Consider the following 288358-nt stretch of genomic DNA (forward strand, 5'->3'; position numbering starts at 1 on the left):
CTACAGTTAAGAATTGTCCTGGCCACGTCCTTGCAACTGCTAAGGAAAGGGTAGGAATGTTAGTTCAACACTTACTTAAAAGAGATGCAGAGAACTCTACGACCTCTCATAAATGTCTCTGAAATTTAGGAGTGTGTTAGTAGGGAAAGTAAGCCATAGGATACACTCAGCCGGTGTTATTTTGCAGGGCTTGTTATCACTAATAATTACTTATTATTACTATTACTATTACTATTACTATTACTATTACTATTACTATTACTATTACTATTACTATTACTATTACTATTACTATTACTATTACTATTACTATTACTATTACTATTACTATTACTATTACTATTACTATTACTATTACTATTACTATTACTATTACTATTACTATTACTATTACTATTACTATTACTATTACTATTACTATTACTATTACTATTACTATTACTATTACTATTACTATTACTATTACTATTACTATTACTATTACTATTACTATTACTATTACTATTACTATTACTATTACTATTACTATTACTATTACTATTACTATTACTATTACTATTACTATTACTATTACTATTACTATTACTATTACTATTACTATTACTATTACTATTACTATTACTATTACTATTACTATTACTATTACTATTACTATTACTATTACTATTACTATTACTATTACTATTACTATTACTATTACTATTACTATTACTATTACTATTACTATTACTATTACTATTACTATTACTATTACTATTACTATTACTATTACTATTACTATTACTATTACTATTACTATTACTATTACTATTACTATTACTATTACTATTACTATTACTATTACTATTACTATTACTATTACTATTACTATTACTATTACTATTACTATTACTATTACTATTACTATTACTATTACTATTACTATTACTATTACTATTACTATTACTATTACTATTACTATTACTATTACTATTACTATTACTATTACTATTACTATTAATATTACTATTACTATTACTATTACCATTACTATTACTATTACTATTACTATTACTATTACTATTACTATTACTATTACTATTACTATTACTATTACCTAGTGCAAATGGTATCTGAGGAGGAAGAAGATTGATTAGTGAAATTATATGATACCAAATAAAATGGTGTAAATGCACTCCGGCCTCCGTATGTGACAAATAGCGCTGCAGTGAATAAAAATAAGCGACCAAACTCTAACTGAAACACACTTTAGTTGCTCGTCAAATTATGTGACCGTCTATATTAATAGCTTCACTGGAGACTAATTTCTCATCATAAATTTAAATATCATTTTGTTCTATGGTGTCCATTTTTACACAATCAAACGAAACTAAGTCAATGAAACTATCTACATCATTAAAGTGTCCTACAAGGCACTTTAATGATGTAGATAGTAGCGCTCAACAAATAAGTAATAATAGTAGATGAAGAAACATTTGACATCCCCTCGTGAATGAGTATACCCCACAAAACCAGAATCGATCGATTCAGTGTTGAACACGCAAAAGGGTCGCTCGCGTAACACTCGACCGTAAGTCGTAAGAGAATGCATAAAATGTGATACGTAAAGAAGAAAATAATCATATAATCATAATAGCATATATTCCACGCGAAAAACCAGACTGCGCCCGCTGGAGCCTCGCTCCGATCCGCCTGGTGGTGAAAGAGTCAACGAATGTCGCGACTACCAGCCAGCGGTATGACCACTGGCAAAGGCACGTCCAACTCCAACCCAGACTCACTCCGGCACGGATCAATCCAAACGGCTTTTGATAGCGCAGAAGCAGAACATTGATCATTTTTATGATCTGCGCACAACTGTTGCCGACCATGTTTGCACCCGGTCCGCCCAGTTGGTCCTGCTTCTTGTGCCCCGGAGACTCAGTACTAAACCAATTGCGTTGTATGTGCCCGCGTGTGTGTGTATCTGGCTAGTTGGTGATCGTTGAGGAACACAGTAGCTATCGTTTTAAAAGTACTTACCCCCACGGCTTTCACCCAAAGCCAGCTGTTCCCCGTCGTGGCCACGGTAAGACCGATTCATTCAACATCTGGTCGGCGGACCATTTGCCGGCTCGAGTATACATAGAAACCAAATCCAACGAGCTGCCACTATCTGCAGACGGGTTGTGTTGACGGTCGGCTAAGAGAACAGTACAAAAATTTGTTTTATGTTGGGAAATAAATAAACTGTTCCTTTTTCTTCGTCTTTTTTGCGAAACACTGTAGCTGGTCATGCGGAGACCTTTACGGTGAAATATGAGGTGGAAAGTGGAAACAGCTAGGCAAATTCTGACTAAGTGAGTTATAAAAAACCTGATCAGCGCTTCCGTAATTCATAGAGTGTCAGGTTTTTTAGGGATACGTTCGCCTCGGCAAGCAAGGGGTATGGCAGATTAAATAAAAATCCAAATAAATTAAGTTATTAGCAATTGATTGCATCGTATTCAAACTATCATGGCTTGAGTACAAGTAAATTTGAACCCATGCATATTCGATTTATCGCTAATGGCCAATAATTGGATAAATAATTTATTGTTGATGGTCGCTAACATACAAAAAAAAAACACATATAAATGAAGCTTTTTCATCAAACAGACACAGATTATCGAATAAGCAGCAATATCATCCTGTGATAGCGTCTTCGTCAAGCCGTCTGTCATGACACGGAATGAAAATGGCGAAGCGCCAAATTCTTCCATTCGGCTGTGAATAGACATGGTCGTATGAAAAATGATTCCGATTATCAAAGCCACATCGAGGCATTAATATTCAATTATGGGCGTCATCACGATCACAGCTTGTTGGTGAAAAAATATTTATAAAAAGGTTGCTGCGACAATAAGACGCGTGCGTAGAAATTCTCCTGAGGCTCTCACGCGACCCGAAACGAACAGCATCCAACTCCGGGTCCAACAATGAAAGGTCTCTGAGCTCTTAATCAACGCTTCCACCTCGCGCGATGCTTCGCCAAGGTAATCGCCTCTTGTTTCGTGGTCACTGTGTTTTTTTTTCTGCTGCCAAAACATTTCGTGTAGCCTGTCGAAGATTGCTGAAAGTGAGAAGAAAAATCAATAATCAAAATTAATAGAAATTAATAGAGTGATGAGCGGAACACGAAGTCAGCACGCAATGAGTCGCGTTGTTTCACATGCTATTGGGGGCATTACTTTCCGGTTACGCAGTAACCAGTATTGGAATCATTGGGTGGATTTTAAATTTAAAACGAATCCCTCTTTTCTATTTTGATGTTGGATCCCAGTTCCTAAAAGCGCAATGTCTAGGTAGTCACATCGTGGGGAACACCTGTGAGGCGCAAACGAAAACCACTATCTCTCCCTATCACAACACTTGGCTTAAGTCAGCCGGGTCAGACAAGGTAAGCAACCCTTCGAAGCATCGTCCGACACACGCAATGGACAACAAAAACGAGTGCCTAACTAAGATTAATGTTGTGCCGAAAGTTGATGATTGGCCGCGGTAAATTGGAGGACATTGTGCTTACTTTTACCCTGGCAGGTGTTAAATAGATGATTGCGCTAATGGAAGATCTGCTAAATGGGGGGAGCGCTTGGCTTTTATACGAGGAGGGGGAAATGAAGACAAGCTGATGTTATATTTTCGATGAGATATACCAGGAGGATATACAGAAAGTGTTATATCTGAAGATACATAAGACACAGAAGTTTGATTTTGTGAAATTATAATTATATATTATGCATATCTTTGTTCAATTAGGAAGTTTGTAGATAACGAAATTCAAATTCCGGCCATAATCGACCTTTTATAAAAAAGATGCCTATTGAAAAAATAATGTACGGCAAAGTTGTTGAAATATCAATTAATTATTAAGTAAAGTACACCGTTAAAGACTCACTGAAAATGAATTTAATATTTAAAAATATAACTTTAAATATGTCCCTTTCATTATTTTTTAATGTATTTTTGTTAAAAACCTTTTCGATTTGTTTCATATATAGTGGTGTCGTGTTAGATTCTTCAAAATGAAGATATGTTTTTTTTTTAATTTATGATATTTCAATACTCTTCAAATGTAAACATTCAAGAAATGTAACAAACCGTTCTCGAGATCTAGAGGTTCTCCTGAGTGGTTAGCGTCACACATTATCATGCCGGGGGTTCGGGTTCGATTACCGTTCTGGTGGGGGGAATTTTTCATCAAAGAAATTTTCTCCGACCTGCACTGTGATCACGCGTACTCAAGAGCTTGCCACTCAGAATGTATTCAAGGCGTGTTATTTGGCATAGAAATCTCAACTAAGTACTAATAAAAATGACGCTAGTTAAACTACGTTGAGACGGCGAAGTTCCTCTAGGAACCTTAGAGCCGTTTAACCCATTAACGACCAAGCTGTAAAAATTATTTTTTTGACGAAAGCCATTGGTGTAATTTGGATTTTTGATGGCAAAGAAACCCCAATGTTCAAGAATTATTTTTTTCCCACTTTCCATTTTCTGGGAAATGACTGTTCGAAAAATCGAACATTGGCCGAAACCCGCACTTTTTTTTGCAAGCACAAACAAAGCGCTAACTGAAAATCAGTTCAATTAGCAAATATAAGGTAATCACAAATGCATCAATTTTATATTTACGAATGAACAAGCACAGGAGGATAGAGGTCTCTTAAGCGGCACTTACACGATCATCCGTACTGACATTACCAGTATTCATTCGAGATTCACTTCAATCCACATTATCATTATTCCTCAACCCTACACAATCATTTCCTTTGTCATTACTTTCCTACAGTATTGTTATGGTATTTAGTTTAACAGGTACTTATGCTTGAATTTTTATATCTCACAACAAAATTACATCGTCGTTACTTTCCTAAAGTATTATTATGATCTCCAATTTAATAGGTATGATTCAATTTTTATATATTACACCAAAATTACGCACACAAATGAAAAGAGTTCGCAGAATTACGATGTTACAGCACAAAATATGTTGCTGCTCATTCACTTATACTAATGCGTGAACCTTCAGAGCATACCAGGGTAACTGGATATGTACATTGATTCACAACAAGGAAGCCGTTTCAGACAATTTGTAGGAGTGCAGCAAATCTTGCACTCACATCCGTGGAAGAAATGAACACGTTTTCGAAATGAAAATTATCAATGAAAATTTTCTTTTCTGTTTCAAATAAATATTCTGTTTTATGGTCTGAAAAGTTTTCTTCAAACAGTGGAAGAGTCTTGAACGAAAATTAATGCTGTCGGTTTTTAATTATAATCTCAACAATTTGATTCACCCTTATAATTAAATTCTACGGGCCACCATTACCTAAGGTTGTTACGGACAAAAAATCTTACAGATTTTCAATAATATTTACTGAATTAATGGATATTTGCAAACATTCACAAATGAGAATGCAAAAACAAATGAAAAAACTTCCGTCTTCCAAAGTAAATGAACCAAAACGCGCTGCAGAGGTTAGATGTGTTGGTATTAATTCATCAGAAAAAAATGTTCGTTATGGCCAACGTCCGAACACTCAATTTTCCCGGTTGTTATTTTCCTGTATGAGGCTCAATCGAACGATTTTTCTCCCATATTGCAATGTATGTTCTTTTATAAAAGTAATACATTAGAAAAGTTCACATAATTTTGTATTTTATTGAATTTTTTCGTAGTTAAAACACGTTCCAAACATACTTGCTTTAAATCGAATTTATTGCCCAATAAAGTTATACAAAACTGAGTGAACCTGATAGTAAGTGGTAGCTAATACAGGGTGGGCCATTTAAAGTGGAAGGATTTGTTTTTGCAATAGCAAAGTAAAGAAGTGGAATTTTAAATATTTTTTTTTTTGAAATTCATTTATTTTGGTCCAAGGAGATTTGTTCTAACTACTTTTTGATTATGATATCTCGTGAATGACCGCCTCTGGCCTTGACCGCAAAATGTGCCCTTTTTTCGGCATTTTCCATCACTTTGCCCAATGTTTCGGCCGATATGGCAGCAATTTCTTGTCGGATATTGTCTTTCAGCGCAGCCAGGGTCCTTGGTTTACCAGTGTATACCTTGGATTTTAAATATCCCCATAAAAAAAGTCAGGAGGCGTCAAATCAGGTGATCTCGGTGGCCAGTCATAATCGCCGTTTTTCGATATTAATCTTCCGGGGAACATTTCGCGCAATAATTTGGTCGTGGCAGCCGCTGTATGGCATGTAGCGCCGTCCTGTTGGAACCTGTAATTGTCCAATTCATTTTCACGAACAAATGGCGATGCCTAACTCTTGCGAACGATGGCGACCTGATGTCGATGGAGTCTCTGCAACACTGGCTCGAACGGCATCAATATTCTCGTCGAAACGTCCTGGTCGGTGTCTGGACAGATGAATGGCATTACCAACACTACCAGACGATATAAATTTGGCATATAATCGACGTATAGTGTTGTCTCCAGACGATGTTTTAATTTTTATTTTTATTTTTCTACGCACGTTTAGTTAACACAATTGAGAAGTTATTTTGAATGTACAGCTGAACAATTTCAGCGCGTTGTTTAGGTGTGTATTGTTCCATGGTTAAAATTGTACTGAAATGACGCTTCCAACGCGGTATGACATTTGTTAATCTGACATCTCTGTCAAAAGTTATGGGGTTGCCAGATGCTTCCACTTTAAATGGCCCACCCTGTATATTAAGCTATCTTTTGATGCAAAAACATTACCATATGGTAGCTTTGCAAAGACATGAAAAATTATCAAAGATGCTGTTCGATTTTTCGAACGCTTGGCCTAAAATGGTTTAAAAAAGTTCTCGAGATATAACAATTTTAATAACATGAAATTAATATTCGTAAAATAGAAAATGTATACTGCTGCTGGACATGTCACGACTAAGATTCCTACAGAGTATAAAAATCTAAAAAAAATATAACGAATACTATGCCAACTCGTCTTAGGAGTTGGCAACACCATCTCACATAGCAGTGAAACATTGTGGGTGTACAGACATTGATCATTTATGCAACTTTACATACTCGAATCTTCAAAACAGAATTGGACAACTTTTTGAAAAGAATCAAATTTTTTTCTTGATTTTTTCCAAAAAATTCAGGTCACAGAATGAAATGCAGGAACAAATTACACTGAAAAAAATATTTTTAACATTGCAATTGATTTTTCTCGTATCTTTTTAAAATTCTCAAAAAAAATAAATTATGAATAGCCCGTAGAATTTAGAACCATTCACTCATCCATCGGCAGATGGGTACTTTTACGCGGAAAAAGTTCTTCTTACAACAACTTTTTCATGTTTCCTTTGAAAAAAAAAACTTATCATACTTTTAATTAAACTCAAGATAGCGATGTAGTGTATTGCACAAAGTTTTAGATTTCATTAAAACTTTCAATATTTTATAATAGGAGTACCGTTAAGTTTCTTCGTTTTTTTTAATTAATGCTATATTCTGCAAAAAAAAAATGGTAACAAATTAAAAATATACAAAGTATTGCCCATCGCTAGACACAACTTTTTCCCATCTTTCTGGCAATTCACGGATCCCTTTGCGGAAATAATCGGTTGGTTTGTCGGCAAACCACGAATCGAACCAATTTTTGACTTCATCAATATTGGTGAAGTCAACCAGGCCCTGTTTCATCGATCGAAAAAGGTAGTAATCGTACGGAGCAATGTCTGGGGAATACGGCGGATGGGATAGGATCTCCCATTTCAGCCTTTTCAAGTATGCTTTGACCGGTTTCGCGACATGCAGCCGAGCATTTTAGTAAAAAAAATTCAGTAAAAAAATATATATGATACTTCATATCGCAAAACTATGAGTCGAACCGAAATCTTGGGAAGAGTTATAGGGTATTGATGTTTAAGCGTGAAAAAATATATGCTGGGAAAAAATAGTACTCTTTTATTATTTACAAAAAATAATTTTAAATTGCAATATCTAAAATATGTATTTTTGAATTGCTTTTTATATTTTTCTATACAAAATAGAGGTCATGTAGAAAATTTAAAAAAATAAGTCCAAGATGGTAAAACTATTTCTGACGAACTTTGTGAAACCTCGGATTTTATGAATTTTCGAAACATTGAATTTTTTGTATCTCAACAATCATCCTGATGTGATTCATAAACAATAATGTTTATCATCAATCTCCTTCTAAATGCAGCCATTATCGAGATAATTGAAAAAAATATTGCTAATTGATTGTCTTTTTTATAGTAATTAGCCCCTTTTAATATATTTGTCGTGTTATACCGGCATGTTCATGAAATTTTATGAATTTGCTTATAATTTCCAATAACTTTTCCAAATACATCATAATGGTAAAATATATATGTTTAGGAATTTCTTAACCGTGTCAGTGATTGAGAAACTTAAGTTCATGTGAAGGAAAAAATCACCCCCTTGGGTGATTTTTCGAATTTCGAAAAACTCAAACTTTGACCGTTTCGCGCCACTCTCCCTTAAGTCCGATTGAGCTGATATTTTGCATAGGTTTTTTCGAGGTGGAGAACATTTTTTATGGGGTAACTTTTTGAAATTCGAGATGACTATTTGCATTACCCTAATGTATATGTTTGTGATGTGTATTTTTTTTTACATTTCGACATTAGGAATTTCGTTAATTATTTTTTTCAGAATGTTTCAATAATGGTATGGTCTTTTTCGTTTATTTTTCGGTTTGAAATTTCCTTCTTTAAATTGCGATGCAATCCGTTCATTTTGACACTTTCCTTCTGTGTAAGGAAAACAACGGAGTTTTAATTTTTTTAGAAGTATATGTATTTATTTTCCAGTTAGACAATTCCTCGTCTCAGTAAACAGTAATTTTCCATAGGCAAGACGATTTTAGTTGTATTTTTGCTGATAGTATTTATAGAACTGCATTTGGCATTTTACATAAGTATCCATTGCCATGAGTACAAGTGAATGAGTACGAGTTTTACTACTGCCCACTACCGATGTGCATGCAGCTATCAAATATATACCGATAATTTGCGTTTTTAAATAAAATCCCTCATTTATCATCTAAATTTAAATTATCGTCTTCAAAATAGGCCTTTTCTGAAGCACTACACTTTTGCCAACGAACAATCCACTTATCATAACACTTTTTATAACTGTATTCAGGAGTTATCATTAGTTCATGCAGCGAATTTGTTTTTATATCTCCAATGCTGTCAAAACGTGGGACCGATGCGGTAATTTGAGTTTCGGAAATAGGAAAAAGTAACACGGGAAAATATCTGAAAAGTACGGTGCTTGTTCAACCACATTCGTGCCATTTTTGGTCAAAAATTCGTTCACAATGATCGATTGATGAGCTGGTGCATTAACGTGGTGCAAAATCCAATTTTTATCCTTCCACAAATCTGGCTGTTTGAGGCGGTGAATTTTCTCTCTCAGCGCTTCATTTTCAACGTTTTGGCACACGAAAGTTTGTTTAGAACACAAAATATCACACAATATTATGGACCGATAGAATTATCCATAACTAAAATCGCAGAGCAAAAAAGGGATAGCTTGTTCATAATGACAGATCGCGCTTGAAATTGAGACCACTGACAGTAGTACCAACTTAAGAAAAAATTGAAAAATGTTCATCGGGAAGATTGAAATTTACAAATTCCCAGTATATATTTGACAGAATGTATTGACGTAGAACTACGTCTTTCAGGAAAGGTGCCAAATCAGAAAACAGGTCACGTTTTTGTGAAATAAAGTTAACGTTGATAACTATTTTCACAACGAACAAATTCTGATACTTTGCACACCAATGGAATCAGAAATTCTTCAAGATTCGTTTGATATACTATACAGTACAATCCACTAATGCCTACACAGTTTAATTTAATGAAAACAGGAAGCATTTTCATTTTCCCATACCTTTGTTCTGCCAATTTGTGTGCATTCCCGAACAGAGATGTCAATAACGAGCAACCGATACATTCGTTTCTGCTCGTTTTCAACCTATTTGGTATAAATCAGTCATCCGCGATTTGAAGCCACACCACTTCTCGTTTGGCGGTCATCGAAGCAACATGGTTGCCACAGAGCGTCGAGCGGTAGAGGATTGTTTTATTGTCGGGTGAAGGAGGAATATGAAATAGAGTTTCTTTCCATAAGGGCCATACTCAGGGCCAGAGGCGGAAACCAAAAATAGAATATAATGAAAACACAGATGCGAGTGAGCTAGCATAACATAACGAGAATTTTGGAATATAGGTATACACTACATTTATATATATAAATGTATATTTCATGAAAGTATGCTTTCAAATTCCAACAGGGTAACCTTGTTGTTGCATGTTGTGGGATTCGATAACATCACAAGCGGAATATGTGAGCAAAAGGGTTCATAGTATGTTATCGATATCTGAGTAGGAAGGAGATAGTCTGATGCGAGTTGAACCAAATAAACAAGAAGTGCTGATACCTTTCGACTCTACTCGACTCTTTCGAATATCCGAAGTAATAAACAAGTGGATTGAATAATTTGATTCCGTAGTTCTACTGCGGTACTGCGGTCGTGTCCTAGATACAACCCATTACATTTTTTTCATTTCCAAACTAATGAGAATGGCGTAACGTTTTACACCATAGCTCTTATAGTGAACCACATACGGGTTCAAAAAACTATCTAAATTTCATTTTTGGTATTCTATATAATATTTTCATAATGCTGGTCAGTCTTCCAGGTTTCACAAAAAACACTGCGTTCGGGATGAACATGTCCACGCTGCTGTTCGCAGTTTTGTGTTTGAATAAAGGGTGTGTCACATCAAATTGCATCACGGAAAAAACGCTGTAGAAATTTAATTTTTAGGAATTATATCTTCAGCTTTCGCTTATAATCAGATAAGAGTGTATAGATCACGTTGGCCATGCTTCACTGTCAATTTTTCGTAAATTTGGAAAAATGTCGTCGAACGAAAAAGAGCGTCGTGAATTAATCCTGTACACTCATTTCGAGAATCCGGAGTTGTCACATCGGGACATCGGTAAGATGCTGGGAATCGTCCAATCCACGGTCAGCAGAGTACTAAAACGACACTTCGAGAACCTAACCATCGACCGGAAGGTGAAGAACGGCAAAAATGGATGCTCCGTCAGTGAAAAAGATCACAAGCGCGTAGTTAAACAGTTTAGACGTGATCCGAGAAGTTCAGTTCGGGATGTCGCCAATAAACTGAATTTGTCAAGTTCATTCGTCCAGCGGACCAAGCAGCGGGAGGGCCTGCGTACATACAAGGTTCAGAAGGCTCCTAACCGCGACGAAAGGTAAAACATGGTGGGGAAGACGCGAGCCCGGAAGCTGTACACCGAAATGCTGACGAAGTCGCATTGCCTGGTAATGGACGACGAAACCTACGTCAAAGCGGACTTTCGTCAGCTGCCGGGCCTGTTGTTCTTCTCCGCAGAGGACAAATTCAGCGTTCCGGAGGAGATTCGCAAGCAGAAACTATCCAAGTTTGCCAAAGAGTACATGGTGTGGTAAGCGATCTGCTCTTGCGGAAAGCGGAGCGCCCCCTTCGTGATGACCGGCACGGTAAACGGCCAGGTTTATCTTAAGGAGTGCCTACAGAAGCGCTTACTACCACTATTGAAGCAGCACGAGGGCCCGACCATCTTCTGGCCGGATCTCGCTTCGTGCCACTATTCAAAGGATGTGTTGGAGTGGTACGAACCCAACGGGGTCACCTTCGTGCCAAAGGAAATGAACCCGCCCAACACGCCGGAGCTTCGCCTAATAGAGAAATATTGGGCGATTATGCAGCAGGCCCTCCGGAAGAACCCAAAAGTTGTCAAATCGGAGGCGGACTTCAAGAGAAAATGGATTTCTGTTCAAGAAAAACTACAACCTGACATTGTACAGAACCTTATGGACGGGGTAAAGAGGAAGGTGCGAGCATACGGGCTTGGGCTCGAAGTATGAATAAAAAGAAAATGCCAAAAGTTGTTTAATAGTTTTTATTTTACTGTCTAAAATTTTCAAAAGGATCGGTCTACTGGGCGAATTTCTACAGCGTTTTTTCCGTGATGCAATTTGATGTGACACACCCTTTACAAACAGGATTTTTTCGTACCTATGTTTGAAAATGTGACATGTTTGTATTCGTAGTATGTTTGGACATACGATGTTTAATCTAATGTTTCACATGATGTTCGAACATAGTGTGCAGTTTCTCTTGTATTTTTACCCCAAGCACCGGCAGTGCGTAGAGTAGAAGAGCGAATCGGACAACACACCACCACCACCCAACACATGGTGTGTTGGTTTGTTGACATCGAATAAATGCTTTCATATCATGACAATGGGTGCTTCGTCTAAAATATTGGGCAAATAAAATAAACCTCTATCTGTTCTGAACAAAATGAACGTCGATTGATTTCAGATGTTCTTTACAATTGAGATTATTATTCAGTGCACGCATCAATTTATATATTGAATTCATGTAACATTCGCTATTATTAGCTATTTGAACAAGTACTAAAATTGAATAGAGCGTGGCGAAAATGTTTAGTTACCCACAACAACTTTTGATTACAACATTTCGAATATAAAGTACCAGAATTATTCAGCAGTGACATTTTAGGTGTGACGCTAACCACTCGAACCCAGGAGCAACAATTACAAATGGTTAATACTGCTTGTTCGCGACGAACGCGACCCGAGCTATAAAACGAGCGAAGAAGAGGAGAAGAAAAGATGATGCAATCGCATACACACATAGCATATGTAGTGTAGTTTAAGTGTAGCTTTTAGTCATTTCCTTCATTCAGTTTGTGATAACATCGAGAAATTAATGGTGTGTTTTAGTCGCTGAAATTTCTCTGCTGGTTCTGCTGTGTGCCGTTGAAGGCTGCATCTAAAACAAAATTTTGGGTATTTATTTATTTATTTGGCCAGCATTTGTACGATGTCGCCCGCTGTGCAGTCGGTTCCCCAGACTTCAATTGCCAACATGCACGCAAAAAAAAACTCTCAGAAAAAGCTTCTTTCTATTCAGAGAATGTCTTCTTTGCACGAAACCAAGGATTATTTAATAAGACTTGCAAAATGTGCATGAACTCATAGCCTCTTAGTTCATGCAATTATTGTAATGCGAACTGAATTCCAAGTTCGTTTCTGTGAAAAAGTATTCTACGAAGAAATGTTTTGGGGTGAATAATTTCTTTCCGTGCATGAAAAGAAACTAAACGAAAACAATGAATACCGCGACATCGGGTGATATGTTTGTACATGATGTTCTTGAATTATATAGGGGAGAGGGAGGCAAGTTGGCGACGTTAAGCTTTGGCAAGCCCTGGATCTTGAAATTATTTTTTTGACGTAAAACTACGTCTTTCAGGAAGGGTGCCGAAGCAGAAAACAGGTCACGTTTTTTATGAAATAAAGTTAACGTTAATAACTATTTCCACTATGAACGAATTCTCATGATTTGCATACCAATCGAATCAGAAATTCTCTAAGATTTGTTTGATATGCTATACATTACAATTCGCCAATCTCGGTTTAAATTCATGAAATCTGGAAGAACTTTCTTTTTTCCCATACATTTGTTCTGCCGATTTGTGTGCTAACCCTACCCGTGTTTCGAATGTTTATAATTCGAACATTTCTTAACAGATCGGAATGATGTTTGCATCAATTGATAGGAAATATTTCTACGCGTCTATCACAGTTAATAGAATGTTATTTTTCATGAGATGAACAATTGAATAACTGTGAAATGTCAAGCGTTATCTAAACGCCCTAACTGCCAAGTTTTGATTGGCCCGATTTACGGTTTCCCCAACATAGACTTCAAAATCGATGTACCTGTGGATAGTGATGTCTAAATTTTTCATTTATTCGATTATCGATTAATCGTTGGGGCATTTTCCAATATTCGATTCATTCGAATAATTGTCTTTCAATATTCGATTAATCGAGCGAATATTTTTTTCTTGTAATAATCACGTATCATGTTGCCATTCTGGTCGCGTGGTCAATCAGGTTGTCGATGTTCAATTATTGGATACAAAAATTTTTGGATAAAAAATTATATAGCCTAATTCTAAACCTAAAAATGCATTAACCATGAGAAAAATGCCTTAATCGCGATTACAGTGACAATTATTCGATGTATTCATATTTTGATTTTGAATTATTCTATACAAAATTACTCGAGTATAATTTCAGATATTCGATTATTTGAATTAATCGAACGATTAACCGACGTCTCTACCTGTGGAAATCCGCTTTGCAAATATACATGCAAGTCGGGGGTATGTTTGTTCCCATCGAGCTGTTTTTCCGTAACACGGGCTTCAGAATTAATGTGCCTGGGGGAACCCGCTTTGCAAATATATGCAAGTAGGGGGTCATTTTTGGTGTTGAGTAATTTTGTACTAGCTTGTCGTTGTGCAGATCGGAATATGTTTCCCTGAAACGTACTTTTAAACTGAGAAGCCTGGGAAAACCGTCATTTCAGATAATAGAGGTGAATGAACTTTCGCGGTTTGAGAACTACGTAAACATGGATGTGCAATAATTTTAGAGAGGAATGTAATATACAATGATCGTTTGACGATTTTTCCGTTCAAATATGTTGGTAGTCCTAGGCATCATATCAAACGTAAAAGGACGTCAAATTTATTTGTAACGAAGAAATAATCTATTTCAAAAATTTCGATGCATTCTAAAATAATATTCGAAGTGATAAACAAGTGGATTGCATTATATAATTGCGTAGTTCTACGTCGAAAATATGCGGTCGTGTCCTGGATACAACCCCTTACTAGTTTTTAATGTTGATGCTGATTCATATAGCCTGAAATGTTTTCTATCATATTATCTATTGGATGGACAAAACAACTAAAAAACTTGTCCACCCAAAAGCTTAGAGGCAAGCTGGCGGATATGGTTTGCTCCCCTAAAAATCAACAAAATGTAATAACAATTATTTATTTATCCTTGGTTGGAACAGTGGAAATGCCATTTTCATCAACACTGTAAATGTCACACGCAGGAAAACGATACTGAGCTCGTATATCTCCCAAATTTCGAAAAAATAAGTCATCATTTTCTTTAATGAACGCCATTAATCGAGCCGCTGAGGTATTTTCTGGCTTTCTCAAAGATAGCTTATGAGCCTTCATAAACATTTCAACCCATGTCCGTCCAGCGCATGTTCCTTTGAAAGGGTGTCCTATGCCATTGTTAGCCGCAAACGAATAGGCAATTCTTCGAAGCTGGACCTGAATGTGGCTTTGAAGCGACCTTTATTGGACGACGTATCCTGAAATTGATACAGATTTAATATTTCTTGCATAAAGAACATGGAAACGCAAATGCTGAATTGAAAATCTAACCTCCATGTCTGGATATTTTCGTCGATAGCGTCTCAAAGTTGGTTCTGGCACACCGAACTGTTTTGAAGCACCCCGAACAGACAAACCTTCTTCTATAGCTTTCATAACATTCTCCAAACTGGTGTCCGACCAATATTGGTCTCTTTTTCGCTTATAAGTTCTAACCATCTGCAATAAAAAACCAAAAATTAACATAATGTTGCAGTTCGCCAACTTGCCCCCATGCGACTTATTCAATAAAAAAATGTAGCTGGAAAAAAATCATGATTGAAACTCGCCGGAAACGAACAGTTTATGTACAATAGAGTATCTTTATTATGTATAAAATTATTTTGAAATTTTAACTTTTCTCATAAAGTGTATAATGAAATTTGAAAAAAGGGGAAAAAAATAGCAAAATCACGATTTTTCTCATTTTTATTTTCACTTTTTTTGTGATGACGTTTTCGGCAGAGTTACCGAGTACAAAGTTTGGCCTTGTTATGATGCATCTTCAGTAAAAAGTAGGTGGCGCTACCTTCATTACAACGGGTCAAATTACCGATTCGTCATCTTGCCTCCCTCGCCAACTTGCCTCCCTCTCCCCTACATCATGTTTGTTTTCACATGTTTATGTTTGTGCATCATTGTTCGTGTTTGGGATAGACATACAACACTAGCGAAAATCATGTAAGAGTTCAAACAAACACATGGAATTTTCACATCGCGTGGACATGTGTAAGTGTGTTTCGGAAGACTGATACTGGTAATAGGGTTTGGGGCACTTTGAAAATTCTCAACTAGTCAGAACCTTTGAAATGACTTCATATTTGTTAAGTCTTTATACATCTTTCTATTGCATTAACTTTTTTTTTTAAATTGAACAATTTTAAAAAGATTTGTGCTAAACAACAAGGTATTTTTCTAAACGGTCGCCATTTTGTCTGAAACATTTGTTGGCTTGTCCGAGGTTCACACCGTAGCAGCATCTTTTCTTATTAAGAACCTGATGGTTTTTTTTTTGTTTCGAATGAAATCGTGTACGCCAGGGCGCTCTTCTGATCTAACCCACTTTACCAGTTTTTCAAATTTTCAATAATTTCGTAATTTCAAATTCATGTTCTATACACGAATATCGCCTTAATACAATATTCGGAACACAAGTTTTTGTTGACGGATTACGTATTATGCACTTGCTTCGCTTGCCGAGACATTGTCTTCTAAAAATAAAAGTTCCTTCGTACTCCAACTCTAGCAACAGTGTTTTGCTTTGCACCCCACCGTGCGGACGAGGCACGGGAAACACATTTCGCACCCTGATCCCGGCGATAACAACAATACCAACCAAATAAATACCTGCGTCGATCCAACAAAGAACAAAAAAAAGACAACGAATCCTACCAGACCGATCTCATTGCAGCGTTACCACAGTTTCTCTCGAGTACGAAGCAATTAATCATAATTTGAAGTTTATAAATTCGTACGTCCGATTGTTGCATTTATCACATTTGAAAGAGCGGGAGACGGTTTGAGCGCGAAAAGAGCAAAATTTGCAAATTTGCAAATTTGGAGGGGTTGAGGCAATCATCAACGGGACGGCCATTGCTTGACAGTAAAACCGACGGCAATGGATGGGAAGTCAATTTTGAGCGTTTGGTGGTCGGTTGTTTGATTCCGAAGCACGCTGTGAGGCTCCGCATTTGAGGGCAAGTAAAAGAAGGCAATGCTTTTGGGTTTGTTCTTGGTCAAAACCGGGCAAATAATATATGCACGCAACTTTGTTAGACGCCTGAAGGTTGTTCAATTACTCCGTGTGTTGTAATTGTTTGAGACGCAAAAACAATCTTGCAAGCACACGTTTTGCAAAACATTCCGACTGCACACAATTGAATAGGCCAGCCCAAGATATGGTTGGAAAAGTTTCGCGAATCATCTCAGCGTTATTTCCGCGGCAACAATCTGTAATGGAAACGCTTTACATAGTTCAGAATGATATACAGCATAAATATCGATAATTGTTGTTTACTTTAATCGGTTGATCGTACATTTATTACTGTACACCCGACCGACACAGTGTTGATACTGCGGATGCCCCGCCTCGGTTAACCACCTGTCACGGTTCGAGTCCAACAGTCCAGCGTGAAATCCAACGGCTGTCTGTGCGCCTATATGGATCTGCCTGATTGCACTGTAAGCACTACTTGGCCTGGTACCGATTACAAAGGACACCGGTACGTGCTGTAGGGATTAAAGTTCATTTCATCGGTTGATAGTTTCCACTACTCGCCTCCGTCGGTCGGTTCAATTAATTCGTATAGGTGCATAAATGAATGTTCCATCAATCGGATTGCAATACAACAAAAAAAACGGTAACGACTTAAAAAACCAACCCCGATGGTGGTGATGAGGTGTACCTCAAGGTAAACGGTAGTAAACCTCTTTTGAGTCGAGCCGACCAGGGATGTCCCTAGGAGAATAGTGTATGGACTCTCAACATGAACTTCTCTTAAATTTCCAGTGCGGGGTTTGCAATCTTACTTGTTTGTCATTGAAATTTCGATTTATTAACCTAATGATTCATATTATCCGCCTCGCTTTATCTCCGTAATTAACAGTTTTATCGATCCTCAAATACAAGACAATTCCGAGTGCAATCTACTAATGAAGTAAATTGAGTAAGATAATTTAAATGGCCAAACCATAGTATAAAACTCATTTATGAAGTAGCAAAACTACTGATAAACAAAAATTTACCACAGATCAACACACAAATCAACACACAAATACTAAGATTTTAACCGACAGTTACATCTCAATCAGCCTCTTTAGAAGGTATCAAAAAGACGATTCTTCTTGAGTATTTTCGGTTGAAAAACATTTAATGTGCTCTGCAATGTCAATAAAGTAAAGATTCCTATATAGTATGACAATTAGGTTTCGGGTATCGAACTATACTCGTATATTAGTAACTAGAAGTACCAACTAAAGGTGGGACCACAATGCCGCGCTATGCGTCGCGGCATTCTGTTTCCACCTTAAGTTTTACCCAGCGTCAATAATATCATCTAAGAGTTTGGAGTTTGGATTTTTTTTACGAAAAACTGTCAGTTTTACGTAAAAAAAAATGAAAACAATGGCTTCACCCGAAAACCAACGTCGCGAATTGATTTTGCGCAAGCACCTGGAAAGTCCTCAACTCTCTCATCGGGACGTCGGGAAACAACTCGGAATCGTGCTCTCAACGTTGATTCCTGTGACGTTACTTCGAAACTCTGAGCATCGAACGGAAGGAGAAATGCGGTCAGAAGGGATGTTCTGTTAGTGATCAGGATCACAAGCGTGATCCTGATAATCGCTTTCACGATTAAGTGAAACCCTAGTGCTTCGGTCAGGGATGTGGCCAAAAAGTTGAATCTGTCCAAGTCTTGATCAGAGAGCTAAGAACCGGAAGGATTGCATACGTACAAAGTGCAGAAGTCTCCAAATCGCGATGAACGGCAAAATATGGTGGGAAAGTCACGGGCCCGGAAACTGTACACCCAGATGCTGACGAAGCCTCATTGTCTCATCATGAATGATGAGCAAGTATGGAAAAGTTCATTCGCTCATTTCTCCACACCTAATTATAAATCACTCTTGTACCTGCTTGGAATAATCATGACGAAAAGAATGCAGCAAGCAATCGTGAGATTGCACGATGAATCATTTTAAACTCCCCGACCATTTTCATTCGGGACTGATAGTGAACATAATAAAACAAAGATTAGAAAACAACATTCAATGAATGAATACTATTTTGGAAGGATCGCACGAAACAAAATAACGAGTGAGTCAAAATAGATTGAATCTGCGTATAAAGTCTGCTTCATTTAATATTGGAACAAATTCTTTTGCTCATTGTGGCGCTCCTAGTGGACGGATTTGGAAACTTTTTTCACCCACGTGTCGGGAAATTCATTACCTTTCACCATGTATTTATGTCATAACACCAAACGATAGCATTTTGTAAACAACCGCCATGGAAGCCGAACGGAGAGATAAAATTGTGCACAGTTTTCTTGAAAATCCATTGTTATCGGCATCTAAGCTAGCTAAACAGCTTAAAATGCCCAGAAATACCGTATGGTGTGTTATCAAGCAGTACAAGGAAACATTGACGACGGCTCGGAAGCCGCATTCGAAGCGTCGGAGTGGAACTGTCGACCGGAAACTGCGTGGGAAAGTCATCAAGGCCGTCAAGAGGAATCTAAATCTTTCAGACCGCGATTTGGCCAATAAGTACGGTGCGACGAATTCGTCTCCGGGAAGGAATAAGGTCATTCCGAGCCAGCAAACAGCCAAATCGGACGCTGAAGCAGAACAATGTGGCCAGAATCCGTGCTCGAAAGCTGTACGACCAAGTGCTGACCAAGTTCGACGGATGTATTCTGATGGACGATGAGACCTACGTGAAGGCGGACTTTGGGCAAATCCCAGGTCAAAAATTTTATTTGGCGACGGCTCGGGGGGATGTACCTGCAAAATTTAAGTTCGTGTTTGCGGATAAATTCGCCCCCAAGTACATGATTTGGCAGGGGATATGCAGTTGTGGACAGAAAACCAAAGTCTTTCTCACTGACAAGACAATGACATCAGAAGTCTACAAAAAAGAGTACCTACAGAAACGGATTCTGCCGTTTATTCGTGCCCACGACCGTCCAGTAATGTTTTGGCCGGACCTCGCAAGCTGCCATTACAGCAAAACGGTTATGGAATGGTACGCAACGAACGGGGTCAGCGTAATACCGAAGGACCTCAACCCCCCAAACTGCCCCCAGTTCCGGCCTATAGAGAAATACTGGGCAATCACGAAGCGGAGGCTTAAGGCAAAGGGAAAACTTGTTAGGAACATGACTCAAATGAAGAACTGGTGGAATCAAATCGCCAAAACGGTGGACGAAAAGGGTGTGCGCCGCCTAATGTGCCGTATTACGGGAAAAGTACGAGAATTTCTTCGAAACAACAATGAATAATTTTTTAAATTTCTTTTTTATGAAAGAGTAAAGAAAATGCTACATTTGTATGAAAAACAAATTATGAATTCGTTAATAAATGACTGAACTACACGCAATTGTTTGTGTTCCAATATTGAATGAAGCAGACTTTATGTATGATTTTATTTTCCCTTGTACTCTTTTCCTTGTCAGCATTCAAATGCACATGAATCAACCTACCCACTCACCAATAACTTGCTCTAATATGATCTTTTGCGTTGGCTTAGATCGTTTCATACTAGAAACACAGGGAACAACTCGATTTAAACTAACTACCTATATTTTACTGCCGCGATCGAGGCTCAATGATTGCTATTGGAGTGAAAAAGTCACAGGAGGGTTGTGTCCGAGACACGACCGCATAATTGACGTAGGGTTCCGTTAGGTTATCGGTTGATTTTAGATAATTACATCGTTAAACTCTTTGATAATGATTAGGTGGACCTGAAAAGGGCCGTTTTGTTTGGTTGTTGGGTATTTGTTCATTCCACCAGTGTTTAACGGGTGATGATGACAGAAGGATGATAAACAGTCGTTGGATGGTGCGTATCAGATAAAGGATACCGAAGTGGAACGAGATATGATGAGAACCGCCCTCTATAATCCTAGACGAGATGCCTCTTGTGATATGTATTGATGAAATAAAGAAAAAAAATTCACCAATGTAATATAAGATAATTATTAATACCGAACACATTTTTTCTTATCAGTAAAAACATGTTACTTTAATATAGCGAAAATATATTTGAAATGGGAAAAATAATTTTCTTTTATAATTTTTACTTTCTGATTGTTTATTCAACCCAACGCGAATTTTAATTGGACTAACAATACCTTATACTATATGTACACCTAATACTATATGTACTATTTGTAGTGAGACTCTATGTTGTACGGGAAAGGGTTAACACAACGGCTATCGTATACAATTTTACACCTACCCTTGTGCTAATTTTTTCACAATACACGATCGGACATTGATATGGAGTTTCACGAAGCAACCAACATGAAAGTTCCAAATTTAAATTTTATTTGCTAGAATTATTCGTATCACTCTTCTTACTTGCAATATAAAAATGCCCCCGACTTCCATGTATTTGCAATGCCGATTTCCATCAGGCAGCTTGGTTTTGATGTCTCTGTTTGGGAACACATCTCGGCGGGAGCAATAGCTCCCCCTACTTTCATGTATTTTCAATGCCGATTTCCCCTAGGCAGCTTGGTTTTGATGTCTCTGTTAGGGAACCGCCGCATGTGTCGTCAATTTCGACCAATCAGAAGTGGGTATTTCCGTTAGGATAGGTTGAGATTTTTGAATTGTTTGATAGTTAGTTTAATGATATATATTATTTTATTCAATATGAAAAATTGTTATGGAGTGCCGAAATCGATTGACGCAAAAATTTCATCAATCCATCATGAAATGACTGAGCAATAAGCGTTTGAAATTGGACAGTTTTCGCGATGTGTTCGATTCTCGATTTTCAATTTGTACCCCAATATGTTCCCGAAAGACGTAATCCTACGTCAAAACGAACGATTTTACAGAGACACTCGCTGGCTCAAGCAAAAGTTTCCAATTTGATTCTATCACCATCTAACGCCATTCCGAGAGGCAAATGAGAGAATGCAAAATTCTCTGAGAATAGAATGAGCGTAATCGAGACAGTATTTTCTCGCTCAAATCGAGAATGAAGATGGTAGGTGAATGTCACGGCTTACAGAGACAAGGCTAGTTCTTTAGCGAGTAAACATTTTTTTTTGATGACGTCATCCGAGTCGTCAGTGTAAACAGTCGCCAGTTGTATTTTGTTTTCCGACTTACGCGTAAATGTTCCTGAAATGAAAAATCGAAAATGGTTCAATGCGCTGTGAGCGGGTGTATAAATTATGAAAATGACATTATCGGGCCAAAAAAGAGATTCTTTTGCTTTCCGAAAAACCGAGAATTATGTTCTTTGTGGATAAATGTTTTATCAAATTATTCATGGTGTAAAATATAATCAACTATATTATCAACGCACAAACTTACAAAGCACGAAAAATAAAAAATAAGAACACATTGTTTACTTCAACGACTCAGATGACGTCACTAAAAAATGACTGATCCGGAGTAGCTAGCCTTGTCTCTGTAAGCCGTGGGTGAATGTTTTCTATCTCAAATAAAGTGAGGCATAAACGGATAATAGAAGGGTGAGTTTTATCTGTGGATGAGTGTTTTTGAACGAATTTCGATGCGATTTTGCCCATACCTGATGATGAGACTTACGTCAAGGCGGACTTTCGGAACTACTGTTCTTCACCGTCCAGCACAAGTTTGACGTTCCGGAGGAAGTAAGGAAGCAAAAACTTTCACAGTTTGCCAAGAAATACATGATTTGGCAAGCGATCTGAGAACGATTGTTGGAATAAAAAAATGTAGGAGGTTGTACCCAAGACAGGACCGCTTAGGACGTTTGCCAACGCATTCGTTTCATTTATTGTGCGTGTTTATCATTTCGAATATTATCCATAAATGCAAACAAATCTTAAGTCACTCATTATTAGATTAGTTCCGGGGAGGCTGAAAAGGGTAAATCATTAACCTTTTTTTCTTTCTTTATTAAAGAGAGCCAAAGGCTGGTTCATCTACGCTCTATAGTATGAAAAAAATTGTATGTAACTGAGAAACACAGTCTCTGCAAGTGGAGAAAAATCTTAGAGAAAATTGTGTCTGATGATGACTTTATATTATGGATAATGTTTTGGAGGAAGTGCAAGAAATTTGCAGAAAAAAGTTATATTAGGGTCAGGATTATGTATTCTATGTTTTCAAACGATATCGAGTAACAACTTTCAATCAAATATTAACAATCTAAAATTGCTTTCGAGTCTGGATGCCTTATTTTGACGTATGTTCTACGACAATACAAGGTTGCCACGTTGGCATAGAACGATTGAATTTGAGTCGAACGGATTTCGGAATACAAAAGTCGATTTCGATCGAATCGTGGAATTCGTGAACCAATCGGATTCTGGAATATGAGTGACTGTTCGATACTGTTACCACAAGAATGATTGACAGCCCATGCGGCGATGTGAAACTTTTATCGACAGTCATCGAGGTTCGTGTTCCATTTCTGTGAAGCGAAAATGGCAATAGATTTTCGTGTGAAATCATTAGTTTTACCATATCAAATATGTGTTCGATGTAACAGAGTAATACGTTCTCTGGGGAAAAATTTTGAACGGAAATTGTGTGGCTGAAAACATGCTTGATTTTTTATTGCTTTGGCGGGAATGCAAGAAACTTTATAGAGCGGGACTCAGCAGTCATAAATTTAGCCGTCCATCTTGAATACGACAAGCGCGTATTTTTCACCAACGAAGCAGTAACTGAACGACATTAATATTGATTCTATCTTACTCTTGTTTCTATTTTTTCTAGGACAATTCCAGCAGCCTAAACATGGCACGCTTGCATTGAAACCTTTTTTTTCGTTTTCGTTTTCATCAATTTATTCGATTAATGTTACAGATCGTTGAAACATTCAAACACACTTACAATCTTTTTATCGTTTATTTTTTATTTAACAACCAAAATATTTACTAAAGCAGAACAGCGTTTGCTGGGTCAACTAGTATTTTCCTGAAAATACAAAGTCTTCCCACTTTTTGGACATAAATTGTTTCTGTCAAGTTTCACTTCTATTCTGTGAAAACCATGTAAGCAATAAAATGAAAGCAAAATTGTCAAATTCTGAAATCTAAGTCATCACTTTTCAATCTACGAAATGAATCTGCCGTCGATATACATTCTGTAGAATATGTATCGGAAATTTGTAATTTCAAATCTACCAGCTGAACATTTTCTTTGTTCTAGTTAGTACTACTGTCAGTGTTCTTCATTTCAATTTTGAGCGCAATCTGTCATTTAGTTTGTTTTCAGTGTGGTTAAGAACACATTGGGCCTGATCACGAACGTCACTTCACGGTGAAAACGATATGATTTGTATGCAAGGTTATATGAACTTCATATCGTTTTCTTCGTGAAGTGACGTTCGTGATCAGGGCCATTATCTTTTTATCTGCTCTGTGATTTTTGTGTTGTGTTGCAAACAAAATTTCTTGTACCCAAACGTTATAATCGTCGTTTGAGTTTGAGAGAGTTAGCCAGTGAATTTAGTATCTCTCACTAGAACGTTCGTATATATATTGGCTGATGTTTCGGGCATGAGAAATGTCGCAGCACGGCTAATGCCAAAAGAGTTTATTTTTTTCAAAAAGGGCCCGGCCAGGTTAGGGATTAGAAAGTGCCCTCAAACCAAATCACCAGCTGTATGGCAAATATTGTACAGGATATCAAATAATAAATTTTGGCGTTTTTTGACGTAGAACTACGTCTTTCAGGAAGGGTGCCAAATCAGAAAACAGGTCACGGTTTTATGAAATAAAGTTAACGTTAATAACTATTTTCACTGTGAACGAATTCTCATAATTTGCATACCAATCGAATCGGAAGTTCTCTAATATTTGTTTGATAAGCTATACATTACAATTCGATAATCTCTAAACGGTTTAAATTCATAAAAACTGGAAGAACTCCCTTTTTTCCCATACATTTGTTCTGCCGACTTGTGTGCTAACCCTACCCGTGTTTCGAATGTTTATAACTCGAACATTTCTTAACAGATTGGAAGCATGTTTGCATCAATTGATAGGAAATATTTCTACGCGTCTATCATAATTAATAAAATGTTATTTTTCATGAGATGAACAATTGACTAACTGTAAAATGTCAAGCGTTATTTAAACGCCCTAACTGCTAAGTTTTGATTGGCCTGATTTACGGTTTCCCCAACACAGACTTCAAAATCTATGTACCTGTGGAAATCCACTCTGCAAATATACATGCAAGTCGGGGGTATTTTTGTTCCCACCGAGCTGTGTTTCCCTAACACGGACTTCTAAATCAATGTGCCTGGGAGAATCCACCTTGTCAAAACATTGGTGTTGAGTATTTTTGTACTCGCTTGTCGTTGTGCAGACCAGAATATGTTTCTCTAAAAAGTACTTTTAAACTTAGAAGCCTGGGAAATCGTTATTTCAGATACTAGAGGTGAATAAACTTTCGCAGTTCGAGAACTACGTAAACATGAGATGTGCAATAATTTCAGAGAAAAATGTAAAATACAATGATCGTTTGACAATTCTTCCGTTCACAAATTTTGGTAGTCCTAGGCATCATATCCAACGTAAAAGGACGTTCATCAAATTTATTAGTAACGAAGAACATAGTGTAACATAGTGTCACTTAAAAATGACAAACGAGTCCTCAATCGGACAAACTCTTTTCGTGTGACATTTGAGGGTTCCGCCCTTCCAAACTACGTTGCAATAGGTGCACTTCGTTTACCTGTTCGGTTGTTTGTACCTCGGGTAATGAAATGCAACAAATGTATGCAACTCGGTCACACGGCCGCCTATTGTTGCAACAAAAAACGTTGCGCAGATTGTGGAGAGAGCCATGATGAGAATCCTTGCCCGAAAGAGCGCAAGTGTCTTCATTGCGGCGGGACTCCTCATGATCTTACTCAATGCCCGGTGTACATACAACGAGGGGAAAAAATCAAGCGTTTCTTAAAAGAACGTTCCAAGCGGACTTATGCAGAAATGCTTAAGAGTTCCAACGTTCCAACGACTCAGGACAATCCCTACTCCATTCTGCAGAACGACGAGCCTGTTGCTGACGCTCCCAATGCAGGAAGTTCCGGTACATCGCAGGGTGCCATCAGGAAAAGAAAAATTACTTCTTTTCCATCACTCCCCAGAAAGAAAACCTAAACTTCCCAAGTTGGAATGAAAACTCGAATCGAACGTGCTGAGAATAGACCGAAGCAAGTACCTCCAGGTTTAAGCGGTTCTTCTACGCACCAGGGGTCCTCAGCACTTCCCGGAGCAGCACCCAACACGTCTGCTCCTTTTTCGCGGTCGAGGCAACAGCCACAATCTGGCTTGCTTGCGCTTTCTGACCTGGTGGACAACATTTTAAATGCTTTAAATATAAACGACCCTCTTAAAAGCATAGTATTATGTTTGCTTCCGATTGTGAGAACATTTTTGAAAGAAAAATGTGGTTTTTTGTCAGCGTTCATTTCCCTCTATGCCTGATTCAGTGCAAGAGGTCAAGGATTTGACCACTGTAATACAGTGGAATTGCAGAAGCATTATTCCTAAACTAGATCAGTTTAAATTTTTAGTTCACAGCTCTAACTGTGATGTATTTTCTCTCTGTGAAACATGGCTTTCTTCAGCCGATGAGCGGAATTTCCACGATTTCAACATTATTCGCCTCGATCGAAATGACTCGTTTGGTGGCGTACTATTGGGGATTAAAAAATGTCACTCCTTCTATAGAGTCACTCTCCCATCGATGACAGGCATTGAAGTTGTTGCTTGCCAGACACAAATCAATGGCAAAGACCTCTGCATTGCTTCGATATATATCCCTCCCAGAACTACGGTAGGCCGCCATCAGTTCTTTGATACTATCGAGGCAATGCCGGAGCCGCGGGTAATCTTAGGTGATTTTAACTCCCATGGAACAGCATGGGGATCATTCTACGATGACAACCGTGCCACTTTGATTTATGATCTGTGCGACAACTTCAAATTGACAGTTTTGAATACTGGGGAAGCAACCAGAATAGCCAACCCTCCTGCACGGGCAAGCATGCTAGACATATATCTATGCTCTTCTTCGTTATCCCTGGATTGCATGTGGAAGGTAATCCAAGATCCCCACGGTAGTGATCACCTACCAATAATTTTATCGATCGCTAATGAATCAAGCTCTCGTGAGTCAGTCAATATTTCGTATGACCTCACGAAGAATATTGACTGGAGAACATTTGCGGAAATAATATCTGAAGCAATTGTTTCAATGCATGAACTTCCTCCACTCGAAGAGTATAACTTTATATCGAGTTTGATTTACGAAAGCGCACTTCAAGCTCAAAAGAAACGTGTACCGGCTACCACTTTCCGACGTCGTCCTCCATCACTTTGGTGGGACAAGGAGTGTTCAAAAGTCTACCTTGAAAAATCATCCGCTTTCAAAAAATTCAGGAAAACTGGATTAGTGGAATGGTTTCTAAAGTACCAAGCTCTAGAAGCCAAACTAAAAGGTTTGATTAAAGCAAAAAAGCGTGGATATTGGCGGAAGTTCGTCAATGGTTTGTCAAGGGAGACCGCTATGAGCACTCTTTGGAATACGGCTAGGAAAATGCGTGGCTGGAACTATACAAACGAAAGTGAGGAATACTCTGACCGTTGGATTTTTAACTTTGCAAGGAAGGTTTGCCCCGACACCGTTCCTGCACAAAACGTCGTACGCGACATTCCACTTCAAAGCGATTATGAGAGTTTTTCGATGGTGGAATTCTCAATTGCCCTTCTCTCATGTAACAATTCAGCTCCGGGGTCGGACAAGATTAAATTCAACTTGTTGAAGAATCTTCCCGACTTGGCAAAACAGCGTTTGCTGAACTTGTTCAACAAGTTTCTGGAGCTGAATATTGTCCCGCATGACTGGAGACAAGTGAGAGTGATAGCCATACGGAAACCCAACAAGCCGGCTTGCGATCACAACTCGTATAGGCCGATTGCAATGTTATCCTGTATTCGTAAATTGTTAGAGAAAATGATTCTACTTCGTTTGGACAAGTGGGTCGAAACAAACAATTTGCTGTCAAATTCGCAGTTTGGCTTCCGCCGAGGTAAAGGGACAAATGATTGTCTCGCGCTGCTATCTTCTGAAATCCAAATCGCATTTGCTCGCAAAGAACAAATGGCTTCCGTTTTTCTCGATATCAAAGGGGCACTTGATTCAGTTTCCATGGAAATTCTCTCAGAGAAGCTTCATAATCGTGGACTTTCACCAATTCTTAACAACTTCCTGTACAATTTACTGTCAGAAAAGCACATGATTTTCTCTCATGGCAGCTCGAAATCTTCTCGTTACAGTTTTATGGGCCTACCACAAGGCTCCTGCCTAAGCCACCTCTTGTACAGTTTTTACGTCAATGATATGGATGATTGTCTAACTAGAGACTGCACGTTGAGACAACTTGCAGACGATGGAGTTATTTCCATCACGGGTACTAATCCCGTCGTTCTGCAAAAGTCGTTGCAAGATACCCTGAACAATCTGTTCACGTGGTTCCCTCAAGCTGGGTATCGAATTCTCTACGGAGAAAACTGAAATGGTCGTTTTTTCTAGGAAGCACGAACCCGCCCAATTCCAGCTTCACCTATCCGGCAAAACGATCCAACACTCTATGTTTTTCAAATACCTGGGTGTATATTCTGATTCTAAGTGTACCTGGGGGAGACACATTGCGAATTTGAAACAGAAATGCCAGCAAAGAATCAATTTTCTCCTAACAATTACCGGAACATGGTGGGGTGCCCATCCAGGAGACCTCATTCAGTTATACAAAACAACGATATTATCAGTGTTAGAATATGGCAGTTTTTGCTTCCGATCAGCTGCCAGGATTCATATTCTCAAGCTGGAGAGAATACAATATCGTTGCCTGCGTATAGCCATGGGGTGTTTGCATTCGACACATACGATGAGTCTCGAAGTTTTGGCAGGAGTACCCCCGCTTACTCTTCGGTTCACAGAATTATCCTACAGATTTCTCATCCGTTGCAATCATGAATCCATTGGTAATTGATAACTTCGAAAATCTACTCCAACTGACTCCTCAGTCAAGTTTTATGTCTTTATACCATGAGTACCTTACACACGACGTGCACCCTGCACCAGGCATCTCCAACCAAGTTTGCTTCCCTTACTTCTGCAATTCCTCTGTCATTTTTGATCTGTCCATGCGACAAAAAATCCATGGAATCCCAGATCACCTACGCTCCGATTCTATTCCGCCGATATTTTCGGCAGAATATGGGAAAGTTGGATCTGATAAAATGTTCTTTACTGACGGTTCATTCATAAACGGGTCCACTGGCTTCGGCATCTTCAATGAAAATTCCAGTGCCTCTTTCAAACTCAAAGATCCTTGTTCCGTGTATGTCGCTGAACTGGGTGCGATATATTACGCATTAGGGATCATTGAAACATTGCCCATCGACCACTATTTTATTTTTTTCAGACAGTCTCAGCTCAATAGAGGCAATCCGCTCAATGAAGGTTGATAAACGCTCATCTTATTTCCTAACTAGAATAAGACAACTATTGAGTGTTTTGGTCGAAAAATTATTCAAGATTACCTTAGCATGGGTTCCCTCTCATTGCTCGATTCCGGGGAATGAGAAAGCGGACTCGCTAGCTAAGGTGGGCGCTTTAGAAGGCACACTTTTTGAAAGGCAAATTGCTTATAATGAATTTTTCCACATTCCTCGTCAGTATACGCTTGTAAGTTGGCAGCGCATGTGGAGTGGTGATGAGTTCACGCACGATTATCCCTAAGGTCTCGACGAGGGCATGGTTCAAGGGATTGAATGTAGGTCGTGATTTCATTCGCGTGATATCTCGGCTTATGTCCAATCACTACAACCTAAACGCGCATCTCTATCGCATTGGGCTCGCAGCAAACAATCTTTGTGATTGTGGCGATGGCTACCACGACATCGAGCATGTTGTCTGGTCGTGTATCCGGTTCCATGCTGCTCGCTCTCAGCTCTCTAGAGCACTGAGAGCACAAGGCAGACAATCGGATATCCCCGTCCGGGATATCTTAGGTAGCCGGGATCCTGATCTTCTGCTTCCTGTTTCCTTCGTTGTGTCCCCGTTTCATATCCCTCCTATCTGATCGATAAACTTTTACTTAGTCGCGGTAATACATACACACACTCTTTACAGATGCACGGGCCGAAGGTTGTGCAGTCCACTGACTGATTCAACAAGAGCCAAAGGTTGTACCGCTCATGACAACTCTACACGAGCTGATGATTGCGCCGGCTAGTGACCATTCTATCCTGGATTCCTCGAGTCGAGAAAGACGCACCACGCTAGATATGGGGTACAGACTAGGGGGGCGTTGCTGATTAATGGTCAGCTGCATCCCAATAGGAAACATGCGGTAGTGTCCTAGATACAACCTCTTACAATTTTTTTGAACTACTATGTGGTTCAACATAGGATCTATAGTGAAAAACGTACTTTTTCGTTTATTTCACGCCATCCTCAAAAGCTGTGAGATAAAAATTTGAAAAAAATTTTTTCTATAAGGGGGGCTGCCATACAAAAGAAACACTAATTTCTGTATTACTCGAGAATTAATCATCAAATGCAACCAAATTTGGCATCTAGAGGTATTAGGGTGCAATAAATGTTTCTATGGTGGTTAGATACTCCTCCCCCCGTCTCTTGGGGGGGGGGTCTGCCATACAAATGAAACACAAATTTCTGCATTACTCGAGAATTAATTAAGCAAATGGAACCAAATTAGGCATATGGAGGTTTTAGGGTGCAATAAATGTTTTTACGGTGGTAAGATATTCCTTCCCTCTCTATTAATGGGGGCTGCCATGCAAATGGAACCCCAATTTTTGTATTACTCGAGAATTAATTAAGCAAATGGAACCAAATTAGGCATATGGAGGATTTAGGGTGCAATAAATGTTTCTATGGTGGTTAGACACTCCACCCTCCTCTCTAAGGGGAGGCTGCCATACAAATGAAACACAAATTTCTGTATTACTCGAGAATTAATCAAGAAAATGCAACCAAATTAGGCATAGGTTGCCATGCAAATGGAACACCAATTTTTGTATTACTCGAGAATTAATCAAGCAAATGCAACCAAATTAGGTGTATTGATTATTCCATGTAACGGAGAAATATGATATTTGCAAGTGGTTGAAAAATCTTGAACGAGAATTGTGTCTGAAAATAATCTGATATTATAATGAAGAGTTTCGGTAGAAGTACTAGCAATTTTTTAGTAAAAGTTAAATTCAACGGGGTCGATTAGAAGTTCAATCAATGAACAGTTCTGCGATTTGACTCATGAACGTGGGCTTAGTAAGAAAATGTGACTGTTTGAAGGTATTGATAACAAAAACAAATTTTGGGCGGGACAAAGTTGAACAAATCAGCTAGTTATATATATTTTCAGGCATTTCGAAATTTTGAAAAAAAAAAAATTACTGGGTCTCAAACGTTTGCTCTAATTTTTATTTAAATGTCTTCGTATGTAATGTTTTTTTTCACATGTAGCGTAAATTTTTCTTGAATTTTTAAGAGGATTGCGCGAAAAAAAAAATTTTTTTTGGCCTTTGGGCATTTTTAATTTATTTGGAATTTAGAGACTCAGTACTGCTCTAACATTAATTTAAATTTTGTTTTTTATATGCCCAAATTTTGTCGGTATATTTAAAGCATTGTGCTGTACAAAGATTTTTTTTTCTCGTATCTTAAAATATATGAGATTATCTTTACATTGGATTTATATGTTTTACCAAATTCTTAGGAGTCAACAGTACGATAGAACTCTGTGAGAAAAGTTCTTCTCGGATTAATGAGAAGAAATCTTTAAAAAATCCAAATTATTGTTATTTTTTTATTTTATTTATATTATAGACGATGACGAGAATTTTTGTGTCTCGCAATGCTCTTAAAAATTCAGGAAAAAATTAGGCCACATGTAGAAAAAAAGACACACACGGACGCATTTAAATAAAAATTAGAGCAGAAACGGGTCTCAAAGTTATATTTATTTTTTTTCGAAATTTCGAAAGAAATATATTTAAATTATTTAAATAAATTGAAACAATTTTTTTTAATATATTTAATATTAAAAAAATTGTTTAAATTTATTTAAATAATTTAAATTTTTTTTATTATTTTTTGTGATTTTTTGATGAAAAAATTATTTGAAGATATTTATCGATACACCTTAGTAAGATGTACTTACAGTTTTTTTTCTTATTTTTGTCTCAAAGCTATTGAGAATGGCGTGAAAAAGAACGAAAAGGTGCATTTTCACCATTGATCCTATTTTTATCTTGAATCTTGTGAGGATGGCGTGAAATAAACGAAAAAGTACTTTTTCACCATAGACCCTATGTTAAACCACATAGGTGTTCGAAAAAACCGCCAAAATTTCTTATTTGATATCCTATATAATATTTGCCATACATCTAATGAATTGGTTTGGGGGCACTTTTTGCTCCCTTACCCGGTCAGGCCCTTTCATCGCAATCAAGTGGCTGAAGATATGCTTGAGCGACCAAATTCAGATCCTACGTCCATCCAACGCATAATTACTGGTGAGGAGACATAGGTGTGACTTTATCGTATTTCCGAAACTCAAATTACCGCTTCGTGGGATCTGTATTGACAGCATTGAAGACATAAAATCGAATTCGCTGCGTTAACTGAAGTCAATTACTGAATACAGCTGTAAAAAGTGATCCGATGACTAGATTGTTCGTTGGAAAAGGTGTGTTGATTCAGAAGGTGCCTATTTTGAAGGCGACAATATAGGGTAGATAGGGGCAATATGACCAGGCGGGGCGAAATGGGCCACCGCCCGTTTGGGCTTGTTATTGAACCAATAACACTTATTTGCTAACAATTGTGTTAGAAATACTCTTATTAAGTATCTCCGTGAAAACCTTATTCAAATTTAATTGTTGTATAAAGATATTGAGAGAAATATCACACTGACTGATTATTACGAAAAACATATAAAAGACAGTCAACAAAATAAGCTCTGTACGCTACATGCTGGAATTTATGACTCTGCTCTTTATATCCATACGTACTGGTATTATTTATGAACATTTTCACTGATTTATTGCGCTGCTTTGCCGTTTCATGTAAAAGAACAATTCATTTTTATTGTGCGTGATTGTACGGGGCGGGATGGGCATACCTGCTTGGGGCATTATGACCAGGTACTTTTCAACATGACCTGTAAAAACAGCTGTCAAAATCGTTATCTTCGTTGTGCAGACCCTTTGCTGCTCCATATTTCTCACTCTTTCAATAGTCAAAAGCAATTAGCCGGAATAGATTGGCTGGCTGGTTTTCGAAAGTGTCACCCACAAATCTCACTTCGGGCACCAGAAGCAACATCCGGCGCTAGGACTAAATGATTCAATCGCGTTGCAGTCAGGAAATTTTTGATTTACTGGAGGACGTACAGCAGAAATACAACACTCCACCAGAAAGGCAATTCAAAATATCAGTGATTCCAGTAAATATCTTTGGTTCCATAGGAGCAGCAAGTAAACTAAAAATTAATATCTTTATTCAACAGGTGCAGACCAAAAATTCCAAAATTCTAGCAATGCAGAGAAAAAGGCAGATGAGCGCAGGATGCTAATCAAGGAATAACCATTATAGAATATTCCACAGGACATCTTATGTTGCTACTGTGAGACACAATTCAGTTCCTCTACTGGTGGCGATAAACGGTACGTAAAATTGTACTCCAATCACTTTGATCACATTGTTATTTTTTGTAATTGCAAACTGAATGAAATCCAATGAAATACACGTAAAAGTTGCAAAATAGAATAAGCTTTCGTTTTATGAATTTGTTACGTTATTCCCCTACGAAAACATGCTTAAATTATTGAATCAATAAACATGGTCATATTGCCCCGCATGGTGACCCATTTTGCCCCGTAGTGTTTTCGATCGATGGAAATGGAACACATTTTCAAAAGTGTAATTTTTCCACATAAATCTTTTTCAAAACGTATTCATACAATCTACATCGATCAATAAGGTTTCAAATCGTGAGGTTTTAATATGTAGCATAATTTATAGATGTTCCTACATGATTTAGGACGTTTCGTTCTTAGGGGGACCGTATTGCCCCTATCTACCCTACATTTGAATGATAAACAAAGCCTTTTCTTTAAAAAACACAAATTCCCGGTATATATTACGTTGGGGAAAAAGTTATCCATTATTTTTTGGTTGGCTGGCTTTGGTGATCAATATCTCGCGTAGCATTGATCATACAATTTCAAGTTTAGGCTCGTTGTAAAGGTGACACTTTCACACTCACAAAAATTCTTTTGTTGTTTTTTGTTTGCTTCATTCAGTTGTGAGTTACAGGGTGTTAACGAATGAGATCAACAAAGAGAAAATTCGGTACATTTTACACTTTTTATTTTATAAATGCGAATATGCAAGCCAGGCCACTAAAATTGTGATCGATGTTTATGGTGTCAAAACTTCAACAGTAAAATACGTGCAATTTAATTTACAGGCAAACCTTTTTTTGTGCGAGGGATAGGGACCGCACAAAAAAGTCGCATAAAAAATCGTGCAAAACTTCACCAGCAGCTTCAAAAAATCGTGTTCGGTACACATTTTGAATTTTTTTTTGTGCGGTAGATAGGGACCGCATAAAAAAAAGTTTCCCCCAAGAAAATAACTCAAATCCACGCCATTCACCGTTCAATTTCCTTTTGTTTCCCTGCTTTGCGATGGGACACTTTGCCTTTTCGGTTGCGCGTGGCTGTTTTGTGCTTTTAGTTGCATGTCGAAACGTGTTGCTGTTAGAAATCATGTCATGCAAAAACTTAGAAAAACTTAGAGCATTTGATGAGGGGAGGGGAATGATTTCAGAAGTGGATAATTGAGACGCAAATATACTTTTTTCGCACTGAAATGCATATAAACCATCGAAAAAACTAAATGGACGATAACATCGTCAAATATGCTTCTTTTCATATACCGCACAAAAAAAAATCGCACAAAAAATCGCACAAGAACAGAAAACCGCACAAAAAAAATTGCACAAAAAAAAACGCACAAAAACAGGTTTTACTGTAAAAAAATTGTCAAAATTGTTTAATTATTTTTTATTTTTTTAAATTTTTTTTTTCTTAAACTTTTGTCTAGTGCAATACACTAAATTATGATCTCTACTGTCAACAAATTGACCGTTTGAAGCTGGCGATTGATCAGAAACGTTCAGAATTGGCCAACAGAAGAGGAGTTGTATTCTATCAGGATAACGCAAGACCACCCTTTTCCGAGAGCTTCTTTGGGGTGTTTTAATGCATCCACCATATAGTTCGAACCATTGGAAAATTTACAGAGTGATAATAAACTGGGATCAAGAGAAGATAGAAAAAATCTATTGCTATGGTTTTTAGCCAATAAGAACCAAGGCCTCTATGATGGAGACATTATGAAGCTGCTTTTCCAATAAAACGGTGCATATTTGACCCAAATCGGACAATAAACTAAAGAGGAATCTATGAAGGAAGGAATCTAATAGTTGAAGTTGAAACTGATTCTCTCCTTAATCAATAATTCACAATAATCGCAATCTCTCAAAACAATTCTTACAGCTACTAATGTAATGACGATTGAAAGGCCGGAATCCATTTATATCATTCTACAATTTAGTTCTATATAATTTCATCAAGTAATAGTAATAGTAATAGTAATAGCAATAGTAATAGTAATAGTAATAGTAATAGTAATAGTAATAGTAATAGTAATAGTAATAGTAATAGTAATAGTAATAGTAATAGTAATAGTAATAGTAATAGTAATAGTAATAGTAATAGTAATAGTAATAGTAATAGTAATAGTAATAGTAATAGTAATAGTAATAGTAATAGTAATAGTAATAGTAATAGTAATAGTAATAGTAATAGTAATAGTAATAGTAATAGTAATAGTAATAGTAATAGTAATAGTAATAGTAATAGTAATAGTAATAGTAATAGTAATAGTAATAGTAATAGTAATAGTAATAGTAATAGTAATAGTAATAGTAATAGTAATAGTAATAGTAATAGTAATAGTAATAGTAATAGTAATAGTAATAGTAATAGTAATAGTAATAGTAATAGTAATAGTAATAGTAATAGTAATAGTAATAGTAATAGTAATAGTAATAGTAATAGTAATAGTAATAGTAATAGTAATAGTAATAGTAATAGTAATAGTAATATTGAAATACAATAATTATTAAATACCGCTAAATTATTAGTAATAACAAGCTTTGCCAGTTGTTTTGAATTTCACCCAAAAATAATGGATAACTTTATCCCCAACCTAATATTTGACAGAATGTATGCACTAGAAGTATCATTTCATGAGCTGGATTAATTAATGTACCTAATTACAATTTTGAATACAGATTATAATAAATAAAAAGTGTAGACCTGAAAAAAATCCTCTCATGTCAGAGTCAAACACTTAAACACTATGGCTCCCCTCGCCTTGCATCCCTGCTAGATCCGAACGGCGATAGTCGGTTACAAATAGCAACACAAAAACTATTTAGTCAACAGTCAACAACCAACAACGGCGTTGACGAAAGGCCGCCCTGATATTGATACTAGTTGCGAAAATGCTTGTACTTTTAATCTTGCGAAAGGGACTAGCCGACGCGCGATACGCTATTTCAACTTTCACCGGGCCTCCGTGGAACCCAACCAGCCGTGCGGGTATGTGTCACTGCGAAATGGAACCATGGCTCATTAGCGGTTCGCCACCATGGAACCACGCGAGAAGTCCTACGGGTAGACGACGTAGACAAATAATAAGCGTGCGTGAGAAATGGCAGACTGGCAGACTGACTGACTGAATGGCTGCTGCTACCATAGGGATGAAAAAAAGAGCCTAGTGCGGGAGCACCAGACGGTGGCAGACCTAGCTGTCAAACTCGACTAATTGCACGCTTATTATCACTGGTGAAGAGCTGGATACGCAAAACACACCCCACTCGTAGACGCTTTGAGACCCCGGAAAAATGTCACCAAGAGCCTGCGCAAGCGGTTTCGCCGTTTGACTGAAAAGAAACTTGACAAATGGTGATAGGTATAAATGTTTATTGCGCTCGATTTATTTCAATTAATTGGCGGCTTTCTGCAACAGTTGGACAGACCGATCGTTGCGGAGGGAGTACTGTTCTGCTTTCGATAATCGGAGAAAGGAATGCCCGAGGCTTTCCATTTGAGCAAGAGGTTAATTAGTTAGATGTGACATGTGTTACCACGGGTGGTTTCTAATAGAAAACAAACAAGTATCGATTCAGTCCAAGTTGTTACGCTGGAAAAACACAAGCGCATCCTGTTTCGCGGGAAGAAGAAACAGCGAACACAGTTCAAACTTCCACCCGAATTCATCATCCATAAAGCCTTCCATCGCAAGGTATCCCAAAAAATCGAACTCATCCATGGGCACTGGGTGTTCGAGTGGTTCTCGAGTGCATTTCACCCTCGGGGCAGAGCAGAAAATTCGATACCCATATGCAGGGATCGGCGAGCAAGTGCATATGTTTAAGCTGCACTTTGTTCGATATGGTCCCGAACCGAAAGGAGCACACGAAGCAAAAATGAAAGACAGGTTGACTGAATGACTGACCGGTTGGGTCTACAAAGCGTTCGAATACCGAGGAAAAAAAACTCGTATGCTCGGAATGATTTGGTGAAAAAATGATGTTTTTATGAAAAATCGCTCGAAAAATCTGTGATGCAACGGTGAAAACACATTCGATCGCCGATGGGGAGTGAGTGGATCATTTTGGCAGCATGGCAGAGTCAAAAAGCTTGGTGGCAGCAAGGTGGCAGGGTGTAAAATATGCAAATATGTTCTAAAATATTGAAAGACGGATGGATCGATGGATTGATGATCGGTTCATTTTTTAGCCAAACTTTGAAGGCTTTCAGGTTGTAAATGCACTTTTGTTCTCCGGTGGTGAATTATTTGATCTTTATCAGAAATGTGGCAGCTGAGAGCTGAGAGGAGGAAGAGAAATCGACTCCAGTGCTCTGATTTGCATATTCACGTTCATCCCCATTTGATATCAACGTTATTTTTTCTTTTTTTCTTGGCAGTGAAGTTTGAAAGTTGCATGAGCTTAATGCATCAGTTGCAACGGAACGAAATGTGCGCGGGAAACGGAACGGAAAGCGATTTGCACGTAAACTCGGACCTGTATTGATGACCCAAGGCGATTTTCGTTCTCCTTCGCCAATGCTGAACTATGTGTTTAATTTTTTTTCTCATTTTTGTAACTGCTGATCGCATCTTCGGATCAATATGTATCGCCCTGTGCATTCTTTTGCGTGTGAGGATCTTCTAGTAGTGTACGCGTATATAGTAATCAATTATGTAAATTACCGGTTTCGTCTAATGTCTGAGAGTAAGCCACCGCCCGGCATGAAGGATTTGAATATTGGGATCTGTGTCGAGAAGAGCATGATGTTGATGATTGAAAAATTAATGGTTTTAATCCGGCGGTCCGTTATGCGTCAGGCGGTGCTCTCAATTATCTCAAATACCGCATGCAGGAGGAAATTAGGTTGGTTCGATTTCACGATTCCTCCCCGAGGAGATGAAAAGTTATATCAACCTCAATGAACTTCAGTGCATCTTGAACGAGGTTATTCCTTGAGAGATGATCTGAAAATATACGAAGTTCATTCAAACATTAAAGTTAGATTTGCGATGGAAGTTATGAAAGCTGAGTTATGATAACTTATTTACTGCTTTCATCAGTTTCCTTAAATATCGGGCCTGGTCACGAACGTCACTTCACGGTGAAAACGAAGTGAATTGTATACAACGTTATTACGGCTGCCACCGTGTGTGTAGAATCCGAAAGAGTTCATCCGTCGTGACAACTTTGATGAACTCGGTGTTATTATGAATACCACGATACTGTCTCGTCACGGCCAAAGACAAGTATATTTGTCACTTGTGTTTTAGATGGTGAAAGCAGTCACGCGAGATGGAGTAAGTTTAATTTCGGATTTATTTAGCTTTTTTGCTAACATTTTGAATCGCGTCTTGCTTTTTAAGAAAGAAAAGATAAACAAACAGCAGTTTACCCGCTTGGTGGCATTTTTAGAACGAAATCCTGACGTATCCAGAGGACGTAAATTTGTTTATTTGGATTCGATGAATGCACTATGGGATGTAATTGAGGACTAAAAATGTAGCTCCCGTAGACCGATTGAAACATGGCGAAAGGTCTTATTTCGATTGTCCTAATTGAATCGATTTCTTTTTGTTTCTATTTTAAGGATTACACTAACAGAGAGTTGCAACCCCATAAAATGGCGATGGAGGCCACTGGTCCAAAACGATCATTATGATTGATTATGTATGATCAATATTTGTTGATATTTTGAATATAAAATAATAACTGTGATGTTTTTCCAACATCGCAGAGCTGGTTTTTGTAATACAAACATTCGCTATTGGTGGACAAGACCTGAATCAGGACGATAGTTACATCGAATATTTGATCTTTTGTTTTACGTAATAGATATTTTCAACGATATTGTTTTGAAGACATACTTTGAATGAAAGATTATTTAAGTTTCAAATAAGGAAAAAAATGAATCTATCATTGCACAGTTTTTAAATTAATAATTTTCAAACTATTCTCTAGTTCTTTTTCCGTAATTTTGATATCCATCTAAAAAATCTGAATCATTTTCTGCTTTTGGCAAATTCCTTGAAACTCATTAGGTGGTTCATATGAAAGTTATGCTTCTGAACAACGCTACTGACCAGTTTCTGTTTAAATAATTATATCAAACCTCATGCCGCGTATATCAAATCACAGGAGAAAGGGAAGGATAAGATAAACTTCAGAATCCTATATGGGAGTAATTCGGATTATACTGATCATGAGATGGATAAATTCGGGTTTATTCTGAGATATAGAAAATATTATTATTCATCAAAATTGTAGAAACGGTTCTTAAAAAAATGATTTTAACGTTGACCTGTATTAAATACTTCTCACTATTCAAACGAGTAAGACAGAGCTGAGTACATGAGTAATTTATAGAAAGAGGAAACAAAATTACATTCCCATATGTTCAACAACTACCTCTTTCAAGAGCAACCAAGTATTCCTCCTCATCTTTGAACCAGCGTTTGAATCAGTAAACTAACGCACCAGGCAAATGATTCATGGAATGAGTCCGAATAGTTGGTATTGAAATACCGAATCAACGAGGTATAATCGCAAACTTGTCATTCTAAAACATACGTTCAATAAAATGGAATATTACCTCATACACTTATTAATTTGACCTACACAACGTTCAAACGTCCCAAATTATGCAACCGTCATACAGTGAGGGGCAAAATAAAGTGTCCAAATCATTTTTTATCCATTTCTTTCATTTTTCTGGTTAAAATTCAACGAAAACACATCGTAATTATTTTTAAAATATTGTTTATTATGTTCTTTTCAAGTTTTGTTAATGTTGCGCTGGTAAAAAAGAAAGTTTTTCTGATAGAAAAAAAACAGTTAATATTCCAAATAAAGAGGCAAAATAAAGTGTCCAGATCAGTACAGCTTCAAATAAATCAAACTGAAGGCAAACAAGAACGATTTAATAATTGGTATGGCCTCCTTTAGCCTTCAACGCCTCCTGCAAGCGCTTCGGCATACTTTCAACAAGGTTGTGCAAGTGTTGTGGGTCGAGTTCTTCCCACGCGCGCTCCAGGGCATCAACATAAGTATTTTTATTTGTCACACCAGTCTTATAAATCCGAGCATCAAGGATGGCCTACAGATTTTCGATAGGGTTCATATTTGTGGGACTTTGTGGAGGCCATTCAAGGGGTTTGATGCGGCAGGAACGGAAAAATGACTTCGTCAGCTTGGCCGTATGCTTCGGATCGTTATCCTGCTGGAAAACAAAGCGCTCTTCGAGGCCCGTCTTGATGAGGGATACCTCGAGGTTTTCCCGCAGGATATTGCAATATGACTCAGCTGTCATGATTCTGTCAATTTTTACCAAACTGCCCACCCCACCCCAAAACAAGCACCCCCACACCATCACGTTACCTCCTCCGTGCTTGACTGTTCCTTGGATATGGCGGTCTTGGAGCTCCTCACCCGACTTGCACCACACACGATCCCGCTTCTTCCAGTTGAACAGTCCGAATTTGGATTCGTCGGTCCACAACACTGTTTTCCAGTATTCGAGCGGTTTATCGGCGTGTTCCTTGGCGAATTTGAGCCGCACAGCCTTATTCACCTGGCTGATGAAAAGCCTTCTCACTGCGATCTTGCTATGGTACTCCTTCGCTTGGATGCGGCGACGGACAGTACGACGCGATACCGAAAGTTGGAGCTATTCCTGTATCTGCCGGATCGTAATTTTTGGGTTTTTCTTCACCTCACAAATGGTTTTCTTGTCCGTTCTGGCATCTGTCTTGGGCTTCCGTCCTCTTCCCGGGCGATCCACCACCGATCCGAACGTTTTCATCTTCTTCATGATTTTTGATACCGCTGTCTTGCTGATTTCGTAGTGCTTGGCCACTTACCGGTGCGTTTGGCCGTTATTGACATCAAGAACAACCAGTTTGAATGTTCCATAGCCAAGCCTGTTGTTTATAAAACGTCAAAATACACAAAACAAACAAATTCGAGGGGCCTCACGATGAAAACTTATATCGATTTTCGAGTTGGACACTTAATTTTGATCCTGTTTTTTTTGGAATAGTAACTGTTTTTTTCTATCAGAAAAACTTTCTTTTTTAACAAAACTTGAAAAGAACAAAATATATTAAAAAAAATAATTTGGACACTTTATTTTGCCCCTCACTGTAACGTTCAATCGCCCGAAATTATGCAACTGACATGTCTCTTATAAACGGGAATGAACTCTTTCACTTCATGGAGTTTATTTCTACACGCAACTGTCCGTAACAATGACGATAGACCCAAAAAGATTAATTGAAGTGTAAGTGACGTGAAAGCGTTTGTGACAATGATGTTCATGATCAGGCCCATCATATGCTTTTTTTTTCTTCCGCCTCAGTTATCCAAATCCTCAGAGAAACAAATCTAAGTGTCATACTCTGGAGGATTTTATAGCACAAATTCCAGTTTCTTAAATTTTTGCCGCAGTCGGTCTCTCGGTCATGTCACTCATGACCTTCCATGTTGGAAAATAAGAGCTCAAGAAATTTTTCCTCCAATGAAGTACAAGAATTATTCATTCCGATGAATTGGGGTGAATCACTTCCAAGAAACGCATTCGTCATCACCAATTGATTTGGATACTCGTTTTATTATTATTCAAAAGTGCTGTTCCGAGGGAAAATCCTGTAGAATTGCAATATATAAATATATAAACTTTCTAAAAAAAGTCTAACTGCTACCACCATCCAACAGCTGAAGAAATATACAAGATAAAATTCTTCATAAAAGATAATAATCCATCAAATTTTCAAGAACTACGTCCGGTTGATCGTTATCAAGTGGTACACTCAAAATTATTTTTAGCACATGTTTTGTCATCCCGATTCATTTCATTAAATGAGCCTAAAAATAACAGAAAAAACGCTTCTCCCCGATACGTGTATATCATTTGTATAATATATATGCTAGAGCCGATATGAACCAATATGAACGAGCGAAACAGGAGACACATTGAAATATTTTTTTTTTACTTTTTTACTCCTTTTTACTCTTAGAAAACACCTCCCAACTTCATTTCATGATGAAGTGTAATATTAATACGCAATTACGCAACAGCGCCAGTAGCTATGTGGATAGCGTGGTCGTGTAGAACAGCCTTACGTTCTAGCCGATTCCCGTTGACATCGTTCGTACTTTTTTTTGGTGCAATCCCAAAAAAAGATGAAAAAAGAAAAAAAAAAGAAAGAGATGTCCGCTCTCATACATACAAACATTTCAAAGCATTCCTGACAGATGATATTGTTTGCTCATTTGACGTTTCAGGACACGAAAAGGCAGCTTTTCTGCCGGAAATGAAATGCTTTCCGACAATACTAGTTTAGGTGCACCTTCGGAAGGATGGTAGTGAAGCAAGTAACCTGGAAATTGTGAAGAGGCTTTCGCCAGTTCTCCAGTTTTATCATTAAACGAACTTGGTCAGGTTTTTCATGTTGTTCTTTTTGCACGGTAATAAACCTTTTTTTTTGTTAAAACAAAATTTATTCAAAATTGACTACCGAAAGCTACCTTTCCTACAGAAAGGGCATATTTTGAAAGGGATAATATAAATTTGGATGATAAATAAAGCAATTTCTTTAAAAACACAAATTCACGATGTATATTCGACAGAATGTAGTAAAAACAAGTTCATAATTTTTTTTTCTAATCAGATGCTATGATGTAACAAATAGACGAGGTAGTTTGAGAAAGAGAGGAATTAAATATTTGAGGAGGGTATATGATGAAACAACTGACTGCGGATAATGGAAATCCAACGTTTATTTCTTACCTAATTTTCTTCGGAATATTTTCATGATGTACTTCATTCTATTAGTCAAATAATTTAATTTGATACCGATATTGAGGGGATTGCAAAAAATACATAGTTGACCAATTAGGGCGGCGACCTTTTTGAATTTATGTTGTTTATTATGTTTCGTGTTCTCCAAGTCAAACCATTCGGCCATTTTTTAACGACGGTCAAATTGAATTTTTCAAGATGTGACAAGATAATGATAGTAGAATTAAATGTATGTTCCAAATTCCAGATCAATCAGTCAAAAGGAACGGGGTCAATTTTCTATTAATGTGGGACAACCCTACAAACATTCAAACATACATAGAAACAGGTCAAGCTGAATGAAACCACTTGAAAAGTTGTTTGGAGACTGCGGCCATCTTGGAAATGGATTTTTCATTATCTGCTATGTTCTACTATTCGAGAACTTTCTTTTGATACCCATATTGATGAGGTTTTTAAAAAAAATATATATGGCGCCATTTTGTGGTGGCGGTCATTTTGGATTTGCATTTTTCATAAATAACTGTGTTCTACTAGTCAATCCCTTTAATTTGATATACATATTGATGGGGTTCTGAGAAAATGTGTAATTCGCATTCGCATTCGCATTCATTTGATATACATATTGGGGTTCTGAGAAAATTTGTAATCCGCCATTTTGTAGCGGTCGTCATCTTTGATTTACATGTCCCATAAATAATTGTGTTCTACTGGTCAAGCCCTACCATTCGATACCCATATTGATGGGGTTTTGGGAAAACCCATATTGATGTACGAGAAAATATGTACATAATCCGCCATTCTGTAGCGGCCGCCATCTTGGATTTTCAAGATCATGGAATACGCAATTTTATAATGACACCAGAGATAAAGATGTGTTCCAAATTTCAGATCAAACAGTCAACAGGAAGGGGGTTAAATTTATATTAATGCGGTACAGCACTACAGACAAAGTTTCAAAGTTACAAAGCTACAAAGTCACAAACATATAAACGGGTCAACCTAGATAAAACCGTTTAATAATTAAATGCAAATCATAATTATATTATGTATACCGAGAGAAAATTGTTTTTTTTTGACTCGATTATCCGGAGTGAAAAAAAATCAATACTCCGGATAATCGAGTCTGACCTGTAATTAAAAATTTACTTTTGACGAATAATGGCATTTTGATTGCCATAACTATATAGGGTTGGGGAAAAAGAAATGTCGTATTTCTGATCGAAATTTGACGCTTTATTCAACATACTCAAAATTATCCAATTTAAGTCAAATATGCGCCGTTTTGTTCGCAAACTTGTTGCCATTTAGAAGGCCCCCTTATAAAACCCTACTTATTTGCAAAAAACTCAGACATCCAGTTTTCGCAAGCCTCTTTTGAGGCCAACTTAGTATCACCAAGAGCGTTTTGCATGGACCGGAAGAGATGATAATAACTTGGAGCCAGGTCCAGACTATACGGTGGGCGCAATAGGACATCCCATCCGAGCTCCCGTAGCTTCTGGCGGGTCATCAAAGATGTGTGAGGCCGAGCGTTGTCCTGGTGGAAACCAACACCATTCCTCTTGATCATTTCTGGCCGCTTCTGGTCAATCGCCTGCTTCAAACGGTCAAGCTGCTCACAGTAGAGAACCGAGTTGAGGGTCTGACCATAGTTGAGCAGCTCATGGTGGATGATTCCCTTCCAATCCCACCAAACACACAGCAAAACCTTCCTGGCCGTCAATCCGGGCTTGACGATGGTTTGGGCCGGCTCACCGCGCTTCGACCACGACTTTTTTCGCTTTAGGTTGTCGTACGTGATCCACTTTTCATCACCAGTCACCATCTTCTTTAAAAATGGGTCGAGTTGGTTCCGTTTCAGCAGTGCATCGCAGGCGTTGATTCGGTCTAAAAGATTTTTTTTGCGTCAACTCGTGTGGCATCCATATATCCAGCTTTTTTTGGAACCAATCTTCTGCAAATGGTTCCAAACGGTTTTATGGTCTATACCCAGTTCCTGGCCAATTGAGCGAGTGCTCACATGCCGGTCTACTTGGATGATTTCAACGATTTTATTGGTTTGCACGACGATTGGCCTGATTGGTGTGTATCTTCGACAACCACTACACCATATGGAAATCGATCAAACCAACGCTGTGCTGTGCGAATCGTTACAGTATCGGGTCCATAAACTACACGAATTTTTTCGGCCGCCTTCGTTGCAGTTTTACCTCGCAAGTAGTAAAAACGTAAAATATGGCGAATTTCTTGCTTGGTGGACTCCATCTTTGACGCGCTATAACTTGAGACTGAAAAGGACAATCACAACACTGTCAAAACGACACTTGTAACACAGATTGTCGTATAGTATGACCCGATGCGATAAGTACAACACAAGATATGTTCAATTGTTGCCATATATTGACAATATACGACATTTCTTTTTCCCCAAGTCAATATATTAGATGTTAAAAAAGGTAGGAATAGAATCGATAATTTTATCCAATATTGCATCCGCCTCTAATGAATAGAAAATGTCTTACTCAAAAAAAAAAACAACATAATATCACTCCATATCAGTGTTGCCACATTTTATTTTATTACGAATTTATTTTTCCGTAATAAAATTTATTCTCAGGTGGATGTAATGAGTGATTTCAAGTCATAATACTGACCAAAAAAAGAGATGAATTTCACACGCGGAAAAATCTGTACCAATCTGTCTTTTTGACGAAAATCTATAATCTGTACAAAAAATAACAAAAAATTCTTTACCTTTCCAGAAAAATCTGTACGTTTGGCAACACTGCTTCATACATTTTATCTCTACCGACTGTCGAAAATCACTTCAGGGGTTTTCAAATAGTGCTCCACAAAGCTTCGCAAGTAGTGATGTCTAAATTTTTCATTTATTCGATTATCGATTAATCGTTGGGGCATTTTTCAATATTCGATTCATTCGAACAGTTGATTTCCAATATTCGATTAATCGAGCGAAATTTTTTTTTCTTGTAATAATCACGTATCACGTTGTCATTCTGGTCGCATGGTCTATCGGGTTGTCGCTGTTAGATGGCTGGATGAAAAAATGTCGGATAAAAAAATTATATAGCCTAATTCTTAACATAAAAATGCATTAACCTTCAGAAAAATTTCTTCTTTCATTAATCGCGATTACAGTGGCAATTATTCGATGTATTCATATTTCGATTTCAAATTATTCGATTATACTCGATTATAATTTCAGATATTCGATTATTCGAATTAATCGAGCGATTAACCGACGTCTCTATTCGCAAGTGCTTGACGTCATTGTAGACTTTTAAAAATAAAACTGACTTTTTTCTTCAACTGATCGTGACAATTTGATAAAAAACACAGTGCATCAATTTTGTTTGTATTCATTTTGAAAAGTGTCCTGTCGAGAAAAAGCTCTGAAACCGCCTGCACTAGTTCTCCCTATGCCAGTCAGTAGTCACTGGAGAACATTTGATCGATGGAAATATCCCGCCGTATACAATCGTTCACCATTTAATCCTCACATTCCTAAGCAAATTTCTTCTAACGATTAGTAATAACCCCGACGATTAACTACTTCATCGCTGAGTTTGAATATCCCAATCAGAGAATCAGCTTCGTTAGACCGTTTTTTGATAGCTCCGAGGAAACAAAGGTGGCTTCTCGCGCACAATCTCCAAAGTCACACTTCGAATGGATTGAGAACTATCTTAAATGAACAGTTATGTTTGTTTCCTAATCACCTGCTGTGTCGTTTATGGTGACAAAGTTTTAAGGGGCACTATAAAATTAAACGAAATTTTCGACACTGTGACACACGGGATTGCTATTTGGGGGCAATCAGCAGCAGCAACAGCAGCAGCAGTCCATCCATCCCACCACCATCCATCCATCCTGCAAACGAAACCGGAAAGCGTCGAATCCATACGCGCGCCAAGCCGTAACAAATAGTGATATCCCTACAGGTCCGTAACCACTATCGGGCGGTTCGAGAAATCGAATGGGATCTAGATTAAATTCATCACCGTGCTCGAGATTTTATGGAGGTTTTTTATTGGCGCTCGTGGTTACGGTGTGCACCGATAAAGTGGGATGGTCGAAAAATGCGTTGGATGACGATATTCTGGAAGATGTATGGGAAAATAATATGCTTCGGTAAGATGGTGGTGTCAAATTGCACCTTTTTAAGTGGGATTTATTTTACGATGAGAAATCAATAACAACAATTATGCTATACTAAAGATGCTTCGAAAGCGCCTCTGGCGATTTTGGCTTGGATGAAGATAAACCTGCAAGTGATAAAAGCTTCGACCAAACAAATTGAAATAGAGATCTATTGCAAATGAGAGCTAAGTAATGTCTTCAGATTTCGATGACCACTACATCATCTTTCGATTCACTCGTATTTTGGTTCCAAATTATGTCAAGTAGAACAGTCTCAGACGATGGAGCGCTATCCAACTTGTTCGTATGATCTGACTGTGATTTCTGCCTCAGCCTTCAAGTGACTCTTGGACCGACCATTTATTCGTGTACAATCCTCACATAGTTTTCTAATAATAACTGTTACGAGTTGTTTTTCTCTTTCTTCTGAATAGGTTCCCAATCATCGAGCATTAGCTTATTTTGTTGAATTATTTATTCTATGATTTCATTACAATGACGCAAATTCGTATCGTGATAAGTAAATAAGTAACTAAACCTGGTGATCTTTATTCATCAAATTCTGAAACAAGTGATAATTTTTACCACTTAATTCCAGTGGCTGGGATTTTTTATTTTGCTGCAGCATGGAATTATCACATGAACCTTTCAATATCCCAAAAATAACTCATTTGTCTACCAATACTGAGGTTAGCCCGTTGAAGTGCAGTATCAAGTGATAGATCACTGAAGGGTAATGAGAAATCCAGCGGAAAAAATCTCAGCATTTTTGGTGGCCAAAGTGCTCCTTCAACGGAACGGTCGAAGAAGACAGATGGCTCTTTTTGTTTCGTTTTCTTATATCATACACTTTCTGCTGTTCTCGTCTCCCTTTGCACCTCACGCTCGACCCTCAAAATATGCTGCTGAAGAATTTCCGAAGATAGCTCCCCAAAGCATATCGCTGCGAGAGAAAGAATGTGTGGCTTCGGATATTATTGGAATTCAAATATTATGTAAATTAAGTCTGCTGACTTGCTACTTAGAGCCCCACCAGGCTGGAGTCAAGTGAGAGTGCTAAAGAGTAACGAGATGTGTGTACCAGCAAAAAGCCCATCCATCCGAAGACACCGCTGAAGCATCTGCCTTTTTATTCACTGTTTGGATGGTTTCATGCTACCATTCATTGTGCGTCGCTCAATGATTTCAAAAATGGTAATTGCTCGCCCCGGCAGCGTAGGTGAGTCAGGTGTGCCGTAGACAGTTCGAATGTTTCCGGAATCTTTATCAGGACAACAATTAGCTGGACAATTAGATATGATTGAGTGATTGATTGCGTGGGTTTTTTTTTGAGCTGCTGCTTTCCCACTTATTTGATTTGGGGTATTTGAGAAGAAGCTCAGTTCATTGCATGGTATTGTGTACCATAATAACGCGGTTGCATTGTGTTTGCCATATACGTGATTGTTCATGACAGATAGATCAATGAACGGCTAGCTGATTCAAGGGATTTGATATTTTAATTTACAACTACGTTATTCATAATGGAATGTATGTTTCATAATTATTCGATTCTTCGATTATTTGATGCTGTGCTCCCTTGGCCGAGTAGTTAGCGTCATAACTAACATGCCGGGTGTTCGGGTTCGATTCCCGTACTGGTCGGGGGATTTTTTTCGTCAAAGAAATTTCCCCCGACTTGCACTGTGATCACGCGTATTCTAGAGCTTGCCACTCAGAATGCATTCAAGGCGTGTTATTTGGCATAGAAATCTCATCTAAGTACTAATAAAAATGACGCAAGTAATACTACGTTGAGACGACGAAGTTCCTCTAGGAACGTTAGTGCCATTGAAGAAGAAGAAGAAGATTATTTGATGCTTCGATTCTTCGATTCTTCGATTCTTCGATTCTTCGATTCTTCGATTCTTCGATTCTTCGATTCTTCGATTCTTCGATTCTTCGATTCTTCGATTCTTCGATTCTTCGATTCTTCGATTCTTCGATTCTTCGATTCTTCGATTCTTCGATTCTTCGATTCTTCGATTCTTCGATTCTTCGATTCTTCGATTCTTCGATTCTTCGATTCTTCGATTCTTCGATTCTTCGATTCTTCGATTCTTCGATTCTTCGATTCTTCGATTCTTCGATTCTTCGATTCTTCGATTCTTCGATTCTTCGATTCTTAGATTCTTCGATTCTTTGTTTCTTAGATTCTTCGATTATTCGATTCTTCGATTTTTCGATTCTTCGATTCTTCGATTCTTCGATTCTTCGATTCTTCGATTCTTCGATTCTTCGATTCTTCGATTCTTCGATTCTTCGATTCTTCGATTTTTCGATTCTTCGATTCTTCGATTCTTCGATTTTTCGATTCTTCGATTCTTCGATTCTTCGATTCTTTGATCCTTCGATTCATCGATTCTTCGACTTTTTTTATCCCTCTATTCTTCGATTCTTTCATTCTTCGATTTTCTGATTCTTCGATTCTTCGAATCTTCGATTTGTCGTAGGACTACGTCTTCCATTTCTGTACTGGGGTATAAGTCTAAAGTTTGGAGAACGAGAACGCTGGGATGGAGAACTGGTATGACAATCACTGCACAGTAATGTTGACAAATTAGCCAGAATCGAGGAGGTAGACATGCTGTCTAAACAATGCAAGCAATCCCTTCTTCAAGCATTCGTCCAAATGGATTTGAAAATTCATGTTCCTTTTGTGAGAAAAGTAGAAGATCACAAACCACATGTGCAAATGGCATGCCAGACCAGAACATTTTGGCCGAATGTTTCCACCGAAACATTCATATCCGTAGTCGGTACACTCTCCTCAACTAATTTAGTGTAAAACTGAGGCTCCGGAAGCGTTCTGGAGTCATCTTTGACATATGTTTCGTCGCCCATCAAAATGCAGTGGTTGTGATTATCCACAAGAAGCTCATCTACCTTTCGAGCCCTCTCTAGCACGATGTTTCTTTTCCGACGTGTAATTGGGGTACTTTCCGCTTCTCGTAGGTTTTCAAAGCATGTATCTTCTCAAATCGCTGGATCAGTCCGATTCTGGTACCAAATTTCTTGGCCAAGTCACGAATAGAGGCAGATCGATACCTACGAATAAAATTGACGAATTCCTGGTCAAATTTGGGGTGCCTAGAATCGGGTTTACGTTAACTTCTGGGCAGATCCTCCAGCGAACATCCATTGCCAAACTTGTAAATCATTCGTTTCACACTCTCCGGGTAATTTTTTTTCGCGATTTGATTGTATGTTACACCGTTCTTGGCGCAAAACTTTTTCTTAGTTTATTTAATTATATCACTGGGCGTTTTAATCACGTCACGTTTATATCACTCTTGATTTTATTACTGAAAATGTTTCGTTTATATCACGTTCTTAAAAACAAAAGAAATAACATGCAAATTTTAATTCGTCGTTGGTTTATTGAACAAAAAATGATGATTGAGCAGAAAAAATGATTTTTAGGTATTCATACCGCCTCCAGTAATCAGCCCTATTGACGTAGTTTACGAAAAGTTTTATTAATTTGGGATTTATATCGAATATTGCGCATTTCGTTTGAAAGCCTCTCGTACTATTTTCATTAGCTCAGAATTAACAACTATGGATGATTCTAAGCAACTTTCTCTTTGATTGTTTGGATTGAGATGTACGGCCTGTGCCGTTTCTCAAGTTTGATTCGTGTACGAATCAGTAGTACAGTATTTTATTCCGTCAATTGTTGAACTTCCATTGGAAGGTGATACATTTTTGTGACAGCTTTTGCGAATTGAATTTTGTATTTATTTCTTTGGAACGACAAATAGGCGAGATAAAAAATCCTTTGGGACGTGAATCCAATCAGTGGTATCTTGAAAAAAATGTGAGCTTTGACTAGTTTTTTTTAACAATATTCAACTTGAATGTTATATGAAGTGACCATCTCCTTGTCAAGACCCTTCGTGAACAAAGCACCAGAAAAATGAATATCAAAGATAACATTTTGAATAAACTAAAAATGATTCACTTGCAAACTAAGTAATTCTCGTACGTAATCTTGGAGCACTTGCGTTGTTCTAGTATAGTAGTGCCTTAATTTGAAAAAGATTTTCGGTATTCGTAAGCTGCAAATATTGTTTGTAGCGGACAGTTTTCATCCGATTATCGGGTAATGGATAGTTTCAACCAGGAATATAATCTTGATAATCGCAACGAATCTAGTTTACGTTTCAAAATATCAAAATAATACATTAACTCATTCGGAGAAATTTTTTTTTTTTGCAGAAATCATTACTGACAAAACCGAATAACTTTCATATCGTGTTCTCATTTTACTGATATTCTTAAACTGCCATTGATAGAGGAACTGGTACAAATTCGATACCCCATTTTGTTTTTTTTTAACTTAGCTCTTGCCCAATGCTCTGAATTTCTTCATATTACGTCAACTAATGAAGGGATCTATTGCGGACATTTCCCCGCGAACCGATTTCAAAAATCTTGATTTGGCTCGGAGCTTTGAGCATAGAAGTGAAACAACTCAAATTCGAATACCCGAGATGCCTGGGTATAAATTTGGCACCCCATTTTTTATTTTTTCAAATTAAAAGAATCGTCCTGAAATCACTGAAAAATGTATTTTTTGACATTTTCATACAAAATAGAAGTGAAGTACACTATCTTACGTAAATTAACTCAACTTTGACGAAAAAGCATTCGTTACGCACTCCATACGTTTTGGTAGCTTTTTTCAACCCCATTTTTTCTCGAACATCATTAATGGCTTTAACCATCGATTCTTGATTCCATGACTTTCGTTTAGTCGCTTTTATCTTTAGATTCGCTCGTGGCATGATCTAAAATTCAAAATAAACTATGTGATGAATCCTTGCCTTTTGTTTCCTACGTTGTGTTCTTCTTGTTTCGCTTTCTTTCCAACTCACTATCCTTTCACTTTTTACCTTTTCTGCTCTTTTAAATTTCTTTCCCTTTTATTTCACTTTCCAGAAACACTCCTATCTTTCTGAATTAATCTGTCAACGCAATCGATAATCATTATCAATGTAAATCTGCGGCGAAAAAAACAATGTTGCCAGACCGGGTGGGTTTTTATCCCCAAATCGGGCGAAATTTAATTTTGCTGCATGGGCATGCAATACTTAGCATAGTGTATCATCAACACTATGTTTACATTGGGGTGCCAAATTACCCGCATACCGAATTTTCACTTTGGAATAAAATCTATGAAATTTGTGATTAAAATCTCGATACACTTACTCGAATTCGTTGAAGAATATCACTTTCTTGATCCAAATCAGCTTTAATATTTAAAATCGGCTCACTATTCGATTTTTAATGATTTTTCAAAAGACGCACATGAAAAATTTTCGAGATCTCAAAAACAACAAAACTTGATTTTTTTTAAAACACAGTTATTTTGGGTTTTTGGCATCTGACGTTTGTTGCTACATTACTAGAACACTTTTTTTTATTCACTACCAGAGTGCACTCATTACCGCCGGAGATCCGGGTGGGTACCAAATTACCCACGGGGTACCTAATTTGTACCAGTTCCTCTGATAATTGGAAGATCGAATAATCTTAGATGTTTCAAAGATTTATTACTTTCAGTGTACTATCGAAATTCTGCTGTTGCTGGGTGAACCGGCAACTATTCTGTGAATAGTTCCAAAATCAGTTTCTTTCGGAAGCTTGTCAGTTTTTAACAAAAAAAAAACTCCAACCTAAAACCGTTTTATTATTATGATGGATAACACTCGGTGCACACGTGAGGCAATTAAAATTTCGCTCATAATACATTAATATGAGCTTTTTCCACAAATGCCGAATGCAGTATCTATTGTTCAACCAATGGACCAGGGAATAATAAGCAATATAAAACTAATCTACCTTGAAAAATTTGAATCGTCAATCATATTAAATTCAGAATCAATGAACCAGACACGAAAAAAACGTCGAAAGATGTATTATTTTGGATTTTTTTTTTCAACTGAAGATATTGATTTTGAGGAAGATGAGCAAGTAAGTGAATGTATACAGATACCAATTGGAAATAACTTTGAAATATGTAATAAATAGCACGAGCAGAATAAGATTGAACGCTTTCTCCTAGAATACACCCAGGTTTTTTTTAACGCGGGGGATACGTACCTCGTAAAAAAAACCGCGTTAATTGGAAAATCCGCGTAAAAAAACGCGTTAACTGGAAAATCCGCGTAAAAAAACCGCGTTAATTCGAAAATCCGCGTAAAAAAACCGTGTTAATTGGAAAATCCGCGTTATTTGGAAACTCCCCGTAAAGAAAAAAAGGTCACATAAAAATCCTCTTGAGAATCGTGATGGGGTGCGGCATACGCTCTGAGGGAGCTTGAAAGGGAGAGATATGAACTGAGAGAGAGAAGTGATGTTGCTCAGGTTTACGCGCAAAAATCGCGCTTATTTCATTCCTAAATGGGATTGATGCTATGCATGAATTTCATTGTGTGTGGCTCTCGACGAGCGGACTTAAATACATGTACATGAATCTTTCTTCCCCCAGCCGTTATGTGGGGTTGGATGAAACTTCGTTGCACACGAAGGTCGTACGGAGGATTTCTGCTTCGCAGTGGTGTGCTCATCAACCCATTCTTGCACAAGCTTTATGCTATCTCGAGATACTTCTTCTTGCACTTGCAGATTCATCAGCTAGCGACCCAGCTTGTATTTCTCCTGGAAATGCTTTCTCTGCAGCGCTAATTGCCTCTGTTCCAACTCTAACTGCTTCTGGTCTAATTATTTCTGTTCTGTCAGGCATTTGCGTTGCAAAATCTGTCCTCCGACTTGACGTGGTCGTTCCCATCGAAACTGGCATAGGCGGTGGTGAACAACGCGGGCAAATTGAATCTGTGTTCGCTACAGATGCATCGAACCTGGCACATAGGAGCGGCACTAATATCCGTCAATAGCACTAAGTTCCGTCATATGGTCTCAGGAAGCATGAGGGACAGATTTGATATTGCTCAGTTTTTTTACGCGGTGACCGCGTTAAAAAAACCGCGTTGATTGGAAAATCCGCGTTAATCCGAAAATCCGCGTAAAAAAAACCTCGTAAAAAAACCGCGTAAAAAAAACCGCGTAAAAAAACCTGGGTGTATATGAACAGTCATTCAAACGGGTGATTTGTCGAAAATATCAGTTCAAAAAAACTAAATTTCACGAGAAATTACTTAAATTCGAATCGCACAAATCTACGGCCGAATGGCTACCGAGAGAGAGCGATTTTTGTTTTTATTTTCATTTTGACATACGACAGCTCCACCGAAGTACAATGTGACTCAAAAGTCATGGAATTCTTCAAACATATCAATACGGTGTCAATAGACAATAGTTATACTACCAAACAACCAGATGACCACTTTACCTCCACTACTCCTACCATTAGACAGGAAATTATCCAGCTTTTTTTTGCTCCAAACATGAACAATGAATATAGTAAAACAAATTCAACAATTTGGCGATTATAATAAGTATGTTATATCGATCTTACTAGCCACTCGTATTCTCTTACAACGCAACGAGCCATCTTTTTTCCTACAATTCGGGCGTACATGACAATGTGAGTCAATGCGTATCATGAATTATTATTATATATTTTTATTTTTCATATACCAGACATTAATCAGTTGACGGAATAAATGTAGGGAGGATCTTCGAATGTTCTTAGAGATAATCTTGGATGGTTTTACTCTATTCTCCCCAAAGATTTTGCGAGAGCCTGGTTCAAAAAGTTATACGTTGATAGAGATTTAATATGATTGATGTTCAGGAATTGTTGTCCAGTCAAGTCGTGCTCAATTTACGTTTTTATCGTATAGGTCTAGCTACTAACAATTTCCGTAATTTCGCTGCAGGGTATCATGACATCGAGCTTGTTGTTTGGTAATGTAAAACAGGTAATATTAAAGATGTTGCTGATCTAGAGGTTCGAAAGGGTATACTCACATACCTGACTATAAAGTTATTAAAACCCTCAATCATCATGACAACGTGGCAACGTAGAAGAAATACTATTTTTATCCATCCATCTGTAGTTGTAGATTTAAACCCCGGTCTGTAAAGTCGAAAAAATTAAATTTTGTATTTTTGCATATTTGGGAAGTTTATGTTCTCAGAAACGTTGTCCTAAAAGGATTTTTCGATATTTGATTTCGTTGGAAAGCTACAGCCAAAAGTATGAGGTTATTGATGTACGAATCTTTAAACACATTTTTCTCAAAACCATATTTTTTCAGCAAGTGTTATCGATATCTCAGGATCTACTCGACCGATTTGGAAGAGATTTATCTGAAGCGTTATTTAGTCGTTTTTTAATATCTAATTTTTGTTAAATTTTATGAGCTTCTAAACAGCGATTTTTCATGAAAAATAACTCATTTTTAACAAAAAAAAAGCCGCCACTTTGACAATCATTCGAATTTTCAGAAACCCATTATGTAACGATCTAAGTATTGCCCTAAAGTTTCAAAATATTCATTGGAATTCGTTCTGCGACACCACGTTGCTTCAGAACCGATACCACCAACAAGGTACCGATTTTCAGACAGCATCTACACATCCAGCTATCAACAGCGTAATATTCATTATTCGTGCACTCATAAAATGGAAAATACATCTCCAAATATACCTTAAACAATAACCAAAATGCCCGAAAACTCCACTTTATTCCTGACATCTGAAACAAATCACGAACATTCATTATTCTTCCACCTTATTTGTTAACATTAAAACATTAACATTGAAAGTAGTTTCATTATGCCTTTCTCATAGAAGTCTTGGTTTGAATTTAGTGTTTGTTTCATGGTCGACCTATAGCTTCTGGACGATGATATGACTACCTTCTAATATGCTAGTCAACTTCGATTATTTCTGTGTTTTTATCGACATTCAAAATAATGGATTTCTTTTCCCCCAATCTTATATACGCCGGGAATTTTTAATTTCAACATTTTTAAATATTTTTTTAAGTCACATGTCACAACAGTAGTACCGTCAATTTTAAGTGCGATCTGTCATTGAGATTATTTACAGCGTCATTATGAACAAATCAACCTTTTTATTCACCAATTGTCACACCTCTGGACAACGAGAACCTGGCAGTTAAACCATCTCACCAATCTCGACATAGTTACCGGATTGTTAACCGGTTTTACCGGTAATACCGGGTCATTTGCCATTACCGAATTACCGATAATACCGGGTTATTTGCCATTACCGAATCACCGGTAATTTTATAATCAATAATCGGTGATTTCGGTAATTTTTTTTTTTTTTTTTTTATCTGTATTATAGTGACTTTCAACTCATTTGGCTGGTTCGTCACTTTTACTTCCATTTTTGGAAGAATGTCGGGAGTGAGAATTGAACTCGTGACCTTTAGCGTGAGAGGCATGGATGTTACCACTACGCCAGATCGCCTCCATTCGGTAATTTATATTTTTACACCATAAATAATATTTGCCTTAACGCTGCTTTCTAATATTACTCGAGGATCAAATAAGATAAAAAAAACACAACTGGCAGTGTTGCGCCAATTCTATGACCTCCGAGCTTCAGTTCAGTTCTGACAGCGATAAAGGAATTGGTTGATGCCCTCGAATCAGTTCTGGTCACTGCTATTGCGGAAGAAATGCACCCTTTATGAAGTTGACGTAATATTGCAATTTTTGCTAGAACAGCTATCGGAGCAACCATCAGAAATTTCGAAGCGGCTACTTGAAGCCCTGATTGAAGGATTTGCAGAAAGACGTTTCGTATACGCAGATTTGTTCCCGTAGAGTAGTGCGGGCAAAGGTGCGCATTGGTCTTTTTGTAACAAACGAGCATGAAAATTCGGCAATAGTGTATTCGTTTGACACATTATAACACCAGCAGCTCAAACATATAAATAAGATACGTTTCATGCAAGTGGCAAAATGTTATGAGGTAAGAAGAGTTTTGCGTTATTTTGATATATTTTTTTCAATTTTGGGGATGGCGATTTAGTTGTTACCTAAAATAATTGGGAAGTTCGAAACTACATTATCAAGGACACCTTGATTCTATAGTAGATAAAATTACGTATTCGTTTTTGTGAAAAAGTTTTTAAAGCATTTTTAAAAATTCGATTAGTTGAAAAATTGCTTGCCGGGAAAAAAGGGGGCAGCGGCTGTGGGGCAAAAGTGCGCAGTGACCATGCCAACCTTCCTGATTTTTCAGGATTTCCTAGAATTTTTAGCACGCTCCCTGATATCGCACTTGTATGTATCTACATTAAGTATACATTAAGTTAAACTTTGTACTTAACTTTTTTTATCTCTACCCTCAATTGTTTCGTGGCTTCCCAAAACAGTGCTAGGAAATTTCATGAAACCAGATTGTCTGACGAATTTATGAAATTACAACGAGATTAAGTTTGAGGAACAACATTGATTTATTGAGGATAATGTGTATGTAGATGTATTCCAAGAGTTGTGATTGTAAGAATACGTTTCATAGTGTAAAATTACTCAAGAGAAAATTTTTGAATCCATAGTCAAAATAAAAAATTAATTTGTAATTTGTTCGTATGATTCAAAGTAGAATAAACTTTAATTATGGGACTATGGAAAATATATCTATAACCGTACTAAATATCATAAAAATACGGAAAAATTCAACAAGTCTTTCACTGCTGATATGCTTTCCTCATTTGGTCGGTGTTAAGTCAGAGGGGACCTAGTCGCAAAAGTGAAAATTTCGAGTTATTGATTACATCAGGTTAATCATCGCGTTAGTTACATACCACATTAATCAGATTTGGAAAATCACGCGTACAGAACGAATAACGTATCGAAATTGTTTCGAATGCTCAATGAAAACCCCTTATAGCACCAAACTTCAAGCGCGTTTTTCTCGAAATCATAAAAATGTCACATGATCCGGTCTGACTTAACACCGACCATTTGTTGAGTAAAGATTTATTCCAAAGCATGGATGATGAATTCAGTGAAAATTTGAATATTGATTTCTCTGCAATGGACTGTACACCCATACTTCGTTATAAGGCCGCTCTTTATACAACATTTCGCTATTCCGGCCCTCTGCAATTAAGGCCTACAATGATTCACTATAACGGCAAAAAAAAACATTTTTTCGATGTCGATATATAGTCACGCCAAATCGATGTAGTTTTCGTGAAAAGTGATAGTTTTGTTTCTTGTCGCAGAATATTACATTCGTATTTTTTTTTTTTTTTTTCATTAGGATGACCATTTCCATTTAAGATGGTACATAAACCAACGTTTTCCTCTTTTTTCAAAAATGACTTTTTCCAAAAATTCATAACTTTTGAATTCATGGAATGATTGAGATGATCGATATATCACATTAAAGCCTATGAGTTATACGAAAAAATCACACTTGCGAAAAAATGGATTCCTAGTCGTGTAGATCTAGTCTAGTCTCATAGGAATATTGAACGAAGATTAAAAACATGTTAACTTTGAAAAATCATAACACAAAAATTAAAAACAGCATCATTCTGAATTTATGATATGTATGTAAAACCTCAGCTCTCAAGAAAAAATATTTTAATAAATAGGAGCGTTGTTTCCGACGTAAAAACAATAAAAAAAAATATCAATAACAATTAAGAATTACGAAAACAAAATCCATTGTTTTGCTAGTATAATATTTTTTTTCAAAAAAGACTAGCTCATTGGCTTCAGTTCGACATGTCGATCATTTGAATCGGTTCAGTAGTTCAGAAGTTATGAAGTTTTGAAAAAAGTCATTTTTGAGAAAAAAGGGAAAAATGATTTCGGACCACCCTAATGAAAACAATGAAAAATTCAAGTATAACATTTTACGATAGGGAACAAAACTGCCAATTTTATTTTAGGTACAAATGTATGTACTTGTTATTCATGAGTTTTGATTTAATTGAAATAAAAAGATAAAGTGCATTTTGAATTTAATAAATTTGGAACCGATCCGATTGAATTTGTATTGGAGTAAATAATTGATTCCTTATACGGCGTTTCGCTTTGCGGCCAAGTTTTGTGGAACGGATCTAGGCCGTAAAGTGAGGTATGGGTATAGTGATGCTGTAGGTTTTTCGGAAAAAGTATAAACGATCAAAAAGTCAGGCAAAACACTAGTATTTCCGCTTATGCGAGGATTTATACCAAAGGAAGATATACTCTGTTTTTGGTGGAATTTGGAATGGATTCTGTATTATGAGCTACTACCAAGCAACATGTATGGCTCGCAGCAGTTTTCGAAGGGGAAGCAAACATGTTCTGGGAGGATAGAATATTTAAGCTGATTGTGAAACAGAACTATGGATATAAAATTAAATTATAATGCTTTGATTGAAAATGATGTTTTCGTTTTCCCAAAAATCGACATTAATTTCGTTTATGTTTATGTTTTCACAATGAACTTCAAATAAATATTGTTTTTTTCAACTTGATTTGTTAAGAAAAAAAAAACTGTTTCAAATGTTGGACATTTTCAAATATCTTAGATTGTGAGTCTCCTCCTTCCCGAAAATTTCCACGTGACTCGTTGGATGGCTCGTTTTCATATTTCTAGGTGCCAACAACACCCTTTCTTCCCCATTGGATGGTGCCTCTAGTAATAATGCTTCTTTCGTTGGTAATGATAAAGCATTTATTTTTGTTACAAGTTATCTCGGAAGTTTAATTAAATAAGTGTCATTTTGTATTCAAATAGGTGTCCAACTACAAACACAACTCGAGAAATGCTTGTACTACGTTTCGAAAATAATATATTACAATTTGGTAAGCAAACTGGATTTAATTTCATTTTATTTCAAGTTATTGGACGAGTTAGGTGCGCACCTTTGCCCCGCACTACTCTACATGAATAATGATTCTACTCGTGGTTGAGACACAATTAATGATGACTTTGGCGTCTTCTATCAAACGTCATGGATTGCATTGGTCAAGCATACATTTGAAATTTTTCCTGACTTGATCAAATTTGACGATGATGATTCAGTAGCTGAACAACATAAGGAAAAAAATCCACTGGACGATGCGAAACTTGCAGAACAGTTGAGCAGCAAGGAAAAACTTGAACAACGATTGCAACAATCGAAGGTATTAACGTCCAGACCATGCTCAGAGTCTATAAATTGACTCTGTACGGGCGTCTTCTGGAAACTTTGTTAATGAGATCCGATCAAAATTAGAAGACGACAAAATTAACATTCTTTGTGTCCTTAAGTATTACATTAATCAGCAGAAACCTGCAAAATGTTTTTTTTTTGTAAACTAATCATTATAAATAAAGGCCGTTTCTTCAGGAAAATAGTTCATTTTAAAGTATATTTTTTACCGGTTTTACCGGTGATGAACTTTTCATTATCGAATAACCGGTTATTGGAATTTTGGCACGGTAATGCAATCCCTACTATATAGGAAATATAATATAGGAAATCCCGACGATGATGAGCTCCATCCATAAAAAGGCTTTCAGAATTGAAAAACGGTAGACTAAGTACGTGGATGTACGAGGGACATTCGTCCGAGGGGATGAAAGATGGAACGCATCAATTGAGAAAGGCATGTTTCCCAATGAAATGTCGGGAGCTTTTTGCACAGCTCACGAATGAAATTTAGAGTTCATAGAGATGACCAGATCTATTTTACTTATTTTTCAAAGCATATTAAAATTTGCTTCATTTTTTTCTGTTAAATATAATGAAGTTGAATTTTTAATTTTTTAAATTAAAAATTTGTTAACTTAAGTATGAAACACAAGTATTATGCTTTGGAATGTTTCAATGTCGTCATGATTCCCAATTTCCGAAAAGAGCTCCATGTCGTCCGCATTTAATATGATAACCTTCGACTCTGTTTTGAAAATTGGCTTCAAGGAGTTTCTAGTATTGTTTATGAAGACATGTTGAAGATGCAATGTGAGGGAGGGGTGAATAATTCAGCCAGGTTCTTCAACTTACATAGCCAAAATTTCACACTGTACAAATGTACACAATGTACGGGTATGGATCGACATGCTACAAGCTCACAAAACCATTGTTGCATCAACCCACATTGTGGAAATCATAACGTCAGACCGCAGCCATTATCTCTGAATCACTTCCCAGAAACTTCAAGCAGCGAACGCTTCAATACTTCTCCTCGGTTGGTTCCCAAAATAACAACAAAAAACCAGAACCGACTTTCATAGAGCAACACCCCAAACAAAGCTCCGCACTGGAGGAAGTTTATGCAAATACATTTTTATTTGCCCCGAACGAGTGTATCCGAGACCTACCCTCCTTTCCGCCGCTGCGCATCACCTCTCTCCCGCCACACACACGCTAAGCACACGTAGACATCAAACAGCTCTCCTCCCAAGCAGTAGAAATCCAGCCCCACTCGAAGGCGTGCGCGCGTAGGGAGATTGACCATAAAATAGATGATTTAATTGACCATTTTATGTCCATCAGCGATACTTTCCTGTCACACCTTTTGGTGCTGGTGATTTGCATATTTGTTTATTTTTCCTTCTCAACTTATCTTCCACCTTCTTTCGGACGTTTTGTAATAGCGTCTCAGCTGGAAGTAACAAGTTTTTGAGACGCCACAAGAAGGCATGATATTCGCTACGCTAGTTGTGTGAGGGTGAAACGCAAAAAAAAGCACACACAAAATACACGCAACAAGCTGTGTTCAATATTGCCACTTCTGCCTGTGAAGAGCAAGACTTGTTAAGAGATCCTCGAAACTGAAATTCCGAAGCTGTTCAAAGTGTACACTGGGTAAAAATATTAATTCTGTTCGAGTTGCAATTCATGGAACAATTCATGAAACTAAACAGCACGAAAGTATTGTGAGAATTCCGGTATCTATTTTAGTACACCTAGTAAATTTAAATACTGTAGATGTGTTGAGTGCGCGAAGGCGCTATTTTTGACTTCCACATGAAGACAAACGAGCCATGAGCTGTTGAAAATGGTGACTATTTCCGAGACATCGTTACCATCGCTGGTATGCGAGATTCGTGTTGAAACACGCCCATCTGCTGACCTGTGAAGCTATGTCCGGGATTCATACATAGCTGTCAAACTGTGTCGCTCGGACATCAAAGCGTTTATCCTCATAATCCACCGACAGATTTGAAGCTCCCAGGAATCCGAGATCTTCGCACTTCCAAAATGTGGCAATCGCAGTCATATTGGGAGTTTCATTGGTCGAAAAGCCAAACTATACCACCGATCACAAAGGCGTTTGTTTTCTCTCCTTCCATGTTTGATCTGTGGGGAGAGAGTCATAAAATCATAATACTGTTATGACGGAAAGAGCTTCACGGATTTCGAGGCGGCGTTTTGCGATGATTTTGAAGTGCTTTGCCGTTACAGAGCACTGCCATGGCACGGAACTGTCTCGGCTTCTGAAGATGTTGACGACTCGGTTGAGAAAAACAACTTAATCTGCTTAGAAAAGGACATAAAATATACTAATTTATACCATATCTACGGATAGATTTGCAACTACTTAGAAAGAGTTCTGTTGATAATGGGGTCGCTCGTAAACATATTATGGGAATTATGGTCTTCTGCGTATTATTACTTATTAGCACTCCATCAGGTCCGGAAGTTCGATTTAATGACAGTATTGTGTTTTTAGAGTTTCCCAAAACATACTATTGATTGTATAGAAACAACGACGAACGGACAATTCCAGTATACCCGGATTTAATCGGATCCGCAGGATCATAATATTTATTTCATCTCCCTTCGGACCCTAGGAAGACAGCCCAATGTGCCAGTGAGAGATGCGACGGTTAGACTTTGATTACATGTCCCAAATATATGTCCTTATATCATTATACTCTCCTTTTCTTCCTTTGTGAGTTATACTTAGGTGCCATTCCTATAAATAGAATAAATTGAAATGTGAATCTATATATATAAAAATGAATTTCTGTCTGTCTGTCTGTCTGTGTGTCTGATTCTTATGCACTCGGAAACTACTGAACCGATCAACACGAAAATTGGTATGTAGGGGTTTTTGGGCCGGGGAAGGTTTTCGTGATAGATTGAGACCCCTCCCCCCTTCTTTATGGGGGGGCTGCCATACAAATTAAACACAAATTTCTACATTACTCGAGAATTAATCAAGCAATTAAAACCAGATTTAGGGTTTTAGGTATTAGGGTGCAAAAAATGTTTCTATGGTGGTTAGACTATCCACCCCCCCTCTCTAAGGGGGGCTGCCATAGAAATGACTAATTATACATTTCTGCATAATTGAAGAACTAATCAGGCAAACTGAACCAAATTTGACATGTGGAGGTTTAAGGGGGCAAGAAACATTTCTGAAGCGGTTCAACACTCCTCCCACCTTTCTGTGGGAAGGAGGGGGGGGGTGTCATAGAAATGAAACACAAATTTCTGCATAACTCGAGAACTAATCCAGCACAATTTGGGATGTGAGGGTTTTTGGGTATGAGAAATTTTTCTATGATGGTATGACACCCCTCCCTCCTCTGGAATGAAGAAGGGGTCCCATAAAAATATTACACAATTGAAAACTGTCGGAAAACTTTGAACGGAAAAGGGGAAATTCGGAAAATTGAATTCCCATATGTTCTACGCACGATGAAACGCACTCCTATATCTTCTTCTATCTATACCAATAAAATAGTATCGCCGAATGAGTTGATAAGAGTAGAAGTCGAGGAAGGAATTGTCCGATTTAGGGCTGTCTTTATTCTATCATATTTTCTGTATAAACCATTTTTTCCATGTAACGGAGAAACATGTCATTTGCAAGTAGTTGAAAAATCTTGAACGAGAATTGTGTCTGAGAATAATCTGATATTATAATGATGAGTTTTGTTAGAAATACTATGAATTTTATAGTAAAGGGTAAATTCGATGGGGTCGATTAGAAGATCAATCAATGAACAGTTCTGCGATTAGACCCATGAACTTGCTCATAGTAAGAAAACGTGAATGTTTGAAGGTATTGATAACAAAAAACAAATTTTGGGCGGAACGAAGTTTGCTTGGTCAGCTAGTACACTATAGATATACGAATTTATATTTAAGTATTCAGTGTTATTATCAACATTATTACAATATCCTCATATATCATCCTGATAAAAACAACATCTAAACTCGAGGTTTTGGAAATTTTCTTTCAACGACTTTTTCGTAAACAATTTTTCGTAAATAGATTTTTTCTTCCAAATTCGTTTACTTCCTTTCCTCCGGAAAAAAAACTTAGTTTCAATCTTTATTAGGAGAGTGAGGTAAGAACAGCAACATACTAGTTTACGTCAAGATTACGAATAAACGTTCAACCAACACATTGTTCGCATAAACTGACGTAAAGGGTGTGTCACATCAAATTGCATCACGGAAAAAACACTGTAGAAATATAATTTTTAGGAATTATATCTTCAGCTTATAATCAGATAATCAGATAAGAGTGTATAGATCACGTTGGCCATGCTTCACTGTCAATTTTTCGTAAATTTGGAAAAATGTCGTCGAACGAAAAAGAGCGTCGTGAATTAATCCTGTGCACTCATTTCGAGAATTCGGAGTTGTCACATCGGGACATCGGTAAGATGCTGGGAATCGTCCAATCCACGGTCAGCAGAGTACTAAAACGATACTTCGAGAACCTAACCATCGACCGGAAGGTGAAGAACGGCAAAAATGGATGCTCCGTCAGTGAAAAAGATCACAAGCGCGTACTTAAGCAGTTTAGACGTGATCCGAGAAGTTCGGTCCGGGATGTCGCCAATAAGCTGAATTTGTCAAGTTCATTCGTCCAGCGGGAGGGCCTGCGTACATACAAGGTTCAGAAGGCTCCTAACCGCGACGAAAGGCAAAACATGGTGGGGAAGACGCGAGCCCGGAAGCTGTACACCGAAATGCTGACGAAGCCGCATTGCCTGGTAATGGACGACGAAACCTGCGTCAAAACGGACTTTCGTCAGCTGCCGGGCCTGTTGTTCTTCTCCGCAGAGGACAAATTCAGCGTTCCGGAGGAGATTCGCAAGCAGAAACTATCTAAGTTTGCCAAAAAGTACATGGTGTGGCAAGCGATCTGCTCTTGCGGAAAGCGGAGCGCCCCCTTCGTATGACCGGCACGGTAAACGGGCAGGTTTACCTTAAGGAGTGCCTACAGAAGCGCTTACTACCACTATTGAAGCAGCACGAGGGCCCGACCATCTTCTGGCCGGATCTCGCTTCGTGCCACTATTCAAAGGACGTGTTGGAGTGGTATGAAGCCAACGGGGTCACCTTCGTGCCAAAGGAAATGAACCCGCCCAACGCGCCGGAGCTTCGCCCAATAGAGAAATATTGGGCGATTATGAAGCAGGCCCTCCGGAAGAACCCAAAAGTTGTCAAATCGGAGGCGGACTTCAAGAGAAAATTGATTTCTGTTCAATAAAAACTACAACCTGACGTTGTACAGAACCTTATGGACGGGGTAAAGAGGAAGGTGCGAGCATACGGGCTTGGGTTCGAAGTATGAATAAAAAGAAAATGCCAAAAGTTGTTTAATAGTTTTTATTTTACTGTCTAAAATTTTCAAAAGGATCGGTCTACTGGGCGAATTTCTACAGCGTTTTTTCCGTGATGCAATTTGATGTGACACACCCTTTAATGTGTTTTTTATTTGAATTGAAATAACAAAAGCTCATAAAACCCATCCGGCCCACTTTTAACAGTTAATATTCATTGAATGGAAATATGATTTTTTTTATCAATTATTATTGATTATTAAGCTATAAACCTCCAAGCTACCTCCAATGTCTTAGCCATGAAGAACCGCCCAATAAAACGAAACTGTACTGTGAAATATGTACTTTTTGTATCTGTATTGATGTAGAACCCATGAAGAAATGTGTTATGTGTTTTTTATGTCCCCAATTTGATTTTTTGCAATTTTGGGAACTTTATGCCTTCAAAAATGTTGTCCCAAAACAAGTTTTTGATATTTGATTTCGTTGGAAAGTTACGGCCAAAAGTATGTGGTCACCTCAAGGTATATAGCATTGCTATATGAACGCGTTTTTCTCGAAAGCATTTTTTTTTACGTAGGACTACGTCTTTAATTTCTGTACCGGGTGTAAGTTCAAAGTTTCAAAAGTGAGAGAGTGACGCTGGACTGCAAGGTTTTGAACGTTACTACTTCTTTACCGGCTGAATGGAGTGGTATAATAATCACTTCATCCGAAAGATAAAATGCCAACGAGTTATATGAATGTCACTTATTGGTGAAAAAATCGTTTCAATAGCTTAAAAATTGCTTTGAAAGCAAGCTATTGGAGTCATAACTAGATTGTTTATGATTGGTGATCGCAATGTGTTCCCGAACACGGATGCAAAATCTAGGCACTTGGAGGAACCGTCATAGCGAATACATGAAAGCTGTGATTTCTTTTGCTCACTTGCATTAGTGTTTGGGAAACAATAGCGGACACATGCAAGGCGTGAGTACTTTTACTCGCATCAGTTTCTGTTCTGCTTTCGCATGGAACAGTCTTGAAAAATTGTTTGCGTGTGAATGCGTACGAGGGAAGGAATATTCGCACTCATGACTTGGTGTCAATGTTGCCACATTGAAATCTGTTTTTCCGAGCTATAAAATCTTTTTTATCTGTAGAGAACATAGAAAATCTGTATTGGAATCTGTATTCCGGATTTTGCACCTGATAAGACTTTTTCGTTAGATTTAGGTACATACTGTTGCATACTTGTTGCATACTTGTAGTAAAGTGTATATATTCTGCTTAGCCATATTTTGAAGCACGTGATCACTGGTATAGCTTGCCAGTAGTTTTCTGAATAAGACTATTTTTTTTCAAGCATATGCAAAAATATTTTAGATTGAGAGTTTTAGATACATAAAGAATTAGGCCAAATAAAAAAAAATAAAATGTATTTTTAGGGAAAACCGACGGAGAGCTTTTTTAATTTAGTTTCGCGTTATAAACATTCATTCAATACTCACTTTCCTCGTGGTGTTTATACATGGTTTTGCAGAATTTAGCGTTGATGTCATTTGACAACTGTACTGAGGCGCTTCCTCTCGGATTTTAACAAATAATTTCGATTTGATAATTGCGTTCACAGTTTTTGTAGCGAGACGGTTTCAAACTTTTGTTTTGTTCGCATTAAATTGCGAAAAATACGATTTCTATCACTACTATATATAACACATTTGACAGTATCAAAAATAGTTCTGTTTAGTACAGTTCCAATCGTCTGATTGAGTTTTTTAATTGTTGCGAAAAATGATTAATTTTTTAAAAATAAGTTTATCTCGTTACAAAATCTGTATAAAATCTGCATGGATATTTAATAATCTGTAATCTGTGTAGATTCTTGGTCAAAAAACATGATGAAAACCTGTATCATTACAGAAAAATCTGTATATGTGGCAATACTGCTTGGTGTTCACGTGATGCAATCCAATAGCATCAGTTTGTGTTCTGCTTTCGCATGGAACAGTCATGAAAAATTGCTACATCATGATAAAAACGAAATGAATTTTATGCAAGGTTATATATACTTTATTTCGTTTTCACCGTGAAATGACGTCCTCAGTTTCTATTCTGCGCATGGAGTGATCATGAAAAATCTCGTGTTATTCTCACGAAAACAAAAATGAATCACGTATCAAACATCTTCAGCTTTTACAAGGCCACTCAAATTCCATCGGTTCGTTTTCGGACCACCAACAAGTTCGAAAGAGTTGAATTTTATGTTAATAATAATTCCTTATACTCATCCACCCACACACTAAAACGAAAAACTTTCAGCAATCTTTCAAAATATGCATTCATTCATTAATTAAGAATCGATTCAGATGCAATTTCAAATAAATGATTACCGAGCCAACGGTAGTCCTACGTAAACCTTGCGGTTATATCGCAGATATAACCCACTTCTTGTTTTTTCTCAGCTGGTGGTATCGATATCTCTGGATCTACTCGACCAATTCGGCAGAAATTTTTTTTCAGAATTTAAAAATGCATTATCCAAAGCGTTACATAGCTGTTTTTTTTAATATATAATTTTTTCGATTTTTTTATGAGCTTTTAAACAGCGTCTTTTTCATAAAAAAACTATTTTTTAACAAAAACGCCACTTTGACAATTTTCAAAAACCGTATGTAACGCTTTAGGTATTGTCTCAAAGTTTCAAAGTATTCATTGGAAATAGTTCTGCGACACCCCGTTGCTTCAAAACCGATACCACCAGTAAGGTATCGAATTTCAGACAGCATCTACGCATCCAGCTGTCAACAGCGTAATAAACATTAACCGTGCACTCAAAGAAAAAAAAGAAACACACATCTTCGACTATAGCTTAAACAATAACCAAAATACCTAAACACTTCACTTTATTCCTAACATCCGAAAAAATCCCGAAAATTCATTATTTTTCAATCTTCCAGACAGGGCTCCTCCCTTAAGGTTGAGGTAAATTTGCTGTTAGAATGCGAAAACACTACAAATACAAAATTCGCACAAAAACAGGTTTGACTTTATGTAGGGAAAAAGTGGGGAATTTGGACCACCTAAGCAAATCTCCTAATATTTCCAAATCAATACGGTCTAAATAAAAAATGTCACATTGTATACTGAGCTACACTTGTTTTCTTTCAATCAATAATGTTTAATTATTATATCAAGCTTCAAATTACCAAATATACCATAAAATAATAGAGATGATTTTTGGTCATTTAAATTTGATGCGGGGTGAGTTGGTCCAGTGTGTGTTTCATCGAAAAAAAAAACATACTTATGTTTATGTAAAGTATTTTGGGATAATGTTACAATCAGAAACAGTGTTCTGGGTTCGATACCAGGTGTCTTGACCCGATTCCAGACCAGAAGAATTGGATTGAGACCAGCTCGAATTCTGCATGAGTCTTTTCACTGTTTTTCGAGCATTTTCAAACACTTTCGATGCTTGGTCAAACAAAATCCGTTCTTGATGGCCTGCGTTGCTCTTTCAAGCTCTCTCTTTTTCCAACGTTGTCTGCCCATTCTTTTTTTTGTAATTTAGCGGCATCTGGAATTAATTAGACCAAAGAAAAACCTCAAACATGTAGGACCAATTCACCCCACAGAAACGTGTCCATGTCACCCCACACAACATGCAAAAATTGAAATGCAATTAATTCCATTCAAACTGACAGTTTCGCTGCATCAAATTGTTCCTCTTCTGTAGATGAACAGAACCTTACTGCACAATACACGAACAGTTTGTTTAATCATCGTGAAAAACCTTAAAACTACGATTGCAAAACTCACATATTTTGACAATCAAAGTGCTTGTTGTGTTCATGCTACCGTTTCCTACCACCTGTCGAATTTCTCCAAAGTTTTCTTACGTTTCAACAATAGAAGGAGATGACATTATAAAAAATCCAAGTTGAGCCGTACTTTTTGAGATAAAGGGAAAATTGCTTATGGTCCGATCATAAGCACATGCTATCTGATATCTTCGGTAAACGTCAGACCGTTATTTGAAAAAAAAGGGTGGGTTATATCTATGATATAACCGCATAAAACATTTTTCAAATTCATTTGAATTCAATATATTTGCTTTGTGAGTAAAAAGATTGTTACAAGAAAATTTAATGACAGACCTTTTACGTTTGGTATGATACCTAGGACAAAATATATGTACGGAAGAATTATCAAACGATTATTTTATTTTACATTTCCCTCTGAAGTTTACATCTCTCAAGTGGACGTACTTCTTGAACCGCGAATTTGCTTGAAATTGGAAAGCTCATTTGCTTCTAGTATCTGCACGATTTTCTCTGGTTTCTAAGTTTAGAAGATCGTGTTAGGACAGACATATTCCAGTCTGCACAAAGGCAAGCGAAGACAAAAGTACTCGCAGTTTGCATTTATTTGTAGGGCCGATTTTCCCAGAAACCTTGGTTTTGAAGTCTGTGTTAGGGAAAAACATTTCAATCGGAACAAAAATACCCTCGACTTACATGTCTCTGCAATGCCAATTTCCCCAAGCTCCATGGATTAGAAGTCTGTGTTAGGGAAACACATTTCAGTCGGAACAAAAATAACCCCAACTTGCATGAAATGCTGATTTCCTCCAGGCACCTTGGTTTAGAAATCTCTGTTAGGGAACACATTTCGGTGGAAACAAAAGCTCCCCCTACTTTCATGTATTTGCAATGCCGATTTCCCCAAGGCAGCCTGGTTTTGATAGCTGTGTTAGGGAAACCGTAAATCGGGCCAATCAAAACTTGGCAGTTAGAACGTTTAGATAACGCTTGACATTTTACTGTTTATCTCATGCAAAATAACATTTTATTAATTGTGATAGACGCGTAGAAATATTCCCTATCAATTGGTGCAAACATCTTTCTGATCAAGTAAGAAATGTTCGAGTTATAAGCATTCGAAATATTTTATTTTTTCCTGCATGTTCTGTGTTATGTTTTCATTTTACCCCCCATATATTCCGGTTAGACGTAGTCCCACGTCAAAAGTTACCGGAGGGTTGAGTCCTAAATACTACCGCATAGTTGACGTAGGATTATGTTTGGCTCTTTGTTTCATACTGATTTTGTATATATTCGAAAAACTACATTATAAAATATTATTTTATAATATTGTGGCCCTAAAAAGAGCCGCTTAGTTTGACATTTACATGATTCTTAGTTAGAGGTCTTGATTGTTAGGTATTGTTTGTTCACTACATCAATGGTACAATCGAGTGATGTTGACAGAAGCATGGTGATTAGACTATGGATAGTTCATATCCGATTTGTTGCTGGGGAAAGGGATCATGAAACCAGGTTGTTTCCGCACGTCTTACCTACTTGACGGTTGAAGAGTCAAAGAGACAGAGATAGTGTGGGTCCCTACGATGAGCATCGTGAAGTGGACATTGACGTTGATGGCCAACACGTAAGGATGCCGTCTATAGTCAGCACATGTCGCATGGCTCGAGTTTTTCAGTGCGTACCACACATCCACCCAGAGATGCCAACCTTCCAGATTTTTCACGATTTTTTTTTTGGCACGTTCCTTGATGTCCTGACAAACACTCAATTTTACTGAAATGATCCTGAGTTTTGTTTTTTTCTTCATCAGAATAAAAATTATCCGCAATAATTATAATTTGATCCCTGTCAAAGTTTCCCTGGTTGGAAATGAGAGCTGTCATAATAGCCTACATAAGAAAGCTCTCCGGTCCGCATTTGTATAATGCTTATTCTTTCTTTTTTAAACGGTTTTATTCAGCTTGCCCTGTAATTTGTATGTTTGTAGGTTTGTATGTTTGTAACATGTTTGTCTGTAGCGCTTTACCACATTTATAGAAATTTGAACCCCTTCCTGTTGACCGATTGATCTGAAATTTGGAACACACCTTTATCTGTGCAGCCATTATAAAACTGCCTATTTGATGATTTCAAAAATCCAAGATAGCCGCTACAAAATGGCGGATCACATATTTTTTTCAAAACCCCATCAATATGGGTTTTTCCCAAACCCCATCAATATGGGTATCAAATGAAATGGCTTGACTAGTACAATACAGTTATTTATGAAAAATACAAATCCAAAATAACGGATAAGATATTTTCTCAAAACCCCATCAAAAAGGGTATCAAATAAAAGGACTTGACTAGTAGAACACAGTTATTTAAAAAAAAATGCAAATCCAAGATATCTGCCATCACAAAATGGCGGATTACATATTTTCTCAAAACAAATCCCATCAAAATGGGTATCAAGTGAAAGGGCTTGACCAGTAGAGGAAAATTCAAATCCAAGATGACCGCTGCAACAAAATAGCCAATTACTTTTTTAAACGGTTTCATTCAACTCGACCTGTTTATATGTATGTTTGTTTGTCTGAAGGGTTGTCTCACATTAATAAAAAGTTGGTAGCAATTAGTAGTGATCACATCCCTTCCTTCAATAATCTAGGGCAATGATGAGACTAAAATAAAATCGTGGGGCACATCGGATTTCCACAGTTAGTTGTTTCATCATATATCCACGATTTTATTTTAGTCTCATCATTGCCCTAGATTAATGAAGGAAGGGATGTGATAACTGCTAATTGCTACTTGTCTAATAATTTTCTAGCTTTTAATACATTAAACCGTTTGATTTAAAAAGGTTTTTCTACTTTTTTTTAATTATTATTTATCTATTACAAAGCAATTAGCGTTATCGGAGGTCATTGTTGACATTTATAGAAGCTTGAAGTTGAAGTTTTTTGAAAATTGAAGTTGAAGAATTTTTAGTTGGGGAATAAATTCATAGTGTTTTTATATTAATTTTATTCTACAACGATTCGTTTGCTGTTTGGCATGGTTTTGGATATTCATTCGATAGAACTCTTCCTGCTCGACAAAAGTATGTTAAATGTATTTTTGAGTTATTGATTTTTTATTAATTTTGAGGCATAGAAATGGAATACCCAGGAGGCAATCAACATTTTCGATACCTGCTCTTCTTTGCTTTTAATCGAAGTCAAAAAGCTTCCGTAGCAGTCCGAGATATTTGCGAGGTGTATAAAGAAGGTATACAGTACGTGAATAATTTGCAAAGGCCTTCTGAATTCGATGAAGAACGTCTGAAATCACTTTTGAAGGAGAACGGTCGCCAAACCGGCCGTGAATTGGCGGAAACATGAACGGAAATCATAAAACGATTCTCAATCATCTTCATTCAATGAGAAATACCGAAATATTGAGATACTGGGTGCCTCACGAGCTCAACGAAAAAAAACAAAGGAAGTCGCCTTCAAATTGCTTCTCAGTATCTCGCCCGCCATCGAGCAACACGCGGTCATAAACAGCGCTTTTTGTACCGAATCGTCACGGGAGATGAGAAATGGTGCCTATACATCAAAATGAAGCGAAGAAAGAGTAGGTAGCTTCAGGAGATACGTGTTTGCTGGGACTGTGAGGACATGGTACCAACAATGACCAACAATGACCTCTGCATTAGCCAGCTAAATACGCCGCGCGAATGAGGTTATTCGACTGAAAAGACTTGATCGACATGGCCAAACCATTTTCTTTCACGACAACGCTAGGCCCCATGGTGCACAAGTCTTCAAAGTCGCACTCCAAGAGCTTGGATGGGAGGTTCTTCAGCATCCGCCGTAGTCTCAGGACATTGCACCGACCGATTACCATCTTTCCCGCTCTTTGTCAAACCACATGAAGGGTGTTACTTTCGATAACAAAGAGGTCCGTAAAAACTGGCTCAATAACTTCTTTGACACCAGACCAGGCGATTTTCGGCGAAACGGCATCAGCAAATTGGTCGAGAGATGGGAAGAGGTTGAAAACAGCACCCCGAATATATAATTGATTAACTTATTGATATAACCCAACCCAATAAAAAATACGTGTATTCAGCCATTCCATGTCAAACTGATATAGTGGTTCTCAGATTTTCGTGGGAAGTGGAAATTTCGTTATTTGTCGCAAACCATTAGACCCATATTTTTTTTTTTTTTTTTTTTTAGAGTGAACATTTCCATTTTAGGGTGGTGACTTTTTAAAAAAATCATAACTTTTGAACTACTGAGCCGATTTAAATGACCGATATATAAAATTAAAGCCAATTAGCTGATCTTTTTTGATCAAATACCAGAGTTGCACAAAATTTTAATTATGTTTTCGTTATTATTGACTGTATTTGTTTTTCATAGTTTTCATGGTCTCGGGACCAAAGGCGCTATATATTTTATGTTTTTTTCTGGGAAGCTGAGATTTTTTCACATAGCATATCCCGAAACCATAAGGTGATAAGAGGTGTTATTTTTCGTTTTTAAGTTATGATTTTTCAAAGTTAACATGTTTTTAGTTTTCGTTCAATATTTCTATGCGACAAGACTGGATGTATGTGACTAAAATCCAATTAATTGGCAAGTGTGTTATTTTTTTAAGCAAGGGTAGCTAGTGGGCTTTAATTTGATATGCTGATCATCTGACTCGGTCCAGTAGTTCAGAAGTAATAATTTTTAATAAAAGTCATTTTTGGAAAAAAAGGGAAAATTGATTTTTTTAACCATCGGATAACTTTGAAAAATCATAACTCAAAAACAAAAAAAAACGGCTGCCTGGTTTCGAGATATGTTATGTGAAAAATCCTCAGCTTTCCATAAAAAATATAAAAAAAATACAGCGCCCTTGGTCCCGAGACCATGAAAACTATAAAAAAACAAATACAATCAATACTGACAAAACCAAAACCTCACACTCTTTACAAAACCACACACTCTTTACAGATACACGGGCCAAAGGTTGTGCAGTCCACTGATGATTCAACAAAAGCCAAAGGTTGTACCGCTCATGACAACTCTACACGAGCTGATGATTGCGCCGGCTAGTGACCATTCTATCCTGGATTCCTCGAGAAGACGCACCACGCTAGATATGGGGTACAGACTAGGGGGGCGTTGCTGATTAATGGTCAGCTGCATCCCAATAGGAAGTATCCCGTGTCGGGCACAGGTACAGATCATTGAAGACAGCAACATCACAATTACGAAAACACTTGTAATACTAACCTTGAGCCAACCGCGAGTAATCGGTTACATATTACTAACATAGTTATAAGGCAAACATTGTCGAAATATTGAACTCCCGGCCCCATCAGGTTGACGCCATATGAGCCTTAATAAAAATATATATTTTGGATAAAAAAAAAAAAAAAAAAAAACCAAAACCTGAAATTTTTGCAAGCGTAGCATTTCTCCAAGAATGAATAGCTTATAAGCTTTAATTTGATATATCGACTGTCTAAATCGGTTCAGTAGTTCACAAGTTATGAATTTTTGAAAAATGTCATTTTTGGAAAAAAGGGGAAAAAGATATTTCGATATTTCGGATTACCCTAAAATGAAAGTGTGCACCCTAACAAAAACATCAAAAATACGGGTCTAATAGTTTGCGATAAAGAACAAAACTACCACTTTTGACGAAAATCTGAGAACTACTATACGGGTTTGACATGGTGTAAACCTGAAGAATCCATTGAGATTTTCGAACATGAAGCTCGATACCGTCAACGTGAATTTAATGATTGAGCATTGAGAATAGTATTGAAATATCATTTGACAGCTTTACAAATATAACAGAATATGTAATATGTAATCCAGGACGAACAGAATTAGTCAATGTGATAGACGCCGTGTGTCATAAGGACAATGCTCAATTTCTTTTCTCTTTGCAACACGAACAATTAAGTTGAACTCTACCTGGGATGTACTCTCCTACTAGCTAAACTAACCGAGTATTGCACCATCACATTATCACAGGTTCAGGTTTCTACAACGTTCTACCAAGGGAAAAAATCGACTTTATGGACAGCATGATGAAAGATTGTGTAATACAACTGTGCATATAAAACTGAATGAATGTATGTCTGCCTTAAAAACTTATGCTTTTGTTTTCCCAAAAATCGGCTTTCTGTACAACCCAATATGAACAATCCTGATTTCATCTTGATTTACATTTTCATTCTTCCCGATTTTTTAAAATTATAGTTGTCAATCCTGCATCTACCACTTTCTCAGGAAAAAGTTCGAGAAAAAATTTTTTTTCACCCTCTACTGACCCCCACACCAATAGGCTCATAGGGAGCCCACTGGTAGTGGACACTTACAAACAGATAAAGAAAAAAATAATAATTATTTAGGAAAACGCGGAGAGTAAACTGCTAACTAATAAACTAAACGGAGTGAAATCCCAGTGGAACTTAGTTCCTTTGAAGGGATTCACTTAAGATAGGAAACAAAAAAAAAATAAAAACAAAACGGTGATAACATTTGAGACTTTGGAGACTATTTTGAATTAATTTAAAGATTTATAACAATAAAAAAAATTTTAAAAATCAGAATGGTAAAGTCTAAATTTGAATTGGTTTATTCGAGAATAAAGATTCAACTAAGTTTAAATATTGAATCATATTGTAATAGGAAATCACTTATGGGCCAGATAGTGAATTTGTTTCCCGAGTGTATTCTGTTTATTCCATACCAGTTATATTTTCGATTTGTGTGTATTGCGTTTTAATTAGTTCTTTAGAGTATGTTTTAGATAACCGCTATATCATCTGAAAATAACGCTTATTCGAAAGTAAAGTGCGGAATGGTTCACTAAACCTTTAGATTCGTTTAAAAAGTGTGAACTGATATATTTTTGAATGAAATATAATATTAGTGTAGTAATGGTTCAGTGGATGAGTGTGACAACAACAAAGGGTTAAATTTGGATCGCTTTTATTATATTTGAAATCAATGATTGATCAAAAACTGAATGATGTGAGTGGAATACGATATTGTGCCATTATGTATTTGATATTTTTAAGAAGGAAAAAGTAATGTAAAGTGAGCAAAAATAATTCCTGGCGATAATTGAGTATGGATTCTATACATGGGATGGACATTAAAGCGAAACAAGAATTGGAAAGAGATCCGGCAGCATGAAAACATAAAATTGATCGAAAAAATAAACATAAAACATAAATAGAAGCATAAATTGTCAGTGTTGTGACACCTTTCGTTTGACACTACTGAAAATTCGGTTGGCAACGACATTTCTGAGATCCATGAGGGCGTCGTTGGTTAATGGCCACCTTTTCCAAACATGTTAAAATAAAGTTCCGTTCTGAATTATATTTCGGACAACATCATATTTCGGACACTTTGTTCTAATATCTTGAAATGCTTAATGCACTGATGACATAACTATAAAATTAATATCACAATAGCTTCTTTAGAGTAATTCCTTGGTTTCACTATCACTTCATTAGAGAATTACATTTGAATTATTACATAGCAGGAGAAAAAAACCATCCAAAATCCAAAATCCACTTATTATCGTTTGCTTAGCGTGAGCACGTAGAATTTACCCCTTATTCAATATTTTAATTTCTCTCGTGTTTTATCAGTTCTCATCATCTTTATCAGTTTACTGTGATTACTTGGTAAGTGTTTCGCAGTTGATTATAAAATATAATCAAGCGTAATGCGTAATGCGTAATGTAATTTCCGTTCAAAAAATTATAAAATAAAGTGTCCGAAATTTGAATTTGATCTGTCCGAAATTTGATTGTTTTATAAATGGTGTCCGAAGTTTGATTTTTATTCGCTTGATTTGAAAAGCATTTTATTCGTTGATTTTTTATGTTTTCAATCAAATAGGTACCAAAGTAGAAAGCTTAAAAGCATATTGAACTAATTTATTCAAAATATCAACCAAATAATACCTGTGCATAAAGTTAAGATCTGTTTTCTGCATCATATGCCTTAAGCGTCCGAAATATGATTCAGTACGGTACTTCGATTAGGCCTTTGATTATTTTTTCCATTTCTTACCCTCATCAACCTCACCAACTTGTTAAAAACATAGTACATAGTAATTATAGTAAAGTAATAAAAAATATTATGTGTGCTTAGTAACCTGTACAATTTTGGAAATCAGTTTTGAACCACCCTTTCTTACGTATTCACAATAATAATTTATCAATTTCTCATATGATTTATTCTTTTGAGACTTATGGCTAAGTGCAGAATGGATCCGTTTCTAGTGTTAAAAAGAACCGTTTCTATAAGGGACATTGTCAAGCAAAATAATTCTTTTTTTCCCCACGTATTCAAGCAACTCGATCGCTCTGCTTCCTCATTTTTTCTATTGCCTACAAGCCATTAATTTGACGTTATGTTCTACGGTAATTAAATGCAACACTGTTTCTAATTACCCACATTTCGAACATTGACTCAGCATTACCTTCAACGAGGGTGCGGGATGCCCCTCTCCCATTCTTAAGCAGCCCATTATCACATTAATTCTCCTAATCATTGTTCTGCGCTGGTTTCTATCGTTATACCAGCGAAACGATACGGTTAGTCTCTAGCCATCGGCCTGTGGTGGGGGGGACTTACGGTGGGCTCACTACAGTGGTCATCCAACCGCCTCCGATAGTCTATTTCGAGGTGTTTTTAGTCGTTCGATTTCTTATCACTGGTCCTACGGAGGCACCGAATCGCTTGTTCTCCCGTGGCCCATATATCATGATGTGGATTCACGAGGAGCCGCCAGTCTACCGAAACAAACGAAAAAAAGGCGCTCCTGCAACTACAACAAGAAGCCTATGGACCCCTTTTTTTACTCAGCGATGCGCGGCTCGATCTAGACGGAGCGAGAGTGCGCACAAGGGAGGAAGTAGCTGTTTAGATGGTTTTTCACACCGTAAATAAAAACGCAGATCCGCCCCGACGTGATTCCGTGTTTTGTGATGTTGTTGGTTTTTTTTCTCTCATTCTCCCTCCGGTGCAGTGAATTTTCTTTACATAAGCTTACTTCGCGCTATGGCTTTCTTTTGTCTCAACAACTGTTGGGGAAAAGGGGTGGAGGTGGAATGAGAAGGAGATCACTGCGCCTGTTGGTTGTGTTTCGTGAATAAGACAATTTCAATCGGAGCAAAACACTAAAGAAAAGCTTCGATAGGGGAGTTCTCGAAGTTTGGAATTATTTATTGTAGTGAAAAGTGTAGGAAAACAAATTGAAACGTTTAGTTCAAATCTTTCTAATGAATTTGGAGCATGAATATTTAACAGTGTTCTCAAATCAATATTAATGAGATATTTGGGAGAACTCTAGTAGTGCATATTTGAACTCCTTCCGTCAAATTTTAGACCCATCCTACACGCGTTCGGGTTCGTTTCTTCCGCAGTCGCGTAAAGCTCTGCCCCTGCCACTATGAACCAACCGCAGCTCCGCGGCTGAGAGACAGGTCGGTTTGTCGGAACCGTTTTCGCGGCGGGTTAAAAGGCACAGAAGAAACGGGACGAGAGCTCGGTGGGAATTGCACGCAAAACAGACCACAGAAAAGAGAGCCATGCTGTGATGGTTGCGAAAAAGGTTGGGCGTTTGGGAACGGGGCGGTAGGCGGTTGGCTGGTGATCAATCGCGAAATTCGACAATGAGAGCTGCCAAACGCCAGCTATGAGAAAGAGAGAGAGAGAGAAAGACAAAGAAAGCATGCTGCTGCTGCCCCCTCGAGAGAAAATTGTGTGCGTGCTCGCGCAACTTGAACGGAATTTAATTTGCTCCACTGAAACGACGGCATTCGCGGGCGGTTTACCGACGGCTTTTCGGCGAGAAGCTGCAGGTAAAAATGGTTGTACTACACGCATCGGGGAATTTTGCGATCGCTTCTTGGCGGGGTCTTTAGGGTGAGAGTTTTATTTCTTATTTATTTTGCCTTCAATTTTTGTATTCTTGACCACAGTTTAACGATGGTTACATCCGTTTTTCCTTGAAAGTAGTCAAATGGTGGTCGTCTATTTCTAATGAATGTAACCTGTTTGTTCTCAACAATATTTTTTTAACAATTAAATAGTGTGTTATATTCCAAAATCTGTGTCTCGCTGCTCTACTTTACAGATTAAATATTGATTCTATTACAGTGCATCCTTTCATGAAAAAAATGTTATCGGTCGTTTTCGTTAGTATCACTTACAGTGTTGCCATAATAAAATCAGCCTTTTTGGTCTCGAAAAATCTTTTTATCTGAGTTTTTTCTCAGAAAATCTGTATCGAAATCTGTATTGACCCTTTGCGGTCGTTTGCCTGCTCTCAGCCACCACATCAAAGAAGTATACTAATACAGGTCGGACTCGATTATCCGGAGACTCGATTATGCGGGATTCAATTATCCGGAATTTTAGACCCGATTGTCCGGAGTATTTTATTTTAGACTAGAGGGCTCTATATTTTTTATCTTTATCTTTTTATCTTTTTTTTTTCTTGAAAGCTGAGGATTTTTTATATAACATATCACGATATCAGAGATGCTATTTTTTTCGTTTTTGATTTTCCAAATTTAACATGTTTTAAGTCTTCATTTATCTATCTCCGAGTATGATTGTTCTTACATCTCTTTCCCCTCATTTTTGTCCTTCGCGATCTATCGGTTCCCTTCCTACTAGCATTAGAATAAGTTAAATTGTAAATACATATTAGATGTAAGGATAGTTTTAAGAATTGAGTGTGATGTGTAAGTGTGAATGAGTATGTGAATTTGAGAGTGAGTGTGAACATTGTTATAATCTCCTTATATCCCATCCTTTTCCTAATGAATAAAGGGTGTGTCACATCAAATTGCATCACGGAAAAAACGTTGTAGAAATTCGCCTTTTGAAAACTTTAGACAGTAAAATAAAAACTATTAAACAACTTTTGGCATTTTCTTTTTATTCATACTTCGAGCCCAAGCCCGTATGCTCGCACCTTCCTCTTTACCCCGTCCATAAGGTTCTGCACAACGTCAGGTTGTAGTATTTTTTGAACAGAAATCCGTTTTCTCTTGAAGTCCGCCTCCGATTTGACAACTTTTGGGTTCTTTCGAAGGGTCTGCTTCATAATCGCCCAATATTTCTCTATTGGGCGAAGCTCCGGCGCGTTGGGCGGGTTCATTTCCTTTGGCACGAAGGTGACCCCGTTGGCTTCGTACCACTCCAACACGTCCTTTGAATAGTGGCACGAAGCGAGATCCGGCCAGAAGATGGTCGGGCCCTCTTGCTGCTTCAATAGTGGTAGTAAGCGCTTCTGTAGACACTCCTTAAGGTAAACCTGCCCGTTTACCGTGCCGGTCATCACGAAGGGGCACTCCGCATTCCGCAAGAGCAGATCGCTTGCCACACCATGTACTTTTCGGCAAACTTGGATAGTTTCTGCTTACGAATCTCCTCCGGAACGCTGGATTTGTCCTCTGCGGAGAAGAACAACAGGCCCGGCAGCTGACGAAAGTCCGCTTTGACGTAGGTTTCGTCGTCCATTACCAGGCAATGCGGCTTCGTCAGCATTTCGGTGTACAGCTTCCGGGCTCGCGTTTTCCCCACCATGTTTTGCCTTTCGTCGCGGTTAGAAGCCTTCTGAACCTTTTATGTACGTAGGCCCTCCCGCTGCTTGGTCCGCTGGACGAATGAACTTGACAAATTCAGCTTATTGGAGACATCCCGGACCGAACTTCTCGGATCACGTCTAAACTGCTTAACTACGCGATTGTGATCTTTTTCACTGACGGAGCATCCATTTTTGCCGTTCTTAGGTTCTGGTCGATGGTTAGGTTCTCGAAGTATCGTTTTAGTACTCTGCTGACCGTGGATTGGACGATTCCCAGCATCTTACCGATGTCCCGATGTGACAACTCCGGATTCTCGAAATGAGTGCACAGGATTAATTCACGACGCTCTTTTTCGTTCGACGACATTTTTCAAAATTTACGAAAAATTGACAGTGAAGCATTGCCAACGTGATCTATACATTCTTATCTGAATATAAGCGGAAGTTGAAGATATAATTCCTAAAAAATAAATTTCTACAGCGTTTTTTCCGTGATGCAATTTGATGTGACACACCCTTTATGTCCCTTCTAAACTCGAGTTGATCGCGAGTAAACGGTTTCCTATTTTATTAACCATAGAATTAAGAAAACGTGTTAATATATTCTAGTAAAACTGAAGTTAAGAGTTTGGCTTCTTTAAACCTATGTAACTGAGCCTGTAAAAGTAAACGGATTTATAAAAAAAAGTCTTCGTTCAATATTCCTATGTGACTAGACTAGACCTATGTGACTAGAATCCAGTCTTCCCACACGTGTGATGTTCAAAGAAGGGTAGCTTATTGGCTTCAATTTAATAAGTCGACCATCTAAATCGGTTCAGTAGTTCAAATGTAATGAATTTTTGCAAAAAGTCATTTTTGGATAAAAGGGGAAAAATGATTTTTTGACCACCGGTTAAATCGAAAAATCATTCCTCAAAAACGAAAAAAAAAATAGCATCTCAGATATCAAGATATTGTTGTGAAAAAAATCCTCAGCTTTCAAGAAAAAAATATAAAAAATATAGTGCCCTCTAGTCCAAAGCCCACTATGGGGCAAAGGTGCGCATTTGTCTTTTTGTATTAAAATATGTATTTGTCTGATTACAAACACAACTCGAGAAATACTTGTATTACGTTTCGAAGGTAATATATATATATATATATATATATATATATTTATATATATATATATATATATATATATATATATAGTTACAATTTGGTAAGCAAACTGAATTTTATTTGCTTTTATTTCAAGAGTTATTTGACGACAAAAGTTAGGTGCGCACCTTTGCCCCGCATTACTCTACTCTATTCTATACTGTAAATCATTTCATTTGATACAGGTAAACTTCGATATAACGTACATTTCACTTTCAAAATTGTACGTTGTATCGAATTGTACGTTATATCGAAGCATAATAAAGTACTCACAAACGTAGTCTATAAGACATTATTGTGTTGCTGTTTTAGTAAAAGTTAATGAATAACTTCAATCAGAAGACGAAGCCAACCTTTCTCATGATGTTTCCCTTCGTACTGTTCATTAAAGCTTGATTCATTTAGAATCCGGAATCAAAAAACCAGCTGTATTGAGGGATTGATTGAAAGTACAAAACTTGTTTTAGCATCACAATACAGATAATTCGTTCTATCAGAAAAAAAATATTGAAAAAAATTTTCCTTTACACTTTGGAGATATGTACGTTATATCGAGTGACGTTATATCGAGGGTACGTTATAACGAGGGTACGTTATATCGAAGTTTCCCTGTACCAATATTAAGGAGATGGCAAAAAAATACACAGTCGACCATTTAGTGGCGGCGATCTTTTTAAATTTACGTTGTTTATTATGTTTTGTGTTCTACAAGTCAAGCCATTCAGCAATTTTTTCGCCGCGAACAAATTTAATTTTTCAAGATCTGGAATACGCAGTTTAATAATGACAGTAGAATTAAAGGTGTCTTCCAAATTTCAGATCAATCAGTAAACAGGAACGGGGTAAATTTTCTATTGACAACCCTTCAAACATTCAAACATACATACAAACAGGGCAAGCTGAATGAAGCCATTAAAAAGTAATTGACTATTTGGGAGCTGCAGCTATCTTGGATCTGGATTTTTCATGATATACTGTGTTTTACTAGGCGAGTACTTTCATATGATATCCATATTGATGAGGATTTGAAAAAAATATATATGCCGTCATTTTGTGGTGGCGGCCATTTTTAATAAATATCTGTGTTCAACTAGTCAACCCCTTCATTTGATACCCACATTGAAGCGGTTCTGAGAAAATATGTAATCCGCCATTTTGTACCTGCCATCTTGGATTTTGAAGATCATGCAATACGCAAATTTATAATGACACCAGGGATAAAGATATGTTCCGAATTTAAGATCAAACGGTTAACAGGAAGGGGTTTAAATTTCTATTAATGTGGGACAGCGCTACAGACAAAGTTACGAAGTTACAGAGTTACAAGGTCACAAACATACAAACGGGTCCAAGCTAGATAAACCCGTTTGATAAATAAGTGCAAATCATAATTATATTACGTTTACCCAGAATTATTGGCCATTTCGGCTAATAACCTAGAAAAATCGTGTTGGAATACTATTTACCAAATTCTGCTGAACGGATTTCTCGATATTTTTCCATGTTTTCGAAATTGTGACCTTGAGCTCTTCAATCGTGGTGTACCGTTTTTCCTCAGTTTAGATTCTGCGTACAAGGATCTCCCTAAGATTTTCAACAGGATTCAAGTCTGGAGAGCGAGCGAGTGACGATTTTTTTGTGACGATTTCCACGTAAATACGATAGGTGAGAGGATTCCAAAGCATGTATGTAATACTTGATGAATGTTATCTTGAGCTTTCCGGTTGCACAGAATCCCGCCCAAACCATGCACGAGCCACCAGCAAAATTGCTGGTTGAAAAATATTGTTCCTTCTTCCGAAAATCACGACAGTACCCGTTGAAACCATCAGGACCATACAAATAAAAACTTTTTTTCGTCAGTGGAGATAACCTATACATTGAAGAAGTTTTCGTTAAGGTATGTAGCAGGGGTGGCCAAACTTTTGGGCATTACGGGCGACTAATTATTCGAATGTCAGGCCGCGGTCTACCAACGTTGACTGTATTACAAAATGAATGTAGTACTAGGCAATAAAATATTGTTTTAACCCTCCTGTACTCGCGCGCAAAATAATTCGTACGTCACAGACTGTGCGTGTGTCTGTAATTTTGTTAACAATTGTTAACTTTTTTCAAAGTAAAAAAAGATAATTAAATGAAAAAACTCCAGAAAATAATTTTCTTCAATTTCATTCAGTATGTCATAGCCACGTAATTCAGTCTCCTCAAAACAAAATTATTGATTTTCGACCGAGACTGTGAGAGGTTTGATAAATGTAAAATATAGGTCATACTAATTGAATATTTCAATGATAAATTATTTTATAAAATATTTTTATTCCTCGGTTACTAAACAATTGTATTACTTTGTGTTCTGTAAAGTTTCTTCAATTAATGTCTTTGTTTTTGAGGATATCGTCATCTATGAACATACAAAGCAATTATTTTCCATGAAAATACACCTGAGATGATTATTATATTCCTCGATTACCTAGAGGTGAATGTTCATCCACCAGCGACATGACAGTATTGTGACTTCGTGTGAACGCTTACTCCAATTTTCCGGCAGGCTTTGCATAGCTGAGTGACCAAATTTGAGTCTACATTTTCGCTGTTGTATGTTCCCGTGTCAACGAGAAACCGGCCCGCACGAAGCAACGAAAATATCGCAGCCGCAAGTAGTAAATCCATCCGGAATGACCCAAATCAGTCAATTACACAGCGTTCTTGAGAATTGGGCATCTCCCAAACTTCATTGTAGCGTATTTTGCGAAAAGATCTTGGGCTACATTCTTATAAGATCAAATTGACTCAAAAACTGAATCCACTTGACCATAGAGCAATTCCAAATGAAATCGACAAATGACCAATGTTGGTGATTGACGAGAGAATCGACGAAAGCATCCAACTTTTTTCAGCATGTGAAAACAACTTCTTCAATCAATGTGTTCGTCTCGCATCATACGATACCACTCAGTGAGTGAGCGAATCCAAACATGTGGTAGACAAGTTCATTCTGTCTCGTAAGTAGAAAGAACAGCAGCTCTGTCGACCAATGATTCACTCTCCGTCGATCGGATTTGTGTGCGGATGAGACAGAGAAGGATCGCCAAGCGATAATTTTCCCGTGATTGTACTCATTTGAACAATTATCATACCGACAGCAAGCGTTTTAAGGGTCAATGCAGCAAATGTCTGTATATTGTGATGCATATCGTACAAATATTTATAAGCAGGGAACAAAGCGCCGATTTTTATTCGATCAGTTGTTTTTGAATGTTCCCTACTTATTCATTAAATTTATCAGGTGTAATACATATTTTAGATTAATGTGGGTTTATTGTATATGCGATAAAAAATGTTATGATTTGTAAATGCGTGTGGTACAGTAGTTTGCTTCCGAAGAATAGCAGCATAAATGACATTGGAAAACCGCCAGCAAGTAACTTTTAACGACCAAAAAAACAGGACCACCGGTAACGTAAAGAAGAAAACATCGAATAAAAAAGTCTGGTGCATGAGAATATACACACAGATATGATATGAAATTGATAGCAAGAATTTTTATGTTATCCGGATGGTCAATATTTACCAGTTTTCGCATGGAGTATAGCGTTTCACCAATCGATGGAAAATAAATACGATACAGTAATCTTCCGAATATACATATTTCAGTTTTTGCGGAATGTTTCTTCAGGAAAGAAATTAAGTTCTAATGTAAGTCCGAAAGAACTTTTCACACCATCAAATAAAGTTACGTTCCAGATTGTATCCATTACATTACTCCCAACAAAACGTTTTTAACCTGTTTTTAACCCTAATATACTCGCGCAAATGGTCTCCCAGACCGACAATCAATAATTTTGTTTTAAAGAGGATGAATCAAATCACTTTAAAAACTGAGTTAAGGCGAAGAACACATATTAATAGATTATCACGTATTCTGCAAGGAATATTGAACAGCTTTTCTTCTGTTAAGAACTTAATAACAGAAAAGGTTACAATTATGATTTTTTTGGGTTATATTGAAATAATTTTAATATAAGTTAAGAAAGAGTAAGTACAGGTCGGACTCGATTATCCGGAGGCTCGATCATCCGGAATTTTAGACTCGACCATCCGGAGTATTTTGGTTTTGATTTTTTTTTTATTGAAAGTTTTGAACAATTTGTTAATATACTTTATAAATATGGTTATTTGAACAAATTTGTACGAAGCTAGATAGAGGAGAGAGCTGGAAAAGGGGTTGGTCTATACAACTAGTTTCGTATATCTGCAGTAAATTTCTATACGTTGGCAATTCCAAATTTAAATGAATACATCGATTTAATATTTAAACATACCTAATATGATAATTTGATGAAACATGGATGTAATTAGGATGAGCAGTGTCTTTTTAGTATGTTTTAATTCAACAGTTATGAACAGTGTATCATATGGTCATTCGAATAATCATGGATGTAGTAAGGAAAAGGAAAAGTTGGGGTAGGAGTGTTGAGATTGTTTGTTGCAAAGAATGCAAAATAAGTGATTAATCTTTGAATCCGCTTGGATAGTCCTTTGATTTATTGGATTCTCAAAAGATGTCTATTTCGCATCTTCATATGTTACGATATTATCGCAGAATAGATTTAATTTAATTTAATTTCTTTCTTGAAAATTATTATTTATTTTGGTTTAAACATAAATTCATGAGTAATGATGTGCATTAGAGTGCCAATGAGAATGGTCATCTCAAATTTACGAATGGGACTTCCTGAAAAAAATGATTACCTCGAAAAAATACACTATACAACATTTTAGCTCCTGGATGCCAAGCTTTTGCTTGTATTTGGACTTGATCATTTGAATAATATTTTGGTTAATGAGCTGTAACAAGGCAATGTTTTTTTTTTCGAATTTCAAAACATTATTCCTCCCCCATGGGGCGCTAGTCAATTTGTGGCTAAGATACTGCATTGTACAAATAAGTCAGTGCAAATCATAGTTATTTTACGTTTACCGAGAGATTTCCTTTTAATTTACTTATGATTCGATTATCCGGAAAATTCGATCATCCGGAGTGAAAATAAAATCAACATTCCGTTTCATCTCTAGTCGAGAGTGAGCAGTATGAGAAACTGATCATCCATTGCAGACCATTGGACAAAACGATTTCTTCAAAGATTTGGTGTTTTTGCGAAAGCCATCAAAGTCCAGCGTGGATACAACCAGGTTACAAAACTAGAGGGACGAGATCTAGCTTCATGAGGATGCATCGTATGCCTTTTCGAAATTTACAACAAATCAGTCTAGCCAGCAAGTAATCAACTACCCATCCCCTCTTGGATGATGCCTACACACGCTATTAATGATTTTTTCACTCGCTACCAATGATAAATTGTTGATTTTTGATACAAGTTATCTCAAAAGCTTATTTCAATAAGTGCATGGCCCCATAGGCTGCGAACTTGTGCCTCCACTATTGGACAAAAATTCGCTTTTGACAATTTGTATTATAATAAATATTGGACAAGCAAAACTCGAAGCATTTATAGATTGCGTTTCGAAGGTTATATATAGTTACTATTTAGTAAGCAAACTGAACCCTATTGGCTTTCCTTTTAAAAGTTATTAGACGACAACTGTTAGGTGCGCACCTGCGAGCATTAGCACATCGAAAAGTTATATTTTCATCGCATCGCATTTTTGCCTTGCGATTCAATTCTTTTCTGAGAGCGACACCACTCTATCACAAAGCGATTCGATCCAAAGCTCGGAAGCTAAGCACCCAATCGGATCAGGAAACGAAAGTAAAGCGACGGCAGAAACTAACGAACGAATCATAAAATGATACAAGCTAGCATCGATGAACACGCGCACAAATACCAAACGATGACTCTCACGCTGTGTTCATTCAGTGTTTTCGTTGACACGTCAGTTTTCTGTTTCATGAGTGATTTAAAACATATTATTGTGTGCGTTGAATGAATCAAATAAGAGAATTGAACGAGCTCGTTGATACGATTGGAACCATCCTTGCAAATGACAAAACATGAGTATTTTTGATTCGAATGAAAGTTTGTATTCCGTTTGGGTTGAAGGAAATATGAGTTTTCCACAGCAATTGGGATTTTTTTGACTCAAGCGTAACTTTTGAAAAGGGCGTATCGATTTTAGTAGGAGAAATCTTTGATAATTTATAACTCAAAAACTATGAGTCTTACCGAAATAGTGTCTTAAAAGAGTTATAGAGTATTGATGTCTAAACATGAAAATAAATACACTGAGAAAAAAAATTAGTGCGTTTTTTTTATTTACAAAAAAACTTTAATTTGCAATATCCAAAATACATATTTCTTAACATTTTTCTTTTGATTTTTTCATGTAGAAAATTTAAAAAATGGGCCCAAGATGGTAAAACTATTTTTGACGAACTTTGTGGAACATCGATTTTTTATGAATTTTCGAAACATCGAATTTTTGTATGTTAACAATCATTTTTAGCCACAAATCATTATTCCTGATGTGATTTAAAACAAAACCGCTCATTATAAATCTCCTTCTAAATGTAGCCATTCTCGAGATATTTTGAAACATATTTCTAATTAATTGTCTTTTTTATTGTAACTATTCCCTTTTAATATGTTTCTCGTGTTATACCGTCATGTTCATGAAATGTTCCTATATTTATCGAAGTTTAAAAGATACTAATAATAATACTAGAATTTTTAACATTTATTTTTGTCAACTAACAATTTTGTTGGCAATAATTTAATTTTTTCATTATTTCCTTGTATTTCTTTACACATTATGATAACTTGCTGCATTGTCGTTAAAGTACAACTTTGCTGCTACTTCATTCTCGGATACAGGTACAAAATAATTATACTTTTGGGTACCTGGAATTTGTTTGGTGTTATCATACATGCTACTCAACTTTTCCACACCCTGATATTATTCTTCTTGTGACATATATGAAAATTACAATTTTTTAAGACAGTCTTCTTTTCGCTTGCTAGCCCAGTCAAAAAACGTTTTTGCACTCGTAATCGGATGTTCATGCTGCCTAGCCAAACTAGCTCTTGTTGCCATCCGTTTTAATGTACCACCAATTGCATCACAAGGTCCTTTACCGTGTGATGTTGCAAAAAAATGCTATTCAGCGTCAATGTAGTATTTCGATTCAAACTGACATAAACTCGCAAAATTTTTCCTATTTTTATACTGGGATGCAGCACCATTCGACATGAATTTTATTCTTTTTACCTGCATTTGTTGCTTCAAAAGTGTTACCAATTTAAAAATAAATACTTGCCCAGCTATTGTGTCATGACTTAAAACTATAACTATATATAACTACAAAGCTTAAATTTGCCAGAGAACCTTTTTCATCTCTATAATAAACAACGAATGGATGGATTGTTGCTTGATCAGTGATGACTTTGAACTTCATCTTGAAGCACAAACGAATAATTTTCGGAAAAATCGCAAATCACAACCTCATTTTCTTGCAAATTAGCTTTTATATTGTTAAGAAATGTGGACTGTTGTGCTTTAATGTAATTATGAGAAAGTAATTTTTCTATTTTTTCGCAAAAATACGATACAAATTCTTCCATCGGTTTTACAAGAGTTTCTATGTCGCATGGATTTCTACTAATATCCATTGTGCATAAGTGATTTCAATTGAATTGCGTTCCTGAAGCTCATCTAGAAACCAGTTTTCAAACTCGTCCATTGTTGGGAATTTTTTAGATTCACGAAGATAACAGTATTTTGATCTATTTGGTATGTTACATAGTGTTTTTTCCATATATTCTTTGCATTCAATGTTAAAGGAATATTTTTAGATACTATGAAGCATTAGATTTACATTTTCATGGAATACATTTTTTTGGATGTGTTGACGCTTCCCATCTTTGGCTACAGAAACATAGTCTCTTTCTCCAGGTAATGATCGACTGATATCGTCGTCATTATAAAATTCCGAAACATGATTTTTAACATCTTCACTTAAGCTTTGTTCATATTTGCTATGTGGTGTCGACAATACACCTTTTTCTTTTGCCAGTTTTTTGGCTTGAATTGCCATACATTTATTAACGCCCAATTCTTCTTCCATTTTTTGTACGGACCAAGACTTAGGCAAAACTGTTAATATTCTAACTTTTTCTGTTCTTGTTGTCTCTGTGTGGTCAAATTTCTCTTTGAGCTGATTGATATTCTCATCAAACTCTTTTGTCTTTTATTTAAAGTTCGACTCTTCGTCTTCTTCATGTGAAAAGGAAAATAGATTTCTTTTAATACCTTTAGAAATTTCTTTGAATTTTTGTTCGGGGTAACTAGCCTGTCCAAGTCTTTTCGTCATTATTGGTGAAACGTTAATACCGCCGATTCCCTTATTGAATAGCTCAATGTTGTACGCTCGGGAATACTCTGGTATATTGCTGTTTTGGGAATCTTGTGAAGATGCTGAAACGACTGAAACTATTGATGGTACTTCTTCTAAAGTATTTCCTACTGCTGTACTGATCTGCTTCTCAGTATTACACTGCACTGCTGGTTGAATATGAGTAACTTTATATACAGGTATATAAAGTCAGGTATCTTAAAGATTCCTGACCTTATATACCTGTACAGAGGTAGCTTAAAGATACCTGACTTTATATACCTATACAGAGGTAGCTTAAAGATAAAGGGTGTGTCACATCAAATTGCATCACGGAAAAAACGCTGTAGAAATTTAATTTTTAGGAATTATATCTTCAGCTTTCGCTTATAATCAGATAAGAGTGTATAGATCACGTTGGCCATGCTTCACTGTCAATTTTTCGTCAATTTGGAAAAATGTCGTCGAACGAAAAAGAGCGTCGTGAATTAATCCTGTGCACTCATTTCGAGAATCCGGAGTTGTCACATCGGGACATCGGTAAGATGCTGGGAATCGTCCAATCCACGGTCAGCAGAGTACTAAAACGATACTTCGAGAACCTAACCATCGACCGGAAGGTGAAGAACGGCAAAAATGGATGCTCCGTCAGTGAAAAAGATCACAAGCGCGTAGTTAAGCAGTTTAGACGTGATCCGAGAAGTTCGGTCCGGGATGTCGCCAATAAGCTGAATTTGTCAAGTTCATTCGTCCAGCGGACCAAGCAGCGGTAGGGCCTGCGTACATACAAGGTTCAGAAGGCTCCTAACCGCGACGAAAGGCAAAACATGGTGGGGAAGACGCGAGCCCGGAAGCTGTACACCGAAATGCTGACGAAGCCGCATTGCCTGGTAATGGACGACGAAACCTACGTCAAAGCGGACTTTCGTCAGCTGCCGGGCCTGTTGTTCTTCTCCGCAGAGGACAAATTCAGCGTTCCGGAGGAGATTCGCAAGCAGAAACTATCCAAGTTTGCCAAAAAGTACATGGTGTGGCAAGTGATCTGCTCTTGCGAAAAGCGGAGTGCCCCCTTCGTGATGACCGGCACGGTAAACGGGCAGGTTTACCTTAAGGAGTGCCTACAGAAGCGCTTACTACCACTATTGAAGCAGCACGAGGGCCCGACCATCTTCTGGCCGGATCTCGCTTCGTGCCACTATTCAAAGGACGTGTTGGAGTGGTACGAAGCCAACGGGGTCACCTTCGTGCCAAAGGAAATGAACCCGCCCAACGCGCCTGCAGAAACACCATTGCATTCGCAAAAAAATACTGTTTGGTGTGGTCTATGCCAAAGGAGCGATTAGGCCGTATTTCATCATCGATGAGAACGACCGTCATGTAAATGGTATTTTTTCAATTTTGTCATAACAATTTTCCAAACAACACTGTATGTTTAAGGCACCATCACCGGACATAGAATTTATTATCAGAGAAAGACTAGGCCAGGAGGTTGAATGTTTCTTCAATAAAGAACAAAAAAAAAGTTATTATGATCAGAAAATTTTACAAAAATCACAACAGTTTTTTTTTTTCAAATTTTGCCTTCTTCTTAATTCGGAAAAATGTAACGTGGCACCTAGAAAGAATGAATGTAGAAAGAGAACTCATTGAAAATTCCAAGAAAGCTCTAGCAAAATCCACGTAAACGGAACTTAACACTTTACTGTGATTAAATTTCATTGCATTTTATCTGAAGCTTTTTGGAAAAAAAAACCGCTAAACAATTCCATGCCAATTAAAATTCCTCTTCGATACTCCACATACTTATACGATCAGACTCCGTGCGATTATTCCTAATATCAATTTGACTATCGGAGGAATCCGTTTTAATCAATTAACTTAGTTTACTATTTGTGTGTTTCTAGAATAAATTCTGGTTGTTTTTGTGACAGTGAAATCCAACCTGTTTTAGACTACAAATCGCTAATTTTAAACATATCATTCATATTCCTTTTTTTTTGTTGAAGCGGTTATTTTGTGGGTTAAATTATGCATGATCAATTTGAACATCTATTCTGATAACCGAATTTTATCTTCGTTGCGTCGCATCTTCTCCAACCGATTAATTAGAAATATCGTTGTCATTCTGGGCAATCATTACTTCTCGTGTAGCTCAAGGTTCTACAAAACCCTCTCCGCTTGAGGTCGATTTATCTTCCACGTGATGACTCCTGCAAAGTACCAACCTTCGATCAGTCTCCTCCTCATCGTGTCTTCATGCTTCACCGTAATCGCAAATATTTCCCTCCCGCCTTACAGCATGACATTTTTCTTCCTCCACGGGGCCATGCTTGTCTCAACAAATATTAAATGCATTAAACACATTTTTCTCCCTCTTGTTTTCGATTTTATTTTTCACTATATATATTCGGTTATCGCTTCGTTTACGTATCAGCATGAGAGAAGCTTTCATTTTTCTCCCCCGCCCGGCCCGGCTCGAACCCGTTGCAATATCGTCATGGGCGGAAAGCAGTTTCACATCTCAACGATTGCTTTCCTTTATTTTGGCTCTGATGAATGAGGGCTATCAAGAGGAATTCAAATTTTACCTCTCAACCCAAATGGTGAATGGGTGGCAGCCGGCGGTTGAAGACCGCGCGGCAGGAAGAGGGCAACGGTAGAACCCTAACCGATTTAAGCCTCTTGATCGTTCTACAAGCCAGCAACAGCTTTATGGGCCTGTCAGATCAGTTGCAGTGTGTTGTGAGTCTGCTGTGTGTGTTATATTATTTGTTTTCGCTTTTTCGGTAGATTACTCACAATGGGGACCGATTCCTGTGTCATGTTTACGAAATTGTTCCATATTTGTAGCAATTATTTGCTACAAGTATATTTTTGGGAACTAATGAAATAAATGGTATTCACGGTGTGGCACTTCCAATATCGTGTACCCAATTCAGGATTCATGAATGACTCTCTCTAAACTAACAAGCGTCGTTCACACTATCAATCAGCGGAATATCAGCTGATCTAAGGTTGGAATTCATTTGATCACGCCGAGTCTTTATTCTGCCTTCGCTGTGTGCTACACAGCGCACAAAACACGTTGCTAGCCTCACGAGTCGAAATTTGAAACTCACGTACTTCCAATCACCCATTCCTCAAGCGCAAATTGATGGCCGAAAATGAACCCTGCTCCGTGGATACACCTGGCGAATTAGTCCGTTGTAAGACCGGCAACCGGGTCAAGGCGAGAAGATCGCACCAATCATATTGCACCCCCCGCTGTGATAGCGATATGTTCATCGAAAGGTTCGGTATTGAACCACTTCTCGTAGACAAGGTCTAACGAGGGGGGCGTGAGACCTTCCCATTACCATCGCCTGTGTTATTTGTTTTTCATTGAAACCGATGTAAGGTTCCAGTTTTGGAGAGAACTTCAGACACGTTATGGTGCACACAAGAAATTCAGACGTGTTATTTCTGTTTGAATCATTGACACAATATCTAACGAATAGATAATTGCAAACCCATATTTGAACAAACATATATTATTAGAAATGACGATGATCTTCACGCATTTATCTACGTTTCTTGCTTAAAATAGCTTGTCACAAACGATAAGAGATTGCCGGCTGACGGTTGATATCCCCCCAAACTGTGCCAGAAACCTTATACCCACCGTATTCACCCCGGGTCGATACTTGCCCGGTGGTAATATGATCTTCCCTGGGGGAAGTCACCCACGTTCCGGCGAGACCACAAACAACAACATTCTTCGCTTGTCACCGCTTTCCCTCGTCGTCATTGTCAGCTGTGGCCTAATGGTGGACGGGTGACGACGCGTTGCGCGTTTAGCTTTTTTTTCGTTTTTTTCGTAGGTTTACTCGGTTGGCCCAGCATCCAGCATCCAGCTGCGAGAGTTCGCTGCTTCTTCTCTATTTTAGGAATTTCTCCATTTTTCGACTTATTGATTTGACGAGGTCTTGGCCGAGAGACCCTTAGTCAGTCAGCGTCCGGCTCTTCGATTTGATCGAACTGAATGGAAGTATCGATTGGACGAGAAGGATGGTTGATTGAGGAGAAGGGGGAGGCGAAAGTAACACATGAGAGCGAGTGACCATCGAATATTCATATACCCTCCAATATGGAGGTGCGGTGTGTTTTGGTGATGTTTTTCTTTCCTTTTAATATATATTTTTTTTATTTTTCATTTTGGGGGAATTTATTCCAAACCTATCTCAATCACAGCGTTTATGATTTTTATCGACGAAGAAGACATAGGTGGAAAGCTCGGAGAGACGTGGTCAAAAACGCAATTTCTTTAATCCATCAATTTGTGGACGGCACTTCGATTGGTTTAACCGGGGATCAGCATCGAAGCGAATAGTGTAAAGATTGAATTAAATTATACGGACCTGTGATATTAGTTTTGCCCATGATGGAGGGGCGTCTATCTTTCAACTTCGAGACTGCCTAGCACTGTGTTCTTGTCGTTTTCGATTATTGTGAATATTGATTTTTCTTCCCGGCACAATGGTAGCTTGTAGATGCTGTTGTTGGTCAAAATTTGAGCTAAATGTTTACTAAATGTTTAAAGTAAGTTTTTTTTTTCGTGCAAAAAATTAAATCGATCCACATTTTTCACGACAACTAATTTCAATTTGTAAAAACCATTTGTGCTTCACGGCAGCTTAAGCTACCCATACTTGACTTAGGAGGATAACTTCTACATCAAGTACAAACAAATACAGAAATAAACCTTAACATATAATTTTGCATAAACATTTCCCTAAGATCAACTAATCGTTGTTAAGTTATATTCTTCATAAATTCATAATCTTTATATAAAACATTGTCCAATAAGAAGACGTACGAAAGAAATCAGTTTTATCTCAGGGATAAAATAACATACGGAAAAGTTTTACACACAACTGAACTGCCGTTCTACGCATAGTTGCCCCATGTTTCAAAATCAACAACTGAGAAAATCCCATTCAAAGTATTCTAGCATATTTGTCTACCAGAAGCTTTGACCCAACCTAACCTCGTCTTTAGACGGGCTTCACTGATTTTTTTTTTAAATTATTCAGACATTATTTTCAATATTCACCCACACTAACACGTCCTGTGTGCAAAATGAGTTCTATGTTCTTTTAGATTGTGAAACATTGCGAAACAAAGCAATTTTAATTGTTTATGGTATGCTAAAAATATGCTAAACCGACCTTCAGTTTTTATATCGTGATTGTTTAACACGTTCACTCTGGCGCTTGCCATCAATGGCTAGCACAATCCTGGTTCATCGAGTGGCGCTCACTACAGGGGAAACGCATTTGATTTTTCTATCAGAAACTTTTGATAAACTCGTTGTATGCATCCGCGCACATACCTGTGCAATAGTATTTATGTTTGCTTGTTGAAGATGACTTTGACTTTGATCTTTGATCGTTGATGTTTGCGTGTGTATTTGTATGTGCACTTTCTTTGTATAACTCCACAAGCGTCGCTCCAAGGCTAAGTTCTTTCCACTCAAACATTATCTCCCTCTCACTTAAATCCTATCTCTCACTATCAAACATTATTCTTCTTTTTATTCCTCTTCGCGCACCAGTGGATATATACCAACATTACCATTCACGATCGTATTGTGGGATTTCATGCCATTCCCGGTCTTTTATTTCCTTTTTTATCGAACCGGAAGTTACCATCCTCGATTCCAAAATGGCATCGGAATACGATATTCGACTTCCGCTAGTAAGTCCATATCGTATGGGATATTCATTCAATACTACCATCAGCAAACCGGATGTTGAAATAAGATTATATATCATATTATGGAATCTACGTTCATATATTGTTGATAAAACATAGGAGAAAGATCATTTGTATATTTTGAAACGGAACTGTAATTAATTAAATTAATCATTATTGTCCAACAGTACGAAACAGCAAAAAGTCAGGTGTTGTCACGTCACAAAAGTATTTGACAGACAACAACAAGCCAATCTAACTATAAAATATTCTGCAACTGACGATTCTTGTTGGAAATCTTCTTAATCGTACTATAACATCGTTTAATTTTGTGTGCTTTATTCATGAAAACGCAAAAAAAAGAGTTTGTAATGAGTCAAAATGTTGTTATGTCACACTGGAATGGATCGTAGACTTTTCGTGACGTGACAACAACTTCTGGAGACTCAACCAAATTTTGTGGGTTAGTGGCCTTCATTTTTTGCTCAGAGAAACGTATAAAAACGTTTGAACCTATGTTCATCTGATAAACTAAAAAAATGCTCTATTTTTGTGACGTGATGCTTGTTTCTCATAAATTACAAAATGACACGTTGGTCTATCCACGGCTCTTCAAACAAGCATTTAATCACCCATTCAATGGTATATAGACATTGAAGTTTGGTTCAGCATGTGCAGAGATATCTCAGAATACATAAAAATAGTGAAAACCCAAAATATTTTAAATATAATTATGTAGTTTTTTAAACTCGCCTCTCTCAAAAGTTGGTGCATAAAAATTAAATTTGTTACAAAAAAAAATGATATTACTAGTGCTTATTCAAATAACGTTTTCAATTTTCTCCTGAAACTAGATTTGAAATTTGGTTCTCTGGTGCATAAGCTCATGGAATGGGTCATTGGTTTTATGTTGGCTGGTTTCTGCTAGGAGTATTTTATGTCGAAAGTCGGAAATTCGAGATAAAAGAGGAAAACAAATAATTCGATATTGGTCGCGCACTCCAAACGAAAAGCAAACACAATTTTTGAATATTTCATTGGTGGAAAAATTGATCGGTAAGTTTATTTTGAATAGTATTTCACATTCGACATCAAGTTTTGTTGTTATGGTAACAAAAAATTACAGTTTTTCGGTAAAAACCATAACCAGCCTTGAGGCGGTGTTGGGCAATTGAGCGAATAAAATCCGACTCCTTCTGAAGTGTAGTCTACTGCAGCGGGAGCAGTGAGAAACGTCAACGTACGGGATCTCGAACGTAAACTTGTCATTTTTGTTCTTTTCTCGATTCTTCCTCGGGCGCCATTCTGAAGAAGAAAAACGTTGGATTAAAGAGCTGAAATTAAAAAGAAATTAGTTATTGAATATACTTACCGTACTTGCTAAATACTTACCTAATGCTAACTTTATACTTATCCAGTGCTAAAAGTAGATTGGCGAAGTGCTATATATACGAGGTGACTTTATTAATATTATTAACAGAAAAACTTACTTAGTACGGCATAAACTTAAAAATAAATTTTCTCAAAGATAACGTCAAGATTAAGAAAATGTTATAAAGGACATTAAAAGAACAAAAGAGGAAAGTGGAATATGTTACGGCCCGCATCGGTCCTTACTGTCGGATCTAAAAAATAAAAGTAACACAAATTGAATTTTCAACACTTTATTTTTCTCACAAAAATAACACACATTACACAAACAAATCTAGAACACAAATCAAAACTCGGCAACACATCCTGGATCCGCACCTGGAAAAGGGATCAGAAAGTACACTATATACACAATAATATTCAATATAAATATTGTTTTATTAAGCTAAATACCGTTCTGAATCATATTTCGGACGCTTAAGGCATATGATGCAGAAAACAAATCTAAACTTTATGCACAAGTATTATTTGGTTGATATTTTCAATAAAAAAGTTCAATATGCTCTTAGAAAGCTTAAGAGCATATTGAACTTTGGTACCTATTTGATTGAAAACATAAATAAAACCATCGAATAAATTACTTTTCAAATGAATCGAACAATAATCAAACTTCGGACACTAAATCAAATTTCGGACACTTTATTTTGTAATTTTTTGGACGAAAATTACATTACACTTGATTATATTTTATAGTCAACTGCGAAACAAACACCAAGCAATCACAGTAAACTGTTAACGATGATGAGAAATGATGAAACATGGGAGAAATTTAAATATTTATGAACGGGAAAATTCTACGTGCTCATGCTGAGGAAACGTCAAACACAAACGATAATGAGTAGTGTTGTGAGATTTCTGCCGATTATGTTATGATTCAAATGCAGTTCTCATGTGAAATGATAGTGAAACCAAGGGATTACTCTGAAGAAGCAATTGTGATATTAATTTGATAGTTATATCATCAGTGCATTAAGCATTTCAAGATATTAGAACAAAGTGTCCGAAATATGATGTTGTCCGAAATATGATTCAGAACGGTATATAACAAAAAGCACCGTCCAGAACATTCGGGGCTCATCGTTCACAACTCACTTTACCACAAAACAAAACAATAACAATTGTAGAATCAAAACAATAACAATCGCATTGTCATAGGATAGGAACGCATGGAAACGAACGAAACATTTCGCATGGAACGAAATATGATGATGATGTAATTTTATAAGCTTTAAACTTTTCAGTTCATTCGCCTCTGAAACCTGCTATAAAACGAAGCCCCATTGCTTATAGCGAATACTCTAGAATACCCGAGCAAAAATGCAACAGTGGAATTCACTGTTGCGTGTACCGTATAAATATGGTACGAAATATTCAGTACATCGTTCAGTATAAACTAAACCAACGTAGTGAAATGTTCAGTGGCGATTAAACTATTGTAGTGAAAAGTTCAGTAGCAAATAAACAATAGAAGTAAAATTGTGAAATTGTGAAACCATCCAGTGTTCTCAAATCGAAGTGAAGTGTTTGATCGGTCGAAGTGTTCAAAAGTTTCGGGAAGTGTTCGATTACAGTTTTGAGACCGCCAGTCGTCTCGTATTTTCTCCCGTAACAGAATACTAAAGTTCATTTTTTTTGTGAATTCCTAAAGTTATTGTAATCATGGATGTATTTGCAGGATTTTTTTACGTGAGACTACGTCTAACCGGAGTATATGGGGGGGATCAATGAAAACCTAAACACAGAACATGCAGGAAAAAATGAAAGATCCCGAATGCTTATAACTCGAACATTTCTTACTGGATCGGAAAGATGTTTGCATCAATTGATAGGGAATATTTCTACGCTTCTATCGCAATTAATAAAATGTTACTTTTCCATAGGATAAACAATAGAATAACTGTAAAATGTTAAGCGTTATCTAAAAGCCCCAATTGCCTCGTTTTGATTGGCCCGATTTACGGTTTCCCTAACACAGCCATCAAAACCAAGCAGCCTTGGGGATATCGGCATTGCAAGTTGAAGGTATTTTTTTTCCGACAAAATGTGTTTCCCTAACACAGACTTCAAATCCAAGCAGCCTTGGGGATATCGGCATTGCAAACACATGAAAGTTGAGGATAATTTTGTTCCGACTGAAATATGTTTCCCCAACACAGACTTTAGAACCGAGATGTCTGGGGAAATCGAAAATGTTTAGAATAGAAATATATAAATAAATAGGAAATGTTTTCTTAACACGTTCTCCAGAACATAGGAACCAGGGAAAATCGTGCAGACACTAGAGGCGAATTAACTTTCAAGTTTAAATCCTCTATAGTATAACAAAAGAAGTTGAAGTTCTTGATTCATGCAAGTCGGGGGTACTTTTTTTTGCACTCCGAAAAGTGTTTTCCAAACACGGAATACAAAAGCGACTACGAACACAACGCTTTGGCTCGGTTATTCAAGATTGCATTGAAGGATATACCTTCATATCTTCTGCTTACTGAATTTTTACACATACCATTTGATGATTAAGCAAAATGTAGATAGCCATTTGTTGCGAGAACGCCTCTTGATTTAACAATATGCGTTCGACGCACATATCAAAATCGAAACTGAGTGCCAGAAGTATATCAAATCAAGCAAATTCGCTGTTCGAGAAGTACGTACGCTTGAGATATGCAAACTTCAGAACGAATCGTAAAATAAAGTAATCGTTTGATAATTCTTCCGTTCACAAATTTTGTCCTAGGCATCATACTAAACGTAAAAGGACTGTCATTAAATTTACTTGTAATGAAGAACATAATATACATGGCATTATACAATCTTTTTACTCACAAAGCAAATATAATGAAGTCAATTGAATTCGGAAATTGTTTCATTCAATCAAACAAATGATTGTTAACCTAAGGTAGTCCCACGTCAACCTTACGGTTATATAATAGATATAACCCATCCATTTTTTAATCCTGTTTATAAATAAACAGATTGTTTACCCGGAAACTTCCCTTCTTCCTCATCGTCTTGTTGGCCTATTGCCAACAGGTAGCGTGTTCGGATTTTTTCGTGTTCAGTCTTTACTTTTAGCAATTTAACTCCATGGAACGAGAGGTTTTGGGCGTGACTCATTATTTTGACGTAGAACTACGTCTTTTATTAAGGGTGCTTAATCAGAAAACAAATCACGTTTTTATGAAATAAAGTTAACGTTAATAACTATTTTTGCCTCGAACGGATTTTGGCGATTTACATACCAAATGAATCGGAAATTCCCTAAGATTTGTTTGATATGCTATACATTACAATCCCATGGTGTATAAATTGTTAAAATTCATAAATAACTATAAGCATTTCCATTTTCCCATACATTTGTTCTGTCCATTTGTGTGCTTTCCCGAACAGAGCAGTCAATAACGAGCAACTTATGGACGAGCAACGAAGGGGGAACCGTAAGACTTAAAGTCTCCGTGAACAAAGGAAAAGAAGAAAAACGAAGGAGAATATTTGCCTAGAGTATAAACCAGTGTTGGAAAAAATCATCTTTGCTAAGATCAAATGCATAGATTTTCGGGCTAGGTTGCATCGAAAACCTATATATTCCAAACGAAAATTAAAATGACAGATCCAGGCAACCATTGAATATGAGCAAATGAACTTTTGTCCTTCAATATGTTTTGATGTTTATTTTTTCCACCCAGTGTCATTTTCATCTTGATTATCGGAAACGTCAGAACTGAATTTCATTTCAGTCAAATGAATATCAGCTGTTGTTAACTTCTAACCTGAGGCTGCTGTGTGCGGTTGGGTTTTGCAGTTGCCGGATGCCGTAATCGGAAATACCTTATGAAATTCCCGATGTCGCAAATGTCTTGACGGTAGCTAAAACCACTCGTTGTATCCATTCTGCATATGCCGTTGCTACCGTCTCGCCAAATAAAATTTATTTTGAACTTAAATTCACTGCCAGAACGAATATCGTTTCGGGTGTGATGAATATTAATACGTTGCTTTTGATATCCAAAGTATACAGCGAACAGCAATAACAGCGAAGTTATGAACCCCACTCAATGTCGCATTCATTCATTATAGCAAATTTGCTCATGCAACAGCGATATGAACAAAATGAACTCGTTTGTTATTGTCATCAATATAATGAGGGCAGTGTGTTTCAAGCTGAAAAAAAAGTCATTTACACTGGAACAAAATCATATTCGTTTCTCGTGAATATTTGTTGATATTCTAAGACACTGGTATGAACAATGGATTTCGCTGAGGCAAACTTTCATTTATCGTGAGAACACCGACTGAACAACATCGTTGCTGGGCGAGCTGGACGGTGAGGAGTGGATGAGTAATACGAGGAAAAAGTAAAGTTTTCCAAGGGCCTTTTTGCAGGTCAGAGACGGATGAACTAAAGAAGTTTAAAGTCTCACGTGTCTTAGTTTCGGATTGAGCTGTGGACGCGATCAAATTAATGACTCGCTGATGTCTCTAGAACTGCAATAATTGTATCAAACTGACGCCATTGCATTAAGGTTCTGAGCTACACATTTGTGTGGGAAATCATCAAGCTAGGCTATCGTCAGCTCACCAAGAACATAAATGTTCTGGAATTTTGTCTGTGATTTGGTTTCGCATGACGCAAAACTCTCTCCACAAAGGATGACAGCTAAGATGATCTAGACCAGCAACAAAAGGGCTTTTGAGAAGAGCGCAAAACGAAGATAAGTGTGTGCATATTTAATTGCTTCAAGCCATCGATATATGGATATTTTTGTGTGTGTACGTGCGTGTATTTTAACCTATTGCGCTGTTGCGGGTGAACATGTCGATCCGAACGTGACGACAAGGAGGAGATAGCGGGAGGGAAATATTTAGAATTTTTCCAAGCAGTTGACATTGTTTGTTTTCCATCATCATAAAGGCTTCGTTGATGCCTTTGACATTGTATCAATGCATTGAACTGATGCTATGATAAAGCAGGTGTTAAGGTTGTGCACCAAAAAATTATTTGGGAATACCAAGTTATTCAATAAGTTATAATAAGTTATAAATTTATTTGGGTTCGCGTGCCAGCTAGGATAGCATTTGCGCTAATCTTGATCATAATGAAGCAGTGCTACTCTTTTCAAGGTTGTTGAGATTAACAGGAAGAGTTTGTTTCGTTTATTCAGTCACCAGGAAAGTAAATGTCGTTCTGGAATTTTGTATGTGATTTGGTTTCGCTTACTAGAAGCAAAACTTTCTCCACTAAGGATGACAACTGCGCTTATCTTGAATGGTATTGTTCTGAGAGGACAAGAATGAATCATCAAACAATAATCGTCAATTGATTCTACAAGAAAAAAGTATTTTAGGGCGACCAAACTGGTAGAATGGTTATTTCTAAAATTTCGTAGCATTATAAAATAATATTCGTGGTTATAAACAAGCGACTTGAATTAAACTACAGCATAGTTCTATGTCAACAATGCGGTCGTGTCTTGGATACAACCTCCTATATTTTCTTCCAATTTTTGAAATCGTCAGATACTGATCATCAAACCATTGATTCTACCGTTTTTTTTCATGCGAAAAGACGGTCTCATTACCTCATGGAAGCATTGTTGATATTATCTTTTTGAAATAGGAAGGAAGAACGGTATGAGGTGTGAAATGAAAATCTAAAAACTGAACATGTATCAAATAATGAAAGATTTCAAACGCTCTAAGCTGGACAATTTCTTGTTAAATCAAAAAGATGTTTAAATCAGTTGATTAGAAACTTTACTACGTTTATATCATATGATATTTTTTTTTTGGTTGGAAAAATTTATGCTCCTCCAGTTTTGACGCGTAAAAAGAACTAATAACATATAGACGATCCCAATTCACCGTGCAGCAATATAAAATTTGTTTTCCACGATTTCAATGTTTTTATTGTTACTCTTGACAGCGAACCGTCAGCACCGCATGTTAATGGTTTTTGGTGCTTTTGTCAGAAAATGATACGATAGATCACAAAGAATAATTGTTTTCATTTTATTCTAAATCAGATTAAAAGTAAAAGTGGTTTATTGTGTTGAAAAAATCAAAAACAAATTCTCAATAAACTCAATCCTTATCCCTAGCCCACTGTCATAAGCGAACAATTCCAAAACTGAGCCCGAATACGGTTTTAAAACACGAATCCAAGCTTCGAACCCTACCAATTATCATTCGATGGTACAGGGGAAACAGAATAGAAAGAGAAGGGGGAGCAGGAAGAGAAGGAAGAGGATCGTGAGCCAACAAAATGATTAGGAAACGAAATGTCAAGTATGGATTCATATGTCAGAAAACTAGTTTCTGAAGCGGATTGAAACGGTGTTTCGATTTTCATAAATATGTCACTCTATCGCCGTTTTTCCTATTCTACGCACGCGCACGCGCCCCTTTCGGATTTTGATCCCCGGATTCGGAGAAAACCTGCGGCGGCTGCGGATCGTAACTGCTGCGGGCAGTTTCGTAGATAAAGCCGAGCGGCGGAAACAAATTGGAATTTAACTGGCAAATTTTTCATTGGGCTCAAGTGGCTGGTAAAGTTCTCTTTCCACCACCGTTACTTGCTGTGCGGTAGTGGGAATATTTGCACGATTGATTCATTATCACGTCCGTGATCTATCGAAATGGGAGCATTTTTCAAGAAAACTCAACATGAAGATCACCCGGCGTTGGAGTCCCTTTTTCGAAATGATTTTTGACGAGTGTTACGTTGTTGATGCGGATAGCAGTCTCACCAAATATAACATAACAGGTTCTTTTCGGATCCCGTCTCGTCTCGGCACCGGTGTCATACTACACATATGCCCACTGCAGCATCATGGGTAGGGTTACCTATGCTCACTAACCAGCGGTGACGGTGGCGCAGCGAAACCACAAGAGGGAAACAAAAACTTGGCTAGGGCTCAAGAAACAAAAAAAAAAATACAGTAAAACAAACTCGAGATAAGAAAGTAAAACATTATCTGTCCGATTCAGCCTCATGATAGATACATGAGGTAAACGTTTGTCCGCACGCTTGGTAACAAAGTTGGGGATTTGTTTTGAGCTTGGATCGACAGCGGAGGACGCGGAACGAAATCTGGAACGGAATTCTGGTCCATTGAAGCGATAAGCCGGACGACGCGTCTCCTCCGTCGAAATCCCAAACGATGGGGCATTAGCCCCACGAGTTGAGTGACTGATAACATTGTTTTCCTGTTTTGCTTTGATTTTTCTAAATGAGAGGGAGAGAGTCAAAAGTATACTTTCATGTTTCCGCTTATTGCCAAATCAAAATTTCAAAACACCATTCTGAGAGATTCTCGATTGGGACCTATGCGCCGACGCGCTGAACGCGATGCTCCTCTGATAGCGAGAGTATAATTTATTTGGCATTTTCATGAGCGAAAACGCGTCACGTCATGTTTGACGCTTATGGATTGTTTATATACAAAAGGCCCTCATTTTTGTGGTGTCCCTCGTGATCTCAAGATGAAGCATTCATAATAGATTGGGTAACCAAATGTGGAAGAATAACGATTGAGAACAAATATAACAAAGTATTTTTAGCAACAAGTTGATTAATGCGCATCGTTACAATGAGTTGAGGTCGAAAGTTCTTTTCTAATCGTCGCGAAACAAAAGACATTATTTGTAATTTTTCTGAATGAAAGCAATCCCGTATGGATCGAAATCAATGATTTTTTTCTATTATACTTTTCCAAATTCAACTCATAGATTTTTATTTCATCCAGGAATTGCAATAATATGATAAAAGTTCGTAGAAAAAATTGTGAGCCAAGTAGACGGAACAGTAATCTAGTTAAAAAAAAACTAGAAACAAAATAATCTCTGTTTCCGCCCGGGATCGAACCGGGGGCCTTCCGCGTGTTAGGCGGATGTGATAACCACTACACCACGGAAACTGATGTATAACATTCGGAGTTCGATCATAGGATTGGTGTTAATTTTGCAGAATAATGCCGAACCAGTTCTTGTTAAAAAAAAACCGAACCAAAAAGATGAATTATTAAATTGAGTTATTCGCGCAAATGTGAATGGACGCTGTTGGACCTGCTTTCTCAAATTGAAACGAAAGGCGCCTATTTTGGGTGATTGCTTTCCAATATTAATTTATGACAACTCGAGCTAGCAGCCAAAATGCAGTTCATTTTTACGGTTATTTTGCCGTGTGGCTTTCATCATCACCCGAAAGCCGTGATCGTCTAGTGGTTAGGACCCTACGTTGTGGCCGTAGTAACCCAGGTTCGAATCCTGGTCACGGCAATGCTCCCACTCGTGTGGATCATTGTCACGGAGGGTGATATTTGTTGCATCTTTACTCCAATGGAATGTATGATAACGTCTTCTCTTTTCCTCAATGGGCATTATCACGTAACGATTTAGTAAAAGAATAGACTTGGAAATCAAATGACACCAGTGATTGCAACTTTTCCAAAATATGTAAACGTAGATTCTGATGAAAATTGAAATTGATCTCCGGATCGAGTAATAGCTTGGAAACCTGCATTATGGTCGTACATATGATAAGTGAATAACGCTAAGGAAAACAGCAAATATCCATTCGGAGACTGTTATTAGTAATGTTTTATCACTACATTACACCCGAAAAGAAGCATGAATCTGAAGAGGTGTGGGTGAAACGAACCGGTAGCATTGCAGATTTGTCGAATGTGTAAATGAGAATTAAAAAAAAATGATAATCATTAGTGATTCTGACTGTGGATGTAATTTCTGCGACTTCCACACTACGTTGCTTAATTTCAAAATTTAATTCACTGTAATCTAACAAATTAGAAACGTTCCAAATACACCAATTCATCTGTAAATGAATGATTTAAATAATGTGTAAGGAAAACACCAGTTTGAGCCTATCTTCGCTTACAAGATAACCCATGAATCGCATTTTTCGTGTTTGAAACGCAAGGACTGGCAACGCGGCCCTTTCATTCTGTCAAATATTGGGTGGAGAATGAGTTCATAGATTTGTTTTGCTATACAACGATTTGTTTGCTGTTTGGCAAAGGGTAAGTATTCATTCGAGAGAACGATTTCTGCTCTACAAAAATAGGTTAATTGTATTTTTGAGTTATTCCTTTTTTTTCAGTTTTGAGACTTAGAAATGGAATACCCACACCCAGTGTTGCCACATTTCAACCTGTACCAGAGGGGTGAAATATCTTTCTCATCTGCGCTTTTTTTTCCAAAAATCTGTACCATCGAAAATATTTGTTGTAGAAAAAAAATCTATTTCATTAGCATGAAAAAATACTCATTCATTTACTACGAGGGTTGTTCGAAAAATAAGTTTCAGTGCCTCAGAAATCGCGAAAAAATAAAGTTCGGCAGTCAACGATTCGAGAACACTGAAGAAATTCGTGACGCAGTTACATCGTACTTCAAAATGTTGGACGCTACGCACTTCGCGTTCGGAATAGAAAAACTCGTGCCACGCTATGAAAAATGCCTTGAACGTTACGGCGATTATGTAGAAAAATAGAAAATAAAACGTAGATTACGAAAATCACCTTGTTTTTTTGTCCTAACTTTATTTTTCCGCGATTTCTGAGGCACTGAAATTTATTTTTTGAACGACCCTCGTACAAATACTACATTTACAGTTGCAAGTCATTCTTGTGTTTGATGATACTTATACATCGGTTTTCTGAATCTAGATTGCATACTATCATTTATAAAAAAAATCGAGCTGAGCTATCATTTAAAACAAAATTGAGATCTTTTGATCTCAAAATAGCGTTCATCGTATCGTTGTTGAGACGGCTTCGAAGCTTATTGTTGTTCTGATTCAGAAAAATTTCGTTCGATAGTAGGGGAAGGAGGCGGGACCATCATCATCATCATAGTTTCCGAGAAGGGTGGCATAGTGAGAACGTTACAAATCGAATCGAACCGTTAATTCTTTTTAGGCATCAAATTTTGTCCACCAATCCTGCACATGCTCGCCTTCTTGAAAACTGTGATTTCCTTACATAGTTATTTTATTTTTAGGATACGAAATTCTTCAGATCTTGTATATTCCCATCGTAGAACCCTGGAAACGTTATAAACACATTTTTCCTGAATTACCTCGCATTTTTTAGTCCGTTTTTTTTTCAAAAATTAATGCTTTATTCTACAAAAATGGTTACAAATTTAATATTCAATATTGCCCATCGCTAGTCACTACTTTTTTCTATCTTTCTGGCAATTGACGGATCTCTTTGCGGAAAAAAATCGAAACTTCAAAATGTTGGACGCTACGCACTTCGCGTTCGGAATAGAAAAACTCGTGCCACGCTATGAAAAATGCCTTGAACGTTACGGCGATTATGTAGAAAAATAGAAAATAAAACGTAGATTACGAAAATCACCTTGTTTTTTTGTCCTAACTTTATTTTTCCGCGATTTCTGAGGCACTGAAATTTATTTTTTGAACGACCCTCGTACAAATACTACATTTACAGTTGCAAGTCATTCTTGTGTTTGATGATACTTATACATCGGTTTTCTGAATCTAGATTGCATACTATCATTTATAAAAAAAATCGAGCTGAGCTATCATTTAAAACAAAATTGAGATCTTTTGATCTCAAAATAGCGTTCATCGTATCGTTGTTGAGACGGCTTCGAAGCTTATTGTTGTTCTGATTCAGAAAAATTTCGTTCGATAGTTGCCGAGAAGGGTGGCATAGTGAGAACGTTACAAATCGAATCGAACCGTTAATTCTTTTTAGGCATCAAATTTTGTCCACCAATCCTGCACATGCTCGCCTTCTTGAAAACTGTGATTTCCTTACATAGTTATTTTATTTTTAGGATACGAAATTCTTCAGATCTTGTATATTCCCATCGTAGAACCCTGGAAACGTTATAAACACATTTTTCCTGAATTACCTCGCATTTTTTAGTCCGTTTTTTTTCAAAAATTAATGCTTTATTCTACAAAAATGGTTACAAATTTAATATTCAATATTGCCCATCGCTAGTCACTACTTTTTTCTATCTTTCTGGCAATTGACGGATCTCTTTGCGGAAAAAAATCGACCGGTTTGTCGTCCATCCACGAATTGATCCAATTTTTGACTTCATCAAAATTGGAGAGGTGCTGATCAACCAGGCTATGTTGCATCGATCGAAAAAGTTAGTAATCGGACGAATACGGTGGGTGGGATAAGACTTCCCCTTTCAGCGTTTCCAAGTATGTTTTGACCGATTTCGCGACATGCGGCCGAGCATTGTCGTGCTGCAAAATAACTTTATCGTGTCTTTGCTCTTATTGTGGTCGTTTTTCCTTCAGTGCACGGCTCAAACGCATCAATTGTCGTCGGTAGAGGTCCCCCGTAATGGTTTTATTTAGTTTTAGCAGCTCATAGTACACCACACTCAGCTGGTCCCACCAAATAGTCAGCATAACCTTCTGGCCTTGAATATTCCGAGCGGCCGTCGATGTTGATGCATGGCCGGGGTATCTATATTTACGTTGCCCGACGTTTAGGATTGTCGTAATGGACCCACTTTTCATCGCTTATAACGATTCGATGCAAAAAAAGACGGGTGGGTAATGTCGGGGACATAACCGGAGTGACGTAGGACTATACAAAGGGGATAGCTTTTGTTAAATATATATTTTAAATATATTGTTTTATTTTCTTCTCCTACGTGAATACCTACCTATCTACCTTAAAAATGGATTAGTTTACTGTTTACTCTTCATGAATATGTTGATGGTTCTGAAAAGAACCTTTGGTGTTGTGTTTTTGTTATCACTCGATATTCCCATCTTGTTCCTTTAAACCTTCCTGTTTAGCTATTGCGTTTGCCACTCGCCACAGCTTTCACAGTTGGAAAATTTCTTCCCATCCAGCTTGTGACATGTTGTTCAGTAAATTACATTTGATGCGACGTGCCGGAGAAACACTTTGCCACTCACTGAAACTAATTGTTGCCTTGATGAGCGCCGAACCGAAGCTGCTCTGTTCTTGATGCGGGTTTTCTGATTGTCGTGAGCAGCTTTGCAAGCCAACTCGAGCACTCCGACGGCCGAAACTCTATAATCGCTGTTAGGTGTACTGGTGCTCCGGCACCAATCCGTTCGGCCTAGTTACCCTTGCCGAGCAATCAGTGAATGCGACCAACAGGGAACTGCACACTTGCACGGTTCGAGTGGGACTTTGCCTTTCCCTTAACTTGTCCTCCTTTGTTACGTCCACGATGCCGATGCCGTACAACCACACGGGTTTACGGTTTGAAAGAAAATAAGATATTTTTTCGGGGTCCGCGTGTTTTATACTCTAGCGGTACACACTCACAGGATAGAGATAAATCGGCAGACTCAACCAGAGGGGCGAGTCCAACGAGACGAACGAATGAGCGTTAAAAGGGAGCGATGGCAACAAAATACATTCATTACGATTTGTTCGCTCGTTGGATTCAAATGCAGGCTAAAAAGGGTCCTTTTCAGGATCACAAAATTATATTCAATCTAAAGAGTTTATTGTTTTGTTATCACTCGATATCCCCATCTTGTTCGGCTAAACCTTGCTGTTTAGCGATTACATTTGCCACTCGCCACAGCTTTCACAGTTGGAAAATTTCTTCCCATCCAGCTTGTGACATATTTTACAGTAAATTACATTCAATGGCACGTCGCATTACCACCACTCAGTATCGGATTGGAGGTAATTTTAACCTGTAATTGAACATTTGCGATGACAGTGGTACAGTGTCGACCTTCAATGTGGGGTCATAATCTGAACCCCGAACTCTATGTTTACAAAAATGTCCAACTAAATATGTTGCATTACTGGTCCAACCAATTAGCTAAATGTCGAGATAAGTGTAAATTACTGTACTTTCAATCTAGAAGCAATTTAAGAATTGGTGAAAATCAATAAGCTCAGAACAAACGCCAAATTCACATACTCATCATATCCTGGCAAACAAATTATGAAAAAATCAATTTGTGTTTTATTATTATTTTGGATATTGTTTTAGAAAGCATTGAACTGTATTTCCCAAACTCTTTTTTGGAAGGTTTAATGGCCCTGAAAAGCGCCTTGTTTTATGGAATGGTTCAAATTTAGAAAACTTAGTACTCGTGGTTTTGAAAAAAACCATTTCGAACTCCCTCGATGCCGCCTTGTTCTGGATTTGCCACCAAAGCAGTGTGTATAAAGAACAAACTTTTTTCTTCTGCTACTTGATGCCGTTTTGCGATTGCGTTTGCCACTCGCCACTCGCTGCAACTGCCTGTTGTCTTGATGTCCACCGAACCGAATGTGTTCTGTTCCGAATGCGGGTTTTCTTATCGTCGCGAGCAGCTTTACCAGCTAACTCGATCACTTCGGCGGCCGAAACTATATAACGCCGGCTAGGTGGACTGGTGCACTGGTACTAACGCGCTCGGCCTAGCTACCCTTGCGGGGAACTCCAGATCAACACGGTTCGAGCCGGATTTTGCCTTTCCCTTCACTTTTCCTCCTTTACCATGTCCAGACATGGCTGCTTGGGTTGGTTTGTTGATGTGTTGTGATGCGAACCGATGTGGTGTACGGTTTGAATGAGAATGATCGTTACGGCAGCGGAGCGGGGATTTTTAAGCTGACTGGCTGGCTCGAGAATTACGCATGTGTGAGACTGCGACCAATGTTTCGTTCATTTTTTTCTTTTTCCTTTCCAATCGTGGTTCATTCTATTTCGCTGCTGCTCTGGTTGCCCGTTTTGGTCGGTTCGATTTGAGGAGCACAAAATGGACCAATCAAAAATGGGCACATAGTGCATTTTGACAATCCTTGATATTTCACAATTATTCAATTATTTATCTCAAGAAAAATGAAATGTTATTCGTTATGATAGATGCGTAGATATATTTCCTATCAATTGATGCAAAAACCTTTGCGATCTATTGAGAAATGCTCGAGTTATAAGCGTTCCAAATCTTGCATTTTTTCCTACTTGTTCAGTGCATAGATTTCCATTTCACCCCCTATATCTTCCGGTTAGACGTAGTCCTACGTCAAAAAACCCTTTCTTTTATGCTATTGGAGCAGTTACTCGCACGTGAGAAAACGGCGTTCGACGTCTCGTGGCTTCAATTCATACGGTCCCAATGTCCTATCTTTCGGATCATTCCCATTCCTTTTAAACTATTGGATACGGTTTGCTGAGCTACTCAAAATGTATCTGCAAGTTCTTGTTGCGTTTGTGACGGATCTTGATCGAGTAAAGCCTCCAATTCTTCATCTTCAAACTTTTTTGGCGTTCGGGAACGTTCTTCGTTTTCCAAGTCAAAATTATCACTTTTAAACCGTGCAAACCACGTTTGATACGTTCGCTCAGTCGTAGCATGGTCACCATAAACTTCCACCAAAATGCGTTGACTTTTCGCAGCTTTTTTCTTCATATTTAAGTAACATTCCCCGCAAAAACACTCTCGTTGGTACGAAATTCGACGTATTCGAAGTGGAAAAAAACAATGTTGTTTACGCTCCAACCTTTTAACATATACTGAAAAAGGCGCGCAATGACGGTAGCTTTCCAACGAATGTCTGAAAAATTTGATTCACTGAATAATAATCGAATTACGCCATCTGCTGTAAAACCGAAGAAATTTACCGGTACACCTAACATATATGAGAGCCGACATCTCTTTCTCTCAGACTGAACGTCAGCTTGGGATTGTACCCAAATAAAAAGTTCAAACGACGTCAACGGTGATCGAACCGAGGCCGGCTTGGAAAGCAAGGCTGTTTTACACGATCACGCTCTCCACATAGTCATTGGTGCTGTTGCATAAATGCGTGGTAATATTACACCACATTATAAAATGAAGTTGGAAAGTGTTTTCTAAGAGTAAAAAGGAGAGCATAAACGTGAATCTGTATCCTTTTCGGTCTGAGCCGTATATGTGGCAAAGTATGCGAAAAGGTTTTAATGCCTGCTTATTTGTAGTGTATATCTTTTTTCACTCGCTCATATTGATCTTATATTTCTATAACATATATATTATAAAAAGTATGGGAGAGTAATACATTTTCTGTTATTTTTAAGCACATTTAATATAATAAATCGGTATGCCAAAATGTGTGCTCAAAATTAACTTTGGAGGCAAAAATCAACATTTTCGACAACTTTTCTTCTTTACTTTTCATCGAGGTCAAAAAACTGCCGAAGCAGCTCGGGACATTTGCGACATGTATGGAGAAGATCTACAGTACGGTAAAAAATGGCGCCTTTGACGTCGATGACACGCCCCTTCTGAATTCTATGAATTATAGTTTGTTTCATATTTGAATTAGCAAAAGGAAGTTTGTTCGGATTGATTTTCCCATACGTTTTTTTTTCCATTAAAATGCTTAATTAACTCCTATCTTCATGGGTTACAATAAATTCTAAGAGGGTGTTGACAATCTTATAGACGTTTATGCGAAAGGTTTTAATGCGTGAACAACATGTACACACGTAACCTAACAATGGAATTTCGTCCCCAGAGAACTTACTTCAAAAGAGCCTGATAAAAATGTTCATGTAAAATGATGAATAAACTCAATCAGATTTGGCAGAATTATTGAAGGTCATTCAAGGTCATTTTTATATCCTTGGAGGATTTTTTTCAAAATTATCATTATCTAGTGAATTTCAAACATTTTAAAGGCTAGTATTCAATCTGATACAACATTGACGCAAAGCCTTAAACACATTTTTCTAGAAACTATTTTTACAAGTTGGCGTGCACGATTTGCGTAAACGAATGTTTTTGTATTTTTCAAGCGTCAAGTTTCTATAAGACCAGTTACATTTTTCCGTTGTTTAGAGAGAAAAGAAAGACAAATCGATGCATTTCACCAAGAAGTTGACAATCAGTTGGTATCAGAGAAATTTCTCGTCGAATTGAACGATCCCATCGAGTAGTGCTCAACTATTTGGTGAATCCTCAAGGATAGGATAAGAAGGAGAGAGCTAACGCGAATTCTACAGGTTAATTATTGACATGTAAATCAGCCGATCGTTTTGAATTTTTCAATCATAATACTTATGATTTTTGAAATGGTCTTATAGAAACTGAACAACTGAAATTATCATATTTAAGCACAATACATAAACAAACAACTCTTTTGAACGAAATTGACGCTAAAAATACTTTATTCTAAGCAGTCTACAATGTATGAATGTATCTTGTTGAAATTCTAACTGTTTGTGTTGCAACGAGATAGAATCAGGGTGGTCTTATAGAAGTTGGACAGAGTGTACATAAGATTGTTTTTTGTTTCAGATAACCAGAAGGGATAAAATCTGGTTTTTGCCCCCTTCAGTTCACCAGCTTTTATTTTTTTGCGTTTAATTATTTTTCTATTTTCAAAAGATTAATGAAAAAAATGTAGAAATGATGAGTTATAAAACTATTCTTTGTTTTAATTGTACAGAGAATGTAGAATACCATCTTCAAAGACAGAAAGGAATCGTGAAAATAGTGCAATAAGCGGCTTTGAATACAAAAAAAATAATTGAAACAGAAGAAAAGCGAAATATTGCAAAACTTAAAAGAGAAAGAGTGTGTTTAAGGGTGTTTAAGGACACGAACTCAATTTTAACGGAGAACTGTGAATGTCTGAAAGAATTGTTCTTAGTTTTTTTCTTTTTTTTTTTTTTCAAATAAATAAATCTAATCCATTTAATTTCCGAAATGGTAGCCCTAAAATGGTCGTTTGTTATATGAACTTTATGTTATTTTTTCCGATTTTTGTAACAAAAATCAATACTTTTAATGCTCATATAACTACGCTACACACACGATTTGACGTGCGGATAACAAATTGCAGAGGAATCGCCCGTATAGATACTGGCACAAATGTGCCGCTAGGTGAAAAACAAGCTTTCGAGAAGCACAAATTGGGATAAACAAAATGTAGGATTCAGCGAGTTAGATAATGATTGATATTTTACAATTATTTAATTGTTCATATAAAAAAAATGTCTTTATTGTGATAGACGCGTAGAAATATTTCATATCAGTTTATAAAAACATTGTTGCTATCTATTAATACAGCCATCTCGTGCCAAACCGATATAGTGGTTCTCAGATTTTCGTGACAAGTGGTAGTTTTGTTCATTATTACAAAATATTTGACCCGCATTTTATTATTTTTTTATTAGGTTTTATTAGGGCCATTTCGATTCTAGGGTGATCGTTTACAAGACCTCTTGCGACATCAAACGCCATGAAGTTTATAATATTTTCACCAAAACTAATCATTATTATATTGAATCAATAGCAGGTACAACTTACGTGGAGGATCTTTTTACCACTTCCAATTATAGGAGGTTGTGTCCAAGACACGACCGCATTGTTGACGTAGAACTACGTTGTTATTTTATATATGAGGGGCTTAGAATGAAAAGTGTGTAAGTGATTTGATCGATTTCTCTACATCGACTCTCTCTCTTTTGGTCATACCTTAGCTGCAAATACATTCCCTGCTGCATTTGACAATGTGGAAGATAGGTCAGAACCTCATCTATCGGATTCTATAGCAAACTTAAATTGGAACGTTTCTGCAGTTGAGTTATTAACTAAATAAAAAGTTGATGAAGAGAAATCGATCAAGTCACTTACACCCCTTGCATTCTGAGCCCCTCATATGTTTATAACTTCGGATATTATTTTACAATTCTGTGAAATTTTAAGAATAACTGTTTAGTAGAATGGTTCGATCGCCCTGAAATGTTTTTTTAATTGTAAAATCAACTATCGATAATTGATTGACGATTCATTATGGCCCTCGCAGAACAATTCACTAGCCCTATCGTATGTCGCAATTTGTTTCATGTCAATACATTGAAAATTTACCTCGAACGCTAATCCGGTGGCCTTTTTCGCAATTGACATAAACTCGGCTACAGTCGAATATATACTTGTTGCACCAGTACCATTTTTCTACATCTTATAACTACATCAATATATCTTTGGCACTGTATGGAAACAACAACAATGACAATATTTGCAAGTATCAAATATCGTGCTGCTTCGCTTAGTAAGCGATCGATCGTGAGTTCAAAACTCAGGGCCCCCATTGACCATCTTTGTGTTGTTACAGAATAACTACGTCCACGCAACAATCATCAGCGATGGAGATCGATCCACGGTCGAAATAAGATCGATTCATCCATACAACTGCTCTGCTCTGCAAGAAACATCGGGCTGCTGTTCTATAAATAACTCAACAATGGATCAACGACTGTCTCCGCTGTCCAGTCTTAACTGGATAATGGAAGAACAGATAGAAAACTCTTACGCCTAAATGGCTACTGTGAAAATGTGTACCATTGCAATGGTATAGAAGGGAATACTCTAACGCCGAAAAATGGCAACTGTGTAATGTGCTAATTATAGATATGATAAATATGTGACATGTACACGATTAAAATTCGGCTCTGTTACAGCTAAAATGCTAATGAGCCTAAAATAAACAAAAGGGATTAAAAAAAAATATCGTGCTACCTGTTATTTGGTTTAGCCTCAGTGGAATCGCACCTCTAGGCATCGTTCGTACAACGCAAATCAAGCGCCAAACAAGCGTTTGCCATAGCATGCATACAGAGCCATACATTGTTGGCTCAAAGTTACTAGAAATATAAACACTTCTCATCATTTTGTGCTATTCTCAAGAAACGCTTCTATTGATTTTACTGGCCTCGAGTTGCATTACTTTCTCATGCTCAAAATAAGCGCAGTTGTCATCCTTAGTGGAGAAAGTTTTACTACTGGCAAGCGGAACCAAATCATATACAACATTCCAGAACGACATTTACTTTCATCGTGACTAAATGAATGAAATATATTTCTTTCTGTTAATCTCAACAATATCGAAAAGAGCATTGCTTCATTACGTTTGCCTTTCGTTTCCTTGTTGAATTAAAGAATTTAAACTTCTTTAGTTCATTCGTCTCTAGTCTTCAAAAAGGTCATTGGAAAACTCTACTCTTTCCTCGTATTACTCCTCCAACCCAATTGCCTTGAGAAAGGCACTCGATTCCTCGCCGTCCAGATCGCTCAGCAACGGTGTTGTCCAGTCGGTGTCCTCACGAAGAATGAACGTTTGCCTCAGCGAGATCCACTGTTTATACTCTAGGCAAGAAGGGAAGAAGAACGAAGGGGAATATCGTTCTTCTTCTTTTCCTCTGTTCGTGAAGACTTTAAATTTTACGATTTCCCATTCGTTGCTCGTCATTGACAGCTCTGTTCGGGAAAGCACACAAATGGACAGAACAAATGTATGGGGAAATGAGATTAACGTTAACTTTATTTCATAAAAACGTGACCTGTTTTCTGATTTGACACCCTTAATGAAAGACGTAGTAGACGTGGTGATCTGCCATACAAATGAAACACAAATTTCTGCATTACTCGAGAATTAATCAAGCAAATGAAACCAAATTAGGCATGTGAAGGTTTTAGGGTGCAATAAATGTTTTTACGGTGGTTAGACACTCCTCCCCCTCTCATAGGGTGGGCTGTCATTCAAATGAAAAATAAATTTCTGCATAACTCGAAAACTGATCAAGCAAATGGAGCCAAATTTGGCAGATTTTAGGGGGCACGAAACGTTTCTATGTTGAATATACACTCCTCCCCCTCTCTAAGGGGTGAAGAGGGGAAGGGTCTGTCTTTATTCTATCATATTTTCTGTATCAAACATTTATTCCATGTAACGGAGAAACATGTTATTTGCAAGTGGTTGATAAATCTTGAACGAGAATTGTACAAAAGAAACACAATTTTTTGCATCACTCGAGAACTAATTAAAGCAAATTAAACCAAATTTGGCACGTAACGTAACGGAGAAACATGTTATTTGCAAGTGGTTGAAAAATCTTGAACGAGAATTATGTCTGAAAATAATCTGATATTATAATGTCGAGTTTTGGTGGAAGTACTAGAAATTTTATAGTTAAAGGTAATTTTAAGGGGTAGATTAGAAGATCAATCAATGAATAATTCTGCGATTGGACCCATGAACAGCGCTTAGTAAGACAACGTGGATGTGATAACGAAAAATAAATTTTGGAAGGGACAAAGTTTGCCGGGTCAGCTATTAATATTATATTGATACACCCGTTTATGACATATAGTTTCATGAAACTAAACTTTTGTGGTCGAAAAATAATCTTAACACTAGGCTTTAGTAAGCCTACGCAATCAGAATGTTGTGGGAAGAGTCAAGGAATTCAGTTACCACGAGATTATCCAATACACTTTCGATGAATTATGTATGCGAACAGAGAGCTATTTCCCAACACTCCCGCTACGTAATCGGTTAGCTAATTCCCCTTCCGATTGGGTGATCCTAATAAATTGAATCGTTTTGCCAAGCGGTGCCAAAATTCGGCCAAAACTGGATTAGTAGCAACGGTTACAGCTAACACAATAAGCAAAATTGATTGAAATCTCGAGCATGGAACAAATTCAATTTCACCGTGTAACCGACCACTGGTGACCATTAGAAGAAGCTTGCCAAAAGCAGTCCCGCAGAGGTAAAATTGGAGGCGGCGAATCGAAGGTGAACCGAAAACGAACCGTATAGTCCGTATTGTCTAAGGTTGAAACCGATCCGCGGCAGAAGGTGAAATAAGATGAGAAATGAAAAAAAAACGATGCTCCATTCCATCCGTCGAACAATTTCACGTCAAATCAAGAACGTTCCATGAGCCTCGTTCTGACTGTTGATTCTCTTTCTCTGAAAGGATTTTACAATTCCTTGGAATTCGTCGTTGATCCTTGGGACCCACGGTTCGGAACGAATCCGTTCCAACGATTGTCCGAAACGCATTTCAGACCGTTTTTTTTACGAAACCACTCAGCTGGCGCTTTGTGCAAGCTCGCAGCGGCCGGCAACTTTCAAGGAGGGGATGCGGAATTTCTAGAAGTGATTAATGGCATTTTTCCCATCCATTCAGGCTCTACAGCGAACCCAACAGTTTCGTTTCGATTATCGCGCTTTGATCACCGCAACTCGCATTGCTCAGATGGTGTGTGCTTCCGATTTGGGTGATAGGCGTCGATCCGGACGATTCGATTTTGGGTATGGAGAGGGAGAAAAAAAAGGGACCGAAAATAGATGCCTCAATCTGCTTTCTGGCTCCCGTCCGAAGGTAATTATTTATTTTCTATTAAACTTTTTTAGACTAAACGCTATTTGCTACTGCATTTCAGCTACCTGTATGAACGGCTGTCGAGAGGATCTCAACAAAAAAAAAACAGTGTGCAGTGAACAGAAGGTGAAAGCACGCTGCCAGTTGCTGATGTTGATGGGATAAACGAAGGTAGTTTCTGCCTAGTTCCAGATATGTTAAATCGGATTAATTTTTGTCGCAATCATTCCCCTTGAACTGCGGGAAGATTCGTGATTAATTTGAGAGCACTTTCATGCCTTGCAAGGTTACTTTCGTTGGGTTGGCACCGTTAGTCACGTTTTCAGCGAAGCGCCCGAGAAAATTGCTCTGGTAATGCTAGGTGAAACCACAGTCTTTCGATTTGTGTTTTTCGTAATCCAATTTGTATGTATCGCAAAAGTTATCCGCACACCTTTTTCTGTGAACATGACGAACAATCACTCCACTTGTGCTTCGACCAATCTCTTTCGATAATTCTCTTTTAATCACATCTAAAAATGTGTATGAGGAACCCCTTCAGAACTCATCTCTTGCTAGCATCCGCGTTCCCCACAGTCTCCGCAGCTGTCTCACAGCGATCTCACAGGTTCGTGGCAGCTCGCTACACCATCAGATTCGCAACGTTTGCGCTAAGCACCTCGTTTCTGCACCTTCACGTTCTAGCTTTCCAACTGTGTGCCGCCGAATGATCAAAAATAAACAAACCAACAGCTCCAGAAAATCACGACCACTTTTACCAGGTGCGATGCGCGATTGGGGAAAGAAGAACCGTGCGCGCGCGAACGGGGAGCAAAGTTTAATTACATTTTATTGATTTGCCTTTTCTCGCGTCGCATCGCGCCCGGGCCACAGTTCAGAGGAACTACAGAGGAACTACGAGTGTTTCTTCCACCACTTCCACCGGGATATCCCCCGTGCAACCAGGCACCGGTGCGATCGAGTTGTGATCGTGGTCAAGGGAAGACCCCGCCGAACTTTGCGCCGAGGACGCGGACAAACATTGTTGTTACAAGCGGCGAATCCGGGCCCTCTCTCATTGAAGTCACCGCACATCGCGCTCCATCTCGGTGTGGTTCAATTTTGACTAGAGCAAATGGTCGTCCGGAGACTGTAAAGACGCCTGTTTTGAAAACGGCGAACCGTGGGTGTGGTGGTGGTGGCGGCCGCGTCGTGGGGACCATATGGGGATCGAGGCCGCGAGTAAGTGTATGTAGAGAAGGGAAAGCGTCATCACAAATAAAATTAATTTTATAGCCGTTACGGTTGTTTGGAGAAAACAGAGCTATTAAAGCGAGCGGAGACGGCGACCCGTTCGGAGTAGTCGTGCACTAGGCTAGACAGCGTTGACCAGGCCCTCCTAACTGACATATGCGAGCAGTGACAAGAGGAGAAAAAAAGCCACAGATGACTGAGAGCTTGGCTCGGCCAAGAATAAGAACCGATCCCAAATGGAATGCTGAGAGAGTAGCATAAATAACTGATTATGCTTAGGGGGAAATTTCTGAATGAGCCAAAGTCTGAGTCTGAGTCATTCGGAAACTTATAAGGCTTAAGAAGATTTACTTAAATTTTACCCACTGTGATATTAACGCTTTCTTTCAATTTTTCTATTGATTAGGAGATTATAGTTTTTTCGGAGCATAAAAATCTGTTTTTTATGACAATCTGCGACGTAAATAACAGTCACTCTAAGCTGGGGGCAAATTGGACTTATTACAAACATCATCTCGTATAGTATAAACTGTCACTGCAGCATATAAACTTTTCTCCAGTTTTGCTACAAATCTGGATTCATGATTTCTAATGAAAATTCGAATGAGTTATGAAAGATTTTTCTAATTGAAGAAAAATTCAGTGAATAAAGCGAATATGTGGCAAACTAGTATACATTATGAGACCAGCTGACCGAGCGAACTGCATCCCGCCTAAAATAGACTTCAGGACAGACAGGCTAAATTTTTCCGAATTTTCCCATTTTAGCTACCCATTTTAATTTATATAAAACATATAAAACAAGGATAATCAAACTTGGCAGCACTGCGGGCTACCTGTAATTTAAAAGATAGACGGCGGTGTTCCAATACAATGATTCCATTTCAGGGCAATGTTTTCTAAAAAAACGGTCGCTCTCGTTGTACACGAATATTTCAAGAAAAGAAAACTATATATCAGACAGGCGGGTCGCTGCAATGACTGCGCAGGCGACCAGTTGCCCGTAGTCGGCGCTTTGGTCACTCCTGATATAGAAGATCTAAGATAACGAAGTGTGTTATTCCACCTGAAAATCCATAACCATTTCCGAACCAACATGAATTTCAAGTGGAATGAGAACATCCGATGGAATAACAACGCTTATCACGATGTAATAGATAATAATTCGGCTCCTTGAAACATATGTAACTGAGCCTGTAAAAATCAACGAATTAATATAAAAAATATCACAATGTAATTGTAGAACATATGGGAATTCAATTTTCCGAATATTCCCATTTTATTTCGAAGTTTTACAAAATAGAATCGGATTTAACATTGATCTATGGGCAGAGACAAATACAAAAAAAAATAAAGACGGCTCAAATCGGACTATTCCTTCCTCAAGGAATGCGCATCACATTTGTTGAATCTTTTTTATTTATATGGATACTAGCTGACCCGGCAAACTTCGTCCCGCCGAAAAATTATTTTTCATTATCACATTCACGTTTTTCTACTAAGCGCACGTTCATGGGTCCAATCGCAAAACAGCTCATTGATTGATCTTCTAATCTACCCTTCTAATCTAAAATTACCTTTTACTATAAAATTCCTAGTACTTCTATCAAAACTCGTCATTATAATATCATATCTCGTTCAAGATTTTTCAACCACTCGCAAATAACATGTTTATCTGTTAGATGGAATAAATGAAACAGAAAATATGATAAAATAAAGACAGCCCCAAATCGGGCAATTCCTTTCTCGAGTTTTGCTCTTATCAACACATTCGGTGATCTATTTTTATTTATATAGATAGAAGAAGATATAGGAGTGCGTTTTATCACACTATCAGCCGCCTCTCCTTCAGAGAGAGGGGAGGTGTGTCTATCTACTATGGGAACGTTTCGTGCCCCCTAGAACCTTCACATGCCGAACTCGGCTCCATTTGCTTGATTAGTTTTGGAGTTATGAAGAAATGTGTGTTTCATTTGTATGGCAGCTCCCCCTTAAAGAGGTGGTAGAGTGTCTAACCACCGTAAAAACCCTAAAACTTCCACACCCTAAAACCTCCACATGCCAAATTTGGTTTCATTTGCTCGATTAATTCTCGAATAATGCAGAAATTTGTGTTTCATTTGTATGGCAGCCTCCCCCCCCCTCTTAGAGAGGGAGGAGAAGTGTCGATTTACCATAGAAACGTTTCGTGCCCCTAAAACCTTCATATACCTAATTTGGATTTATTTGCTTGATATTCTCGAGTTATGCAGAAATTTGTGTTTCGTATGTATGGCAGTCCCCCTTAGAGAGGGGAGTGGGGTGTCTAAGCACCATGGAAACATTGATTGCAGCCTAAAACCTCCATGTGCTTAATTTGGTTATATTTGCCTGATTAATTTCCGAGTAATGCACAAATTTATGTTTCATTTGTATGGCAGCCCCCTCTAAGAGATGGGGAGGAGTATCTAACCACCATAGAAACATTCATTACATCATAAAACCTCCACATGCCAAATTTTATTTCGTTTGCTTGATTAATTCTCGAGTAATGCAGAAATTTGTGTTCCATTTGATGGCATTGGAATTTTTTTCGATGCGGGTATAATGGACATGTAGTGGGGGTAGTATGGATAGGTTTGTAATATATGAAGCGTAGAGGTTTATCGACCGCGAGAGGAATAATTTTATTCAACCATGGTCTGAACTCATCACGAATGTCCGTTAAATGATGAAGAAATCAAATTAATCCACCTAGAAGTGATATCGTGCCTTTCAGCAGTATAAACGGACAGACCCTCAACTATTTTGCTTTTGAATCATCATGCGAATTGAACCATCAGCGAATTGAATCTTGATATAAAACCACTCAAAATGCTTAATATTACATCCACACGCGGAATCATGTACGATTTTCGGTTTTTGTTTCCCTTTTCCACTTTTGATCAGTGTTCATTGCCATAGGGTGGCTTGAATATTGTATAACAACATGTAGAAGGTGTTCTCATTAACAGAAATCGAAAATTCAAAATGTAACTATACAAATCAACCACCGCTCCATTTCCACCCCCCCCCCCCACTGTCCGCATTACCCGCGGTTCCCCTAGTGATGTTTATAGTGAATGAAGTACCTATGGCAGGATCTTGTTGCATGTTGGGATTTTTCGCCATAGAAATTTCTTCTGATTTGGACATTTGTCAGACATATTATAGAGCTTGTCACTTAGAATACATTCAAGGCGTGTTGCTTGGCATAAAAATCTCAGCAAAAATGACGCAAGTCGTAGTATTACTTTGAACAGCGAACGTTAGTGCCATTGAAGAAGACGATGAAGAATGTCTTATGAACGGTGTGTGTCTCATCGCCAACTCCAGATTGCTATTTCATTTTAGAATTCCACATTATCCACAATTTCTCGCGTTGCAGTGCAGTCGCTCTCCATGATTCCAGCACTCATTCTGCTCATCCAATGAGGCTTCCTACTCGCCGGTGATGCGTCAGGCTTTAGGCTCATTGAGGTTACTTGGGCATATGTGGATGGAAGTTCGATGAAGCAGACGTAAACCTCTTTTTCACTTAAAAACGTAAAAAAAATCGTTTTGTTTGAAAAGCATACGGCGGATAAATGTATTATTTAGATATTGTTTATAATAATATTGAAATCACGATGGAAAATAGAGAATGATGGTTTGAGTGTGAGAGAGTTTTATGAATTTTTTTAAGTAAAATCAAAAAAAAATATGCAGAAAAAATCTTTTTTTTTTCCTAGGGCCGCACTAATCGGTATTAAATATACGGTAATCGGTATCCTAGCGGAATCATATATAGTTTACGACCTATTCTCATGCCTTACAAATTTTTTGCGCATAATTTCATTGAAATCGGTCGAGCCGCTTCGGAGGAGTTCGACCACGAACATCGTAACACGAGATTTTAATATATATAGAGATACAACAACTTTCAATTTTCCTTGCGATTAGCGATGGAAGAATTCTTCATTTTTCATAGATTGTAGTTTCAATATTCGTGATAACATTTACACTGATAGACGAAATAAAGTGCCCACCTTATCATTTTTTTAATTTGTTCCATTTACTTGGTTCAAATTAAAGTAAAAACTTTGACCTTTTTTAATATATAATTTATTATTATTTCTTATTTATATTATTTATCATTATTTATTATTTGTCATTCTATTATTCATTTGAAGTATCACTTATGGAATACTGGAAAAAAAGAGTTTCACTTGAAGAAACAAATGTATCAAAAATTTAGTGATTCGTTAATCGCACCGAACTGTAGCTAGAAACGGAGCAGTATTAGCAAGTCAGCGATTGTGGAAATTCTTCTGAAGCTCAAAACGTTCGGATCAATGGTGGATCGCGTACGGTCAGGGAGCGCAAAACGTATGCGAGAACGGACACCAAGATAATCGCCAAATCGCGAAATCAAGAAGAACCTGAAGGTCCTGTCCGCGAGATCCAGGAAATCCTTCAGCTATCAATTGTGTCGTCTAGGTGCCAAAACCGAAATTTGAGAAATGCGTTTTGACGTAGGATCAGGTCTTTCAGGAACATATTGGGGGTACAAATTGAAAAACGAAAATCGATCGCATCGTGAATGTCCAATTTCAAAATAAAATAATGTATATCATGTATCATTTAACTGTAGAACAATTGCAAATTCAAACCCCTATCCAGATGGCTTCCTGTTGTACTTACAATTATTGCTCAGTCATTGCTTGATGGAGTTATGAGATTTTTGCATTAATCGATTTAGGCACTCCATAACCATTCATTACAATGAATGAATAATATATTATATGAAACTCACTATCAATCAATACAGAAATTTCAAGCAATGGAAATCACGCGTCTGATTGGTCTATTTGCAAAATCAATCTTTGCTCTAATATCCAGTGCATCTGCACTCTGTAGAAATTAGAATACGGGACTATATAATGTGAAAAATTAAATATGAGTTTAATATGTGGTTTTCTGAAGATATGCCTTGCACATGTTACATGTTTCTGAAAAACGAGAATTCAGTTGTGGCTTTGTTTTGTTGTGTTTAATAAAAGTTTTTAAAACCCGCATATTTTAATACACCATCATTTCTGACAGTACAATCAAACTGAGCTGACTCTTTTACTCACAATGTCATGTCGCATGGCTCGGTAGGTATTCTCAAAAAACAGACTACACCACCGCTCTCCATTATAATTCATTACAATAAATACAATGTACAATTTTCTGAAGCTATCAATTAAACGAAAAATCTCAATCACTATCTATACGGAAATCCCGGGTTCTGTTTGTTCGAATTGTAAAGCAATCTTTGCTCTCATATCCAGTGCATCTGCACTCTATAGAAATTAGAACATATGTTGAATTATAGCGGAGAGCATTGGCGGCACATTCTCTGTCTTAAGTTCACCGACAGACCAAATATTTGCATCGCGAGCAAGTGGGAGACGTTTATTTCGCACATACCAACTGATATAAAAGGATGTAGCATTCCTGGATTTCTCATGGAGACGAATGAACTCTCAGAGTTTGAGGTCTGTATAATTCAATATATCAATATCTCAATATCATCCTCTCAAAGTCATAAAATACCTTTCTTATAAAAAAAAAATCTCTCTGAACCATTCGAACCTTTGAGAATACTTTGCACCCAACTCGAGAATACTTCTTCCCGTTTATGTTTGTTCACGCCAAAAAGGGAACTTTCAGAACCACTCTAGAATTGAAAACCTTATCGCCGTTACCTCTCGCGCTTAGCCGAGAAGAAAGTTTTTCCATTACTACGCAGAACCCGATCGATCTGCTCTTGATCTGAAACAGAGAGAGAAATTCGTTATCTTTGTAACAATAGGAGAAGAAAGACTCGAGCCAGACTCTTCAGAAGATAAAAACAGCAGAATCAATCAGTCTGGAATCTGCAATCGTACGAATTAGATCATTCCTCAAATTTATCAAATTTGTCATTTATCATTTATCAGAAGACTTAGATTATTTTATCAGATAATAAAATGCAGCTCAAGTCCTACAAATGATTTCTTATGTGCGGAAACAATGTTGGAAAATTATAATAAAATCTAATCGTTATCAACAACTTCAGTAGCGGATACACCGTCGTATGGTAAAAAGCGACCATATTTTGAGGCATTTGATTTTTTTTTCAAATTCCTAGACTAGAATACCCCTTTTAATGCCAATTATCAAAATTACACCAACGATTTTCGTAAAATACAATATATTGTTTAAAGGTCATTATCCGGAATAATATCAAGCTTCTGAGTTTAATTCAGCGATATTTTTGTTTTATTAAATCGTTGAAATTTTACTATTGTTGAAAGTATTATGGTTATTGAAAAAGCAAAAACTATTGTTGTTGTTTTTTAATTGTGATTCTTCAGTATTTTCTAGCAACATATCCATTGTATTTCGCACATTGTAGAGTTATTGCTAAGTACAATAATAGAAAATTAATCACTTTCATTTTCTAGCCAGTCATGAACTGTGTCAATTCAATAATTACATTGGAAGGATGTCAACACGAGCTGTATATCCAAAGGATTTAACCTAATTTTTGAGGTTTTTTTTTCAGAATAAAACATATTAGGCTGTTAAAAAAGTCCTGCGGTATTTTTTTTTTAATTTTCATTTGTTCATAAAATTAGTTAAAATCATCTGTTTTAAGTCAAATATGTGCCGTTTTGTTCGATGACTTGTTCCCAACGAGATGCCAACTTCATAATACCCCTGTTATAGAAGCTCGCTTCCTTATTGGCAAAAAACTCGGATAGCCAATTTTCACAGGCCTCTTTTGTGGCTAACTTCTGACTACCTAGCTCGTTCGCCATGGACAAAAACAGGTGGTAGTCACTTGGTGCAAGGTCCGGACTATACGGCGGATGCAAAAGAACCTCCAATCCGAGCTCCCGGAGCTTCTGGCGCGTCACCAAAGAAGTGTGTGGCCTGGCGTTGTCCTGATGGAAGACAATGCGGCCTCTGTTTATCAAAGATGGCCTCTTCTTCATGAGTGCTACCTTCAAGCGGTCCAGTTGTTGGCAGTACAGGTCCGAATTGAGCGTTTGGCCATAGGGAAGCAGCTCATAATAGATTATTCCTTGACAATCCCACCAAACACACAGCAGAACCTTCCTGGCCGTTAATGAGGGCTTGGCCACCGTCTGAGCCGCTTCAGCGGGCTTCGACCACGACCGTTTGCGCTTCACGTTGTCGTAAGTGACCCACTTTTCATCGCCAGTCACCATCCGCTTCAGAAACGGGTCGTTTTTTATTGCGATTCAGCAGCGATTCACATGCGTCGATACGGTCAAAGATGTTTTTTGCGTCAACGTGTGTGGCACCCATACATCGAGCTTCTTTGTGAATCCAAGCTTCTTCAAATGGTTAATAACGGTTTGATGACTTATCCCCAGCTCTTGACCGATGCTACGGCTGCTACCGGTCTTTCTCGGCTAATTCAGCGATTTCGTCGCAATTTTCGACGACAGGCCTTCCGGAGCGTGGCACATCTTCGACGACCTCTACACCAGAACGAAAACGTTGAAACCATCGTTGTGCGGTGGAAATGGAAACTGTATCGGGTCCATAAACTGCACAAATTTTATTGGCAGCTTGAGATGCATTTTTGCCTTTGTCATAGTAGTACTGTAAAATATGTCGGATTTTCTCTTTATTTTGCTCCATATTTGCGACACTATAACTCACGAATGACTTAACCAAACAAAACACTGTCAAGGACTATATTAAAAACCTTTCCAACAAGCTATAATATGACTCGATACAATGACTACAACTAGAACTACGCGCTTACAACGACACCTCGCGGAAATACCGCAGGACTTTTTTGACAGCATAATATTTACTGCTTAGTCCTCTTCTGATATGCAACTTTCCGTGTTCAATAACAGAACAAACAGTGACTAGAATCCGTAATCGTACTCCACCATGCAGATCTCTTTTCCCTTCTTTTGAAAATCGAAAACAAGCTTTCGGAACATTCTATTTAGATAAAATCATAGTGTCATATGAGAGTTAAAAGGTTTGCTATCTGCTTACAGAATAATGGTTTTCATTTTTCTAAAAATGGCGAATGTATGTGTTAATGTATGAAAATTGACTCAAACTCATAATCGTACGCTGGTTGAAATCTTTATTCGATTTCGAAGGCGTTGGCCAATTTCAGAATTCTATCATTTATATGGTATCCTTTGTTCATTGCAACTATATTTCGTTCATAAACATTCACCATTTTTAGAGAAACCATTATTCTGAAAACAGATAGCATACCTTTTAACTCTCATATGACACTATGATTTTGTCTAAATAAAATGTTCCGAAAGCTTGTTTTCGATTTTCAAAAGAAGGGAAAAGAGATCTGCACGGTGGAGTACGATTACGGATTTGAGTCACTGTAAGTAAACAAAGTGTCATTCGTACTAAACGGCTATTTAGACAGATAAGTCTGATCGGAGCGGACCGACAAAACAAACAGTAAGTGGCAGAACAAATTTAGCAAAAAATAATCACGGCCTTGCTCTCAGTCATTATCTTACCACAAATTTTGAACTTCGAAGCGATTGGCACTCGAGATAACTTCATTCGCACCGTTAAGTATCACAACAACGTTTACCGAGATTGCAACTATGAGTTCAAGGAATAAAACAGCAACACACCGAGATCGAGAAGATCGAGAACAAACATCGCAACAAACGGAGCAGTGTTGCATACGGTCAGCCGGGACTTGCTTTTCGAGAGCTGGATGAGGTTTCGAAGTCGGACCGTAGCAAACGGCGAGTGAGGGTCCACACGAAGAACGAAAGAGATGTTGCAGTGATTTTACGAATCTGGCCGACTGGTGCTGCCGCCGATGCTGCTGTTGCGATCATACAATTATGTAAATCTACACGCTCAAAACATCGCCGTCAGGTGTGGTGAAGGTGGAACACAAGTCAGTCACAAGAGGATGGACCGAAAAGGTGACTAAGGTGGAACAGAGCGAAGCCGCAGCAGCTCGTGTGGGAAACGGCTGGGGAGGACCAGAACCAGTTTTACGACCGTACTTTTAGAAGCCGATGTTAGAGGCGAATGAACTGCAAAGTTTAAAGCCTCTTAAAAACAAAGAAAGAAGAAGAAGCCGTCGTCCACAATAAACGGCAGTGTCAGTGTTGGACGGATCGCATTTTCTTGGTCCACAATCGGTGCACGGATGATGGAAAAATATTTGCTCGAAATAGTTCCTTCAAATTTGTGTCATTTTTATTACAGCAATTGCAAAGTGTGGTGAACTTTTCGTCCAGACTTGTAATACGAACGCATCAAGATTGAGGAAGAAGAAAAATCGTCAGCACTGCGAAGGTTGATGTGAAATCCGATCCCGCGTCATAGCATTCCAGATGGGAACGTGCGGGATCTTCGCACTGCCACGATGAAATAAACAGCAGCATCCCATAGGTGATCGATCATTTGCACTAAATACAGTGTTCTACTATCGGATCCCATGCTGGTACAGCACCCCGGAACACACTGGGGAGACTTTGTGTTTAGGAGTGGATAGTAGAACGATTTCCCTTCATCGATTCCAACCAGCCTTGGCAGCGGTGCTTCTAGGAGCAGCGATCAATTCTTCCTGCAAGTCACGTTCAGTACTACTGCGGCGTTTCTCATTGCTCCGGATTGGGTGGATATTTCAATTAAATTCTCACTTTTCTTTTCATCCATGTGCACGTTTACGAATAATTATTTGTATGTTTTCCCTCATTCGCGCACCGAGAGCGGACGTTTAGGTCCCAGCAACGAAAGCGACTGTTTCGCACTTGTATGCTCGGGAGAAATACCCACTAGGCATAAGTAACATTGATATCGAATGATCCAACAAAAAAAAACAGCGAGACTCGCCGCTTGCAGAAACCCAAACACTTTTGCTCGAAAGAAGTGCGCAAAAGCAAAAAAAAAACAAAAGGATGAACTTCCCTTTTTTGCAGGTATGCTCAAGGACTTTATCAAATGATTGCTCGCGAGACGCGAGCTTCAGCTAATCGAAGGGTTCCGCAAAACAAGACAAGTTCTCGGAGAAGTGTCGGCAGGGCAGAGCCGGGGTTGGCTTAGCATGGTATCTGTTTCACGTCCGGCAAAGGAGGGAAGATAAAAACGCGCTTATCCGGGGGCAGTTTTCAGCTTCATGACTTGTCGGTCTGTCTTGTCTCGCCGAGTTGAGTAGTTGTGTACCTAAATGTACGATGTGGCGGCTGTTGCTGCTGCCTCTGCTGCTGCGGTGTCTCGGAGGCTCACTCAAGCATTATCATGTCCGAAAATATGTTGTACTTAAATTCTAAGTTCGCTTTATCAACGCTGAATATTTCAACATGTGAAACGGCATATTAGTGCGATAAGAATCGGAACCATCTACACGGGTACACGGGTCTTCCTAGGTATCGATCGAACATTAACGCAAATGGTTTCGAATGATAATTATGTAATTAAAGTGTTTAGCAAAACTGACAAACATGAATAATGAGGATGGTAAACTGGTTTCAACAACTAAGTTTTGGTTCTTTGGGATTGTTGACGGATGGAAAGAAATTTGGGAATAGCATAACTCGAACAGGCGTTTTATTTTTCGTATCATTGGTTCTTCACCAAAATGATCTTGTATTGACGTATAACCAAAATTTTGCTTTATTGAAAAAAATATAAAAATTAAAAAAACATAACAAGATATTACATTACCATTCAGCATTGATGACACAAGTGTAGATGAGTCATTTTTATTTATACTCGGATGAGGTTTGCCAAATACAGAGGAATCCGTTTATAATGACATCGAAGAGAGGTCATAATAAGCGGACGTCACACAAAGCGTTTTGTGAAAAACCCGTTTTTTATGGAAATATATACTTACACTCTGTCCAACTTCTATAAGACCACCCTGATTCTATTTCGTTGCAACACAAACAGTTAGAATTTCAACAAGATATATTCATACATTGTAGACTGCTTAGAAGAAAGTATATTTAACGTCAATTCCGTCAATTCCGATGATAATTTCAGCTGTCCAGTTTCTACAAGACCACTTCAAGATTCATAAGTATTATCGATGAAAAATTCTAAACGATAGGCTGATTTACATGTCAATAATTGGTAACCTTGCCATTTCGATTAATAACCTTGAAAATTCGTGTTGGAATACTATTTACCAAATTCTACTGAACGGATTTCTCGATATTTTCCCATTTTTCCGAAATTGCGACCTTGAGCTCTTCAATCGTGGTGTACCGTTTTCCCTCAGTGTAGATTATGCGTACAAGGATCCCCCGCCCCTAAGATTTTCAACAGGATTCAAGTCTGGAGAGCGAGCCGGCCAGTCCAAAAAAAAAGGTTTTTGATCCTTAATCCATTGCTTAGTTTACTTTCTGGTATGAATAGAAGCATTGTTTTGCTGGAATGTGAATTTTTCGTAACGATATCCACGCAAAAACGGTAGGAGAGAGGATTCCAGAACATGTGTGTAATCCTTGAATGATGTGAAAGTTTTTTTTTAGCTTTCCGGTTGCGCAGAATCCCGCCCAAACCATGCACGAGCCTCCCCCAAAATTCCTGGTTGAAGAATACTGCTCCTTCTTCCGGAAATCACGCTAGTACCCGTTGAAACCATCAGGACCATCCAAATTGAACTTTTTTTTGACAGTGAAGATAACCTATACAGAAAAGAACTCTTCGTTATGGTAGCAAAATATATTCTTTTGGAAACATTTTTTTGTCACAACATACCAAGTCCCACTGTCGGTTCATGTGAGCTTTGGCCAAACTCAGACGTCTCCCGAGGTGATATGGTGTAAGATGAGGAGTTTTAACCTTTTAAGCCCTCTTTATGTGAAGATATTTTTCCAAATTTGATGAATTGTCATCCGAGCGGTTAAGCAGTTGAAATATTGCTTTATTTGCACATGCGATTGTGAGGTATTCGAACCTGTTCTATTTCCCGCTTATCCCAGTCAGAGAGCTTCGATTTACGTAGATCTTTCTGCGTCTTACCGTACCCTTGAGGATTCGCCAAATAATTAAGCACTACTTGATTGGGTCGTCCAATCCGACGATAAATTTCTCTGATAACAACATTTTCTTGGTGGAATGCATCGATTTGTCTCTCTTTTCTCTCCGTGAAGACTTTTCCCTTCGGCATTTTCCATATTTAATTGATCAAAACAACTAAAACAACGGAAAATGTAACTGGTCTTATAGAAACTTGACAGTTGAAAATACGAAAACATTCGTTTACGCTCAGCGCTTGCACACACACATATGAAAATCATGCAGTGTATGGTAGTCAACAATACCTACACACTAGAATATAAATTGAAGCACTGTTTGTTCACAACGACACAAAGCAGCAAGATCATCACCTGGTCTTATAGAAGTTGGACAGAGTGTATGTATGTAAACTTGTAAAACTTTTTTACAAAGAATTTTATATGTAAACCAAACTTCGTTGTGTAATTACATAATAATAGGCGGTAGGTCAATATAAGCGGAGTCATAATAACAGATTCTAGTGTAACACAGTATTTATTGACCGTAAAGCGTAAAGAACAAAATTTTCAGAAGTTCTTTCCCGTGCTGCTTCAGAGAACAAGGATTTGATACGAATGGTATGTGGATCTGTTTAAAGTAGTAGATTTTACTCTCTTCTTTCAAACTACGGTCATCATTCTGACTAATGTATGTTTTTGAATATTTGAAAAAAAAATAATATCATTTCTTTCGAAAATTTGTTTCAACAGCTTGTCCGTAATCCAATAGCAATCATTAATATACATAACACTAAATCTTCCACTACCGGCCAAATTGACCGGTTTAAAACTTCAGCCGTCTGATGCTAAAGTTTTAAGGCTATGAAGATAATAATTCTTAAAATGAACAAAAAAAAAACTATAAATGGGTTATATCTGTGATATAACCGCAAGGTAGAAATAGGTAGAAATACCGTTGGCTTAGCATTCGTGTTAGAAGTTGCATCTGAATCAATTCTCAATACAGCGCGGACTCGATTATATACAGTTTCTGATTTCTTTTCACTCTATATAATCGAATCCTGAATATAATCGAGTCAAAAACAATATTTTTTATTCGTTGTTTTTTGCATGTTTTTTTTGTTTTTTGAATATAAAATAATGGGTATTATCCCCTTTAAGTCAGAAAACACCTTTCTCACATGAAAAAACTAAATTTATCCAGATTTTCTCAGGAGGTAATAGACGATCATATTTGATGAAAAAAATCCTTCTACGCATATGTTCGAATTTCAACAATGACAGAGTTATAGAACTTTTTTTTTGTTTCGGATTTTGTTGCCTCAAACTGGCTCTACATTACAAAGTAAGCTACGGAATACAATTCTGTTGCATTCATTTGAAAGATGAGAAAATTTAGTACAGGATACAGTAGTGGAACATCAAAATTAGTTCATTTAAATAACTTCTATCTTTCTTAATTTGGCTGCAATATAAACAATTCCTGGTAAAAATTCAAGCAAAATCTTCGAAAAATCACGATTTTTACCCCACTGTACATGTAATAGTTACTTAGATTACATCTTAATGTTGAAAGGTTACATTTCTTCTTGATTTAAGTCATATTTGAAATATAAAAAAAAAATATTTATCCAAACTGTATATAATCGAATCACATATAATCGAGTCTGGATATAATCGAGTCCGACCTGTAAATGAATGAATGGATATTTTGAGAGATTGCTGGAAGTTCTTCTTGTAAGTGTATGAGTGGATGAGTATAAGTATAGAATTATTATCTATACAGAGAAATACATGAAATTAACTCTTTTGAATTGGTTTGAGATCCTGCAAATGATCGGTGGGTTTGCGTGATTTCGTAGAAGCAACGGAAGATGGTTGATACTAGTGATGAAACGGATAATAATTTGGCCATTTACCGGATACCGAATATCCGCACACATTTTTACATAATGAATTTTTAATAATGAACGATGAATAAAATTTCCATTTAGAATGAATATCATTTGAAAGTGTATTAAGTTTTCGGAAAAGAATATTGAACAGATTTTCTTTCTGTCAAGGATTTTCTGTTACAATGAAATTTTTGTGGATATATTGAAATAATTTTAATACTAGTAGTGTGAGCACTACGAATTCAAATAAGCAATGAATATCAATTAATTATTTGCATTCAAGATTATAAAAATTGGAACTGTTTTTAGGGATGGTACACCTACGAAACTGGGTTAAACCTTACACGCGAAGCTCATGACACTATTTGGGACAGTTTTAACGGAGTGGCAAATGAAAATGATAGTCAGCGTCTCGTTCTGAAAAAAAATCCCTTCGCTAATGAAATCGCCCGTAATGCGGAAAGATTTCGAATCGATAGCAATCACGTTCAATACGTTTGGTGGCCATTGAACACTATACATTATACCCTATAGGCGGGTAGTATTTAAAGATTCTCGTGAGATTTGTATACGAAATTTGTATCCATTTTGATAGCATGTATCTCTTCGCCTTAGACGATTATATATTTGTTCCCCCACCAACATTATCAATGTTTGAAATCGTAAAAAATCAACAAACTTACGTGCGATTCAATTGTACAAAAACACTCTTCACCTAATGGTATGAAAACCAACGTTGTACGAAACCCACAAGAGCTTCCAAATTAAATTTACATAAAAAAATACCAAAATTTGTTTGGAAAAAAAATTCGCTCTAAAAAATTGTTTTAAAACTTAAAATTCGTTTTTCTCAAAAACGTATTTTTTAAAATTCTCAAAAAAAAATATATGAATAGCCCTTACAGTTTACAACAAGTCGTCCATACATCGGTAGATGGGCACTTTTACGTTTACGTTTACGGAAAAAGTTTTTTCAACAACAACTTTTTCATGTTTTTTTTTCAATACAACTAATCCTAATTTTGATTAAAGTCAAGATAACAATATAGTGTATTCGACAAAGTTTTAGATATTATTAAAATATGAACTTCCGTCGAAGGCGTCAACTATCTATATTTTATAGTTTCTGTAATATAGGGTATTTTTGTATGGAGACCCCTTAAAAACAATGTTTTACTCGTTACATTTTTGTGTGTAAATTCTCGCAATTAAAAAAAAATTGACATATTTCTGAATAGAAAAAAGTTAGCAGACCATGTAAATCGCGATAGTTTATACTTAAAAATGTTACGATATTAAACAGTAATAATAATTTTTCAAACAAAACATGAAAAAGTTGTTGTTAGGAAAACTTTTTCCCTGTAAAAGTGCCCTTCTTCCAATGTATGGACGACTTGTTGGAAATTGTAAAGACTATTCATATATTTTTTTTTTGAGAATTGTAAAAAATATTTTTCGAGAAAAATGAATTTTAATTTTGAAAATAATTTTTTTTCAGCGAAATTTTTCTTCAAGAAAAAATTTGGTATTTTTTTATGAAAATTTACATAATTTCTTACATTTCATCCTTCGACTGGAGTTTTGTAGGTATCACAGTTTTTGAGTTAATTTTTTTTGTTAATTATCAAGGAAATTTTTTTTGCTCATTTCAAAAGTCTAACTTTTTTTAACATGTCGAGTATTTGCAAAGTTGCTTAAAAGACCCATGTGTTTACACCCAGAACGTTACGCTTCTATCTGAGAAGGTGCTGCCAACGGTCATTCGAGTTGGCATGAAATTCGTCAAAGGGCGTATTGCTTCTATGGTTGTATACTTGGCGGTGAGTCTGAATGTACGAATCTTAACTCATAGTTTAACTTGGTGTGTGTAGATGTAACGTACAAAATATCGGTAAGAAATAATAAATCAATTTCTATCTGTTTTTTCAAAGTTATTGTGGAATAAGACTTTTTTTTTCTAACAATGTCAATAGCGAATACAATTGACCATATCAACCAGCTTTCATTTGATTCCTAGAACGTTCCTGTAGGAACTTTCTATACGAAGATATTTTCGTTTGAATGAAAAATTACCGCTTCATTTTTGATGATGAATAATTCAATTAATATTGAACAAACCGCAAACTGAAAAGTAGTTTTGAAAACTCCATTTTATTCTGTATATGTTTAATTTATTGCATTGACGAAAAAAAAAATTTTTTTAAATGACTTTCCCGAGAGAAGGATTATCACGGTTGCCATGTGGCAACAAGATCGGATTTAGGATATGAGTAACTATACTCTAGGACGGTTGATTGTTAATGTTCTTCGATTTTTTCAATTCTTACAGAGGTAAACTAGCCTAAGGGAAGCGATGTACGAAGCATGTTTTGTAAGCAACGGAGTTTGTTGTTCACAGTAACAATAAAAATGGTAACACAACAAGGAAAAGGAAAAGATTTTGATGCTGACTGTTTTACTTCTTTGTAAGTCGAGAATTTAGGTGACACAATGAGTAATTGTTCAATTTATGGCTTGTAAATGAATGATTTCAAACATATGGTTTATGTTCCATAGCAATAATCGGGATGGGTTCAAGATAGTTATATGTGATAGGATATCGTATTAGTACAATTAAAAAAAAAACGACACAACACGAGATGGTAGAAACTGCTGGGAGAACACTCTATGGATCAGCAGTAGATTGAACTGAAGATTGGGGTACTCAAGCGCTTCTCAACAGTATCACCACCACAGTGACAAGTGATTTAAGCTACTCAAATGCCCGTTTCTCTCAGCTATTTAATTATAATTTACGAACACAACACAAAACAATCTGTTGTTCGCCGAATATTTTACCAGCGAAAATCCAATTTTACCGCTGATCTTGCGCTATCGCAGTCTTACGTCAAGCATCCGTTCGTGCCCCTAAGCACACACCTTTATACTTTTTTCAAAACTTCCGCCATTTCCGCTGCATTAGCACCAATAATATTACATTTTATTTTCTTGCCAAATCCTTATTAGTTACTTTTGGAAATGTGAGGTTGATAAAAACATTGCGCTTTTTCTGTTGAGGCATAGAAACCAGTTGAATACGAGGAACACAAGAGGCATGAGGAAGTTCGTCTCGTTTATGGAAATGTTCACTCAAAAAAAAAGTTTAGTGAGACAATTGATCATATGAGCACTATGTTCAAGCGATTTGACGATGTTACCTTGATATCATGGGAAGATTATGCTTTCACTGTCCACACAAGCTTGGACAAGCTTGTACTACCTTTAAGCGGTCCAGTTGTTGGCAGTACAGGTCCGAATTGAGCGTTTGGCCATAGGGAAGCAGCTCATAATAGATTATTCCTTGACAATCCCACCAAACAGCCGGCCAGCAGAACCTTCCTGGCCGTTAATGAGGGCTTGGCCACCGTCTGAGCCGCTTCAGCGGGCTTCGACCACGACCGTTTGCGCTTCACGTTGTCGTAAGTGACCCACTTTTCATCGCCAGTCACCATCCGCTTCAGAAACGGGTGAATTTGGTGTGATTCAGCAGCGATTCACATGCGTCGATACGGTCAAAGATGTTTTTTGCGTCAACGTGTGTGGCACCCATACATCGAGCTTCTTTGTGAATCCAAGCTTCTTCAAATGGTTAATAACGGTTTCATGACTTATCCCCAGCTCTTGGCCGATGCTACGGCTGCTACTATGCCGGTCTTTCTCGGCTAATTCAGCGATTTTGTCGCCATTTTCGACGACAGGCCTTCCGGAGCGTGGCGCATCTTCGACGACCTCTACACCAGAACGAAAACGATGAAACCATCGTTGTGCGGTGGAAATGGAAACTGTATCGGGTCCATAAACTGCACAAATTTTATTTGCATTTTTGCCTTTGTCATAGTAGTACTGTAAAATATGTCGGATTTTCTCTTTATTTTGCTCCATATTTGCGACACTATACCGCAGGACTTTTTTGACAGCCTAATATTATCTGTATCGATGATAATGGGTCTTAATTCATTTGAGGGAATACTAAGGGTTGGGAGAATATTGAACCTTCGTAGCAGCATTATTCAGCGAAGTATCCTACTTGAAACTGCCCTCTCCAATCGTGTTTGTTAACAGTAAAGTGAAATGAAGTTTTAACTTCCGTTGTCTCATAATGTCTTGAATGCCCATCAAATGGACAGGATCGCCTTGACATCGCTTTCTTGTGACTTCAGAAAGAACCCTCCACCCGAAAGTATTCCGTGCAATTACACAGTCTGAAACAAAAATGAAAAAAAGATGAAACAAGTGATGTATGATTAACGGTTCGAACCGAAATGGGAAGGGATAATCTGGACGTCACTCCGCCATTGCACTCGAAGGACTCAAATTAAGTTCGGACTTCAGCTCAGCAGGAAATCTTATCGCTGAGGCTTAATCAATCATTGTCCCGCACTGTTTTCGTCCCTGTCTTCCTCACACACTTTGAGGTGGAGACTTTCGAACGATGAACGAAACAAAAAATAAACGAAACAGTTCTCGGGACGCCTCGAGTTCGCGAACCGGAAAGTGTAGAACGGTGAAAAGCGTTTGATGAATGAGTTTTAATGCGAATTTAATATTGCGTTTGTTGGCAAACCCCTCGAAACAAAACATTTCCACTCACAGCTCCGATTGCAGCTAGTGTTGTGGTTAAGGGCTGGTCTGGATGCACTGCGGTCATTAACCGGGAATCCCTCCCATTTGAATGTTATTACGGGTTGAACACATCCCGTCGTCGCGATATGCCGGATGGATCTTTGCATCTTTGCGTTGCGCAAGTGCAGCCCCATCAGAGCCGGATTAAACCTGATACCGAGATAATGCTATGTTTGCTTGCTCCGATTCGCCCCTGAATCGCATTGCTAGCTTCAAGTTGAAACGTGAAACATAGAATTATGTTCAAATTAAACAGAAATCTGTACACAGAATATGACGGATTACGGTTCCGTGCAGTTTGGTGCAGCGGATGCAATTGATTGACTTTGTGTAACCTCGCGGCGAAAACGGTGCGAGTGCACGCCATCTGCATCTGCCGCGTGGGGGATGGGAATTGGGCATCCATCACCATCACCAGAAAACGCTCTCGGACATCAATTAGTTTGGACAGGGCAGGGAAAGTATTACGAAAAATTCTGTCGAAAGCATCACGGATAGAATATCTAGTTTCACTCGAACCGGTACAGTCGCTCCACGGCACAGCTCCGATCGGGAGAACCGAGATTCGATCGGAAACTGGAAAGATCAATCATATCGGAAAACAATCGTGTCTGCCATTTCATTGATTGATATCGATTCTATTCAAATGAGGTTACGAAATTCAAACTGTAGGCAAATATCAACTCGGCGGAGGGAATTTGCCGCCAGTGAAGGGTCACATAATCGAGGCGATCTTTCGCTAGATAAAAGGTGGTTCATTCCGAGTTTGTTTTCCAAAAAAACAAACAGAGTGAACAATAAAATTTATTAGGTAATCGTTATTTCTATAGGAAGGAACCATTTTTTTTTTGATTTTTTTTCAGTTTGGTTCAGTCGATTTAGTTGGGTTAATTTTTATCAACCATTATGGTAGCCATAACCCATTGTGTGCATTAATTTTGAAAACAGTATTTCAAAATGAATCACCCTATATGATGGAATAACCTTTTCAAACTTTCAATCTGCTGCTGGAAAAATAGTTTTCATTCCCTCCAGTGACGATATAGATGACTTATGGTATTTTAATGAACCAAAGAACGGATGTCCACTACTACCACCAACAAGCGATGGTGACCGGTCCTTTCGTCCATCCAGAAACAGTATCTCAATTAGGAACCATAACAAAGTGCGTCTACTCCGAACGTTTTGTCGTTGGAAAAATGATTAATGAATGTTTAATTTAACGGCGCTCGTAAAAAAATTAGAAGCGATACACCGGGTACGAAGAATAGTGGCGAACCGGTTTAGAGAAATCGATCTATTCCTGTGCTTCCGAGATTAAGGTTGAATTTTTGGACAGCTTGCTAGAAAAAATGGACCGAGTAGAAGCTAACAATTATATTGCGTTACAACTGATGTCCGATAACAGATGTGAATCGACTTATTTTGTGTTCTACTATGGCATGCGTTCGGTAATTTTTCAGTCTTATTTTGGTAACCACATGCTAAGGCAAAAATCGCCATTTCTCACTTTTTGCTGGATTTGTTTGGGTGGATATCAATACATTTCTATTTCCATCTTTTTGAATTAAACTAATCTCTGTGATAGGATTGTGTGCTCATCAATAGCAAACTCAATCAGGTTTGAATGTAATCGACAAAAATTGCATACTGTTGGAGACGTGTCTAACTGAATTAGACAGACTATCAGTTTTAGTTTAACGTTCTAGGAAATGGTTTACAACGCTTGAACGGTTTGTATTAAATTTGAAACTTAATTCTTGTTCAGTCAAAAACAAATCTAATACTGACGCATCTGAAGTGTCAATTTCTTTATGTTTTTTGAAAGACATTCAGGACTAACAATTTTTTTGCCCACTAATTCAATAACAAATCCATTTGAACTTAACAACTAGCATTCAGTTGATCCCTATAAATGCTGTAGGACTTGTAAATATAGAGATTTTTATGTTTGAATGAAAAATTTCCCATTAACTTTTAGTGTTAAATAATTCAATAGATAATGATCGCACCGTAAATCGAAAGACTGTTTTGAAAACTGCAATAAACTCGGTACAAGGTTAATTAGTTGTTGCGACAAAAAAAATCTTTTGTTTGCATCAATTTTAAATCAAACACATATCAAAAACAGTTGTTTTTTTGTAATTTTTTATAAAATTTTTCTGAAATTATGCAAAATTCCAAATAAGTTCTAATGTATGCAGCATTTTCAGCCTAATGTATCCCCAAAACCCTTGTGAACGTCTCATATTGATACGTTTAGCCTTTATGACGTAGGACTACGTCTAACCGGAAGATATAGGGGGTGAAATGGAAATCTAGGCACTGAATAAGTAGGAAAAAATGCAAGATTTGGAACGCTTATAACTCGAGCATTTCTCAATAGATCGCAAAGGTTTTTGCATCAATTGATAGGAAATATATCTACGCATCTATCATAACGAATAACATTTCATTTTTCTTGAGATAAATAAATGAATAATTGTGAAATATCAAGCATTGTCAAAATGCACTATGTGCCCATTTTTGATTGGTCCATTTTGTGCTCCTCAAATCGAACCGACCAAAACGGGCAACCAGAGCAGCAGCGAAATAGAATGAACCACGATTGGAAAGGAAAAAGAAAAAAATGAACGAAACATTGGTCGCAGTCTCACACATGCATAATTCTCGAGCCAGCCAGTCAGCTTAAAAATCCCCGCTCCGCTGCCGTAACGATCATTCTTTGTGTGGACACCGACTGGACAACATCGTTGCTGGACGAGCTGGACGGCGAGGGATCGAGTGCCTTTCTCAAGGCAAGAGGGTGGAGGTGGTAGCGCTGGAGTAAATAGAGTAGAGTTTTCAAAGGGCCTTTCTCAAGGCTAGAGACGAATTAACTGCAAAAGTTTAAAGTCTCTATAATACAAGACCTTCCTTCCTTCCGTAACGATCATTCTCATTCAAACCGTACACCACATCGGTTCGCATCACAACACATCAACAAACCAACCCAAGCAGCCATGTCTGGACATGGTAAAGGAGGAAAAGTGAAGGGAAAGGCAAAATCCCGCTCGAACCGTGTTGATCTGGAGTTCCCCGTAAGGGTAGCTAGTCCGAGCGCGTTAGTACCAGTGCACCAGTCCACCTAGCCGGCGCTATATAGTTTCGGCCGCCGAAGTGATCGAGTAAGCTGGCAAAGCTGCTCGCGACGATAAGAAAAACCGCATTCAGAACAGAACACATTCAGTTCGGTGGACATCAAGACAACAACAGGCAGTTGCAGCGAGTGGCGAGTGGCAAACGCAATCGCAAAACGGCAGCAGGTAGCAGAAGAACAAAGTTTGTTCTTTATACAAACTGCTTTGGTGGCAAATCCAGAACAAGGCGGCATCGAGGGCGTTCGAAATGGTTTTTTTTCAAAACCACGAGTACTAAGTTTTCTAAATTTGAACCATTCCATAAAACAAGGCGCTTTTCAGGGCCATTAAACCTTCCAAAAAAGAGTTTAGGAAATACAGTTCAATGCTTTCTAAAACATTATCCAAAATAATAATAAAACAAAAATTGATTTTTTCATAATTTGTTTGCCAGGAGCTCATGAGTATGTGAATTTGGCAGTTGTTCTGAGCTTATTGATAGTTGGAGACTTTCCTGATTATTCAATTTTCACCAATTCTTAATTTGTTTCCAGATTGAAAGTACAGTAATTTACAATTAGCTCGACATTTAGCTAATTGGACGGACATGTAATGCGACTTATTTAGTTGGACATTTTCGTAAACATAGAGATCCAAATTATGACCCCACATTGAAAGTCGACACTGTACCACTGTCATCGCAAATGTTCAATTACAGGTTAAAATCGCCTCCAATGCGACACTGAGTGGCGCTTCGGCACGTCGCATTGAATGTAATTTACTGTACAACATGTCACAAAGCGGGATGGGAAGAAATTTTCCAACTGTGGAAGCTGTGGCGAGTGGCAAATGCAATCGCTAAACAGAAAGGTTTAGCCGAACAAGGTGGGGATATCGAGTAATAACAAAACAATAAACTCTTTAGATTGAAAATAATTTTGTGATCCTGAAAAGGACCCTTTTTAGCCTGCATGTGAATCCAACGAGCGAACAAATCGTAATGAATGTATTTTTTTGCCATCGCTCCCTTTTAACGCTCATTCGTTCGTCTCGTTGGACTCGCCCCTCTGGCTGAGTCTGCCGATTTGTCTCTATTCTGTGAGTGTGTACCGCTAGAGTATAAAACACGCGGACCCCAAAAAAATATCTTATTTTCTTTCAAACCGTAAACCCGTGTGGTTGTACGGCATCGGCATCGTGGACGTAACAAAGGAGGACAAGTTAACGGAAAGGCAAAGTCCCACTCGAACCGTGCAAGTGTGCAGTTCCCTGTTGGTCGCATTCACTGATTGCTCCGCAAGGGTAACTAGGCCGAACGGATTGGTCCCGGAGCACCAGTATACCTAACAGCGATTATAGAGCTTCGGCCGTCGGAGTGCTCGAGTTGGCTTGCAAAGCTGCTCATGACAATCAGAAAACCCGCATCAAGAACAGAGCAGCTTCGGTTCGGCGCTCATCAAGGCAACAATTAGTTTCAGTGAGTGGCAAAGTGTTTCTCCGGCACGTCGCATTAAATGTAATTTACTGAACAATATGTCACAAGCTGGATGGGAAGAAATTTTCCAACTGTGAAAGCTGTGGCGAGTGGCAAACGCAATAGCTAAACAGGAAGGTTTAACCGAACAAGATGGGAATATCGAGTGATAACAAAAACACAACACCAAAGGTTCTTTTCAGAACCATCAACATATTCATAAAGAGTAAACAGTAAGCTAATCCATTTTACAGGTAGATAGGTAGGTATTCACGTAGGAGAAGAAAATAAAACAATATATTTAAAATATATATTTAACAAAAGCTGTCCCCTTTGTATAGTCCTACGTCACTCCGGTTATGTCCCCGACATTACCCACCCGTCTTTTTTTTAGCCGATCGATCAAGGTTTGAAATAAATTAGAGGAGCGCTTCATCGCAAATTGTACCAGAAGTACTAAATGCTATGCGTACCATCGGAATGAACGATTTGTAATTTTCATTTTCATGCGTTACTGGATATAACCATTCTTCAGAATGCAACTCGGTGCTGATGCGCAACAAGATTTTTGTACCCAGTTGAGCTCCCACTCCTTGTGCACACATGCACTCTGGCGAATGAGCACGCTCCGAAACACGGATGAAATGTTTGGTTGTCAGCGCTGTTCTTACGCCCAGTTTTTAGCTGAGTTTTACGCTAAAATTTGCGCCGTATTTCTATACTGCGCGCTTGAATCTGGATTGCTCTCTCTCTCTCTGTTGAGATATTTTTCTTCACACAAGCGTATACGGTTCAAATGGGGGCGCGCTGTTGTTTCTATGTTTTGCTTAGAACGAACGAAGACAAAGCGGTCGCTAGAATTTGATGTGTATGTGTGTGTGTCAAGAACGCGCTTTACACAAGTGAGAAAAAATGTTTAGTATCTGAGTTCTGCGGCGGGTACATTTTGCGCTGTCGTGCTTATGAATTTTGTGCTCTTCGCACCAAGAGAGAATACGAGTTTTCTTTGAGCGCGCGCTGATGAAAATTAAACTCAAGCGCAGCGCTGCGTTTGTTTTCTGGAGACTGGGTATAACCCACACGCTTTTAAGAACGAAAGCTATGAATCATACATTCTGAGGGTATGCGTAGATTGTATTAGATGTATAGATCCGGCACAATTTGCGATTAAATAGCTAAACGGCTGTGCGCGTCAATATGAAACTTTTTTGATTTGGGGGATACACAACATATTGTTTACAAACAATTAGAACTTCTTGATATTTTTGCGGAATTGCAGAAGAAATACAACAAAAAATCAGTTTTTTGTACTTGTAAAAATTAAAATCGATGTAAAAAATTCAAATATTTCTATTCATCAAACAAAAAATTAACTTTGTACAGAATGTATTGATGTTTTCAAAACTGCCTTTCGATTTGTGTTGCGAGCATTATTTATTGAATTATTTATCATCAAATATGAATGAGAAATTTCTCATTCAAACAAAAATATCTCTGTATTGAAAGGTCCCACAGGAACCAAGATAAAAATGTGTTCGTAGAACATCCTAAAACGAGAAGTTCAAGCTTTAAGATGATACATCTCATCTTCATACGTTGATTTTTCACAAAACTCTGAATTTCAAAAATCACCAAAAAATTTCGACTATACACTCTGTTTTTCTCCGGGTGTATTATATTCGGTGTGTGAATTAATTCTACCCGTTTTTTTTAAATATGTAAATCGATTATTTGAAATGCATGTTACAAATGAACGTTATGCGAAGCATGTTCCATCAGAAGCTGCAACCTGCAACGTTCCTTCAAACAAATTATGAACTTCCTGTCTGAAGAAAAAAAAATGGGAAAAGCCTGAAGAACCAATATATTTCTCAATTTTCCTATTTGTGATCAAACAGTTTAACTACTTTTGTTTTACATTATGTGTCGTTCTAACTAATATTGACTTCTCTTTATGCATGTCTACACAGTTTTTGAAACTTTGAATTCCTCGCATAGTTTTTTCCTCTTCTACTTCTTAGTTTTGTTGTGTTCAAATTGTGTTTTGAAAACAATCGTTCGACGGTTGCTGAGTAATGCGGCAGAACCAAAAATGTTGTAATGATTTTTCTAAATTTGAGGAAAAACAAAATTAATGTCATAGCTTTTCACCATAATTTTTACCTTAACACTTTGACGTCCGCAAATTTATATACCGTTTCGTAAAAATTCGGATTACTCAGGTTGTCGCCGCCTGTTCTTGACATTATCGGGAAATTATAAATTGTTAATTTTTACTAATCGCATCGTTAGTTTTCATAAGGTCTCAACCCTGTACCCTTACTTTCATGAAATTTCGAAGATATACATACGTAAATATTACGAACCTGTCCATATTCCCCCCACTATATGTACATGCGGGTAATCATCGTAAAAATGTTCTACTTTTCGGTTTGTTTTAATTTTAGTAAAAACATTGAAGAACATTCGACCGATTAATCCAAAAAACCGTATATTAAAATGCAAGACACTGCATTTATGTTTGGAAAAACATGAGTTTCGAAAGATATAAAGTTCTTTTCAATATGTCCGTATTTCAACACCTCCCTTACCTATAAATACATAAAACATGTTGCTGTGTGTAAGTTATTGTTACCTAAACAAAACCCTAACAGAATGCAAACGATATTAAAATGCTGTCGCCGGCCACTGAGTGTTAATTACCATAATATTATCTCCGATAGAAGTAATATTTCGAAGATTTTGTAGAAGGGGAGCAATTGACATATACTTCCTTTCTATGAGATTAGTTGGATCAATTATCATCATGTTGTTGATTAAGTTATCATTGAATTTAAAACGCTCAAGAACTTATTTGCAGAGTGTAACGTTGAAACTTATCGAATTGATCTTTAATCAGCTCCGGCGTTGTGTGAAATACGTACTGAAAAACATACATTCAGAGAACATTTCAATAGTAGCACCAACATAAAAGTTAAACTGACCTACTTTTCCTGATCGAACTAATGTCAATAAAAACAAGCAAAACCATTGGAATATCCAGAAAAAAAAACTGGAAGGTTGGCTACTCTGGACACAGCTGTTATATCCAATACAAAAGAAGAATGAAAGATAAAAATCGCACACAGTGGTACAATTTTGTTCAGGTGCCGCGTCGAGTTTGATTCCGTCTGGTGGAGAGTGCTTCTGTATTTTTGCACCGCGAAAATATCTCTCTGCTGGCCGAACGAAGTGGTATGTGTGAAAGTGTATGAGTGATGATGTTTGTTACTAATTGACCCAAAAACTTTTTTCTTCAAAAATGCTTTAAAAATAAACTATCACAAAAATCTATAAATGTGCTTGAAAGTCTATCGAAGTTAAGATTGGTCAGCGGTTGATGCATGTCGCCGTGAAAGCACCTTGTCCAACCTCAGTTTTTGGTTTGCTCCGTGTTCATGATCGGACGTGCAATTTTTTTCACCTCAGAATGCATTTTCAGAGCATAGTAAGCATAATACATAGCTTGCACTAACGGGCAGAAGCACAGTAGAAGAAAAATGATAAATAGGACAACCACGTGAGGCTCCAGACCGTTATGTGGAGATTGGTTATGTATGATTGAATCCCAAGTACGATTTGTTGATTTTATGCATTATCAAATTGTTAAATAAATCAATTAATCAATAAAAATAAATTGGCAATTTCGATGCATTCTAAAATAATATCCGAAGTAACCATAAGATATTTTTTACAATTTTTCGCTGGAAGAGAGCTGGAAGTGGCCGAATTGGAGGTAACGAAACTAGGTTCTTCGTGTGCGACGAGTGGCCATCAATTATGAGCAAGGCAGGACTGTCTTCAGAAGGTTTTACATGCTCCAAAAAGTGATCGAACCACTCATTGAATATTTCGACCGTCATGTAACCCGATGCATTACAGGAAAATTTGCTTCCACGTGATGCCCCTTTCTTCAAAGCTTCGTGCATCCGCATGCGAAGAAAAATGAAGTTGCGGACATGCACATTACTGCCGTAGCTGTTTCTCCGCGTTCCGCAGATGTAATGCCACCAACCTGTTTTTTGCCTTTCAATGCCGCTACCTTAGACTTCTTCGGAGGAACCTGTAAGAATGTATGTTAGTAGTTAGAACTGATTTTTAAACTAACTACAATGCCAAAACAAATACTAACGGTACAAACACTAGTCTCATCGGCGTTCAAAACACGATCTGGCGTCAATTTGGGATCTTTCAGCGCTTCTTCCAGCAAATCGTAAAACGCAGATACTGCTGGTTTATTGTAGCCTCTGGCCCGGGCGGCAGAGGTAGCTTCAGGTTTACGGAACGACAATTTGGGATTTCGTTTTAGAAAATTGCTTAGCCAAGCTTTTCCAGCCATCTTGGTAGACTTGTTGAACGGGTGTGGCAATCCATTTTTTTCGGCCAGATCAAAAGCAAGCTCATCGTTATTCCATAGAACCTCTTTTCCAAATCCAACAGATGTTGTACCAGCTCCTCTTCTTGTTGAGAATTGAATACGGAATCAAGAGGTCCTAGCCGAGTTGATACAGTTGGACTTGTGAGGTGACGAATCAGTGTGGATCTTGGAATTGCGTAACTTCTTGCTGCTGTCTTCACCGGCGATCCACTTTTTACAGCCTTAATGGCTTGTTCCAACTGCTGAGCGGTCCATGAGTGCCGGTTACTCTTGCGCTTGTAATTTGAAGGCATCTTTATAGTAAAACCAAAAAGTTTTGTTAAATATCCTAGGAAAATACTAGTGTCCGTCTTTGCTTACCTTAATGTGTCCGTCTTGCCCGAACTGGCAGCTTTTTTTTCGAATGACCGTAGCTCTTCCTATAAGCATTGAAAAACCTCTGATTTATCACAGGATAGTTAATGATGGACTAAATAAACACTTACCCGTTGGAGGAACACGTAAAAAACAAAAAAATCACGAACTTTTCGCTATTTTCTACGGAGTAAAAATTACATCGAATGGTGCACCCGCGAAGATAATTTTTGTTTTGTTTACAAGCTTGACAGTTCGCTCGCTGGAAATCAACAGTGTGTTTCGAAAGTATTGATACACTTTATTGAAATTATTTGCATAACTAAAATATTTCAAAAAAATTATGTTAATGAAATATTAAAAGTGTCCATCTTACCCGCAGTGTCCGTCTTTACCTACTGTCCCCTACATGTTAAGAGAGTTAGTTTGAAAATCTGCTCAAATAGGATGTCTGTTACTTCGCGAAACGTTCGCGCTCAGTGAAAGAATTCATTCTTCGGTCCTTATCAATTCAACTACATTTTTGTACCAGAAAGTTTCATTATTGAATTTCTATAATAACACTGTAACACTGATTTAGTGTATTCTTCGCGCGTATAGAAGACGTGTTTTGTGACTTCAATTACAGTACCGCTTGAGCGATCAACAGCCTTCGTTGAGGCTGTGAGTTAATTTACTAATAGAAATTTTGTTCACAGCAGGTATGCTGTGTGAAACGTTCGCGTCTCCCTATAATACATATACAGACGCGTCTCTAAAGACAAATAAACTTCCATGTTTAATATTAAAAAAGAACAACCTCACAATTCACTGGATCTGCGACCATTTTCTCAATGCTTTCCGAAAGGCCTTCCTCGAGATAGAGTTTCACTTTTCCTCAATTAGACTTTTTCAAGACTAGAGGCGAATGAACTGAATAAGTTAAGACATCCATAATTGAAAAAATAAACTAAAGACAAACCTCTGTTCTTGAGGCAAATGAAACTTGTAGTTCGGAGCCACTAAAACAGAACAAATAAGTCAACAACAAAATGCTCTCTTCTTAGTCGAACAGCCATCGGAACAATCGTATGCCTGGCGTATAATAAATTTCATTTTATGTCAATGATTCCACAGATTGTAACTCAAGTTGCAAAAGACTCAGTTTGTGTATAATCCTCTAACTATCCACTGTGTAATTCAAAACTATTTTCAGCGGATTGCTAAAGTCTACGCAAATCATCGTCGCATTTCAAAAGTCCAATTCTCAAACTTAACCCTAATCTTAAGAAAATACCCTGATAAGCAGACGATTCAAATCTAAAAATTTCGTAGTCGTACGTCAAAAATGTATCTAGCTTTCAGATTTTTTGAATTGAAATTTGGATAAATATTACGAATTGGAGATTAAAATTTCTCAGGGTTTTGTAAGAACACCAAAGTTTGAACGGAATAGTCTTAAGTGATTGTTATTTTGCGTTCAATATCACTATCCAGGATCAAAGTAGATAAATAATGGAGGAGGTATGCGTAAAACCTGCGCACTGACCTGTGTGCCGCCACATTCTTCCAAACGTAACCGAACGGACCGGAGCGCTGATCCGCTGCGCGGTATTCATCTGTAGGAGGTAGCAAAAAAATCAACTTCGCTCGTTTTCATTCAAATCACCCCTGAATTAGCTACACATATTAGCGCCTAAAATGCTTCCCATTTGCTACCGTATCTATCCATCCGTTCATGTTTCAATGAATCAATGATTGCCAACCCAAGGCCCAGCTCAGCAAAAGCAGCGGCAGCACCAGTAGCAATGGTGGTTGCCCACCGTAAGAGTTTTCCTGCCTTTGTGCGATGGCAACGGATGGGAGATTCAGAGTCTGTGGGAAGTTTTACACACAAGGTGATTTCTTTTCATTACACGCTCATAGATGGTTAGGCATGTTGAGTCCGGGCTATGAGTGTGAATTTTCCACTGGCTCCGGCGTGTTACAACAGGGCTAACGATCGTACAAGTCTGTTTTTTTTCGTGATGAGACCTCTTATCTGGTGGTATAGTTTGTTGTTGTTGTTATTGCTGGGGCGGCATCCAGTTGGTTGCCGATTCGCTTTTGCTTGATGAGCTGATGAGAAGAGTCCAAATTTGCGATTGAGCAGTTTGCAAAGAAGAACTGGGAACAACAAATAGAAGGTGACTTAGACGGTTTTATTTCTAAAGTGGAGCCAGGAAGTCATTCATCTCTGAGATCATCTATCGTAGCCGAACAGTATCATCACCCGGGGACACATTGATTAAACGTACTAATGAAAACAAACTGAAATTTTTGAAGGTTTTATTTATTTAAATTTAAAACTATTTTGCATGACACGTTCAATATTCATCTGCATGTTTATTTCGTCAGTGATTCCCATCGAAACGCTCATTAAATTGCATATAAATTTATGTTTTTCTGGAATTAATTTACACTCAGATGATTCTTATCGAGTTCAGTTACAATTACTATTAAAACAAGTGAGAAAATCCATGTTACAAAAACACCATGAAAGTCAACTTTTGTTTTTCTTGACCAGGCAACCAACGTTGCGGCTCTGTTATCTCGGAAACGGGTGAACCGATTTAAACGCGACGAGTTCCATTTCAAACCCCATTTTGTATCATCTGAGAACTCTTTCAAGTTTTATCAGAATCGATCCACGGGTTCCGGAGATATGGCGGGAACAAATTCAGGAGCCATAAATTCAAAAGCCCAAAACAACACAAATCCGCCATTTGGGGTAAAAATTTCATTATTTCGTCAAAACTAGCTTATAGCGAATTCTTTTTTAAAACTGAATTAGTTCCAAATTGACTCTGTAATAAAAAAAACGTTTTCAGTTTCACGAATGCGGCGGTTTTTTGTGTGCGTTATAAACTGCGTTTCACAACTATAGAACCACTCATTTTTTTCTTAGTATCCAGAGATATGTAAGAAGTCGGAAGTCGGAATTGAAGTATATTTAGAGTTGTGATGAAACATACTCAGAAACGGGAATACTACCTTGAGTTGACTAAATAATATCAGCAGTGTAAGTGGAGAGTTTGGCAGTACCAGAGCAACGAGGCGGTATCTATACATATATACATGTACATAAATAACGAACGTATTGGTGTATGTGCTGCACAAGGAATGGAAAGTTAAGGCAGTTGAGAGTAAGCCCCATTGCTGAACGGTCGTGATATCCACGGTGTGCTAAAGACATTAACCAGCGGATAGAAGCTTGACGGCTTGTGACAAGACGACTGCAAGGATTGCACAAATTGGCACAGTCGGTACGATAAATGGGCTAGTTTTTTTACTCGGATAAAATTTGTTTCTTTTGTTTGTAAGTTGGCCAACGGATGATTGTGAGAGACGAATGCAACACAAAAAAAAAATCTGGCCCGATAGTGGCTAGAAGTACAATAATTGTAAATGGCGGATTGCGCTGATGAAAAAAAAGAATTGTCTGGCTGGAAGTGGAACAGTTGCAAATGGCGGATTGAGTAGCAAGACTGGTCGAGCTCATGCATATGCCTACGAGTTCGGTTGAAGCAGAAGTCTTGATCAAAACAAAGTGAATACAAGCGAAGTGGATTGAAACGAAGTGGATTATGATGAAAAATATAACGAAGTGGATTACAATGAAGATTAAAACGAAGTGGATTGAACAAATTATGAAAATGAAGTGGATCAAAATCGAAGTGGGTTTAAAGAAGAAAGATTTGCAATGAAGTGGATTACGATGAAAATAAAACGAAGTGGATTGAAATGATTTGACTAGAACATATCCATGATGAAGTAGGGTTGAAGTCTTTTGTTTTGTTATTTTCTTTTTTTTGTCATAAGTAACATTTCAGATGAATGACGAAGGCGGACATCGTTGGGCGTTGGCAGTGATACGGTAGATGCACATGATCTAAGGAAGGAATAGGTGGAGTTGCGCAGATCCTTCGAGCTCATTATTGAGATGAAGAATATCGAATCTCAACACGAGTAGTTGGTGGCGATGCTGGATTATGGTGGTAGACGATTGTAGCGCATCTCCTATAACTTGAAGCTCGTTCAAGAGGAAGTTGTTTTGAAACCTGTGAAAATATTGATACCACCACAATTTACTGAATATGACAACGCGGTCAAGATGCTCAACAAGTTTTTTGTGAGCAAGAAAAAAGATATAAAACAAACAGGAGATGAGTCATTGAACCAGTTCGTACTCAGGGTCAACGGGTAGCTTGATGCGAATTCGGAGAGAGTGAAGAAGGGTAGGTTCGCCCTCAGATCGCGGTGTGTGCTCAAGATGAGCGAGCTCGGATGGATCTAATAGAACTCGATGACTTGACGAATTTCGCGATTAATCGAAGAATTCTAATGCAGCGAGAGAGGGTTAAACCGTTAAATCAGGAGGGAACAGTAGCATTGGTGAACCAAGGGTGACTTCGTCGAGAAACCTCGGACAATTGTGGCTCGTGCGATTCTGGATTCCGTCAAAAGGAGGGAAGGCATCGATCAGTGGGTCGCCGGAATTCCCGGAGTGGCTTCAGGTTTGGAGAACAGACAGCGGGCGGTGGTTCGAGTATTTAGTGTACGCGGTATTGGTCGTGGAAACATTAAGGCAATTCTCCTCATGGATCGCGGTGTCATCGGTGTGGTGACGCCGCCCATTTCGTTCAGATGTATCAAAAGAGCGGTGTTGGAAGGTTCAGAGCCGGTTGGATGCGTTCAGTGAGAGAGTCTAGCGCCGTGTCGGAGGCGGATGGTTAGAGTGAGGAGGACAGGACACAGGACACTGTCCATGCTTGTCGGACTTGGCTTGGCAGGCATTGTCGGACTTGACTTGGCTGGCATCAGGTATGGGGCCAGAAGGGACTAAACTGCAAGAAGGAGTGTAACATTTTGCGACATTTGGAACGCTAACGTTTCTTATACGCTCACTGCCTCTCGCGTACGAATACGCACTTTAGTAATTACTTTTGGTTTTTTTCGGACAAGGAGAGGGATGTAGAGTTGTGATGAAACATACTCAGAAACGGGAATACTACCTTGAATTGACTAAATAATATCAGCAGTGTAAGTGGAGAGTTTGGCAGTACCAGAGCAACGAGGCGGTATCTATACATATATACATGTACATAAATAACGAACGTATTGGTGAATGTGCTGCACAAGGAATGGGAAGTTAAGGCAGTTGAGAGTAAGCCCCATTGCTGAACGGTCGTGATATCCACGGTGTGCTAAAGACATTAGCCAGCGGATAAAAGCTTGAGGGCTTGTGACAAGACGACTGCAAGGATTGTACAGTATATAGTGTAGGATATAATAACTATCTTCATTTAAAAGACTGGCCATTTGAACTTTATTGTTGTGGTCAGGCGCGAAACATTAAAAAAAACTAAAACTTCAGTGTTTCATAACTGTAGAACCAGATGGAAAAACGCACACTCCTTTACAAAATTAAGGTCAATTTCACATAAATTACAATATGTTTCTAATTCGTAGGTCATCTTTAGTTCTCAATCACTTCGATTAACCCATTCGGGGTGGTTTCGACCAAGCCGCGTCATGTTGTAGTGTGTATTTCGTTGTACGCAGGGGATACTGCTTGTTTAAGCTCTATAAATCACTCATACTGCTTGTAAGCTGCACCTACTATTCGTACGATCACTTCTCATAAGTTCTTAATAGGGGTTTGATCTGTTAAACAAGCTGACAAGTCCAGAATCTGAAGCCCCTTCTCAATAAACCATACCTTGACTTTCCTGATGTCATGAATTGATGCCAAATTACCCAATTATCACATGGTTTTTGATGTAAAAACAGCAGTAAATGATTCGTGTTCATTCGTGTTGATGATAAGCTTTCTAAACCAGTTCTTTTTGAGAAAATTCTCCCCAAACCGTAAAAATCCCATCTCCAAAGCTGCGGGTCCAAAAACTAATATGGAACCTATCCCATGGATTTCACTATTTCAGGAGAGCTTGTCTGATAAAATAAAATTAAATTTAAATAGAATTTCTTCATACTGGAAGGACTTACGGAAAATGTCATGTAAATTTTTCAACTCGTAACTTTGCAGGCGGCAGTTTGATGGTTTAAGGAAAATATTTTCGAAACGTCCTGGTTCAGATAGCTTATCATCAACACCAGTGTACAGTCAGAAGTGCAATGAACTACTTCAGAATCATTTACTTCTGTTTTGCATCAAAAGCACTGTGATGATGGGGTAATTTGGCATCAATTCATAACATCCGGAAAGTCAAGGTATGGTTTATTGAGAAGGGGCTTCAGATTCTGGACTTGTCAGCTTGTGAAACAAGATACACACTACAACATGGCGCAACTTGGTCAAAACCGCCCAGAATTGGTTATTTGAACTGATTGAGAACTAAAGATGACTTAAGAACTAGAAACATATTGTAATTCATGTGAAATTGACTTAAATTTTGTAAAAAAGTGAGAGTTTTTTTTCCATCTGGTTCTATAGTTATGAAACACCGGAATTTTGTTTCTTTCAATGTATCGCGCCTGAACTCAACAATAAAGTTCAAATGGCCAGTCTTTTAAATGAAGATAGTTATTATATCCTACACTATATTTGAAGTATATAGTCAACCGACTTCTTACATATCTCTGGAAACTCAGAAAAAATGAGTGGTTCTATAGTTGTGAAACGCAGTGTATAGTCTGATTTGCTTATATTCGCGATGACAAATGTAGAGTGTCGACGTCTGGTGGCTATGTTAGTGTTTGGGAAGTAAATTATTCTCTATCAAAACAGAAGGGCCAAGTGTAGTGTAAAAATATAAAAGTTTGAATTCAATTTTCTACTTCATATTGTTTGATTACCTAACACATGTAGTCCTGACACTCACTTAACCTTTTGTCGATGCATTTCCTGTTTTTTTCCACAAATAATTACTATTATAATATACAATCATCATCAGACATAGTTTTCGTTCAATATGTTTTTACAATTCCGGGAAAAACCTTATATTTCATCACATAAAATAAAAAAACGATACGTTAAAGTAAATTTTCATTCATAATTTTGATTTTGAAAGCATGTTTATTCCACCTGAATATCCATCATTATTTTCGCCTCCCAATGAAAGCACACGAATCTTAATGCCGTCTACGCGAATATACTCTTCAAAATCAGAATCCGAATTGGATTACTATTCTAATAATACAGAAGCAACAGCTGCAGGTTTTCCATTTTCATAGTCCTAATTTTTAGATTTTCCAAAACAATACTCGGAACATGACAGTTCACTAAAGTTGTATTGGTGAACCCGAGTGCGAACCTGTGAAACATCTCAGTGCGTAACTAACAGCTTTCGGGTTGAACCCTTGGATTATCTATATAGATTTCTGTCTGTCTGTCTCGGAAACTACTGAACCGATCAACATGCAAATTGGTATGTAGGGGTTTTTGGGGTCGGGGAAGGTTTTCGTGATAGTTTGAGACCCCTCCCTCCTCTCTAAGGGGGGGCTGCCATACAAATAAAACACAAATTTCTACATTACTCGGAAATTAATCAAGCAATTGAAACGAAATAGGTTTTAGAGAGCAATAAATGGTTTTACGGTGGTCAGATACTCCTCCCCCCTCTCAAAGGGGGGATGGGGGTTGTGTTGTGCTGCCATACAAATGAAACACTAATTTCTGAAAACTCTGGAATGAATCAAGCAAACGAAACCAAATTTGCCTGTAGAGGTTTTAGGATGCAATAAATGTTTCTATGGTGGTTGGACACTCCTTCCCCCACTCTAAAGGTGGGCTGTCATACAAATGAAACACAAATTTCTGCATAACTCGAAAACTAATCAACCAAACTTGGCACGTAAAGGTTTTAGGGGCACGAAACGTTTCTATGATGAATATACTCCTCCCTCTCTCTAAGGGGGGCTACCATACAGATGAAATACAAACTTCTGCATAACTCGAGAACTAATCAAGCACAATTTGGGATGTGAGGGTTTTAGGGTATGAGAAATGTTTCTATGATGGTATGACACCCCTCCCTCCTCTGGAATTGTGAGGGAGTTCCATAAAAATATTACACATATTTCAACCAAAAATATATAGAAAGATCAAATGCACAATACCCTACTCCTCGCAGCTGACAGTGTAACAGTGATGTTGGTATTATATCATAGCAGCAGTAGTAGCATACATTTCCACTTCATTTCCTTCTTCAGCAGACAACGGTGGAATAGGTAAGCCACGCTTAATATTTCCTCTCTGTATCGGGTGATTTCACTGTAGGATTATACAAACAGCATTGAGGAACCCGTGCAGTGAATATCAGAAGTTTCACATTGGCGATCCTGCCGGACATTTTATGTTTTTTGGACAAAAAAAAACGATACGTTAAATATTCAGTGAAATCATCCGGCATAGAGGAAAGAAATTTAAGAAAATGGCGTGTTGGGACAACCGTCTGTGAAAATAAATGGCGTGTCGGGACAACCGCCTGAGATGTTGCGTGTTGGGACAACCGCTTGCAAAAAGTGACGTGTCGGGACAACCGTCTATAAGAATGCGTGTTGGGACAACCGCTTGCAAAAGGGGGCGTGTCGGGACAACCGCCTAAAAAAACTGCGTGTTGGGACAACCGCTTTTGAAAAAAATGGTGTGTCGAAGAAACCACCCAATATCGAAAAGAAACAGCGAGCTGGGAAATGCTCGTTCAGTAACAATAGTTCTCAGGAAACAACATTGGATGCACTGAAGCAGATGATAGCTAGAAGTGTCGTGACATTCCGGCGTATGAAGCGACGACAAGTAATACGAACGTCCGATGCGACCAAATCGAACCTTTCTTAAAAAAACGTAAATGCAAACAAAATGCGGGAAGGGTGGTTCGAATATATTGGAAGCTCTGAGATCGCAGCATTTCTATCTAACGTGTGTGACCTATACAACGGTCACAACTGCTTTTTCTTTCAATGGGTGAAGAATTGCAGGGTATTGTACGAGTATGTAAGTTGAGGCCAAACCTGACGAAAGGTCATTGCTACACAACTTTTATTAAGAACAACGAAAGTAATTTTTGATGAACAATCGACACCGCGGTTGAGCACGAAGCATTTTCGTGCACAAGACAACGATCCGAGAAATCGATTATGAGTTTCCAGGTCAGACCAATGAAGAATGTACGTCTTCGTGAGTATAGTGCAGCAGATCAGGATCGTTTCGTCAGGGCTCAGTTGCTCAAGGGCATGTCCAACAGCGAACTTGCTAGAACTGCTAGCACATTTAGTTACGGAGTAAAATTCATCGTACAATCGGCAACGAGAGGTGAAGTGTATGTAATAGGAGGGCTCACTGGAATAGGTGCTGCCCGTATTGAAATTGAAATGCAACAAATGCGGTCAACTTGGGCATTTTGCTGCAACTAGAACGCGTTAATGTCGTCCTGGAATTCAACTATAAAAGGTGAAACACTCCAACTGGAACTGGAAGCTTTGTAGTAGATTTCAACTTATCCATCAGGAACGGAATATTTGACAAAACTCATTTGTGTCGTGATTCCAGTTGAACTTCAAAAAACAGCGAAATTTAAAAGCATTTTACGAGAGCGAGTATGGTGACCTGGCATAGCCACAGATGTTGATCAATGGTTCATGCGAAACTTGTGCCATAAATGGTAGACCGGTGAAACCAATTCCAATGCAAAAGATATTCACTCCTAAAACGGTTTGGGAGCGAATGCGCTCGATTCCAATAGTTCACCATTTAATACTGAAGAATATGGAAGCTATTGTTGTGGAACAGACAATATTCACTACACCATTTTTCCCACAACAAAATGGGTTAGTCGAAAAATTCATGAGAATTTTTAATAAAGCTAACCGGGAACAACTACAATGATGGGCTGCAGGCTGCAATACAGCCGAATAATGCTGCTGCCCACTAAACCACCAGTTTATCCAGAGGAAGTCATGCTGAAAAAACCAGGGTGGTTTCACTATTGAACCGAGGATAAGCGCATATTGATGAACAGTTGCTCAACGAAAGGGACGCAAAGACGAAACTGTCTTCGAAAAAGTATTAGGATAAAACGCGAGACGCTAGACCGTGCAATGTTCAGCCTGGCGACACCGTAATAACCGAGCAATAATCTAAAACTAAGGGAGATTCAAGATTTGACAATGGACGTTAGGTTGTAGTACAAGAGCATAATGGTAGCTAACTCTTGAATGACAATGATGGTATCCGCTCAGACGACATGTCACTCGAACGATAAAAGTGTATTCATGGCGAAAAGTAGAAACTAAAGAACAGAGTCCGGAGGAAATTCCAAAAGCAAGTAGAGGAAAAAAGAGCTCCTGGTTATTCATCTGACTGTGCGATTGACAAGGATCATTCAAACGGTTTTACCTTCACTATTGATCATCAGACAGACACACCTAAAATAAAACAGTGTAAGCGAGTAATATATAAATATATGTTTTTTTTCAAATTCCACTTAAACTTCCGCTATGCATGCAAAATAATGTCATTGATATTTCTATTCCAAAATAATCAACTGAATGATTCAAAAACAAGAAAATAATAGACAGCGCAATCAATGAATTTTGACAGTTGGTGTGTTATCGAGTGCGTGCAGTACTTGTTTCTATCGCTGCGCGTTGAGTACACAGATGGCACCCAGAGAGAGTGTCGTAATTTTTTTATTTCCTACCCTATAAAATATGTGGACATGTGGCAAACTATATTAGTTATAGATAGATAATCCAGGTCAGAATTGACCGTGAGGACTGTAATCAGAGAAAATTCACGCAGCAGAATATTTTTAATCATATTTTTTGGAATATTCCGTATCGTAGATTGAAAAAAATATAAATTGGAATGACAGACAAAAGACAAACAAAAACAACACAAAAAGAAGAAGGGAGAAGGGAGATGTGAGGTGCGTGGAAGAAAGATCAAATGCACAATACCCTACCCCTCGCAGCTGACAGTATAACAGTGATGTTGGTATTATATCATAGCAGCAGTAGTAGCATACATTTCCACTTCATTTCCTTCTTCAGCAGACAATGGTGGAATAGGTAAGCCACGCTTAATATTTCCTCTCTGTATCGAGTGATTTCACTGTAGGATTATACAAACAGTATTGAGGAACCCGTGCAGTGAATATCAGAAGTTTCACAATTCCAATCAAACATGACAATTGAAAATTTTCGGAAAATTTTGAAGGAAAAAGGGAAAATTCGGAAAATTAAATTCCTAAAGGGTGTGTCACATCAAATTGCATCACGGAAAAAACGCTGTAGAAATTTAATTTTTAGGAACTATATCTTCAGCTTTCGCTTATAATCAGATAAGAGTATATAGATCACGTTGGCCATGCTTCATTGTCAATTTTTCGTAAATTTGGAAAAATGTCGTTGAACGAAAAAGAGCGTCGTGAATTAATCCTGTGCACTCATTTCGAGAATCCGGAGTTGTCACATCGGGACATCGGTAAGATGCTGGGAATCGTCCAATCCACGGTCAGCAGAGTACTAAAACGATACTTCGAGAACCTAACCATCGACCGGAAGGTGAAGAACGGCAAAAATGGATGCTCCGTCAGTGAAAAAGATCACAAGCGCGTTGTTAAGCAGTTTAGACGTGATCCAAGAAGTTCGGTCCTGGATGTCGCCAATAAGCTGAATTTGTCAAGTTCATTCGTCCAGCGGACCAAGCAGCGGGAGGGCCTGCGTACATACAAGGTTCAGAAGGCTCCTAACCTCGACGAAAGGCAAAACATGGTGGGGAAGACACGAGCCCGGAAGCTGTACACCGAAATGCTGACGAAGCCGCATTGCCTGGTAATGGACGACGAAACCTACGTCAAAGCGGACTTTCGTCAGCTGCCGGGCCTGTTTTTCTTCTCCGCAGAGGACAAATTCAGCGTTCCGGAGGAGATTCGCAAGCAGAAACTATCCAAGTTTGCCAAAAAGTACATGATGTGGCAAGCGATCTGCTCTTGCGGAAAGCGGAGCGCCCCCTTCGTGATGACCGGCACGGTAAACGGGCAGGTTTACCTTAAGGAGTGCCTACAGAAGCGCTTACTACCACTATTGAAGCAGCACGAGGGCCCGACCATCATCTGGCCGGATCTCGCTTCGTGCCACTATTCAAAGGACGTGTTGGAGTGGTACGAAGCCAACGGGGTCAACTTCGTGCCAAAGGAAATGAACCCGCCCAACGCGCCGGAGCTTCGCCCAATAGAGAAATATCCGGAAGAACCCAAAAGTTGTGAAATCGGAGGCAGACTTCAAGAGAAAATGGATTTCTGTTCAAAAAAAAAAACTACAACCTGACGTTGTACAGAACCTTATGGACGGGGAAAGAGGAAGGTGCGAGCATACGGGCTTGGGCTCGAAGTATGAATAAAAAGAAAATGCCAAAAGTTGTTTAATAGTTTTTATTTAACTGTCTAAAATTTTCAAAAGGATCGGTCTACTGGGCGAATTTCTACAGCGTTTTTTCCGTGATGCAATTTGATGTGACACACCCTTTATTCCCATTTCTCTCCTAAAACTGTTCTTCAAAGAACTTTTATAGTTTTTTAATTCTTTTTTTATATTCCAGATACGTGGCAGAACACAACAAACAGTGTGCGAGGAGCAACTTATGTTCCTGAAAAAGCAACAAGATTATACGGATGTATTGTAAGCCAACCAAGAAGAGCGATACCATAAAGAAATGGAGCTGTTGGTTCTGAAAAAGGAAATTGCTGTCCTGAAAATCAAAAAACTCAAAGAGAACATGATCATCTGAAAGTGTATATATTTTTTTGTATATATTTTTTAAATTAAAGTTAAATTAATAAAGTTTTAAAGGCAGAATATTTTTTATATTATAACTGATTTCTAATGTGCAAGGCAATTGCATCTCGACGACGTTGTCCTCTATGGCGAATAGAGTTTCCATCATCGACTCCCCCATTGAACTGTACATAGTTTGGCTGAAGTAACTCTTCCGGCAACGTGAAATCTTCATCATTCATTATCTTCGCCACATTATGGAGCACGAAGCACGCAAAGACCATCTGTGGGACTCTTTCCGTTGATATGCGGACTTTTGATTGCAAAATGGGAAATCGTTGTTTAGCTTGTCCGAATACCCGTTCGATTATCACCCTTTCGCTATAGGGTATGCTTCATCTGCTAGCATAACGGCATCGCTGTTGTTGTCGGAGAGTATTTCACGAATGGCGGAATTTCTCGATATTCTCGCATCGTGGACAGAACCAGGCCACCGACACTCCACACTCTTGAACATTTCTCGTCCTTTGCACGTTGCCTGAACGTTAAATGACGTCAATCCTTTACGATTGACGAATTCATCGGCAAAATGGTGTGGCCGTTTTATGAGCACATGAGTGCAGTCAAGAGCCCCTATGCAGTAAGGGAACTTGTACTTTTTGATCCATAATTTCTTTTCGTGTTCAAATTGGGAATTTAATCCACTCGTGGGATTTTTCAACGATCGCTCGACACGTTTGCCAGACAGTTTTGCAAACGGTCGTTTGGTGTAGACCCAAATCCTCACCAACTCCCACCTAGAAAATCGTATATCTGTTTTTTTTTTGCAATGCCAGTAAGTAATGAAGAGCATACCTGGAATCCGGGATCGCCCACATAACGCAGGAAACATTTCATTTTTTGTATGTTTTGCAACGCTCCCCCTCTGGTTTCCTCATAGTTGGGTTCTTGCTAAGAAACCTACATTTTCGCGACTAAACCTGTACAACTGCTTGAAATTGTCGTCATTTCCCTCTCTGCGTATTTTGTATGTTTTGGTAGCCCGATTTTTCTCAAATGAAGGACCGATGTCACAAACGAGCGGAAAAGGAATATTTGGCGCATCATAATACATTTTTCACTTGTTTAAATGTAAGATAGCAGCACTAAATATTAATCGCATAAGATAAACAAAAGAGTTTTCAGAAGCAAAGTACGCTCATGAGCATACTTGATAATAACAAAGTAAATACTTGATAAATGCTGTTTTATTCATACGAAATCAAGTAAACTTCCATTTTCGAAAAGTTCATACTCAGTTGCCAGTTTTATTCATACCAAACGTAGTAAATACTTAATGTCACTGCTCGAATGCGTGATTCAAGTAAAGTAAAGCTGAGTTTTGTTTTTATTCATACGACCTATTGGGTGTTGAATAATTCAATTCATATTTAGGCATGAATTTATCTGATAATATATTCTGTCAAACATACACCGGAAATTTGAGTTTTAAATCTTCCCGCTCAACAATTTTCATTTTTTGCCGGTGGTTTCAATGTCATTCAGGTTTTTCACAGCGTCATTAGGAACAAGTTACCCTTTTTTGCACGGTGATTTTCGATACGAATAATTCTATTGGTAAAAAAAATGTGTGAAATCATTTATTGCAAAAAAAAAACTCGTGCCGTTACGTTGAAAATGTTGCAGAATACAATTGGTGACTCAACTATGTCGGAATCACGGGCGAATGAATGATATGAGGCATTCAAAAACGCCCGAGAAGAGATGAACAGTTTGCCACGTCAGAGACGACCATCAATCTCTTCAAGTGAGGAAAACATCGACAAAATAAGAGGAATGGTGCTCAGAAATCGTTGTTTAACCATAATACATAATGGTGGAAATTTCCATCATACCATTGAATTCCCAAAAAACAAGAACAAGATCACTTTGAGTTGATCGTGTCTGGACCTTGATTTAAATCACCAATAAAGAAAAAAGACGGGTGGGTAATGTTGGGGATATAACCGGAGAGACGTAGGACTAAACCAATTCCATTTTATAGCGGAGGCCAAATTGGATTTTTCAAGATAATGGAATACGCAGTATTATTTTGACAGCAGAAATAAAGGTGTGGAATGGTATGGAAATTTTCTTGACAAGCCTTGACCATTCAATTTTTCAGTTTTCACCTATTGCCCGTTGTTCTATTGATAGCAAATTTATGTCTGCTACAAAACCAGTCCGTTTTGTTTTGCATACTGCTTTCCATGTATATCTGTAAATTCATAATTATCATAAAGATAAATCGTCCAGCTCAAACCTTTGTAGGGGTATGAGGTGGGACCATCATCATCATCATCATAGTGAGGTCCTCAGATCAATCGATACACCGCGCGAAAATTCCTAACACCACCAACTAACTAATCGACCCAATGTGCACACGAGCAAATCGTTCACACTAATGCTTCCGACCCACAACCTCGGGATTGCCGCTACATAATAAAAGCCTCTCTAATTAGACTGCCTGGATTGAGGCGAGACTACACAACACTCACCGGAACTAATCAGCCGCCAAAGTGTCTCCGCGGGATCTGCCATCGCGCGCGTCATCATCATCTCGATAAGTCCACCGATTTGTCCGCTGCCAGTTAGTGTCGGCATCCGACGCTTTGTTTTCCTCAATTTGTAGCGCGGCCGCGAAATCTCATCTCCCCGTTTCGTATCTTCGGGGATTTCTTACCCTCGGGCCGTACCGGGCGGGCTTGTGTTGAGGACCGTTTTTCGTGCGATTGCTTCCAATAATGTAATTTGTTCGCTTCCGCGGGGTTTTGATTCCAAGCTGAAATAAAGCTTTGACACTCTGGCGTTGCTGTTTCCTCCTCTCAAGAATCATGGTTAGATTGTAAGATGTAACAAAAGAAAATCGATGAACACCACGCTTAATCGGGTCGGATGATTCAGCTGCCGGGTGTTAATTGATGTGCAGAATCAATGGGCACGGGAAGATCCAGTCCGAAAGATAGAAGAAAACCATTGACAAAAGTTTGCTACCGCGATCGCGCTGACTTGTTTTCATCTACCGATGAACTATTCAGAATTTGCTCCGGGAAATTTGTCTCTATTAAGCTTCGGTCCGTGTGAACGAAGTTGCTTTCGGGCAAGTAAATATATTTACCAATTAACGTGTTGGTGTGAATGATAATGAGATGTAGTTTGGTGCCTTTGTGGTCTGCCTCTAGTCGCGGTGATTACAGTTCGAGGTCGTTACAACTTCCATCATAGAAAAAGAGGTTCAAATACTTATCGATTACTCGGATAGATTGATTTGATTGATTAGCGACTCATAATGAGTTTCCCAGCGCGATCCAGCGAATTTGGACCCATTCACTGCAAAACCCCGTTGGTGCTATTCTGTTGCGTGCTTGCGAGCTGTTTCCCGTTCATCGCCGGATTCTTCTGTGTGGTTCTTGTGAGAAAATGAGAACAGTTTTTTTCCTCACGGGCAAAATATGCACACCGGTGTTTGTTGCAAAAGGAAAGCACCGCGAACGCGGACAACTGCAACAAAGATTTTACCATCGAGGGGGAGTAGTGGGTAAAACTGACAGACGGTTGATTAAGTAGGTAACTATTTGATTTCATGAAAATGTTGGTATCCATTCTATGTGCTCCTGTCTGATTTTTTGAAACAACCATAGAACATTGACGACTTGTCAAAAGTGTAAAAGTTAAAATCATATGTGATTTCGAAATAAAGATTTCTAAGTGGTTTCATTCACATATGTAAATTCTTACTGATTGTATTCCGGTAACCAGCAGGTTAATTCATATTTGAATGAAAAAAAAAGAATTTTTGTATTTTTGAGAAAAATTAAATGACGTTGTGAAATAGATAGCTGCTGGTGCTGGTGATACGGTCGTATTTGCAATGGAACCGTTTCTTTCATTCCTGGGAGGTCAAAGGAGGCTAGCAGAAAACGTCAGTTTCCAATGATAGGATCAATATTCTCCGTTATCTGTTCAGCTTACCCACCGCTCCCCTGCAAAGAATGAAATTATAAGAGCCGATATGTTTATTACATGGTTTAATTACACATACACAACCCTCCAACAGTTTTTTTCTTCAATTTTTTTTCATCATCATTCAGTTGGCAGTTTGTGCGCTGCTTATACTGACTGCCTCCTTTTTGTTTTCTCCGACAAACTGATACAATAGGAGCTCGCAGGAGAGGGAAGATCTACTCTTCACAAGAAGCAGAGAAAGCGATCATATGGGGACGTGGCGATTTCACGCGCGCCTCCAGCCGGAGCGATTTCCCCTGTTTCTTGCAATGGAGGCGGAATAATTAAACGTATTTGCGAGAGATGCTCATATCGCTATGTTCCATAAAGTGATTTTGATTGTAGTCTTAGTTCTAATCTCATTTCTGCCATATAAATGAAACACAAATTTCAGCATAATTCGAGAATTAATCAAGTAAACGAACCCAAATTTGGCATGTGGAGGTTTTAGGGTGCAATAAATGTTTCTATGTTGGATAGACATCCCTCCCCTTTTCTAAAGGGGGTGGTCTGATATGCAAATGAAACACAAATTTCAGCATAACTCGAGAATTAAACAAACAAACACCAAATTTGGCATGTGGATGTTCTAGAATGAAATAACTGCTTCTATTGTGGATAGATACTCCTCTCACCTCTTTTATGAGGGAGGGCTGCCATGCAAATGAAACACAAAGGGCCTGGCCGGGTAAGGGAGTAAAAAGTGCCCCCAAACCAAATCACTAGCTGTATGGCAAATATTGTAAAGGATATTAAATAAGAAATTTTGGCGGTTTATTTGAACCCCTATGTGGTTTGACGTAGGATCTATAGTGAAAAACGTACTTTTTCGTTTATTTCACGCCATCCTCAAAAGATCCGAGATAAAACTTTGAAGAAAATACTGAATGTGCATCTTACTACGGTGTATCAAGAAAAATTATCAAAAAAAAAAATTCATCGAAAATTTTAGTACTAAAAAAAATATTTAAATTCTGAAAAAAAATTTTTTGGGATCTAGAGATTCAGTACTACTCTAATTCATATTTAAATGTGCTCTTATGGCTTTTCTAGATTGATAATTATCTTCAAACTGTTTTTTTTTTCAAATATCTAATAATAAAAATAAAATTAAAAAAAATTATAGGAGGTTGTGTCCAAGATACGACCGCATTGTTGACGTAGAACTACGCTGTTATATTATAAAAGTCGCTTGTTTAAACCTTCGGATATTATTCCATAATGCTGTGAAATTTTAGAAACAACTGCTTAGTAGAACAATCTCTGAAATGCTTTTTTTCATTGTAGAATCAGTTGACGATAATTGACTGATGATTCATTCTTGCCTTCGCAGAACAATACACTAGCTGATCGTATGTCGCAATTTATTTCATGTCAATGCATTGAAAATTTACCTCGAACGCTATTCCGGTGGTCTTTTTCGCAATTGACATTACTCGGTTACAGTTGATTATACCAATATATCTTGCTACATGTTATTTAGTATCTATCATGCTACATGTTATTTAGTATTGCCTCAGTGGAATTGCACCTCCAGGCATCGTTCGTACAACGTAAACCAAGCGCCAAACAAGCGTTCGCCATAGCATGCATACAGAGCCATATATTGGTGGCTTGAAACTACTAGGAATATAAACACTTCTCATCATTTTGCGCTATTCTCAAAAGAAACACTTCTGTTTATATTACTGGCCTCGAAAAAAAGTTGCATTACTTTCTCATACTCGAGCTAAGCGCAGCTGTCACCCTTAGTGGAGGAAGTTTTGCTACTTGCAAGCGAAACCTAATCACATACAAAATTCCTGAACGACATTTACTTTCTTGGTGATTAAACAAGCGAAATAAACTCTTTTTTTTAATATCAACAACCTCGAAAACAGTAGCATTGCTTCATTATTATCAAGACTAGTGCAAATGCAATCCTAGTTGAAGGCAGTTTTGCGACTGGCACGCGAACCCAAATAACTTATAACATTCCAGTACGACATTAAAGAGGTTGGTATTCCCCAAATGATTTTTTGGCGCACAAACTTAACGCCTGCTTCGCCATGACGTCAATTTAATACATTCATGCAATGTCAAAAGCACCATCGAAGCCCTTATGACGGAAAACAAACAATGTTCACTGCTTGGAAAAAGACTGAATTATGCCACACAGCTTGTACTCTGCTGTAACACCCATCGATGCAAATTCGCTGATGAGTTTGTCAAGAACAACCGCGTTCACCACCAGCGGGGTGAGCTGGTTGCTGCCTGAGTAACGGCGTTTACATTTTCGACCGACGCGCCGAAGTCGCCTACTTCGCTGTTGTTCGATGCGAAGGCTCGGTTCAGTGCGAGCGCTTTTCACTGCACTAACATCGCGTGCATCATTAGATGACGCTTGCCTCGAAATTTTATTGCCCCCGGCAATGCGTTCGTTTTTTGCAGGGCTCGAGCCAGCCTTCCTCTTCTTCTTGCTCATCACACATTATGCGAAGCGTCCAATTTATGACGCGGAAAGAAAAACACACGATACGAATAACGCGATACACGAACTGGAAAAACCACACGACGATATCCAAGTTGAATTACCACTGGTGGGGTCCAATCTAAGATCGAAGCGCAGCGAAAGCAAAGTGAACTGGATTGCTCAACAGTTGCCGAATGAAAGTTTGCCTCAGCGAGATCCAATGTTTATACTCTAGGCAAGTATTCCCCTTCATTCTTCTTCTTTTACTTTGTTCACGGTGACTTCATATCCTACGATTTCCCATTCGTTACTCGTCGATAAGTTGCTCGTTATTTACAGCTCTGTTCGGGAAAGCACACAAAGGGACTGAACAAATGTATGGGAAAATAGAAACGCTTAAAGTTTTCATAAATTTTAACCATTTACAAACCAAGGGATTCTAATGTATAGCATATTAAACAAATTTTAGGGAATTTCCGATTCGTTTAGTATGTAAATCGCCAAAATCCGTTCGCGGCAAAAATAGTTATTAACGTGAACTTTATTTCATAAAAACGTGACCTGTTTTCTGATTTGGCACCCTTAATGAAAGACGTAGTTCTACGTCAAAATACATAGTACAAAAAATGTTATAGATTTTCTGGCATTTCGAAATTTTGAATAAAAAATATAACTTTGAGACCCACTTCTGTTCAAATTTTTATTTAAATGCGTTCGTATGTGTCTTTTTTGTACATGTGGCGTAATTTTTCCTGAATTTTTAAGAGCATTGTGTGACACAAAAACAATTTTCTTCATCGTCTGCATTATTATTTTTATTTTTTTGAAATCGATTATTTTATTGTATTCGTGGTTTTCAATTGAAAGATTAAAATAAAAAAACAAATCGGATTTGTGGTCTCAAAGTTATTTTTTTTTTCAAAATTTCGAAATGCCAGAAAATCTATAACATTTTTTTGTACTGTGTATTATTTTTTTTATTGTTTTATTTTTATTATTAGATATTTGAAAAAACAGCTTCAAGATATTTATCAATCTAGAAAAGCCGTAAGAGCACATTTAAATATGAATTAGAGTAGTACTGAATCTCTAAATCCCAAAAAAAAAATTTAAAAATTTAAATATTTTTTAGTACTAAAATTTTTGATGAAATATTTTTTGGATAATTTTTCTTGATACACCTTTAAGATGTACATTCAGTGTTTTTTTTCAAATTTTTATCTCGGATCTATTGAGGATGGCGTGAAATAAACGAAAAACTACGTTTCTCACTATAGATTCTACGTCAAACCACATAGGGGTTCAAATAAACCGCCAAAATTTTTTATTTAATATCCTTTACAATATTTGCCATACAGCTAGTGATTTGGTTTGGGGGCACTTTTTACTCCCTTACCCGGCCAGACCCTTTCTGCATAACTCGAAAACTAATCAAGCAAATGGAGTCAAATTCGGCATGTAAAGGTTTTAGAGGGCACGAAACGTTTCTATGGTGTATAGACATACCTCCTCCTTCTCCGGAATGGAGGGGAGTCCCATAAAAATATTACAAATATTTCAACCAAACATGACAATTGAAAATTTTCGGAAAACTCTGAATGGGAATGGGAAAATTCGGAAAATTCAATTCCCATATGTTATATAATTACATAGTGACAAGCGTTGTTAGTTCATTTGATGTTTGCGTCAACGAAATTGATTTTTGTTCGAAAGTGAAAATGGATTTTGAAGTGATAAAACGCACTCCTATATCTTCTCCTATCTATATAAATAAAAATGGATCGCCGAATGTGTTGATAGTTATTGATAGTTGAATTGATAGTTGAAAGTTATAGAGGTAACGTAATCGATTGTCCCATACCTCGAACGAATATCAGTTTCGGAAGGGGGTAGTAGGATATCCTGACAGTATCTTATACATAAAAACAAGGTTTTTCCCACGTACGTATAACTCATCATCATAAGAGAACGGCTGATCAGATTTGAGTCGTCTATATATCGTTGTGTTTGTCTCCACCCAAATTAGAATGATAGAATACTTTGGAGAATATTAAAGATTTCCTATCTTTAATACACAGAAAGTAACGCAACCTCGACACAAGGTTAGGTTAGGTTAGATTTACCTAGATATAAATCTAAGTCTAATGAATCTATAACAACAGAAATATATTATGGATGAAAATGGTATTTTCTCCTACGTTGCCACGTTGTCCGGAACATTGTTTGTAGGGGGTTGTAATAACTTTATAGCCAGGTGATGTTATTGGGTATCCTATGGCCATGAGTGCTCTCTTGGGAAGCTCGCGTAGCTGATGTGGTAAATTGATCTCATCGGGTGCTAACTTCTGCTGATTTATAGGGAAGGGAATAAAGAACGGGCAAATGAATTCAGGGAAGTGAAGCGAGCAAAATAATAACATAATTACTTCTAAGGAAAGTACATGGTTTACATAATATTAAGATCGCTACTATTTAATCTATCATGATCTGACAAGTATAAGTATAGCTACCTACACCTATACCTATCACGTTTAACCTTTTGAGCCAGACTCTCGTCGATTCTTTGGGAAGAATAGAGTAAAATCATCCAAGATTATCTCTATAATCCTTCCATGATCATTGATTCTGCCAACTGATGAATGCCTATTATCGGCAAATGGAGAATAATTCATAATTCACTTCGACTCACATTGTAAGTTAACGCCCGTATGTAGGCAACAAGATTGCTCGTTTCGTTAAATAGTAAAATCACAAAACATACCCATTTGAATCATCAAATTGTTTACTTTCTTTGCTATACTCACTGTACATGTTTTAAGCAAAAAAATTTTGGATAAATTTCCTGTCTAATGGTATACAACAGAACATATATCTCAATAACGAATTTGCGTAATATGCTTTTGAAAACTCTTAATGAATCGTTACACGCCTCATTTTCAATTTCGTAGAGTGACCCCCCTATATAGAAATCAAATACGTAGTTCTACGTCAATAATTTGTTGTCCGTATGACACGATTGAATGTTCAGAGGAATAATTTCATATACATATACATCTATATATATAAAAATCTCGTGTCACGGTGTTTGTTACCGAACTCCTCCTAAACGGCTCGACCGATTTTGATGAAATTATACTCAAAATACTTGGTAGGTATGAGAATAGGTTGTAAACTATATATGATACCGGTAGGATACCGATAACCATACATTTAATATCGAATAGGGTGGCTCTATGCAGAAAAAAAGATCTGAATATTTTTTTTCAAAAATTTGACTTCATATCATACATATAACCTTAAATTTTGACCCCAATTCCCTATTTTTAATTCAGATTTTATTATAAATGTGTCAAAAATATTCTAATAATTTAACCATTGTTCGTTTTTTCAACAGAACGAATTTATTTAAGTTGTTCAATGACTGATGGCGTAACGCCCGCTTCATTGAACATCCATCTACAAATACACAAGTAACATCAATTCATCTAAAGCAGGGAGCATCTCCGACGAGCTGGAAGCCTTTTTGAATGAGCACAATGAGTTATCGAAATTCTTCAAATCACATTTGCTCGGATTACAAAATGACAATCACGCTATTGCCATCAACCCTGATAAAACATCAGCTGGAGAGCACGTGTGTAGATCCAAAGCACAAGCGCTGCTGGAATCATGATAGCGCGGTGATACGAGAAATGTAATGCGAAGAAAAACAATAATCTGGAATTCATCGTTGACACACACCGTTCATACGACCCTCGCTATGTTCTTCTTCAATGGCACTAACGTTCCCAAGGTTTGCCTTCTCAACGTAGTACTACTTGCGTCATTTTTATTAGTAAATAGTTGAGATTTCTATGACGAACAATACGCCTTGAATGTATTCTGGAGTGGCAAGCTCAAGAATACGCGTGACTACAGTGCAAGTCAGAGGGTTTCTTTAACGAAAAATCTCTTGCATAAACATTAGACCAACGAGACCCCGTCACAGATACTTAATTCCTTATGAACATCATTTCTCATTTTGATTTAATATTTATGAACATGCGACGAAACAAACAGAGGGCGCGCTCGAAGGATTTTTATGTTTATCATATATATCAATTTATGGTCGACATATACGCGAAGGTAGAGATTGAACGACTGCAATTCTTACTACACAATCAACAAAAGCGGTGCGAGGAATAATACATTCACTTGCGAGACACTATCATGAGCAACGCCGACACAACTTTAGTTATAGCCAGGCCAAAGCGCAATGCATTGTATTCTGTTGAATGGAAAAAGCGCAATTTTGAATTCTGTTCAAGCTCAAGTCCAATCGAGTTGAGCAAATGTGACAACCTTGCCACGCAATTCGACGTAAACAACATTGGTCTCCATGTTCCATTTCTATGAAGCAAAAATAGTAATGGTTTTTCGGGTGGAATAAACACGCAAAATTTAGCATTCAAACACATTCAAAACAAATTTAGCATCCAAACGAAATCGAATAATAATTTTCATTCAAATTTCAACAATTTAGAATTATTTCCGGAATTATGCCGATCAGATAGAGAGTAAATTGAACCACAAATACGGATGACTTATTTTGACCATTGTTTCGCGACAAGGCGAACGAATTTAAGAGTGTAAAAGTCGATTTCGATCGAATTGTAAAATCCGATCACTCATATGCATATATGAATATTGAGTTCTACAAATCGGTGAAGAGTAATAAAAACATCCATGAATAAAGGAAGCAATATGGCTGTGTTTCAAACCTAGATTACCGATGTGAATACTCCTCGATTGAATGACAACGATAAAATAACGCGATTCCAAACAGGCGGATTAATCAGCTCCAAGTTAGTTAGCTGGCGTATCGCTGTTTTCCAATTTATGAACGAGACCAAGCTGTTATAAACTAAGCCATGTTGAAAATCACATGCACGTATTTTCTAACAAGGAGACAGCAATAAATATTGATTTTCTATATTTCATGTTTTCTACTTTACGACAAACTTATATTACTTTTTTCAGTTGACGTTTAACTTTTAAGAGATCAAACATGTCAGTTACGTTAATGAAATACACCAAGAAACATCATATAACCTTTCGTTCAAATCATTTAATTTGTTTTTTTATCGGTCACATTCGATTTATTTTAAAGATCGTTAAAATATTCAAACACACTTACAATACATTAGTGTGTTTTATTCAACACCCAAAATATTCACTAGAAATAATTTATTTGGCAGAACAACGTTTGCCTGGTCAGCTAGTATACATATACATATACAGTTATACCTCGATATAAGACAACTTTATTTTTTTTCCTCGTTACGTTATATCGAAGGAAAAATTTTTTTTATCCGATTGATGCAAAGCTGTTCATGATTACTCAAAAATGCGCAAAAACTAATTTTCCATCACCCAGCAGTGATAGATAGTTTATAGTTTTGATGATAGTTTTGTTATGCCCATTTAAGAAAATTTTCGTAGACAAACATGATAGAGGAAAAGAAAAAGTAGAGGAAAAAGTCTGAAAAAATTTAGTTGAAATTGGTATTAATTAGTGATGAAACGGATAGTAGTTTGGCCGGGTACCACATAGCTTCAAGGCCTGATAGCCGGATATCTGGCAGTCGGATGTTCGGGTTTTTATTTGTGAATACGAAACTGAATGACACTGCATTTGTGCATGAAGCGAATAAAGTATTACATTTTAGAAAAAATCAACACATTTTTCCTTAAAAATAATGAACTATGAATAAATTTTTCGTTTCCGTGGATATCCTTTAATAGAGATTCAAGTTTTCTGCAAGTAATCTTCAACAGGGTTTTTTTCTGATATTAATTCAACTACTTCGGAGAAGATCAGAATTACTCAACTGCTACCTTTTTAGACCCGAGGATCAAGTCAGACTATTTAGGAGTTCTTTAAACGGAGTACATAAAATTTTTTGCGACGAATATTCTGAGAGTAACAGCTCATCGTCGTCTTCGAGACCTGTAAATGAAACAAAAGAGACGAAACTGAATCAAACCTTATACACGAAACTAAATATATAAATAAGAGGAAAAAAAGGAGTTCAGGAAAAAAAATCCCGTTGCTAACGAAATCGACGAAATGCGATTCACGTTTGCGATCGATTCTGAATTTGGTGGTTATTAAAATCTAACCAGTCAATCGAGGGCAAGGATTGATAGAGTTTATCTTTCAGTTCCTTGCAGAAGTATTACAGCGAAGACTGTTCTCTGATGTTAGCCTGGTTCACGAAGCAAAGCGTAATCGGTTGTCAATCAATTTCAATTTCCGAAAATTAATTATTTATTCATCATAATAATAATTAATTTTTTGAGTACTTGAGCTTGAGCTTGAGCTTGGGTAGACTGTACAATTCGTAGTTGCTCTCCGTGATTGACCTGAACCAACCAAATTGCACAAAGAACACACAGAATGACGCTTGGGACTAGCAAATCATTCTCGTTGTGCAATTTTCGGTGATTCGAGCTTTAAATGGTCAATAACGACGCCGGCCACGTCCTTACAGTCACCAGGGGAAGGAAAGGAATGTTAGTATGATATTCGCCGCCCGAAGGCCAGAAGGGTCGCCTCTATAGCGTGGTTCCCTAGCGTTTATCAAGGAAGGGATAATTGTTAGTGGGAAGTGGAAAGAATCAGGATTCACTGTGGTAAGTGATGTGATTATGTAAACGCAATCTATTGAATGGAACTAAATTTTGAAAATCTCATATCTCAACACGCGGCAGAGATCTTTAGGTATCCTGAGAAGGAAAACTTGTAACATTAATTAGATTTTAAATTTTTCTGCACATATTTGTTATCGAAATCCAATCGCAACTGCGAAGTTTTAACTGTGGGGAAACCTGAGGAGGTAACCGAGAGAACTCATCTAGAAACAATCACCCTCAATTAGAGTATAAATGAACACACTAAAGCTACTATGTTCATACTAGTTCCATATTTTGGTTAAATTTGATGAACCTCTGTGCGAAAATGGGGCCACTCGAATCGTATGCAATCGCGAGAAGTAAACAGCTACACAGAATTGCACCGGTGCGACTGTCAGTGTCCCCTCGCGCCACCCGAAATCGGCCAGACCAAGCGAACAAAATAGCTCGTCTCCTTACCTTAGCTATCGTACAATCAAACCATATGTACTCGGATTCAACATAACTGCACTCAAGGCTACGTTGACAGTGGATCCGAGCTCACACAAAAATTTGACTGCACAACTGACGAAAAAAAAAAAACCACTCTGCCCGCTCGAAGCAGCAAGTCCGAACAAAGCGAGGGAAAGCAATGCATCCACACCAATATCATTCAATGCAGCTGCAATCCCACGACCTTAACATCTCGTACGGCCACCTCTCGCACACAGTCGCATCCACCATCACAGTACACGAGAGTGTGTGTATGAACACTGAATCTGATTTTAAAATCCGAGTTCCTCGACCCTTTGAAAAAAAGGCTCAACATAGAATCGACGAGGAAAGACATTTGAAATTATAATTCTGCAACCACCTTATTTGGAATCCAGAATTTAAAAAAACAACATAGTTTATAGTACAGCAGAAACTCGAAAAAAAGAGAAAAAAATAAATACAAATACATACAAACACATATACAAACATTTGCGAACAGTAGGGTTGAGTGACCAAATCCTTCTCCTCCATTTTCCAAGTCCTTCTGTATGCAGAGAATAATATTTTTTTGGCAACAATACAAGCTAATCACAATCTACACAAACTACTTTAGACACGCAACATAAAGTGAATTCTGACAACTCCATAATGTGAGGCACATTATGGAGTTCAGAGTCAGTCATTTCAAGATGAATTCAAATGGCAGCTTACATTGCAACTGCTGCAGCCCAGTTAACGAAACCGAACATTAGGACGCACTCGCTAGAGAGGATGATGAATCCGCCCATCCGCCCGTCACCTCCACATATTCGAGTCACTGATTGCAGCGGGAACTCCTGTTTTGCCTATGATTGTACTCAAATCTGGAACCGTTAACACACAGCTGCTATATGAAATGAAATGAAATAAAATCTCTACCCACACCCACAGGAACCCACAATAAATTAAATGTAATGTTTATAATATGTATGAGATAGGAATGAAAAATAAAACTTAGCTCGTATCCTCAGTCCAGCGCATGTCAGCGCTTTCTTTCGATGTGATACGTTCACTACGGCGGTGCAAAAAAAAAAACCAAAGATCATCTTCATACTCGTTAGCAACTCCAAATCAATCACATGAAGCTAAGCATAGATTTTCCCATAACATATATTTGTAAACAGTCTTCCCGAAACCGATTACGCGACGATAAGAACACAACACGCATTTGAGAGCGCGAGAACTGAGAGAGACTCGAAACCGAGAGCGTGACGAACAAGAGCACATTGCGAGAGTGCCGACAATCAGGAGCACAACGTTAGAGAAAATTCTAACTAACAAATAATTACGAGCCGAAAAAAAATGGCTTCTCTCTATCTGATGTCACTTTTTATTTTTATCTCACTATAAAACATGGAATTCAACCGAATTTCACTGGTTTTCATTCCACTAGAACAATGTTCATCAGTTTCACTGGTCATGACACTTTAAAACGACAGGAATCGCAAGCACATAAAGGTCAAAGCACGGAGCGCAAAAACACACGTCCACTCCAGTACGCTACTCAACCCGAACTCCCCACTGGGTAATTTTGAGTACTGTTCATAAATTAATATTATGAGTTTCATATATTAATTTAATTAAAAAAAAAAATCTGGCATTTCTGGCAAAATTTGTTCTTAATATAATGTACTAGCTAACCCGGCAAACTTCGTCCCGCCCATTTACTTGATTAATTCTCGAGTAATGCAGAAATGTGTGTTTCATTTGTATGGCAGCCCCCCCCTTTGAGTGGGGTAGGACTGTCTAACCATCATAGAAACATTTATTGCACCCTAAAACTTTCACATGCCAACTTTGGTTTCGTTTGCTTGGTTAATTTCCGAGTAATGCAGAAATTTGTGTTTCATTTGTATGGCAGCCCCCCCTGAGAGAGGGGGGAGGGGTCTCAAAATATCACGAAAACCTTCCCCGGCCCCAAAAACCCCTACATACCAATTTTCATGTCGATCGGTTCAGTAGTTTCCGAGTCTATAAGAATCAGACAGACAAACAGACATCACTCCATTTTTATATATATAGATAGATAGATAGATAGATAGATAGAGATTTTAAATTTTCTTTTATTTTTTTTATGTGCAACACAGTAAATTCGGATTTCTACAGTCAACAAATGGACCGTTTGAAGCTAGAGATTGATCAGAAACGTCAAAAATTGGCCAAAAGAAGGGGCAATGTGATCCATCAGGATCAGGCAAGGCCACACAATTCCGAAAGCTTGATTAGGATGTTTTAATGCGTCTACCATATAGTCCGGACTGGGCACCAAGCGATTACCACCTTTTTCTCGCATTGCAATATTTCCAGAGTGATGAGAAATTGGGTTCAAGAGAAGAATTGCTAGTGTTTTTCTTTAATAAGGATCAATACTTCAAGAGACATTATGAAGCTTTCTGTAGAAAGGCAACAAATTTTACAACAAAACGGCGCACCGTTCGACATTAGCTTCACCTCTTTCAAGCTTCAAACGTACAAGTAAAAGATCATAGGCATAGAAATAGCTGCTTTGACCCTATTGCGACGCATTCAAACTCAGCTAATGAAAAATTATATTCCACACGTTTCTAACATACCCATCAAATTAGTCCACACCCAATTCTCCCGGGAACATTATCCGTAAGCCGCAAAGCACCGCTGGCATGCGACTCGCTAGTACATTACCCGAATGTTCCTCCCGCGTCCGCCTTCCAGAAAGGGCGTTCTAATTTCCCTTTACATCACATGCGATGTTCAAACCCCAATATTTACGGTGCTTGTGACCGTAGCAGGGCAGATAAATAGAGGCCACATGCATAATCTTCCGCCAGCGCACATAATCAGTATCGTCATCAGCTACAACAGCACAACATCATCATCATCACCATCATCAATATCGCCGCAGTCGACATCATCAAATGCATCATCTCAATCGACGTTTCGAAGAGAGCTCAGCCTGCGAAGATCTGACATCCCCGAGGGGACAAGCGCGAATGCAAAACGCAAACGCACCATCATCAATCATCGTCATCATTATCGTCATTGTCGCCGTCCTCTCTTTGCAATGCAGAAAGGGACTTCCGAAGAGAGGGCCTTTAAACGGATTCCCGTCAGTTTTGCAGACCGTTGCATGCGGCTGCAATGCTCAACCGGCGATCGTTGCTCGAGCGCCATCTTCTTTTTCCCCCAAAGTTGCCCCGTGCAAGCTCTATAATCTGTAACTTTTCATATCACTTAGTTTTTTTTTTCTCATTTTGTTCCCTTCCCAGCTTTTTGATGTGTGTGAAGAAATTGTGGCCTCGGATGAGAGTTTCATTTTTTTTGCCGCCGCATGCATTCGACGAAGACGCAGTCCACGGCGATGCACGTCAAGTTCCAGTTCACAGAAAAGGGAGAGAGTAAGAGTGTTTCCATTCACTCGAAAACAAAAAAAAAAGCATGTTAACTCTCACGAATAGAGTTTTTTTTTCGGTGTGGTATTTTTTTCGGAGCCTTTCGGGCGCAACCCTGCTTCGATGCAGTGCTCTTACAGCGCGGTATGCATATTTTATACCGCAATTATTTTGAAAAATGTGCGTTTAATTTACGGCTTTTGGTCTATCGGACGGAAGGTAACGAAGCTACGCGACAGCAAACAAACTGCAGCTTTCCGCGGCAGTTTCCATTGCCTTCCAGGGGTACACGACAAAGTCCGAACGGATCCGGCTGCCGGCTGGTTGGCGCAAGTGTTAGGTCTTCGGTGCTGAACACAGCGCAGAGCAGTTTCGGGTGATTTGTGATGCGACGGGTTCGTCGCTTGTGAGCAAATCGCACACCCAGGAAGCGATTGAAGTCACTTTGGCTCTATTGTTCTCGATGGTAATATGTGGCGTTCGGAATTATGCTGCTCACTGGGTTCGTTTAGTGTTTTTGGCGTTCCGTTAATAGGAACACCAATTTGTTGCAATAAATTAGACGCGCGGGGGTCAGCGGAGAGAGTTCCTTCAAAATAATTGGTTCACACGAGACGGTTTACTTTTTACCCGCTCGAAATTGTTTTGCTGCAGCTTTTCATGCCTGGGATGAATTTATTCAGCAAATGATGCCTTTATTTCGGTGTATTTTGTAACGAAATGGGAATTGTTTTGTAGCTGAATCGATAAAGGGGAACTGTTCTCTAAGAGAAATTATTTTAGTGTTTGAATTGCGCATAATATCTGATTAATTAAGCTGAGAAGTATGATACGATAGCATGACTGACATTTTTCACTTATTATATTGTGTTGTTGTTGTTGTATTTGGTTTTCGTATCATAGTAACACAATGTCAATTAATCTTTAGGGAATAGCAATGAGTGATGAAATATTAATATAGCGGTTGAACATTGTTTGTTGTAAAATCATAGTTACATAGTAATCGTACATGTACTTGACGGAATTTTATCAGGCGAAACATTTTTTTCAGGTTTCAGCCATATAAACTTAAACTAATGACGTTCGTATTCTTTCAAAAGAAAAAGTTTCAGGTGAAAGCTACGTTCTATAGATCTTTTGGATAGCCCAACTGAATTACCAAGATGTCTGGAATCTGTCGTACAAAGTAAAAAGATTCAACGAACTGAAACTGAATTTTATTCCAAATTCCGAATCAACTAACAATCGAAATCAAACAACGAAACGATTTTTGTATCATTTTAACGACTCGATGACCAAACCCTTTTTATTTTGTTTATTTATTTTTTAACATTATTTTTTAACTGCGTTTTACTGCATTGATGATGATCATGATGATGATGATGATGATGGCCCACCTCATACCCCTACAAAGGTTTGAGCAGGACGATTTATCTTATAGATAATAATTAAGTTTAAAAATATCAAGAGACCAGTATTATAAAAAAAACGAAGCGAACTGGATCTGTTGCAGGCATAAATATCTATTAATAGAACAGTAAAGATAGGCACAAACTGCGAAAAAACAAACAATGTTCCTATCCATATTGATATTGACATAGTCATAGTCTCAACTTCAGGCCCAATGTTTTTTCCAAGGCATGTCAAGAAAATTTCCAACCCGGGAAGATCCTTGACTGATTGGGAATTGAACCCAATATCTAAAAGTTTCTACTTAGAACATAAAAGAGATCTGCTACAATCAGAAATAATCGATATAAACATCTGATGAAAGATAGTTTACAATTCCGAATGAGCTATCCCAATTCCAGTTTCCACTCCAGACCCTATATAAAAATTTCATTATGTGTCAGTTTTCTGCCAGTGTTCATTATTAACATTCGTCCAGGCCCACCAAACGCGCGCGAGGCTCAAACTTTCGTAGACAACGCTATTTTTTTTTTTTTAATAATAATCTACAATTTTAACAAATTTAACAATACAAATTTAACAACAAAAAAACATCATCATCATCAGTACGAACATGGCAGTTTGAGATACCTGTGAATATTTTTTCTAATTTCAATTGATATTAAACATAAATAAATCATTTGACAAAAAAATTACGAAAACCTGTTTACAAAACAGATTTTACGTGGGAAATACACATTCTCTTAAACTCTGCCATTGTTGCCGCATGTTTTATTTCTCTGGGCATCGAATTGAAAAAATGTATTCCTTTGTATAACAACGAGTTCTGCGACCTACTGAATATAAAGTTAGGTGTTCTTGCATCATCCGCGTTTCTAGTATTGTATCTATGAACATCACTTCCTCTTTCAATTCGATCACACAAGTATCGAGGCAGCATACCGTTTGAAATTTTGAAGACGAACGCCATTTTCAAGTAATAAATTCTTTGCTTCACAGATAGCCACTGTAGCGCGTCCAACATCAAATTAGAGGAAGTGTATCTACTACATTTTAAAATCAAACGCATAATCTTATTTTGTAAACGCTGCAATCTCGTTAATTGTGTATTGTTTGCAAGGAATAGGATCGACGAGCAAAAGTCTATGTGCGGTAAGATCAATGATTTATACAATTTAATTTTACTGTTCACCGTCAGTTCTTTTTTCAAACGACACAAAACGCCGTATTTCTTGGCAATCTTCTTGATGACATTATTAATGTGAGACTTGAATGTTAAATTGTCATCAATGATAACTCCTAGGTATTTCATTTCATTCACGCGTTCTAATGTCTCACCATCTATTTCAAAATTTACGTCAATACTGGAGTTTGCTGAAGAAATCAGCATGTATTTTGTTTTGCCAACATTTAATTTCAATTGTTTCAATTTAAGCCCCTGAGCCAGAGAATGCAAATCTTCGTTTATGTGATCCTCGGTTTCTTATATATTCTTAGCTGCGATGAACAGGACAGTATCATCCGCGAACAAATTAATATCACAATATCGTAAAACCCGTCGCAGATCATTTATATATAAAATAAACAAAATGGGCCCTAAGACACTTCCCTGCGGCACCCCGAGTGAGTTGCCGATGGGATCGGGAACAGAATCATTAAAACGAGTCTATTGAGTTCCTACAATTCCATTGCGCTCCATTGTTTGTTACAATAAGGGCCTAGAAATCGTTTCAAAATCGCGTTTAAGATCCAGAAATACCGCAAATATAGTCTCTTTCGCCTCGATGTTCTCTTTCCATTTTGCTAACACCAGATTCAGAGCGGTTTCACAAGAGTGTCCCTCTCGATATTCCGACTGTTCCGGTATTAGCAAATTGTTGTTAACTACAAAGTGCATCAGCTGGACTTTCACAACAAGTTCTAGTATTTTTTCTAATGTGTGCAACATGTTAATAGGGTGGTACTCTTCGGCTTTATCCGTCCCATTAACTTTGGAGATCGGAATCACAAGGGATCCCTTCCAAACCGTTGGCACGTGCCCAGTTCGTAAAGATTCATTAATTAGGTCCAGTAGATCGTGTCCAATGACATGAAAGCAATCTTGTATCACTTTTGCGTTGACGTTATCGATACCAGCCGATTTTTGCAATGAAAAACAAATATCTCTTAACTCAGCAAAAGTGATGGGTGAAAAACAATCTAGTCTACAATTGATATTAATCGGCTGTATTATTTCGTCAGGTTCGCTGACCAAGTCAATACTTTGGTTGATCAGCGGAACACTATTGACGAAATATCTGTTGAATTTATCGGCAATAGTTTGGTCTGACTGATCTTCTGACCCTTCGAAAACTATGGATCGCGGTGTACTATTTTTAGAATTTAATAACTTTTTCAATAATTTCCATAGTTCTTTGCTATTATTTTGATGTTCATCAGTTTTCCTCTGTATATATTCACTTCTAGTCCTTTTCAAGACCTGTGAATATATATTCCACGCGAAGGTGTACCTATTCCAATCATTTTCTAAATTAGTCTTTATAAACTTTTTGTACTTTTTATCTCTTTTGCGTTTGAGACGCAGCAGATCAAAAGAGTACCAGCTGTTCGAATTGTTTAATTCAATATATTTTTCAAACACTAATTTATTGGTACACTCTCTCAGAATATCGGTCAGAACAGCTGCTTTATCATTCAGATGTCCCGTCATTGCTTCAAAATCCAGGCTTGTCGAAACAAGCTGAGACATGGCTTCTTTGGAATATCTATTCCAGTTTTTAATTTTTATTCTATTTCCATCACGGTCATCCTGTCCATTATTAATGTAAACAAAAATTGTCTCATGATCAGTTATTTTGAATTTGGCCTGTGTAGAAGAATGGACAGTAGCGAAATTTGAATACACGTGATCTATTAGAGTTCTACTATATTTAGATATTCTAGTGGCTTCGTTAAAGATTATTTTAAGGTAAAGTAATGTGATTATTGTTTCAATTGATTCGAACTTCGGGCATTAAGCCAGTTAATGTTAAAATCATCAGCAATTATATTTAACTTACTCCAATCAACAATGCTTTCCCACAAGTTTTCCAGAATATCTAGAAAACGCTGGTCACTAGAACTGGTGGAATGATATATAATTCCATAATTTCCCATCTGCATGCCTCTTTCAACTGAAATAGCCATGAAACCAGTTATTTTAACAGCTTCGTTTAAAAGAATGTTGAATTTGACTGATTCTATTGCATAAATTGCAACACCTCCAGTGTGTTTGGAGTGCGACAAGCAAAAAGCAACTTTATAGCCCGGAATTTTGTACTGATCATATGATTCTCCATCGATTATGTGAGTTTCAGAAAGAAAAACCATCTGAGGACGCATGCTTTCTACAAGATATCGCATTTCTGCGTAATTTGTTCAGATAAATTATTGCTAACTTATTCACACATATATTTTTTTTGAATTGCTATTTGGTTTGAAAAATGACGCTTTTTTCTTCTCCAGCAGTCTCCAGCAGTTGAATAAAACATGGTGAAACACTCTAATTCACTGAGATTAATTCGAAACCCAAAGCACTTTTTCTTTCTCTTTAGTAATATATGCCCACAACAATACATCAAGTTGTGTTCATATATTACTCAACAATTATTATTAGGAGTAATTAATTGTATGTGCGTTTAAATCGAAGACGAATAAATAAATCTAAGGCTTATGATTACACCCTGGAGGTTTTGAATAGCACACTGAAATCGCTGAACTGTGACATAGCATACAAATAACTTTTAGGGCCATTTGTTGCAATGAATCGCCAAATGATTGAACGACTAAAGTTTAAATAACAATACGAATAAATATAAAAAATATTTCAAAGAAAAAACTGTAAGGGGTTGTATCTAAGTTTTCGACGTAGAACTACGTAATTATATTATGCAATCCACTTGTTTACCACTTCGAATGTTATTCTAGAATTCATAGAAATTTTTGTAATAGACTATGATCTTCGTTACAAACAAATTTGATGAACGTCCTTTTACGTTGATATGATGCCCAGGACCACCAAAATATTTAACGGAAAAATCGTCAAACGATCATTGTATATTACATTTCCCTCTGAAATTATTATATCTCATGTTTACGGAGTTCTCGAACCGCGAAAGTTCATTCACCTCTAGTAACGACGATTTTCCCAGGCTCCTCAGTTTAAAAGTACGTTGAAGGAAAGCATATTCCGGTCTGCACAATGACAAGCGAGTACAAAAGTACTCAACACCAAAAAATACCCTCGATTTGCATGTTTTGACAAAGCGGATTCCCCCAGGAACATTGATTTAGAAGTCCGTGTTCGGGAAACACAGCCATACAAATCAAACAATAATTTCTGCATAACTCGAGAATAAATCAAGCAAATGAAACCAAATAAGGCACATGGAGGTTTAAGGTTGCAGTAAATGGGGGAGTTGCCATACAAATGAAAGACAAAGGGCCTGGCCGGGTAAGGGAGTAAGAAGTGCCCCCAAACCAAATCACTAGCTGTATGGCAAATATTGTAAACGACATTAAATAAGAAATTTTGGCGGTTTATTTGAACCTCTATGTGGTTTGACGTAGGATCTATAGTGAAAAACGTACTTTTTCGTTTATTTCACGGCATCCTTAAAAGATTCGAGATAAAAATTTGGAAAAAATATACTGAATGTGCATCTTACTACGGTGTATCAAGAAAAATTATCGAAAAAAAATTTCATCAAAAATTTTAGTACTAAAAAAAATATAGAAATTTTGAATAATTTTTTTTTGGGATTTAGAGATTCAGTACTACTCTCGTTCATATTTAAATGTGTTTTTACGGCTTTTCTAGATATGTGTGATTTTTTTCAGATTTTTTCCAGTGTTGCGCGGCACTTGGTATACCATAGGATCTATGGTGAAAAAGGCACCTTTTCGTTTTTTTCACGTCATTCTCAATAGCTTTGAGACAAAAATATGAAAAAAAAACTGAAAGTACATCTTACTTAGGTGTATCGATCAATATTTTCAAACAATGAAACAATGAAAAATCATCAGAAAATCAAACACTAAAAAAAAAATTTAAATTAATTTTTATCTTTATTTTAAATTAAATTTTATTTTTTTTTATTTTGACATTCAGTACTACTCTAGTTTGTATTCAAATTTCTTCCTACGTCTATTTTAGGTATATGTGATTTTTTTTCAGAATTTTTAGAGTGTTTTTCGCGGTACAAAAAAAATTATATATATTTTCAGGCATTTCGAAATTTTGAAAAAAAAATATTACTCTGAGACCTAATTTTACTCTAATTTTTGACGTGGGACTACGTCTAACCGGAATATATGGAGGGTAAAATGAAAACCTAAACACAGAACATGCAGGAAAAAATGAAAGATTTCGAATGCTTATAGCTCGAACATTTCGTACTGGATAGGAGAGATGTTTGCATCACTTGATAGGGAATATTTCTACGCATCTATCGCAACTAACAAAATGTTGTTTTTCATTAGATAAACAATTGAATAACTGTAAAATATTAGGCGTTATCTAAACGCCCTAACTGCATCGTTTTGATTGGCCTGATTTACGGTTTCCCTAACACAGCCATCAAAACCAAGCAGTCTTGGGAAAATCGGCATTGCAAATACATGAAAGTAGGGGGACTTTTGTTCTCATCGAAAAATGTTCCCTAACACAGACTTTAAAACCAAGCAGCGAAATCGGCATTGCAAACACACGAAAGAGCCTAGAGGCGAGTGAACTGAAAAGTTTAAACCCTCTTAAAGCCAAAAAGAAGAAAAAGAACACACGAAAGTAGGGGGAGCTTTTGTTCCCACCGAAATGTGTTCCCTAATAGAGATTTCTAAACCAAGGTGCCTGGAGAAATCGGTATTTCAAATTCATGCAAGTCGGGGGTATTTTTGTTCCGACTGGAATGTGTTTCCCTAACACAGACTTCAAATCCATGAAGCGTGGGGAAATCGGCATTGCGAATTCATACAAATCGGGAGTATTTTTGTTCCGAGTTTCAAGCAAATTCGAGATTCGAGAAGTATGTACACTTTTGGGATGTAAACTTCAGAGGGAAATGTAAAATAAAATAATCGTTTGATAATTTTTTTTTTGTCTTTATTGGAAAGATTTTCAGCCTTAGGCTGGTTCATCAAACGTCTGATAATTCTTCCGTACATATATTTTGTTCTAGTCATCATACCAAACGTAAAAGGTCCGTCATTAAATTTACTTGTAACGAAGAACAATCAATCACAATAAATGAATTGACTTTACACGGCATTTGTTCATTTTTTTCACTCACAGAGCAAATATATTGAACTCAATTGAATTTCGAAACTGTAGAAAAAAGACACATACGAATGCATTTAAATAAAAATTTGAGCAGATGTGGGTCTCAAAGTTATATATATTTTTTCAAAATTTCGAAATGCCAGAAAATCTATAACATTTTTTTTGTACTGTGTATTTTTTTTTATTATTAGATGAAGGAATAGTTTGAAGAGATTTATCAATCTAGAAAAGCCTGTTCCTACATTCCATTTAAATATGAATTAGAGTAGTACTGAATCTCCCTGAATCTTTTTCGCCCGAAATCCCGAAATTTTCATAATTTCAATATTTTTTTAGTACTAAAATTTTTGATGAATTTTTTTTTATATTTTTTGCACATTCAGTATTTTTTTCAAATTTTTATCTCGGATCTGTTGAGATAAATACCACTTTTAAGCAAAAGGAACCAAATTTGGTATATGGTTCTATGGTGGTTCGACACACCTATCCCCATTCTAAGGGCATGGATCAATCAAAGAACAGTTTTGCGATTGGACCCATGATCGTGCGCTTAGTAAGATAAAGGTAAATGTGATAACGAAAAATAAATTTTGGGCGGGACGAAGTTTGCCGGGTCAGCTAGTTTAAGAATAAAAAATTAATTTTGTTGCGTAACGAGCACGCTTACCACGAGTTTGAAGTTTGGTGGTAAAAGGGGTTTTCATTTAGCGTTCAAAATAATTTCGATAAGTTATTCCTGCTGTACGAGTGATTATCCAAATCCGGTAAATGTGGAATGTAGCTTACAAAATGTTTAACCTAATTCAATCAATAACTCGAATTTTGTTTGTTTTGCAATTTGGTCCGCTCTGACTTAACACCGACCATATATAGGCTGAAATGCCGATGCGTGCATCTTGCTACGACTCCAAAAAGCGTTTGTGGACCACGATCAAACACATGGACGAAAATTTCAACTAATTACGTTGTAACTTTACTATTATTAAAATGTAGGAGCAGTAACGTTACAAAGTGATTAGTTCAGGTCAAATCTTTCGCATTTCGCTTTGATTTCGGAGATAAATAAACACTTGCTTGAGTTTCTTAACTTAATTAAAGTTTATCACTTTTTACGAACTTTTGAGAACGGGTCTGCCAAGAAATTTTATCAAATACAAGAGGCTCCAGTTTTGTTTACTAGAAATATGGAATAATGATGGAATAAAATCGCATGTGACCGTGTGTAGGCCAACTGGAACAAAACCGCCGCGGTAGCTGAAATTGCTATAATGTAGCGCACCAGTGGACCGTCTTGGTGTCAAAAGATTCCTTCGCTCAGTACGAATTGAGCTATGATAGCAAGAACGTACACTCTATCCAACTTCTATAAGACCAGGTGATGATCTTGCTGCTTTGTGTCATTGTAAACAATGCTTCAATATAAATGCCCGTGTGTAGGTATTGGTGACTACCAAACACTGCATGGTTTCCATATGTGTGTGTGCAAGCGCTGATCGTATACGAATGATTTTGTATTCTTCAAGTGTCAAGTTTCTATAAGACCAGTTACATTTTCCGTTGTTTCAGTTGTTTTGATACAAAAAAACTGGAAAATTCCGAAGGGAAAAATGCTCACGGAGAGAGAAGAAAGACAACTCGATGCATTTCACCCAGAAAATGTTGGTATCAGAGAAATTTCTCGTAGGATTGGACGATCCCATCAAGTAGTGCTCAATTATTCGGCGAATCTTCAAGGATAAGAAGGATAAGAAGGAGAGAGTTCCACGTAAATCGAAGCTCTCTGACCGGGATAAACAGGAAATAGCTAGAACAGTTTCGAATACCTCAAAATCGCTTATGCAAATGAAGCAATATTTCAATTTAAATGTTACTCGGGTGATAATCCTCATCTTACACCATCTCACATCGAAAGACGTCTGAGTTTTGCCAAAGCTCACATTAGACAACAGTGGGCATGGTATATTGTGACAAAGAATGTTTCCAAATAAATACATTTTGCTATATACCATAACGAAAAGTTCTTCAATGTATAAGTTATTTCCACTGACGAAAAAAAAAGCTCAATTTGGATGGTCCTGATGATTTAAACGAGTAATTACATGTTCTGGAATCCTCTTTTCTACCGTTTTTGCGTGGATATCGTCACAAAAAAAAATCACATTCCAGCAAAAAATGCTACTACAGGGTAACTTCGATATAACGTACATTTTACTTTCAAAATTGTACGTTGTATCAAACAATGATAAATAACTCAGAAATGCAGCTTATATTCCTTTATTGTGTTGTTGTTTGAGTAAGGTTAATGAATAAATTCAACTAGAAGACGAAGCCAACCTTTCCCATGATGTTTTCCTTAATACTGTTGATTAAAATTTGATTCATTTAGAATCCGGAATCACCAAACAGTCATACTTCGAGATTGGTTAATAGTACAAATCAAGCTTTAGTATCAAAATACAGATAATTTATTATTCTTTCAGAAAAACAATATTCAAAAAATTATTCCTTTGGACTTTGAAAATGTGCACGTTATATCGAGGTAAAATGTACGTTACATCGAGAGACGTTATATCGAGGGTACGTTATATTGAAGTTTCCCTGTATTCATACCAGCAAGAAAACTAAGCAATGTATTAAGAACCAAAACTTATTTTTTTAGACCGGTCGGCTCGCTCTTCAGAATTGAATCCAGTTGAAAATCATGGGGAGTTCCTTGTACGCAGAATCTACACTGAGGGAAAACGGTACACCACGATTGAAGAGCTCAAGGTCGCATTTTCGGAAACATGGGAAAATATCGAGAAATTTGTTCAACAGAATTTGGTAAATAGAATTCCAATACGAATTTTCCAGGTTATTAGCCGAAATGGCAAGGTTGTCAACTATTGACATGTAAATCAGCCGATTGTTCCAATTTTTCATTGATAATACTTATGAGTTTTTCAATGGTTTTATAGAAACTGGACAGCTGAAATTATCATATTTAGGCACAATAAATAAACAATCAATTGTTTGAACGAAATTGACGTTAAATATACTTGATTCTAGGCATTCAACAATGTATGAATGTATCTTGTTGAAATTCTAACTGTTTGTGTTGCAACGAAATAGAATCAGGATGGTCTTATAGAAGTTGGACAGAGTGTACTTCAGAAATGGTTGGATTATCCATTGTAGTGGACATTTCAACTAGGAAAAAAATACAAGCTAGAAAACAGTTAAAAAAGCATGAGAAAAACTGACCTTCCGCTACCACAATTGCTTTAGAGCCAATTGTTTGAAATTCCTAAAATTCCAATGCGCTCCAAAAACTGTCGCAATAAGGGCATAAAATTCATTACATATAAGATTCAATAATATTACAAATACAGTTTTTTACGACTCTTTATATTCTTTACATTTGGCCAATGCCAAATTCATCACCGTCTCACAAGAGTGTCCCTCTCTATATCCCGACTGTTCGAGTATCAGCGAATTATTGTTATCCGCATGATGGATCAGTTTTTCTTTCAAAACATGTCCCAAGTTTTTTTTTTATGTAGAACTACGTCTTTCAGGAAGGGTGCAAAATCAGAAAACACGGTCACGTATTATGAAATAAAGTTAATGTTAGTTAATGTTAATAACTATTTTCACTGTGAACGAATTCTCATGATTTGCATAACAATCGAATCGGAAATTCTCTTTTTTTGATAGTTTTTGATTTGTTTGATAGGATATACATTACCATTCGCTTATCTCTAAACAGTTTGAATTCATGAAAACTTGAAAAACTTCGTTTCCCCCATACATTTGTTCTGTCGATTTGTGTGCTAACCCTACACGTATTTCGATTGCTACTAACTCCAACATTTCTTAACAGATCGGAAAGATGTTTGCATCAATTGATAGGAAATATTTCTACGCGTCTATCACAAATAATAAAATATTATTTTTCATGAGATGAATAATTGAATAACTGTAAAATGTCAAGCGTTCTCAAAACGCCCTAACTACCAAGTTTTCATTGGCCCGACTTACGGTTTTCCCCACACAGACTTCAAAATCGATGTACCTGTGGAAATCCGCTTTACAAATACATGCAAGTCGGGAGTATTTTCAGGTGTTGAGTACTTTTGTAGCGAGTACAAAAGCACTCGTTGTGCGGACCGGAACGTTCATCAAATTTATTTGTAACGAAGAACCTAATGTATTGCAAAAATTTCGATGAATCCTAAAATAATATTCGAAGTGGTAAACAAGTGGATTGCATAATATAATTGCGTAGTTCTACGTCGAAAATATGCGGTCGTGTCCTAGATACAACTCCATACTTTTTTTTTCTAAGGTGTACAGCATGTAAATGGGGCGTTATGATTTGACTTTATTCAATTTCGCGATTTGGAATCACAAGTGACTCCTTCTAAATCATTGCCTCGTTTCCAGTTTGTAAATTTTAATTATATTTATTAGGTTCAGCAAATCGTGTCCAATGACATAAAAACAATAGGGGTAGTGGGGGCAAATTGGTCATGGGAGGCAAAGTGGTCACCTGCTTGTTTTGTAGTATAACTATTGACTATAGATGCCGTATTGATAATCACCTTATGTTTGAAGAATTTAATGACTTTTGAGGCACCCTGTACTTCAGTAGAGCTGTCGCATGTCAAAATATAAAAAAAAATTGCTCTCTCGATAGCCATTCGGCCGTAGTTCTGTGCGCATTGTATCTAAGGAATTTCTCCTGAAATATAGTTTATTCAATCTGATATGTTGGACAAATCATCAGTTTGAGCGACTGTTCACATATTTTGGGGAGGTGAACAGATATTCCGTTTGATCTCAGTGATTAATTAGCATAGAAATCACTTTGATGTTTGGGGGCAAACGACTTACAATGTTCTGTTTACTAAAGCTGATATACCTCATCACATTCTGCTTTAGAGGAGGTTCCTTTTGTGACTTTGACCCTGGAAAATATGTCACTCCAACTAAACCACGCCTCATTATGTGGAACGTTATGTTCTGCTTACTTTGTATGCGTGAGAAAATTTAAATTGAGACTCTAGGTAAATAGACCTAGCTTACTTCATACATGTACCTACTATATCAAATGTGATTTGAGCAAATTTTGACGAACAAAACGCTTAAATCTATACCATTTAGCTTAATATGTGCGAGTAACCACTTCGCCCTCAAGCAAAAAAAAGTTCGATTTTTCACTTTTTTTTTTCTAATGATAAAAAATGTACTAATTTGAATTATAGTGAAAGTCGTTAGCTATCTTGAACAACAATGAGTTGAACTATAACATTCTTCGTAAAATGGGAATCGAAGCGCTATGTGGACGCTGGAAATGGACATATTCCCTAGGGTGACCACTATGCCCCCATTTCCCCTTCCAACCGATTTTCGCAATGAATTGATTTTGCATGGTTCTGTCGTGCAGCGACTAACTTAGCCGATTTTGAAAATGATCCATTCTTCGATGAGGTTTAAAGAACTAAAGATAATGTCGTCATGAAAATCATAATTCTGAAAAAAAGCTGTAGCGTTGCATTTCTCAAGCAGTCACATACACTTTGAATCAACATGAGTACAAACCAGTACAGTACAAAGTACAAAATCCGCATTTCATTACTTTTACTTCCATTTTACTATAGACTCACCATTTTCTGTGGGCCCTCGTCTAAATACGCTTGTTTATGAAATACGAATACGATACTTACCCCGAATTCTTTCTCTCCTTTATGATCACATCGGCGAATCACAAAATAACTCAAAGAGGAACAGCTCAGAAGAGGACAACAAGATGACCATCTGAATTTTTCGGATCTTTCATCGATGAAAACGCGTCCTGTTTAGATTTGTTCCATAAAAATACAATTTTGTGTATTCGTCATTTTCTTACAGTAACTAGCAATGTACACTTTCGTCAATATTTACAAATAATTTACAAATCGGATGAAACAGGTCTCGGCATACTTCACAGTTTGTCTCAATGTTGTACAATTAACACCTGAGACGCTGTTTCCACGTTTACATTCAATATATTAGATAAGGCTATAATTACAGGAATTAAAATACAACTAATCAAAGTGAGAAGAGATTTTCACGTATAACAATTTTTTTCGCAACAATTTTATGTATATCTCGGCCTTCAAATTTCCGATAGATTTTCGCTAAACAAGAACTAGAAACAAATACTACCGACTAGATCACAATCAAATTCTATTAACCAAAAAGTAGTGCAACATTCCCAAAGTGTTTCAATCTTCTTCTGCTTTTGTTTGCTAATTGCTTCAATCTCTATTCAGCTGCGGATAGTAAGCTAAGTCTCTCTCCCTCAGCCTGCCGGTTTCAGCGTTGGCGTCGGCGTTCGGAAATGCGTATCAATTTTACGCAAACCTCAATCATAGCCGCTGAGTGTGATCGCATTTGCGCCGATTTGTGTCACCTTCATGGTGACTTGGAGCCCGAAATCGCTACAAGTCCGCTTCCACTCAACCGAAACCGACTGCCGGCGGCGGCGGCACGCAAGAATGTGAACCCGCGTCAAGTTGCGAAATCAAGCGACTCATAGCCGTTTTGCGAAACAAACCCAAATCTACGATTATCCGCTAAACAGACCCTGTGGCCTGTGTTCGGCAGACTTTCAGCGGGTTCGGCTCGGGCAGATCTTATCTGCGCACTGAGTCACTTTTGCGGCGGCGGTTTCGCCAGCTTCCTCCCGAGCCGACGATGGCTGGTGGGCGGATGAGAGGTCATCTGCGGCCGGAGCCGGAGAGACACTGTGTTTGTGTTTTTGGTACAGATTTGTTCCTACTTTTTACAATCATAGAAATTATTACTTTCTTCTCTTTCGCGCTCGCTCGGAATGTCTTTCTCCTCCTCACACAAAGACTGTTTCGTTTCAGTGCTGTGGTTTTCTTCTTCCTTTTCCACTGCTGTCGCTTAAAACTAACTATTTACATGTTTGCTCCTCTCAAGATAGGATTTTATTACCATGTTTATACATTAAATCTTCTTCGCTTCAAAGCGAGAGCACTTTTTTTTGTTGTTGCCTGTACCTTGTCTCGTGTCGTTTTTTCCCCTACTTTATGGTTTATTATTTATACTTTGCTCTTTTTTAGATAATTTTAACATAAATTATATAATGTATAGTAGATCACATTTTAGTCAAACAGTCGTGGCTGAGGTTTTCTTGTTACTCTTCTCCAATCTCACCGTGCTTTAATTTTTGTTGCGCTCTTTCTTTATTGTCTTCTACCCGGTACACATCATACTTTTTTTTTTGTGCTTTTTTTCACTGCTCCTAAACCGTAAACTCGCTTGGATGCTGTGTGTATGTTTTTTTTTTCTTTTCTTTTTTCTGTGGCTTTTTTCGGCTGTATTCGTGAAGCATGTTGCGGAGGCTTCAGCTGCCCTCTGAATATTTTGTGTTTTATCTCTTTGGCTCCACGCTCTTGGCTCTTGCTCATCTATCGGCACCCAGGTTCTTCGTAAACAAGAGGAACAGGAAAAAAAATAAAGGCAAAATCACTGAAACCACCAGTGGTGGCGACCCCACTCTAGGTCTGTTAGAACCAATGCTTTCCCGTCCCCCATACCCAACCACTCCAAACCCTCGTGCACATCCACCCATCGACATCGCACCATGATCGTCATCGTCGTCATCTGCTATCCATTTATGGACCCCGCGCATAGCCGTCGGGGGAGAAGGCAAAAATTTCATAAAGCATAAAAAAATATCGCACACAGCCCTAACCGTCAGCCCACTTGACACTACTCTCTCTCTCGCGCTTCTTGTCCCTGCAACGCACCCCCTCCCCCCTCCCAATTCAATTCAGCACCCTAGGAGAATTGTTACATGAAATGAGTGCTGTGCGCTCTCTTTTGGGGGCCGGGGGACGACCTCTGGCCACAACACGAGCACAACAGCCGCACGGCGATAGCGCAGCTAACTAGTGCGCCAAAAGGGGGGAAGGGAAGGCTATGGATGGTACGGTAAAAGATGGCGCAGAGTAAGCGCGGGTGGGAGCTTTACGTGCACTGTAATTGTTTTAAAAGCCGGCTGTGGCCCTTCGGCACTGCATAAGGGGCCCTCTACCACGCTGGGTGCTCCGGTGGTGTGATCAAGTTGACGTTGGCGAGATATCCGGCAGAAGGGAAGTGGGAGGGTACCGAAAGCATACCGAAGCGCGAGACAAGGGATTATTGGCGGGTTATTGTTTGCGTTTAGTGCCCCCTCCCGGTACAGTGGCGGCCAGGCGGTTCGGCTATCGGCCGTTGTGCACTCCGTCGTCCGGCGTCTTGGGCCTCTCGTGGGAAAAAGCCACAAGGTGCGGGCCGGATCTAGGATTCAAGCTAGGAAGTGCCGAGTCTCCGCGATAAGAGTCTGCGGCGCATGTTCGACCTGTGCCCTCTGCATGTATACCGGATGACCTCTGAAAGGAAGGTCAGTTGGATGTTTCGAGAGGGAATGATAAGAGCGCTTAGTTCGGATTCGGGAAAAAATATGGAACGGGACGGTGCATCTCTTCGCCCCCAACTTCGACATATCAGCTAATGGAACCGGTTAATGGAAAAACAAATCTGGCTTTTTTCATAGATTCTATTTTCAGTTGAAGACGGCGCAAATTCATTCGAGCAATTCATTTTAGAAAAAATGTGTCATAGATCGAAACAAATCAGAGGAAACTCACAAGTAAAGATGTCAACCTTACCGATTTTTCAGGGTTTTCCAGACTTTTTGGCAAGTTCCCTGATATCCTGACAAACACTCAATTTTGCCAGATTTTTCAAAAATGATCCTGATTTTTGTACTTTTTACTTAGCAGAATACAAATTATTAGTAAGAATACACTGGGATTCCTGTCAAAAATTTCCTAGTTGGAAATGAGAACTGTAATTATAACTCCGCACATGTATAATGGTTACATTGAATTGAATCGTCCTGATACAAACTGTAGCAAACATCTTTTCATTAATATATATATGATCGCTGCAAATCGGCTGAATAAGCTATCCCAGAGTGAAAATTCCGAATTATTTTCACTACGCACAAATAATTCGACTCTTCAAAACAGTCCTGGATAATTTCATGAAACCAGAACATTTTTACGAATTCAAGGAATAATAACGAGATTAATTTTGCGGAACAACATCACCTTCTATGATATGTATGTACGAGTAGCCGCAAAGTTCTTGATGAAGAAATACGTTCCGGAGTGTAATATAGAGAAACCTTTTTAATTAATAGTCAATATAATAATATATGTATATAAAAATCTCCTCTCACGGTGTTTGTTTACCGAACTCCTCCAAAACGGCTCGACCGATTTTGATGAAATTATGCACAAAAAACTTGATAGGCATGAGAATAGAATGTAAACTATATACGATACCGCTAGGAAACCGATTATTATATGTTTATTACCAATTAGGGTGGCCCTATTCAAAATAAAATCTGATTTTTTTTAATTTGACCTCAAACAATACATATCATCATAATTTTAAACCCCCATACCCTATGTTTAATCGTGATTTCAGTATTTTTGTAAAAACAAAATTCAAATAATTTAACCGTCGTTCGTTTTTCGAACATAAAGAATTTATTTATGTTGTTAAAAGACAGATGACCTCACTTCGTATAAAGCCTAGCGTATTGCCGGGAAGCTGGAAATATTTTTGAATGAGCACAATCAATTTTGATTCGAGAAATTGTGATTTGAAGAAACAACAATAATCTGAAATTCGTCGTTGACACACATGAGCGACTGCGATTCTTTCGATACAATCAACAAAAGCGGCATGAGGAAGAATGCATTACTCTGCGAGACGCTATCATAAGCAAAGCCGACACAGTCTTTGCTATTGTCCGGCCAAAAAGCATTGCATTGTCATGACATTACAGTACGTGTGTTCAAACAAAAAAGTCTTTAATGAGCTTCATTACAACATCACACGAATTCGGTCCTGCATGTTGCTGGATGTATTCGGTTGAATGGAAGAAGCGAGGATTGCTTCATACACACATTTTTAGTTTGGTTGGTCCACAAAATACATCATGAAGAAATCATTGCAATTTCGCATTCCGTAACCCGTTCGAATCAACTCCAATCGTTGTGCTAATGTAGCTACCTTGCCACGCGATTCGACAAAGATAGTATCAAGCTCCGTGTTCAATGTTTGTGAAGCATGGATATGTAATGGATATTCGGGTGGAATAAACACGCCTTTAAAACCAATATTTGAAATTAAAATTAGTTCTATATATTAAATATTTGTTCTATGTAAAAAAAAGTAAAGCATTCTCTCCACTTGGGGCAAAATCTTGAACGAAACATGTGTCTGATGTTGTCTTTTGTTATGGATGAAGTTTTGGTGGAAAGTCATGGAAGGCAAGGAATTTATATATAAAAAAAAGATAGGGTCAAGACTATGTCTTCTATGTATTTAAACGAGATTGAGTGATGATTTTCATTCAAATTTCCAGAATCCAAAATTGCTTTCGGGTTTGTCAATCTGATAGAGAGTAAATGTTATAAAACTTGATCGAGGTTCAAACCAACCGGATGTCGGAATATGAATGACTGTTCGATACCGTTACCACAAGCAGGGTTCATAGCCCATGTGGTGATCTGAAATTTTTCTCGCCTTGCATGACGGATAGAATATGTACAAAGCGTTTTACTAGAGATTTCACCAACGACACCACTACAAGCGTCAGTGAATATCCAATATTTCAACGAAGAAATAAAGACGGACAATCGTTCACAAATATCAATTTTAGCTGTCCATCTTGAAAATGATAAGCGCATATTTTCCACCAAACAGAGAACATTTGGGCGAAATGAACATTGGTTTTATTTATTTCATTTTCCCACTTTACGACAAAAATGTATTACTTTTTTCTCTTTACATTAAATATTGGACAGATCAAACAATTACGTTAATGAAACACGTTGAATTGAAAAAACATCACACAAATTTTTGTTCAAATCATTTCATTCGTTTTTTTATATCGATCACATTCGATTAATTTTATATATCGTTGAAACATTCAAAAATACTGACAATACATTAGTTATGTTTTATTTGACACCCATGTATATGGAAGAACAACGTTTGCCGGGTCAGCTAGTTTTCTATAAAATTTGCTCATCAGTTTCAAAGTAGAATAAACTCTAATAGTGAAACTATAGTAAATATGTGTAGAATCGAATCAAATAACATCAAAATAAAAAATAAAACATTCAACGATTCATTCACCGCTGGTAGCCTTTTCTTAATTAATGAGTAAAGATTCACTAAAGGTGTGGACGATGAATTCAAAGAAATTTGGAATATTGATTTCTCTGCAATTCACTGTAGTGATGTAGGTTTCTGGAAAAATATAGAAACGACCAGAAGATCCTTGCAAAATTCTCTCAACGGCGAGAACTTCAACTCTATTGCGAGCATAAAAATACGAGAAAACAAACATGTTCTGTGAGGATAGCATTTTTAAGCTTTCATGTAGAAATGGCGAAAGATTGTAGAATAGAAGTGAATGTATATGAGTGTTTGTCTAAAAAAATAATGATTTTGTTTTACCAAAAATCGACCCGAAATTTTCGGACAACCCAATATGAGCTATCCTGATTTCTTCCTGATATTTATTTCCATTTTTCCTGATTTGTTAAAATTATAGTTGGCTACCTACCAACGATCAAAATGATCACAGTAATTCCTAAACTGACCTTCCGTTAATGAAAATTATGCGGATCGGTTTGAATAGAGTTTCAAATAAACATGAATTTGCTTTTTAAAAAACAGAAAAGATCGAAGTATTCATTCACCCTATCGAAAAAGTAAATATTGGATTGGTGTTGGCGTGGATCATGCTTTCACAGTCTAAAGCATTAAGTATGCCGAGAATAGTATGCTAATAAATTTCAGAAACGTCAAAGAACTCTCTTCCTTGATATACGTAGTCATGAGTCAAAAATGTTCGCCTCCTATATTTTAATAATACTAGAAACATGAAACAATCTAACTCAGACAATTATGCTTCTATCATTATTCACTGTAAAGCAATATTGCACAAATAGCGAAATTAAAAAAATATATTTAAAAATGATCGCCGTGAAAATTGGACATCCTGGTTATTCATACATTTGTAAGCATGTATTTGTGAGACCGATTAAGTGTTGTATGTGATTATTCATCTGCCAGTCCCTTGATACCACATAAGTGGCAAAATAGTTGACTTTTCAATGAGATTGTAGTCAAAATGACGAAAACAAACCATACATGAATTCGATGAATTAACATTATAAAAATGAAAAAAGCCAGAGAAAAATCGCACGAATGGTTAACAGAATCCGAAGTACAGTTAATTATGAAACGTTAAACAAAAATTCTATCCTGACAGAACATGTCTCGTGTTTTTACGCTCGCAATAGAGTTGAAGTTCTCGCCATTGTGAGAATTTTGCAAGGATATTCTGGTCGTTTCTATATTTTTTCAGAAACCTACATCACTACAGTGAATTGCAGAGAAATCAATATTCCAAATTTCTTTGAATTCATCGTCCACACCTTTAGTGAATCTTTACTCATTTATTGAGAAAAGACTATCAGCAGTGAATGAATCGTTATTTTTTAAAATTTTTAATTTTGATGTTATTTGATCCGATTCTACACTCTGTCCAACTTCTATACATGACCAGCGCATGATTTTGCTGCTTTGTGTCATGGTTAACAAACAATGCTTCAATTTATATTTTAGTGTATTGGTATTGGTGACTACCATACATTGCATGATTTTCATATGTGTGTGTGCAAGCGCTGAGCGTAAACGAATGTTTTTGTATTTTTCAAGTGTCAAGTTTCTATAAGACCAGTAACATCTTCCGTTGTTTTAGTTGTTTTGATCAATAAATCTGGAAAAGACAGAAAGGAAAAGTTCTCACGGAGAGAGAAGAAAGACAAAACGATACATTCCACCACGAAAATGTTGGTATCAGAGAAATTGCTCGTCGGATTGAACGATCCCATCAAGTAGTGCTCAATTTTTTGGCGAATTCTCAAGAAGAGAGGTCCACATAAATCGAAGCTCTCTGGCCGGGATAAGCGGGAAATAGATAGAACGTATGGTTAACAGAATCCGAAGTACAGTTGATTATAAAACGTGTTGTAGAATGCGGTCGGATTGAAAACAAACCAAAACACCTTCTTTGTGTCAGGATTCGACATTTTCGGAACGAACGGAAAGGTTGCTATGTGACGAAAGCTAAATGAAGAACTGCAACAGAAGAATCGTCGTACAACTTCTTCGTGCTGGAGAATCCTCGTAGTTTGGAGTTTTATGTCTACATTTGATATTGGAAACTAGAGCTTCAACAGTGGAATCATGGATCAATATGTATTGTGTTGGGGAATAAGTTTATAGCGTTCTTATATCCTTTTTTTATTTTACAACGATTTGTTTGCTGTTTGGCGAAGTGTAAGTATTCATTCGATAGAACTCTTTCTGTTCCACGATACTATGTTAATTGTATTTTTGAGTTATTAAATTTTGAATCAGTGGGGCTGAGAAATGGAATACCCAGGAGGCAACATTTTCAACAACATTTTCGACACCTGCTTTTCTTTGTTTTTCATCGAAGTCAAAAAGCTCAGTAGCTTTTGCGGCATGTATGTAGAAGGTCTTCAGCAAGGAAATGATTTGCAAAGACAAAAAAATCGCGACTTTGACGTAGATGACAGCCAGTCTTCAGAAAACATACGCTGCGCCGCACTTGAGTTTAATTTCCATCAGCGCGCGTTCATAACAAACACGTGTTCTCTCTTGGTACGGAGTGTAAAAAAATCATGAACACGAGAGCGCCGAATGAACACAGCGCAGAATTCAAATACTAAACATCACTTCTCACTGGCGTGATGCGCGCCTCATTTTTTACAAACACACTCATCAAACTCTAGCGCGAGAGGGGGAGAGGTCTTCGTAGCCTAATTGGTTGCGTGTCCGTTTTTAAAAGAAACAATCATGAGCTCATAACTCAGGACCCTCAATCTTTGTGTGTTATTCTAGCTGCCATACAAGTGAAACTCAAATTTCTGCATTACTCTAGAATTAATGAAGCATATAAAACCAAATTTGGCATGAGGAGGTTTTAGGGTGCAATAAATGTTTTTACGGTGGTGAGACACTCCACCCGCTCCAATTGATCTTTGTTCGAAACTGGAAATGGATTTTAATGTGATGAAACACACTCCTACATCTTCTTCTATCTATACCAAAAAAAAGGATCGCCGGATGTCAAAAAACAAATTTTGAGTGGGACGAAGTTTGCCGGGTCAGCTAGTAACTCTATATAAATCGGTGGATGAATCCAACGATTCTATCGGATGAACGACTGATTTGTATGGTGTAAAGATTCGAAATCACCAAAACACCTCCTCTATAGCTGATCCTGGACGTTTTTGGGCGATCGCAATTCTCAAACGGTCATTTTGTTGACTGTAGAGATCTGAATTTAGTGTATTGCACTATTTTTTTTTATTTAAAAAAATATTAAAAATTAACAAAAAAAATAATTTAAAAATAAGCAATTACGTGTATTTTACTGTTGCAGTGTCGGCACCATTAACACATTCACAATTTTAGCGGCCTAGCTTGCATTTTTGCCTTTATAAAAGAAAAAGTCTGAAATGTACCGAATTTTCTCTTTGTCGACCTCCTTTGTTAGCACCCTGTGACTCACAACTGATTGGAACAAACCAAAAACAGCAAAAAATTGTTTTTAGTGTGAAATGGCAGCTTAACAATTGTATGAAATTGTATGATTGAAATAGTATGATCGATATTATTGATCACTAAAGCCAGCTATCGAAAAAATAATGGATATATAGAATATGATTTTTTTTAAAATTAAAATGTTTCATATAAATCCTTCGTTTTTTATACATATTTTAGAATTTATCACGTATCGAAAGCAAAATCATTGATTTATGTAGATAAACAGGGACTAAGACGAAAAGAACTTCGATTCTATAATTGACAACACATGTTTTCCAAAATTCCACAAAAAAGGGTTTCAATGTTTTTAATGAATAATTTTAAACACGATTTAAAACACGAAGCGTAGAAGTTCATCGTTGCTGAGAAGAATATTTGTATTTTTTCCCATATTTTGTTTGTTAATTTTCAACAAACATAAATAAAGAAAGCAGGTAATGGATGCTCGTTCCGTCACGGCCTAGCTTGCTTGCACTGTCCGTCCTATCTCACCAGTAGTATTTTTTTAAATCTTTTCTTAGGGAATATAGTCATTAGTAAATTAAATTTTGAAATAAAACAACTCAAAATTTTTAAAGGAAGCCACAAAAGTTAAACCGACGCGAAACATTATCTTCGTTTTTTTGTTGTTGTTGCAATTTTTGACAGTTGGTCAATGTTATGAGGTGTTTCAAATATCATAGAATAATATGTAGTTGGCGTGCTTATCAAACATGAAATCCAATAGTAGACTACGCAAATCATCGCATGTCCATCTTACCCACATTGTTTGTGTTACCCACAGTCACCCTAGATTATTTAATTTCAAAATTGTAAAATGCACCTCCTCCTGCTTTTCTCCAAAAAAGAGGAAACACATTAACATTGAACCCATTTAACCATTATGTGGGATTTTTGTTACTATCATTGGTAATCTGAGAAAATGAGAACATGAGAATAATACGAACTAAAAGTATTCCGAAACTGACTGCTGAAGTTGTCGATAACAACGGGAGAATGAAAATCCCGACCATTGGTTGATATGAAGAAGTGCTTAGAATTTGCACACGATCTAACGGTGAAGTTTCAGGGGCTCTGAAATTCGGTTTGGGTTCAGCAGCATTCACACTAGAAGCGATATCTATACAAAAAAGGACTATTTATTTTATTCAAAACAGGAAATATTTCGTCAACAGTGATAAAAAACGAGAACGAGATAGGATGCTGCCTATCATTATCTGACTCTGGAAAATTTTCTACTAGGTCTTATGATAGCGTTGGACGGGTTAGTGATAGTCCAATCTCATTCTGCTCCGCGCCGGTGCCTTTTAGATCCTGCTTTCTTTCTATCCCACATGATATCGGAACCTACCATCATCGATTTTAACCACTGGTTGACATTATCATCACCATCGGACAATATTCGCACGTTCTTTGAACCCTCGTTGAAAGTCTAACTCTGAGGAACTTCCGCTTACAACGATTCTGTCAGTTCTGGAAATATTGTTACAAGGTCTTATAATAGCCTTGGACAGGTTAGTAATAGTCCAATATCATCCTGCACCTTGCTGGTGCCCTCTGGATTCTGTTTTCCTTCCATTCCACATGACATCGGTATCCACCATCATCGACTGTTCACGGCGATTTTAATCACGAGTTGCCATCATCACCATCGGGCATCATTCGAGCGTACTACGACCATTTATTGAAAGTTTAAATCTGAAGAACTTCCTATCCACATACCAGGATTCCGTCTGTTCAAGACACGGTAACATAACATTGCTTTCGGTGAACGTTAAGGATTCCCATAATGACAACCGAACAGGAAAAGCGAAAATTGGTCCTTCGCCGCACTTCTCTACTGGCTTCATTGGGACGAGCGAGTAAATTTCTGGAGATGTACGAAGATGGGAGGGACAGGCTCGAGGTAGCAATGCGGATAGAAAATCTTGACGTCGTTCGGGCGGAACTCGAAAACATCCAGACATCTCTGGAATGCATAGACGAGACGAGTGAAGGTACTAATCTCAACATTCAAATAAGAGCAAATTTGGAATTTCGTGGTTGTGGTTGTGGTTGTGGTTGTGGTTGTGGTTGATCGTTATGGCAAAGAACATTACGCGTGAGCTCTGCTGGACTCCGCATCACAACCCAATCTGATGACTGAAAATATGGCTCAACTGCTACGACTAAAAACAAATAGGACGAACGTTCTCGTCCAAGGAATCGGCGAGCAGCCGCAAAATGCAAGACGTGCACGCCGAAATACGATCCAGAAAAGAAAACTATTCCGTAAAAGCCGAGTTCCTAGTTCTTCCACGCGTCACTCCTGAACTACCATCCAATGATGTATTTATAGACAACTGGAATCTTCCGTTGGATATCTTCATGGCGGATCCGCAGTTCAATAAACGTGCATCCATAGACATGATTCTGGGGATTGAGCATTTTTTCTCATTTTTTAAGACCGCAAAACGAATAAACCTAGCCGGGTCTCTCCCTATACTCATCGACAGCGTTTTTGGGTGGCTAGTAGCCGGTTTCACCAGCAGCATTATTCCAGCAGGACTGAATACTTCTTGCTCTATTGTAGCCATATCCCTACTCAACTACACTCGAAGAGAAACAGTGTGAAGCATTTTTTGCATCTACGACGCCAAGGAACTCTGAAGGAAGATATGTTGTACATTTACCTCGACGGTCGAATTTCCATGAACTGAGAGGCGATTGCAAATCAATGGCACTACCTCGTTTCAACCTTCTCGAACGAAAGCTCGAACGCAATCCAGAATACAAAGTAGACTATCATAAGTTTATGGCAGAATACCTCACTCGTGGACATATGCGACGCGTTCCAGTGGACGGCGAAAAATTTTCCGGAGCATACTACCTTCCGCATCATCCGGTGCTGAGAGAAGCGAGCACAACGACGAAGATTAGAGTCGTCTTTGACGGCTCGGCAAAAAATTCTACAGGACATTGATAAATGCTAATTGGTGCCGCAATGTTCGCGAGTAGTGCAAGATGTCATACCACATACAAACTTCGAAATGAATAATGATTGATGAAGAAATATCCGAAAATCGCTTGAAATGGAATATCAAGCACAACAGTTTCATATTCCCATTTCTCATTTCTATCATTTCTATGATGGCAAACACCGTGAGATTGGAGGAAACCCAATTTACATATATCAATCGAATGTGATACCAGATGCTGATCAATGAAGGGGAAATTGGGAACAGAATACCGATCGCCCTCACTCTCTGGTAAATACTTTACCGCTATGGACAACATACAATTTGACGAACCAAAAAATGTATCAAATGTCACTTTCTATCTGAGCCCTTCACCGGAAAACAAAATCCACTTCGGCTTAGCCTCGGTAATTGGAGATATTAGACCACCCGCGAAATTATACTCTAACGGACGCGCCAAATTAACCTCAACTGAAATCAAATTAAATAGTTTGATATTTTGGGGGGTTTCTCGTTGAAAACTCACCCAGTCACAGATGAAATGGGTACTCATCCAATGAGCTTGCGGTGCAAATGCCACGCTTACAAAACAGTAGCTAGCAGAAAATTGTGAAACCACACCCCTCCCCACGCCGCACCACAACAAGCATCTGTCCTCATTAATAACTACCGATTACACCGATTTGACTGCACTTTTTGGGTCAAATCAGCGAGAAAATGATTCCCGAAATCGCCGTCCGCTGCAGCAAATGCTGCTGATGCTGTTGCTTTTGCAGAGGGTTGTTGAGGTTGCCATGCATGCAAATGTGCAAAATGAGAGAGCACAAGAAAGAAGTAACAACAACGGCGACGGAGAAGAAAAAAAACCCACAACAACGCTCGCCGGTGTGACGTCCGGTAATTTGTGCACCGGTTGATTCGATCTCTCCGTTGGCAGGCTGCGCCGTGAGACTGAGGCTGAGCCTGGGTAAAATTGTGTGTACATGTATTGTACGGTAACATTACGCCGTTTTCGTGTCAAACCAATCAAAAGTTGGCACAGTACACACACGTCACGTTACGGCCCGAACAACGGCTGGCTGAATTGAAATTCTTCGCTCCGAGTGTACTTGAACTCAACCCCCTGAAGAGACTGGTGGTTGTGGAGTGGAAGGCTGTCTGTCAATCAGTTTGTGCCGTTGTGTGATGTGGGAATTACAATGTGTTCTTTTCTCCATCAATCCTTGCAATGGTGTATTTTTCGTTGTTGCTCGAGTTGCACCGGATCGAATGGGTGCCGATGGATGATGGCAGACAAGCAGAAGGATACCAGCGGCCAGGAATTCTCCAAGTTAGTTGCATGGTTTGGTGGTGTGAGTAATCACACTTTTGTTGATAAGAATTTCAGGTTTGAGTTATAGGGAAGTTTTCAGCTGTAGAAATTGAGGCTTTTTAAGAGCGTATTTGAGGCAAGTGAAATGTAAATCTCCTTTCAGCGACTTTAAATTGAAATTTATGAATTTACAAAAAAAAAATAAAATTTATCAGGATCTGAAAACCATGTTCCATAGTACGCAAACATATCGTTGTGAATCCCTACAAGTATGTTCTAATTGATCGACCAGGGACCATGTTGCAAAGTAGAAATATTATTTTATTACCCGAATCAGATGAGATCGTAGACAAAAGAATCAAACATCTTGGAGTAAACGCACAGGGAAGTGGATCCACGATTGTTCTCCCCACTGCGCTTTTACATTTATTAAACACATGGAGCCAGAGATGTCAACCTTCCTGATTTTTCAGGATTTCCCAGACTTTCTGACACGTTCCCTGATATCCTGACAAATACTAAATTCGCCCTGATTTTTCTGATATGATCCTGAATTTTCCTGATTTTTCTTGATTTTGTACTTTTTACTTTATTAGAATGAAAATTATCCGTAATAAATATACGAAGTTTTTCTGGTTAGAAATGAGAATTGTCATAATAGTCTACATATAATTAAAACACGTAGTCCTAGTTCTTACTTTAAAACTGTGTCAATAAATTTCCTGATGTTTCCACAAAACTGATCATCATTAGCAGAATCTTACGAAACTGATCGCGAAGCTGAACTTATCCATTATTCTCGAAGCTCCATTATGAGCTTCTACTAATCAAACTGTCGATAAAATCCCACAACTACTGCTCGCAATAAACTAGAGGAACTTCCAGAATTAGTCTATGCGATAGCCGTTGTGTTCCATCAGAGCAATGCCAAACTTCATATCTCTTTGCCAACATGACAATTTATGTTGGAGTCTGCCTGGAATGTGCTATCCCACCAGCTAAACTAACCGGATATTGCACCTTATGATTATCACAGGTTAAGGTCCCTGCGTAATTCTCTCAAGCATACGAACTTCGACATTTTGGACAGTATAGAAAACATCTTTCTTTTGTATAGAAAACAGTTTTCGGCGAGAAGGCAAACACATTCTGAGAGGATAAAATTTTAAAGTTGAATGAAAGATGGTGAAAGATCGTGGAACAAAACTGTGCACATAAATTTGAATAAATGTATGTCTGCCTATGAAAATCATGCGTTTGTGTTTCCAAAAATCGGTTCGAAATTTCCGGACAACACAATATGAGCATCCTGATTTTTCCTCATCTTTATTTTCGTTCTCTCTGATTTTTGAAAATAAAAGTTGGCAACCCTGCATGGAGCATGAACGATGATTTCCAAACTACAGGAAACTTTTGCTTTCGTAAAGAGATGAAGCGTATTGTAGCGATTGGAGATTTCAGTGTTTCCCAACATTTCTTCAATAAAGCAGTAGGAATGCCATCAGGCCAGTTAAACACAGTTCGTCAAAAATCATTAGCAAAGATTATGCTTGTTCAGAAAAGAACAAGCAAAGACATAATTTATAAACTGTCAATAGCGAATAGCATCGATTGTTTGTACAGTGATAGACATTCGTTTAGCCGCACTTGAAAAAAAACTTGAAACACTTACAAAACAACTAGGAATGTTCTTTTTTATCGGGATACCTATTTGATGTAGTGATAGTATATTTAAGTCACTTTCATTGAAAGGACGTGCGTCACAATCACACACACACACACACACACACACAAGGTGGCATCGGTGGATATAAACATTCAAACGTCGTTTTTTCCCGAGACATACGTTTAGCCGCAGAGCATAAAAATCGAGTTTTCGCATAATCACCAAGCCTTTATCTGTGTTTTTTGAAACAATACTTGGGAATGTTTAATTTACAAGATTAGATGAATATTAGATGTGCAACGTAAGAAGTTGGACAGATTAGTGATTTACGTAAAATTTAAAGGAATGGCGAAAGGTATTCTATTGACGGAAGAGGGGCGGAAAATAATAAAGATATTCAGTGAACAAAAGTTTTCTAATCGCTCGATCGTAACAAAAATTGGTCTATCTGAGAAAGTGGTACGGAATTTCTTTAAATAATGCCAGAAATATGGGATATAACGACCAACAAATGGGAACACCAAAGTTGCTTTGCGTCTTAAAAGTCGAATAAGAAACGAAGCAACTAGGAATCGATATGCTGTTCATACAATAAGACAGAATCGGTTGTTCCAGTAACGAAGAGGCATATTGCGCGCATCTTGAACGAGTCACCAAACATAATGTGGAAGAAACTTCAAGGGAAGCCGAAACTGACCGCCACCCATAAGCAGAACCATCTCATTTTCGCCCGGCTATACTAGAATGGAGAAATGTTGTATTTTCCGGCGAAAAAAGGTTCAATTTGGATGGTTTTCAAAGAGATCCGAAATGGAGGTGGACATACTAAATCTTAGCTACCGATTGGACTCGAAATTTGCCGCACAAATTTTCTTTTATGGAAATTTTAGGATGCGGCTAAACGAATGTCCACCCTGATTCCACATATTTGAATTACTTAGAAAACAAAAAGTGAATTTATACTTTTTTTTAGAATGAATTCGATGAAAATAAACAATAATCGTCTTTTATGAGCAAAACTGTACAAAGAATTGACTTATTTTTAAAAATATTGAGGAAAAATAGGGTACGGCTAAACGAATGTCCACCACTGTATGTATCAATAATGTGAATAAAAAAGTGTTCGAATCATCGAATCAATTTCGAGAAGCGTGGGAACAAATATATCATTCTAGAATGAAGATGAATTTCTAAAAAAAATGTGATTGAGTGCCGTATCACACATGCATTTTGTGTTATACATCTCGTTCATTCTTCATATAACATTCATGTTATTTATGTCCCACCTATCTTATATAATGAATCTGAAGTTTTCGAACGAGATTTATCATCAACCATTAATGCAAGTGGGCGCTCAACTCTATTGATGATCTATTGCTGTTTGGTGATTAAAACCACTTTGGTCTATCCTGAAAAGTGAACACAAACAACATATGTTTAGTTGTTGATATTCTGCCTTCTCATGTAAATACTATCAGATCATGTTCTCTAAATGGCGCCTCTTTAATTCGGTGTCCAATCACAGTGACAGGTTCTTAGATTTCATATTCGTCAATCATGGCGTTATCACTTCATTTGAGGCGCTGTACAAAATGCAAGGGTTTCCACAATCACATCATGATGGGTTATAATAATAATAATGGTTGCATTACAGCACAAGGTAGGATAAAAGCCATGGAAACTGTTTGGTTAACTTCTCGGTCAAATATTCACCCTGCAAATTTGGTTGAAGCGAACGAAACCACCAATGGGGAACGGTATCAAATTAAGATGCAAATAAGGCATGAATTAGTGATTCTATAACATGAAAACAAAACTCAAATGGGAAGCTCCACCATATCGTCCAGATTTTGCGCCGTCCGATTATTGCTTTATTATTGTTCAATGGCACAAACATGGTTTGATTCGTGGAAAGCCTCAAAAGATGATAACCTCTGCCGTAACGGTATTCGAGCTCTGCCGAAAAGCTGGGAAGAAGTTGTAGTTAGCCATGAACAATGTTTTAATAATTCATTTGAACCCTTTTTTGACGTAGGACTACGTCTTTCATTAAGGGTGCCAAATCGGAAAACAGGTCACGTTTTTATGAAATAAAGTTAACGTTAATAACTATTTTTGCTGCGAACGGATTTTAACGATTTGCATACTAATCGAATGGGACATTTTCTAAGATTTGTTTTATATGCTATACATTACAATCCTATAGTCTGTATATGGCTTAAATTGATAAAAATTGGAAGCATTCCCATTCCCCATACATTTGTTCTGTCCATTTGTGTGCTTTCCCGAACAGAGCTGTCAATAACGGGCAACTTATGCAGCCACTAGAATAGAAACAACGAAGAGGGGTAGCGAAAAAAGAATGGCGTCGTGCATCGGCTCTGTTCTGATGCAACAAGCTCCTAGCTTTGTTGGCGGTTTTGGCAGAGGGTCGAGAAACGATTTTTCATAAACGGTCATTCTCGCGATGTTTCATTTTCATCGTTGCAACTGTGTGCTTCTGTTAGACGCGTGTTTGATGTTTGTTGAATGGCGATGCACGGAATATGCCTCTCGTTAAATACTCAGTGCAATGCGTGGATTGATATAAAGAAACAAATTACGACATATGACCATTTAGTGTATTGTTCTCGCAAAGCAAGAAAAAATTGTTGCTTCTCTAAATGATTCTACAAAACCACGCAAGCCATTGAACCTTTTCAGGATTCCCGGAACTTCTTACTAAAGAGTTAAAATATAAAATATAATTTCAAAAATAAAGATTGCGTAGTCCTACGTCTTAAGCGGTCGTGTCTCGGGTACAACCCCTCGAACTTTTACAATAAAGTTGCATTTTTCATTAAAAAAAACAGCGAGAACTTAGCTGTATACAAAAAAAAATGCAATCGAACAACTGAACCGCTTAGGAACCAACACGCTCGATAGTTGCAGCGCGATCGTTATTTTTATTCCTTCATAGAGCGTTGCGTGACTTATGCGCCACGCTGTATATGAAATTTTAAAGAAGGGTCGTTAGACCCCATTGTGGTAGGAATAGGTATGCATAACATTTCGTTAGGTTCTGTGTTAAATCTGCAGTTATCACTACTGTATATATTGTCTGAAGTACTTTTCAAGTAATATATAAAGCCAATCTCTGAAATTAGTGCTTATTGGTTACCTTGAATCAGATACGAATGCAGAGAACAAATGGTGCAACATGTGAACGGAAGCTGCGAAGAGAAGAAATATTGCAGTTTAAGCCCCGCCCGATAGCAATTTATTGAAACAGCCATAGTACAATGGAGGAGCATTTGCAATTTCTATTGTACAGTTTTGCTCCTGCCAGTGAGTAGTCAACACCAAATTGAAATGATACAACGTCGATTTTCGTATCGTCCAGTGAGAGACTGGTTGGGTATCTTAGCATTACCTGCAAACATTGTTGTTGGTTTTTATACGTTGCCAAATGTAGATTGAAATGGTTCCATTTGGCGGTTTCAATGTTTGGTTTTTTTTAGTAATGTGGAATAAAGGTGATGGCGGAACAACCATATAATCGTCTGTGATCGTGTGAATGTCAACTGGAAAAAGTATGGTATAGAGTGCTATGGCTAAATTTGAAGTCATCAATCGGCTGCGAAAACCATCGATACAATAAAATGCTCTTTTTTCACTCTAACTTTTGTGTAATTCAAAAGATTCGACCGAAAGAATGTGCCCAAGACACACCCTAATACACCTATTTAGAACCCTGTTAGACATAAAATCTCAAGAAAATGATGGTTGAAATTCTAGTTATTTCGAATATAAGCTCGCATAACTATTTGTGCATAGCGTATATTTGCCCCTACATCGGAAGCTGTCAGAGTTGGTGCTATTTTGTGCAATGGCAACTGAAATACAGCACATCAAAACACTATGGTATTGTGGATCCGTCAAAAATGTATGAAAAACAAACCACCATGAGCAATCCCCCATGCCGGGTTTAGCCAAAAAAATACCTGTACTATAAATTTTAATAATTGAGGACACACGTATAGAATAAGTCAATAGGAAATGCCAAATCTCACATTTCCCTGGTAACTGAATTATTCTTTGGAGTTCGTCTGAGACGTGCTATCCATCCCGCTCTACTAACCAGATTCAGATTTGACTCAGACTTGTTTACATTCATGAAAAATTGTCTTAAGGGCGAAAACATAAACTCTTCGGGCATCATAAAAAGGTACCTTGAGCAGTTTTTCGACCAGAAATCGAATAAGTTCTGATATACTGGGAAAACACAATAAGTTTTTTTTTCGAAAGATTATGCTTTATTTATGCATAACATCGTTTTATGAAGATGTGAGTGATCTGCAACATCTTTGCACAATAAAAATCAATTTGTTATTAGGCGTCCGCTAACAAGGTGTACACTTTTTTTTATTTGTTTGAAAATTGTTTCGTGATTCCAAACCAGAAATGAGTGCATTAGCTCGGCTGAAAGCGTGACATGAAAAAATTCTTTTACTTCAACCAATTCATTCATTATGGATTTACAAAAAGAATATGTTGGGAATTATACGTCCAATTTAGCTGATTTTAATTTTCTTAGGATTTTAAGATTTTTATATTTTAAGATTTCAATTAGATGTTTTTGGATTTTCAATTTTGCTTCAATAGGAAAGATGTTTTCTTTATACCGTAAGGTGGCAGGTTTTCAGAATTTGAAAAATTACCAAAATAGTGGCTATATGATTTTTTTTTGTCAATGTCACTTTAAATTGTTATATGAAACAGGATAACCAAATCATTAAAAATCCTCCACTCTGAGCAAAAAAAAAAACATTTTTACATGCTGAAAAACCACATTTGGCTGAACTGGGTCGCATAGATCCTGAAATAAGTGCGCCGCCAGGTAAGAAGCAAGGTTTCGAGCAAAATGCGTTTTACTTCTTCTATACTGCGATGCGATGTAAAAAATGAATGGAATTATTTATAAATAAATTACTTGGTCGTTACAAAGTTACTGAGTTGTTTCTGGGGTCGTGAACATTTTTGATATAACACAGCCCGATTCTACTTTTCAATCGATTTAAAAAAATTCTATTCTGTATTCCGTTCGAGTTGTTTTTGCATTTCGTTCGATCTGCTTCTCTTCGCACATTAAACGAGCAAAACGTAAGACATAGGGAAAGCGAAATTATTACTCGAATGAAATAATGGTTTCGAATGAAATACAAATGCGGCGGAATGCATCGGGGTGATAAGGTCCCCATTGTGACCCCATTGTGGTAGGAATAGGTATGCATAACATTTCGTTAGGTTCTGTGTTAAATCTGCAGTTATCACTACTGTATATATTGTCTGAAGTACTTTTCAAGTAATATATAAAGCCAATCTCTGAAATTAGTGCTTATTGGTTACCTTGAATCAGATACGAATGCAGAGAACAAATGGTGCAACATGTGAACGGAAGCTGCGAAGAGAAGAAATATTGCAGTTTAAGCCCCGCCCGATAGCAATTTATTGAAACAGCCATAGTACAATGGAGGAGCATTTGCAATTTCTATTGTACAGTTTTGCTCCTGCCAGTGAGTAGTCAACACCAAATTGAAATGATACAACGTCGATTTTCGTATCGTCCAGTGAGAGACTGGTTGGGTATCTTAGCATTACCTGCAAACATTGTTGTTGGTTTTTATACGTTGCCAAATGTAGATTGAAATGGTTCCATTTGGCGGTTTCAATGTTTGGTTTTTTTTAGTAATGTGGAATAAAGGTGATGGCGGAACAACCATATAATCGTCTGTGATCGTGTGAATGTCAACTGGAAAAAGTATGGTATAGAGTGCTATGGCTAAATTTGAAGTCATCAATCGGCTGCGAAAACCATCGATACAATAAAATGCTCTTTTTTCACTCTAACTTTTGTGTAATTCAAAAGATTCGACCGAAAGAATGTGCCCAAGACACACCCTAATACACCTATTTAGAACCCTGTTAGACATAAAATCTCAAGAAAATGATGGTTGAAATTCTAGTTATTTCGAATATAAGCTCGCATAACTATTTGTGCATAGCGTATATTTGCCCCTACATCGGAAGCTGTCAGAGTTGGTGCTATTTTGTGCAATGGCAACTGAAATACAGCACATCAAAACACTATGGTATTGTGGATCCGTCAAAAATGTATGAAAAACAAACCACCATGAGCAATCCCCCATGCCGGGTTTAGCCAAAAAAATACCTGTACTATAAATTTTAATAATTGAGGACACACGTATAGAATAAGTCAATAGGAAATGCCAAATCTCACATTTCCCTGGTAACTGAATTATTCTTTGGAGTTCGTCTGAGACGTGCTATCCATCCCGCTCTACTAACCAGATTCAGATTTGACTCAGACTTGTTTACATTCATGAAAAATTGTCTTAAGGGCGAAAACATAAACTCTTCGGGCATCATAAAAAGGTACCTTGAGCAGTTTTTCGACCAGAAATCGAATAAGTTCTGATATACTGGGAAAACACAATAAGTTTTTTTTTCGAAAGATTATGCTTTATTTATGCATAACATCGTTTTATGAAGATGTGAGTGATCTGCAACATCTTTGCACAATAAAAATCAATTTGTTATTAGGCGTCCGCTAACAAGGTGTACACTTTTTTTTATTTGTTTGAAAATTGTTTCGTGATTCCAAACCAGAAATGAGTGCATTAGCTCGGCTGAAAGCGTGACATGAAAAAATTCTTTTACTTCAACCAATTCATTCATTATGGATTTACAAAAAGAATATGTTGGGAATTATACGTCCAATTTAGCTGATTTTAATTTTCTTAGGATTTTAAGATTTTTATATTTTAAGATTTCAATTAGATGTTTTTGGATTTTCAATTTTGCTTCAATAGGAAAGATGTTTTCTTTATACCGTAAGGTGGCAGGTTTTCAGAATTTGAAAAATTACCAAAATAGTGGCTATATGATTTTTTTTTGTCAATGTCACTTTAAATTGTTATATGAAACAGGATAACCAAATCATTAAAAATCCTCCACTCTGAGCAAAAAAAAAAACATTTTTACATGCTGAAAAACCACATTTGGCTGAACTGGGTCGCATAGATCCTGAAATAAGTGCGCCGCCAGGTAAGAAGCAAGGTTTCGAGCAAAATGCGTTTTACTTCTTCTATACTGCGATGCGATGTAAAAAATGAATGGAATTATTTATAAATAAATTACTTGGTCGTTACAAAGTTACTGAGTTGTTTTTGGGGTCGTGAACATTTTTGATATAACACAGCCCGATTCTACTTTTCAATCGATTTAAAAAAATTCTATTCTGTATTCCGTTCGAGTTGTTTTTGCATTTCGTTCGATCTGCTTCTCTTCGCACATTAAACGAGCAAAACGTAAGACATAGGGAAAGCGAAATTATTACTCGAATGAAATAATGGTTTCGAATGAAATACAAATGCGGCGGAATGCATCGGGGTGATAAGGTACCCGAAAATAACGAAATAAAAAAAAAGAATTTTTAAATTTTCAGGTTTGGTCCGCTCCTAACTCAACGTAGCATCCAGTACATATCCTAATACAGCCAGACGAAATAGTTTCAATATAAATCTAACATCCTGGCCATTAGACCACAAAATGTTTCATGAAAAAAGAATCAACAATTAAAAATGTGACAAAACGATAAAAAATCCTATTCCATACGCGGGATTAATTTCGCTACATTCTTGCCGAAAAGCGTAGAGTATTTCCCGCTTTCCCATTCCTTCGATACTCGGTCGAAAGTGTAATCGATAGCTTTATACCGGCCCATCAACTTGGTGAAAAGTATCGAATTTTCTACATTCGTCAGTTACGGGCTATTGAAAAAGTGATATGGATTTGACACTTTGAAATGGGTCGTTGCTCCCAAATAACTTTGTTATTTTTTTTTTTACTTCTTATGGTAGGAAGGAATGTTCGCGGTTCGGTTTTACCGCTCTTCTTCGCCTTTCTACCCAAATTATCAACATTAAATGCCTTCTGTAATTCGATTCCGCTCGTGCAGTGACCTATATATGGGAAGAAATATCCAAAGTCTGTTTGACTATTTGAGGTTTTGTTTCCTGTTACACAAACGTATTTGGATGAATAATTTCGATGAGGCAACACATCAATCACAGTATCGATTACGTTGTTTCAAATTTAAACATTATTATCGTTGGTCTGAGGTTGACAGTCAATGACCGAATCTGACAAAGTTCGAATCAATCACCTCAAAAAAAAAGTAAAATAAGGTTTCTTCTCCCAATTCCAAGACAAACTATCTAACCATGTTTCAACGAGAGAACACTCATCTAACGAGAGTAAAACGAAAGAAAAATACAGTGCAAGTGACCAGCAGTACCAGCTGACGTCTGAGCCCGGACAACCTTTCGAAAGGTGCCAACGAGAGAAACTTCCAATCCAATCCGAGCAAGAGCCGACGCGCGAAGCGCTTACCAAACGTCGCCAATTATTGGCGCCCTTTCCATCTCAGTCTTCACCTATTTTCCCGCTAATATAAATTTACAATATTCATACGCACACCGTCTGCTGCCCTGTCTTTCTGCCTTCCTGCCTACCGTTATTCTCTAAACTATTTTACATTGTCTTTCAATCCACGTCTCCCTCTCGCTATCCCTGCCTTCCCCCGGTGACCCCGGGAATCGCGATAAATGCCCTGAATCTTGTGGGTATACGCACCGATGCCTTGTTCCTGGACCTGGACACATTCGGGGTTGGGATTCCCGCAAACCTGGTCCGGTGGTGTCTTGTTATTGTGACTGGAGCGTCAACTTTTTTTTCCTTGTGCTTCTAAACGAGAGTACGGGCGAGAGCCACACACTAACCAGCCAGCACACAGTCAGTCACACGAGGTGTTGCGTTGTAGGAGTTGAAGCACGGCAACAAACAAACAAAAAAAACGAAACAACAAAACAGTACTAAACAAACGATGTTTTCTCCTTCGGCTTTCCTCCACGTTTGACTCGTCATCGTCTCTCGCGCTTGCCAGCTCGTAGGAAATTCCACCAAGGGAGTGCGCAAGCGGTAAACAAAACTAAAAACTTCTTTTTGAACACGACCAGCGTACCTTTGTTACCTCCAGTTTTTGTTCCCCCAATCAGCTTACACCTTCTCTACTGTCGGCTATCGGTTGGAGAAGATTTCACGACATTTTTGCACTTGACCTAACACTCGATCAATCCTATCGACTAGTATCTTAACGGATTTCTCCGGCAGCGGTGGCAGCACATCCCGTATCTTGGCGTTGGTTGTGCGCTCGAACAGCTCGTTCAGCCGCTGGCCCACGTTGTTGTCCCGCAGGTGCTGGAGCGCCGCGATCGTCGATCGCCGAAACACGCACAGATTGTCCAGCAGCAGCCCGTGGTAGGCTTCGTACTTTTTCAGCAACCGGTAGCCGTGCAGCAGACCGGACTCGTTGTCCAGGAAGACCAACAGATGGGAGTCTTTCTGGCGGGCGAGATTATGGGCCGGAGCTGCCATGATATCGGCGTTCCATTGGAAGTTGTAGAGGTTATTTACGACCCGGTCCAGGTTCGCGATCAGATAGTCGAACACGATTAGGTCCGACCACTGGGCCAACTCCACCAGCCGTTTCACTACGGGCTCTCCGAGCGGTGCGCCCGGTGGTCGAATTGGTTGCAGCTCGGGAGTTGGCGTGGCACCGAGCCGATCCAGAAGACCCTTCAGCGGTTTCGGCAAATCGAGTCCTTCGGTGATGTTTCTAATGTCCAGTTTGTTCAAATGTCGTTCCAGGGGTTGGAATGGTTTGGGAATTCCCGCGGGTTCCAAATTCCCTATCCATTTGGTGATCACGACCGGTTTGGTTGATTTCCACTGGGAGTTTGAAATGTCTTCCGTGACGGACGACCACAGTTTGTTTTCCATGTCGATAATTGAGGCAGCACTCGGGGCAAGGTTTGTGATGTTCAGAAGCTGGCCGAGATAGAAGCTAAACAGCTCTCCTTGTATTTGGTCCGTGTTCTGACGGTACCGTGCACAAGCTCGTGTTCCGTCTCGGAACACAACCATGCGGTTCTGCATCCGGCCACAGCCTATCTCGAGGTGATCAACCTCTGCGTTCTGTAGATACCGCGTCCACGATTCGCTTTGGTGTTTGTCGAAGCCTTTCGGAAGCGCACTTTCGATCGCGGATCCCCAATAGATGTCATTCAAAATCACCCCATCTGCGTCTTCTGCGTCTTCGAGCTGTTCGGAGGCCTGATGAACGATGTCGATCGTTGGTTCATCCTGATTTTCCTTCTCCGGCTTACCGGAGCTCAGGATCTGTTCGATGATCGAAGGCTGGGAAAGCTTTTTCTCGGGGCCCTTGTGGAACAGACCATCCGCCGTTCGGCGTACCGTGTACTCCTTAATGTAGCGATCCTCCGGGTCAAACTTCTTGATCACCATCGTATCTTTGTCATCCCTCTGATCGATATGGAATGCATGCCGGAACACGTCCTCGGCTTTGAGTTTTTCCTCGGCTATGAACGAAACTGAATTGTACGAATCCTTCCCCCGAAGGTCGTCGATCGTTGGAAAGTGAGGCAGTTTGTGGGGCAAATGTTCGTACCGCTCAAGTGGGCCACCATTAATTTCCATCTCGCTACCACTACTACTGCTATCGCCGCTGGCACCAGCTGATCCCTTCGCATTCGTCACCGCCTGTGACATACCAATTAGTGGCACAAACACGCCAAGTGCTAGCCCGAGGGAAAAGGCAGCCATAACGCTCAGTAAACAGGCCTGCCGCTGAAATACACGTCGTCGTCTCGCTGTGATTGACATTGTATCACTATCACGATCTTGATCACAACTTCCACCGGCTTCCACGGTACGAACGTCAAACATTTTGCGCGCGCCCTCTTCGTTGCTCCAGTAAACTGGGGTTCGTGTTCTGCACTGTCTCCACACACTAGTCTCTCCCTCTCACTCCCCTGCTCCTCCCTGCCTAGAGCTTGTAGAGAAGAACGCTGATGCTGCTGTCTCGATTTATAATTGATTTATTCGAGTGATAAACTTTTTACAATCCTATTAAATCTCTTCGCTTGTTACACACTTGTTGACGCGGATAGGACGACTGCTACAAGATGCTGCTGCCGAGGCCGAGGATGTCCGCCGGTTTGTTGATGATGCTCGATGATATGTTTTGAAAAATTACACATTATTAGAGATTCTTTTTTTATATTCCTTCTGCGTTCCGTAGCGTTTTTTTTCTTCCCCGTCTTTCTTTCTTTTAACTCTTTCCGTTCACATTAACTTTTCGCCCTCAAGATCATATATAGATTATCACAATTTTGTGGTTATTACTATCGCAATTATGGTTCACAACTGCTTCGTTTTTTTCCGTAAGCAAACTTTAACCCCTTTTCTTCGGAGAGCTTCTTTACAACGTACTCACTGCTCGTTTTTCTCCCAACTTGTTTTCTGTAATTCTTCGTTTCACGTTTGTTTTCAGATTATTTTTCAACTTTTCTACACCCACAACTTCTTCTTCGGAAAGAATTTTTCTCCTTATCTCTTCTTCTCCGGCTTCACCCGGTCCGCCGGGATGCTTCGCGTTTCCGAGCGAATTCTTTCGCTTGCCTCGCGAACACGAGAACGGGAACACTTCGAGGGCGAAACAAATGTACAAGTTTAGGTACTTGAACTTCACTCAAACTTCTCCTCCAAAATATACGAAAACAGGAAAACAAAAAAAATATTACAACACTGACCGAGGAAAAAGTGGAAACTTTTCTTCGTCAATTTGACTGAGCTCAAATTACGGCGCGTTTAGGCGGCTGCTGACCGTTTTCACCATCGGCCGTCGCGTCGTCGTCGTAAGCTCCGTTCAACACTTTCCATATGCTTAATTATTCATGAAAGACACACACTCACGGTCAGTCGGCCCGGAGTTGATTTGCTGGGCTCCGTCACCGCTCCACCGTCGGTCCTTGGCAGCGGCCGTTTTTCAAAAACATCTCTCTTTTTGCTGTCCGGACTCTAGCTCGTTGAAAACTATCTCGTTTTCATATTTTTATTTTCTTCGCAGCTTCTTCTTTGGGGAGCCCTTTTTTTCGCCCCGTCCAAATGTGTGCGCGCGCGCCTTCTCCAGGCCTTCAGGTCTAGAAGTACGACGGGTCTGGGACGGTTTTTGGCTTCTCTCGCCTTATCTGCGCTTTCAGGCTACTTTGCAGCTCTCCACCAGCAGCCAGGCCTATGTTTGCGCGAGCTCTCGCCGCCTTTCCTCAGGTGGCGAATTTTTAAACGACTTTTAAGTACACCACCTCTCCTGTCACGGTTGTGCAGATCTCATGTTACACTTTTCCAGTCTGCAGCAGCAGATCGCCTTGCAAAAGCTTTCTTACCCGGGGACTGAGATTTTTCGGCAATTAACTGTTATCATCGCTTTGCGCCTTTTTGTTTTTTTTTCTCTCGTTGTTTTGCTTGCCTCGTTACACTCACTCACGATCTTCCAAGTTCACGGATGCTGCAAAATCGAAACACCGTCGCACCGAGTTGAATTGATTGTCCAAAACTCCACGCAGAGCAAGCAAGCAAGCAAAAAATAACAGGGAAACAAAAGGCAATCCACACACGATCACGATGTTCCCCCGGTAAGCCGTAAGGAAACAAAATCGGTAATCCACACAAAGAGTTTCTCGCGATCTTCGCACACTGTTCTCAACCAGTCAGAATCTGATTTATTTGACACACCAACTTCTACACAACTCGAGCTAGAGAGTAGGTACCAACGGGAGTTTTTCTCAAGTCCAATATTTGCGAAGCGCGAACGAAAAGTTGGACTACTCGCAACAAAACCTTCATCAAGACTGGTGAGATCTTGCGCTCCATTCGACTGTTTCAACTCGGATCTTCTCTCCGGTTGGGGAACCACCACATCGAAACGCCTGATCGAACCCACACAGGTGTAGCGATACAAGAAAAACCTGCCCAACGGGTCGCGCGCTCTCTCTTTCTTCCTGGGGGCCTGTGGGATGCTCGGCATAGTTTCTCACCACTACACATCTCGGCTGGTGAGCCTCGCAGGAGAAAGAGAGCATCCACTGTGAATTGGGCTCTCGCACACGCTGTTGCATGAGAAGAATTCATTGGAGCAACAGCAAAAAAATAACCTTATAAAATTAATAACAATAATCGCACACACGAGAGCATCACGATTGTGCGCTCTTGATTCTCTCCAGTTTCCGAACAATGGGCTCTCTCGAGATAGTGGAATGAAAGAATTCTTTTGAAAACGATGTGTGCGCTGGCCAGCGAGAGCGCGGTGAGCGTAAACAAATATAATGTGAAATAATGACAGCAGTGCGGGTGGAGGACCGTGCGGACGCGGAGCGCGGGGGATGTGATCAGAACAAAATATGATAAGTGTGCAAGAATTAGGAGAGGTTTCAAATTATGCTTCTTACTGTTCGGAGCGCGTTCTTCCTGGACCGCGCAGCAGCCACTGCCGCCGTTCATTGCACGCACGCTCCTGTCTCTGTGTTACCCCCACCCTCCCCTTGACCGGATCGGAACCGAACGGAAGGTGCGTTGCGTAGGTATGAATTCTGGGCTCTCGTTGGGCTCTTTTTCCCTTCGTTTCAGCGGTCTTCGAGGGGGTACTTGTGCAGACAGTGTGTAAAGTCATCATCGTCATCATCATCATCATCATCCGACCGACCGTCAGCAGCGGGGTCGACCAGCGCGAGCAGCATCTCGATCCAGCCCGGTTGATTGACCTAAGGATTTTTGGGGGGAAGTGTATTTGGAATAGATTGCTAATTGGAGGGCTTCAATTGGATATCCGTCGTGGATTCTGCTCTAGCGTCGGCGGGATGACTAGAGCATTTTTGGATGCCCGGCTGAAGAGGCTCCAAGAATGAATAATTAGAACAAGATCGAATCGAAAGAGGAAGGGTTGGGTTAGCTTGTTTTGAGCCGACGGCATTTGGTATGCAGGTTGATCGACGAGTATTTTTTGAAGTGACTGGGTTTTCCAATCAATTTTCGTTCGACGTTGGCTATGATTACCGTGTTTTTCTAGCAAATAGTTTTGTGTTGTTGATGTTGTATGTTAATGGGAATCAAAAGACTTGTTTATTGATGTTCGTAAGATATATATTTTTTATTTTGATTATTTTTATTTATTTATTTTAATACAAACATGCCTATTGTTATATAAACATAAACATAAGCTAAACTTTTTTCCAATTCATTTATATGTAAGGCTCAATCGCATGAGCTTTGCGGAGCCACTAATTCATGATTTGTTTATACAAAATTCCAACTTAAATCTATGTTTAGTAGGTTTCGACCGATTACTCGCGGTGCAACAATGGTTCGGTGCAACAATTTTTGTGGGACGGGTCAAGCTAGGGATATGGATATGAGGTATCGTTGTCTCAACCGAAAGTTGCCACACGCACTGTAGCATTGTGCGTAATGACCAGGGATAGCATCTGGTGTTAGACTATCTGTCGAGGGTGGGCGACGGTGAGATGAGGGAACATGACAAACAAACTAATAACGAAAAAGAAAAAACAGACAAAAGCATTCAATTCTTATACTATACCGTTTCACAAACATATAGATCAACTGCATATATCAGACGTCGCGAGTTCCCAACACGTCTCTAACAGGAACATAGGGTTGTCTTCCTTGGGCCCAAAGGGCATTCAAAAGGTACTCTCTGGCTGCGTAGTTATCCGTACATTGCCAAACTGCGTGATCGATGTCATCGTAACCGTTTCCACAACGACAGACATCTAGCACCTAGCGAGTAGTGGTTGGACATAAGTCTACTCATTACACGAATGAAGTCACGACTTACATCCAAACCTTTGAACTACGCTCTCGAAGAAACATTTGAAATAATTGAATATAACCACCGCCCAAGACTTCCAGTGTCCCAATCGGATTGTCAACTCAAGAGGGAACGCAGTAATTGGAAAAAATCATCATAGATTTCATATCAAACAATTCGCCTTCCTGGGCACCCACTTTTGCGCCTTGTCCGCCTTCTCATTGCCAGGAATTGAGCAATTAGAACGGACCCATAAGTTAACCTTATAAGATTTCAGAATTTATATATATGTGCGTTATCTCGGCTGTAACTCAATTAAAAAACAGTTATGTATCAATGATAGACGTGAATATGACGTCTATCATTTATACATAACTGTTTTTTTATTGAGTTACAGCCGATGGAACGAACATATACATTTGAAATTTGGCAGCATTCGTTATAATTTAAGATGTTTAAAAAATTGACATTATTTTCGCATGTCAAAAATGCTCAATAAAATTGCACGAAAATTTAGTGGAAACCTTTGTATCTCTTCGTATACCCAATTTCATGACATTTAACGTTGAGAAAATGCAGTTAGAAACGTTGCACTGTACAGGTATTGTCAAGAACGTTCACAAGGGCACAAGTTTTTTTTCCGGTGCTAATCAAACAACTCATTGAAGCTCCCCTCAGTATTATTTGACGTTTGACATACATAGTCGGTTTAGATATAGTTAACGAACAAGTACTGTATTACATCTATAATTATATAAAGGTAACTGGGTGGCAGAGATGGGTTCATAACTATACAATCTATATATATAAAAATGGAGTGATGTCTGTCTGTCTGTCTGATTCTTATAGACTCGGAAACTACTGAACCGATCGACATGAAAATTGGTACGTAGGGGTTTTTGGGGCCGGGGAAGGTTTTCGTGATATTTTGAGACCCCTCCCCCCTCTCTAAGGGGGGGCTGCCATACAAATGAAACACAAATTTCTGCATTACTCGGAAATTAACCAAGCAAACGAAACCAAAGTTGGCATGTGAAAGTTTTAGGGTGCAATAAATGTTTCTATGATGGTTAGACAGTCCTTTCCCCACTCAAAGGGGGGGCTGCCATACAAATGAAACACAAATTTCTGCATTACTCGAGAATTAATCAAGCAAATGAAACCAAATTTGGCACGTGGAGGTTTTATGATGCAATAAATGTTTCTATGGTGATAAGATACTCCTTCCCCCTCTCTTAGAGGGGGCTGCCATACAAATGAAACACAATTTTTTGCATTACTCGGAAATTAATCAATCAAACGAAACCAAAGTTGGCATGTGAAAGTTTTAGGGTGCAATAAATGTTTCTATGATGGTTAGACAGTCCTTCCCCCACTCAAAGGGGGGGGGGCTGCCATACAAATGAAACACAAATTTCTGCATTACTCGAGAATTAATCAAGCAAATGAAACCAAATTTGGCATGTGGAGGTTTTAGGATGCAATAAATGTTTCTATGGTGATAAGATACTCCTTCCCCCTCTCTTAGAGGGGGCTGCCGTACAAATGAAACACAAATGTTTGCATTACCCAAGAATTAATCAAGCAAATTAAACCAAATTAGGCATATGGAAACTTTAGGGTGCAATGAATGTTTCTATGGTGGTTAGATACCCCTCCCCCCTCTCTTAGGGGTGGCTGCCATACAAATAAAACACAAATTCCTGCATTACTCGAGAATTAATCAAGTAAATGGGCGGGACGAAGTTTGCCGGGTTAGCTAGTACCTCAAATAAATATTTAACAAATCTTTTGACATCCTCATTTATTGCAATAACAAATTTTGTGAGCATATGCCAAAAATTGCGGATGGGTTTGGGTATATTAGAAAAAGCATTAGCTTTTCATGTATCATTTCTTAAATCCAACGGACAATCGATGAGCAAGAGCTATAGAATCTATAATTTTTGACGTAGGACTACGTCTTTAATTTCTATACCGAGGTGTAAAATCAAAGTTTCGAAACGAAAGCGTTACGCCGGAGACGGAGATTTTGCGCGTCAATAGCTCCTAAAACAACTGAACGAAATGGTATGATACTATTACAACACTTCATTCGAAAGATAAAATGTCTACGCGTTATATTGTTGTTACTTTTTGATCCAAAAACTTATTTCAATAGCCTTGAAATTGCTTTCAAAACAGGCTATTGAAATCACCAATCGATATATATGCGAGCGCCGCTCGGAAATCCACTCAGTTACAAATGAACAACGATTGAAGCATGTTGTCGCTGTTGCGGTGACAACATGCTCCAACTAACTTCGTTCATCATGAAAGCGCTGTTGAACGAGGCACCAAGAGCCTGTTTGTGCATCTTAGGCCAGAAGGGAAGGGAGTGATGCCATTGAAAAGGCGGCCAAGAGAGTAGCAGCATCGAAAAACGGTTCCGCTTGAGGCATCGGATCAGCCGCCACACACACACGCGAGTAACTCTTTTCGTTTGGTTGTTGTCCAGCACCGAGAAGTATCTGGAAAGATGTTATCGTTGCTGAAAAAAATTTCTGCCAGTTCCAATTGGAATTGAAAATTACATTCGAGCGAAATAGTTTATATTAACGTTTTCTATCCATATATTACTGCGACCAAATACATTTGGTTTTCTGATTTTTCAATCGAGTGCAATTCGCGGGAAAGCTTCTGAAGATTATTCTTACTCATCAGTAGAATATTTTCGTATCCAATATTGGATGCGCGCACAACAGAAAATGTTTCGCATCGCGAAAATCACATAATTTTCAAACGATTAAAGTTTAAAGTAAAAGTTTTAAACTCAGAGAGTTCATTCGCCTCTAGTTTGCCTTCCAAATTGCCTTCGTAAACCACACCTTCTCTCGATTCAATCACGGACGAAAAGCGATATTCTGGATGTGAAACGCATTTATTCTTCGTGAGGACACCGACTGAACAACATCGTTGCTGGACGGCGAGGGATCGAGTGATTCGTTACCTGATCTGACCTGAAACGTATTCAGTATGTTTCGAACTGTAAGGGAGCGCAGAAGAACCGATCCATCAGGATGAGGAGAGAAGGAGACCAAGAGAGTACCAGTATCGAAAATTGGTTCCGTTTGATGCATCGGAGCAGCCGCCAAACACACATACACACACATTTTACATGGATCTTGTTATGACTTTATTTATACCAATTGTTTTTTTTTAGATCCACACATGGGCTCACCAATCAAACCATCCGGCAATCACTCATTTCAGGTCCACGAAACACAAAACCGGTTCTTTTCAGGACCACTTCACACAACTTTGAAAGAGTTCAATTGAAGTTTTCCAAAAAGATATGATAATTTCATACATATACTCATCCGCTCACAGATTTACAAAAAGAACTTTCACCAATCTTGCAATTTATTCATTCATCCATTCATTGATTCAGATGCAACTTCAAACAAATGATCACTAAATCAACCATAGTCCTACGTTATCCTTGCGGTTATACCACTGATATAACCCACTTCCTGTTTTTCAATGTGCACCCCCGATATGTTCCCGAAAGATGAAATCCTATGTTAATTGATGCTCCCCGCAGTTTTGGCATATAACAAGAAGAGCGCTATCGCGTTGCTCCGCACTCAAACGGTTAAATGAGCTTAAAAGCAGCAGAAAATGAGCTACTCACCAATACTGGTATTTACCGTTTACTTTGCACATAATCATGTTTTAACCATTTCTGATGCACCAAATAACTGCCGTATATACATGACAGCCGTCGCGAAAGGTTTAAAGGTTCACGTTGTTTACACACTCCTTTTTACTACCACTTTACTTTCCGCGTTTACTTTGCTTCTTTTTATAATGTAGTGTAACATTCTGATGCATCGGTATAACAACACCAGTGGATAGCGTGGTTATGTGCAACAGCTTTACTAATTTTTGGGTACAATTCCAAGCTGGCATTCAGTCTGAGAGCATGAAGAAATTCTTAAAAACAGGTGCTTTTATTTGTGCATTTGACTCTACCCTGTAGTACATAGAAAAGCATCATTTCTGCCAACGTTAGTTTGGGTGCAGGGGAACCGCGGGTAATACGGACAGTGGGGGTAATATGGACAGGTGGTTGATTTGTATAGTTACATTTAGAATTTCAGTTTTCTGTTAATGAGAACACCTTCTACATGTTATTCTGTAATATTTAAGCCACCCTATTGCAATGAACACTGATCAAAAGTGGAGAAGGGAAACAAAAACCGAAAAACATACATGATTCCGCGTGTGGATGTAATTTTAGATGCTTCTTTAGCGGCATTTTGAGTGGTTTAATATCACAATTCACTGATGGTTATATTTCGATTTGTGAGTTCGCAACTACAGGAACGTTCGTGGATTCAATCGCAGAACTATACGTTGGATAATTTTCCAATAGACTCTTTACAATTTTCTTTTACTATAATTTTCATAGTACTTCTACCAAAACTCGTAATTGTAATAAAAAAATAATTTGCAGACATAATTGTCGCTCAAGATTCTTCAGTTTCTTACATGGTTGCATGTTTGATACAGGGAATATAATAAAATTAAGACAGCTCAAATCGGACTATTCCTTCCTCGAGTTTTGCGCTAACCAACATATTCATTTTTGTTTGTATAGTTAGAAGATATAGCCGTGCCGTTTTTCGCCTGAAAATTCTTTTCTACTTTCGAACAATGATCAATTTCGTTAGCGCAAACATCAAATAGAATAAAAACGCGTATCACGATGTAATTGTAGAACATTTGGGAATTCAATTTTCCGAATTTTCCCATTTTCCTAGGTTTCCGGATATTTTCAATTATCATAATTTTTAATTATAAATCAATTGTAGCTTTCAAAAACTTTGTAGACAAATCAGGATTAGTTATAATGACACAAAATGTAAAATAATAGTATAATGTTAAAATGTATGACCATAAACAGAAAAAAAAATATAAATGCTACTCAGAGACCAACCTTTCTGATTTTTCAGGATTTCCCAGACTTTTTGGCACGTTCCCTGGTATCCTGGCAAATTTTCAATTTTGCCTGATTTTTTCTGAAATGATCCTGACTTTTTTTGATTTTTGTACTTTTAACGTTATCAGAATAAAAATTATCCGTAATAAATATTCTGGGATCTCTGCAGAACTTTTTCTGATTTGAAATGAGAGCTGTTTCAATAGTCTACATTGGAAAGCTCTCCGGTTCACACTTGTATAATGCTTATTCTTTTTTCGTTTATAATTTATATATTGCGAAGTGATTCACGTTTTCAAAGGTGCAGTTTATTATAAGCCGAATTTGGTGTGAAAGAAAAATATTCTGTCAGATTAATACGTCCGGAGGCAGATTCAAATTGTTATATTTTGTATGGAAATTATTACTTGATATTTTCTGAATTCTTCAAACACGTAGTCCTGACTTTTACTCAGCCATTTGTCTACATATTTCCTGATATTTCCACGAAAACTCATCATTATAACATAAAGTTTATCAGATCGGTTTTTGTTCAATACTTTTGACAATATGCGAATAAAAAATGTAAATATACATATCCGATACAGAAAAAGTTAATGTTCATTCATTATTTTCATTCCACCTAGAAATCTATTATGATTTTCGCTTTACAATACAAAAGGACGCGAAGTTCAATGCCTCCAACGTAAATGGAACGAATGGCCATTGAGAATAATATGGCGAAATATTTTTTTTTACTACAGAATCTTACTTCAATTTTCAGACATTCAGCAGATTTTATATTTATAATACAAAATACGCGAACTAGCCTTTCTGACAGCAATTTCCAAAAATCGGTACAAACTTTCCGGACAACCTTATACGGGCTATCCTGATTTCTTCCCGATTTTTATTTTCATTCTTCCTGTTTTTTTTTAAATTATAGCTGGCAACCCTGATGCTACTTAATGACACTGTCACTGTAAATCGTAATTTTTATTGCTAATATGAACAAATTTGAAAAAGAAAAAAAAACCGATTCTACCTGCTTTTTTCCATTTTTTCCAATTTTGCCAGCTAATTCAAAAATTTGGTTGGCATCTCTGATCGGATGAGACTTCTACGCCTGGTCAAAGGGTAACAGATGAATCAACGCTGCACGATACAGTCTACTAGAAGCATGCCAAATAACTTTTTTAACTTTTGGCAAGTGTATCTTCATCGACACTGATGTACGATGGTCTGGTGGGGGGCCCTGGAAACTCACCGAAATCGGAGGAAGATGAACATCACATTTCGGCTCGTGGCCATTCGAGCCGTGGGGAAAAGGTCGAATTAATGAATTGAATCGCATCTTAGGAACATTACCTATACCAATACGGGCTATTCTATCGCTGGTGATTGTGGCTGATCATTTTTGAACGTAGTGTTTCTGAAAAACTTCACTATTTAGTGATTCATGTGACAGCAACATTCGTGAAGATGCGCGATAATGGAATCCATTGCATGATGTTGTGTAGGAAGCAGGATTGGGCGTTAAGAGTTGAGGTTGTAAAGGAAGCTTCGTTTTACTAGAGTTGTTTTAGTTCTTCTAGACTTAGGCAAGGAATTTCTCAAGCAAATTCACTCTTCCGTCTCGGGTTCGGAAGCCTCACTCCAATTGCGTCTGGGTTTCCAGCCATTGCCATTGACTTGGTTCAGGTCTGGTTTGCGATCATCTTCTTGGATGGCACTAACGTTCCCAGTGGAACTTTGGCCTTCTCAACGTGGGTATTATTTGCGTCATTTTGATTAGTAGTACTTAGTTCAGATTTCTTTGCCGGATAAAACGCCTTGAATGTATTCTGGAATGGCAAGTTCTAGAATACGCGTGACCACAGTGCAAACCGGAAGAAATTTCTTTGACGAAAAATCCCGCGGCCAGAACGGGAATCGAACCCGTAATGTGAGACGCTGACCACTCGACCATGGCAATCATAGTTTTACTCAATATTCATCATCAAAACTAAGGGGTAATTTTTCATTAAAAAATAAATATCTGGAAAGACCCTACAGGTCCTATACCATAAATATAGTCTACAAAATCTTTTAATAAACAAAAAGAAATTGATTTTTTATTTCTTCTCGATATTTTACTCCATTACATCTACACACACCTGGTAAAAATGTGTTCGTAAAATATTTCTAAACTTGATTTCAAATTTGATTTAAGTGTAAGCTTTAAAATAGTGTATAGCCCATCTCAATGCGTTTACTATTAACGAAGTTACAACATTTCAAAAATCGCCTAAACATTTCGACTTCACTCACTGTTCCTCTTATTGTTTTTTCGAGGGTATATTTACATAACGACTACATAAAATTAGTTATGTCTCGACAACAATTAGTCCAATGATAAAATGTTATAAGAGGGTTGGCTGATAAGTCCTGCATACATCATGTAATAAAAAAATCGATTTCTTTCTGCCCTTTTTTCCAAAATGTTTTGAACTAACAAAGTTTTTTTTCTAACAAACTCAATAGAAATTATATTAACCCTTATTAACCAGCCTTATTTTGATTCCTAGCAATCCTGTAGGACCTTTCCATACAGAAATATTTCTGTTTGGATGAAATTCTTCGTCTTTGATGACGAATGACTTAATAAAAAAATGATCGCACCGCAAACCGATAAGAAGTTGCGTGAACGAAAAAAAAATGTATGCATCGGTTCTAAACAGAGTTTTTGTAGTGTTTTAGAAAATTATCTGAAATTTTCAAATATTGTAGTAAGTTCCAATGTTAGAAGGAATATGTTTAGCTTATTACATAGCCTAACCGTTTTTTAGCCGATCGATCGAAGCATGGAGTAAATGAACAGAGCAGAGGATTGAAAAAGTTTTCTAATGCTACAGAGATAAACCAGCCTTCGGCTGAAAGTCTCTTTAACACTATGTTCATGCGTCATTTTGACGCATTTAGAATTTTATAAGGAAAATTACATAAATCGGCTGCATTTATATTCCATCTTTTATGCAATGATCGAAGTAAATATATATTGATGTCTATTTTCTTTTTTCTTCCTTCAAATTGTCGTGTGTTCGTAGAGATAGGTATATAAACATGTCCGTTAACCTAGTGTTAAAAAAGAAAGAACAAAAAATTTCTAATAAAAAATAAAGAAAAAAATATCGAAGAGGGGAGTTTAGAGGTATAGAATTTTTAATATAAAATTAATTTTTTTGGGTATTATTTTTTAAAGGTGTATACGAAATGTAATTTTTCCTAAAAAAAAACAAATTGTACAACAACCTTTTGTATATCACATTTATATCATGCATTTAAATTTTGTTTTACAAATTTTTGGAAAAAACCAATGATTTTGAGCACGCCCTCATAAAAAATAGTCGTATTCAACACTAAACCTACCGATGCTTCATGAATATCTATTCTTACCACAGCGGGTCAAGTGACCCTTCTTTAAAAATTTAATATATTACGGTATTTAGCGAAAAATATACTATCTAGCATAACTTTTTTTCATCAAAATAGTTTATTTATTAAATTAAAAGAAACATAAAAATAATACAAAAATTAAATATCTTTCGAATGAATCCTAAATTTAAAAAAATAAATAAGTATATGCTAGCTTTAATCATCGCATATTTTACAAATTATTGGATTCACGAAGGTACATATCCCATACAAATATTGTTGCATTTGAAACAGATTTTGTAGTTTTGATTTCTTTGCAAAAACCTATTTGGCACATTTTTCGCACTGGTTCACAAGGATCCGAACTAGAATTTGTTGTGATTTTGTTTTACTGATGCTCTTGCTGAATTTCTATGGCATGTTCTTCAGCTAATTGGTATAAAAACTCTGTATAAAATCCATGAATTTATTCCAGCCAGGTCAAGAATACTGAAGAAATTCCATTCTAATTAAAAAATTCCATTAGTATCAGAACAACGAATTCCCCAATGAGGATGAAGCTCCTCTGTTTCCATCCCTTTTCAAATATAAGAATCCATTTTTATAATATACTAGCTGACCCAGCAAACTCTGTCCCGCCCAAAATTTATTTTTTGTTATCAATACCTTCAAACATTTTTCACGTTATGCAGAAATTTGTTTTTCATTTGTATGACAGCCCACCCTAAGAGAGGGGGAGGAGTATCTAACCATCATAAAAAAATTTATTGCATCCTAAAACTTCCACATGCCAAATTTGGTTTCGTTTGCTTAATTAGTTCTCGAGTTATACAGAAATTTGTGTTTCATTTGTTTGGGAGCCCCACCTTAGATAGGGGGGGGAGGAGTGTCGAACCACCTTAGAAATGTTTGTTACCCCTTAAAACCTCCACATGCCAAATTTAGTTCCGTTTGCTTGATTATTTCTTGAATTATGCGGAAATGTATGCGTCATTTGTATGGCAGCCTCCCTCCCTAGAGATACGGGAGAAGTGTCTATTCACCATAGAAATGTTTTGTGTCTCCTAAAATCTTTGCATGCCAAATTTGGCATGCAAAGTTATGCAGAAATTTGTCTTTCATTTGTATGGCAGCTCCCTCTTAGAGTTGGGAGTGGAGTGTCTAACAACCGTCAAAACATTTATTGCGCCCTAAAACCTCCATGTACCTTATTTGATTTCGTTTGCTTGATTAATTATCGAGTAATGCAGAAATTTGTGTTTCATTTGTATGGCAGGAAAATACCCCCCCCCCCCTCCCTTGGTTTTTATTCTAGTCGCGCTAGAATAACAGTCTTTAATAAAGCTGAGATATTACTATAGCATCGCACCGAGCCCATAGTACTGAATTATTTGACCAAACATCAAGTAAATACCATCGAGCAAACACCGTGTTCACCTGATATGGCTCCGTGCGACCTTTTTTGTTTTCCAAGTTGAAGTTGCCACTGTGAAAAGAGATTTCAGTCGATCGAGGAGATCAAAGAGAATGCGATTAGGGAACTAAATTTGACTGAAATTAGACTTGATTTTGTTTTATTTAAAAATTACCGCTACTTTCTGATCATAGGGTATAGTTCGATGCGATGCTCCGTAATGTCAGATTTGGACTTGTCGTTGAATTAATTCTATCCAGGGATATAATGAAAGTCAGCCTTGACGTAGGGCTCGTCATCGAATTCGATAACGAACCATTAATGTATCGCCACCAGTAAATACGTGTATAGCTCCAATAATATCTTTAAATTTGAGCTCTAGAAATTCATATTCCATTTTGCTATTTTTCCAAAAAGTTTCGAAAACAGTCAATACTGTGCTTAAAATCGTATGAAATACGATCTGGCTTCAATTTGCATATATTTCGGACCAAAATCAATAAAGACAAAACAACTTAACATTCGAAATGTCGTAACCTCCACTTCATTCCTTCGCTGTCATTTCGGTCATCCGCATAATTTCTAGCCCTCAACAGGGCTAGATTAATTCATTATTCACCCTGGAACAGAAAGACCTACAATCTGGGATGCGTGCATTCCATTCGAGTCCGCTGCCGCAGCATCATTCTGCGTGTTCTTTGGACCACATTCAGCGAGCCAACGCATCGCAGCTTCGAAGTGGAGTACAAACACATCAATAGGTGCAACAGCGGTCTCGATTCGTACCTTCCGCCGCTGTGGTCACTTGAGAAAAACAAAAAGAATGGAAGAGAGAGAGAGAGATCGAGTTGCGAGTTGAAACGACGGAGCGGAGAAACCCTTGCTCTCGATCACCGATCACCCAGCATGTGGAGCTTTTCCAGTGGCCCGCAAAGTGACTGTTGTAGTCCGGAGTTGCCGCGCTGGCCGCTGAAAGACCGCTCCGCAGAAGCAGAACGGTAGAAACGCGATCGTCGTCACCTACATCCCGCACTGCTGCTGCTGCTGTTGCTGCTATGGCGGGGTCCATCACTGCCGCCAACGTTGCCACAAGATCAATGATGATCATCAATAAGAGGGACACATTCCGAGTGAGATGGCCATACTGATTGATGCCGGCAGGAAGGCACGGGTAAGAAGACCGGCTTAAGCTCTGTCAGTAGTATTGGTGGGCGCAATGGCTCCACGATCGGTGATGTTCTCGTGGGAGATCATCCTGCGGGAGCGCACGGTTCGGAGAGAACTATCGAGCGAGATCTTTGCGAGAGGTGTTGGACAAGAGAGCTTCAGAAGGAATTGGGTGGCTGCGTGTGGGTTGATGAGGCCGGAGGAAGGAGGTAAATATTAATACGTGTATACATGATCGTTCACGATCTTTGTCTGGCATTTGTGGTACCGACGGGAAGAAAGAGAGTTTCTGACCCTGTGTGTGAGCGTGTATGGCAAAACCAGCTGCTGGTGCTTAATGGTCAGTGAATAGTGGTATGGTGTGAGGAGGGGGAGGATGTGGAACGAGAGACAGTGGGCTGCATTCCTGGCATAAACAATACACAACTCACACCGACGTCGCCAACGTCGAACGAAGACGGCGACGGAGACCAACACGATGACGGGACAGGATTGGGTATATGCTCTTGAATCCGGTGCTGCATGCCTGCCGTCCGTGGTCTTGGACATCATGAGCAGCAGCAGACTCAGATCAAGCATGGATCACGGCCACGACACTTGGACGGAGCGGGCGCGTTGCCGTGCGCAGAGCCTTTGAAGCCGCGCGCGAGGGCTCCGTTGGCCGAAGAGATATAAATATGTGGCGAGCTGGCGAGGTTGATTGCGTGGATATGACATGAATAACATAGTATTTATGAAGTAATGTGGATACGTGGTAGCGCGCTTTCGGATATGGACAAAAGGGGGTACTCGATCGTTGAATGAACTTTCAAGTGGATTCTTGGCGAAAATAGGAAGAGCATAGAGATGTGTTCGATGGTTTGTGATAGGATGTTCGATGGAAGAAGTAACAAATGAGCGTTAGTTGGCGGCACTTAGACTTCGGTGTGGAAATATCTATTTCATGAAATAATCAGAATAAACCCCGAATTGGAAAGTACCACTTGGATCGCACGTACAAAAATACAAACTCTAATGAAGTAACGGATTTTGACCGTCGGCAATTTAATCCTGGTTTCGATCTCAAAATTATTGGTTAAAATTCTTATCGAAAAGTCAATGACGCACACAAAGTGTAGTCTTGAGTTTCTACATGTATTCCTAGGTTAATATGCCATGTGTTGTTGACTACAAGTAGTTCTAAATAGTGAGCTTAATCGGTGGCTTGTTCCAATGTTCTATGGAAAATCCTTCCCTTGTATCGAAACTTACAATATCTTAAGTTTCAAAAAGTAGCACGTAAAGAGATTGTGTTATTAACCCTTTCAATACGGCAGTGTGCTCCGCCGGAGTGCTACCCCTGTACGGAACACTGCGCCGAAAAAGTATGCACATCGCGCTGGAGTGATCGTTGTGCAGTATGACTTTGGGGCTGTCCACATACCACGTGGACAACTTTAGGGGGGGAAGGGGTTATGAAAATGTCCACGCTTGTCCACGTAGAGGGGAGAGGGGGTATAGACTTCGTCCACGTGGACACGAATAACAAATACTTTTACAAATATAATCACCGATACATTCTAAATTAAATAAAAACTGTTCCATATTCAAGACTTTTAAAACATTCTGCCAAACCTGAGTATTCCGTATTTATCAATAAACGGATTAAGCTGCCTGAGAGTGCTTCATATAGTTTTACTAATATCATTCTTCTTCATTGAAATACATATTCTGAAAATAACTCACGTAAACTGTGAACGACCGAGCTATTTCCTATGATCCTATGACTTTTATAGATAGAGGTTATGCTTAAACGTTCATAGCCCAAAACTATAAAAATTAAATGATTCCATTATGGTTGAGTTTTCATGCTATTACCCATATGGCTTTTTTCATCAAATATGATTTTATATACATTTTGTTCTATCTAGAGAACAGTTGGTCTTAGGATAATAATGTCTGTATAGTTTTTCATGTAAAATCAATTTTTTGTATTTCTTTTTTCGAAAAGTTGCAATTTTTCGAGGTAATTTTCTGCCAAAAATTTATGATAAGCTTGTTTGTTTCTATCAACAAAATGGAGCTCTTTCTCGCAAAATTTTCTCATCTTTCAAATGAATGCAATTAAATCGTTCTAAGTAGCGTACTTTTTAATTTGGGTCAATTTAAGGCAAAAAAAAGGTCGCAAGAAATGTTCAATAATTCTTTCATAGTTGAGATTTAAACTTGATTTCATAGTTGGGAATGAATGAATCGTAAGTTGTCTGATGTCACTTTTCCCCGCGAGCACTTTGAAAGGCATCTAGACACTCAAAGCAGAATGTTCGATGAGGACCCTTGGAAAATTCTCCGAACTATGGCTGAAATGGTTTCGTATTGTGCTACCGACTAAAGGTGAATCGGAAATACAAAGTGAATATGAATCGGCATTTGCAGTGATTGATCATATACCGGAGGGGATAAAGAACTGCACTCAACAAAAAATAGGAGGAATGCGACATCGTAGGTTTTGGGTGATTTTTAGAACGCTGTAACTCTGGATATTGTTTAGAACATATTCATACTTTCACAACTGCCCATCTATGTGCTGTGCGATCGTTATACCATGAAATATTCATAATCCAAAGGGAAAGGATAATTTTTCATTCCATTAAGAATATCTTTGTAGTAAAATGTTCGAATTTTTCAGATTATTTGCATTATTACTGGCGAAGATGTTCATGGATTTCCGGATGGAATAAGCACTCTTCTGAAATAAAGTTGTGAACATAAATTAACTTTCTTGTATCAAATATGTAGGGCCTGATAACGAACGTCACTTCACGGTGAAAACGAAATGAATTGTATTCAATTTGTATTTTATGTGATATCAACACATTTTTTGTAAATGTTTAAAAAACGGGTACTAAAATTGTATTTAAAGATGATTTTAAATTTATTTATTTTTATTCGATTGGCGTTTGTAATCATACTTAGTAAATCAAGATCAATCTTTGAAGTTGTAAAGTTTATATTTAGCTGCGGACTGTTCCTCACCTGCTCAACTGTACATTGCGTGTTTCCGTGTTGGTAAACCAGATAACCTTTATATCTTCGCTGATGATGACAGAAACTCATTAGTATTTCAAAATTAAACTCATATGAAACATGTGCTTTGTACTTTGTACTTGCTAGTCATTTCTCTACCATACAAAAACAATGGGCCACACCAAAGCAGGTACAGCAGGGTACAGCTAGTAAAATTTGAAATAAAATAAACTTAAATGGAGTTGAAATGGAATTTAGGCGCAATTCAGTTATTTCCCCAATTGTTTTAATTAAAAAAGGAAAAATGTCCTCGTGGACAAAAGGGGGTAGGGGTATGAAAATGTCCACGCTTGTCCACGGAGGGGGAGGTGGGAGTCTAAAATCATGCTTTTTCTGTCCACGTGGTATGTGGACAGCCCCTTTCATGTCGTCTAAAGACGACGCTCGTACACATCAGGGGTATGACTAAAACGTCAAATCCCTCATATTGCCAGTGTACCCAATATTGCTGCGGTTCACTGACATTTTGGTTCTGTCAATTACTGTTGTTTACAACTCGGTCCGGTTATATAGTCGAATAGTGGCTAACTTTAAACTCCATGTTAAATGTGAATATCTCCATGTGAAACCGAAATACGAAAATCGCTCATGCAGTTAGAAATAGAGCAGCGCATTTTCCTTTATTTTTACTATCTCCGTGATGGAAATGGTATGTTAGTAAACAAATGACGCCATATTGATTTTGATTTTGGGTAGCCTATATTCAATTGATGTCTAACCCCTGGTACACACAGCTCATCGCGCGGATGTCGTCTATAGACGACGCTCGTAACGAAAGCGTTAAATAGTACTTTTAGACATAGGACGACAACAAATACTTGTAGACAGGCGTAGGTATACGATTATCACATTTTTTATCCCATTTGTTTATTTTAGGCTCATTAGCATTTAGCTGTAACAGAGCCGTTCGAGGCGATCTGGCGTAGTGGTAACATTCATACCTCTCACGCTAAAGGTCATGAGTTCAATTCTCACTCGCGACAGTTTTCCAAAAAATGGAAGGTCGATCGATCTCCATCGTTGATGATTGTTGCGTGGACGAAGTTATTCTGTAACAACAAAAAGATGGTCAATGATGGCTCTGAGTTATGAACTCACAATCGATCGCTCACTAAGCGAACGCGCAACCAATGTGGCTATGAAGACCCCCATCTATCACATATTGATCATTATCTATTTGCCTCGAGTTGAGAGAACTTTAGAAAGATGAAGTGAAAAAATTTGGAAATCCGACATGATCAAGCAATAGCGGAATTATTTAGTCGTCGTTCACAGTATACGGATTTGTGAAACTAACGGTGGCAAGCTACAAGGAAAGGTATTGTAAATAGTTAGAGCAAACTCTCAGGACACATAGATGGCTAAAAATAGTGGCCGAATGTAGATTATCCGCTCTCTGCAATGAATACAATAAATAGTAGGGTGTAGCACAATGAAGCTTACCTTTTACCCTTTCGATGAAAAATAACCAGAGAATCAATTATTTGACATTTTTTCTTTTATTTAACGTCTTTATATATCAGGATAAATTGACCAACTAACCCTACATACGGGGTAAGTTGGTCAATAATAGGCGTGTATTTTCGAGCAAATAATAAACGTTTTGCCATTATAAGTTTCCTTCACTATAAATTAATTAATTAAATAAAGACAAAAATAGTTAACTAATATCATGTAGCAAGTATAAAAACAAATGTAACGAACGTTCCCAGACCGCGACAAGCTACTAACGCCGAGGAAGGCTGTTACCAACAGAGGTCCGGCTAGAGACCTGCAGGGCAGACTGTTCACGGGTCTCAAACACCCTCTTCTCTGCGCGTTTTTTTATTGTATAGGGGCGATCCTACCCACAATAAAGAAACTCAAAGGGGGGAAGAACGACAATTCGGGTTTATAGATCTTTTTCTTTTTTTTGTCATCTATCACTCACGACACAATGGTAGGAACTGCCAGTAACCGGATGTTGCGGCTCCAACACGTTTTGGGGAATTCGGGGGAACTTGCACTGCCTCCTGGAAATCCGTCAGGATTCATCGAGCGGGAAACTCTTTCACCATTCGATCGGGTAACATTTCCCACTACTCGCACTGGCACGTCACACGGAAACGGATCTCGCTTTTTTTCCACCACGTCGTTTTTATTCAATTTTCCGCGCGCGTTTCGTATTTTCACCACTCCCGGATCTCGCGGTCCCCACCAAAGTGCTCGTTTCCGATCTTTCTTTTCCGAGCTCCTTTCTTCCTTCCCTCGAAGCTTTTTCTCCCTTTCCCACTTCTTTGTCAACCTCTCTCTCTTTATTTTGTTCAGTAGAATACGTATTTCCGATCCACTTAACATCGCAGGGAAGATTGAGTGGAGATTGAATGAGGAATGACTTGAAAACGGAATATTCTCCGTCGACGTTAAGATGGCGCTAGTCGATGTAAGTTCTTGGGATTAACAGAACGTTACATCCGTTCACGCCAAAAAAATAAAAATTTTGAAATATGTTATATTTCAAAATTTTTAGATGCACATATACTTTTTTTTAATTTTTCTATTCTACCTGTTTTTTTTCAATAATTATATTTTTTTGTTGTTGTTCTGTTCCATCATACTTCCTAACAAATATTTCATAGTCTTGTTCTCTTCCGAATCTCTAAAATTTTGTCTACAAAAAGTTACCAATTTATTTCTTTTCAATGTTCGCAATAACTTCAGTATTAACTGACAAACTTTACGTTCTTCCCAAAAAACTTCAGTATTTACTGAAAAATTGATGCTGATTTTTTTTAATAATAACTAATCACTGAAATTATTTTTTTCTTCACCTACAATTTCAGTATTTGCCGAATAATGTTTTCTATATCCTTACTCAAGTAACTCCAGTAATTACTGTAAGACTAACTCTCATTTTCCCATTAAACTTCAGTAACAACTGAAAATATATTATTTTCCAGTATTTCCTAATCACAAGTGGTATTTACCGACTAAACAATTTGAATGAAACTACTTTCAGTCAATGCGTAATTTAATGACTGACTTGACACTGATACCGATTATTCCAACTTTTATTGGACACGTTATTCATGACGTACATTTTCTGACTCTTTTGCTGTGACAGCACAACCTGAAATTTTTTTCAGTAACGGGTAATACACAATAATGCAACAATAGTGTTCTCACCGAACAAGGTTTATCCTACACATCCGCCATTCCATTATTGGCTGTGAAGTAGGAATGAGTTACTCACGAGAAAGAAAAGTAATTCAGACCTAAATGGTTAAAGAACGGTGAAAAGTTTTTTTTTTAAACTAGTACTAAAACAAATTCGGAGATAGAGTCCCATATCATGAAAAACCAATTTGTTTTGACATGGTCGAAGAAAATTCGTAAACATATTTTTTTGTTCTGGCAGGTAAGAAGATATACATTTATGTTTGATATATTTGTTTCACTTTTAAGGGTGATGTCAAGCCTAAACATATGGAGCATGCTTATGTTAGATCGCGCACCGCTAGTATTTGCGGTATTAGCGTTGAATTAAAAATGAATCAACGGTAAACTGAACCGGGCCAGATGAGCATACGGAGTTCTATGTGTCACTGACGAAGACCGACCACGAGCTTCTGGATCCTTGATATTCACGGTTCCATCGGACAGAATTGGAAACGTTTACAGTTCCACGAGTACAATATATCCTGATGCAATTGATCCGAATTATATATGGCATAACCTATGACTACTCGACAATCGAGTTTGATCGGGTCCAGTTCTAAATATTACGAAGATCAACAACTATAATTATCAAAACCCATTCATTTTTCCCATTTTGGTTCACCATTCTCAGATGAAACTAAATATGAATTAATTTTGAGCTACATCCATCTGACCTGCGCTTGCAAACATTTTCTATGTTTTGAAGGTTATGTAATATAATGTTTTTCTATTTGTTTTCCTAGTTAAAAAATAAATAACACAAAAATTATATATTTTTTATGACCGGAACAGAACAACATGCAATTAGTATACCTAGAATGAAAACAAAACAATTTATCTGTGAGGTAACCTACAATTATCGTTCAAAATTCTCCTCGTGAATAGGGCCCCACGTTGGGCGCCAAATGTAACGAACGTTCCCAGACCGCGACAAGCTACTAACGCCGAGGAAGGCTGTTACCAACAGAGGTCCGGCTAGAGACCTGCAGGGCAGACTGTTCACGGGTCTCAAACACCCTCTTCTCTGCGCGTTTTTTTGTATAGGGGCGATCCTACCCACAATAAGGAAACTCAAAGGGGGGAAGGACGACATTTCGGGTTTATAGATCTATTTCTTTTTTTTTGTCATCTATCACTCACGGCACAGGAACTGCCAGTAACCGGATGTTGCGGCTCCAACACGTTGTGGGGAATTCGGGGGAACTTGCACTGCGTCCTGGAAATCCGTCAGGATTCATCGAGCGGGAAACTCTTTCACCATTCGCTCGGGTAACATTTCCCACTACTCGCACTCGCACGTCAACGGATCTCGCTTTTTTTCCACCACGTCGTTTTTTATTCAATTTTCCGCGCGCGTTTCGTATTTTCACCACTCACGGATTCGTAGAGGCGAATGAACTTCAAAGTTTAAAGCCTCTTAAAAACAAAGAAAGAAGAAGAACCACTCACGGATCTCACCAAAGTGCTCCCGTTTCTGATCTTTCTTTTCCGAGCTCCTCTCTTTCTTTCCTCGAAACTTTTTCTCCCTTTCCCACTTCTTTGTCAACCTCTCTCTCTCTCTTTTTTGTTCAGTAGGATACGTATTTCCGATTCACTTAACATCGCAGGGAAGATTGAGTGGAGATTGAATGAGGAATGACTTGAAAACGGAACATTCTCCGTCGATGTTAAGATGGCGCTAGTCGATGTAAGTTCTTGGGATTAACAGAACGTTACACAAATTAATGAAAATTACTTCTTCTTCTTTGTTTTAAAGAGGCTTTAAACTTTCCAGTTCATTCGCCTCTAAAGTAAATTTCAATTCAATTCAATTCTTTGTTTTAAAGAGGCTTTAAACTTTGCAGTTCATTCGCCTCTAAGTAAATTTCAAATTATCATCGTTGTTGAATCAGTGATGGAGTATGGCAGTTTCTGTTTTCAATCAGCTGCCAAAACACACCTCATTAAACTCGAGCGAATTCAGTATCTTTGTCTCCGTATCGCGTTGGGATGTATGCCCTCAACGCATACCATGAGTCTCGAGGTTTTGGCAGGCCTACTCCCACTAAAAGATCGCTTCAATTTATTATCTCTTCGGTTCTTCATCCGGTGTAAGGTCATGAACCCATTGGTGATCGGAAATTTTGAGCAGCTGATCGAGCTAAATTTTCACTCCGGGTTCATGAGTTCATATCATGAATTCATCTCCATGCAGGTTGATCCTTCTTCGTATATTCCCAACCGTGTTTGTTTCCCTGACTACATCAATTCCTCTGTGCATTTTGATCTGTCCATGAAGCAAGATATCCATGGATATTCAGATTACCAACTATCGAGGATCGCTCCAACGATCTTCGATGAAAAGTATGGGGGTATCAATTGCGATAATATGTACTTTACTGATGGGTCCACTATAAACGAGTCCACAGGATTTGGAGTGTTCAACGAATTTTTTAGCACCTCACACAGTCTTCAGAATCCTTGCTCAGTGTATATTGCTGAATTGGCAGCAATTCATTGGGCGCTGGACAGCGTCGCCTCACGACCTGTTGAACACTATTACATTGTAACGGATAGTCTTAGCTCTGTCGAAGCTATCCGTTCAGTGAGGCCGGAAAAGCACTCACCGTACTTCCTTGAGAGAATACGAGAAATTTTGAGTGCTTTATCCAGACGCTGTTATGTCATTACCTTTATCTGGGTCCCTTCAAATTGCTCAATTCCGGGTAATGAGAGGGCTGACTCATTAGCAAAGGTAGGTGCAATTGAAGGCGATATTTATCAGCGTCAAATCGCCTTCAATGAATTTTATTCTTTAGTCCGCAAAAATACCATCGCTAACTGGCAACGCAAGTGGAATGAAGATGAATTGGGCCGGTGGTTTCACTCGATTATCCCTAAGGTTAGCCTCAAACCGTGGTTCAAAAGTCTAGACTTGAGTCGGGACTTTATTCGCACCTTCTCCCGACTCATGTCCAATCACTGTTCGTTAGATGCACTACTCTTCCGTTTCAATCTTGCCAGCAGCAATCTCTGCGTTTGTGGCCAAGGTTATCACGACATCGAGCACATTGTTTGGTCGTGCGAGGTGTATCTGGTCGCCAGATCGAATTTAAAAAACTCCCTTCGGGCCCGAGGAAGACAGCCCAATGTGCCGGTGAGAGATGTGTTGGCTCGGTTAGACCTTGATTACATGTCCCATATATATGTTTTCCTTAAAGCTATAGATCTTCGTGTGTGATTGCCCCTACATCCTTATACCCTCCTTACCTTCCTTTGCGGGTAATTCGTCCCCTTGCTATAAATAGTAGAATAAGTTGAAATGTAAATACACTATAGATATACGAATAGATTTATAAATAGAGAGTTCATCAACATTGTTACAATTTCCTTATATCCCATCCTTCTCCTAAAAATACCCTCCTAAACTCGAGTACACCGCGAGTAATCGGTTTTCCACCTTACTAACCATAGATGTAAGAAAATTGTTTATATATATATAGTTTTAAAATTATATTTAAGAATTCGGCTCCTTTAAACTTAAGTAACTGAGCCTGTAAAAATAAACCAATTAAAAAAAAAAATAAATCGTTGTTGAAAATTAGTCAGGCAATCTTTTCTAGCGATTTCGTCTCACTTCCACTTTGTTTTGAAGACATTATGAAATATGTGAGGACATTTCAGTATGATAGCGTACGGGGATTTTTAACCCTTTCGTTACGAGCGTCGTCTATAGACGACATCCGCGCGACGAGCTGTGTGTACGAGCGTCGTCTTTAGACGACATGAAATTCATACTGCTCTTCGATCACACCAGCGCGATGTGCATACTTTTCGGCGCAGTGCTTCGTACAGGGGTAGCACTTTGGCGGAGCACACTGCCGTAATGAAAGGGTTAAAAGATAATATTTCCATAAAATTCTAACTATTGGCCGAAAATATCGTCAAAAAAGTAGGGCAGCAAACGAAGCGGTCTGAAAACATATTGTCTCTAGAAGACATTAGTTCATTTGCGCTCGAAAATTCGAATGATTGATTGATTCGATGATTTTTTTTTTCTACAATTAGTTTTATGGATATGGTTTGAGTTACAACCAAAGCTAAAATGAACAAATAGAGTTATCACAGTTCCGTTTTTGTGTGAAGAGCTTTCCTCCGATATTATGGTGAAGACATTTTCTCGTACCATGTCAAGACTTTTGAAAAAAATCACCTGGCATCCCCGCGACGCACAACCGCTTGCATTCTTGCTTGCATTTGTTTTGATGACATTTGTACCGTTCGCCCCAAAGTTTATAGAAATAGTCTACAGGTATGCCACATTACTCAATGCGTTATTGTGAGTTCTGATATTCAATGATAGCGTTTATTATATTTCATTAAAATTTTACAGCAAAAAATACAAATATGACAATTATATTGCAAGTGGTTTGTGTGGTGGTTGTCTCGGTTCAAATACACTGGGTTTAGTAGTAAAACATATGCTTTCTATTTTTGTTTATAGCTTGCGTAATGAAACACGGCATACCTGAAAATTTTATATGCGTTGCTCTCAAACGAGCAATTTGTGTGACTAACTAGCCCCTCTATATATGAAAAATAATATTCATGAAAATTCAATAAAAATAATTTTAAAAGCGATTTCTATTTCCACTTAAAGCTGATACGAACAATAAACCTTCGTTTTACGTTTGAGCCGATTTTTTTTTCATGGTTATTAACCAGTTTTAGAACACATTTTATAATGCGCAAACCGTGAATGACTTTTGGCACAAACGGAACCATGTCCGTATTTTTTAACCAACTTAATAAAAAGTTTTGTGCTCCCGCGGCCGAGTGGTTAGCGTCCCACACTATAATGCCGGGGTGTTCGGGTTCGATTCCCGTTCTGGCCGGGGGATTTTTCGTCGATGAAAATTCTTCCGGCTTGCACTGTGGTCACGCGTATTCTAGAGCTTGCCACTCCAGAGTACATTTAAGGCGTGTTATTCGGCATAGAAACCTCAACCAAGTATTACTAATAAAAATGACGCAAGCAATGCTACGTTGAGAAGGCAAAAGTTCCACTGGAACGTTAGTGCCATCCAAGAAGAAGAATAAAAAGTTTTTCTAAATTGCTTATTTTAATGTATCAGCAACTCGCCATTTTTCATCCATAGATCGCTAATTTTTAGGACGCTCAGATTCCAAGGTATCGTCACTGACCAACTTACCCCTATGACCAACTAGTCCCGCCCTACCCTACAGTGAAAAAAAATCGGAGACTGTATATAATCGAGTTTGCACTGTACTTATGAAATGCATATAAATAAGAAATAATACATTTCATATCGGTTTTGGGAATCTCGGGGGATGCAAACAATATTTTTTGTATGCATCATGTACATCACACGGGGTTCGGCAAAAACAGTGAATCCCAAGCACTATGGGTGAAATCCTAGGTAATTGCTGAAAACGGAAGGACAACGAACCTCAACTAAAACTGAAACTGAAACTGAACAAATTTCGGAGAAGACTTTCAAATCGAATCGAAATGTAATTACAGTCCGGCCCGATACAATGTAAGCCATCAATTTTCGTCAAACCGTGTAATGACTATACCAACGATGGATCAAAAGTCACTCTTTTTTTGACTAACCAACGCGGACTACCGAGAAAACCCACCCACAACGTACCAACGTACTCTCAGCAAGGCAAACCCCACAAACCAACATCAATCGTACGAACCGGAAGCTTCTCCCCGACGCGTTTGGCGAGTAATTTTATTCCTTCTTTTTTTCGCCCATCACTTTCTCGGTACTGCGGGGTACGAGCTATGCACAAATCGGCTAGCGTGAAAAGTCGACCACTTCAGTCACACAAGATTCTTCTCACCTTGCACTGGCCCCTATGACCACACTGCCGTTCGACCACTCCCCCAACTCCGTGAATCCCCTTTTCCACGAAGCCCAGTGTGCATCATCTCGCCGTACATTCAGATGCTGCTGCTGATGCGGCGGTGGTATAAGAAGAAGAACCAGAGGGGAAAAAAATTGCCCGAGCCCACGAGATGAGTACAAAGTGTTAGAAAACCACCAGCCGCCCCGCCCGAATACCTTCGGCCTCTTCTGCCGTGGTGCAAACCCGCATGAATGAACCGGACGACGAAAGGAACGGAGTCTTCGGCCTAAAACGCAAAGTTTGTTGGTCCCCTCGGAAGAAGAGGGGCGCGAAGAGCGACAAAAAAATCGAGCATCATGGGAAGAATTAGCATAAAGAATGTGAACGTGTGTAAGCAGACGAAGAACAATCGAGGAAACGGATGCGTGGTGTTGAGCGGTTGCGAGCGAGAAGTGACGGCGGCAAGTGGCGGAATGTGGAGGGAGAGAAAGAGGGAAAAAGAGCAAAAAACAACAACGAAGGCAAAAACCAGCGAGCAGAAAATTTAATTTATAATTACAGTCATGATATTTGTGTTTATAAACGAGTTAAGAAAGAAATAAAAATAGAATAATAATAATTATCATCGACGCGCAAAACAGAGAAATAAAAATACCAAATGAACGAGCTCCCTGACTGGGGCAATGGCTATGGAGCAGCATACTCGTGGTGCGAATGGACAGGGTGAGTGGGGGGAGTGGAATGCTGAAAGTGGAGTCGGACTCCCACTTCAGCAAGAAGCTATTAGTATGGTCTTGTTTTCTCACGTAAATAACTATAAGCAAGGAAAAAGTTGGTGTTCATTGTTGTGAAGATGTCAGATTAGATTTTTATTTCTTTCTCTGCTGATCATCAGACAACAACAGGAAAAAAGAGGCAGGGCTTTGTGCGGATCCATTTGGCGCAATGAAGGTCCGAAGTGTAACACTGTTGCAAAAAATCACACTTTCCCATAAACAGTCGGAAGCCCATTATTGATGATTAAGTACGTATGTTTCGTTAACCTGAGGTTTTCCGGAAATCTATGCATTATTATTTTTTTTTAACAATGAACTAAAATATTTCAAAGCTAAAGATCTTTTTCGTATTTCAATAATATACAGCGACCCGCAACGAAAACAAATCCACCCGAATTGCTGAACTTTTTCATAACTGATAATTAGAAATATGTGGATGATAATTAAGGTAACCTCTCAAATGGAAGTTCATATCAACCGTTATCGAACAGCATTGAATAATTCCAATTTGATTCGCAATTGTTTAAGTTCAATGCAAATTTGGTAATTTTTGGTTAAAACAGGTATGACATGGGACAACTTCATTGGAAAATTTCATAATATCTTGTAACAAAACATTGGCGCACCCCTTGTTATTGGTGGCCTTATGTCAAAACTATTTGCACGCGCCATTTACGTTCGACTTAACTTGAAGAAATCAAGGCTCGTAACTCCACTCCACTCCTATTTACTACATATTTTAACTTTTTCACTTCATACTTTATCTAATGTTTATTTACGTCGAAACGTCTCGAATATATCACACTCAAAATCAATTTTCGCGTGATATGAGGGAAATGGAGCGAAATAAATTGTTTTTAATAAAAAAAACTATTTTTCCTACAATATGTATAATTTGAACATTACTTTTCATTTCGAAAAACATGTACAGGTCGGACTCGATTATATGTGATTCGATTATATACAATTTTGGACTCGATTATATACAGTTAGGAAAAAAATATTGTTTTTATATTACAAATATGACTTATTTCAAGAAGAAATGTAACCTTTCAACGTTAAGGTGAAATTTAAGTGGCAATGAGGTAAAAATCGTGATTTTTGAAGCTTTTGCATGAATTTTCACCAGGATTTGTTTATATCGATATTGCAGCCAAATTAAGAAAGATTGAAGTCGGGTGTCAAAGAACAAATTATATTATATAATTATATAAATATTCAATTTAATTGATGGAAACAATCTAGTTTAATATACATTTTTAGGATGAAATTAATAACGAAACATTGAAAATTATGAACTTTTAGTTTTTCACTTCCAGAATGTTATTAAAATCCACTAATTTAGATGTTCCACTACTATATCCTGTACTAAATTTTCTCATCTTCCAAATGAAAGCAACAGAATCGTCTTCTGTAGCGTACATTGTGATGTAGAGCCAGTTGGAGGCAACAGAGTCCGAAACAAAAAAAGTTCTATAACTCTGTCATTGTTGAAATTCGAACATATGCGTAGGAAGGTTTTTTATCCATCAAATATGATCGTCTATCACCTCCTGAGAGTATCTGGATAAATTTATGTTTTTCATGTGACAAAACACCTTCTGACTTTAAGCGGATGAATCAAAAATCAATTTCCTCTTTTATATTCAAAAAACGAACAATACACGCAAACAAAAAACAACAAAAAAAAATTATCCATGATTAAAAATAAGGTTTAATTACTGAAATGCCAGATTTTTTTTTAAATTAAATCAATATTTACTAATAACATTAATTTATTAACTGTACTTAAAATTACCCAGTGGTTATTATTATGATGAATCTGTATATAACTAAAAAATGGATTACTGTCTGTCTGTCTGCTGCTACTGATCCGATCGACATGAAAATTGGTATGTAGGGGTTGTTGGGGCCGGGGAAGGTTTTCATGATAGTTTGAGATCCCTCCCCCTCTCTAAGGGGGGGTGCTGCCATACTTCTTCTTCTTCTTCTTCTTATTCTTCTTCAATGGCACTAACGTTCCTAGAGGAACTTCGCCGTCTCAACGTAGTATTACTTGCGTCATTTTTATTTGTACTTAGTTGAGATTTCTATGCCAAATAACACGCCTTGAATGCATTCTGAGTGGCAAGCTCTAGAATACGCGTGATCACAGTGCAAGTCGGAGGAAATTTCTTTGACGAAAAATTCCCCCGACCAGAACGGGAATCGAACCCGAACACTCGGCATGTTAGTTGCTTCCATACTATTGAACCCAAATTTCTGAATTACTCGAGGATTAACCAAGAAAATTATACCAAATTTGGCATGTGGAGGTTTTAGGACACAATAAATGATTCTATGGTGGTTAGATACCCCTCCCCCTCTCTAAGGTTGGGGAGCTGCCATACAAATGAAACACAAATTTCTGCATTACTCGAAAAATAATCATGCAAACGGAACCAAATTTGGCATGTAGAGGTTTTAGGGGGCAATAAATGATTCTATGGTGGTAAGATACTCCTCCCCCTCTCTAAAAGGGGGCTGCCATACAAATAAAACACCAATTTCATCATGAGGGGGGAGGGGGGCTGCCATACGAATGAAGCATACATTTCCGCATAATTCAAGAAGTAATCAAGCAACCGGAACATAATTTGGCAAGTGGAGGTTTTATGGGGAAGAAACATTTCTAAGGTGGTTCGACACTCCTCCCCCCCTCTCTTAAGGGATCTCCCATACCATTGAAACATAAATTTCTGCATAACTCGAAAACTAATCAAGCATATGAAACCAAATTTGGCATGTGGAGATTTTAGGGGGCACGAAACCTTCTATGGTGAATAGGCACTCCTCCTCCCTCTCTAAGGGGAGAAGAGGGGAGGTGTCTGTCTTTATTCTATCATATTTTCTGTGTCAAACATTTATTTCATGTAACGGAGAAACATGTTATTTGCAAGTGGTTGAAAAATCTTGAACGAAAATTGTGTCTGAAAATAATCTGATATTATGATGATGAGTTTTGGTAGAAGTACTAGGAATTTTATAGTAAAAGGAAAGTTCAACGGGGTCGATTAGAAAATCAATCAATGAACAGTTCTGCGATTGGACTCATGAACTTGCGCTTAGTAAGAAAACGTGAATGTATGAAGATATTGAAAGTTATCTGGTTTTGTCAGTTTTGATTCCTGCAACGTCTTTTTTTCTTCAAATGATTAAATATATGTTTTGAATGATAAACTAGATTCATCGCAATTAAATACTGGTTGAAACTATCGAAATTTTTTCGCAGTTTTACTTTTTTTCCAAGCTCAGCGTTTTTATAACGTTAAACAAATTTTGGGCGGGACGAAGTTTGCCGGGTCAGCTAGTAAATAATAAATTTTCGGAAGTTGATGATGACAACCGATTACGCTTTACTTCGTAAACCAGGCTAACTTCAAAGAGCGGTCTTCGCTGTAATACTACTAAAAGGAGCTGAAAGTTAAACTCTAGCAATCCTTGCCCTCAATTGACTGCTTAGATTTTAACGACCCCCAAATGTACGGATCGTGATTGCGATCGGTTCTAAATGTTTTCCTATTTCTTCAATTTCGTTGGAAACGGGATTTTCTTCCTGAACACGACGCTAACAATTATTTTCATTTGTCACTTCGTTCAAACAGTCCCAAAAGGTGTGTCGTGAGTTTCGGGTATAAGGTTTGATTCAGTTTCGTCTATATTGTTTCATTTACAGGTCTTGAAGACGACGATGAGCTGTTACTCTCAGAAGATTCGTCGCAAGATATTTTATATACTCCAATAACATTGCCAGCAAGACTGTTTACGTTTCAAGAACTCCTAAATAGTCTGAATAGGCCTTCGGGTCTAAAAAGGTTGCAATTGAGTAGTTCTGATCTTCTCCTAAGTAGTTGAACCAGAAAAAAAACCATGTTAAAGATTACTTCCAGCAAAAAATTAATCTCTACTAAAGGATATCCACGGAAAAGGGAAATTTGTTCATAGTTCATTATTTTTATGTTCAAATGTGTTTATTTCTTTTAATATGCAATCCTTTATTCGCTTCATGCACAAATGCAGTGTCATCCAGTTTCGTATTCGCAAAAAAAAAGCCGAATATCCAACTATCAGACCTTGAAGCTATACGGTATCCAGCCAACCTACTATCCGTTTCATCACTAATTGATACTAATTTCACTTAAATTTTTTTAGACCTTTTCCTCTACTTAAAACTGATCATGTTTGTCTATGAAAATTATCTTAAATGGGCATAAGAAAGGTTTATAAATACTGCTGGGTGATAGAAAATTAGTTTTTGCGCATTTTTGAGTAACCATAAACAGTTTCGCATCAATAATTTTTTTTTTGCTTCGATATAACGTAATGAAAAAAAATAAGGTTGCCTTATATCTTATATAACTGTATAATCGAGTTCGCACTGTATTACATTATTTATCACATGAGTGGTGATATGATAATACAATAGAACATAACCTTTCAAAATTATTGTCCCAAAGATTTCTCGAAATAACAGAAAAATGCCAAGATACTACATCTTTCAATGTTTATTAGTGTCTTGTTCAGTGTTTCTGAACTTGGAATGACTTTTATTTCTAATGTTATGTTTAAATTAGACTTATATTTCGAATTATTCCCTGGTCCATTGGTAGAGCAATGGATGTTGCATTCGGCGGTAGAAAAAGCTCAAGTATTTTTACGCGGTTTTTTTACGCGGACTTTTGAATTAACGCGGTTTTTTACGCGGATTTGCCAATTAACGCCGTTTTATTTTACGAGGTACGTATCCCCCGCGTAAAAAAAACCTGGGTGTACTATCAAAATTTCATCTCCTTAATGATGCACAATGCAGTAATGTAGCATATTGACGAAAAGGCTATAAGTTGTAATTTTGTTTGAAACTTTGTTAGAAACTGACGAACTTCCGAAATAGTTGCCGATTATTCCAAGCATCTGCAAAACCTCGATAGAACACTGAAAGTGACATCTTTTTGAAACATCGAGAGTTGTTCGATTTTCCAATTTCCATCAATGGCAGCTAAAGTGTATCAGAGATACAGGAAGAAGGCATAGAAGTTATCCGGTTTTGTCAGTTTTGATTCCTGCAACGTCTTTTTTTCTTCGTATGATTTAATTTTATATTTTGAATGATAAGCTAGATTCATCGCAATTAAATACTGGTTGAAACTATCGAAAACCTTTCGCAGTTTTAGTTTTTTTTCCATGCCCAGCTTATTTATAACGTTAAACAAATCATAGTATTTTATGCCCTGTCTGGTGTTTTGATCACGTAATTCTTGGCCTAGAAATCACTTATAGCATTCAAATAGTTGGACACCGTTTAAGAAAATATAAGCCAAAGCACACAATTATTCAAACATATTACAGTTTTGATTCATGTTCCGGGGTTTTTTTTTGTCTCGTCTATTTGTCGTTACACAGGAATAAATACAAATTTCAATTCGCAAAAGCAATCACAAAAATATATCAAACGGAACTCCAACAATTAACTAAATAAAATGCTGTACTACTGCCTCTTATGTAACAGTTGAAAAAATTATGGTAAAAACACTGCCCATGATTGCATAGGAGACGTAATCGACAACACCATTAGTGTTGGGAACGCATTTTTGTTGTTTTTTGGTCTACAATCATAACCATGCAAATTTTTGAAGAAATGATCTGTCCAGTTGAAGGATATTATCGGCAAAAAGATGGCCCACGTGATTTTACGGATTATAACATATTTTTTCCATTTGGAAAACGCTTGTGTCTATTTATGCGGACAATCAATCGTTTCAATGAACATTTGTCCGCATAGCTAAACGTAATCACCAGGTTGCTCTGTTTGTAGCGTTAGTATTTACAATTCCGATAATAGTCAAAACGATCCGATAACAACTGAAACGGTAGTTTCAGTTGTTATCGGATGAAATCAAAAAGGTTTGGAAGAAATTTAGTGAAATGTCTGGAAAAGGTGCTCGTGATTTGTTGCAAGTATATGAATAATATCCTGGGATATAATAAGAACAGCAGGATCGTGTTTTTTTTTCAATTAATTGAATTTGTAAAGGCAATCTGCAATGTTGGTAATTTTAGCAATATGATTTACCGATATAACGATCAATCGCCTAAAGATGGTGGAGTGACTTACTCCAACGGTATGAGTAAATGCTGAGTGTGTGGAATAATTCAATGTTGAATCCGATGAGTTATAATGCTAAGAACCAATATTATTTTAATTTTACTACTGATCTGATTGTTTCATTTTCTACTTGAAGATTCAAATGCGGAAATTTAGATAATTATAACATTAAAAAACACAATTACTTTCCTTTGTTCATCGTGACGGACATGTTTGAACTCTACAAAGATTGTGATTGAAATGTAGATTTGACTTATAGCACATAATACTGACAATTGTTGATTTTCGAACGATGTATGAAAGCTGTATGGAACTACGTTTGTTATGCGGACAAACAGTGATTTTTCGGAAAGGTTTTTTCAAAATTGCTCAAATGTTTTCGAACAAAAAATGTATGTTAACATGTTGAGCAAACGTGTTACATTGTGTAGAATTCGAAACATCGAAAAAGTCGATTTTGTTCATTTTGTCGTTTACGTCTCCTATACAAACATGGGCAGAACAGTGGCCACTGCCTCAAAAACACTGTCGCTGCCTTGTAATCTCATTTGATTGCGCCTTTGGTTTGTGTGCAAATTAAAACAATATTTCTAGCGGAAAAAACATTTTTTATACAGACTTACGAAGAAAAAATTGAAAAATTTTATTTTTCATCAAATATACCATTAATTTTTTTGAAAAAAAAACTGCCTAAATTGAACAATTACAGTGAAAACTTATCAAATTGTTGCATTTCAAACGAATTTGTACATAATTTACTGCCGGCGCTCTAAAATCGCGGCTTTTCTACATAAAAATGACTCGTAAATTAATAGCGTAAATTTTTGGCATCCCTAAAAAAATGCAGTATTTGGTTAAGCAAAATATTGAAATAATATTCCAAGTGCGGCGAAAAAAAAACTTGTGGGTGACAATATAGTTGCCACGGCCTTATAAAGGGTTAAGTGATTTGACATCATTTTCTCAACGAAATTCAACAAAATAAATAGACATTAAATTTGGTGAATATCAATTGTAATTAACAATTATTAGTTCAAATTACTCACAAATGCAAATTGATTGCAAATACTTAAGTGATTAATTAATTTTAAAAAAATGCTAAGTAAAGATTTTTTTTTCTCTATTATAGTGACTTTCAACACATTTCGGCTGGTTCGTCACTTTTACTTCCATTTTTGGAAGAATGTCGAGAGTGAGAATTGAACTCGTGATCTCTGCGTGAGAGGTATGGATGTTACCACTACGCCAGATCGCCTCCACCGCTAAGTAAAGATAAAAAAAAACATCAAAAATCAGTGTGATGGATGAACCTGGTGATTTTCTACCAATCTATCTAAATCCGGTTCAATATTTGTGAGTTGAGCCCCTAAATATCCACGTTCGTTGATTTTCAAACGCTTTTTTTGATTTGCCAAAATATTTGTAACCATATATAAAAATGGATTTCTGTCTGTCTGTCTGTCTGTCTGATTCTTATGGACTCGGAAACTACTGAACCAATCAACATGAAAATTGGTATGTAGTGGATTTTGGGGCCGGGGAAGGTTTTCGTGATAGTTTGAGACCCCTCTCCCCTCTCTAAGGGGAGGGGGGGGGTGGGTGGTGCTTCGTTACTTCGACACCACTAAATCAGAGTTTCACAGTATCTTGCAAATTGATTATGGTGCATAGCAGCTTCCGTTTGTCTTGAGGTTTATAAAGGGCAGATGTATTATCGATTGTTTCCATGTTTCCATCCATGAATCTGCTGTGGGAGTGGTATCAAGAACAACAACAACTTCTTTTACGACACGAACATTGAATCACTGTTCGGCCCTCAAACCCAAAACATTCCACGCAACGATCAATTGTTTCAAGATCTTTGTCTTATGGAACCTACTTTCATGTCCCTGGTCCTTCTTCCACAATACTTCGAAACAGTCGTCTCGCACTTCTGTAGATGAGCTAAATGTTTCTGCATCCTCGTCGATTTCTTCTTCGGGTATCTTTTTGAAGATCTCTTCGAACTCACTTTGGGGGAAACTCATAACAATCAGAACGAAAGAAAGTTTGGCATCCACAATATCAAAATCTTAGCACGAACCGCTCGTTCTGATCCTGCCTTCAGTATTGTAAGAGAGATATTTCGGATCGCACTCGTAAAGAAACGCTCGGTTCGGCTATTCTAATCTAACTGCCAGATCATTTTATTTGTTCCAGATATCGTTTTGTCTCATATTCCGAACAGTCTCAAATTCCGAACACTTCATTTTTAAATGTAAATTTACTACAATTTAATGTTATAAATAATTGAATAATGAAAGCCTTGACATTTTTTGAGGTATCAGCTACATTTTAACATCATTTATAGGCATTGATTTAGCCTATATTTAAAAATATTAAACATTTGCAAAAAAAGTGGCAGTCAAAACCAAAGATATGCGTTAGCAAATTGCGTAAAAAACAAGCATCGTTAATTTTTTAGATTTTGTAGTTCTTTTGATTGCTTTTTTCATGTTAATTGCTAGAAAAGGTGAGAATCTACAATAAATGGATGAAAGAATGATATTTTATGCAGAAATATTCATTAAAATTAGTATGGTATAAATAATTGAATAATGAGAGCCTTGACATTCTATGGGTTATAGGCTTCATTTTAATATCATTTCCCGGTATCGATACAGCCTATAATTTATAATATTAGGCATTTGCAAAAAAGTGACAGTCAAAACCAATGATCAAATGTTTACGTTAGAAAATTCCGTAAAAGACAAGCACCATTATTTTTCCAGTTTTTGTAGTTTTTTCAACTATTTTGTTTGCTGTTTTCATGTGAAGTGCTAGAAAAGTAAGAATCTACAATAAATGGATGAAAAAATGATATTTTATGCAGAAATATTTATTAAAATTAGTATTGAAGTAGATTTCGGAATTTGAATCGAGTTTCGGCGTATGATTCAAATCCCGAACACATCATTTTTAAATTAGAATTTACTAATTTACTGAACGTTATAAATAATTCCATAATGAAAATCCTAACATTCTTTGGTTTGTAGGCTTCATTTTAAAATTCATTTACAGCAGGGTTTCTCAAAGTGGTCGATATCGACACCCCTGGGGTCGATTTCGGTTTCCCAGGGGTCGACAGAAACGAAAATTGATTTTGGGGGTCGACGGAGTCTGAATATCGACCCCTATAAAACAACACAAGTTCTTATTTGAAATATTGAAGATGCTCCATAAGTTGTGTTACGTGAACCACCCTGTTATAAGAATGACCAGGGTTGCCACATTTGATCCTGTAAAATTTTATGAAAAAAAAACTATATATCTGTATTTTTAACAAAAAAATAAGTATCAAAAAAATAACGGAAAAAATGGAAAGGAAGGTTTATTTTCATTTTGAATTTATTGTTCTTATTTTTGTGGTTTGCTTATAAATAACAAAATAAATCATAAAAAAAGTATTCTCATAATAAATTGTATGATTTTTTTTCCAAATATATATATATTTTTTAAGGCTCATACGGCGTTAGCCTGACAGGGCCGAGAGTTCAATATTTTGACAATATTTCTTGTTTGCTATGTTAGTGATATGTAACCGAATATTGGCGGTTGGCTCGAGGTTAGTATTACAATTTATTGTCATAATTGGGATGTTGCAGTCTCCAATGCTCTGTACGTATGCCAGACACGGGATACTTCCTATTGGGATGCAGCTGACCATTAATCAGCAACGTCCCCTTAGTCTGTACCCCATATCTACCGTGGTGCGTCTCTCTTGACTCGAGGAATCCAGGATAGAATGGTCACTAGCCGGCTCAATCATCAGCTCGTGTAGAGTTGTCATGAGCGGTACAATCCTCAGCTTATGGTGAAGGATCAGTGGGCTGCACAACCTTCGGCCCGTGTATCTATAAAGAGTGTGTGTATGTATTGCTGCGACTAAGTAAAAGTTTATAGATTGGGTAGGAGGGATATGAAACAGAGATACAACGAAGGAAACATCATAAACTGTTGACATCGGCGTATGATGTTATGGTTTTGTTGAACTTTGTTTTTCTTAAATTTTCCGTCAATTTCATCTTTGACGCTCACGCTCCTCCTTGAGCTGATACTTAGTTATTTACTTTCGAAATAAAGTGCATCGTTGTGGAAGCCAACCGATTTCTAAACTTTGTTTTGTTGGCATTGTGAAGCTAGAATATTCACTCAACACACGCTGATCAATGTGGAATCATCAAAAAGTGTCCCAAAAACATCCTTAACAGGAACGGAAAAGTGTGGTGACATATATATTCATATATTTCAATCAAGGCTTAATTTATTAAAATGTTGAACCATATGAAATGTTGAACCAAATGTACCTTGAATATCAAGGTACATATCTTCATGATTCAACGATAAAAAAAAATTTAATAGTAAGAAGGTAGACAGAGAAAATTAACTGTAATTAATTTAACATTTAAATTTGAATTTAGAAAAATATCTTTAAATTCTGTATCTCTGCAGAAAATCTGTAATTCTGTATATACAGATTCTGTATCCGAAATTTGGCGAAAAATCTGTAAAATACAGAGTATTCTGTATTGTTTGGCAACCCTGAGAATAACCAATATGCACATTTTAAAAACTCAACAAGACGATGAGTGTGCAGAAGATGAAAATAAAAAAGTACAAAAAGTACAAGATGGAAAATTCGGCAAGAACACCACAGAAAAAAACAGGTTCGGGCAAGATAATGTGTTTGAGCGTACGAGTCCTTCAGGCATGTTTAATGTCCAAACATGCTCCTGATATTTTACTGTAGAGTAGTGCGGGGCAAAGGGACCATCCACATACCACGTGGAAATTTTCGGGAGGGAGGAGACTGACAATATATGATATCTGAAAATGTCCTATATTTGAAACAGAATTCTTTTTATCCACAAAGCAAGTTTATAAAATTAACAAATCATGTTTGAAAAAAAAAACCATATTTATTTGAAGTTAAACATGATATAAACATAAACGAAACATAACCGTTATTAAATTGAAAATAAAAAAAACATTTTTCATTTTATTTTTAAGCAATTTTTTCTCATCTTGGATTTCGGTTCTGAGGTTCCGACGTTTTGCCTTGGACACTGTTGTTGCTTCGTTGCGCTGTCGTGGGGTTCAAAGAGGCAGATGATGTTTCCTCATGAAGCTAGAAGCCCAATCCCTTCCTGCCAGTTTTACTACTTGGTTGAATTCGTGCTGGAGGTTGTTGGGTTCCGTAAAATCAAACGCCAGGCGCCGTAAATCTTTGAGAGTCACACCATAGAAAGCTTTGTCCAGTGCTCTGCAATGGTTCACCAGATCCTCTGAACCGCCCTAGGTGCTGTAATTTTTGTTAATGTAATTTTTAGTTTTTCACTATGAAAATATATTTGTGAATAAATTTTTTGAAGTCAAATGAAAAAGAAGGCTCTATTGTATCCAAAAATCAGATTAATTTCGCAATAAAGTACCATTTGGAGTAATGAGACACTGTTAATGGCCACCAAAGCTTAAGTGTTCGAAATTTGTGACAAAACGGTATACACGCTATAGTAACCCATACAGAAGCTGAGTTGTGTTGCAAGCACAATCTCATTGATACTCGAAAAAATTGTAACTATTTGTGTCTGGTTCACCACTACGTTTTCGAACTGCGACAACCAACTGCAGAGTGAACTGAATCTGGTTGTACAGCTCGGAAGCAAGCAAAAGTGAAGCATCAAAGAAGGTTATAACATTTCCATTAATAGTCGGACTAGGTCACCCATAAAGTAGCTGGAAATGGAGGTCATACTCATTTTCATTCTATTTTGTCTATACACAAAAATGTAACTTGTTTACACAAAAATGGACTGAATTTACTCAAATACGTGATACTTATCATGCATCTTCACCATAACTTTTCTTGTACCGAACAAATCCAGCATCCCAATTTTTTTACTCAATCGACGTGTAAATAGAACGTGTTAATATTTATAAATTAGCTTTGAGAAAAATCGCAGCATTTCTCTGGCAACCAAGAGAATAATTGCGAAAAATGAAAGCAATTAGCAGCTTACGACCACAAACGATAATGTTTTAAGAAATATCGCCTGTTCTATGCTGGGCTTGAATTTCAATTTTATTCAAATAACACAAATATTATACTGGCTGGGAGCAAATCTCCACAATCTGCATCCGCGACCCAGTTTTCACCGAAAATAATCGATTCCTTCTCAAATTTCGCGTATCGGCCACAACCCGCGGCGTTCGTCGCCATCAACATCCAGCGCATACACCCACTTTCGTACATTTTATTCATAGCCTCCATTCATCTCTTGCGCTATTACTATTATCATTAGCATCTAGGATACAAGAGGCGTGCAAGCCAAAGCCACAGAACTCAATAGAGCCCCATAAATATATGGTGTTAAACCCGTCAGACACTGAACTTGACGACGAACATGGCAGAAAGGCATCATCGCACAGACCCGCAACGGAGTCGCAAGAGGGGGGATGGGGAATCCGAATGCACTTGTGGCCCTCTCCTAGGGTACCAACGCTTTTCAAGTGCATGCTATTATTTTCTCTTATGCTTGCTGCCATCAGTCATCATCAGTTCCCGACGTTTGCATCCACTTGAGCTGTTGCCACGGTGGTGGCCCCTGGAGAAGGAATGAAAACAAGAGGTAGTCCTCGCGACTATCATCCACCTTACACATTTGTTTTGTTTTTCGCGAGTTCACTGTGCGCGCCTTTCTCGTCAAAGTGTGCCCCGCGGCGGATTGAATGATCATATGTTTTTCTAATCAGAAATTCACGGCAGCCTCGCGGGGGAATTCGGGGGAGAGAAGCGGTCCGACATCGCTGCGTCGAGCGAATGGAAACAGTGATTATCATTTTCCGCACTGGTATTTGAACCGCTTGCATTATGCATATTATGTATATTTGATCGTTCGGATCTGTTGAGCGATTTCAAGCACTATGTCATTTGTAAAACAGAAGGCCTCTCCTCCCAGCGTCATCGCTTCTATCAACATCATGACTCAACGTCTGTTTTGCATGCTCCACCAGCTTCCAGCGGAATGCTAGACGGCCAATCATAGCTCATAGTGATCTGTCGAAACTGCGATCGAAGTAATGCATCAACCTTCACACCACCAACTGCTCGCAGCAGCGGAAGCCACGACAGCAACCAGCAATCACCCCCGCGAGATTTGCAGTGAAGCGTAATCTCGTGCATTATACTGTCTTCTGTATATTCCATTGCAGCCATATAGTCACGCTACCTCAATCGAGTGCTTAAGATCCTGGCAAACCTTCCTGTCCAGCCTCCTTCCCTCCATCGGGCCGTGTGATTGATTAAAAGAGAGAACAGCAAATCAAGATCGAAGATCGAAGCCGTGATGAGCAACCCGAAGGAGACTTGTCAGGGAACGGTGAGGGCAATATGGTGTGCGCCATTATTCCCGTTTGAATGTCGAACCATGCGTACGCTCGCGTGCACACGCAACACCGCGCGATTGACTGCGCAAATTGGGTGACTTCGAGGGATGTTTGGGCCTCACCACCGGGTCCCCGTACTGGGCACAAAATGTACCCGAATGAAGCTCGCACAAATTTGCCAAATCAATGCAGTATGCTGATTTGGAGGCAAAATTTGGTGGAATTCTGGGAAAGGTATTGCATTGTAAGTGTTTCAGGTACATTTAGCAGATATTGAAAACAATTTGAAATCGTTGTCCGAAAGGGTGTTGCATAATCAAGTTCGAAAGAACATTGGATATGTCTACTAAAGCGTAGGTTGGAAGCTAATCATATGTACATATTTATAAAGAGAGATTCTCATGCACAGAAAAAGGACACTTTTGATTTATTCTCGGTTTTCTTCAGTGTATCCACGTTGTCAAAATTTATAATCTTCTTTTACATTTGATTGCCGACTTATGTTTTGACACAAGGAAAGAGCAAATATGAAATAAAAAAGTCACAGAAGGTTGTGTCCGAGACACGACCGCATAGTTGACGTAGGATTACGTTAGGCTATCTGTCGCATGCTGATTTTGGATGTTTGAAAAAATATATTGTTAAACTCTTTGATAATGATCTGATGGCCCTGAAAAGGGCCGTTTGGTTTGGTTATTGGGTATTTTTTGTTCATTTCACCAGTGTTACAATCGAGCTTTCGGTATCAGTGATAGAAAGTTGTTTCAGCTCCGATGCACGTTTACGAGATTGGCGCTCATATTGCGTGAACATATATTCCGACATATTTACTCGCGTAAAACTTTATGGAGCAACAAAAACAACAATTCACTTCTGTTGTTTTTTTGGCAGCGGTAGCTTTTTCGGAGCCGCTGCTGCTTATTTCTGTTTATATTTTATTTTAGTGGTTTTCGTTGACACCATCACGTCGAGCTAAACGGCGAATAGCGAGTTTGATACACTGGATATTGTCATGTTGAACCTTGCGATACGCTTCGATCCTCCTTTGCCTTCCTTGCCGCATGAAGTCATGTTGGTTGATGTTGATCTGATGTGACCACACTTAAAGCACTAAAAACATATATGTTTACCGATCTGAGCGTCGAACAAAATGAGAAATCTGACTGAGCAGCAGCATCAGCAGGAAGAGAGAACATGCCTGAAACTTTCTGCTCATGATGTTTGCTGTTGCCATCAGTACTGGACCGATGCGGGACACAGCTCGATTGTTGATGTTAGGCCTCGATGTTTACCGCCGCTGCTGCTGCTACTGCCACTTAAGTTCGATATGAGACACAGCTCAATTGTTGGCCGCTGAGATTCGATGCTCGTCTTGAAGTTCACTGCTGCACTTTCACGATTCCAAGAAGCGTGTGCTCGCACTTCTGATGGAGAGAGCGTGCCCGAAATGCTCCGCTCGCGATGCTTGCTGCTGCCACTAGTAGAGTAGTAGTAGTTTGTCGCTGCTTATACTGCCATAGAAGCTTGATGTGAGGCACAGCTAGCCTATTGACCACACAGCTTCGATGCTCGTCTATATATTAGCCGCGTCCACTGCTGCTGCTCTCCTCTGTTGTCCGTTCCACGTCCGTTGTAAAAATGAATAAAATCCACGAACGCTCCATCCTTTTATATCATTTGGTATGTGTGAAGTAGGCGCCTCCTACTCGATTGTCATGCAGCTTGCCGGTGAACGAACGAATCGGGCGCGAAAAAGAAATGACGTCAATTTCGATCAATTAGGCCTAGGTATCTTCTGTTTGGATAGTGGTTGAGATTTTTTAATTGTTCGATTGTTAGTTACATGATATATATATTATTTTATTCAACGTGAAAAATCATTATGGAGTGCCGACAACGTATGATGCAAACATCTCATCAATCCATCATGAAATGAATGAGCAATAAGCGTTTGAAATTGGACGGGTCGCTCATTTATTTTCTAACGATCATTTATTTTCTAACCGGGAAGCAGTTGACATACTAAGCTACGCTTTTATGTACATGAAAAACCACCTTCAACATGCGGGGAAAAAATCTTATATGAAAATTGCCAGATGTCAATGTTGCCAAGCGTAGTTAATGATCTCTTCGATCACACCAGCGCGATGTGCATACTTTCCGGCGCAGTGCTCCGTACAGGGGTAGCACTTCGGCGGAGCACACTGCCGTAATGAAAGGGTTAAACCGATGCCGAACCGAACAGCGATGAACGCACCCATATCACGAACTTCGACATTTGATTTGCTATTATGGTGCTACTCGCCCGTGTAGTTCGCGCAAAGGCAATGGAAAAATATTATTTTTGAAAATTCCTTGAGGCATTTGTCTGAAACGTGCTGTGTATGACCGGAGCCGTTTCGCTATATATATATGTATACATATGTCATTCGCCTCCCTTACCGCATCCAGTCAGGTTGGTTGATGGAAAGTATGTTTCTGACGTGATAAGTTTCCTGTTAGTTGCATATGATCAAAGAAAATGTAAAAGTAAACAGTATTTTTGATCGTAGTTTTATATCATTTTTATGATAAGTGGAAAACAATGAATTACACTCTTTCGTTTCAAAGCAATATCGAAAGTCCTGAAAAGGACTGGAATGGTTAAATGGGTTGTACGGAATCTGCTGCTTGCTAATGTGAGGCTTCAGTCGGATGTAGCAGTTGTTAACTTTTTGGCAGCGGTAGTTTTTTCGGAGTCGCTGCTGCTTTCCTTGGCTTTGGCATCTTCGGCTTCTGTGCGTCGGTTTGCAAGGGATTCGTTGACACCATCACGGTGAGCTAAACAACGGATAGCGGGTTTGATACACTGGATGTTGTCATGTTGAACCTTGCGATACACTCTTCCTTAAACGGGTCTTTTGTCTCCTTTACCTCCATAACCGCATCCAATTGTATTGGTTGATGTGAACAGGAGTACCAGCAATGCACACTAGAAACACATATGTTTATCGATCTGAGCGTCCAACAAGAATGAGAAATCTGACTGAGTAGCAGCAGCAGCAGCAGTAAAGAGAGCATGCCTGAAACTCTCTACTCATGATGTTTGTTGTTGCCAACAGTAGTGGACCGATGCGAGACACAGCTCAATTGTTGAGGTTCAACCTCGATGTTTACCGCCGCTGCTGCTGCTACTGCCACTTATGTGAGACACAGCTCAATTGTTGGCCGCTCAGATTCGATGCTGCACTTTCACGATGCAAAGAAACGTTCTCGCACTTCTGACGGAGAGAGCGTGCCTGAAACGAACCGCTCGTGATGCTTGCTGCTGCCACTAGTAGTAGACCGGTTTCAACAACCGTTGCTACTGTTTGCCGCTGCTTATGCTGCCATAAGCTCGATGTGAGACACAGCTCGCATTTCGACCGCTCAACTTCTATGCTCGCCTATATATTAGCCGCTTTCACTGCTGCTGCTCTCCACTTGTTGTTGTCCGTTCCACGTCCGTTGTGAGAATGAATGAGATCCACGAATGCTCCTTCCTTTTATATCATTTGGTATGTGTGAAGTAGGCGCCTCCTACTCGATTGCCATGCAGCTTGCCGGTGAGAGAACGAATCGGGCGCGAAAAAGAAATGACGTCAATTTCGACCAATCAGGACTGGGTATCTCTGTTTGAATAGGGGTTGATTTTTTTCAATTGTTCGATAGTTAGTTATATGATATGTACTATTTTATTCAATGTGAAAAATTGTTATGGAGTGCCGTAATCGTTTGATGCAAAAATCTCATCAATCCATCATGAAATGAATGAGTAACAAGCGTTTGAAATTGGACATTTTTCACGATGTGATCGATTTTCATTTTTCAATTTGTACCTCAATATGTTCCCGAAAGACGTAATCCTACGTCAAAACTCAAAAAAACTATTATCCGGGATTCGATTATCCGGAGTATTTTATTTTTGACTAGTTGATTCGGCAAACTTCGTCCCGCCCAAAATTTGTTTTTTGTTATCAGTACCTTCAAACATTCACGTTTTCTTACTAAGCGCAAGTTCATGAGTCCAATCGCAGAACTGTTCATTGATTGATTTTCTAATCGACCCCGTTGAATTTACCTTTTACTATAAAATTCCTAGTACTTATACCAAAACTCATCATTATAATATCAAATTATTTTCAGACACTATTTTCTTTCAAGATTTTTCAACTACTTGCAAATAACATGTTTCTCCGTTACATGGAATAAATGTTTGACACAGAAAATATGATAGAATAAAGACAAACCCAGAAAGGGGGAAGGAGTGTATATTCACCACAGAAACGTTTCGTGTCCCTTAAAATCTTCACATGCCAAATTCGCCTTCATTTCCTTCATTAGTTTTCGAGTTATGCAGAAATTTGTTTTTCGTTTGCATGACAGCCCACCCTAAGAGAGGGTGGAGTAGTCTCGAACCACCATAGAAACATTTATTGCACCCTAAAACCTCCACATGCCAAATTTGGTTTCGTTTGCTTGATTAATTCTCGAGTAATGCTGACATTTGTGTTTAATTTGTATGGCAGCCCCCCCTTAGAGAGGGGGGAGGAGTATCTTACCACCATAGAAACATTTATTGTACCCTGAAACCTTTACATGCCTAATTTGGTTTCATTTGCTTGATTAATTCTCGAGTAATGCAGAAATTTGTGTTTCATTTGTATGCCAGCCCCCCTAAGAAAGGAGGGAGGAGCATCTAACCACCATATAATCATTTATTGTACCCTGAAACCTTTACATGCCAAATTTGGTTCCGTTTGCTAGATTAATTCTCGAGTAATGTAGAAATTTGTGTTTCATTTGCATGGCAGCTCCCCCTTAGAGAGGGGGAAGCAGGGTCTATTCACCACAGAAACGTCTCGTGTTCCCTTAAATCTTCACATGCATAATGTGGATGCATTTGCAAGCGATGTATGCGGTGCGATACCACAAGAGGAAGAGACAGGTGTTTCTATCGGATGTGGAGCAGGAGAGCCTAATCGCTTATCGAAGTATGTTAAAAGCGGTAGAAGCGTCGCGCCGGGTGAAGGAGAGGCTAATTTCTCTCGATTTGATAGAATGCTGGAGTTTTTTTTTGTTTATTCAGCTGTAACATGTTTGTATGTTCGTATGTAACCTGTTTGTCTATAGCGCTGTACCGCATTAATAGAAATTCGACCCCCTTCTTGTTGATTGATCTGAAATTTGGAACACACCTTTATCTCTGCTGTCAATATAATACTGCGTATTCCATTATCTTGAAAAATCCAATTTGACCGCCACTATAAAATGGCCTTGGATTAGTCCTACGTTTCTCCGGTTATGTCCCCGACAATACCCACACGTCTTTTATTCTGGTGTTGACTCTTACATAATCTGAACACTGGTGTACCTGAGCTTATAGATGGATACTTGAAGGATTTCTGTATTGAGGAAATACAGGGTTTTCCATTTCGGGCTTCCGAAAGTATACATATTTCTTTGAAAATGAGGACGGCGAGACGGTAACTGTGAATGGTGAGCGCTATGGCCGCATGTTAACCGTTTTTTTTGCCACAAATTGAAGATATGAATACGGATGACATGTGGTTTCAGCAGGACGGCGCCACGTGCCACACAACACGACCGAACATGGCCATATTGCGAACGAAATTTGAGGGACGCATAATTTCGCGTTTTGGTGATGCCAATTGGCCGTCCAGATCATGCGATTTGAACCCGCTAGACTTTTTTTGTGGGGTTATGCGAAAGACCGTGTCTATGCCAACTCTCCGCAAACTCTTGAACATTTGAAAGACAACATTCGTGAAGTTATGACCGAGATACCGCCCCATATGTGCCGAAAAGTCATCGAAAATTACCTGTTCCGGTGGATATTTGAATGATGTTGTATTTCACACATAATGGCATAAACCAAACTTTAATTTGAAATAAAAGTTTCATCGAAATTCGAATTCTAAGTGTGTTTTATTTCAATTTACTTTCGGAATTTGAAGTTGGAAAACCCTGTATAATTTTCTTGCTGAAATATGTTTTTTCGTGTTTGAACCTCATTTTTAATACTTTATTGCGTTATCCGCGATTTTCGTAATACGCGCTCATTTTGCCAGACTATTACGCAGATAATCGGGGTTCTACTGTATTTATCAGACTTGTGAATCCAAAATCATGCTGATACAATTTACAATTTTTTTGTGGTTCCGTTAAGAGTTTCAAGATACTTTCTAGTTCATGTTTCAATATTAAATAGTTATGGCTTACAATGAATGTAATTTTTACGTTCTATTTTTTTCAGGTGCATTCTATTCGTCTGTTCAAACACCTATCTCAATTGTTTCTTTCTTCAAATCATTTGTCTCTGTCTCAATGAGTATAATTTATATTTGGTAACATTTTGCTTCCTCTCATTCGAACCAACATTAAAAAACTGCGTCATAAAAAATTGTTCCGCCTAAAATTTAGTCGCTCGTACAAAAATTTTAAGTTAATCATTTTGTTTATACTTTATCAAACTTTGAAAGAAAACTAAACTTTGAAAATACTAGTCTGTCTTCCAACTTTCCACTAATTACAGCGCGGACTCGATTATATACAGTTTCTGATTTCTTTTCACTGTATATAATCGAGACAAAAAAGTTTTTTTTATTCGTTTTTTTGCATGTATTCTTCGTTTTTTGAATATAAATAAGGAATTTGATTTTTGATTAATCCCCTAAAAGTCATTAAACACCTTTTACACTTGAAAAAACATAATTTATCCCGATTTTCTCAGAAGGTGATAGACGATCATATTTGGTAAAAGAAAAAATCCTTCTACGCATATGTTCGAAATTCAACAATGATAGAGTTATAGAAGTATTTTTTTTGCCTCACTCTGTTGCCTCAATCTGGCTCTACATTAAAAAGTAAGCTACGGAAGACGATTCTGTTACTTCAATTTGAAAGATGAGAAAATTTAGTACAGGATATAGTAGTGGAACATCTAAATTAGTGGATTTTAATAATATTTTGGAAGTGAAAAACTTAAAAGTTAATAATTTTTAATGTGTTATTATAAAAATTAATATTCAACTAGATTGTTTTTATCAATTAAATTGAAGCTCTCTAATCGCTGTACAATTTGTTTATTGACACCCAACTGTTATTTTTCTTAATTTGGCTGCAATTCCTGGTTCAATTCAAGCAAAATCTTCAATAATCACGGTTTTTGCCCCACTGTTCATGTAATAGCCACTTAAATTTCACCTTAACGTTTTTTTATCCCATTCATTTATTTAAGGCTCATTAGCAATCTAGCTGTAACAGAGCCGAATTTAAATCGTGTACATGTCACATGGTTATCATATCTATAATTAGCACATTACACAGTTCCCATTCGCCAGTATTCCTTCTATACCATTACATATGGTACATTCACACAGTAGCCATTTAGGCGTAAGAGTAATCTGTATGGTTTTTTTTTTAAGAGTATTCTGTTTTTTATTATTTTTTTAAATTTATTAAAATGTACTAAATGTACTAGAAACTAGTAAATAAAATAAGTAAAAAAAACTTTTTAAGTTAAACAGTTAGCAGTTATCATACCTCAAGGATATTGATGAGACTAAAATAAAATCGTGGGGCACGTTGGATTTCCATTATCTGCATTCAATGGTTCATCATATGCCCCGCGATTTTATTCTAGCATCATCAATGTCCTTGATTAATGGAGGAAGGGGTATGATAACTGCTAACTACTACTTGCCTGATTATTTTCTAGCTTTCAGTACATTATCTGTATTATTATTATTATGTTTAATCACAAAGAAACCGTTTTACTTAAAAAGTTTTTTTTGACTCATTTTATTTCCATTTAAATCAACATTATTCTGATCATATAATGGCATACCGACAGTCGGCTAAGAGCTCATTCATGTGATTGAATAAATGGACAGATATCTCACCAAATTAGCATTTTGATGAGAATTTCGGTGGTATCTTCGGAAACTCATGTTTCCCAGGACCCAAGCGAGGTTTTTGCAGTTCAGTATAATGTTTTTAATCGCACAAATGTTTCACAAGAAGTATTTTTCAATGTTTTCTAAAATTTCTAAAACTAAATAGACCAAAATGTAGACCATTTTTTGTGATGCGAATAAAACAGACAGACATGCGAATACAACAGACATAAGGAGAGGGATTTTGCAATATACGAAGCGTAGAAGTTTATCGCTCGCGAAGGAATGATTTTATTCAACCAAGATATGAAATTATTGCGAATATCGGTTAAATGTAGGAGAATCCGATTTAATCAATTTGGAAATTATATCGTGCTTTTCTAAGGTATAACCCAATTAGGACATTGGGTATAACCGGTCAAATCCCTAACTATTTCATTTTTGGCTGCAGTCAGGTGCTGTGCAGTCCACATTCGACAATTTGGTTTCCGTTTTTAGATGCGAAGTATTCCCTATACATATAATAAACTGTCTGTTTCACCCCAATAGTACAATTAATTCAATAATCTAAACAACAGCTGAATTCATTTTTTGGTTCTAGCCTAACATAGCTTTGATGCTAACTAACAAAATAATTTTCTTCAAAACTCGCCAGAGCCATGGAATCCCAGATTATCTACGTCTATACCTGTTCCTCAGAAACGCCGATGTCAACGTTTAATGATGTTTCCTCCATTGTATCCCTGTATCATATCCCTCCTATCCGATCGATATTCTTTTACTTAGTCGCGGCAATACATGCACATATTCTTTACAGATACACGGGCCGAAGGTTGTGCAGCCCACTGATTATTCACCAAGAGCTGAGGATTGTACCGTTCATGGCAACTCTACACGAGCTGATGATTCTGCCGGCTAGTGACCATTCTATCCTGGACTCCTCGAGTCGAGAAAGACGCACCGCGCTAGATATGGGGTACAGAGTAGGGGAGCGTTGCTGATTAATGGTCAGCTGCATCCCAATAGGAAGTATCCCGTGTCGGACACACATACAGAACTTTGAAGACAGCAACATCCCAATTATGAGAACACTTGTAATACTAACCTCGAGCCAACCGCGAGTAAGCGGGTACATATTACTAACATAGTTTTAAGAAAACATTGTCAAAATATTGAACTCCCGGCCCCGTAAGGCTGACACCATATGAGCCTTATGAAAAATATATATTTTGGATAAAAAAAAAAGATTCGCCAGAGCCCAATCGAAGAAATTTCGGCGCTCATATGGTCAAGTGGCCTTAGTTCTTGAGTTAAGTTGATCTTGTGAGGATGTAGCCTAAGATCTGTCAGCAAAATACTACAGAATGAGGTTTGGGAGAAACCCAATTCTTGAGAACGCCGTGTAATTGAGCGATTTGGGTCATTTCGGATGAATTCACTTGCGGCTGCGATATTTACGTTGCTTCGTGCGGGGTGACTTCTCTCTGGCAGGGGAACTTCCGACAACAAAAATGTAGACTCAAATTTAGCATTAGCATTAGCATTAACATTGAGCAAGTCGTACAATATCGTAGGTGGTACGAATTCAGAACTATTTAGTTAAAAGCTAGCCTCCATCCGTTGCTGATGATTAGTAATATCTCTTAGATGAAGGCATGCTTTCTCCAACAGTTAAGAATTGTCCTGGCCACGTCCTTGCAACTGCTAAGGAAAGGGAAGGAACGTTAGTTCGACATTTACTTAAGAGAGATGTAGAGAACTCTACGACCTCTCATAAATGTCTCGGGAATTTAGGACTGTGTTAGTGCTATTACTATTACTATTACTATTACTATTACTATTACTATTACTATTACTATTACTATTACTATTACTATTACTATTACTATTACTATTACTATTACTATTACTATTACTATTACTATTACTATTACTATTACTATTACTATTACTATTACTATTACTATTACTATTACTATTACTATTATTATTACTATTACTATTATTATTATTATTACTATTACTATTACTATTACTATTACTATTACTATTACTATTACTATTACTATTACTATTACTATTACTATTACTATTACTATTACTATTACTATTACTATTACTATTACTATTACTATTACTATTACTATTACTATTACTATTACTATTACAGGGAAATTTCGATATAACGTACATTTTACCTCGATATACCGTACACATTTCCAAAGTGTAAAGGAAAAATTTTTTCAATATTTTTTTTCTGATAGAACAATGAATCATCTGTATTGTGATGCTAAAACAAGTTTTGTACCTTCAATCAATCATGAAATACAGCTGGTTTTGTGATTCCGGATTCTAAATGAATCAAGCTTCAATCAACAGTACGAAGGGACACATCATGAGAAAGGCTGACTTCGTCTTCTGATAGAAGTTATTCATTAACTTTAATAAAATAACAGCACAATAATGTATCATAGACTACGTTTGTGAGTACTTTATTATGCTTCGATATAACGTACAATTCGATACAACGTACAATTTTGAAAGTAAAATGTACGTTATATCGAAGTTTACCTGTACTATTACTGCTATTTTCACTATTACTGTTACTATTACTTCTTTTACTATTATCAAATACTGCAAAGAGTTTGTTGAAAGAATTGGTTCATTAAATAGTATGATATTATATTGTAGAATGGTAGGCCTTCCGATCGTTGTCACACTAGCAGTTGAAATTTCATGAGAATCAATCATTTTCGGTGTGTTATGGTGTGAAAAAGCGCTGAAAATAAACTTCGAAGATAATTATTAAGCTGTGAACATCGAGATTCATCAATACTAATTTATTTTCATCATTCTGTTAGTTCAATTACTCAGCAATCTGATGAGGTTGTTATGATTGTGACGAAGCGGGAAATGAATCGTACAGAGAAACACAGAAAGAAAGAGTTGAACCCTTGTGAGCAGCTCTTTCAAATGACCCTATGTTTAAGCTGGTATCAACTCGAACATGTGAAGAATATTCAATCAATAAAATATATTATAGAACTTCATAAGAATTTCTATACAAAAATAAAATGTATTATATCAGTTGACTTTTGTTTTATATATTAGTGGAAATTCAAATAAAATAATTCTACGTAAAATTTTGATTAAATGTGATTTTTGTAGTATAAATATTTTGTATATAAAATGAAATTAACAAAAATGTAGACTCAAATTTGGTCACTAAATAATGCCCAGCCTGCCGGCTGGGACGATTCTTGCGGCCGAAAACTGGAATAAACTCTCTTAAAGTTTCAACCACCGACTCCGAATTTCGGTAGTAATTTTTAATAATTATTAAGCGTTCCTCGTTCTTGTGCGTCACCATGATGAAAATGTTGATTTTGATTAAGATTTTGACATTGCCAGATCGTTGAAATGTTTGAAGGGTTCGTTCACACGAAGACACAAAACGCTTGTGTACAGTCTGTCCAACTTCTATAAGACCAGGTGATGGTCTTGCTGCTTTGTGCCATTGTGAACGAACAGTGCTTCAAGTTGTATTCTGGTGTATTGGTATTGGTGACTACCATACACTGCATGATTTTCATATGTATGTATGCAAGCGATGAGCGTAAACCAATAAATCTGGAAAATTCCGAAGGGAAAAGTGATCACGGAGAGAAGACATGTTGATGCATTTCACCAAGAAAATGTTGATATCAAAGAAATTTCTCGTCGGATCGAACGATCTCATCAAGTAGTGCTTAATTATTTGGCGAATCCTCAAGGATACAGTAAGAAGGAGAGAAATCCACGTAAATCGATGCTCTATGACCAGGATAAGCGAGAAATAGCTAGAACAGCCTACAATACCTCAAAATCGTTTATGCAAATAAAACAATATTCCAATTCAAATACTCGGGTGATAATTCGTCAAATTTTGGTTAAATATCCATAAACATAAAGAGGGCTTAAAAGCTTAAAGCTTCTCATCTTACACCATATCTCATCGGAAGACGTCTGAGTTTTGCCAAAGCTCACATGAACCGACAGTGGGACATGGTATGTGGTGACATAGAATGTTTCCAAAAGAATACATTTTGTTATATACCATAACGAAAAGTTCTTCAATGTATAGGTTATCTTCACTGACGAAAAAAAGTTCAATTTGGATGGTCTTGATGGTTTCAACGGGTACTGGCGTGATTAACGGAAGGAGGAACAGTATTTTTCAACCAGGAGTTTTGGTGGAGGCTCGTGCATGGTTTGGGCGAGATTCTGTGCAACCGGAAAGCTCAAAATAGCTTTCACATTATTCAAGGATTACAACCTTGTTCTGGAATCCTCTCTTCTACCGTTTTTGTGTGGATATCGTCACAGAAAGTTCACATTCATATCAGCAAGGAAACTAAGCAATAGATAAGGGACCAAGAACTATATTTTTTGGACTGGTCGGCTCGCTCTCCAGATTTTCTTGAATGGCGTTAACGTTCCCTGTGGAACTTTATCCGTCTCAACGTATGCATTAACTAGCGTCATTTATTAATACTTATTTGAGATTTCTTAAGCCAAATAACACGCCTTGAATGTATTTCGAGGGGCAAGCTCTAGAATACGCGCGACCACAGTGCAAGTCGAAGGAAATTTCTCTGACGAAATATCTCCCGGCCGGAACGGGACTCGAACCCGACACCCGGCATGATAATGTGAGACGCTAACCACTCGACCACGGGTGCACTCCAGATTTTGGTTCTGTTGAAAAACTTAGTGGGATCCTTGTACGCAGAATCTACACTGAGGGAAAACGGTACACCACGATTGAAGAGCTCAAGGTCGCAATTTCGGAAACATGGGAAAATATCGAGAAATTTGTTCAGCAGAATTTGGTAAATAGAATTCCAACACGAATTTTCCACTTTTGAACGAAATTGACGTTAAATATACTTTATTCTAAGCATTCAACAATGTATGAATGTATCTTGTTGAAATTCTAACTGTTTGTGTTGCAACGAAATAGAATCAGGGTGGTCAGGTTGGACAGAATGTAGCTAATTCAGACACAAATTCCGCAATCGACCGACGAAAACTAGTGATCATCAAAGCTCTTGTTTTCGTTCCTGTTCGACATTCTTCCTCACAGTGTTAGGACTGCTCTGGCCAGTCATCTGCGTGGAAACGATGAAATACTTGTAGTATTTTCATGTCAACTGAGTCGCTGAGTTTTTGCACAAGAGTTCGCATTTTGTCGCGAACACCTATTCCCGCTCTCGCATCTGGACGACACCGTTAACGAAGACTGTTAACTGTAACTGTTTGTTTGTCATTATATGATGAACACGATAAACTTGGTAATTTTTTCAACCCTCTTTCCGAAAGTAGGGGCAATCTGAGTTCAATTAACTATTCAAAAACGGTCTCAGCGCATATATGTAAACACGAGAAGAAAATGCCGGGCTGCTGTCCCACAATGTTCCACTTGGAGTGGAACTTTTCCTCAAATTTTCAGTGAATTTTGCTTAATTTAGCTCATTAGAAACATTTAGGTCAGATCGCATCCGGCGTTTGCTGGGAAATTAAGTAATTTACCCGAATCGATTCAAATTTCGATGCTGCAGGAAATTGTCCGACGCAGCATTAGATGGATCGCTCTCTGCATCGCCAGTTTCTGTTGGCCATCATCTCTCGCCCGCACTGTTCCATTCGCTGCATGATAATCAATTAATCATTGCAAAATATTTATCTGCGATCGATGGATGTTTTTTTTTATTTCACTTGTTTCATTCTCTTTCGCTCTTCCTGAAACTATCACCACACTTCATTGGCCACTATGTTGATGTTGATGCTCTTCTTATTTTCCCATTTCCTTCACTCGTCCACCTCTCTATCTCTCTCGGACAGAGTCAGCCTGCTCAAGTGTGCCTTTTGGCCACACGAACGTGATCATCCTCCGAGGGAGACTGGGGACTGGGGAAGAGGGGTGAACCTCAAAGCCACAGCGAAGTAAGGGTTCCCTCGCGAGAGAAAGATCTCGGCACGATGGACGCGACCGAGATGGATGGAACATATATAAAACATGATTATTCAGCTTCAAGGGACAATAATAACATTTTGCTCGTTTATTAAAGATTTATAAAGTATTTTGCCTCGACTGTTTTTCCCTCCCCTCTGCTTTAAGCGCGATCATCAGCGGCGGCGGCCGCGGCTATGGAAGCATTTTTCAAAGTGGGCTCTGCTCTCCTGAAATGTGACTCTCAGTATATTTAGTAGTATCCGCGGGTTGACTTTGCGACCATGGTAAGGTAAGGTGAAAGCGAATCACACAGAGCGGAAGCGCGAGGAAGCGAGGATCTTCGGGAAACCGCTCGCTTCACCTGGCTGGCGGTTTCGGGGAATGAGGTGGGAGGAGGGGGAATGATTGAGCAACAAATTGGTGGTTGACTGAGGCCGCTTGGTTCGTATGTTTATGAGAAAACACCGGCCGAGACAAGCTGCCAGAAAGAGGAGCTGCTCACATCCTCGGCTGCAAACGATGAGAGTGAACGATATAACACGTAGAAAGACAGCAGCAGCTTGAGCTGAAAAAAAAAATCAAACAGCGACAAACAACTACGCAGCACAGAACAGAGTTGGACGTCAATTTTTGCTAATTATAACATATTTCAAATTTAATTATTTATAACATGAGCTTATGCTGCTGCTTTGAGCGCGCAATGGTTGCGCATTGTACGGGTTGGGCTGCCGCGGTTAAAAAAACGGTCAAGCCTGGGAATAGCTGCTGGTGACTCGAGGCCGACGGACATGTTAGAAATTAGATTTCGCTCCGCGGTTGTTCCGTAAATGGAATTGTAGCCTTGCGATGATTGTTGGTTTGCGAGCCGTACGCATGATTGGGATCGGACTCGAATGTGTTCGATATGGAAGTGGAATAATCACGTGCTGGTCGTGAACCCTGGTGTTCAACGCTACAAATCAGCTTTCGCTTCGACCGATTATATGGATACTGGTCATTTGACGGGCTCTGCGAGAGAGAGAGAGCAAAAAAAACAAGATTGAGACATGTTTGGATGTAAATATTGACGTTGTAATTTGTTCCAAAGCCGAAATTATCTTCAATCTCGCAGCGTTCGTGTGCATGAACATGTGTTTGGAATGATTGAAATCCATCGAAAGTTAATTAACTTACGTAACGTGCAATATTCGGATGAAATCATGATGTCTGCGCAATATTATGGCAAAAGCTATGGACAACTGATACCGGAGGGTATTTAAAGTGATATTTTCCTCACTTGATTATCAGTCATCAGATCATCAATCTTTTCGCCTCTAAATTTTTGTGTTGAAGACTGAGTGCAACAGTGAAAAAATGAGGAGTAATTAATTTAGTTACGTATATCCTTTGTTACAATAAGGGTTGTACGCAATAAAAATGAACCATGCCAAAGCACTTCCCATTCATACGCGGCTAAGTGATTGACACGGGGTTGAGAGTGAAATTTTTATTTCTTTCGATGTATTTCAGGGAAATTATCGACAACGAACGCAAGAGTCATGCGCACAATGCGGAACTCTCTAACGGAGTTGACATCTACACAGTGAATTTGTGCCTGGTGCCTGTGCCTAAAGAAGTTTTAACCAAGAAATCCCGATAAAATCATATTTATTTGGGACGTAGCCGCTAATGTGAAAAATATCCAGAGATTTTATGCCAATTCCGAAAATTTCCAGTTGTAGTCTCTAGGGCCAGATGCGCCAATGAATTGTCCACATGTCTCAACACTAAATCTACCGATATTTCATGTATTCCTATTCCTACCACATCGGGTCAAGTGACCCTTTATAAAAAGTAAGTGAACAATGACTCGATTTATATAGTTTTGTTGAGAAACATGGCATACCATATTTCTACTGTATATGCGACATTTTTAGGATAACAATTATTAGCAAAATAATTGAATCACAATTTTTGACACGCGAAATAGCACTGTAGCTTGGAATGGTTACGGTTAGCTCGCTTGGATAGTCAGCAATACAATTAATTCTAATTCACTATTATACTAAAAATAATAAGAAAGAAGTAAACACTGAAAAATACATTCGACGTATGTTTTAAGAAAAGTAGTGCAGGTAAATTATGTTGTGACAATGTAATTTGCAAGAAAATTTTGACTAAAGTTTAAAATGGGTCATTTGACCCCTCATGGTAGGTTTAGTGTTAAAATTGCACGAAACATGAACATTGCATGATAAAAACTGTTTTTCGAGATAACAGTATCGACGTTTCGTGCAATTATAAGACATTTGGCATCAATTTTTTTTTTGAAAACCCCAATTATCGGTGATTTTTCGGTTTTCAAAAACCACAAATTTGAACATCTGCAACGTTAGTAAATGAAATCTGAGTGACCTATTATTTTACATTGGGTATTTCTGATTGGGGTCCGATTGAGCTGATATTTTTTATAGGGTGCTTCTTCGAGTAGTAGTGAGCATTTTTAAGAAGTAATTTTTTGAAATTCGAGATGACCATTTTCATTGGCACCCAAATACACATACTCCACCGAAATCACCAAGAAACGAGTGTATTTCCTGGTGAGCCCCGTCACCCAGATATGGGTAACACTTTTCTCGTTCAAATAGAATAGGATTTTTAAAGAGAACTTGATGGAATAGGTACCCAAATATTAATGTAGGATATGTAGGGAAATCATGAAAACAAAAACATTAAAATATAGTTTTTATAATATGCTAGCTGACCCGGCAAACTTCATCCCGCCCAAAATTTGTTTTTTGTTATCAATACCTTCAAACATTCACGTTTTCTTACGAAGCGTAAGTTTATGAGTCTAATCGCAGAACTGTTCATTGGTTGATCATCTAATCGACCCCGTTGAATTCACCTTTTACTAAAAATTCCTACTACGTGTCGGACTCGATTATCCGGAGTATTAGTTTTTTTCCCTCCGGATAATCGAGTCAAAACAATTTTTTTTCTTTGTTTTTTTGCATGTATTTTTTCGCTTTTTTTTTAAAAAAAAGTTTGATTTCTGATTCATCCCCTTAAAGTCAGAAAACACCTTTGTCACATGAAAAAAAATTATTTATCCAGATTCTCTCCGAAGGTGATAGACGATCATATTTGATGAAAAAAATTCTTCTACGCATGTGTTCGAATTTCAACAATGACAGAGTTATAGAACTTTTTTTTGTTTCGAACTCTGTTGCTTCAAACTGGCTCTACATTAAAAAGTACGCTACGGAAGACGATTCTGATGCTTTCATTTGGAAGTTGAGAAAATTTAGTACAGGATATAGTAGTGGAACAACTAAATTTGTGAACTTTAATAACATTTTGGAAGTGAAACACTTAAAAGTTGAACACTTAAACTAGATTGTTTCTATCAATTAAAATGAAGTTCTTTAACCGCTTCACAATTTGTTTATTGACGCACAACTTCTATCTTTCTTAATTTGGCTGCAATATCGATATATACAATTCCTGGTGAAAATTCAAGCAAAATCTTAAAAAATCACGATTTTTACCCCACTGTACATGTAATAGCCACTTAAACTTCACCTTAACGTTGAGAGGTTACATTTCTTCATGAAATAAGCCATATTTGAAATATAAAAAAAAAATTCCAAACTCAATATAATCGAGTCCAAAATCTTTTATATATATGAAAATGGATTTCTGTCTGTCTGTCTGTCTGATTCTTATGGACTCGGAAACTACTGAATCGATCAACATGAAAATTGGTATGTAGGGGTTTTTGGGGCCGGGGAAGGTTTTCGTGATAGTTTGAGACCCCTCCCACCTCTCTAAGAGGGGAAGGGGGGGGCCGCCATACAAATAGAACACAAATTTCTGCATTACTGGAGAATTATTCAAGCAAATGAAACCAAATTAGGCATATTGAGGTATTAGGGTGCAATAAATGATTCTATGATAGTTGGATACTCCTCCCCCTTTCTAAGAGGGGGCTGCCATAAAAATGATACACAAATTTCGGCATAACTCGAGAATTAATCAAGCAAATGAAATTAAATTTGGCTTGTGGAGATTTTAGGGTGCGATAAAGGGGGGCTGCCATACAAAGGAAACACAAATTTCTGAATTACTCGAGAATGGTGGTTAGACACTCCTCCCACTCTCTAAGGGTGGGCTGTCATACAAATGAAACACAAATTTCTGCATAACTCGAAAACTAATCAAGCAAATGGAGCCAAATTTGGCATGTGAAGGTTTTACGGGGCACGAAACGTTTCTATGGTGAATACACTCCTCCTCCTTCTCTAAGGGGGGGCTGTAATACAAACGAAACACAAACTTCTGCATAACTCGAGAACTAATCAAGCACAATTTGGGATGTGAGGGTTTTTGGGTATGAGAAAAGTTTCTATAATGGTATGACACCCCTCTCTCCTCTGGAATGGAGAGGGAGTCCCATAAAAATATTACACATATTTCAACCAAAAGTATTCCAACCAAACATGACAATTGAAAATTTTCGGAAAACTGTGAAGGAAAAGGAAAATTCGGAAAATTAAATTCCCATATGTTCTACGCACGATGAAACGCACTCCTATATCTTCTTCTATCCATACCAATAAAAAAGTATCGCCGAATGTGTTGATAATAGCAGAACTCGAGGAAGGAATTGTTTGATTTAGGGCTGTCTTTATTCTATCATATTTTCCGTATCAAACATTTATTCCATATAACGGAGAAACATGTTATTTGCAAGTGGTTGAACAATCTTGAACGAGACTTGTGTCTGAAAATAATCTGGTATTATAATGATGAGTTTTGTTAGAAATACTAGGAATTTTATAGTAAAAGGTAAATTCAACGGGATCGATTAAAAGATCAATCAATGAACAGTTCTGCGATTGGACCCATGAACTTGCTCACAGTAAGAAAACGTGAATGTTTGAAGGTATTGATAACAAAAAACAAATTTTGGGCGGGACGAAGTTTGCCGGGTCAGCTAGTTGTATATAATCGAATCACATATAATCGAGTCTCTATATAATCGAGTCCGACCTGTACTGTATTCTATTAGTCAAATAATTTCATTTGATACCAATATTGAGGGGATTGCAAAAAATACATAGTCGACTATTTTGTGGCGGCGACCTTTTCGAATTTATGTTGTTCATAGTGTAGTGTATTCTCCAAATCAAGCCATTCATACATTTTTTTGCGGCGGCCAAATTGAATTTTTCAAGATCATGGAATACGCAGTTTTATAATGACAATAGAATTAAATGTTTGTTCCAAATTTCAGATCAATCGTTCAACAGGAACGGGGTCAATTTTCTATTAATGTGGGACCCAACAAACATTCAAACATACATAGAAACAGGTCAAGCTGAATGAAACCATTCAAAAAGTAATTAGTTGTTTGGGGACTGTGGCCATCTTGAAATTGGATTTTCCATTATCTGCTATGTTCTACTAGTCGATAACTTTCTTTTGATACATTTTTGGGCGTTTTGCATAAATAACTGTATTCTACTAGGCAAGCCTTTTCACTGATACCCATATTGATGGGATCCTGCGAAAATATGTAATCCGCCATTTTGTAGTGGTCGCCATCTTATATTTGCATTTTTCATACATAACTGTATTCTACTAGTCAAGCCCATTCATTTGATGGGGTTCTGAAAAAATATGTAATCCGCCATTTTGAAGTGGCCGCCATCTTGGATTTAAAGTTTTCATAAATAACTGCTTTCTACTAAGCTCTTTCTTTTGATACCCATATTAGCTTTTCAATATAGAATTATTATACAAATTATTCAAAATTTCCGAAAATCAAAAATAAAATACACCGGATAATCGAGTCTAAAATTCCGAATAATCGAATCCCGGATAATCGAGTCTCCGGATAATCGAGTCCGACCTGTACTTCTACCAAAACTATATTAATTATAGTTTCATTATAATATCAGATTATTTTCAGACATAATTTTCGTTCAAGATTTTTCAACCCCTTGCAAATAACATGTTTCTCCGTTACATGGAATCAATGTTATATACAGAAAATATGATAGAATAAAGAAAGAACCCTTCTCTCTTCTCCCCTCAGAGAGGGGAGGAGGAGTGTCTATTCACCATGGAAACGTTTCGTGCCCCCTAAAATTTTCACATGCTAAATTTGGCTCCATTTGCTTGGTTAGGTTTCGAGTTATGCAGAAATTTGTTCTTAATTTGTATGACAGCCCACCCTAAGAGAGGGGGGAGGAGAGTCGAACCACCATAGAAACATTTATTGCATCCAAAAACCTCCACATGCCAAATTTAGTTCCGTTTCTCTTGATTAGTTCTTGAATTATGCGGAAATGAATGCTTCATTTGTATGGCAGCCCCCCTCACCCGTCAGAGAGACTGGAAGAGTGTCTATTCGCCATAGAAACGTTTTGCGACCCCTGTAACCTTCGCATGCCAAATTTGGTATTTTCTTGATCAGTTTTCGAGTCATGCAGAAACTTGTGTGTCATTTGTATGGCAGCCCCCCCCACCTAAGAGATGAGGGAGGAGTATCTAACCACCGTAACAACATTTATTGTACCCTATAATCTTCACATGCCAAATTTGGTTTCGTTTGCTTGATTAATTTTCGAGTAATGCAGAAATTTGTGTTTCATCTATATTTTTTTTCGCGTTTGCCCTTTATTTTTAGTCCTTTATTTCGTTATCCGCGATTTTCGTTATCCGAGGTGACGTTGCCAAACTATTCCGCGAACAATCGGGGTTCTACTGTATTGCTAGATGTGGAAGCCGTGCCAGATGATGGTGGGAGGTTGAGCGTTCCGCGTAGACACTTGTGGAAAAACACTAGCATGGTGTTTTTCACAGTGGTTCCTCAAGCACGTCAACAGAAACAACTCGATCACAAGTGAACAGTAACCTTGGGATTTTTTTTTGACGGTTACTGGTTCTCCGGTGGAATCAGGATGATTATTTGCTGATTAAAAAACTAGCTAATGGTTTTGGCTTTATACAATGCTTATTACAGCGGTTAAATACACGCAAAATTGCGCTTTTTCCATTCAACAGAATACAACCAACAATATGTGGGGACGAATACGATCGAACTTCATTTTGTGTTTGAACACACGCGCAATGTCATGACAATGCATTGCGCTTTGGCCTGGCTATAGCTAAAGCTGTGTCGGCGTTGCTCATGATAGTGTCTCGCAAGTGAATGTATTATTCCTCGCACCGCTTTTGTTGATTGTGTAGTAAGAATTGCAGTCGTTCAATCTCTACCTTCGCGTATATGTTGACCATAAATTGTTGGCACAGCTTACGATATCATGAATTGGCGTTTCTTGACCATGTCAAATCACCATATGATAAACATAAAAATCCTTCGAGCGCGCCCTCTGTTTGTTTCGGCGCATGTTCATAAATATTAAATCAAAATGAGAAATGATGTTCATAATGAATTAAGTATCTGTGATGGGGTCTCGTTGGTCTAATGTTTATGCAAGAGATTTTTCGTTCAAGAAACCCTTCTGACTTGCACTGTAGTCACGCGTATTCTTGAGCTTGCCACTTCACAATACATTCAAGGCGTACTGTTCGTCATCGAAATATCAACTATTTACTAATAAAAATGACGCAAGTAGTACTACGTTGAGAAGGCGAATCTTGGGAACGTTAGTGCCATTGAAGAAGAACATATCGAGGGTCGTATGAACGGTGTGTGTGTCAACGATGAATTCCAGATTATTGTTTTTTCTTCGCATTAAATTTCTCGTATCACCGTGCTATCATGATTCCAGCAGCGCTTGTGCTTTGGATCTACACACGTGCTCTCCAGCTGATGTTTTATCAGGGTTGATGGCAATAGCGTGATTGTCATTTTGTAATCCGAGCAAATGTGATTTGAAGAATTTCGATAACTCATTGTGCTCATTTAAAAAGGCTTCCAGCTCGTCGGAGATGCTCCCTGCTTTAAATGAATTGATGTTACTTGTGTATTTGGAGATGGATGTTCAACGAAGCGGGCGTTACGCCATCAGTCACTGAACAACTTAAATAAATTCGTTCTGTTGAAAAAACGAACAACGGTTAGATTATTAGAATATTTTTGACACAAAAATAATAAAATCGCAATTAAAAATAAGTAATTGGGGTCAAAATTTAAGGTTATATGTATGGTATGAAGTCAAATTTTTGAAAAAAAATATCCAGATCTTTTTTTCAGCATAGAGCCACCCTATTCGGTATTAAATGTATGGTTATCAGTATCCTACCGGTATCATATATAGTTTACAACCTATTCTCATACCTACCAAGTATTTTGAGTATAATTTCATCAAAATCGGTCGAGCCGTTTCGGAGGAGTTCGGTAACAAACACCGTGACACGAGATTTATATATATATATATATATATATATATATATAGATCATCAGTGCATGAAGCATTTCAAGATATTAGAACAAAGTGTCCGAAATATGATGTTGTCCGAAATATTATTCAGAACGGTAGCAAAATGTAATCTTTTGGAAACGTTCTTTGTCATGGCATACCATGTCTCACCGTTGATTCATTTGAGCTTTGGCAAAACTCAGACGTCTTTCGATGTGAGATGGTGTAAGATTAGGAGCTTTAACCTTTTTAGCCCTCTTTATGTAAGGGCTTTTTACCAAAATTTGACGAATTGTCTCCCGTGAAACATTTAAATTCAAAAATTGCTTTATTTTCATAAGCGATTTTGAAGCATTTGAAGCTGTTCTAACTTTTTCCCGCTTATCCTGGTCAGACAGCTTCGATTTACGTGGAAATCGATTCTTTTTACCGTACCCTTGAGGATTCGTCAAATAATTGAGAACTACTTGATGGGATCGTCCAATCTGAGGAGCAATTCCTCTAATTCCAATTTTCTTGGTGAAATGCACCGATTTGTCCTTTTTCTCTATCCGCGAGCACTTTTCCTTTCGGCGTTTTCCAGATTTATTAATCAAACTAACTAAAAACAACGGAAAACGCAATTGGTCCTATAGAAACTTGACACTTGAAAAATACAAAAACATTTGTTTACGCTCAACGCTTGCACACACACATATGATGCAGTGCAGCAATCATGCAATGTAAAGGGTGTGTCACATAAAATTGCATCACGGAAAAAACGCTGTAGAAATTTAATTTTTAGGAATTATATCTTCAGTTTTCGCTTATAATCAGATAAGAGTGTATAGATCACGTTGGCCATGTTTCACTGTCAATTTTTCGTAAATTTGGAAAAATGTCGTCGAACGAATAAGAGCGTCGTGAATTAATCCTGTACACTCATTTCGAGAATCCGGAGTTGTCACATCGGGACATCGGTAAGATGCTGGGAATCGTCCAATCCACGGTCAGCAGAGTACTAAAACGATACTTCGAGAACCTAACCATCGACCGGAAGGTGAAGAACGGCAAAAATGGATGCTTCGTCAGTGAAAAAGATCACCAGCGCGTAGTTAAGCAGTTTAGACGTGATCCAAGAAGTTCGGTCCGGGATGTCGCCAATAAGCTGAATTTGTCAAGTTCATACGTCCAGCGGACCAAGCAGCGGCCTGCGTACATACAAGGTTCAGAAGGCTCCTAACCGCGACGAAAGGCAAAACATGGTGGGGAAGACGCGAGCCCGGAAGCTGTACACCGAAATGCTGACGAAGCCGCATTGCCTGGTAATGGACGAAGAAACCTACGTCAAAGCGGACTTTCGTCAGCTGCCGGGCCTGTTGTTCTTCTCCGCAGAGGACAAATTCAGCGTTCCGCAATTCCGCAAAGATTCGCAGCCAGAAACTATTCAAGTTTGCCAAAAAGTACATGGTGTGGCAAGCGATCTGCTCTTGCGGAAAGCGGAGCGCCCCCCTTCGTGATGACCGGCACGGTAAACGGGCAGGTTTACCTTAAGGAGTGCCTACAGAAGCGCTTACTACCACTATTGAAGTAGCACGAGGGCCCGACCATCTTCTGGCCGGATCTCGCTTCGTGCCACTATTCAAAGGACGTGCTGGAGTGGTACGAAGCCAACGGGGTCACCTTCGTGCCAAAGGAAATGAACCCGCCCAACGCGCCGGAGCTTCGCCCAATAGAGAAATATTGGGCGATTATGAAGCAGGCCCTCCGGAAGAACCCAAAAGTTGTCAAATCGGAGGCGGACTTCAAGAGAAAATGGATTTCTGTTCAAAAAAAACTACAACCTGACGTTGTACAGAACCTTATGGACGGGATAAAGAAGAAGGTGCGAGCATACGGGCTTGGGCTCGAAGTATGAATAAAAAGAAAATGCCAAAAGTTGTTTAATAGTTTTTATTTTACTGTCTAAAATTTTCAAAAGGATCGGTCTACTGGGCGAATTTCTACAGCGTTTTTTCCGTGATGCAATTTGATGTGACACACCCTTTATGATAACTACCAATACAAGTTCACTAGAATATAAATTGAAGCGTTGTTTCTTTACAATGACACAAAATAGCAAGATCATCACCTGGTCTTACAGAAGTTGGACAGAGTGTACACTGAATTTTATGATGATAATATGTTAAATTATAGAGACTTGGAACCTCTTGGTTCATTCGGCTCTAACCCTTAAATAGTTAACCATAATGAAAATTTGAACTCTATCTCGAGGCCTTAAGCAAGGATAGCTATGAGAGAACCAATTGACTGATCACTGACCTAGCGATTTGTGAATTACTAGAATGAATATTCCAAATGTTTTATACTCTCGCTCGGTACAAAGACGAAGTTTGAGTTTCAGATATCTCTCTTCTGCTTTGCTTCAGCGCGATGATGATGGCTTGGTTTAAAATTCACAGAAAAGAACAGAACAGATATATGGCAAAATGGGAATGCTTTCGCTTTTCGTCTATCCAAAGTATTCGGGAAATCATAATGATGCTATACAAACCAATAAAAGCAAAAAAGTGCCATTAATGTAAGAACCGTTTAATGTAAATTTCGAATCTGGTACGCTCAGAGACGTAGTCTATCGTCAATCAAAGGAAAAAACTGAACGAAATATTCGTCTGATTTTTTTCTGTAAGTAATAAACATAGAAGGTTTGGGCAAAATCGGATCATGTTTTTTTTCTCGATACATTCTTTCCCATTGAATTGCTGTATATCATCCGAAAAATAAGCCAACTACCGTAACTCATGCCAACTGCGTAACTCATGTTGATTTCAGTACCCTCGCACTATTGCTCTGTTCATGAAAAATAATTTTTCAAAATTCAATGCAAAACCTCACAATCACACACATCCACATAGTCACACATACAATAATTGACACGAAACACGCTCATCCCCGTGCATACAAACATTCTGGAGCAGGAAAACGCCACGATATGCTCCGATTCCGACATTCCGCGCAAACATGGAAATGATATAAATTTGCCTCTCGTATCATAAAATTATTATTGAATTGAATCCAATTGCGGTCGCTCCCTGGCTGTGTCTCTCGTGCCAAGCGGCAAGTTCTCGAACGAACGGACCATAAGTTTTATGTAATACGAGTGTAATACGTTTCGCGAAACGCCTATCAACAGCAGGAGCAAACTTTTCCCCCGCCGTATCCGCCTGATTTTCGCCACTACCTTACGGCCAAACCCGTTCCGTACCCGCGGTTGGCGGGGAGCAGAGCAAGAGATGTGCGCTCTGCAGAGGCGAGACTCTGCACCGATATCGGAAATTTATTGTCATAAATTATAAATATATTTATTTTATATTGTTAACATATGAGTAAACATTAAAACAGATAAAGATACACACGTTGGGCGAATCGATCGATCTAGACTTCGCATGTCTCGGTGCCACAACGGGTTTGTCCTATGCTGTCGGAGCCGTTCGGAGCAACTGTGTCAAGGTGCGTCGAATGCCCATCGAATGCAGCGCTTTTTCAATGGCCCTACGAATGGACGGATATACGCATAATGACTAGAACGAGGAGGAAATACGATACGATTACGATAACAAGTGAATAGCACGAAGACAGTGTCGGGGGAAGTCGTTTATGATTAATAAACAGATTTTGTGATATGCTTTGGGACGTTTTTATTCTTTCCAATTCACTCACAGAGGTTGACACTTTTGGGGAAATTAACGACGAACGGAAAATTAAATTGTATAACACATAACAAATTGTTCGCACTGAATGTGGCATTTGTAACCGCCGAATGGAATAATTATTCACAACGAATGACCCCTCACTCATTCAAACTCCGACGGGGTAAAATACTTTCGATGTTAATGTCAATAAGAACATTCTTTAATCGTATAATCCCCGCCGTGATATCATTAATCATGTTGCCATTCAAGACATCGCTCAGTTTTCCCGCGGTTTGCCGCACACTTTGACTTTTCGATGTGGTCATGTCCATTACCCGTCACAAAGCTTTCCCAGTCACGTTAATGTTTCTGTGTATGAATTTTTATTTTTAGCAACCATTCCAAAAAGCGCTAATTTTTGAAGTAAAAGGCGTTCTGCAGCAAAACAAAGCAAGGAAAAAAATGCGGATCAACGTGAGGAATTCATGGGGTACTTAATCATAATTTAATCGGCGGATAAACTCCTCATTTTACGGTTCCCTCGCCTGTATCCTCCAGTCGTGGATAACTCCGATGGAGGCTGTGAGATGGCAACAAAAAATAAGCGAAAGAGTTTTTTCGTTGATGCACCTGACCGCTCACTGCGCACAAGCAAGAGATAATAATCGTGGTGAGATCATTTTTGCAATCACTGTGGCCCTCCCCCTGGTTCCAATGCCCCTGCTTTGTGTGCTCCGGCCGCTCCGGCTCTGGGATTCTGACGGATGAGATCTCGGTAGATGATGTGTCGATTGATGTGATGCAACTGCGGTCGTAGCACCAGCAGAAGCAACAGCGGACGTGGTCATCAAAACGATGCACGAATGGACCAGCAGTGTCCGCTCGGCAGCCTCACAACGGATAACGAAACGGCCCCAACATGAACTAATGCATTAAATGAGGTTCGTTAATTTAGTGATGGTAGTCTTTATACACCCTTATTTGTGATATTTCAATTTTCACTTGCAAATTGATGATTTATAGCGATAAATTGCAGAAAATGAGCCTCGCATGCCGAGTGATTCGTTGGCCACAACACACAGCAGCCGTGTGCGAAAGGCCGCAAATGGCGCGGTTTTGGGGCCAATTGATTTCTTCGCCGGAATCAAATAGAGGGATGTAATGATGATTAAAGTAGGTACGTGTAATGTCTCACTCAACTCCGTTCGTCGACGGGAGCCCGAAGATTGGTTATTGTTTCTAAATCAGGGAAAGATAATAAGCTGTTCAGCGTGTGAGTAGGTCAGCACAAAATAATCCATTTATGCGATTCGTTTGCGTTTCGGCTGGGCCCCCATTATAGGAACACTATCAATAGTGTAGCAAAAGCTATTTTTTCTTTAAATTGCACAACCATGATCCTCTGCATGGTTTTATTGTTAATAGCGGCTTTGTTTTGTTGAAACCAAAACATTTTTTTTTCTTTTTGGAATGCTATCATAATCTCAATATACACCTAAAGGAATAAACTTCAATCAAAACATGCCATGTCCAACTGTCAGATTACATGGGTATTTTAACGATAATCAATCGTCTTTCGACTTGGGAAGGTGTAGAACGGATATAATTTATAGTAAAAACAGTAAAAAACTTATCAACTATTTTCTACCGGCGCTCTAAAATCGCGTTTTTCTTCATAAAAATAACTCCCAAATTAATATCGTACATGTTTAGCAGCCAAAAAAAAATTTAAGTATTGCCAGACACCTTTTGAGGAACGTATTCTTCGCACCAGAAACTTTTTGTATCTTGAAGGACACAGTGTGAACTATGCGTTGCACAATCCTGTTCGTTTTATGTCAGTCCGTTTCAATGATGTGTTCGACCTATTTGACTTTCATATCTCTCCGGACATCTTTTACAGACGACTCACTCGTAGATGAACTTTTTGTATTGTTTTATTTTGTCGAACCTTTGTATTTTGATTTAGTAGTGTCGTTTAGTTTTAAGAATATCATTAAGACCAAGTGTGAGTCAGATGGTTTAAAAAAAAGAAATAAAGAAATAAAGTTTTTGGTTAAGCAGAATCTTCTATATATATACGACCATTCCATGGCAAACCGATATAGTGGTCCTCAGATTTTCGTGAAAAGTGGTAGTTTTGTTCTTTATCGCAAAACATTTGACCCGTATTTTTTTATTTTTTTGTTAGGGTGCCCATTTTCATTTTAGGCTGATCCGAAATATCGACCTTTTCTACTTTTTTTTTTTGACGGCGCCAGTGGTTGTATGGTTAGCGTAACAGCCTCACAATCCGATCGGCCTGGGTTCAATCCCAGCTGGCGTCGTTGGGATTTTCTGAGGCGAAAAATCTCTGGTTACGTCTTCCTTCGGAGCGGAAGTAAAAGAAGTTGGCCCGGCTCATGAGTTGTTGAGTCTGATAGGTAGGAACAGGTGGAGTCGCCTCCCTGATGTCGGTGATTGGCACTAAAGTGGCGGAAGTAGGCCGACGAAAAATAAGCGAAGATAAAAAAAAAAAAATACTTTTTTTCAAAAATGACATTTTTCAAAAAATCATAAGTTCTGAACTATTGAACCGAATTAGACGTTCGACATATCAAACTAAAGCTAATTAGCTATTTATTCTTGGAAAAGTGCTACGCTTGCAAAAATTCCAGGCTTTGCTTTTTTTTATCCAAAATATATATTTTATTAAGGCTCATATGGCGTCAGCCTAACGGGGCCGGGAGTTCAATATTTTGACAATGTTTGCTTAGACTATGTTAGTAATATGTAACCGATTACTCGCGGTTGACTAGAGGTTAGTATTACAAGTGTTATCATAATTGGTATGTCGCAGTCTTCGATGCTCTGTACGTGTGCCCGACACGGGATACTTCCTATTGGGATGCAGCTGACCATTAATCAGCAACGCCCCCCTAGCCTGTACCCCATATCTAGCGTGGTGCGTCTTTCTCGACTCGAGGAATCCAAGATAGAATGGTCACTAGCCGGCGCAATCATCAGCTCGTGTAGAGTTGTCATGAGCGGTACAACCTTTGGCTCTTGTTGAATAATCAGTGGACTGCACAACCTTCGGCCCGTGCATCTGTAAAGAGTGTGTGTATGTATTGCCGCGACTAAGTAAAAGTTTATCGATCGGATAGGAGGGATATGAAACGGGGACACAACGAAGGAA

At 38.0% G+C, this 288358-nt stretch overlaps 1 protein-coding gene, 1 non-coding gene and 1 pseudogene across 2 annotated transcripts; 1 reads left to right on the plus strand and 2 right to left on the minus strand.

The window, feature by feature from the left end:
* Positions 1–2990: 2990 nt before the first annotated feature.
* LOC129775456 (extracellular serine/threonine protein kinase four-jointed) lies at positions 2991–219789 on the minus strand. Its single transcript, XM_055780229.1, has 2 exons — positions 216058–219789; positions 2991–3091 (listed from the first exon to the last, which is right to left on the minus strand). The coding sequence occupies exon 1, from the start codon at positions 217839–217841 to the stop codon at positions 216114–216116; it is 1728 nt and encodes a 575-aa protein (XP_055636204.1). The 5' UTR covers positions 217842–219789; the 3' UTR covers positions 2991–3091; positions 216058–216113.
* Trnah-gug (transfer RNA histidin (anticodon GUG)) lies at positions 106583–106654 on the plus strand. The gene has a single exon. It is a non-coding gene; the product is annotated as a tRNA-His (tRNA).
* Positions 161586–162607, minus strand: LOC129773465 (putative nuclease HARBI1; annotated as a pseudogene).
* Positions 219790–288358: the final 68569 nt, after the last annotated feature.

The sequence above is a fragment of the Toxorhynchites rutilus genome, chromosome 3 (assembly GCF_029784135.1).
Source record: "Toxorhynchites rutilus septentrionalis strain SRP chromosome 3, ASM2978413v1, whole genome shotgun sequence".
Taxonomy (NCBI): domain Eukaryota; kingdom Metazoa; phylum Arthropoda; class Insecta; order Diptera; family Culicidae; genus Toxorhynchites; species Toxorhynchites rutilus.

Coding starts and splice junctions, on each gene's coding strand:
- LOC129775456 (XM_055780229.1), bottom strand. CDS start 217,841: ATGTTTGACGTTCGTACCGTGGAAGCCGGTGGAAGTTGTGATCAAGAT.